The sequence below is a fragment of the Narcine bancroftii genome, chromosome 3, assembly GCF_036971445.1.
Source record: "Narcine bancroftii isolate sNarBan1 chromosome 3, sNarBan1.hap1, whole genome shotgun sequence".
Taxonomy (NCBI): Eukaryota; Metazoa; Chordata; class Chondrichthyes; order Torpediniformes; family Narcinidae; genus Narcine; species Narcine bancroftii.
Window position 1 is genome coordinate 221319680 of NC_091471.1, and position 231141 is coordinate 221550820.

The 231141-nt window shown below is 41.0% G+C and overlaps 3 protein-coding genes and 1 non-coding gene across 20 annotated transcripts in view; 2 read left to right on the plus strand and 2 right to left on the minus strand.

Moving 5' to 3' along the window:
* trim2a (tripartite motif containing 2a) overlaps positions 1-11716 on the minus strand; it is a 239418-nt gene extending 227702 nt beyond the window's left edge. For 3 of the 6 annotated variants that reach the window (XM_069926689.1, XM_069926688.1, XM_069926687.1), the window contains exons 1-2: positions 11432-11715; positions 10657-10692 (exon numbers count right to left, since the gene is read on the minus strand). In XM_069926689.1, the coding sequence (XP_069782790.1) occupies positions 10657-10674 (18 nt within the window). In that variant the 5' untranslated portion in view covers positions 10675-10692; positions 11432-11715. Of the gene's footprint in view, positions 1-10656; positions 10693-11431 lie in introns of all 6 variants that reach the window. The other 3 variants (XM_069926683.1, XM_069926684.1, XM_069926685.1) reach the window with 2 other exon arrangements.
* On the plus strand, positions 11184-73331 carry rbm46 (RNA binding motif protein 46). Of its 5 annotated transcripts, XM_069926694.1 has the most exons (6): positions 11772-11877; positions 16900-17072; positions 59484-59951; positions 69941-70735; positions 72464-72607; positions 73006-73331. In XM_069926694.1, the coding sequence occupies exons 2-6, from the start codon at positions 16916-16918 to the stop codon at positions 73038-73040; spliced, it is 1599 nt and encodes a 532-aa protein (XP_069782795.1). In that variant the 5' UTR covers positions 11772-11877; positions 16900-16915; the 3' UTR covers positions 73041-73331. The 5 variants fall into 5 exon arrangements, with proteins under 5 accessions (XP_069782794.1, XP_069782795.1, XP_069782792.1 ...); XM_069926693.1 differs by lacking the exon at positions 11772-11877 and adding an exon at positions 11184-11363 and having other exon boundaries at positions 72464-73331; XM_069926691.1 differs by having other exon boundaries at positions 72464-73331.
* Positions 73332-99685: 26354 nt separating this feature from the next.
* map9 (microtubule-associated protein 9) lies at positions 99686-225327 on the minus strand. 8 transcript variants are annotated; one of them, XR_011354184.1, is made up of 16 exons: positions 225194-225327; positions 217692-217822; positions 214368-214436; positions 211836-211917; positions 202817-203038; positions 192072-192277; positions 188693-188813; positions 171619-171863; positions 157353-157432; positions 148790-148964; positions 140458-140547; positions 135896-136057; positions 125798-125943; positions 119454-119589; positions 101314-101478; positions 99701-100125 (listed from the first exon to the last, which is right to left on the minus strand). XR_011354184.1 is itself a non-coding variant. In XM_069926697.1 (14 exons), exons 3-13 carry the CDS (start codon positions 211882-211884, stop codon positions 101325-101327), a joined length of 1650 nt encoding a protein of 549 aa, XP_069782798.1. In that variant the 5' UTR covers positions 211885-211917; positions 217692-217822; positions 225194-225327; the 3' UTR covers positions 99701-100125; positions 101314-101324. The 8 variants fall into 8 exon arrangements, 3 of the variants coding, with proteins under 3 accessions (XP_069782798.1, XP_069782797.1, XP_069782799.1); XR_011354185.1 differs by lacking the exon at positions 217692-217822; XR_011354183.1 differs by lacking the exon at positions 214368-214436 and having other exon boundaries at positions 99702-100125.
* On the plus strand, positions 199142-199248 carry LOC138759673 (U6 spliceosomal RNA). The gene has a single exon (XR_011355016.1). It is a non-coding gene; the product is annotated as a U6 spliceosomal RNA (small nuclear RNA).
* Positions 225328-231141: the final 5814 nt, after the last annotated feature.

Genomic DNA, 231141 nt, shown 5'->3' on the forward strand with positions numbered 1-231141 from the left:
AATTTGAAATGCGACAGCAAAATGGTGGAAGCAGCGCACTCATCTTCAAGTGGTGTACAGACAATCAAGTTAGCAGACCCACTAGACCAAATAAAAATGTGACCCACCCAGCCAAACTGCCCAGCACTTGTTGGAACTGCAATGAGTGGCACTATGCTTGTGACTGCCCGTACAGACGACAGCATTGCAGTAAATGCAAGTGTCGAGGACATAAACCAGAATGCTACAGAGGGAAAACACCCGTTAAGTTAGCTTCACACACAAAAGTGAAACCAATCAAAGCAACTTTAAGGTGGCAACGCCAAATGCAGGAAATACACCAAGATGCATATTAAAGACATTCCAGTGAGGCTGCAAATTGACACAGGGTCTGATAAACCTAATATCAAAGAAAATGTGGAAACAGATTGGTCAGCCAGAGGTGACTCCAACTGAAAACATGGCACAGAAGGCTTCTGGGGGGATCCTGGAGTTGTTAGGTTCAGTTGACTGTTCCATCAGTTTAAACTCTCCTTAGGAGAGTTGGCTGAAGGGGGAGGGGGTGGGGGTTCTTTTTTTTCCTTTTTTCTCTATATACATAAAAAAGTGTTCATGTTCATGTTTAATTGCTGTATATGTCATATATTATTTGATTTTTGAACAAGTAAAAAAAAATAAATATAATATTTACTATAAAATGGCTTTTGGATAATAGGCTCTAATGTAAGCAATTTTTGTTGTTATATATGGGTTATTAAACAAATTAAAGCTGAAAAAAAATTGACAGAGACTTAATACCACATTGAATTTGATTTGATAGTCACAAACTATTTTCTCTGTCAGGAAATTAAGTTCACGTGGTCTTATTCTTAAAGCAGGTGCAACATTATTTGGAGTAAAATCAAAGTGTGGTTTTTGCACAAATATTCATTAAAAAATTGGTACTCTTTTTTCCAAAACAGATTGAACAATTAATGGCAAAGCAGGCCCAATATCTGCCTTAATTTGTTTATGCTTTCTCAGAATAAAGATATGAGTCTGGATACACGGATTTCTCAAGAGTAAATACTTTTTTGCAATTTCCTCTTTAAAATCAAGTAAATCTCCAGGACCTGATGGGTACTCTGTGGAATTTTATAAATCCTTTTCCATATTGCTTGTGCCCCAATGAAGTTCTGTGTTTAATAACTCATTTAAACAAGGGGATCTTCCATCATCTTTTCATGAAGCTTGTGTTTCTCTTATTCTGAAAAAAGTGGAAGGATCCATTTGAATGTGCTTCTTATAGGCTTATTTCTTTATTTAATGTGATACGAAGATTTTGTCAAAAATATTGGCCCATAGATTGGAGAATATAATTTCTAAAGATCAAACCGTTATTCTTAGAAACATAGAAGATAGGAGCAGGAGTAGGTCATTCGACCCTTCGAGCCTGCTCCGCCATTCAACAAGATCATGGCTGATCTTAAAGTTCAGTACCCCGTCCCCGCCTTCTCTCCGTAACGTTTAATACCCTTATACTGAAGAAATATATCTAATTCCCTCTTAAATATATTTAATGAACCTGCCTCTACTGCCCTCTGTGGCAATGAATTCCACAGATTCACCACCCTCTGGGTAAAGAAATTCCTCCTCATCTCGGTCCTAAATGGTTTGCCTATTATCCTCAAACCATGGCCCTGGGTTCTGGATTTTCCCATCTTATTTTAATTTAATTCTTATTTTAATATACACCGTTCATTGAATATTTTATATTTATCTCCCACTCCTGTCCCTGAATGTGTTCTCTCTACATGCAAAGAAGGCTTTTGATTGGGTGGAACGGGGTTATCTATTTGCTACTTTGGAAAAATTTAATTTTGGACTATGTTATGTTAAATGGAGTCAATTATTTTATTTATGTCCTACTGCCTCAATTCTTACTAATTTACAGCAATCAAAATCTTCAAAGGGGTATTCTTCAAGGTTGTCCTTTAAGTCCATTACTTTTTGACTTGATATTAGAACCTCTAGCAAGTGCTCTTCATGAAAGTAGAGATTTTATAAGGATCCAGAGGAATGCCATTGAACACACGGTTTCCTTATTTGCAGATGATCTTTCGCTTTCTGTATCTAATCCAGAAGTTTCTTTACCAAGCATATTATCTTTGCCTTCTCATATTAGTCAGTTTTCTGTATACAAGTTTAATCTGCATAATAGTGAACTTTCACCTTTAAATGATATTCTAATTTTTCTTTTAAGATTGTGAAGGATCAATTTATCTATCACAGAATTACAATTACTAGGAGTTAAAAACATTTTTAAGGAAAAATATTTGTCTTTATTTAATCAGGTCAAATTACTGATGTTGAGATGGTCACCTTTATCTATTTCCATGATTGGTCGCATCAATTCTATTAAAATGAACATTTTACTTAAATTTTTATATCTTTTCCAATCTATACTAATTTTCATTTCCAAATCCTTGTTTGACTCACTTGATTCCCTTATATCTTCCAAACTATGGCAAGGAAAATGCCCCTGCTAAAAGAAAACTCATCTTCAAAAAGCTAAAAGCTAAAAGGCATTTCCTAATTTTAAATGTTATTACCGGGGAGTCAATGTATGTAACTTGATTCTTTTGTTACACTCTTATGATCTATTTCACCACCCTTCATGGGTAGAAATGGAACTGAATGTCACTAAAAGTACTTCTATGTTGGCAATTTTAGGGTCTTTTTTATCCTCTTCTTTATATAAACTAACTGATAGTCTGATAATTTAGACATGGTTTGATAAAATGGGCACAATTTAGAAGGTTTTTTGGATTTAAGAACTTTTCTCTTGCCACCCCTATTATATCTAATCATGTTTTTCAAACTTCTTTGCAAGATACGGTGGCGGTTCACCCATGTAACAGGCAAACCAGATTACGGAGTCACGGGCAAGTCCATGGCAGACCTGACTGTGAGAGCTCCGGATGCGGTGCAAGCCCATAGCCTGGCAGCTAACATCATAAAGGTCCCAGGAGTTGCAAGCGTCATCGGGTTCCAAGGGATTTAAGCACAAGCAAGACTTCTATTAAAGTCAAGTTGGTTCAACTCACTTTGGACCCTGCATGGTTCTTTTGTTTGCTGCACGTCTAGTCCGACTGCATTAGTGACCCCGATGGTCCAAATGGCATTTGGACCCAACGATAACCTACCCAAGCACGAAGAAGGCAGTTTCATTGAAACTGCTGACTTTCTAGACCTCACACCCACAGGTCTGGTTTCAACAGGCTGAAGCCCAATTCCAGGTCAGGCAGATTATCTTGGATGCAACAAAGTACTACTATGCGGTCGGTTCACTCATCCAGAAAACAGCAGGCCAAATCATCGACTTCCTACACCAGCCATTGGTTGTGAACAGGTATGAAACAATCAAGTCACTCCTGACCTCTCCCTTTCTGAGAGTGCAGCACGATTGTTCCACATGAACCGCCTAGGTAACTATGCACCATCGACTTGAATGAACTGGCACTAGAAGACTGCCATAAGCCATGTTTACTGTTCGAACAAGTCTTTCCTGAGCAGCTGACGATGATTTCAGTGACCCATACAAAGTATGTGCAGATCTCCTGTGGCACACCAAGCAGCATGGCAGGACCTCCACTGACCAAGTTGCTGCATCTCACCCTAAGGCCCGGGTCTTCCTCATGCCATCGACGAAGCCAGTGACCCCCGCAAAAAGGAACAACCCCAGTTTGCACAAAAGAGAGGTTCAGGAGCCCACCCTGTTCTTTTCCAGGAAATGCCGGGGCCGGCAGTCACCAATGGCCACCACGATAACCTTCTTTACTAATGGGACTGACACCCCGGGCAAAAGTTCCTTGTGGACAAGGAGGCGGAGGTTAGCGTTTTGCCCACCTCGAGCCATTACACCTACACTGGGAAGTCAGGACTGGTGCTCACCACTACCAACAGCAGCAGTATTCGCATGTACAGCAGCGAACCATCCCATTACAGTTCAGTTCCAGCTGTTTCACCTGGCAGCAGTGTCGCAGTCTTTATTAGGTGCAGATATCCTCCGGACACACTGCCTCCTAGTCAACCTCAAGGGACAGCGCCTAGTCAATGCCAAGACCTTCCAGACTTTCTTGATTGGCGAAGCCAAGTTACTTGCCCCACACCTGAACTCTGCAACGATGTCTTCGTCTACAGGGGCATGTACCGGACTCCACTCCAGCATCCACACAAGGGCCTGTACAAGGTGGTGTGTCAGAAATTAACTATGTGCATTCTCGACGTGAACAGCCATGAGGAGACCTTCACCATTGACCACCTCAAGCCAGTACACCAAAATCTGGAACACCCTGTGATTGTGTCACCCCCTGTGGAGAAAAATTTGAACACATAGGGTTAAGGATTCACCCATAAGTTGCTTACAAGAACATACAAGAGTCAGTTGCATATTGCTTAAGTGGAGGCAGGGAACCTCAAGGTTCAGATTTATCTGCAGACTCGCTTATCTGCAGACATGATAAGCTTTGGAATTCTGTGAAACAATGATTAAATTATTGCCAAATGTTGACAATGATAAACTATTGTCAGGTTGACTGCAACAGGAAGCCACATGTAGGAATGCACTGCCATTTATTGTATATAAACTCTGTTAAAACTGGCTGTGAGCAGAGGAAGCTCAGGCTGGGTGCTGGGCATGCTCTCCAAGATATCTTGCTAATAAAACTCTTCCGAAGCGTTACCCTTATGTCGGTAGTTGATTCTTTCTCCGCAACACCCCCACACCAACAAGGTCAGCCACCCAAACAGACTGAAGAATTGTTGGCCGTGGACTCGACACCTCTTTATGCTGGTTCGGGGGTGTGCAGGGGGGCGGGTGAGGGTTGGTTGGTCATGTGGCAGCTCACCCATGCAATAGGCGAACCAGCTCATGGAATCGCAGTCAAGTCTGCGGCATATCTGACTGTGAGAGCTCCGGGTGTGGGGCAAGTCCACAGCCTGGTGGCTGAAATTATAAAGGTCCCAGGAGTCACAATCATTATTGGGTTCTGAGGGATTTAAGCACACACAAGAGTTCTATTAAAGTCAGTTGGTTCAACTCACCTGTGTGATTATTTCGGTCACTGCGTGCCTAGTGCAACTACAATACTGTCTTTAATGCTGGCACAGATTAGATATTAAGTGCTTTAAAGACCTTTTAATTCAAAAAAATGTCATTTCTTTTGAACAATTGGTAGTAAAATTTAACTTACAAACAATCACTTTTTTAAATATCAAGTTAGACATTTTGTTCAATCTCAAATCCTTGACTTTCCATGAATCCCCGAGGTAAACATCCTTGATGCATTTTTTGATTTAATACTTTTCCATAAAAGTTTAATACAGGTGCCTAACTTTTAATCTGGAATCGTCAGAACCGGATACCTGCCATTGTTTGGAATCTTCTGGAATTTGAAATCATTTTGATTTCAGTCCCTTTAAGCCCGCTGGCCGGAGTCGCGCTGCCATCTCTCCACCCCCACACCATCGCCTGCCCGCCCGAGTTGTGCTGCCATCTCTCTCCCCCCCCCACTCCTTGGCTTGCCCGCCTGAGTCGCGCTGCCATCTCTCCTGCCCAAGTCACGCTGCTGTCTCTCTCTTCCGCACACCCCCCACTGCTGTACCCCTTCTCAATTCCCATGTTTGTGCTGGTACAACAGTTTCAGCAGCATGGGGAATTAAGGAGCCATGGAGCTGCCGCCAGGTTGACTGAAAGCGCTGTGATGCTGGATGGGTGTCAGTATACGGTGATTTGGAGGCGCTTATAAAGTAGCAGAACAACATGGGATATTCCAAAGTGAGTTGAACGAGGGTCATGCTCGATGGGTAGGGTACTTATAAAGTAATAATACCACTAATTAGCGATGTGGAATGCACCGGGATACACAAGAGTTGAGCGAGGGTCATGTGGGGGCATGTTTGGCTCCAAACCCCATCTTTGATGAGCAGATGTCTTCTATCAAAAAAAAGTGCTGGTTTTTGGAGGTTGCTGGATTTTGAAATTCCGGATAAATGCTTAGGCACTGTATCTCTTATTTATAATGATTTACTTGATTAAAGAATAGCCTCGTTAGTTAAAATCAAGAACAATTGGGAACAGGATTTGAATTTTTCATTCTCAGATGAGGTTTGGAGCTCTAATTATAATCTAAATAATACAACCTCTTTTTGTGCACGACACTATTGCAATTTAAAGTGGTCCATGGAGTACATAGGTCTAAAGTTAAATTGTATTGTTTTTATTTAGACATAAATCCTCTATGTGATAAATTTAAAATTGGTGATGCTGCTTTGGTTCACATATCCTGGACTTCCCCAAGTTTAGAAAAATTTTGGAAAGATATCTTTCAAACTTTGCCAGTGATTAAGTTCAAATTAGAATCTCATCCTTTAATTGTTGTATTCAGATCATGTCAAGAAGATGATGTTTTACCAAATTTTATCCTTTACTTCATTGATTGCAATACTCACCTACACATACACAATGGTTAAGTTATATTATGTCATGTTTAAGTTTAGAAAAAATTAGATTTGCCATTAAAGAGTCAAATATTAACTTCCAAAAGACATGGGCCTCATTTATGGACTATTATCATGACCTAAAGAATTAGGGCTGTGAATTTGATTTGATAGTCATGTATTATTTTCTCTGACAGGAAATTAAGATCACGTGGTCCTACTCTTAAAACAGGTGCAACATTGTTTGGAGTTAAATTGGAAGTGTGGTTTTGCACAAACATTCATAAAAAAAATTGGCACTCTTTATTCCCAAACAGATTATACAATTAATGGCAAAGCAGACCCAAAATCTGTAGTTATGATTTGCCATTGGAAGAACAGGGGAGCAGTAGAACCCAATGAAAATTCCACCTGCAAATACTGAATATGCATGTTAAAAATCTAGACATGAAGCAGTGAAAATAACGGTTGCACCAAAATATCTGTGAATTAAACCAAAGCAAACCCACAGGAACTAGAAACTGATATACAATGCAAGAACATCATGGACATGTGCAAAATGTTTTATTTGGGTGCCTGTCTATATTTTGCTCATGCCTTGATGAAGGTCTCAAGCCTAAAACATTGGTTATATATCTTTCTCTTTGTTATATAAAGTACACTGTTTGACCTGCTGAGTCATTTCAGCATTGTGTTTTTACTCCAACCACAGTGTCTGCAGACTTTTACTCCAGAAAATTGTATTTCAGAAAGCTTCCTGACTCAGATTCAGATTAATTGTCAGAGTACATACATCACATATAACCAAGATTCCTTTTTCTATGGGCACGGCAGTATTACCACTTATTGGTAGTGCAACAAAAAAACTGTATGCAGCATATACATGTAAGCAAATAAAGAAGTGTAAACAGATAACAAATGCAAACTAACTCAAGGAGCACAACACGGGTTGGTAAATGTACTCCCATTTCAATCACTCCTAATTTACAACCTTCACTAAATCAAACCACTGGAAACGAATATTGAGAGAAAAACAAATTGCAATTGAAACACAAATCTAGTGACGAAACACACGATTCGGATTTGGTTCCAGTTTAGAAAATATTTTGGACTCCAAAGATTTCTTCTTTTTAGTCCTATTCTATGAAATTACTTTTTTCAACCTTCTTTGATGGACTCTGCCTTTCAGGATTGGTTCAGATTAGGTATTAAATGTTTTTATGATTTATTTATTGATAATAACCTTGCTACATTTGAGCAACTCTCAATCCAATTTAAATTACCAAATATTCATTTTTTAGGTACTTATAGATTAGGGGCTTTCTCCATTCTCAACTATCAAACCTTTTTCAAGCTCCTACTCTGAATTTAATGGAGACAATTTACAATCTCCAACCACCTGAGAAAGGATTAATATCTTTTGTATATGATGCTTGGCTGAAATCAAGGCAAGCTTCATTGGATAAAATTAAAAAGACATGGGAACAGGATTTCTATATTTCAATTCCTGAAGATTCTTGTAACTGTATTTTCAAATTGGTTAACACAGCATCTCTATGAGCCCTTCACTCATTACTACAATTTAAAGTTATGCACAGATATTATGTCAAAAGTGAGCTTATACTTATCCTAATATTAGCTCTTATTGTGACAGATGAAATGGGGGAGATATTGAACAGTTTCTTTTCTTCGGTATTCACTAAGGAGAAGGATATTGGGAGATGTGGGATAAAAAAAGCAAATTGGGTAAATATGGGGAATATAGAGATTACAAAAGGTGTAGTTTTAAGGCTTTTGAAGAATATAAAGGTAGATAAGTCTCCGGGACCAGACGGGATCTTCCCCAGGACATTGAGAGAAGTGAAGGAGGAAATAGCAGAGGCTCTGGCGGTAATTTTTCAAATGTCATTAGATATGGGGATAGTGCCGGAGGATTGGCGCATTGCGCATGTGGTTCCGTTATTTAAAAAGGGTTCAAGGAGGAAGCCTGGCAACTATCGGCCTGTAAGTTTGACGTCTGTGGTAGGTAAATTAATGGAGAAAATTCTTAGAGATAGTACTTATAAACATCTGGATAGACAGGGTCTGATCAGGAGCACTCAACATGGATTTGTGGGAGGAAGGTCATGTTTGACCAATCTGATTGAATTTTTTGAAGAGGTGACTAGGAATGTGGATGAGGGTAGCGCAGTGGATGTTGTCTATATGGACTTCAGTAAGGCCTTCGATAAGGTACCACATGGAAGGTTAGTTAGGAAGGTGCAGTCTTTAGGTATAAATTTTGAGATAGTCAAATGGATTGAACATTGGCTGAAAGGGAGAGGCCAGAGAGTGGTAGTGGATAATTATCTGTCAGGTTGGAGGCCGGTGACCAGTGGTGTGCCTCAAGGATCTGTATTGGGCCCATTGTTGTTCGTTATATACATTAATGATCTAGATGATGGGGTGGTGAATTGGATTAGTAAATATGCAGACGATACTAAGATAGGTGGAATAGTGGATAATGAAGAAGGTTTTCAAGGATTGCAGAGGGATTTGGGCTGCTTAGAAAAGTGGGCTGAAAAATGGCAGATGGAATTTAATGCTGATAAGTGTGAGGTGCTTCATTTTGGTAAGAAGAATCAGAATAGGACATATGTGGTAAATGGGAGAGCATTGAGGAATACAGAAGAGCAGAAAGATTTAGGAGTAACGGTACATCGTTCCCTGAAGGTAGAAACTCACGTGAATAGGGTGGTGAAGAAGGCTTTTAGTATGCTGGCCTTCATCAATCATTGCATGGAATATAGGAGTTGGGAGGTGATGTTGAGATTGTATAAGACATTGGTGCGGCCTAATTTGGAGTTCTGTGTGCAGTTCTGGTCGCCTAATTATAGGAAGGATATAAACAGAGTGGAGAGAGTGCAGAGAAGGTTTACGAGAATGTTGCCTGGGTTTAAGCATCTGGAGTATGGGGAGAGATTGGACAGATTGGGTCTTTATTCTTTGGAGCGTAGAAGGTTGAGAGGGGATTTGATAGAAGTATTTAAGATTATGAAAGGGATAGACAGAATGGATGTGGATAGACTATTTCCGTTAAGAGGAGGAAAGTTTAAAACAAGAGGACATGAGTTAAGAATTAAGGGGCAGAGGTTTAGAGGTAACATGAGGGGGAACTTCTTTACTCAGAGAGTGGTAGCTGTGTGGAATGATCTTCCGGGAGAAATAGTGGCGGCGGAGTCAATTGTATTATTTAAGAAAAGGTTGGACAGGTATATGGATGAGAAGAAGATGGAGGGTTATGGGCATTGTGCAGGGAGGTGGGACTAGAAAGGGGTGTTTGGTTCGGTGCGGACTAGAAGGGCCTAATGGCCTGTTTCCGTGCTGTAATTGTTATGTTATATGTTAAGAAGAGGACGGTTCACCAATTCACATGTTCTGGTCTTGTTTGACCCTTAAAAAATATTGGGAAGAAGTCTTCCATACTTTATCAATAATTATTAATGTAAATCTAACATCAGATCCTTCAATGGCCTTGTTTGGGATGATTGATCAGAAGGTAGTGAAATGGTCTGCATCGCATGGTCTTTGCCTCTCTTATTGCAAAATGTCTTATTTTGATCAGATGGAAAGATGCTGCCCTGGTCACACATAATCACTTGCCTCTTTTCCACTGACATCCCAGTTAATTGGCTGTGCAGTATCCCAGGATAGGAAGCCCTCTGTGCCGTTTCCACTGGGCCACCTGAACTGGGACATTAATTGCTTTTCCACTGAACACACTCAACCCTGGGGATTGGAGTGTTCCATCTTCAACTGGGAATGGGTGACATTCTACTGTCCCTTTTCCACTGCTTTTATCAGCACACCGGCATCAGTTCAGTGTTCCTTTTCCACTGGACCTCTTCCAGTTAATTCCTGGCACAGGGTGCCAGTGGAAAAGTGCTTAATGGTTACGTGATGTCATGTCTAACTTTGGAGAAAACTAGGTGTTCAACAAGTGTTTTAAATTTAAAATGATTAAATCTTTGGGGCTCCTGTTTGAATTATTTTCATAACCATTAATGGTAATGATATTAAGTCATCTGTGGATTTGCATTTCTTTTTATTTTTACTTTATTTTAGGCATGAACCTTTGGAATGTTTTGGATTATAAAATTATGTTTAGTATTTTATTGCATCATGAAATATATTTTCAGTTATAGTGAGTTTGCTTACTTTGTTATTATGCCTCATTCTTTTTTGATATGTATCCTATATAAAAATAATGAAAAAGAAAGAAACATTAGACTAGTGGCTCTCAACCTTTTTCTTTCCACTCACAGACCACTTTAAGTAATCCCTATGCCATTGGTGGTCAGTAATTAGTAAGGGATTGTTTCAGGGGGTCGGTGGGTGAGAAGAAAAAGTTTTAATCGTGTCTAATTGACTTCGTTATGTGCACAGTTTCATAACTCCAAAGGAAATGACCCAATGACAATTTTTCTCCAGCCAAATATTTCAGTAACCATTGGGTCGAGAGCAGTGATTCTCAACCTTCCCTTCCCACCCACAGACCATTTGAAGCAATCCTTCACGAATCACAGAGCACCGATGGCGTGGGGATTACTTCAGGTGGTCTGTGAGTGGAAAGAAACAGGTTGAGGACCACTGGGTGACACGATGCGAATACTCGCGCCCTGGCGGTGCAGCGCCTCCCTTCCTGCTCTCGCTCACGTCTCCAGCTCCACGTGACGTGACCCCACGCACCTGACCGCTCTGCCGCGTCGGGCGGGGAGTCAGCGCCAACTCCTCGCGAACTCGGCCTGGAGGGAAGTCCCCGGCGACAGCGCATGCTCGCGGGCAGGGGTGGTCGCGGTGCCGGCCCCTCCACCGGCGAGGCCCACACCTCGCCTTGTATTTTGTTCCGGCGCGATTAACTGACGGTACCGAGACCGTTTAATGTGGTTCCCCCCCCCACCCCCCGGCACAACATAGCGGGGTTGGAGGTTACCGTCTGTTTGTTGGAATTCAATTAAAATGATCATCCTTGTGTACGTTCCGCTTCGGCGTCGACTTTGTTTTCGGATTTCCCGCGATGCCCAAGTCCACCCCACCTTTCGAGTCGCAGCGGGCGGGGGCGGGAACCTCCCGCCTTCGCTGAGCTCCCGAAGCCGAGGCCTCGACCGCGGCAGGGCCATTGGAGGAAGGGTGAGGGACGCTGTGGGTCGGGCTGCCCTTCCCCGGGCGTCGCGCTCTCGCTCGACCACTGGGCGCGGGAGTGGCGGCGGCGCGCGCGCGGCTCCTCGGGGCGAACGCGCGGCCGTTGGGCGCGCCGCGAGGCTCCGCGGCCCGGGCAGTCGCGCGCCGCCACGCGGGGCGTCAGCCTCATCCTCATCGGGCGAGGAGAGCGCAGCACGCCTTGGGCGCTGGGGCGTCGGCGAGGGTCGTCCACGTCAGGTAGCCGTTGGCGGGGGAGGGGGGTGCGGTTCAAACGTTGACCTGAGGCGCGGGCGTGTTCATCGAGTCCACCCACCCCAGTCCCTCCCAAGGCGCAATGCAAAAGAACATCGAGATCAATCGATTGGAATCAGAGGAGAACTTGAAGGAAGTCCTCAGACCCCCGGCCCTGGACCCTCGGCCTATTGCTCTTCACTGCCCGGGAATTTCTGATTTTACTCTCGGGACAGAAAGTATGAAGCATTCCACTCTCCTGCCTGAAGTACATCTTGCAGAAGTGGCCATGAAATGTCCCCTGGCCAGCAGGATTAGGGCCTTATGCACATTCATAACAAGAGGGTAACCGGGCAACGATCAGGGAGAAAGGAGGAAAGGAAGACTTGGAGTGGGCGAGGTGGTAAATGAGGACACAGAGGATAACGAGAGGGAGCATGGAAATGTGTGGAGGCATTCTGATATCCAGAAAGAGATGGTACTGTGTATTTTAAACAGCATTCGGTGCATGAATACTGACAGCGTAATGGGATATTGCCCAGGGGGGCAAGTGAGATTGTTGGAGTCTTCATGCAGATCTCACAATCAATAGGTGATGTCTTGGAGGACTGGAGAGTAGCCAGTGTACGATGCAAGATGGAAATATGCATAATCCAGGAAATTATGGACAATGGAGTGCTCTGGAAAATATTTGGAGATCCTACCTAACGACAGGCTTTATGCACATTTCGAAAGGCGAGGTCAGATAAGAGACAGTCAGTCAGGCTTTGTGCAGGCCAGGATGTCATACAAAGTTGTGTTTTCAGACAAGGTGACAAGTGTGGTTGATAAGAGGAGGGTGGTGAATGTTATATATGTGGATTTTAGTAAGGCATTTGACAAGGACTCATGGTACACTGATCCATTGTGAATTAAAGGTTTGGTTTCAGAATCTGGTCCAAATCCAAGGTGGCATGTTTCCTTGTAGGTTCAGTATCATGCTTTTCAAGAAACCCAGCATATTCTATAAAATTTTCCTCAAGGTTATGAACCTATCAGAACTTTTCCTTAATGACTTGATTGTTTTATTGTCATCAATAGAGGATGAGCAAATGTAGGTTCTTGGGAGTCACTGTCTCGGAAGATCTTTCCTGGAACCAACACATCATGAAGAAAGCCTCTACTTCCTCAGGAGTTTGCGGAGGAGCTAGTGGAGTTGTTCAAGTGAACCGGTACAGACTTGAAGGGCCGACATGGCCTGTTTCCGTGCTGTAAACGGTGATATGGTTATTAGCAGAAGATGGAGTAGTGCTCGAAGAGTCTTAGACCAGCTGGAGGCTTTTATCCTGTGGTGTTTTGCAAGGATAGGTGTTGGGTGACAGGTTGCTTACAATACCTCTAAATAACCTAGAGGAGATGAATAGGTTAGGAAGTTTGTGGATGACACCACCAGTGGTGGAACACGAGACAATGTAGGTTATTGAAGGATACAAAAGAATATGTTGTAGCTGGGAGTTGGAAGGGTACAGAAGAGATTTACAAGAAAAATTGCCTGAATTCAAGGGTAATGAACTATGAAGAGATGTTGGACAAACTTGAGTTGTTTTTATTGCAAAAAATTCAGTTGGGTCAGAATTTGTCAGGTGTTTATAAGAAGCTACAACTTCTGCTGCCTTAGAGAAGCAGCCAGCATATTAAGAGACTCATCCCACTGCAGCTACACTCACTTCACACATTCCCCACCTCTGCCAGGAAAAAGATTCACAAGTACTATATTTCGCACTACCCAATTCAAGGACTGTTTCTTTCTTGTCATTATCAGACTCTTGAATGAATCCCAAAATAGCAAAATTATATTGCCTTTATTCTGCATCAAATGATCTCTCTGTACCTCTGTACTTTTGTATTGTCTCTTATGGTTATACTATACATGAGATGTTTGTTGTGCTTGCAAAATAACTTCTTTCATTGCATTTTAGTGCATGTAACAGTAAACTTGAATTTGAATTAATGTATGTTAGAGACAGAGTCTCACCCCAACATCTCGGATTTTATTATTTGTATTGTGTTCAGCTTTTTTTTTATTTTGTGAAGTGATGAAAGACAAGCTTCTGTGATGGTGAAAATCTAAAGATAAGACTCAATATTCATGACTGAAAAATATGTATGAAAACTTCATTACTTTTCACTCATTGGTTGGGTCCTGCTAATATTGAAGACAGTATAAGATATTGTACCAAATTAGATCCTCCACTAAAGGTTTGTTTGGTATTCATTTCAAGCAATAATGTCATGGCTGGCTGTATCAACAATGGGTAGATGGGTGAGGACCAGATACAGGTTTTCTTACACAATGACCCCACTTGCAAAGCTCTTCAAAACTCAGTGGAAATAATAGGATTGAGACACACTTCCTTCAATGGTTCTTACAAGTTGTGTTCAACACAGAAGAGTGCTAATTCAACAGGTGATAGTTGGTAATCATTGAAAAGTCTCCATGACCCTGATGTCTTTAGACTTCCAGTTGTGTCACTGTTGAAAACTCTTCAGTTCACTTTTCCATACTGTAAATTAACCTGCTGGGATACTGATGAAGGAACATCGAATATGATGTTCGAGGTTATTTGAGCCAGCCAATGCTCTCAGTTTTGATTAGAATTGTTAGATAGTTTGAAAGGAGCATCTTTCTGCAGCAATCTAGTTGTGCATAAAGTCAGTAAATGCTGGAAGTGCCAGGTAGCTCTCATTGAAAGAGAATAGAGTAAATTTTCTGGTCTAAGACTCTTCATCAGCATACATTTACTTTATTGAATTTGTGAGTCTGTCTAGGTTTATTGTATGAAAAATGGAGGGAAAGGGATGAGGTCCTGAGGAATGAATATTGGCAGATAGAAAAATGACTAAAAAGTAAGTCCTTAAGGACTTCTTCATGTGCTAGTGAGGTTAGGAATAAAAATACGACTGTGTGGTTGAGGAACTGGTGTATGGAACAGTGAATCATGTTTGGATCATTAGGATCTTCTCTGAGGTAGAGATGACCTGTACAAGAAGAATGGGTTGCGCCAGGACTTGACTGGGACCAATATCTTGGCAGGTGATACTTAGAAGGGTTTCATCTGGATTGGTAGGAGTGTGGAGCCCACAGCAGATATAAAGCAGATGAGAAGTTGGGGACAAATGCTGTAGTCTAAGAGGACAAGTTTAGTAGACAGGACAGGCAGGAGTACAGCAAAGAGAGAGGAAAGACCAGTGGTTTAAATTGCTTCAATTTCAATTAGAGGCTTAACATGTGGAGTCTGATGAACTCACGGTGAATTTTAAAAAAAATTAATAGTCTCTGAATCACCTGATCTGTTCTTCCGGTTAGGATACATTTGGATAGTAAGAACCAATTATCCATACATTTTCTGATAACGTCATAACATCTGTGGCATATTTATTCAGGTTCCAGGGAGTAATGAAGCTGCTTTTCTTCCTCACGAGACCAGTTCTGTATAGCCTTCTCTGCCTCTATGCAGTAAGGGAAGTACAGCCACTAGATCCAACTTCCCAAAATGCAGGCATGGAATGTAGCATTGAACATTCTTATGGTATTGTGGCAATGATCAAGAATGTTCTATCCCCTGGTGTTTCAGGAGATGTGCTCGTGGTAGTTTGAAAGTCCCTTCTTTAACCTAGCCTGTTTGAAGTCCCCAGAATTGAATGAGAAGGCTTTGGAAGTTGTCATATGATGTTTGTTGATCACAGTATGTAGATCCTCCAGTACCAGCTTAATACCTGTTCATGGGATGTAGACTGCAGTCAGGATAACGAAGGAGAATTCTGTCAGGAGGTAGAACAGTTGGCACTTCAGATGATGGGAGCAGCCATGGGACAGAATCACCATGTTTGAGCACTATAAAGAGTCAACCATGAAGCAGACACTGCTGCCTCTTTCTAAGGATATCTGACTCTTGCTCGCTGATGAGGACTTCAGCAATCCTAGGAAATATGCAGCCCAGGCAGATGTGCTCTGGAGAGCGAAAAAGGAAAGCAGCAGCTCAGTGGAGCAGATCTCTAGGCTGGCAACAAGGCCACAGCAAACAGAGAGGCATGTTGGCTCCTCCAGTATTGTTACCATTGATGCTGCCCATCCTGGATGTTTTAGGGAAACGCCATAGCCAACTGTCATTAATGGCTGCAGCAGTTGGCCAAAGTGACAGCCTCCTCCGTGTGTGGGACTCTGTCTGGAAGGCGCTTCCTTATTGACACAGGTGTTCAAATAAGTGTACTTCCCTCCTCGGCCTACGGAACCTGGAACGGCAAGTCAGGCCTGGCACTGAAAGCACTTAACAGCACCACCATAAGAACTTTGGGCACTCGTACCATCCCTTTCCGCTTCGGCAGCAATTGGTTCACATGGACACTCATGATTGCGGCGGTGGAGCAACCGCTCTTGGGAGCAGACTTCCTGCAAGCCCACTGCCTCTTTTTGCATGTAATCTAAGTTGGCTGTGCAACTTGGCCTCCTTAGAGACCAGAATATTATGGTCAGCTACATTAAACTGATTGCAACATCACTATACATTTAAATTACTTTGAACTGAGATTACTTTTAAGTCAAAACAGGCTATTTGGTATATTTTGGTTCTTGTTCCTCAGCTGACATTCAATAATTATTTAGGTTCTTTGATTACTTAATTTCATATTTATTAAAAGTTATTGCAAATAAATAATACAAATTCACATAAGTGGGTAATAAGATTTTGTTTATCATGCTTAAAAGAGTAAAGATTTATGGTGTGCAGTGGCACAGCACATAGTACAGTGGCAGTGTGTCAGGTTTAATTCTGACTTTTCCTGCTGTTTGTGTGGAATTTTCATGCGCTTTCTTGGTTTTGTTTGAAATGTAAGAGGTAAATTAGTCAGGATTGCAATGAGATCCGGCATAAACTTGGAAGATCAAATGACCTTCTGTGATGTAATGAAATATGAAAAATGTGCGAAGTCAAAAAAAGAACAAGTTGACTTTCTATTGAACAAAACTTCTTTAATTATTTTCTCATGCAGATTTAAAATATTCTTCATGACCATGACGGCAGAAAACTTGGACATGACAAATGGCTCCAATAAACTTGGTTCTGTGACTCAGAATGAAGCAGCATTACTTGCCTTGATGGAACAAACAGGCTATACCATGATACAAGAAAATGGACAAAGGAAATTTGGTGGGCCTCCACCAGGTAAGAATGAAATACAAAATCTGAGATGTAGATATAGAACCTCTACAGGGATTTCCCATATTTTTTCAACAAAAAATTGGGAGAAACTTTCTACCATGGATAATTAAAAATGAAGGCACTTCTGATTTTTTTGTATGTTAGCATTACAAACATAGGGCACAATCAGGATGTTAATTACAGGTAAATAAAAGGTGTGCAGGTGCTGGGACTCTAGTGGAATACATATAAATACCGGTGAAACTCAGCAGATCATGCAACATTCATGGATAGACAGACATATTTGAGTTTTGGGCCTCATAGCTTCTTTCGGTATGCTGAAAATAAGACAGATGCCTGAATAAGATTGGGAGGTGGTGGGGAAAGGTGGAGGAGAACATATACTTCTATTGCTACATTCACTCAGCCTCCATAAGTCATAGGAGTGGAATCATGGCATTCAGCCCACTGATTCTTCCCCACCATTCTGTTATAGCTGATTTTCTATCCTTTTCAGCCCCATTCTCATGCCTTCTCACCTTACCTCTTGATTTCCTTCCTACTCAAGAACCTACCATCTTTTGTCTTAAATATACCCAGTGATGGCCTCCATAGCCATCTGCGCAAATTCCATAGATTCACCACCCTCTGGGTAAATAAATTCCTCCTCAACTCTATTCTAAAGAGATGGCTGGAGGAGGTTTGTATGGACATTTTCAACATTTCACTGCAGTTCACTGTCCCAACAGGATTCAAGGCAGCCACCATCATTCAGGTTCCCAAGAGACCAATGGTAACTGGACTAGTGGGTTTTTCTTCTACAATCATGAAGTGTTTTATGTGACTGGTAAAGGAATGCATTGAATTGCACCTTCCAGTGACTTTGGACCCATTCCAGTTCATCTGCTATCCAAACTGGTCCACAGATGATGCCTTAGCATTGACCCTCCACTCCGTCCTGACCTACCTAGAGAATGATGCCTCATTCACCAGGTTGTTGTTCATTGACTTAAGCTCGGCATTCAACATGATCATACCTCAAAGGCTGGTGCAATAACGGTCATCGCTGGGACTCAACACCCCACTCTGCAACTGGATTCTGGACATTTTGACTGAAAGACGACAGTCAGTCCCAGTTGGTAGCAAAATCTCACATTCCATCATGATGAATACTGGTGCATCTCAGGACTGTGTGCTCAGCCTTGCTGCTGTTCATGCTACTGAACCATGATTACAGAACAACTCCAATTATCCAAAATTGGATTCTTTGAAATCCTGTTATTCAATTTAAAAAAAAATTTGGATAAATGAGGATATCAGAAACAAAGCAGAAATTCTCATTTATCCAAAATTTTTTCAGAGCCAAATTGACCAGGGATGTTGGGCCCTGCAGACCTCAGGCTCCCAGCAGTGGTAGCAGCTGATCTCATGCCCCTGTCAGCAGCTCCTGGTCAGGAGTGGGACTCTTGAGCTCCCAGCCTGTGCGGGGTCTTGGTGGGGAAGTGTCGGTGACACTGTCGGTGGCCAGCACTTTTTTTGGTGAGAATTAAACATTATTTTAATGCTTAAAAAGCCTTACCTTGTTGTTTGTTGTTGTTTAAACACAGTTACAAGTGATTTGCTGTTGCTACTGGGCTGTTCTTAGAAATGACCAGTTCTCCAAAAAAAAAACACATTTATCTGAAATAGGCCCAGTCACGACTATTTCGAATAATCGGAGTTGTACTGTACTTCCAGATTTAGTTCAAACCGAATCATTAAGTTAGCGGATGATACAACACTATCGGTCATGATGATGAGTCAGCTTAAAGAAAGAAGTTTGGGTGGCTTGTAAAATAGTGCAACAAGTCAAAGGAGTTCAGGAGGAGGAAGATCAATGGAGAGAGTGGAGAGCACAAAGTTCTTTGGTGTGCATACAAAGGATGACATTTCCAGGACCCATGACATCTCATTAGCAGGAAGTCGCCGCAGCATCTACTCTTCCTTCGGAGATTAACGAGGGCAAAGCTACCAGCCCCCATCTTGACAACATTTTACAGGAGTGCAATTGCGAGTGTCCAGTCTGGTTGAATCATTGTATGGTAAGGTAATGGCAAAGCATTGGACTGAACATTAATACAAGAGGATTGTCAAAACAGCTGAGAAGATCATTGAGGTCTCGCTTTCCTTTATTGATAACATCTGCTGGGAATGTTGCTTAAATAGGGTCAAGGATTGATAGAGATCCCTTTTCATCTAGCACACAGCATATTTGATCCATTAAGTGCAGGGTGAATTTTATCATTATATTGATCACTGCCTCCTGCGAGTTCTTTGACCTTAAGATCCCTAGTCATATCTGGTTAATTGCATAACATTCAAACCAGAATTACCTTGTACCTAGTCAGCAGTAACAAGCTACTCTAAAAAGCCATCCTGCAGTCATTCTATAAATTCCTTCTCTTAACATCCAGCATTTTCCCAAGGAACCTATGTCAATCATAACAAAGCCTTTTCTATCTTCTGTAATTTGTAATCCACCTCCTGGGTACTGTTTGTAGGCCTCATTAGGGTCTTTTTAACCTTGCGGTTTCTTAACTTTACACACTAGGATTCAACTTCTTACATAGAACAATGCAGTGCAGAAACAGGGCCTTCAGCCCTTCTAGTCTGTGCCAAACTATTACTCCACCTAATCCTACAGAGCTGCACCCCAACCATAGCCCTCCATACCCTTCCAATCCATATACCTGTCCAAATTATTCTAAAAAATTTAAATTGAGCCTGCATCTACCACTTCAGCTGGCAGATCATTCCACACTCACACCACTCTCTTTGAGAAGAATTCCCCCTAATGTTCCCCCTTTACCCTTAACCCATGACCTGTGGTTTGTATCTCATCTACCCTCAGTGAAAAAGCCTACCAACATTTACTCTTGTCTAGACCACTCATAATTTTAAATATCCTTATCAAATCTTCCCTCATTCTTCTATGCTCTTGGAAATGAAGTCCTAACCTGTTTAACCTTTCCCTGTAACTCAGCTCCTTAAGTCCAGGCAACAATCTTTTCTGCATTCTTTCACTCTTACTGACATTTTTCCTGTAGTTAGGTATTCAAAAACTGCACATAATGCTCCAAATTTGCCCTCACCAATTTTACAATAACATCCCAACTCCTATACTCAATACTTTGAATTATGAAGGCCAATATGCCAAAAGCTTTCTTTACAATCTTATCTACCTGCAACACCACTTTCAGTGAATTATGTATCAATATTCCCCGATCCTTCTGTTCTAATGCACTCCACAGTGCCCAACCATTTACTGTGTATGACCTTTCTTGGTTTGTCTTTCAAAAATGCAACACCTCACACTTGTCTGCATTAAATTCCATCTGCCATTTTTCAGCTAGTCCAGATACCTCTGCAAGCTTTGAAGGCTTTCCTCACTGTCCAAAACACCCCCAATCTTTCTGCCATTTGCAAACTTGCTGATCCAATTTCCCACATTATCATCGAGATAATTGATATAGATGACAAACAACAATGGTCCCAGCACTGATCCCTGAGGCACATCACTAGTCACAGACCTCCAATCTTAGAAGCATTCATCCACTACCACTCTCTGGCTTCTCTTATGTAACCTTCTTCTGATCCATTGTTTCTTCCCTCCAAAAATTTGATTCCTTTTTTTTTCAACAGAGCCACATCCCCTACTCCCCTCCACCCTGCTTGACCTACCAATACACCATGTATCTTTGATGTTTAGCTCCCAGCTATGATGCCCAAAGTGTTATACTTGCCAATTTCCAATTGTGCTACATCTACCTTATTATTTAAAGTCCAGGCATTTAAATATAAGACATTCAGTCTGTATTATCACCCTTCTCAATTTTCTTTCCATCGGACAAATTAAATTTTTATTCTTATGCCTGCAATCTTGTGTTATTGACTGTTTATCCTTCCTCACAATCTCACTACATACTGCATCCACTTGTATATCATCTGCTCTCATTTATTGTCAGGCTGAGGCCACATCACCTTGTATTCCATCTCAGCGGTTTCCAACCAGATGCCATCAATATCGACTTCTACAATTTCCAAAAACACCCTCCTCCTGTTCTCTGCTTTCTTCATATCTCTGACTCCGTTCCTCTAGCTCCCCAGAGTTTTTCCTTCTGCTCTTCTATCAGAGAGCATTTTTTCAGCCCCCTGCCCCCTTCCTCTTCACCTCTCAGCTCTTTACTCTTTTTCCTCCTCCCACTGTATCTATCTACCTATCAACTGCTAACCTGTATTTCTCCCACTTCCTTCAACCCCCCTCCACCCCATCCCCACTTTTTCATTTGGGTGTCTGTCTGATTTTTGCCATACTTGAAGAAGGGCTCAAGACTGAAATGTTGACTTCTTATTGCTTTCCCTGAATACTGCATGACCTGCTGAACTTCTACAGCACTTTTGTGTACTATAGACAGGATGTTATAATGGAATTGGACATGCTTATTCCAACCAGCAATATGTGAATTTAACATTTTAGCTGAAGGTAGATGAGAAGACATGCAGGTGCTTCGTGGCCTGGTCTCTGCATCTCTTCACCCTTTCATCCTGACTAAAAATGAATACTTTAGATGTTTACCTTGGATGATATGATATCAGTTACTCCAGTAAGATTTTATATTTTTAGGTGGCATTGCCCTAAATCTGACAATAATTTTGGAACTCAGGTAGGCAACAAAATATATTAAAAAACATGCTTGGAATCTTAAAGTAAAAGCATCAAATGTTGAAAATAGCAAGTGAGGCAACTTCAGTGGATAGAGAAAGAGAGTTGAGACATAGGAAACTGCAGAAACAAATAACGAACTGCTGGAGGAACTCAGCCTGTCAGGAAGGAGATATTCAACATATTGAGTCAAAACCTTGCATCCAGAAATCACAAATAGAATTAATTTTTCAGTTTGAAGACCCCTCATTAGAACCGAGAAATACAGTAAACTGGTCAATTGCAAGTTTCAGAAAAAAATAAGGGAGCAGTGGTTTACACAAAATATCACTGATAGGGTGAGCCAGATCTGTTGTGCCATAGACTGGGAATGAATCAACATGGCTATCCTCAATAGTTCTGATGGGATACTTCAGAGAACTAGGTGAAAACTTAATTGAAATCCTGATGCTAAAATGGGACATAATAGAACATAGAAATCAAAAGCACATACAGGCCTTTCTGCCCACAGTGTTGTGCCAACAAAACAACCTCCTCTACCAACTGCCTACAATCACCCCACTGCATAACTCTCCATTTTTCTTTGTTTAATATCTATTTCAATATCCATTTCTCTGTTCAGTGTTACTATTACCCTTATATGCTATTAAAAGATCCAACCATGCATGTAATAGTTGAATTTTGTGGACTAATTTTTAGGGTGAAATTTAGTGGATCGATTATTAAACGCACACTTCTTTTGACCATGGTAAGTACCTGTGTCATTCGGGGCATTGTGAGTTCGGATGGGCAGGCGGGTGGAGCCTAGACGAGAGTCTGTGGTCAGGGGTTTGAATGCTCAGATGACAAGATGATTGAAGCATCAGGAGCTTGGATGGGCAGGCAGCTGGGGCCGAGGCAAGAATCTGCAGTCAGGAGTTCCAATGGGCAAGCAGCTGGGTCCTGAGATGGTGCTTGGGGTATCAGGAGCTCTGGTGGGCAGGTTGCCAGGGCTAAAATTAGGGAGATCAATTTTTACATGTGATGTAAGTAAAATATTGAGTAAAAGTCGACCTCAGTTTTGGCACAAAAATCTGGTATCGACTATATGCACATATATATGGTATTACACCTGCCTTCACCACTGTTGCCTGCAGAATATTACATGTACCCACTATTCTCTGTGTGAAGAACATACCTCCTAATTTGTGATTAACTAAACATTGTTGGAGCTTTGAAGGTTGGCTTTATATTGCACAAATAGCAGCCAGGGTATAGGGTGTAAAAAAAACTACAATATTATGGTAGTCATGGGGTTGTCAATATGCAAGAAGACTGGGGAAAATCAAGTTTGTGCTGGAACTCGAGAGAAGGAAATGTGAAATGCCTACGAAATGGCTTTGCAGAGCAGCTTATGGTCGAAACCACTGGGGAAAAGGCAGTTTTGGATTTGATGCTGTGCAATTTTCATAGCAAAGCATATTGAATGATGATAAATTTTCAAATTTAAACAAATATAAAAGAAATAAACAAAATAAGATGAAATGCAAAGAATTCAAAGAAAAGTATCTTGAGAGCTTACATATCTGCCATGATTCTTCGAAGAATGAGAAAGGAAGCTCCCGATCTGCTCAGACATTATGACATATGACATCATAGTAACTATGGTAACACTACAAACAACAATTTTCCTTAAAGGGATAGGCACAAAATTAACAAAAAAAAATCAAGGTTTTAATCTTTACAAGGAGAGAGGAGCTGGCCAAACTTGATAGGAAGGGGATGGTAGAGTAGTAATGGTTTGACATGCTTTCATTTTGCAAGGTGTAAGGAGGTGCATTTCAATGCTCCCTACCCATAAACACTCTGACATTGTCTCCTTCCAAAACAATGAGGTCCCCATAAATGGAAGAGCTGGAGTTGCAAAGGAAAGATGAGAAGCAAATAGTCGCAGGGAGGATGTTACAGAAGAACTTCATTGACCTTAACAGCTCCTGCCAGCTCTGTATCTTGTCTATTAACCTACAGCAACCTTCTACATGATCCACAACACCTCCAATCTTTGTATCATATACAAAGTGACTGACCAACTCCACCACTTCTTCATCAAAGTCATTTATAAAAATCACAAAGTGCAGGGATCCCAGCGGAACACTGACCTACAAGGAGAACACCCTCCATCTACTACTACCTTCCTCTTTCTGCAGGGAAGCCAATTCCAAATCCAAGCAGCTAAAGTTCCTTAATCCCATGCCTCATGTCTTTCTGAATGAGCCTAACATGAGGGATCTTGTCAAACACCTTAATAAAATCCTGATAACCACATGCACTTCAGTATTTTCCTTTGTCACTGCCACAAATAATTCAATTAGGCTTATGAATCATACATGCCACTCACAAAGCCATGCTGACTATCACTAAGAAGTCTATGCTTCTCTAAATGATCATAAATCTTGAACTGAATAATCCTCTCAAAAATTTGCACATATTGCTGCAGTCAGAGGTTCCCACCTGCTTCAAAGGGCTTCAATCATCCTGGTACCCAAGAAGAGTAGTGTGAGCTGCCTCAGTGACTACCTCCCGGTAGCACTAACTTCTACTGTGATTAAATATTTTGAGAGGCTGGTCTAATGAACATGTACCTAAGCAAATATCCTAATCCACTGCAATTCGGCTATCGTCACAATTGCTCCAGAGCAGATGCAATATCGCTGGTTCTCCACTCAACTCTGGAACACCTCAAAAACAGCAACTCATACATCAGCTGCTCTTCATTGACTACAGCTCAACCTTCAATAACATTATTCCCTTAGTGCTGGTCAAGAAGTTACAAACATTAGGCCTCTTTGTACACCCCTCTGCAACTGGATCCTGGACTTCCTCATCGCAAGACCATAGTCAGTACAAATTGGAGCAACGTCTCCTCCTCATTGATTATAAACATAGATGCACCACAAGGATGCATGCTTAGCCCACTGCTCTACTCTTTATACACCCATGACTATGTGGCCAGGCACAATTCCAATGCTATCTACAAGTTTGCTGATGTTGGCAAAATCACAAATGACAATGAGGAAGCATACAGGAGGGAGATAGATCACCTCTTTGAGTGATGTCACATCAACAACCTTGTGCTCAATGTTACCAAAGCAAAAGAGATGATTGTGAACTTCAGAAAGGAGTCAAGGCAATACAACCCAATCCTCATTGAGGGCTCAGTAGTGGAGAGGGTCTAGAATTTTAAATTCCTGGGTGTGAACATCTCTGAGGATCTGTCCACGTTGATGCAATCTGAAGAAGGCCCGCCAGTGGCTATACTTTATGAGAAGATTCATTATGTCACTGAAGACTCGAAAACTTCTACAAGTGTTCCGTGGAGAGTATTCTGGCTGGTTGCATCACTACCTGGTGTGGAGATGCCAAATTGCCAAAGGGTTGTTAACTCGTTTGTGACATCACAGACACCAGACTTCACACCATTGAGGACATCTACATGAGGCAGTGTCTTAAAAAAGCAGCTTCTGTCCTTAAAGATCCCAACAACCCAGGCTATGCCCTCTTCACTCTGCTACCATTGGGAAGAAGGTAAAGAAGCCTAAAGGTGAGAACTCAGCGGCAAATGGACAGCTTCTTCTCCGCTTCCATCAGATTCTTGAATGGCCGATAAACCAAAGACATTGCCTTACTATTTTTATAGGACACTACTATTTTATTTTTTTATATAGTTGTAAGATAGTTCATAATCTGAATGTTTACCCTATGATGCTGCAAAACATGGAATTCTGTGACTTGTTCATGACAATAAATTTTGATTTTGAACATTGCTAATGTAAGACCTATAATCCTTCTTACTTTCGTAAACAAGGGGACTACATTTGCCATTCTCCAATCCTCTGATACCTCTCCTGTGGCCAGGGAGGATGCAAACATCATTGCCAACGCCCCAGCAATCTTGACTCACTTCCTGTAATAACCTGGTGTGTATCTTGTTCAGTCCCAAGAACTTATCTACCCTAATATTTTTAATAAGATCCAGCACTTCCTCTTTCTTAACCTCAGCACATGTGCTCCAGCACATTAGCCTGTTCTACTCTGACCTCACATTCACCTCTGTCTCTCTCCCTAGTGAACACTGAAGCAAAATATTAATTTGGGGCCTCCCCTATCTGACTCCAGGCACACGTTCCCCACTTTATCCCTAATCGGGCCCATCCTTACTCTTGTCAATGTTTTGTTCTCCACATAAGTGTAGAACGTCTTAGATCTTTACATAATCCTACTTGCCAAACCTCATGCCCCCTTCTTCTTCTAAGTCCATTTTTAAGCTCCTTCTTGGCTACCATATAATTCTTATGTCCTTCCTGCCTTTTCTTTCATAAAAATCTTGTTTCTGTTTCCTTCCTCCTAGTTGTCCCACCTATCTTGTCAACCATGGCTCCTTTTCCTACCATCTTTTTCCCTTCTCAGTGAGACAAAGCCATTCAGGTCCATACACAAGTCGTCTCTAAACATCTTCCACATTTTTGCTGGGCATTTCTTTGAGAGCACCCATTCCAAATTTTCTTTCCCAAATTGCTGCTCTTTGCCATAGAACTAGCCCTTCCCCAATTAAAAACTCCCATTTTTCCCACTATCCTTGTCCCTATCCATGATAAAGGTCAGGGAATGTGGTCACTGTCTCTGACATGCTCACTCATCAAGAAGTTCACCACCTGACCAGGTTCATTACTAGTACTAGATCCAGTATGGCTTCTCCTTTAGTTGGCCTTTCTGCAATCTATGCCAGGAATCTTGCTTGGACACAACTGACAAATTCTTTCCTATTGGAACCTTTTGCATTGAGGAGTTGCAGGCATTATCCCTAATTAGCAATGCCACCTGCCCTTTTTTACCCCCCTTTCATTCCTGTTGAAACATCTAAAGCCCAGAACTTGCATCAGCCAATCCTGTCCTTGTTTAATCAAATCTCTGTAATGAATCAAAATCAGAATTATTGACATGAACAAGTCATGAAATTCTGTGTTTTGTGGCAGCATCATCGTGCAAACATTCATATTATAACCATCTTACAATATTACTATAAAAAGTAATAATAACAGTGCACAAAAAGTAAGGCAGTGTCTATGCTTCATTGATTATTCACGAATCTGATGGCAGTGGGAAAAGCTGTCATGGTGCTGTTGAATGCTCATGGTAGTAGAGTGAAGAGGGCATGGCCTGGGTGGTGGGGATCTTTAGGATATGTTACAAGCCCAGCAGCAATAGATATTCACCAAGACAAATGGTTACTTAAACAAAAGTTGCTTTTAATTATCTTTAAACATGAAAATAGAATCAAACTTTAACTTAACTCCCTTTCTTAATCTAACTTAACCTTCCTCTAATTCTAAGGGCACATGTGTGTAAGTTCCGAAAATTTCTTTGGTTCACAGTCCAATCTCATTTTAACCACAGAGTTCCTTTTTATTTCTCTTATTCCAAGTGAAACATTAGACAGCCAGTCCTCCCCTCTTGCATGAACCACAAGGGCTGTGACTAGGCTGTCTTTCAAAAGCTTGCCAGCTTGTCCTGTTTCAATCCCAGCAACTTCTGCTGGCTGACAGTGTCAAGTGATCTCTGCTTCTCTCTCTCACACACACTGAGACTGAGAGAAAGCCTGTTTGACTCTCTCTGCTTACAAAACTACATGACCCTCTTACAACAGCAAGTTCTCCTTCAGACAATAGTGGCTCCAGCCTGCTCTTTCATCTGTTGCCTTTGGTCTCTTGAGCACTCTTCAAAGCTCTTGCAAAAAGGTGTGAGAGGCCACTATGTCTAGCATAGCTCCAGTATTTCAAATAAGATCTGTTTTAAGTGTTTGCATGTGACCTACTCTAACAGACCTTTCCCAATTTATCTCCCCAAAACATTTCTATATACTCTGTCACAGATAGAGGCTGCTTTTTTTTTTAAAGACACCGCCTCATGTAGATGTCCTCGATGGGGGAGAAGTCTTGTGCCTGTGATATCGGAGGCCAACTAAACAACCCTCTGGAGTTTATTTTTGTCCTGATAGTTGGAGTCTCCATATCAGGCAGTGAAGCAATCAGCCAGAATGCTCTCCATGGTACCCTGTAGAAGTTTAGAGTCTTTGGTGACATACCAAATTTCCTTAGACACCTCAAAAAAGTTTCGCCACTGGGGAGCCTTCTTTATGAATGCATCAATGTGGAGGCTTCGGGACAGAGAAGCTACGGAATCGATTGACTCTGCTCCTAAAGCCCAACGAACTCCTGGACGGATGAGTATAACGCCAGCGCCCGTCCTGCAACTGCAAGATGGTGCTGGCATTGCTACCCACTCGGCTGACTCTGAAACATACGCCCATGATGTCTGGCGTGTGAGCGAGGCAGCCAAGTGGCGACTCCTGACGCTAGCGCGTGGTCCTGCTTTTGTGCTCTGCAACATGCAGGCTGGGCATGTGCGGAAATGTGCACGTGCGCGAATTCTTGGAAAGGGCCTGGACGGGGGTGGGGGGGGGGGACCAGACCGATGCTGAGATGAGGAAGTTGGCCTGACATTGGTGGGGGTCCAGACCCGCAGTCGAGCGGCCCGACCAGCAGAAAGTGCAGGTGAAGAGGAGGAGGAAAGCCCTGCACTGTTAGGGACACAAGAATATGAAGAATTATCTACAATAACCACAGTTAAAGAAGGTAGGCCTCAAGGAGGTGGAATGGGGGAACCAGGAATTAAAGATGTTTTTGCTGTTTTAGAAGGTATTGCTTAACAAATGGAAAATATGTCATCACAGATGACTTCTCAGATGAATCAGGGATTTATGGACATGAAAGTCAGAATGAATAATATCTGTGAAGAAGTGTTGTCTGTAAAGAAGGATATTGTGGTTAAGGCTGATGTTAATAAATGTTTGAAAGCGGTAGCTATAGTACAGGATAATTTTAAGAAAATTGAAGAGGCATTTCATGAATGCAGAGATCAAGTGGAACGGAAGAGAGAAAAATGGAGGAAGTGGAAGATTCATTTGTTGGATGGGAAATTCAGAAGAGAGAATTGTTGAAAAAGATTGATTCTTTGGAAAACCAAGGTCAACGTAATAATGTGAAGATAGTAGAACTTCTGTAAGATATTGAAGGTCCAGATCCGGTGAAGTTTTTAAAAAAAAATGGATTACAGATGTATTGGGTGTTGAATTTTATCTGGATGGCTTGGAATTGGACAGAGTGCACAGGGGGCTGAGAACGAAACCTTATCCGGGCCAGCCACCTCGAGCTGTCCTAATTCGATGTTTGAGATACCAGGACAGAGAGATGATTTTGCGGATAGCTGTCCAGAAAGCTCGCCAAAATCAGGCTCCAATGATGGTCCAGGGTAGGGGGATATTTTTCTATGCTGACCTGAGCCAGGAGATCATTAAGAGGCATAAAGAATTTAATTCGGCTAAAAGGTGTTGTGGAGAAAAGGGTATAAGTTTACTTTTTGGTACCTGCTGTGTTGAAAGTTTTCTAAGGGAATTATCAATCTCAGTTTTTTGAGAGTGATTATGATGCATTCATTTTTGCGAATTCTTTGCCGGACGTGTGAGGATCTGATTGACCACAATCACTTAAGAAGAGAGTATCTGACAAGGCGAATGGGGATGGGAATGGAAAGAAGGGGGAATTGACACGAAGTCTGCTTGATATTGAGGATCTGGAACAATCTTTGGTACTGGAATCAGTGGGATGAACTTGAATGAGATGATTAATTGTTGAGAAGTTCAGCTGGGGGGGGGGTGGATGACTCTGATACTTTCGAACGTCATCTGCTATTAGTGGTGTTATCCACATCCAGTTAATCAGGAAGTTATTACATTGGTGTAGTTTTGGGAAGTTTTTTTTTGTATTTTCTTTGAAGGTTTTTTTTGTATCTTTATAAAAGGGAAGTATTTTTATTGTTTAAGCAAGGGGAGCTTTTTTATAATTGTTAACTGTGAGTTGTGTTTTTTTTAGTAAAGTATGACTAATTTGAGTTTTGCAACTTTTGGTATACAGGGTCTTAATAACCTGGTTATGCGTAAGCGTGTGTTAGCTTATATTACAAAGATGAAGGTTTATATTGCTTTTTTACAAGAAGCACATTTAACTGAGAAAGAACATTTGAAATTGAAAAGAGATTGGTAGGTCATGTGCTTGCCTCTTCTTTTAATTCCAAGGTGCGAAGAGTGGCGATTTTGGTTCATAAGAAGATACTGTTTGAATTAGAATCATTTTCTGAAACAGCTGGTAGAGTTTTAATGGTGAATTGTAAGATTTTTGCAGAACCATGGACATTATTGAATGTCTATGCATCCAATGTAGATGATGAGCGACTTATATCTGAATCTTACTTAACATTAAACCAGGCTAATGAAAATATTTTAATTGGAGGAGATTTTAATTGTGTTTTGGATCCGTTATTGGATAAATCTCCAAAAAAAAATAAAGAAATCTAAGATGGCTGTTCAGCTGGCGTCTTTGATGAAGGATTTGAATTTGGTGGAAATTTGGAGAAGATTAAACCCAACAGAGAAAGATTTTTATTTTTATTCATCAAGAAATTATTCTTTTTCTAGAATAGATTTGTTTTTAGTATTGACACATCTTCAGGCTCGAATTATTCAGGGTGAATATAAGAGTAGGATTGTGTCCGATCATTCTATGCTGTGTTGGTTCTGAAGTCATGCAGTGAACTTATTGGTGAAGATTTAATGCAATGTGTTATTAAAAAAACCTGAGTTCATTAGCTATATCAAAGAACAAATTGCTTCCTTTTTAAGTATAAATACTAATTTAGTGCAGAGTAATTTTATTTTGTGGGTTGCTCTGAAAGCATATTTACGGGATCAAATTATTAGTTATTCAGCAAAGGTTAAGAAACAATATTTGGCAGAAAGTTTGATGTTGGAGAAACAGATAACTGATTTGGAAAAGAATTTCCAAAAAAAAATGACTGAAGTTAAAAAGGCAACATTGACTAAGTTGATACTTCATTATAATACATTGCAAACACATCAATTTGAGCAGTTTATTCAAAGATTTAAACGGCATTATTATAAATTAGGGGATAGAGCCCATAAACTATTAGCTTGGCAGCTGAAGACTGAGCAAGTCTTGAGGACTATTAATGCTATTAAAAAGAATTCAATAGTTACATATAAACCTCAGGAAATTAATGATCAATTTTTGTTAATTTTATCAAAAATTATATACCTCCAAAGGGGTTCAAGATATTGGCTCTATTGAATCTTTTTTATCTGCGTTGGATTTGCCAGTTTTAGGAGAAGATGAAGCGAAAGAACTGGAGTCTCCATTTACAGATTTTGAAATTAAGGAAGCTACACAGGCTACGCCAAATGGGAAATCTCCTGGAGACGATGGGTTTACTGTAGAGTTTTATAAGGTGTTTTATGAAGATTTGTCTACTGTATTTATGGAGGTGCTTCAACAAATAACAGATGAGCAATCATTACCAGACTCTTTTCAAGAGCAATAACTACAGTAATTCCAAAGAAAGACAGAGATCCATTGAATGCAGCTTAATAATGACCAATTTCTTTATTAAATGCAGATTATAAAATAATAGTTAAAATATTGGCGATAGACTTGCTAAGCATTTACCTCATTTGGTACATGCTGATCAAGCAGGTTTTATTAAGAATGTGTCAGACAATATTCTTAGATTGATTACTTTGATTAATGCATTGAGGCAGCAGCCCAACCAACCAATGATTGTCGCACTTGATCGGGTTGAATGGAATTTTTTATTTAAAGTATTAGAAAAATTTAATTTTGGACCATTTTTTTACTGGTTGGGTTAAGGCATTATATAAAAATCCAGTTGCCAGGGTGGTGATGAATGGCCAAACTTCTTCGTCATTTAAATTATCAAGGTTGTCCATTGTCACCAGCCTTATTTGCATTGGTCATAGAACCATTAGCTCAAACAATTAGACAAAATAATAATATTGAAGGGATAAAAATTGCAGAGGATGAATATAAGATTAATGTATTTGCCGATGATGTATTGATATATTTAACACATCCAGAACAATCTTTGAAACATTTGCAAAAGTTTCAAATGGGCAATATGGAGTATTGTCTGGGTATAAAGTAAATTGGGATAAGAGTGAAATATTACCAATTTCAGATTATCATTGTACTGAGTATAAACAGATTGCAAAGTTGAGATGGTCTGATAAAATTTAATATTTAGGGGTAATTATTGATGCAGATTATCAATCTTTATAAATTAAATTATGTACCATTATTGAAGAAGATTAAAGTGGATTTGAATAAATGGAAAGATCTTCCATTAACATTAATAGGTCGGGTAACTTGTATTAAGATGAATATCTTTCCACGTATTCAAGATCTTTTTCAATCAATTCTATGTTCACTTCCAAAAGTTTTTTTTCAGGATTTGAATAAGGCAGTAAGGAAATTTTTGTGGAAAGGAAAGTTAGCTAGGGTAGCATTACAGAAACTGACTTGGAAATATGCCTAAGGAGGTACTTCAGTTGCCTCATTTTCAAATTTATTATGAGGCTGCACAATTAAAATTTGTTAATAGGATATTAGATACTACACAACCTCCAAGTTGGGCTAAAGTTGAGTTAGCTTGTATTTCTGAATTTCAAGTTAATCAATTTATATTTATGTGGAATTCTTGTTTATTACAAGGTAATAATATGCCTGTTTTAAAACACTTATTAGGGATTTGGACTAAAAGGAATTTTATTATAGGTTCGAGGGGTAAGATTTTGACCCAAACTCCTTTATATCAAAATAGGGTTATTCCTTTTTCAATGAATAATATGTATTTAAAGATTTGGGTCTCTGAGGGTATAAAGGTAATGGAGGATTGTTTTGAAGAAGGACAGTTTCTTTTTTTTAAATCAACTTCGGGAAAAATTTGGAATACCATTTAATTCTTTATTTGTGTATTATCAAGTCTGAGCTTTGGTAAGGGATAACTTTGGAAGAGAAATGAAGCTGAATTAACAAAGTTCGAGTTTTTGATTTTGCAAACACTAAAAAAGGGTTTAATTTCTGATATGTATGCTTTGTTGCAAGATAGTATGAATAAACCAAATTTTAATAAATCTAGAAATAAATGGGAAGAAGATTTATCTTAGGATATACCTCAAGAGGACTGGGAAGTTACGTGTCAAGATGGGGGTGACTAAATTACTTAAGATATAGTTTAGTTAATTATAATTTTTTAAATCATTTATATTTGACTCCTGAGAAATTGAAAAGATATGGTTTTAGTAATTCAGATTTATGTTTTAGATGTGGATTACATATTGGAATATTTTTACATGCTGTTTGGTTTTGTGATGAAGTTCAACCATTTGGGGAAAAAAAGTAGAGTATCTTTTGAAAAATTATTTCAGATTAAATTGCCATTAGACCCAGAAATTGTTTTGCTGGGTTATACTGTATCTTTGACTGGTTTGGGGTTGGACAAGTTTCAAAGATCTTTTGTTCATTTAGCATTGGCAGTAGCACGGAAGTGTATCACGATTACTTGGAAGGATAATGCTCATTGCTCATTGGCATAATGAATTGAGATCTTGTATTTATATGGAGAAAATAACATAATTTGCATGATAATTATTATTTTTTGTTCAGATGTGGTCACCTTATTTGGAATGTATGGGTTTAGATATATCTTAAATCTTTTTATTATAAGTTTGAAATATCACACAGTCTATGTATGTAATTAATTGATATAACCTTTTTTTTTTGCTCCCCTTTTATTGCGGGGTTTGCTGAGGGTGGTGGGGAGGGGGGTGGGTTTGTTTTTTTTAGTTTATTTTGTTATTATTTTTATGTATTTTGAAAATCTTAAAGACCTTGTTAGGTCAACATCCCGTTGGTCCATGTGTGGTCATCCGAGGTGCCCTGGGTTACTTTCCAGGGCCATCTTTGTTGTAATGTGCATGCACGGTTCCAGGAGCATAAGCAATGCGTTCAGGTGTCGTAGTGTCGATAGGAGTATGTGCTGTGGGGCAGAGCACGAATCGGGAGTTTAAATAGTATATATTAAACATGGCGGCAACATAGAAAAAAGGTGAATGAAATTGCCATCACTTTAGTTGACCATTAGCACTATGTTACCAGGTATTCACAGAGCATCAGTGCAGATGTTATTTATGAATATTTCATGTCAATGTTAAAGAAGATAATTTCAAGTGTACAGTTAAATAAAAGATTAAAATACATCCGGACACTTGTATTGAAACTAATTGCAAATGTGTCACTTCGCCTTCAAGCAACTATTTATTGGATCGAAGTTGTGATATTTAGTCAACTAAAGGTATTGTTTGGAACAGAAAATTGAAGATTAGAAGATAGAAGAAGCTCTTTGCTTTGAATTGATATTGAAAGTTATACAATGGCCATCTTGGAAATGTCTTGAGTTGGGGGCAGTTTGTAATCCATATCCATCCTCGATGAGTAGAGGCCACAGAGTCATTTAAAGTCTCTAATCTAATGACAAAGTGTCTTAAAATCAAGTTGGTAAAGCTATTGCTTGAAAATCAGTGATATTATTGACGGATGCTGCGGTGGAAACTTGTTTGTAAAAGCAGCACGTTACTAGCCATCAGAAGTGGTAGACTGAAGTCTGTGGACTCCGGTGTATTTGTAAAAAGTTTGAACACAGTTTGTATTTTGCTGCTGCTAGTCCATTGGGGACTGTTGATTTGGCTTGTGTTGTGTGTGCACGAAGGACGGTGAACAAGACGAGTAAAAATGGCTGAAGCAGCTGTTAATTGCTATTAAGGAGCAATGTATTAAAGACATTAAGGTTGTGGAACTTAGAGAAGATACAAGTGGAAATAAAAATGTTCTCATGGCAAGGTTTCAGTTGATGGGAATGAAGATAATACAAAAACATTGCAGAAGAATATGAAGACAGCAATGCAGAAATGGCTGAATATGTATCCAAAAGATGATGAAAAAAAGTCTGAAGAAGCAATGGATATACTTTTGAATTGGATAAAGAGGTAAGTAAGAAGACAACAGATGACCTGCAGGAAGAAATACAACAGGTGACAGTGCGTCAAATGTTGAAAACAAGAGAAGCAAAAGAAGTTGTTCTAGAGCAAGCTCCAGACTTTCCAGTACATCATCTACACATACAAAGATTAAAGCTGAAATGGTAGCTCTTCATGCTCAACAAAAATTGATTTAGGATAAACATGTTTCACAAAAACAGGAAGAGCAGCTAAGGAAGAGAAAACAGCATGAGCTGGAAGCAAACATTGCTATTACTAGGGCTAGAATGGAGGTAATAGAAGGCTCAATGATATCTGGTGATTGAAGTAAATTATCTAAAGTGTGTGATGGTATAGAATCATATTTTAAGAAAGAGCCACGGGAAACTAAACCCAATTATTATGACAGATATCTTAGTACCATGAGTACAAGACATGCATATACAAGAACAAATGCTTCCAGAGTGCAGTCCACTGACAGAGCTGTGGCTTGGGTCCAGTCAAATGCTGCATCTTCTTTGGTATTCGAGTCAAGCAGCAGAAGTATGGGTGAACCTACTCCAATGAGGTTTCCAGATACATAACCTGCTACAAGAGGTGGTGAACAGGGCAACAAACTATCATCCATGAGAAGAAACAATGAAATAGCTGCATGGTTGATCCAGTTACAGTCTCTCTCTCTTCTTTGCCCAAGAAGGAGATTCAAACTTTTAATGGAGACCCACTTCAGTACCAAGTGTTCATGAGATCTTTTAGACGCAATATGGAAAAGAACGTGTAAACCCTGAAGATTGTCTTTATTATTTGGTAATATATACAGGATGGCCAAAGGAACTTGTAAGGAGTTCTCAACATATGTCTTTGCATAGAGGATTAAAAAGAGCTAAAATTTTACTAGAGAATAATTTTGGTAACAAACATTGAATTATTTTAGTTCATATGGATAAGGCTCTTAAATGTCATCAATAAAACCAAATGATGCAAAGGCTCTACAAACATACACTCTTTTTAAGAGGATGTTGTAATGCCATGGAAGATATCGACAATATTCGTGATCCTGAAGTACCTGGTAATATGAAAATCATCTTAGATAAATTACCCTACCGGATATGAATGGCTTGTGATTTCCAGGAATATTATGATCAAAGAACTACCTTAGAGCATTTGGTGGATTTCCTAGAAAAGCAGATGTACCTTGAAACAGATCCAATATATGGAAGTACCAAAGACATTTCAATGGGGAACAAAGAGTTTTAACTCAGTCTAGTCCAAAATTTTAAAGGAAAATGGAATATGTTTTGGCTGTCTGAATATAGCGCACATCAGTGAAAACTGCAAGAAGCGACTTAGTTGTAACATATGCAATTTGAAGCATCCTAAAATACTGCATATCCATCAAAGGAACAAGAAATTGGGAAAAAGAGCAAACAGGAACAAAGGAAATGTCAGAAAACAGTTATACCCTTGGTTCAGAAAAGTGGGCTTTCTGGGGCCAGTTTAGATAACTTCAAACTGCTATAGTTTACAATTCAAGAGCAAGAATGGGAATGTTGTAGTGGCCCATGCAAGGGGATGCAGATTGGCCCACAAAATGGGCAATGAACGCAGCGACCACGCAAATCTGAGGGTGACACCGGTCATCATCCCAGGTGACCTCCCACGCTTGGGAAGACAGGGAACTGTGGCAGGAACGTCAGCCAATCCTAGGCTGGCAATTCAATGATGCAGGGCCCTGACGTCAGTGCCTGTGGCCCATATAAACATGAAGGCCAGTACAACAAACCAGTCTCGACTTAAAGGCTTTGGTGAATGTGTCGTTCTTCTCCATGCTTGCATAGCGTGAATGCTACATTGGTGACCCTCACAGGTCGAACCGGCAGATGGACCCGATGATGTTGGACCAGTCGGAGTCAGTGACCATCCACGCAGTCTCACTCAGGCTCTCAAAGTTTTGGGTGTTGCAGCCACACGTGTGGTTCAAGAAGGCCGAGACTCAATTCCAGCTTCAACACATTACTGCTGACCACACTTGCTACTTCGACATCGCGAGCGTTCTCAATCAGGACACAGTGGCAAGGGCCATGAATTTCTTATGGCAGCCTCCGGAGCAAGGCAAATATGTGGCCCTCAAAGACCTGTTAACCCGCACTACTGGGCTCTCCTGGCGCAAGTGCGCTGCCGGATTGCTGCATATGGACAGATTGGGAGACTGGGCCCGTCCGCCTTAATGAGTGAGATGCTTGCTTTGACCAAGGCCCACATGCCTTGCCTGCTCTTTGAGCAGGTATTTCTGGAGCAGCTGCCCAAGGATATCTGACTCTTGCTCATGGATGAGGACTTCAGCGATAAAGGCCTCGGACGTGGATATGCTCGGGAGAATAAAGAAGAACACCAGCACCATCATAGACTACATCAGCAAGCACAACAAACAGCCGCCTACAAGACCAAGACCAGTGAAGAGGCAACTTAATACCCCAGGACAATTCTGCTACTATCATCAGTGACAGGATGTGGAGGCCCATCGATGCCGCCCACCTTGCAGGTTTCCGGGAAACGCCCTGGCCAACCGTCGGTGATGGTTGCAGCAGTTGGCCCACATGATAGCCTCCTCTACGTTTGGGACTCTCTGTTGGGCAGGCATCTCCTGGTCAACACTGGCACTGAGATAAGCGCCCTACCCACAGGCCTCGACACCGCAACATCAAGCAGAGCCAGCATTGAGGGAAGGCAACAGTTCTTCCATCCAGACTTCTGGTACCAGCACCATCCCCCTTCGGTTTGTCAACAGCCACTTTACATGGACCTTCGCACTTGGAGCAGTTGGGCATCCACTCCTGGGAGCAGACTTCCTTCATGCCCACTGCCTGCTTGTTGACCTTAAGGGACGGCGCTTAGTGGATGCCAGAACATTTCAGACTCTACCTCTGGGGAAAGCTAAACTACCCGCCCCCATCTTGACTCTATAACACTTTCAGATAATGAATTCACCCACTTCCTAGTGGAGTTCCCTTCAATAGTGGCACCACAGTTCTCCATGGCTGAGCCACAGCATGGGGTAAGGCACCACATTCTGTCCAAGGGCCCCTCGCTACATGGCAGGGCACGCTGACTCCCTCCCGAAAAGCTCAGCCTAGCAAAGGAGGAGTTTAGGAAAATGGAGAAGCTTGAGTCATGCAGTGCTCCAACAATCCCTGGGCCTCGTCCTTTCACATGGTGCCAAAAACAGCTGAGGGGGTGTGGAGGCCATCTAGTCACTACCACCGCCTCAATGAGGCCACCATGTCCGACAGATATCCTGTGCCCCACATCCAAGACTTTGCCACCGACCTGCACAGGGCATGGGTGTTTTTGAAGGAGGACCTCATCTGTGGGAACAACCAAATCCTAGTTCCCCCCCCCCCCCCCCCCCCCAGGACATCCCCCAAAACTGCGATCGTAACCCCTCTTTGGTTTGTTCGAATTCCTCCGCATTCCCTTTGGTCTGAAAAATGTGGCACAAACTTTCCAGGAGCTGATGGACACAATGGGCTGGGACCTCCCATTTGCGTTCATTGATATGGAAGCTCTCCTTATCGCTAGCCAAAGTTACAAAGACCACGTCAATCACCTGAGACAACTGTAGACCGAGTTGAATGAGATCAGGTTGTCAATTAACCCTACAAAGTGCCAATTCGGCCTGAACACTATTGAGTACCTGGGGCACCGAATAAACAACCACAGGGTAACACCCCTCCCCGAAAAGGTCAAGCCAGTCCGGCACTTCACTAAACCATGTACAGTAAAAGGGCTACAGGAATTCACCAGTATGATAAACTTTTACCACAGATTCATACCGGCAGTGTCCTACATTAGGTGCTCCTCTTCGCACTGATGGCGAGCAAGTCAAAGAACATTACCTGGGATGATGAATCTTCAAGGGCATTCCAAAATGTCACAGACGTGCTAGCCAACACTATCCTCCTGGTATACCCAAGACTGGAGTCACCTACCGATCTGACAGTCGATGCCTCCAGTACAGCAGTAGGAGGTGTATTGGGACAGCTCATAGAAGGCCAGTGGCAACCCCTGGCCTTTTTCAGCAGGCACCTTCACTGCCCAGAGTCAAAAACAGTGCTTTTAACTGAGAGCTATTGGCGCTGTACCTGATGGTAAGACATTTCCATTACTTTTTGGAAGGTCAACAATTCAAGGTCTTCACAAAGCCACTGACCTTCACTTTCCATAAAGTATTGGACCCATGGTCGGCCCGACAACAGACACTTGTCCTACATGTCTGAAATTACCACAGACATAAAGCACATTGTGGGAAAAAGCAATGTGGTAGACCTTCTAGCCAACACTCTGTCACATCCTGCGATCGAGTGGTACACTCCTTGTCCCAAGGGGTTGACTACGTTGCCCTCACCAAAGCACAGCAGCAGGACCCTGAGAGCCAGTCTCAGTGTGGAAGACATCCCCGTTGGCCCAAGTAACCTGATACTGCTATGCAACATCTCCATGAGTAGCCCTCGCCCCATCGTTCCGGCTGCATGGAGGCACCAGGTTTTTGATGCCATACACAACCTGGCGCATCCTGCAATCCAGGCAACAGTCAAGATTGTGGCTAGCAGGTTTGTTTGGTATAGTCTCTGAAAACAGGTCAGCTAGTGGGCCATAACTTGCATAAACTACCAGTACTCAAAAATGCAAACACAAGGGCCCCCACACAGACGTTTGAACCAGCACAACACAGGTTCAGCCACATACATATTAACATAGTGGGACAGCTACCAGTTTCCTGTGGGGCAAGATACCTCTTGTCCATGGCTAACACCTCCACAAGGTGGCCTGAGGCAGTCCAGCTGGCTGATACCACCACAGAAACCTGCACCAGGGCACTCATCGACACATGGATGTCCAGATTCGGGTCCCAGAGGTAGAGATGCTGATTGATTCGGATGTACTAAAGCAGGGGTGTCAAACTCAAATTCACAGAGGGCCAAAATTAAAAACTTGGACTAAGTCATGGGCCAAACTAAATATTTATTGAAAATTTTCAAAAAGATCTGCATGTTTTCTCTTCTTTCAACATATGTAATGTTAAAATTTTTCTTATTAAAATAAATGTTTAATAATAGTTTTGGTTAAACTCTTTCCAGAAGAAGCATTAACAAATGAGAAATAAAATATTCAATAAATAATATTTCTCTATAGCCTTTAAGCTCCTTTTAAATGTATTATTTTTCACAAGCCAACAAGTCAAAAAAATAACAACTTGCTTCAATGACAAACAGGTTTGTATTTTAAAATGATGAACATATAGTCTGCCACCCACCTGTCTTGAAAGGTCCTGTTTTATGTCTTTCGTTTGGCCATTTTTCGTAAGGGATTTATTACATGTGAGTTAGATGACAGGTTGCAGATGTTAATGAAAGTAAACAGAGGAGGTGGGGGCGATTAGCGGGCTGACGCCAATGCATTTGCAAAGCATTCTGGGATTTGTAGTATTAGCTGTGCATGCGCTATATTGGCGCAGCGGCCAGCGGGCCAGCTCTAATACATATTTGATATGATCTTGCGGGCCAAATATAATTATATCACGGGCCAAATTTGGCCCGTGGGCCTGAGTTTGACATGTGTGTACTAAAGGCTTTGGAACAACTAGATGAAGTATGAAGTAGGGGAGATGGACCTCAAGCTCGTAAAACTAGGCTTGATTGGACAGTTAATAGATCTTTAGATAGAAATGATTATATTGTTCAGGAACAGTTAAAGACAAGTGCTAACAGGATTTTGGTTATGAAAGTTAATGAGTTATGAGAACAGCAAAAGACTGTAAATAAGAAATTCACTTCTGAAGAAAAGAAAACAGATCAATGTGAAAAAAAAATCTGAAATAAGGTATCTGAAACAATATTGAATGAATTATTTTCATCAGAAATGGATGAAAATGAAGTATTAGAAGATAATGCAAATACTGCTGGTGATTATTCCTGTGTAATTGAATCCATAAGCAGGACTAAACAAAAGACTGAGAACAAATTTGAAAGGTTTTGTAGTTCAGAGATAACAGCTGGCGAAGATAATGAAGACTTCTCACAACATGCTGTAAAACTGGTGAACACAGAAAATTGCACTGATGGAATAAAGGAACGTGTAACTGACAATTTGATGAAATTGTATTTAGAGAAAAAATGTTGAAAAAGGGTTTGGAAATATTAGAAAATAATGAAAACAGTGAAGGAAAGATTTTAACTTTGTAGTTGAAACTGAAACTGGATTTCAAAAGGATGAAAATGAATCCAGTGATAAGTGACTGAGCGAAAGCTACAGATAGAGGTTGACTAAAATAAAGCAGAATGCTGAAGAAAGGAAAAAAGTCAAACAACATCTCACGTTAAACTCAAAGGGAAAGCTGTGTCTGTTTTGTCTGAGGAAGATTTGAGGTCAACTGATCGACATTTTAACTCAAAGATTCTGGTGGCAAAGAACTTTGTTAAGTACAAATTAGCTTTATTTTCTTGTTTACATACTATACAGGTTACAGACTTTATTGATCCAGAGTGGTGGTAAAGATCACTCTTTTTCTAGGCTATGTGAAGAAAGAAGATCTGTATAAAGTTTGAATGTTATAAGTTTTATTTGTTATTTGTATTACTTGTAATTATTATTTTAATACATTTTGTTTTATTATAATAATTATGGACCAGTATTGTAGGTGCCAAAAAAGGGCCCTGTGTAAAGAATTTATTTACCTTGCTAGGTCAGTGTCCTGTGGGTCCCTGTGTGGTTATCGGAGGTGTCTTCGGTTTGTTTTACTTTCAGAGGCCATCTTTGTTGTTATGCGCATGCATGGTTCCAGGAGCATGCACAGTGCATTCGGGTGTTGTAATGCCAGTAGGAGCATGCGCTGTGGGAAAGAGCGCAAATCAGGAGTTTAAATAATATATATTAAACATGGCGGCAATATAGAAAAAGGGTGAGTGAGATTACCATAACTTTAGTTGACCGTTAGCACTAATGTTACCCTGTATTCATGGAGCATCAGTGCAGATATTATTTATGAATATTTCATGTCAGTGTTAAAGAAGATAATTTCAAGTTTACATGTTAAATAATATATCTGGACTTGTAATGAAACCAATTACAAATGTCTCACTAATAGGTGTCTCACAGCCTTCAAGCAACTATTTATTGGATAGAAGTTGCTATAAGTAGTCTATAGGCCATCAAATAATAACATTACAGTGGGACAGCTAATAAATCTTTTTTTCAAACTTTATTTAAAGATAGAAAAAATATAACATACAATCTAGTAATCATCAAAAATTGATTTTTACGCAGATTTTTATATGAAAAACAAGAAAAAGACCCAAAAATCCCAAAGAAATAAAATAAAATTAAAAATAAAATTCCAAACCCACCCTCCCACCCCTTAAGCTAGCTCCCTTAAGGGGAACCAAAAATATAAATTATATATAAAAAAAATTATAAATGTTAAGAACAATTCAAAGTATATCTAAATGCATATATTCCAAATACGGAGACCATTTGCTAACAAAAAAGGAATAATTATCATGTAAATTATGGGTAATTTTTTCCATAACAAAACAAGTTTTCAATTCATTTTGCCAACGTAGTATATTAATCTCAGTATTGTCTTTTCAAGTACTCGCAACACATTTACGTACTACTGATAGCACCAAACGTACAAAAGCAATTTGAATTTTATCCAAACCCAATCCCCTCAAAGAAATCAAATTACCCAACAAGAAAATCGTTGGGTCTAATGGTAATTTAAAGTTTAATTTATTTTAATTTAAACTACTTTAATTCCTTGCCAAAATGGTTGAACTTTAACACAAGTCCAAACAGCATGTAAAAAAGTTCCAATACATGAATCTAAAACATAAGTCTGAATTACTAAACCCATATTTTTTCAGTTTCTCCGGAGTCAAATATAATTGATGTAAAAAATTATAATTAACCATTCCATATCTTACATTAGTCAATTTGATTACATTGTCCTGACATATACCTGCCCAATCATCTTCAAGAAAAATAAACACTAAATCACTCTCCCATTTAAGTTTAGATTTTTCCCAATCCGGTTTATCCATATTATCTTGTAACAAATTATAAATAACTGAAATATAACCCTTCTTTGGTACAGAGGAAATCAAAGACTCAAATCTCGACAAAGTAGGTAAATTCATCTCTCTACCATAATTATCCTTTACCAAGGCTCTAATTTGGATCATTTTTGGATAATTTGAATCATGGGTCCTCTACCGGCGTCACCTACGGCTCCTAGAACGCTTCCACCAGCGTTGTCTCCGCTCCATCCTCAACATTCATTGGAGCGCTTTCATCCCTAACGTCGAAGTACTCGAGATGGCAGAGGTCGACAGCATCGAGTCCACGCTGCTGAAGATCCAGCTGCGCTGGGTGGGTCACGTCTCCAGAATGGAGGACCATCGCCTTCCCAAGATCGTGTTATATGGCGAGCTCTCCACTGGCCACCGTGACAGAGGTGCACCAAAGAAAAGGTACAAGGACTGCCTAAAGAAATCTCTTGGAGCCTGCCACATTGACCACCGCCAGTGGGCTGATATCACCTTAAACCGTGCATCTTGGGGCCTCACAGTTTGGTGGGCAGCAACCTCCTTTGAAGAAGACCGCAGAGCCCACCTCACTGACAAAAGGCAAAGGAGGAAAAACCCAACACCCAACCCCAACCAACCAATTTTTCCCTGCAACCGCTGCAACCGTGTCTGCCTGTCCCGCATCGGACTTGTCAGCTGCAAACGAGCCTGCAGCTGACGTGGACATTTACCCCCTCCATAAATCTTCGTCCGCGAAGCCAAGCCAAAGAAGAATTTGGTAATACACAAACAAAGAATTTACAGATATATTAAATCTCTCTCTCAATTGATTAAAAGAAATTGTCCCTCTTCAAAACAATCCTGTATTGTCTTTATACCCTTAAAATCCCAACTCTTTAAATAATTATTAAACATTGAAAAATAAATAAGCTGATTATTATGCAATGGAATTAAAATTGATAAAATTTATCTTCTGATCCCAAACCCTATTTTTTAAAATCCAGATCTTTAACAAATTTTTCAATACTGGCATATTATATTCCTGTAACAAATTCAAGTTCCAGCAAAATATAAATTAATGTATTCAACCTCAGAGATACACACAATTTCCACCTTAGCTCAGCTAGGAGGTTGATCTAGATCCATCAACCTGCTAATAAACTTCAACTGGGCCACTTCATAATAATTTTGAAAATGTGGTCACTGAAGTCTACCTCTACCTAATGCATATTTCCATGTAAGTTTATACAATGCCACTCGAGCTAATTTACCTTTCCATAAAAACTCCCACACTACCTTATTTAAATCCTGAAATAAACCTTTTGAAAGTAAACAAGGTATTGACTGAAATAAATATTGAATTTGGGGGAAAATATTCATTTTAATACAATTGACCCTACTAATCAAAGTTAATGGAAGATCTTTCCACTTAATAAAATCTGCTTTAATCCATTTTATTATAGGCACAGAATTTAACTGATACAATGACTGATAATTAATGTCTCCAAACACACCTAAATATTTAATTTTATTTGTCCACTTTAATTTTGTAATAATTTAAAATTCTGAATAATCTCCTACTCCAACCAGTAAAATTTCACTTTTATCCCAATTAACTTTATATCCTGACAGTTCTCCAAATTTCGACAAACACTCTTGTAACTGCTTCAACTACCGTTCCGGTTCTGTCAAATATATCAATACATCATCTGAAAATAAATTAATCTTATATTCTTCATTCATAGCCTTCACCCCCCCCCCCCCCCCACTAATTTCATCATTTTGCCTAATAGTCTGAGCTAATGGTTCAATAGTCAACGCAAATAAGGCTGGTGACAATGGACAGCCCTGCCGAGTTGAACAAGTCAACCTAAATAGTAAAGAAATCTGTCCATTTATCACCACCCTAGCAATCGGGTTCATATATAAAGCTTTAACCCAACCAATAAAAAAAGGGCTGAATTTAAACTTTTCTAACACCTTAAATAAAAAATCCCACTCAAAAGCCCTTTCTGCATCTTGTGCAACCAAGATGGTTCGGCTGATTTTGGTATGCATTGACCAAAGTAATTAATCGAAGAATATTACCTGATGCATTTCTATTCTTTTTTTATAATTTTTAAAATTTTTTGCACTATGAACCATATCAACCAAAATATGTACAAACGTTTCTCATTAAATTTACACAATGGTCTTTTCTCCCCTTTTTTCCCCCTTTCCCTCCCTCCCTCCCCTTTACCCACCCCTCTCCAAAACCCATAAATATTCAACATTTACAATACAGTAAAACCATAAAACAATATCTTCACACAAAGGAAAATAAACAAGAAAAACGTGTCATCTATTTATTACACACTGAATCTAGTCGTTTTGTCTTCTTATCATTTTCATTCTCATTTTAGGGGATGGAGGTCGTAGGCAAGCTCTCTCTGATATGTTCCATGTATGGTTCCAAAATTTGTTCAAACATTGTGACTTTATTTTTTAAATTGTATGTTATTTTTTTCCAATGGAATACATTTATTCATTTCCATGTACCATTGCTTTATACTCATGCCTCTCTTCCATTTTCCAAGTTGACATTATACATTTTTTTGCTATCACTAAGGCTATCATAATGAATTTTTTTTGAACTTAATCCAATTTGAGGCCTAACTCTCTACTTCTTATGTTACTTAAAAGAAGTATCTCTGTTTTTTTTGGTATGTTATTCTTTGTAATTTTATTTAATATCTGATTTAATTCTTAGCAAAATGTATTTACTTTCGTACATGCCCAAGTTGCATGTAATGTTGTTCCAATTTCCTTCTTACAGCGAAAACATCTATCTGATAATGTTGAGTCTCATTTTTCTAATTTTTGAGGAGTAATATATATACCCTGTGTAACCAAATATACTGTATCATGCATAACCTTGAGTTTATTGTATTCTTCATAGTTCTAGAACATAACTTTTCCCATACTTCATTTTTTATCTTTATGTTTAGATCCTTTTCCCACTTCTGCTGAGGTTTATAGTTTATTTCATTTTCCTTATCTTGCAGTGTACATGTTGGTTATAAATCTTTTAATTATCATTGTGTCTGTAATCACATATTCAAATCTGCTTCTTTCAGGTAATCTCAAGCTGTTTCCCAATTTATCCTTTAAATAACCTTTCAATTGATGATATGCAAAGATTGTACCATGAGTCATTCCATATTTGTATTTCAACTGTTCAAATGTTAATAAATTATTTCCCAAAAAACAATTTTCTATTCTATTGATTCCTTTTCTCTCCCATTCTCTAAAGGAAAGGTTTTCTATTGTAAAAGGGATTAGCGGATTTTGCATCAATAGTAATTTTGGTATTTGATCATTCGTTATTTTCCTTTCTAAGTGGATCTTCTTCCATGTATTAAGTAAATGATGCAGTACTGGTGAGTTGTTATATTGCAGTAGCTTTTCATCCCACTTATAAAGTATATGTTCTGGTTTCTTTTCCCCTATTTTATCCAGTTCTATCTTAGTCCAGTCTGGTTTTTCCCCTGTCTGGTAAAAATCTGATAAATACCTTAATTGTGGGGCTCTATAATAATTTCTAAAATTTGGTAACTGCAAACCACCTTGATTATACCTCTCTGCTAATTTATCTAACGCTACCCTTGGATTCCTCCCTTTCTACAAGAATTTCCTTATTATTCTCTTTCGTTCCTTAAAGAATGTTTTCTCTTAAAGGAATTGGTAACGTTTGCAATAAGTATTGTATGCTTGGGAACATGTTCATTTTAATGCAGTTTACTCTCCTTATCAACATTAGCTGAAATTCTTTCCAATGTTCTAAGTCTTCCTGCAATTTCTTTATTAGTGGCTGATAATTTAGCTTGTACAAGTGGCTTAAGTTATTATCTAACCTGATACCTAGGTATCAGATTGCTTGTGCTTGCCATTTAAATGGTGATTATTTTTAAAATTCTGTATACTCCGCATTACTCATTGGCATCACTTCACTTTTATTTGCGTTGATCTTGTACCCCGATATTTCTCCATATTCCTTCAATTTCATATGTAATTTTTTTACTGATACCTCTGGTTTTGTTAGGTATACTATGATGTCATCTGCAAATAAGCTGATTTTATACTCTTTCTCCTTTATTTTTATCCCTTTTATTTTATTTTCTATTCTTATCAGTTCTGCCAAAGATTCTTTTGATAAGGCGAACAATGAGGGTGATAGTGGACATCCCTGTCTAGTTGACCTACTTAATTTAAAGTGACTGGATACATATCCATTTACTGTTACCTTCACCAATTATACAATGCTTTAATCCAATTTATATATTTTTCTGATAAATTGAACTTCTGTAATACTTGAAATAAGTAATTCCATTCTACTCTGTCAAAGGCTTTTTCTGCATCTAGAGCAACAGCCACCTTTGGTTTCTTATTTCCTTGAACTGCCTGGATTAGATTAATACATTTGCAGACATTGTCCGCTGTTCATCATTTTTTTAATAAATCCAGTTTAATCTTGTTTTACTATTTTCAGTACACAATCAGCCAATCTGTTTGCTAATAATTTCACTATTATCTTATCATCTGAGTTAAGTAGAGATATTAGTCTATATGATGCTGGTGTTAATGGCTCCTTCCCCGTCTTTGGTATTACTGTAATTATTCTGTCTTACATGAATCTGCCAAGTTTTGTGTTTCTTCTATCTGGTTCATTACTTCTAGGAGAGGAGGAATTAATAACTCTTTAAATGTTTCATAGAATTCTATGGGAAATCCATCCTCTCCTGGTGTTTTATTGTTCGGCATTTTTTTTAATATATCCTCTATTTCAAATGGTTTATCAGTTTGTTTTGTTCCTCTTCTTACAATTTCGGCAATTCAGTTTTAGCTAAAAAAATTCCTCTATTTTGTCATCTTTCCTTTCGTTCTCAGTTTCATACAATTGTTCATAAAATTCCTTAAAATTTTCATTAATCTCTGTTGGATTATATGTAATTTGTTTGTCCTTTTTAATTGATGCCAGTATCGTTCTTTTAGCTTGATCTGTTTTAAGTTGCAAGGCTAATATTTTGTGTGTTTTTCTCCCAGTTTGTAATACTATTGCTTTGTTTTCATTATGTTCTTCTCCAACTTGTATGTTTGTAATGTTTCGTATTTAATTTTTTTGTCCACCAATTCTCTCCTTTTCATTATATCATCCCTTTTTACTAACCCCTTTACTGTGCTTACTATCTCCCTTTCCAACTGCTCTATTTCCTGATTGTAATCCTTTTTCATCTTATAACTTATTATCTGCCCTCTAATGAAGGCTTTCATTGTGTCCCATAATATAAATTTGTCTTTCACTGATCCTGTGTTTATTTCAAACCATGTTTTAATTTGGCGTTCAATAAACTCCCTAAATTCCTGTCTTTTAAATAGCATGGAGTTTAACCTCCATCTATATGTTCTTGGTGGGATGTCCTCCAGTTCTATTGCTAATAATAGGGGTGAATGATCTGATAGTAGTCTAGCTTTATACTCAGTTTTCGTGACTCTCCCTTGATATGGGCTGACAACAAAAACATATCAATCCTTGAGTAAGTTTTGTGCCTTCTCAAATAATATGAAAATTCCTTCTCTCTTGGGATTTTCCTCCTCCATATATCCATAAGTTTCATTTCCTGCATTGATTTAACCATAAATTTGGCTACTTTATTCTTCTTATTTGTCTTTTGTCCAGTTTTATCCCACATTGGGACCAAATTAAGGTTAAAATCCGTTCCGAGCAATATATTTCCTTGTGTGTCTGCAATCTTCAAAAAAGTATCCTGCATAAACTTTTGATGCTCCTCATTAGGCGCATATATATTGAGCAAATTCCAAAATTCTGAGTATATCCGACACGTTATCATTGCATACCTCCCTGCTGGATCTATTATTTCCACCTCTATTTTGATTGGTACATTTTTGTTAACTAGTATGGCTACACCTCTAGCTTTTGAATTCCCACATCCATTAATACATTGACCCCAAAAGTTCCCCCCCTCTCTGAGTTTCCCCATATCTCTTGCCAGGCAACCACAACTCCCCTTTTCATTTGGATTGTGATCTTGTTCGCAGTGTCAACTGATTTTGCAGTGACGGTTATTCCCCCTCCACTCAACCCTCTCCAGAAAACACTTTTTTTAAACACATGTAACAAAGCTCTCTCTCTTTTTCCCCCCTTCTTACTCCCTTCCTTCCCTTCTCTTTTACCTCTTTAGTTCTTTACATGGACATTGTTTTTACATCTTTATATATACTTTATCGCCGTTCTTCATTCTTGTTACATCTTTTCATCTCTTCTCCTTTCCTGTAAATGTTCTGCAAATTCTTCTGCTTTCTCTGGATCCGAGAACAGTCTGTTTTGCTCCCTGGGTATAAATATTTTAAGCATGGCTGGATGCCTTAATATGAATTTGTAACCTTTTTTCCATAAAATCGATTTTAAACTCCTTCCTCCTCTTTAAGAGTTCAAAACTTATGTCTGGGTAAAAAAAATATTTTTTGACCCTTGTATTCCAATGGTTTATTATCTTCTCTAACTTTATTCCTTGCCTGTTCCAGTATATTTTCTCTTGTTGTGTATCTCAAAAATTTTACTAAGATGGATCTTGGTTTTTGATGTGCCTGTGGTTTTAGTGCTAATGCTCTGTGTGCCCTTTCTATTTCCATTTCCATTTCTTCCTGCATTTCTGTCATTCCCAGGACCTTTGGGATTCATCTTTTTATAAATTCCTTCATATCTGTGCCTTCTTCACCCTCCTTCAGACCCACTATTTTTGTTGTTTTGCCTACTATAATTTTCCAATATATCAATTTTCTGAGATAACAACTCTTGTGTCTCTTTAATTTTTTGTCACTTTCTTCCAATTTTTCTCAAGTCATTTACTTCCATTTCTACAGCCATTTCCCGCTCTTCCACATTCTCTACTCTTTTCCCTATTTCTGTCATTACCAGTTCTAACCTTTGCATTTTATCTTCTGTTCTTTTCATTTTCCGTTTAATTGCGTTAAACTCTGATAACCATTCTTTTAATGATCTCATTTGTTGTTCAAAAGATTCTGTGAAGATTTTGTCTTCTTCTTCCTCTTCTTCTGTGTCTGTATCTGTGTTTGTGTCTTCTTCTCTTCTTTGTGTCTGTGTCTCTTCTGTTTTTTCCTGATGAGCTGCTTGTTTGGCCTCTTGTTGCTGGTCCTCCTCTCCTGGGCTGCTCGTCTGTTGTGCTTCCTGACGTTGATCTTCTTGTTGGTCATCCTTCCGTCTATCTCCCTCATCTGTTTCATTGCTCCCACTTCTACTGGCTTCCTCATCCTCCAGCTGAGTACCCTGGTGTTGGGCATCCCTCAGCTGTTTGCTCTGTGACAGCCCGCTGCTCTGCTGAGCTCCCCTCCTGCCAGTGTCCTCTTTCTCCTTTGATTGCGCAGTTGCGCACTTTTGTTTGGCTCCGAAAGCCATTTTTGTAGTGCACAGGCTGGTGGGTTGCGACTCCGCAGGGCATGTACTGACCTCAAGGGTCAGGCGCTCCTCACCACTACAGCATCTTTTCCTTCATGCAGTTAAGTTTTTGTCCTATCTTCTCCAGCGACTGTCTTGGGTAAACTTATACCTCTCATTTTGTTCATTTTAGATTGCTCACAGTGTTTGAGCTACCAAAAGAAAATAGACACACACACCGAGAGCAGTTCAGTTTATACAAATGTTTATTACTGATTCAAAAGCTGATTTCACACTACAATATGCAAGCCCTTCCCAACTATACTTATCAATGCTTGGACTGGTCCCAACTGCCGAAGCGAGGCAACGACTGCACACTTGTAGTAGGTTGTCAGGGTGCTGGTAGCAGCTTCTCCACCTCCCCCGACCGGGACGTTGCTCGGACTCTGGCAGTTCTTCCTTCGGAGAGTCTAAACTTCAGCAGCAGGACCACAGGCTTATATACCCCAAAAACAATTAATCATGCACCTACTCCTTCTAATATTTGTCAGTCAAAATCAAAACTGAACATTATATTCTACAATTTAGAAGATTAATTATTATGGAACCAGGATGTTATGATTTCCTGGTTTATCTCGTAGATACAAAGAGTTATTAAAACTTCTCGAGCAAGACAGGTTGTGACCAATTCGTCAATTTCAGAGTGTTGCATTTGACAACTGCTTTCCCTGGGCCTCACAGTGGAATTCCATTTCAAAGTGTATCTTCAGATAAGTCCCCATGGCTGAGTTTAATTACATCTGCTAGTTCTGAAAGTAAGGTGACCAACAGTGTCGTCAGTTCCACATAAGCAAAAAGCATCTGGGTACATGGTTTTAATCCTCCATTACAGCGACTTTTCTACTTTTTTAACCAGTTGCTTTTATTTTCTCCTTCTTGGGAGCCATCTTCTTTCTCTTCTCTGTATCTTTATCTTCTATTTCTTATATTTTATTTTCATTATGCTTTGCTTTTTCCTAACTTTTATTCCTGGAGAGTGCTGGTTTTCCCGACCGACCACTGTTCCATCATGTGACTCCTGCATGCATTTCTATTCTTAATAAAACTTGTTTGATAAGTATGTATCATGTACGTAGCAAGTCTATTAGCTAATAGATTGGCTATAATTTTATGATGTACATTTAATAAAGAAAAAGGTCTATATGAAGACACTTTTAATGAATCTCTATCTTTTTTTGGAATAACAATTATTAAAGCACTTGAACAAGATTCCAGAAGCTTCTGTTCTTCAGTAACTTGTTTTAACACATCTCGAAATACATTAGATAATTCATCATTAAAAAAATTAAATTCCACAGGAAATCCATCATCCCCTTGGGACTTTCCATTTGGTATTTCCTGTATAGCTTCCTTGATTTCAAAATCTGTAAATGGAGATTCCAATTACTGAATGTCTTTCTCATCTAATACTGGTAACATTAATTTAGATAAATAAGATCCAATAGAACCATTATCCTGTTTCCCCTCAGAAGTATATAAGTTTTGATAGAATGTATAAAACTGATCATTAATTTCCTGAGGCTTATCAGTAATTATTGAATTCTTTTTAATGGCATTAATAGTCCAAGATGCCTGTTCAGCTTTCAATTGCCAAGCAAGTACCTTATGAGCTCTTTCTCCCAACTCATAATAATATTGTTTAGTTTGATTAATTAAATGCTCAAACTGATAAGTTTGTAAAGTATTATAGTGTAATTTCAATTTTGCTAATGCAGCTTTTTTGTCTTCAGTCACATATTTCTGAAAATCTTTCTCTAACTCACCAATTTGATTTTCCAACATTAAACTTTCTGCTATATGTTGTTTCTTAACTTTTGTAGAATAACTAATAACCTGTCCCCTCAAATAAGCTTTTAACGGGTCCCATACTACAAAATGACTATCCACAGAATTAATATTTTCAGTCAAAAATACAGAAATATGCTCTTTAACAAAAGTAACAAACTCTGTTTTTTTCAATAACATTGCATTAAACCTCCATCTATACGTCGAAGGTACAACTTTTGAACTTTCACAGGAAAAAAGTAATAATGAGTGGTCTGATAGAACTCTACTTTTATATTCAGCTTGCAGTGCTCTACCCTGTAGGTGTGCTGATACCAAAAAAAATCAATCCTAGAAAATGAATCATGTTGTGATGAATAAAAAGAAAAATCTTTCTCTGTAGGATTAACCTTTCTCCAAATATCTACCAGATTTAAATCTTTCATCAACGCATTGATTTGTATTGCAGTCTTTGATTTCCTTATACTCTTTGGGTTTCTGTCCAATAAAGGTTCCAAAACACAATTAAAATCTCCCCCAACTAAAATATTTTCATTAACTTCTGAAATAAACAGCTCATTATCTATATTAGGCACATAAAGATTAAGCAAAGTCCAAGATTCAGCAAAAATTTTACAATTCACCCGTAAAACTCTACCAACATTGCCCTCTGAAGATTCTAATTCAAATGATAATTTTTTTATGAATCAAAATTGCCACCCCTCGTGCCTTAGAATTAAAAGAAGAAGAAAACACATGTCCAACCCAATCTCTTTTCAATTTCAAATGTTCCTTTTTGGTCAAATGTGTTTCATGTAAAAAGGCAATATCAATTTTCATTGTTTTTATATATAAGCTAATACCTTCTTTCATTTAATTTGATTATTTAATCCCTGAACATTAAAAGTTGCAAAATTCAAAGTAGACATTTTTTATTAACTACTAATATATTTACACTCTATAAAATAATGCTGCCCTTTATAATTCTTCAAAAACAAAAAAAACCCTCTGCTCAATAAACAATTTTTTTTTAATTTAAAAAAACCCAAAAAAATATTTTTAAAAACCACCCGAAAGTAGTAACACCCTTAAAATCTGGGTATGGTAAACCCACTAGGGGTAAATGACAGTCAAAGCTTTCAGTTTCATCCACCTCTCCAGCCAGATACATATTCATTATGTAATTAAGAACAATCAAATATAGTAAATATTCAACCCAATGATTCCAAGCCCAATGATTGTTCCGGATCTTCAATCTCAAGAAGACTTTGTGTCAGCTCTTCTTTCTTTCCATTCTTTCCATACCCATTCCTATTTCCATTTACCCTTCTCTTAGGAGATGATGGTGAAGACTGCCCATTTCTTTGCAATTCTGGCAATGAATTAGCAAAAACCAAGGTGTGATCATTCTCAAAAAATTGAGATTCAAAGTTTCCCTAAAAAACCTTCAAAATTGCAGGATAACGAAAAGCAAACTTCTAGCCCTTTCGCCATAAGACATCTTTAGCCGAATTAAATTCCCGTCGTCTACTAATAACCTCTTAACACACATCAGCATAAAAAAAACTATTATTTTGAATCATTAATGGAGATTGACTCTGCCACACTTTCTGTACTGCCATTCGTAAAATCATTTCTCTATCTTGATATATCAAACAACGAATCAAGACCGTCCTTGGTGTTTGTCCTGGAAGTGGTTTTTTCCTCAACCCTCTATGGGCCTGATCCAGTTCCAAACCTTTAGAATAAAGCTCTTTACCCAGTACCTCTGGGATCCAATGCTTAAAAAGTTTTATTGGATCAGAACCTTCAAAGTCCCCTGGAAGACCAACTATTTTCACATTATTTCTCCGGCTTTGATTTTCCAATGAGTCAATCTTCTTCAATAAATCCCTTCTTTGAATCCCTCAATCTACAAAAGAACCTTCCACTTTTTCCATTTTTTCTCTATTGTGTTCCACCTGATTTTGACATTCTGAAAAGGCTGTTTCAATTTTTTTTTAAAATTATCTTGTACAATATCAACAGATTTTTATGCATCTGTTAATATCACTCTTAACTACAGTCATTTCTTGTTTCATAGTTGACATTTCATCACACAAAATAATCATTTTTGTTTTCACCTCCATAAATACTTGGGTCATTTGAGTTGACATTTGTTTTGACATATTATCCATTTGGGAAGCAATCTCTTCCAAATCAGAGAACACTGAGTCCAATCCAGATTCCGTAGCCACTTTTTGAGGTCTACCTTCTTTAACTACGGGCTCCTTCTCCTGGGCAAATTCCAATAAGGTAAGTACTTCTTCTCCTTCAGACACCATAGGTCCTTTGACTGTGCGGTTGCGGGTTTGGACACCCTGACGCCGGCTCCAGCGCTCAGGCATCCCCACAGCCCACACTTTCTCCAAAAGGTCATGGACCCGGGATACCCTGCACATGCCCAGCAGAACTGTCGGATGCACAGGAGCTTCGTGTGATGCTACACTGTGCGTCCCTGGGCCACCCAGCAATGTCGCAGGCTCATGAGCCCCTTTGTCGGTCAGGCCGCCCACGTGCATGGCTTCACATGCATTCGGGTCAGCTATGACCCAACTCACCACAGTGCCGGCGCCATCTTGCGACTGCAGGATCGGTGCCGAGGTCAAGCTTGAACAGGCAGGAGTCCTCTGAGGCTTGGAGGTGCCCAACAACGACTCCGTAGATTCAGCTGTACAGGTAAGCCTCAGATCATCTACACTGTTCTTCTGAAGTTGAGTTTTAGATTTCTTCATATTGGTAGTCATGGTGAATCACTGTTATTCAAAAAACTGTAAATATTATTTTTAACCACTTTTATACTTTTTAAAATCGAGTATTTAATTATCCAGCTGGGGAAAGGTGGAACACAGGTCTTTCTTCTATGCCATCTTACCACGCCCCCAGCTAATGCATCTTTGATGCATTGAAGAATGGAACAGTAGTTATGGAGAACTTTAATTTGCACATAGATTGGGTGAATCAGGTTGGTTGAGGTAATCTAGAATGCATCTGTCAAAGTTTTCTTGAGCAGAAGGTTACTGAATCAGCAGGGGAACTTGCCATCTTAGATTTGGTTCTATGCAATAAAACAGATTAAATTAATGATCATGTTGTTGGGGCTCCTCTTGGAAAGAGTGATCATAGTACAAATGAATTTATCATACAAATGGAGGATGCAATAGTTTGATCTAAAATCAGTGCCTTTATGCCTAACAAAGGAGACAACAATGGCATGAGGTAGGAGTTGGCTAGAGTAGACCAGGAACACAGACTATATGGTGGGACGATTGAGGAAAAGTGGAAGGCTTTCAGGGTCAGTGCTCACAAAATTGTAATCCTTTTAAAAACAAGGACTTTAAAGGTAAGGAGCTTAAAAAAGGCATACAAAGTTGCCTAGAGTAGAGAGAAACCGGAAGATTGGGAAAACTTTAAAAAGCAACAAATAATAATTATGCAAGCGTTAAAGAAAGAAATATAGATTATGAAAGAAAACTAGCACAAAATATAAAAGCAGACAATAAAAGTTATGATGATCTTGGGTTCTGAGTCCACAGGACACTCAAAGCAGCTGTGCAGGTTGATTCTGTGGTTAAGAAGGAATATGGTATATTGGCCGCCTTTAATCGTGGAATTGAATTTAGGAGCCGAGAGGTAATGTTGCAGCTATATAGGACCCTGATCAAACTCCACTAAGAGTACTGTGTGTAGTTCTGGTCACCTCACTACCAGAAGGGTGTGGAAGCCATCGAAAGGGTGCAGAGGAGAGTTACAAGGATGTTGCCTGGTTTAGGAAGCATGCCTTATGAAAACAGATTAAGTGAATTGGACCTTTACTTCTTGGAGCGGTGGAGGATGAGAGGTGACCTGAAAGAGGTGTTTAAGATGATGGGAGGCATTGATCGTGTAAATAGTCTTTTTCCCAGGGCTGAAATGGTTGCCACACAAGGACATGGGTTTGATATGCTGGGGGAGTAGGTGCAGAGGAGAAGTCAGTGGTAAGTTTTTATTTTGGTTTTTTTTTTATGCAGAGTGGAGGGTGCATGGAATGGGCTGCCAGCAACAGTAATGGAGATGGATACGATAGGGTCCTTGAAGAGACTTTTGGATAGGTACATGGAGCTTAGAAAAATAGAGGGCTATGGGAAAGCCTAATAATTTCTAATGTCAGGACATGCTCAGCACAACTTTGTGAGCCGAAGGACCTGTATTGTGCTGTAAGTTTTCTATGTTTCTATAATCATTTAAAGAGGACTAAGGTGGATAAAAGCCTCTTGGAAGATGAGAAAGAGGAATTAATATTAGGTAATATGGAAAAGGCCGAGGTCAGTCTAACAAGGCAAAGGGTTACATTTTGATGTAATGGGAGGTGAGGAACTAGATATAATTCCTGACATGACAGGTAGCGCTGATCAAATTAGTAGGTCTAAAGGTAGATAAGTCTCCTGGTCATCATGAAATACATACCAGAGTTCTGAAAGAAATGGAAGTTATGGCAGAAGCATTTGTGGTGATTTATCAAAATTCTTTGGGCTTTGGATGGGTCCAAAAGATTAGAAGACAGCAAATATCATGCCACTGCTTAAAAAAGGAAATAGGCAAAAGGCAGGTTCCATGGCCAGTTGCCTTTTTGTCTGTAATCAGGAAAATTCTCAAAGCTATCATTAAGGAAGAAATCGCAAAACATTTGAATAGAAGTTCTATCGGTCAGACAGCATGTGTCAGGAAGGGTAGGTCATGTTGGCCAAATTTACTGAAAATGTTTGAGTGTCATGGATAGAGGGGAACAGTGTAGCTGTGTAGTTGGATTTCCAGAAGGTGCAACATAAACGATGCAAGAAAAAGGCGCATGGAGTTAGAGGTAATAAATACATCAACATGGATCGAGGATTGGTTAAGCAATGGGAAGCAGAATGTTGGGATAAATGGGGGATTCTATGTTTAGCAACAGCTGGTGATCATTGTGCCACAACTATTCACAAAATATATCAATGATTTGGAAGAGGGGTTCAAGTGTAGAGTATATAACTTTGCTGATTACATTGGATTGAGTGGGAAAATAAATTGTGGAAAGGATGTGGGGGTTCTGGAGGTAAGTTAGGTGAGTGGGAAAGTTTATGGAAGATGGAGTACAATGATCATACCTATACAGGAAAATCCCTGGTATCTGTCACTTGTGGAGATTGCAGATGCTGGATATGCGAATTTTCTGGTTGCCTGAGACATACTCTTACAGTGTCTTACTAATACACCTGCATTAAAAATAAACAGTTCAAAAGAAAAAAGTCTGTGAAAAATTTAAAGTGATTTGAAAAAAATCAGTGTTGTAGTCTTTAGTTATGTAAAGTTCACTTTTAATCAGGTAATTCCTGTCATTTACAAAATTTAAATTTGAAGCCCAGTCACTGGAGCTGCTAAAGGGTTGCGCTAACCATGCCGCCATCATAATTATCCCCCACTCCCCAAAGTTTACAGATAAAGCCTAATATACTTCGTACTAATGAAGATAAAGACCCTTACCAGGCAGGGAGTGGGAGACACTTTGAGAGAGTTGCTCCAGCAACATCGGTCGGCTCTTCATCCTGCGCACTGCCATTTTATTCAAACACAACCTTTTCCAAACTTTGTTCAAACAGCTGCTGCAGGCAGGGCACAAGCAGCATCAGCCGGCTCTTCATCCTGGATGCCGCCATTATATTGAAATGCAACTTTATTCAAATGTTGGTCAAACAGCTACTGCAGGCAGGCCATGACCAGGGCGCTCCATTAGCTGAATATTTGCTCCCATCTTCACCAAGGGCTTGTGTGTTGCTTCGGAGAACTTTTACTTTTACAATTTTAAACTTTAATTACATTTTTATTTATTCTTATTTATTTTAAATCTATTTATTTATTTCCTTTTTTTTGCTGGTTGCTTGGGTTGCCAATTGCTTGAATTCCAAATACTGAGGATTTTACTGTATATGCAAGGTCATCCACTTTGAAAGGAACAAAATAGAAGACCCGTTTATTGTTTAAATGGTGAAGTAGCAGCAAGCTGTCGGATTTGGGAGTACTTGTGCATGAAATGCAAAAGTTTGGTTTGCAGGTGCAACAGGTTATCAAGAAGGCAAATGGAATGTTGGCCTTCATTGCTGGAGTGATTGAATTTCAGTGCCTGAGGTTCTGCTGAAACTGTACAGGTGAGGCTACATCTGGAGTACTATATGCAGTTCCGGTCTCCTGACTTGAAAAAGGATGTAATGACTTTAGAGACAGCACAAAGAAGGTCAAAAGTAAAACCCCAATGCTGGAGAAGCTCAGCAGGTCAAACATTTTTCTTAATATAGCAAAGATCAAGATACATAACCAACAGTTTCAGGCCGAAGAAAAATGTAGGTAGGCACTTGAACAATATGGTACAGGCCCATAGGCAAGAGGTAATAGGTGGGTAAGGGAAGGAGGGAACAACAGCAAACAGGGAGCGAGGATGGTTTATGTATGGAGAGGAAAGGTGTGGAGAACTAGAAGAAAGTAAACAGAGGGATAAGGAAGAGAGAGAACGGGGAGTGGTCTAGCAGAAACCAAAGAAATCGATGTTAAGGCCATCTAGTTGGAGGTGTCCAGACAGAATATTAAATATTGCTCCTCCAATTTCTGGATGACATTAGTTTGGCAGTGAATGAGGCACAGAGAAAGTCACCAGGTTAATAATAGAGATGAGAGAGTGAGCCTTTGAGGAGATATTGAGTCAACTGGGACAACACTCACTGGAATTCAGAAGAACAAGAGGGGAATGTATAGTTAAGGTAGTGGCAGGAAAGTTATTTTCACTGGTAGGTGAGACTAGATCTTGGGGACATAGCTGCACGATTAGGAGAGTAGAGTTAAGACAGGGTTGAGGATGAACTACTTCTCCCAGAGAAGTAGTACATACTGCCTCAATAAGACCAAATTTGATAGATTTTTGCATTGTGGAGGAATTAAGGGTTATGTGGAAAAGGCAGGTAGGTCCACGGCCAGATCAGCAGTGATTTTATGAAATGGCAGAAAGTGCTCATGCTATTTCTTGGGTTCTTATGAAAACTTAAAAGTCACTTGTGTACGTCCTTAAATTATTGTTTGTACCTGGCCTGGAGAGATAAAAGAACAAAATAACTTTAGGATACAACTGTTTTGAAAATAAATATATTAATATTATTTTGTTTACCAGTGTACTTTGAATTTGCTTTTTTGCGGCATTAAAATTAATCATGTAACTAATTTTGTGTTTATGCATCTGATAATAATCAAGCATAATTCTTAAATTTATTTCATAACCCATTACTGATGAACATGACTTCTCTTAATGATAATAGCTTTATTTTCTTTACAGGTTGGGAGGGTCCACCACCACCTCGTGGATGTGAAGTTTTTGTAGGAAAGATTCCTCGGGACATGTATGAGGATGAACTTGTACCTGTGTTCCAGAGAGCAGGGAAAATTTATGAATTTAGACTCATGATGGAATTTAGTGGTGAAAACAGGGGTTATGCATTTGTTATGTATACTACAAGAGAAGAAGCCCAGAATGCAATCAAAATGCTCAACAATTATGAAATTCGACCTGGAAAATTTATTGGTGTCTGTGTTAGCTTGGACAACTGCAGATTGTTCATTGGAGCAATCCCAAAAGAGAAAAAAAAGGAAGAAATCTTGGAAGAGATGAAGAAGGTTACTGAAGGTGTTGTTGATGTCATTGTGTATCCTAGTGCCACTGACAAGACAAAGAACCGTGGATTTGCATTTGTAGAATATGAATCTCACAGAGCTGCTGCTATGGCCAGAAGAAAGCTTATTCCAGGTAGTAGAATTATAGGAATAATTTAATAGATCAGCACTGTTGAATTCATTGGCTTTGATAACTATAAGTTTATAATTTAAGTAGCTTAGGGGAGGAAGTAAATTTACACAAAAACTTTTACGACCAGGGATACTTTAACTTGCATATTGATGTTCTATTCCTGTTTTATAAGTGCAGGCATTATCCAATGGGAAAATCCAAGAGAAATTCTTGGTTTTCCTTGGGCTTTCGTGAAGTGTAACAAACAATAATGTTTCTTCATTTTAATGAGAATCTATAAACACAACTCCCTTATAACAAGAAATAGAATGGACGGCTACAAATATATCAGATTTTCTTTTGAGAATACACATCACCACACTCCGCCATGAGAATTTTGGTGGAAATTACCTCCTTCGTAAATTGTACAATTTTGCGAATGAATTGAGTGTGGATGCCTGTTAGCAGTTTTTAAGTATTCTTGCATTCTAGTTTTGTGTACACATATTCAAAAACAACTTAAAACAGGTAATCTTAAAAAGAATTGCATATATTTAGAGAAATGCTCTATCCATTCTTTCCCTCAATTTCTACATCTCCACCTTCTCTCTTTTCTTTTATGCTCCTTTTCCTGCTTATTCCTCTGTCCTACATACTCACTCTTCTAACTTGCACTCTCACGCATGCCTTCTCTATCCTCTACTTTTCACTTTCTCTTTTTCTTGAAGATATCCAATTATTTTTAAAATATCAGAGTATCTGTTGTCATGGTGGAGCAAATCATATTCCATGGAGACATTCGCGCATTAAAAGCCAGATGTTTTCTTATGGATGATTCAGGATACAGTAGAATTGCCATTATCCTGCACCTACAGGGATGGTGGGTGTTGGATATGTAAATTTTCCGGTTGACTGAGTCTCGAATCTTCCAATGCCTAACTAAGACACCTGCATTAAGAATTCATCATTCTAAAGACAGTGCAAAATGTAAAGTAATTTGAAAAAAAATCATTATTGTTGTCTTTAATTATGAAAAATTTAATCAACTAAATCCCATAACTTATAAAATTCGAACCATGGTCGCTGATTCTGAGGCAACATTACACTAGCTGCCATGCTAAACGTGCCATCATCATAATTAATCCTCTTCCATTGCGCTGACAACCTGACTCAATCCATGCCATTGGCCTGGTCAGGCCCTCAGCGCAACCCAAATCATCCCCACTCAAGTCCCAGTGAGACCCTCAGCACAATCTGACTCAGCTTCACACTCATGTCAGTTAGGCCCTTGTACCTTCCTTTAAATTCGAACCCCAGTTGCTGGTGCTGTCACAGCCTTGCACTAGCCACGAAACTAGCCGTGCCTCCATCATAATAAACCACCCCCAAGTTCACCCAAGTTTACCATATTTAATAATGTACTAAATAAAAATAAATACTCTTACTGGGCAGGGATAGGAAAACACTTCAGAAGAGTCTCCCCAGCAGAGAGCGACATCAACTGGCTCTTCATCCTGAGTGCTGCCATTTTATTCAAACACAACTTTATTGAAACTTTGTTCAAACAGCTGCTCCAGGCAGGGCACAAACGTGGTGTTCCTCTGTCAGAATGGTTGCTCCCATTTTCACCAAACAGTTGGGTGTTGCTTTGGAGAACATTTACTTTTACAATTTAAAATTTTTATTTAAAACTTGATTTATTTTTAAATGAATTTATTTATTTTCTTGACATTCTTGCTGGTTGTTTGAGTTTCCAGTTGATTGAGTGGCATATAATGGGGATTTTACCGTATTTCTGGAATTAAGGGATTAGCATATGAGGAACATTTCACTGCTTTTGGACTGTACTCCTTGAAATACAGAAGAATGAAAGAGGACCTCAGAGAAGTATTTCAAATATTGAAAGGCCTGGACAGAGTGGATTTGGCAAAGTTGTTTCTCATGGTGGGAGAGGATAGGACAAGAGAGCACAATTTCAGGATTGAACGGTGCCCATTTAAGACAGAGATGCAGAGGAATTTCTTTAACCAGAGAATGGTGAACCTTTGGAATTTTCCTCCATAAGTTATTGAGTGTATTTAAGGCAGTGATTGATAGCTATCTGAATATTCAGGTATTGAAGGTTATGGGGAGTGGGGTTGAGTGGAAAAATGGATCAGCTCATGATGGAATGGCAAAACTAACCTCCAATCCTTCAGCAACTCACCTGTGGCTAAAAATATTTTAAAGACCTCCTCAGCCCCCTGAAATTTCAGCTCTTGCTTCCCTTTAGGACTGAGGGAATGTATGGCAAGGCCCTGAGTATTTATATAACCTTATTTGCCTCCAGACAACAAGTACCTTCCCTCTGTTATGTGTATTGAATGCTTGACCTCACTGCTCTTTTGCCTCAGTTCTTGAGACTCAGTGTCCATCTCCTGAGTAAATTCAGATGCAAAAAAATCCATTTAAGATCGTCCCCTTCACTCTTGACTCCATGCATTGATGGTCATTCATGAGGACAATTTTGTCTCTTGTAATCTATCCTTGTGCTCTTAATATATCTGTACGATTTTTCTTCACTTTGCCAGAGCAACCTCACAGTTTCTTTTAGCCTCCTGATTTCCTTCTTGTGTGTCTTCTTGCATTTATTCTACACCTCAAGTACTTCATTTGTTCCTTGCTGCCCATACTTGATGTGCACCTTCATTTTCTTCTCAACAATGGTCTCAATATCTCTTGAAAAATCAAAGTTTCTCAGACCAGTTGGTCGTGCCTTTAACTCTGACAGGAACATACAAACTTTGTACTCTCAAAATTTCACATTTGAAGGCCTCCCACTCAGCATGCACCCCTTTGCTGTAAAACAATTTGTCCAAATACACACTTGCCAGATCTTTTCTGATACTATTAAAATTGACCTTTCTCCCCTTGAGAATCTCAACCTGAGGACCAGACCTGTCCTTTTTTCATAATTATCTTGAAGCTAATAGCATTTACTCATAGATCCAAAGTGTTTCCTTTTGCACACATCTGAGATCTGCTCTGTCTCACTACCCAATAGAGGATCCAGTGTTGAGACCTTGATTAAGGAAACTTACCTGAACACAGATGGCACATTCTAATGCATCCAATCATTTTACAGTACTGGACTCTCATTCACTATGGGTAAAGTTACAAATGTCCTGTGGTCTTTCCAGAGATGTTTCTTGCATCTATCTGCTATCTCCCTGAAAATTTGCTCCTCCAATTCCCACTGACTATTGTGGTCTTTAATCCCACTAATGTGGTTATGCCTTTCTCATTCCTCAGTTCCACACATACAGTATCATCCAGAATGTGTCGATGAGCTCTCCTATCTGGCCTACCAGAGCACTGCTGCAAAATTTTCTCTGTCTAGCATCACCACCCTTTCCCCTTTTGTTCCCCTACCTTTTTTTTTAAAATCACATCTAAAACAACAGTACCCCAGCACACTGAGCTGCCAATCTTTCCAATCCTGCAACCGTCTCATTAATGGTCAGTGTCATAATTTCATGTACTGATCAATCATGCTCTGAACTCATCTTCCTTACCATGACATTATCTTTGCAAACCTGAGCATCCCAGCATGCTCACGTTTTCTACTTGTCTTTGTCTGAAGGCTTAATGCCATCTTTTTCCACAACTATTCAACTATCTGCCCTGACGCTCTGTTTTCTATCATCCTGCATCACTCGTTTAAAACCCCTGGGGCAACACTTGCAAACATTCCCACAATAATATTGGGTCCCTCTAATTCAACTGCATACCATCCCATTGAAATAGATCCCATCCTCTCTGCACATGATCCATAAATTTGAAGCCATCCCTCCTTAGTCGAGTATTAGGCTGCATTATCCTTAAATTTTTGGCCTTAATAGGATGTGACACAGATTACAATCTTGAGATCACAACCCTGGATGTCTTTTCCTTTCACTCTGGACTTAACTCCCTGAACTCACTGTGCATGACATCATCACTCTTCCTATCTACATCATTGGACCTGATGGGGATCACATCATCTGTCTGCTTATCCCACCAAGAAAGCTACATACCACCTGGAAGACTTGGTTGCGCCACTGAACCACTAATCCCCTTTCCATTGACTCCCATCAGTGCAGCTCACTTCCTCTACCCCCTACCTGTCACTTACCTGTGCCATCTAACTGAAGCCTTTTTTTTCCCCTTTTGGGCTGTTTTCACTGCTAATACCTGCACCATTTTCTCAGCTTGTCAAAGCCTCTTGAGTAAAAGCCTCTCTTTCAATGGGCCAGTCCAACATTAGTTGCTGCATTTAGAGCTTCTTTTTATTAGCTGCTGGGTCAACCTCTCCAGAAATCTCCTGCCACTCACTGAGTCCTGGCTCCTATGCTCAGTTTCAAATTGTAGCAACCTCAGACACTCAGACATTGATCTCAACACTCAAGACTTCAGAAATCTTCCATCACTCGCTGAGTCCTGACTCATCCACTCTGTTTAAATTTGATGGTGTAGCTGTCTGCTAAGAAGAAACACACACATTCGCAGGGTGGGAGGTTAAGTTCTGCTTTATTGAGGCTGGATATGCTCCTTTTATACAGTTGGAGTTCCCACTGTTTGGTTGATTGGCTGACATCAGCTGCATGAATAACAAAAACGGGATTTCTGCCCTTGGGAACTTTCTTGCAGGTGTTTTGGCCAGAGGGATTGCTCTGGCCACTGGGTGAAGTGGTTGACCACCATGAAGAGGTAGTGGAAACCCTGTGAGACTGGTAAGGGCCCCACTATGTCCACGTGAATGTGGTCAAACCTTCATTCTGTTGGCTTGAAACCCTGTGGAGGGACCTTGGTGTGCTGCTGTACCTTGGCTGTTTAGCACTGCATGCACATTTTGGCCCACCCGCTGACTTGTTTCTGCAATCCATGCCACATGTACTTGCTGGCCACCAACCGGATCGTAGTCCTGATCGATGGATGTGCCAGCCTGTGGATGGAGTTGAAAACTCATCACCTCCATGCCGTTGGGATGATAGATCAAACCTGTCCAATGGCCACATCGCCCAGGTGGATAGTGTTACTTGTGCCAACTGGGATGTCCTGAAGCTGCAGCTCCATAATGGCGGTCCCGTATTGCCATCATCCTGCTGCTGTTCCTCCACCAGTGCCACGAAGTCCAGTCCATTGGCCAGAGAGAGGATGCTCTATCTTGACAAGGTGTCTGAGACCACGTTATCTTTTCCCAAGATGTGGTGTACTCTGAGATGTAAGTGTCTCTGCTGGCGGGCCAACCAGGGATCAGAGATCTAGCCAGGGGACTGTGAAAGCCCTTCCCTCGAGGAAGATCCGGAAGTGATGGATGGCTAAGTACAGCGCCAGTAGCTCTCTGTTGAAAGCACTGTACTTTATGCTTGCTGAAGAAAGCTAGCATACGCCAACTTCCTTCTATCTGCTGTTCCTGAGGCATCCACCATGAGGGCTATGGGTGCATCTGGCCTGGGATGGGCCAGGAGCACAGCGTTAGCCAGGGCTTCCTTTACTTCTATGAATGTTCATGCAGAGTTGTTGTCCCAGGTAAAGTCCTTCCCCTTTGGTGAAAAGTGGGCACAATCATTCGAGCAGCTGCGGGGATGAACCCGTGCTAAAGGTTGGTCATCCCCACGATCTCCTGTAGTCCTTTGGTCATACTGGACCTCGGGAAGTTGCGGATGGCCTCCACTTTGCTGGGTAGTTGCGTGGCCCCGTCTTTGGTTATCCTGTGGCCCAGGAAGTCAAATGTGCTTAGTCTGAACTGGCATTTGGCCAGATTGATAGTCAGGCTGAACTCGCATAGGCAATTGTAGAGGTTTCAGAGGTGTTGTAGATGTTCCTGCTAGGTTCTGCTCACCATCAGAATGTCATCTAAGTTGACATAAGTGCCATCCAGGTCTTGGCCCACCATGTCCATCAGTCGCTGGAAAGTCTGTGCCATGTTATTGAACCCAAATAACATCCTCAGAAACTCAAATAGCCTGAATAGAGTGATGATGGCCATCTTAGGGATATCATCAGGGTGCTCCACGATCAGGGTGCATCAGGGTGCACCACTTTTGAGAAGAATGTCGCTCCATGCAGGTTTGCCGCAAAGTCCTGGATATGCGGCATGGGTTAATGATCCGGAGTGGTGGCCTCATTGAGTCGGCGATAGTCACCACACGATCTCCAACCCTCCAGATGCTTTAGGCACCATGTGCAGGGGAGAAGCCCATGGACTGTCCAACTACTGAACGATGCCTAACTCCTTGAGCTTGTGGAACTCCTCCTTGGCCAGTTGGAACTTCTCCGGGGGAAGTCATCTCACCCTTGAGTGGAGCGGTGGACCCTTGGTAAGGATGTGATGCCTGACACCATGATGGGGCATCTCCACCGTGAACTGAGGGGAAAGGATTGCTGGGAACTCAGCGAGTACCTTGGAGAACTCACTGAGCTGTGGATGGAGTCCAGGTGCAGTGCTGAGAGCTCGGAAACCCTCAGTGCAAATGTTTAGAAGATCTCCGTGTATGAGTCTCTTGCCCTTAAGGTAAACTAGGAGGTTGTGGGCCCACAGGCAGTTCGCTCTGAGGAGTAGTTATTCCACTGCAGCCAGCGTGAACTCCCACGAGGAGTGACTGCCTCTGAATTGCAGCTCGGCCCTATGAGTGCCATAGGTCCATATGCTGCTGTTGTTGGCAGCCCTCAACTTGGGTCCCGCTTGCCTGTATCTAGTGTCCAACCCTGTCGGGGGCATCACACTGATCTCCACTCCAGTCTCCACCAAGAAATGTATTCCGGACAGGCGGTCTCATATGTACAGGAGGCTCCCTTGATGGCCAGCTGCCGTGGCCATCAGCGACAGCTGGCCTTGTCGTTTCCCTGAAACTCACAAGGCGACAGGCATCGGCGGGCCTCAGTGCCCCATATTTGGTGGTAGAAACACCATCTCTCCTTGGACTCATCCCTGCATCTTGTCTGCCGCTCCTTTCCCAGGCCTGCCTTGGTCTAGTTGCGAGACTTCTTGACGAGCCCCACAGGAGCCGAGCACTTCTGTTTCTGCCTCCACAGAATGTCTGCCCATGCTGTGTCTTTCCAGGGTCACTGAAATCCGCATCAGCCAGGAGCAGTTGGATGTCCTCAGGCAGCTGCACCAAGAATGTCTGCTTGAATATGATGCTGGGTTGGTGGTCTCCCAGGAGGGCCAGCATCTCGTTCATGAGCACTGACGGGGATCTGTCCCCTTGCCTATCCAGGTGGAACAGCTGTGCTCCTCTCTCTCTCGCATCGAGAGTCCAAAGGTCTCAGTCAATATCTCTTTGAAGGCAGTAAGTGCCTTCTGATGGTGGCTTGTGGATGAAGTTGGCCATTCTCTCTGCAGTCTCTGGATCCACGGTGCTGACCATGTGGTGGTACCGTGTGGTCTCAGATGTGATGCCCGGAATCTGGAACTGACCCTTAGCCTGGTTGAACCACACGCTGGGTGCTTGAGGTTAACTGCGCTAATTGTTACTTCGTTATCTATCACTGGGTTTAGATTCCTTCTAAACCATTGGGGTAACCAATTGTAGCCATCTGCTATGAAGAAACACACACACTCACAGTGTGGGAGGTTAAGCTCTGCATTATTGAGGCTGGAAATGGTCCTTTTATACATTTGGAGTTGGTTGATTGGCTGACATCAGCTGTGTGAATAACAAAAACGAGATTCCCACCCGTGGGAACATTCTTGCATATGAATACCCTTCTTCCCCAGCCTGGTGTTGCTCTGTTAGCTGGGCAGCCTGGCGAGCACCACATTAGGGCTGCTTGTTTTGTACTGCCCCAGCTTCCAACTGTGGTGGTTCGTTATGCTAGGGGTCGTGTGAGTGAGTTATGCGCTGTTCATTACCGCGTGTTATGCCGGCCCGATCTCCACAGTTGCGGGCCACCACATGGACACTTTGTCACTCAGATGATCGTGGGCATATGGAAAAAAACTGACAAAGTAGTGGGAGCAGGTACAATAGCTTCATTTAAGAAACACTTGGATAACTACATAGATGGGAGGAAATTGAAGGGTTATGAGGCTAATGCTGTTAAGTGAGACTAATGCAGGAGGGCACATTATTTGACATGGAGGGGTTTCATCTGTGCCTTTTTCCTTGTTGAAATACTCTGTTTCAAGAATCAGGTTCTGCATTAAATTAAATGTGCAATTAAATTTGAATACAGGAGGATAATTACTTTGTGTGTCCAGTCCTATTTTGCAGTCACTTCAAAGAAGCAGACAGGCTACTACGGTTGATCTAACAATGTTAACTTCCATTGCAAAATGTGCAATTCCAGCAAATGCTAAAGAATATTTCTTGTTAATAATATGTCACAAAGCTCATAAAGTAGCATAAACACAATCCAGTTTTATAAATGATGCAGGTAACATCATACAGTCCAGAAAGATGCCCTTTTGCCCTACCTTGTACACACTAAACATTATGCCCATCTTTGATCCCATTTCCCTGAATAGGCCTGTATAAACTGTCTGCTATCTCTTTGCTGATTTGCTCCTTCAATTCCCACTGACTATTGGGTGGTCTATTATACAATCTCATTGAGGTGAACATCCTGTTCCCATACCTCAGTTCCACCCAATTTGCCGCAGAAGACAAGCCCTCCTGTCTGATCATTGATGTGACATTTTTCCCGATTAGCAACACCACCCCTTCCTCTTGCATCCCTCCCTTTCTATCGTGTCTGAAACAACGGAACCCCCAGAACATTGAGCTTCCAGTTCTGCAACCAAGTCTCACTAATGGCCATAGTGTCATAATTCCACATGCCAATCCATGCTCTTAGCTCGTCCGCCTTTGCTACCATGCTCCTTGAAATAGATGCAACTCAGAACATTATTCCCACCACGCACAATTTTATAATCACTGTCTTCAAATGCAGACTTAACATAATCTTTTTCCACAACCACACATTAGGGTGAGGGTTAGAGGTAAGGCTAACTCTGGTTTCCATTGGCCTGCAAATCTAATTTAAGCCAACCCCCACCCCCAACCTTTACCCTTAGAGCAGCATGAGCAAACCTTCCCTTAAGAATATTAATCCCCTCCAGTGCAGAAGCAAACCATCCTGCCGATACAAGTCCCACATTCTCTGGAAGAGAACCCAATGATCCAGAAATCTGGAGCCCTCCCTCCTGCACCAACTCTTTAGCTGCATGTTAAGCTGCATTATCCTCCTCTTTATTTATAACCTCACTAGCATGTGGCAATCCTGAGATCACAACCCCTGAGGTCCTGTCCTATAACAGCCCATGATTCACTGAACTCACTTTGCAGGCCTTCATCACCCTTCCTACCCATGTCATTGGTCCCTACATGGCTGTGATCCCTCCTCTTGAGAATGTTGAGAATTCAATCTGAGTCATCTCGGACCCTGTCACCTGGGAGACCATATATCATCTGGGAATCTCATTCATGGAACCTCTTATCTGTTCCCCTAATTATCAGATCCCCTATCGTTACAGCTCTCTTTCCTTCTCTTCTGAGCCACAGAACTGACTTGGTGCCAGATACCTGACTGCCACGGTCCCTGGTAGAGATGGTCCACTCAACATATACATATTATTGAAGGGAACAACACCCCCTCAGTTTTCCAAATGATTCGGAGTTTATCCAGCTCCATTCTCCAACATGGTCTATAAGGAGTTACAGCTGGATACACATTTTGCAGGTGAAGTCATCAGGGTCATTGGTGGCTTACTGATTATCCATATTCTGCAAGAATATTGTGCTGCAGGAATATTGGATCTTCTGTTGTTTATTTTTTGTTGAACGAAGTACAAAATAGTTCATGTTGATGAAATTTACTTTTGGTTGTTTTGTATGTGTGTCTTGCTTAGAATTGTATCTTTCAGAAATTAACAATCAAATTTCCTTCTTATTTGCAGACCTGATATTCCTGAAGAACACATTTTGTTGCATTTCACCAATTACAACAGATTTATTTTCCTCCCGCTTTGTAACATTTTTTTTCAGGTACTTTTCAGTTGTGGGGCCATACCATCCAGGTCGATTGGGCAGATCCTGAAAAAGAAGTCGATGAAGAAACTATGCAAAAAGTTAAGGTTCTTTATGTGCGAAACCTGATGATATCTACCACAGAGGAAACTATTAAGATGGAGTTTAACAAAATTAAATCTGGAGCAGTTGAACGTGTTAAAAAACTGAGAGATTATGCATTTGTCCACTTCTTTGACAGAGATGATGCAGTTGCTACAATGAATATTATGAATGGGAAGTGTATAGATGGTGCTAGCATTGAAGTCACCCTTGCAAAGCCAGTTAATAAAGATGGATCCTGGAAATACACTCAAGGTAATCAAGTTGGTATTAACTGTGAAAGTCAACGTCTGACATTTATAAATAAAGAAGATGGAGGACCTAAAACGCCAGGAAGATCTCCAAGCTTACCAACACGTTTGAATGGTCATCACAGTCCATGCTCACCTGAACTGGAGAGGTGCACATATCCGCTTTTCCCAGGAATAAAGCTGACACCTTTGAGCATTTATTCCTTAAAGCCTAGTCATTTTCAATCCTCAGTTACACACTTGGAGTATTACTGCAACAAAAATAATTGGGCACCACCTGAATACTACCTATATTCGACTACAAGTCAGGATGGGAAACAACTGCTTGTTTACAAGGTGGTTATTCCATCCCTTGCAAACAGTTCACAAGGTGCACTGAGCTATTTCATGCCTGATAAACTCTGCACAATGTTGGAAGATGCCAAGGAGCTAGCAGCACAATATGCATTGACACATTTAGGTAATTTATGTTTGCATTTTACAATTAAGACATTTTTTAACAGAAATACATGAGCTCTGCTTGTAGGAGCAAAAGGAATTATTTTTTCTGCAGACGACAGCTGACATTGGAATGGGCCTACACTGAATTATAGAATCACTATCAATCTGAATCTGTACAGATTAAAGAGCAATTGCTTTACTTTAGCCGTGAAAATTAATTTCCCTCCAATGCTTATCCAGTTCCCTTTTTAAAGCCATGATTGATTTCATTTTAGTAGATCGCTACTGAACTGTCGATTAAGCCATTACAAGGACCCAGAACTACACACATCCACTTGTTGCTCAACCATTATTTTATAAATCTTGCTTCCTTGCTCATGAACTCTTTGTCTCTATTCTGTGGTTTATTTTCAATGAAAATAGATGTCAAAATTTGGCCAAAAATTGCCAAGAAAATCTGAAAAACATTATAATTTAGAACTCTACCCTAGGGTTGGTGGAAATAGAATTCATGGGTTTGCATTTAGTGAAGAATTACTTGCAGTTCTGTGAGGAGAGAGCCAGGGAATAGCTCTGCAAGGAACTGCTGGGAACTGACATGAACTAATTGCCCAAGTGGCTTTTTTCTCTGCTGTAATTTGGTTCCATGATTGTGTGACTTGCAGGAGAATGTGGGTGTGGTGTTGTTCCCATTTACCTTGTGCAGCTTGCCTCTCCAGATGGGAAAAGGAGAAGCTATCAAAGCTTCTGTGTTTCCTGATTTTTGAAGCATTTCGAAAGAGGACGAGGCATTAGAAAGGATGACTAACCTGGGTAAAGAGGACAACAGTTCCTTAAGATATAAATTATGTGCAAAGACATGCCAAAAGAGATTTTAAATAGGTTTCTTTGAGGTAGAGTTTTTTTTAAATAGTTTAACTTATCAAAACTGGGCAGGGCAGAGACTGATACTCTGAACAATATATGTGAAGCTGCAATTGTCAGATAGGGGAACGTTATAGAAAGGGAAGTTTCTTGATGAGGCTTTATAATGATGATAATATGGATTTTGGCAGGTATGAAACATTTTTGGTTGGTTGTGCTAAAGACTTTGTGGCTGCACATGGTATGACACATCAGAAATTCAATTCCAATGAAATAAAATAAATTTCAGAAGAAACCACACAGACCCACAACTGATTATACATTTTTCGTACATGCAATGAAAGATAAAGTTCACCTCTTAAAAATTATGAGAGAAAGTAGAAAGAAACTATAAAGATTGATCTTACTTTGAAAATGTCAGGTCAGGAGTTAGAAATACATTCTCAAGAAGTTTCTAACAAAGCAAAAAAGTATATGAATAGCTTTCATTTATGATGCACCTCATTCTTGGTGACAATAATCTGCCATTTTCAAACCCTGATTCACTGTAATCCCCATAAATATTAGGTTTCAGCACAAAATGAATAAAGATGAAATTTATATTTTCTTGAAACTGGAAATATGTCTTGCTGCAAAATGCCTTGCTGTGTTGGAGAATTTTAACATATTTTAGGGATCCTTTTTTTTTTAAAAAAAATTGTCATTATTGAAAAGGTTATGATGTAATAATTAAAGTCCTTGTGAACAAAATAGGTGCTAAAATGAATTGATTGTTGCGAAAAGCTATAACTCAGATTTTGACACACTGCAGTTTATTCATTTAAAGAAACTTCTATAATTATACACTTTGAGTAAAATAATGTGCATATTTATGTATTTTCAGAGTACAGTTTGCGTCGGACTAACTCATTCAATAGTCTATCTCAAGTTGCTGCACCTCTCCAGACCTCTGCATCTAGTTTGCTTCAGTATACATCTAGACCCTACTCTTATCCAAGCTATCCATTGTCGACAACACTACCACTTGGTAATAATAATCATATTGGACAACGCCTGTATGTTTCTAGTCATGGTTCTTTCTTCTAAAGCATTGCAAGCCAAATATTTTGAAATTGTAAAGGATATTTGGGAAATTGCAAGTTATCTTTCTAAAATATTTGTGTTCAGTTGTTACACTATGAAATTTATTGCAATATAAAGGTGTATTTTTTGTGTATAAAAGCTTTATCAAGTTGTTTATATGTTCTTGTTAAAGACTTTTGAACACAGTTGGTGAATTTGGCAAGATATTCATCACATTTGGGATCCAAGTATGTTGTCTTTGCGTTGTCTTGCTCCAGAATACTTAGAGTTATTAATGCAGCAAAATTAAGATCGCTGTGATTTATAGCTACAGCAAAGCTTATTTTTCCTTTCATGTTGCAGTGTTTCATATCTCACTGGGGTTACTTTATACCTAACCCATCCACAAGGAATCTTACAGGGTTGGACACAGCACTGCTGCAACACTCCATCAGATTTAACTCACCATTGCATCAATGGAAATCAGAGGATATATAAAACCAGTGCGATACCACAAATGTTGTGGGTTGCCCACACAAAGTTAGGTTAAATTATTCCCACTGTTTCAAATTGTTAAACTGTAATTTTTCTAGTTTTTGCCATGCCTGCATGTTTCAGTTCAGAGATTGTTTTTGTTGTATGAGTTGAATTGTTGCAATCATGTGTTAATTAAACATCAGCAAAATGTTTCCAGTTTTGATTCATTTTTCAAGTAAAATATGAATTGATTATTGAAGACCAGAGCAACCAATGATGGAAACATGAAATTCATGCAGTGACACAATAAAGCCTATTTGTAAATGAAAATATTAATCTTAAAATCTGCAGTATTTTTCTTCTACCTGCCTAACTTGTCAGACAACTAGAAGAGACAAAATTCTGTGTACATTGTGTATTTTTGGATAAATAACAAATTAATATTATCAAGCACCTAAGTAAAAATACACACATGCACCAGAATTATTACTTGCTACAGTCAAATAGGTATTTTCGTAAAACCAAGCAAAATCCCAGCAGTACAGGAAAAAGATAATATAAAAGGTAGACAGCTAAATAAATATTGACTGTTTGCGTTAGAGCAAGAAAATATGGCAGGCAAGTCTTTTTGTGGTCCCAGGATAGTTTATGGGTAGTGAGGAATAGCTGTTGGACAAAACATGCTCTTAAACCTGTAGGTGCTGGACTTTAAGCTTCTGAACTTTCTTACCAAAGGTTGCAGTGAGAAGAGATTGTGTCCAGGGTAATGGGAGTCTGTTATGAAATCAGCTGCCTTCTTGAAGCAGTGCCTCACATAGATGTCTTCAATGGGTTGGGAGTTGAAGCCTGTGATGGTCCTGGCTACATTTATATTTTCTGCAGCCTTCTGTGTTCCTGGGCACTTGAATTACCAAACCAGGCCATGAAACCAAGGAGACCCAACACTTCATAAATAAAGACACAGAGTGCAAAATGCAGAGAAGTATTATTGAACTGTAAAAGCACTCGATAGACACAATTACTCCGTTGATAGAAATAATCTTGGAAAGGTTGCAATGACCCGAGAAAGGGTGTGAACAGGAAGAGGGCTGTAAAGATGCATGGTGGGTGTGTGACCTGAAACCAAAAATGTTTCACAAAAGTGGCATAATGATTTGCTCAGGTATAAGCTGTTCTTGAGTTATGAATGCATGACATATGGACACGTACATACAGATAAATTCCCAGAGTATTTATAAATTCAAAAGACTGATGTAAATATACACTGTATTCATTTCTATGAACAACAAACTACTTTCTCTCACATGCTGTACAATTCTTTCTGATTTGTCTTTTGTCCTTTTGATGCCATGTTAAAATATTGTGGAGGCATTTGAGAGATTTTTGTGTATTTTCCAACTTATAAATAGAAGCAGTTAATTACCCAGCCTGTTCTTAAGTTTGACTGAAGAAGATGCTGCTGAGGTGTCATCAAAGAAAGCTGTAGTTTAGATGATGGATGTACCAGACATTGATAAAGGACAGTTGTGAGAAAAGCCAGTCATTGATTGAATACATCTTTGCTTACTGCAAGAAGTGGAGGAAACAGCCACTATTCTGTAGCCATCTGAATGTAGGAAACTATCAATGTGCAAGGTGGATGTTGAAGAAAAGTACCTAAACGATCAATGGCTAACTTTTAAAGAAGTATTAAATGGTTATGGTGAAATAATGGCCATCAAAAGATGATCACTATACTGAGTGCATGTCTATACATATATATATATATATATAAAGAGAGAAAAAAAAATGCAGAAACTCGAGTTAATTAGCTTGTTGACACCATAATGCTGAATAGTGAAGAAGATTGTACAGAGTGGCAAAGATCAGGTAAGACAAGTGTGAGGTAATGCATTTCAGGATGTCATATATTGGCAAGACATGCAAGATCATAGATTCCTGAAAACGGTAACACAGGGATAGGATAGTGAAGAAGATATTTGCTATCTTATTGCATTTAAAGACTGAAACATCGAGAATGGTGCAGTTGAACAAAACATTGTTATGCCACTGTGAACAATTCTGTACAGTTCTGGTCGCTACACTGCAGGAAGTATGCAATAGTATCAGAGAGTGCAGAAGGGATTCACAAAGATGTTGCCTGGGCTGGGGGCATTATTTACAAGGAGAGATTGGATAGAGTGGAGTTGTTCTTACAGGAGGTTGAGGAATGATCTAATAACAATTCAGAAGATTCTGAAGGGCACAAATAAGGTGATTTCCCCCGCTAGGTGTAGATGAGTTTAAAACTAGAGGACATCATGTAGATTTATTTTTTAACTTTATATTTTTTAATTTGGACGTACAGCCCTGTAACAGGCCAATTCAGCCCAATGGGTCCATGCTGCCCAATTTACATCCCATTAACCTACACTCCAGTACGTTTTTGAATGGTGGGAGGAAACTGGAGTCCCCAGAGAAAACCCACACAGATATGAGGAAAACGTACAAACACTTTACAGACCCCGTGAGATTTGAACCCAGGTCTGGTCCCAATCGGTGGCGCTGTAAAGGCTTTGTGCTAACCACTACACCAACCACCAAAGTTATGGTGAAATCATAGAAATTTAAAGGCAATCTGAGGAGCAAGAATAAGATTTTCCACACAGTGTTGTGGTTTATATATGAAATAAACTGCCAGAAGAGGTAGAGATGGAAACAATGAGAACATTTGGCCAGGTACTTCAATACGATGGGGGCACACCTAATGCAAGCAAAATGGCTGAGCTCGGGCATCATGCCTGGCACAGATAAATTGGGCCAAATGGCTTGTTTCTGTGCTGTAAACCCTGTGACTCTAATGTTTGATCCAAGGAAAAGAATGTTGCTAAAGAGGTAGTCTAAGGGGAGCATGGCCATGCAGAGAATCTGACCAGATGTGTTCTAAAAGAGCTCTCCACGAAAAGAATTTAAAAGACGGTATGAAAGCTTAAAAGTCAGAATTTCATCGTCAAAAATGGATAAAAATAGTACTAAATAACCAAAGCAAAGAAAAATGAAAACTGAAGAAGCAGCAGCTGAGCCAGGAATATCGAGTGAAAGCCTGATTAGGAGTAGCACAGAAGGGGCTGTGGGACTGAGTGCAGTGGGGGGGGTTTGGCCCAAGATGTAACCAATATCTTGAACAAGATGGAAGCTTTGTGCGCTCACTTTACTGGTGTCCAATCAGTGATGAGACATTGGACATTGGAAATGATATTGGAAATTTTTTAAAACGTGGAAGACTTAATGGAACAAATGATGCAAGTGGAGGCTGAGCTGGACAAAACAAAAAAAAAAACAAGCTAAAGACTAGAAGAAAATGCGAAAACATGGCACACAGACAGAAAAGGATTAATGGATAAGATCAATCGTTGGAAAATTTCAGCAGACGTAATACTAAAATAGGTGGAATTGTGGATAATGGAGGTTTTCAAAGATTGCCAAGGGATTTGAACTGCTTAGAAAAATGGGCTGAAAGATGGAGTTTAATGCTGATAAGTGCGAAGTGTTTCATTTTGGAAGGAATAATCAAAACAGGACATACATAGTAAATGGGAGGGCATTGAGGAGCAGAAAGTTCTAGGAATAATGGTGCATCGTTCCTTGAAGGTAGAATCTCATGTGGATAGGGTTGTGAAGAAGGTTTTTAGAATACTGGCCTTTATAAATCAAAGCATAGAATACAAGAGCTGGGAAATTATGTTGAGACTGTTTTAGGCATTGGTGAGGCCAAATTTGGAATACCATGTGCAGTTCTGGCCACCAAATTATAGGAAGAATATCTCAAGGTAGAGAGAGCCCAGAGAAGATTTACGAAAATGTTATCTGTGTTTCAGCATCTAGATTACAAAGAAAGATTGAGCAGATTATGTCTTTATTCCTTGGAGCGTAAAAGGTTGAGGGGGGATTTGATAAAGGTATTCAAGATTATGAGGGGGATAGATAGAGTTGATGTGGATATGCTTTTTCCATTGAGAGTAGGAGAGATCAAAATAAGAGGTCATGAGTAAAGAGGAAAAAGTTGAAAAGTAACATGAAGGGGATCTTCTTTACTCAGAGTGGCTGAGTGGAATGAGCTTCCAGGAGAAGTAGTGGCGGTAGGGTCCATTTTGTCATTTAAGGAAAAATTGGATAGGTGTATGGATGGGAGGGGAATGGAGGGTTATGGGCATGGTGCAGGTAGGTAGGACTAGAGGAGAGCACTTAGATCAGTGCAGACTAGAAGGGCTAAAATGGGCTGTTTCTGTGTTTTAATTGTATATGATTATATGCCAATAACGTAAGAATCTTTGCAGTGAGAGAAGGAATTGAGGGAAGAGACCCATTGAGGTTCTTTGAAACATGGATCCCACAAATTCTGGGGCAAAACAAGCTAAATGTAAGGCTGCAAATTGAAAGGGCTCACCAGATCCTCGGACCCAGAAGAACTGGTGATCAACAACCAGACCAGTCCTGGTAAAACTTAAGTTACTGGGAGCATGATGCAGTCTTGGGAGCAGCATATGAATATACAAAAAATAATAATGGCCCATTAATGCTGGACAACAAAAAAGTCATGTTTTTCCAGGACTTTAGCTCTGCCTTGGACAAAAAATAATTTAATGAGGAAAAGAGACAACTTTGATCCAAAAACTTAAAATACTCAATGACTTATCCAGCATCACTGAGGTTCAATGTCTCAGAAGGCAATAGAAGATTTTTCAAGAATAAGGAAGTGAAAGAATTTTACAAAAGTTGTGAAAAAAATCAATTGAAAGATAAGATTGAAAAGCCCATTTTAAAATGGGACTAACTGAAGGATGTATCTTTTATCAATCTTCTCGCATGGAACCGTCCTAAAAGAAAAAAAAAATCACTGTAACAGACACGGAGAGCTCTGGAAAGAAAGGAAAGTGGAGAGGAAGTGGCAAGGTGGGGACTCCAATCTAAGGGGGATAGTGGCACTGGAGAGGAGCAGTTTCAAAAAAATGGCACTAAAGGGAGGGTTCTTCTTCAGAGGATTCCGCAGCCTTTCTCACAGGCTTCTGGGTTTTACTGCTTATGTCACTGTCAGAGCTCGGGATGTGTGTGTTTTTAAAGGGGAGATATGTATGTTTCTTAAAAGGGAATTGCTGCTCAAAAGGGGAAATGTTACATAAAAGGGAAATGCTGCAGTATTATTTAAAAAGTTGGAAAGGTCTTATTGTTATACAATATTTGTTTGAAAAGTACTATGGCTAAAACACTAAAGTTTATTAGTCTTAATATTAACAGGTTAAATGGGAGGGTGAAGAGGAAAAGGGTCTTGGAATACTGAAAGAAATTAAAAGTAAACATAATCTTTCTACAGGAAACACATCTTACTAAATTGGAACATGATAAATTGAAAAGAGGATGGGTAGGACAAATAATATTGTCTTTTGGTTTAAAGGCAAGAGGAGAAGCATTCTAATTTAAAAAAAAACAGTATTAATAGAAGGCACATTGATTGACCGGGATGGAAGATAATATGGCACATTGTAAAATTTATGGAGAAGCAAGGACATTTATGAATATCTATGCCCCAAATTATGACAAGGAAGCCTTTATGAAGGATATCTTCTTAACAGAGGGAAGACAATCCCACAGAGAGATAGACTATTCTTTTTACTCAAGGATACACGATTCATATACAACAATTAATTTATTTTTAATGTAATGCCCAGTTAAAAAGCAGAGTGATAAAAACAGAATACCTAGTGAAGCTCTTATCAGATCACTCACCATTAACATTGATTATTGGAGTAATGGAAAAACAAGAAAATGTATACAGATGGTGTCTCAACACCATATTACTTAAAATAACATATAGGAGCTTATTAAGAGACAAATAGAAATATTTTGTGAACAAATCAGCCATCTACTAATAACAGATTTTTGATATGGGACATGCTCAAAGCATATCTGAGGGGACAAATTACATCCTATACAAAAAAATCTTAAGAGAGAATATATGGCAGAAGTTAACAGTTTGGAGAAAGATATTACAGAATTAGAAAAAAAGTATCAAAGAGCAGGAGGACAAGAATATAGACAACTGGAGAATAAAAAAGCAAAGATACATTAAAAATGTATAGAACAGAAAAAGCTACACTAAAAACTAAACAAAATTTTTCTGAATTGATTCCAGATTTTGAATCTATGTGTCATTATTCAGTCAATTTTTGAATAGAGATAGATAAAGATGACCCCAATACTGCCCTGGGTATGTACTTGAGGGACTTCAACTCCATCTCAATCCAATTAGGATATTCATCTGTCTTTTCACAATGCAACAAAAGTTGCATATTTCTTAGAATTATAGCCCAGTAGTAAAAACAGAAGTTAGGTAGGGCTAATCCCCATGATTTCTAGTGTTCTGAAGATAGTTTTTATTCAATCTAGATTTCTTGTTTTGCCATATACATGACATAATAATTGATTAAAAATCCACTTTCAAACGGTAGCCACCGCCATCAGAAGCCGCACTCCTCCAGCAAGACCATGGCGACTCCTCCAAAAAGGATTTTTTAAAAATTGATTAAAACTTGTCAAAAAAGGACTTAGGAATAAATATCAGCTGTGATTGAAAGAGGTATAAAAATTTTGGTAGAATATTCATTTTAACTGAATTAATATGAGCAATCATTGAAAATGAGAGTCGTGACCATCCTGTAAGAATTAATTTGGTTTGGTTAACCAAAAGTGGAAAGTTTTCTTTAAAAAGATTTTTGAACTTCTTAGTTATAAGAATGCCAAGGTATTTAAATTGTTAATTCACTATTTTGAATGGATATTTAGAATAAAGTTCCGGTGCACCCTTCAGCGATAGTAATTTGGTCTTATGAAGATTGATCTTATAACTAGAAAATCTGCTAAAACGAGAAAATAATGATAGGATATTCAGTATGGATAGAATGAACATCTGGAGTCAATACAGAAAATTTCTGGACTTGTGGAATTTTGAGTTACAAGTCCTACAATATTTAATTATTTATTTCAACTAGCTATTTTAGATGCCGGTTTTTAACAATGAATTTTTTTAGGTATTAATAGTTTTAAAGATCTTTTTATAGAAAACATTTTATATCTCTTCGACAATCGGGGATTATAGTTAACCTATCAAATCGACATTATTTCAGATACTATCAAATTCGACATTTTGTTCACTCTTTTAACATTTCCTACTCTCCCTGTCCCAAATGTTATTAATAAACCCTTTGAGTTACAAGTTAGTCATAAAGGCATGATATCTACTTTATATTATAAACTATTGAATATGAAAGCAATTTTTTAAGTGGAATTAAAACTGAATGGGAGAATGATCTGAATATCTCTTTCTCAGAGGAAGACTGGACTTCAATTTGGGGTCTGATTTACGATTCAGCACTGTGCTCTGGGCATAGTCTTATTCAATTCAAAGTGCTACATCATGTACATTCCTCCAAAGTCAAACTTGCTCAAATTTATCTGAAATTAGTTCACTTTGTGACACATGTAAAATATTCGATGCTTCTTTGTTACATGTATTTTGGACTTTCCCTTATTTGCAAAAATATTGGACTGACATTTTTTAGAACTTTTTCAACCCAATTTAGAATCACTTTAGATCCATATCCAGTCATTGCACGATTTGGTTTTTCCAAAGATATAAATTATTATTTTATCTTCAAATCAAAGACAGGGTATAGCATTCTCCACTTGATTAGCAAGAAGAACAATTCTGTTAAAATGGAAAGATGAGTTCCCACCTACACATAATCAATGTTTTTTTAGATATTATGTCCTCTGGAGAAAATCAGACATAATGTCACGAAAATCAAGATTTCTTGATAAGACTTGGGGCCCACTTTCAGCTCATTTCCATCATTTAACTAATTAGGTGCAATGATGAATGTCACTGGGCATCCTTGTTTGGATCCCCTGAGGCCACTTCTTTGGATTTAACACTACATACAATATGAATTTTAATCTTGCTTTCTGTGGGTTTGATTTTTTTTCTTTTAATTTTTTTCTTATTTATCTCTTGCAATATTGTATGTATTACCATTTATTGGATTTAGAATTTAGATGTATTTCTACTGTCCCATATGTTATTATTTGTAAATCTGCAGTAGTTTCATTGCAATTGATTTCCTGATTTTTTGTTTGTTTTTCTGATAAAACTCAAAGTAATTTCAACAGAAAAACTAATCAAAAAATATGGGCGAGGAGAACGGGCACATAAAGTCTTATCTTGGCAAGTTAAAGCAGAGGAGTCATCAAGAACAATAAAAGCTATTAAAACAGAAACAAAATTCTAACATGTAAACAAAAGGAAATTAATGGTTTTTAGACAATATTACATATCAGAATTAAAATATACATATCAGAATTACTAGGAGACGAGAATGAAATGGAAGAATTTCTGTCAAATGTTGAAATTCCAAAACTCGAAGAGAGAGAAAAGATAGAACTTGATACCTACCCCCTTTGCAAGAGAAGAAATTGAAAAAGCCCTGGGTATCTAACAGGCTAATAAATCACTGGGGGAGGATGGATTACCACCCAAGCTTTACAGACTATTAATGGATGTTCTGAACCAAGCAATAAACACACAGACCCTCCCAGCATGCAATTATTACAGTGCTACCAAAAATATAAGGATGCATTAAAAACGTTATAAAGACCAAATTTCATTGTTAAATGCTGATTATAAGATCCGAGCAAAAGTGTTAGAGACTAGGACAATACCAAAATGGATACACACAGGCCAGGTAGGATTTGTTAAAGGAAGACATTCCTCAATTAGTCTAGGAAGGTTATTTAATATAATCCATTGGCAAAATTCAAACCGAATCCAAGTATAACATTTGCTTTGGACACGGAAAAACCATTGAACATTTGGAATGGTCCTTTCTATTTAAAACACTGAAACAATTTGGCATAGGCAGAACATTTATAAACTGGATAAAAACATATCCTAAACCACAAACTAAAATCATCACCAACAGCCAGATGTCAGCAGAGTTTACCTTGACTGGATTGAGTACACAGGGATTCCCCCATCCCCAGTGCTTTTTGTACTAGTGATTGGCAGAGATGATAAGAAGGGATCTAGATATAAAGGGCTTCAAAGGTGGACAAGAAAAACACAAAATTAGTCTATTTTCCAGTGACGTTCTATTATACCTATCAGACCCAGTTAAATATTTGGAAAAATTACAAGAAACACCAGAAAAATATGGAAGAGTAAAATTTAAATGAAAGACAAATGGAATAAAATATCTTGGAATTTTTTTTTTTCGAAACTTTATTTATTAATTTTAACATATGAAGAAAGTAAGTAATTCATGTACAGAAAAAATACAAAATAAAATAATACAAGTACAAAGTAACATAGTTAATACAATACCAATCTCGGCATCTCCCCTAACAACTAAAAACTAAGACTAAAAAAAAACTATTTTTAACCCCTAAACCCCCCCCCCTCCCCACCGCCACGATAAAGAGTGAAGAACTAATACTATTAGTATAATAAAAAAAATAAAAAATATATATCTTAAAAAAAGATCGATATATATAAAAAAACAAAAAAAATATTAATTAAGTATTAATTATTAATTCAAAAAAATTTCATTATATAAGAATATATATGAAAAAACAAAAACAAAAAGAACTTAAATGAAAAAAAAACCCAACAAATAATAAAAAAAACTTAAAAAAAAGAAAAAAAGAAAACATATATATAGAAAAAATATATAAAAAAATTTTTTTTTCTTAAAAAAATGATTAATTCAAACTTATTTAAATTGTATATAATCAATAACTGTGGTCGACTTTAACTCATAAAAAGACATCTTATCTTGTAGAGAAAAAGATATTCTTTCCATAACCAAACAAAACCATCTCTGAATACCACCTATCTTCTATTCTTCCAAGTAATCGCTATACATTTCTTGGCCACTGCCAGCGCTAAGTAAATAAAAGAGATCTGGTAATTATCTAATTCTAAATCAATCAACGGTTGCATATTCCCTAATAAAAATATATCAGGGTCTAATACAATATGAAGATTATATAGATTATTAAATACAGATTGAATACCTTTCCAAAATTGTTGTAACCGATCACACAACCAAACAGCATGTAAAAAAGTACCAGAAACCTGATCACAACGAAAACAAAGATCTGACTTACTAAAACCAATTTTTTTTAATTTTTCGGGTGTTAAATATAATTGATGTATAAAACTATAATTAATCATCGCCAATCTAGCATTAATCAATTTTCGAACACTATTACGGCAGATTTCAGACCAATCTTCTTCAGTTATTGTTAAACTTAAATCTTTTTCCCATTTCATTTTATCTTTATCCCAATCTATTTTACTTTCATTTTCCAACAAAATACAATACAAACCTGATATATAACCCTTCTTTGGAAATGAGAGCACATATTTCTCAAAATCAGTTTCAGACAGTAAATTCATTTGACGACCGCATACCTGTTTTACAAAAGATCTTAACTGATAATACACAAATATAGAATAACCACTTATATCAAATCTCTTTTGCAATTCTACCAAAGAACAAAAATGACCTTCTAAAAAAGTCAGATAAATTATGTATTCCTTTCTCCTCCCATTGTTTCAAAATAGTATTAGATACCGTGAAAGGAACAAGTTGATTATTATATAATGGTAATCTTCTTGACCACTTATTTTTCAATCCCATTTTATGTAATTTACTTGTCCATAAGAGCCAGCTCTTCAGCGCTTGACATCCTGCTTTGCGGAAACTGCCAAAGTGTTTGGCCTGAAGTCAGCCTGAAGAAAACTGAGGTCCTCCATCAGCCAGCTCCCCACCATGACTACCAGCCCCCCCCACATCTCCACCGGGCACACAAAACTCAAAACGGTCAACCAGTTTACCTATCTCGGCTGCACCATATCATCAGATGCAAGGAATTACAATGAGATAGGCAACAGACTCGCCAAGGCAAATAGCGCCTTTGGAAGACTACACAAAAGAGTCTGGAAAAACAACCAACTGAAAAACCTCACAAAGATAAGCGTATACAGAGCCGTTGTCATACCCACACTCCTGTTCGGCTCCGAATCATGGGTCCTCTACCGGCACCACCTATGGCTCCTAGAACGCTTCCACCAGCATTGTCTCCGCCCCATCCTCAACATCCATTGGAGCGCTTTCATCCCTAACGTCGAAGTACTCGAGATGGCAGAGATCGACAGCATCGAGTCCACGCTGCTGAAGATCCAGCTGCGCTGGGTGGGTCACGTCTCCAGAATGGAGGACCATCGCCTTCCCAAGATCGTGTTATATGGCGAGCTCTCCACTGGCCACCGTGACAGAGGTGCACCAAAGAAAAGGTACAAGGACTGCCTAAAGAAATCTCTTGCTGCCTGCCACATTGACCACCACCAGTGGGCTGATATCGCCTCAAACCGTGCATCTTGGCACCTCACAGTTTGGCGGGCAGCAACCTCCTTTGAAGAAGACCGCAGAGCCCACCTCACTGACAAAAGGCAAAGGAGGAAAAACCCAACACCCAACCCCAACCAACCATTTTTCCCCTGCAGCCGCTGCAACCGTGTCTGCCTGTCCCGTATCGGACTTGTCAGCCACAAACGAGCCTGCAGCTGACGTGGACTTTTACCCCCTCCATAAATCTTCGTCCGCGAAGCCAAGCCAAAGAAATTCATTAAATGTTTCAATATTGGTACATCATAAGTTCGTAATAAATTTTTATTCCATCGAAATAAAAATTCATTCGAAAATTTTTCAGAAATAACTGCCAATTCTATCTGTGCCCAACTAGGCGTATCTTGTGTGGCCATTAATGCACGAAGAAATCTAAATTGAGCTGCTTCATAATAAAATTGAAAGTTAGGTAGCCATAACCCTCCAAATTGAAAATCCCACATCAATTTTTTCAACGCCACCCTAGGAAATTTTCCTTTCCACAAAAAATCCCTAATTACTTTATATAAATCCTTAAAAAATCTTTTTTGTAAACAACAAGGAATTGATTGAAATAAATATTGTATACGAGGAAAAATATTCATTTTTATAGTATTAATTCTTCCTAATAAACCCAAAGGTAAATCTTTCCATTTAACTAAATCTGCCTTAATCTTCTTCATTAAAGGAAGATAATTAAGTGAATATAAATTTTGGTAGTCAGTATTAAATATCTTGGAATTGTGACTGACAATAATCTACAGACTTTGTATAAATTAAATTATGTTCCTCTTTTGGGGAAGGTAGAAAAAAACACCTGCAGAAAAGGAGAGATTTACCACTTACTTTAGTGGGAAGGTTAACTTCATCAAAATGAAAGTAATGCCAAGACCACAATATATTTTTCAATCACTGCTCATTCCGTTACCTAAAAATTTCTTTAAACTATTAAACAATGATATTAGACAGTGCCTATGGAATAACAAGGCAGCAACAATTGCATTGGAAAAACTGACATGGGACTATGGGCAGGGCTTCCGGATTAAAAAAAAGACTACCTAGCTGCACAGGCTAAATTTCTCGCAGCCTTCTTTGTGCAAGACAGCTCCCCCCACCCCCACACCTCTTGGATTCAGATGGGAATGTACTCAATGAGCGAGGGAAAGCAAAGGATTTTATCTATAAATGGAGTGTCAAATCGCAAACAAAACAAATAATCCTATACTTATAACATATGATCAGAATGTGACAGGCAATTAACAAGCGAATCGGAAAAAAAGTAGGGATATCAATAAAAGATGCACTGTGTTATTACCTATGAACATGGGCAATAGAATATTAAATTTGTGGTATGAAAATATATTAAAAACTGTAGCACGGAAGGAACTCTTATGTCCAAACAACTAAAACATAAATATGGAGTGGCCAATGGGACCTTTTATTTTTTTTCTCCAGCTAAGATCATTCTTAAGAGAAAGATGGGGATAAAACAAGTGAAATTGAATGAATGGACTGGAGGGGGAATACACCCAAATTTACAACAAAAATGTATAATGCTCTCCAAAGTGAAAGTGAAAACCAGGGTTGCAAAGGTCAAAGGGAAGATGGGAGTCACACTTGGGTGCAGTAATCACAGAAAGAAACTGGTCAAGTTGGTGTATGGACAGTATGACATCAATTCTAAATACAAGATATGGACTAGTTCAATATAATTTTCTACACCAGTTATATCTTATTCCATAAAAGTTACATAGATCAAAAGCAGAAATTTCAGATATATGTTTCAAATGTGGGATTGAGGCAGGAACTTTTGTGCATACCACGTGGTCATGTGTGAAAGCGAGGCCATTTTGGCAAGAAATTGCAGAAACACTAACCCAGATAACAGGAGTGGCCTTTGCGGGCGACCCAGAGTTATATCTATTAGGCGAAATAAGCAACAAATTGACTAAATATCAAATCTCATTTATAAAATAGCACAGGCAGTTGCAAAACGGAATGTATCGCAATCACTTGGAAATCTGACTCCCCTCTACCCATAGCAAAACGGACTGCAGAAATGAATGAGTACAGGTAAGTCAATCGGAAAAGATTAACAAATATAATGTGAGCCTGTAGTGGCCCATGCACAGAGATGAGGACCAGCCTATAAAATAGTCAACAAACGCGGCAACCGAGTGGACCTGGGCGTGACACTGACCACTGTCCCAGGTAACCTCCCACATGGCGGGAAGACAGGGATCTGCAGTGGGTATGATGCGTGGGCCCTGATGTCACTGCCTGGGCCCCATATTAATTCAATAACTAGTGCAAAAAATCAGTCTCGACTTCAAGTCTTTGGAGTACGTGTCATTCTTCTCCATGCCCACGTAGTGTGAATGCTACATTGGTGACCCTGACTGGTCTAACCAACAGTTGGACCCAAAGATGATGGACCAGGTCAAGCCAGTGACCATCCACTCATTGTCAATCAGGTTCTCAACATGGACACACATGTGCTTTGAGCAGGCTGAGGCTCAGTTCCAGCTTCGACACATCACCATCGACAACACCTGCCACTTCTACATCATGAGTGCTCTCGATCAGGACACATGGCAAAGGCCATGAACTCCTACTTACAGACGATGACTTCAGCGATCCTTGGAGGGTTGCGGCCCAGGTGGACATGCTCTGGAGAGTGAAGATCACCAGCACCATCATAGACCATATCAGCAAGCCCCACAAGCAGCCGTCTGAGAGACAAAGACCAGTGAAGAGGCAACTTAATACCCTGGGATAATTCTGCTAAAATCATCAGCGACAGGGTGCGGAGGTCTGTCGATGCCGCCCACCCTGCAGGTTTCTGGGAAATGCCTTGGCCCACTGTCGGTGATGGCTGTGGCAGTTGGCCCATGTGATAGCCTCCTCTACGTTTGGGACTCCTTGTTGGCCAGGCATCTCCTGGTTGACACTGGCATTGAGATAAGCGTCCTACCCGCATGCCTCGACACCCGCAAAAGCAAGCAGGGCCCAGCAATGAGAGAAGGCAACAGCTCTTCCATCCAGACTTTTGGTACCAGCACCATCCCCCTTCGGTTTGGCAACAGCCACTTTACATGGACCTTCACCCTCGCGGCAGTTGAGCTCCTGGAAGCCAACTTCCTTCGTGCCCTGCCTGCTTGTTGACCTTAAGGGACAGCGCTAAGTGGATGCCAGAACTTTTCAGACTCTAACTCTGGGGGAAGCCAAGCTACCCGCCACCCACCTTGACTCTATAACGCTTTCAGATAATGAATTCCCCCCACGTCCTAGTGGGGTTCCCTTCAATAGTAGCACCACAGCTTTCCATGGCTGAGCCACATTCTGACCGAGGGCCCCTCACTCCACGGCAGGGCACTCTGACTCCCTCCTGAAAAGCTCAGCTAGCAAAGGAGGAGTTTAAGAAAATGGAGGAGCTTGGGTCGTGGGGTGCTCCAACAATCCCTGGGCCTCCTCCTTCCACATGGTGCCGAAAACAGCTGGGGTGGGGGGTGTGGAGGCCATGTAGCCACTACCACCACCTCAATGAGGCCACCATGCCACAGATATCACATGCCCCACATCCAAGACTTTGCCACCAACCCACACAGGGCACGGGTGTTTTCGAAGGGTGTCCTCATCCGTGGGAACCATCAAATCCTAGTTCCCCCCCAGGGCGTCCTCAAGACTGCGATCATAACCCCCCTTTGGCTTGTTCTAATTCCTCCGCATGCCCTTCGGTCTGAAAAATGAAGCACAAACTTCCCAGTAGCTGATGAACATAGTGGGCCAGGTCATCCCATTTGCATTTATCTATTTGGACGATATCCTCATCGCCAACCACAGCCACAAAGACCACGCTGCCTACCTGAGACAACTATGCACCTGGTTTAGTGATGTTAGTTAACAATTAACCCCACAAAGCACCAATTTGTCCTGGACACTATTGACTTCCCGGGGCACAGAATAAACAAGCACAGGGCAACACCCCTCCCTGAAAAGGTCGAGGGGGTCCAGCACTTTGCTAAACCATGTACAGTAAAAGGGCTACAGGAATTCGCCAGTATGATGAACTTTTACCACAGATTCATACCGGCAGTGGCCCACATCAGGCGCCCCTCTTTGCACTGATGGCAAGCAAGTCAAAGGACATTACCTGGGTCGATGAATCTTCAAGGGCATTCCAGAATACCAAAGACACACTGGCCAATGCTATCCTCCTAGTACACCCCAGACCAGAGCCACCTACCGCTCTGACAGTTGACGCCTTCAGCACAGCAGTAGGAGGTGTACTGGAACAGCTCATTAAAGGCCAGTGGCAATCCTTGGCCTTTTTCATCAAGTACCTCTGCCCCCCAGAGCTCAAAAACAGTGCTTTTAACTGAGAGCTATTGGTGCTGTACCTGGTGGTAAGACATTTCCATTACTTTTTGGCCGATGAATACTGCAACCATGCCAACCTGAGGGTGACACTGGCCATCATCCCAGGTGACCTCCCACACCATGGGAAGACAGGAGCTGCAGCGGGAATGCTGGCTAATCACAGGTCAGTTCTCCAGTAATGCGTGGCCCTGACTTCAACACCTGGGGCCCATATAAATCCGATGGCCAGTGCAATAAACTAGTCTCGACTTCAAGGCTTTGGTGTGCGTGTCATTCGTCTCTACGTCTGCGTAGTGCAAATGCTACAAGCCTCTTGCAGACACTGTATTGAGGCATATGGAAATTTTGTGTGCTTTTACATGCATTTTGTATCTATATTCAAGAAAGAAAGTACAAAAAAATCACTCAGGAATGGTAGGTTTAGATTTAGGGAAATTAGCATTATTAAAAATATAGTATTGGAGAAATTAAGAGGATTACAATTCTTGATCTGATGTCCTTCACCTCAGAATGTTGAAAGACTTATCCATGGAGATACTGGATGACTGGTTGTCATCTTGTCAAATCTCATAGACACTGCAACATTTTGAGCTTAAAACCCTGCAGAAGATCAGAAGATAATGGATACAGCCCAGGCAAAACCCTCCCCACCATTAAGAACATCTACAGGGAACGTTGCCAATGGAGAGCCACAGCAATCATCAAAGTCCCCCACCACCCAGCACACACTCTGTCCTTGCTGCTACCATCAAGAAAGAGGTAGAGGTGCCATAAGACTTACACCACCAGGTTTAGGAACAGTTGCTACCCCTCCACCGTCAGACTCCTCAGCAACAAGCTCAATCAGGGACTCACTTAAGGACACTAACTCGTGCACTTTGTTTTTTCCCCCTCTCTGCGTTGCAGTTTGTTCACAAATCTTTATTTGGTCACATGTACGTTGTGTACATTTTTGTTTGCACTACCAATTAGTGGTAATTCTGCTGCACCCACAGCTACAAAGGAAGCTCAGGGTTGTATGTGATGTCATGTATGTTCTCTGACAATAAATCTGAAATAATTTCCTATGGAGGTACAAAAACTAATGCCACTATTGAGATCGAAAGAAAATAAACAGCTGTAGCGAAAATGCTGAAATTGATCCTTCTTAAAAAGGGTAATGGAATTGATTTAAAAAAGATAATAGCAAATAACATGAATGCTTGTGGATTTATGAAAGGAAATTGTTGTAAAGTTCATTAGAGTCCATGCAACAATCAATGACCCATGCATAGTCCTCCGACTTACTAGTAATTGGTCTTTTATGCCTGGCAATTCAAATGCTTGCATCATCCAGTCAGACAGTATGATCCAAATTTCAGCTAGCTCTGGATGAAAAATTCCTCCTTACATCCCATCTAAACTTCTAACCTGGACCTCAAACCTATGGTATTGTTAATTTTTAACAGTAGTGGGTGGGGGGGTGAGGGGGGGGAGAGTTTACCATCTACTCTGTCTCTTCCCTTCACAATGTATTCCCCGATAGATCTCTCTCCTCTGCTTGTCGCCACAGGTATCTGTGGAAGCGAGATCACTGGGTGCATTTAAGGCAGAGATCGACAGGTATTTGATTAGTCAGGGCATCAAGGGTTAAGGGGGGGAAAAAATGGGGTGTGGATGGATCCGCTCATGATTAGAATAGCAAAGCAGACTTGATGGGCCAATGGGCCTACTTCTGCTCCTATGTCCTGTGATCTTTTCAATAATAATCTAGCTTACTTTTTTTTAGAATGTGAATGACTCACATTTACCCACATTGCAGCTATTTTTTAATGTTTTCCAAATCTCCTCGTTTCCCTCTCATCTTGGTAATTTTGTTCGCTTTTGATTTGATGCTTTTCTATATCCATTTCATGATCTAAGGCTGCCAAACCTATCGTTAGTGTCCCTAACTGGAATGTACAGTACATTAAGTGCGCACTGTGAAAAATCTCTTGGAGTGTCCTCCACTGTCCCACCATTTAATTGATGTTCCAGGACCATGCCAGCCAACTTCACTATGTTCAGGCAAAATACATGGGTCTGAGATCTTACTCTTTTCACCCTCCATCTGTATGAAAAATTCAACCATATTGTGATCTCTTTTTCCACTCTATGAGATTATAATTCTTTCTTAATCATAACATAGTACCATACCATATTTAAAACAGCATGTTCCCTTCCAGGATTCATAACATATTGTTCAAATTGTGGATGCATTCTATGAACTCCTTCACTTCAAGCCAAAGTCCAGGAACAGTAAAGCCCCCAGAAAGAGGTTCAATGTTGGAAACTTGCAGTCAGACGAAGTGAGAGGAAACTTCCAGGCAAACCTCAAAGCAAAGCTCGAGGATGCAATCCGCCTCACGGACTCGTCCCCTGAAACCCTCTGGGATCAGCTGAAGACTACCATACTGCAATCCACTGAAGAGGTACTGGGCTTCTCCTCCAGGAAAAACAAGGACTGGTTCGACGAAAACAACCAGGAAATCCAGGAGCTGCTGGCAAAGAAGCAAGCTGCCCACCAGGCTCACCTTGCAAAGTCTTCCTGGCCAGAGAAGAAATGAGCCTTCCGTCGTGCATGCAGCCATCTTCAGCGCAAACTCTGGGAGATCAAAAATGAGTGGTGGACTAGCCTCGCCAAACGAACCCAGCTCAGCGCGGACATTGGCGACTTCAGGGGTTTTTATGAGGCTCTCAAGGCTGTGTACAGCCCCTCACCCCAAGTCCAAAGCCCGCTGCGCAGCTCAGACAGCAAAGTCCTCCTCAGTGACAAGATCTTCATCCTCAACTGATGGTCAGAACACTTCCAATCTCTTTTCAGTGCCAACGGTCAGTCCAAGAATCCGCCCTGCTCCAGCTCCCTCAACAGCCCTTAAGGCTAGAGCTGGATGAGGTCCTCACCCGGGAAGAGACATATAAGGCAATTGAACAATTGAAAAGTGGCAAAGCAGCTGGTATGGATGGAATCCCCCAGAGGTCTGGAAGGCTGGCGGCAAAACTCTGCATGCCAAACTGCATGAGTTTTTCAAGCTCTGTTGGGACCAAGGAAAGCTGCCTCAGGACCTTCGTGATGCCATCATCATCACCCTGTACAAAAACAAAGGCGAGAAATCTGACTGCTCAAACTACAGGGGAATCACGCTGCTCTCCATTGCAGGCAAAATCTTCGCTAGGATTCTCCTAAATAGAATAATACCTAGTGTCGCCGAGAATGTTCTCCCAGAATCACAGTGCGGCTTTCGCGCAAACAGAGGAACTACTGACATGGTCTTTGCCCTCAGACAGCTCCAAGTAAAGTTCAGAGAACAAAACAAAGGATTCTACATCACCTTTGTTGACCTCACCAAAGCCTTCGACACCGTGAGCAGGAAAGGGCTTTGGCAAATACTAGAGCGCATCGGATGCCCCCCAAAGTTCCTCAACATGGTTATCCAACTGCACGAAAACCAACAAGGTCGGGTCAGATACAGCAATGAGCTCTCTGAACCCTTCTCCATTAACAATGGCGTAAAGCAAGGCTGTGTTCTCGCACCAACCCTCTTTTCAATCTTCTTCAGCATGATGCTGAAACAAGCCATGAAAGACCTCAACAATGAAGACGCTGTTTACATCCGGTACCGCACGGATGGCTGTCTCTTCAATCTGAGGCACCTGCAAGCTCACACCATGACACAGGAGCAACTTGTCCGTGAACTACTCTTTGCAGACGATGCCGCTTTAGTTGCCCATTCAGAGCCAGCTCTCCAGCGCATGACGTCCTGTTTTGTGGAAGCTGCCAAAATGTTCCATCAGCCAGCTCCCCACCATGACTACCAGCCCCCCCACATCTCCATCAGGCACACAAAACTCAAAACGGTCAGCCAGTTTACCTATCTCGGCTGCACCATTTCATCGGATGCAAGGATCGACAATGAGATAGACAACAGACTCGCCAAGTGTAATGGAGGATTAAAACCATGTACCCAGATGCTTTTTGCTTATGTGGAACTGACGACACTGGGTCCACACGCAGGTCACCTTACTTTCAGATCTAGCAGATGTAATTAAACTCAGCCATGGGAATTTATCTGAAGATACACTTTGAAATGGAATTCCACTGTGAGGCCCAGGGAAAGCAGTTGTCAAATGCAACACTCTGAAATTGACGAATTAGTCACAGCCTGTCTTGCTCGAGAAGTTTTAATAAGTCTTTGTATCTACGAGATAAACCAGGAAATCATAACATCCTGGTTCCATAATAATTAATCTTCTAAATTGTAGAATATAATGTTCAGTTTTGATTTTGACTGACAAATATTAGAAGGAGTAGGTGCATGATTAATTGTTTTTGGGGTATATAAGCCTGTGGTCCTGCTGCTGAAGTTTAGACTCTCCGAGGGGTGGGAACACCCCTTGTCAAGAAGGAAGATCAGCCAGAGTCCGAGCAACTTCTCTGTCGGGGGAGGTGGAGAAGCTGCTACCAGCGCCCTGAAAACCTACTACAAGTGTGCAGTCGTTGCTTCGCTTCAGCAATTGGGACCAGTCCAAGCGTTGATAAGTATAGTTGGGAAGGGCTTGCATATTGTAGTGTGAAATCAGCTTTTGAATTAGTAATAAACATTTGTATAAACTGAACTTCTCTCGGTGTGTGTGTCTATTTTCTTTCGGTAGCTCAAACACTGCGACCAATCTAAAATGAACAAAATGAGAGGTATAAGTTTACCCAAGACACCAAGGCAAATAGCGCCTTTGGAAGACTACACAAAAGAGTCTGGAAAAACAACCAACTGAAAAACCTCACAAAGATTAGCGTATACAGAGCCGTTGTCATACCCACATTCCTGTTCGGCTCCGAATCATGGGTCCTCTACCAGCATCACCTACGGCTCCTAGAACGCTTCCACCAGGTTTGTCTCCGCTCCATCCTCAACATTCATTGGAGCGACTTCATCCCTAACATTGAAGTACTCGAGATGGCAGAGGCCGATAGCATCGAATCCACGCTGCTAAAGATCCAACTGCGCTGGGTAGGTCACGTCTCCAGAATGGAGGACCATCGCCTTCCCAAGATCGTGTTATATGTCGAGCTCTCCACTGGCCACCGTGACAGAGGTGCACCAAAGAAGAGGTACAAGGACTGCCTACAGAAATCTCTTGCTGCCTGCCACATTGACCACCACCAGTGGGCTGATATCGCCTCAAACCGTGCATCTTGGCGCCTCACAGTTCGGCGGGCAGCAACCTCCTTTGAAGAAGACTGCAGAGCCCACCTCACTGACAAAAGACAAAGGAGGAAAAACCCAACACCCAACCCCAACCAACCAATTTTCCCTTGCAACCACTTCAACCGCGTCTGCCTGTCCCGCATCGGACTTGTCAGCCACAAACGAGCCTGCAGCTGTCGTGGACATTACCCCTCCATAAATCTTCGTCCACGAAGCCAAGCCAAAGAAGAAAAGAAGAAGGGTGTGGCACTGGTAGCAATCTTGAGAGTATTACCTTCGAGATCCTGCCCTAAATTTGGCTTATAGGACTTTATACCATTTTTTCCTGTATATCATTGGTACCTATAAGCACTCTGACAATGGACTGCTCACCCATTTCCTTCAGAATACCCTGCAGCTACTCTAAAAGGTCATTGACCCTTGCACCTAGGAAGCAACACCATCTGGGAGTCCTGTTTGTGGCCATAGATGAGCCGGTTCCCCTTACCATGGAATCTCTAGCTCTGCTGTTCTTTTTTCCTGCCCTCCTGCCTCTGACACTAAGGATGTGCAAGTCAATACTGGGGGAAATTGAAAACCCCCCACTACAACAACCCTGTGCATTTACAACTTTTCATCACCTGTCTACATTTTTTCCACCACCACCACCCAGTAGCTACTGGGAGGTCTAATGTATGAATCTATCAGAATATCAAACCTATAGGTATAAACCAGGGATAGGCAACCTTTTAATTTAGACATACAGCATGGTAACAGGCCATTTCAGCCCATGAGTACATATCGGGGGTACAGATTAATTAAGCGGCATGAACTCCTGGATCAAAATGGCCTGTAACCGTGCTGTATGTATAAATTAAAAAATAAAAGGTTTTCCACTCCGGTATAGACTATTAAACCTACAACAAAGAACCAATCTTTCTTATTTCTGATCTCTCGCCGCACTGCTTTAGTGGATAAGCCTTTTAGGATTATCCAGCACAGCTGTGACATTGTCCCTGATTAGCAATGCAACACCTCCCTCATTTTATCTCAGTGGAGCTCAGTCGAAGCCCTTTAAACCATGATGCTGTGCCGATTAATATAAACCAACTCTACATTCCTTCCTTCCTACTGCCTTCTGCTTTCTTAAACCATGTGCCTATCTATGAGTCATTTGAATGACCCGATTGCAGTTCCAGCCTCCACAACCATTCCAGGAACCCACCACTCTCCATTAAAATAAATTTACCTCTGGCATCCCCCCCCCCCCCAAAACTTTCTTCCACTCACCTTAAACAGATGTCCTGAGGTATTGGCCATTGCCATCCTGGGAAAAATGTGATATCTGTCCATCCTATTCGACATCTCTCATAACCTTTTACACCTTTTATTTCCCATTACTCCATAGAGAAAAGCCCCAAATCACTCAACCTTTCCTCATGAGGCATGTTCTCCAATCCAGGCACCACCCTGCTAAATCTCCTTTGAACTGTCTCCATAGCTTCTTTAATGAGGCAATCAGAACTAAACACAATATTCAAAGTGTGGTCTAAACCATAGTTTTATAGAGTTGCTGTGGTGGGCTGGGTCAACCCCTCACATGACGGGTTGAATGACTGTAGCGAACAGCCAGCGCGGCAGGGCACAGGGGCTTTCCCCCCACCACACAGACGTTCCAGGTTGCAGGAGCCCATTGCCAGGGGAATGACCAGGTCTCACAGCAGAATTATGACATCACTCCCATGAGGCTTCGCCTCCCCTAAAAAGGAACGAGCGTGGTTTGAATAAATGGCAGTTACTGGTTTACTTGCTCAGTGTGGACAGCATTTATTTCAGCAGCTCTGCCTTCAATAGTGCTCCACTGCAACATTACCTTGCGGCTTTTGAACTTAATTCCCGACTAATGAAGCCAACACTAGCACCTTCTTAAGCATCCTACCGGTTCCTCCACATTGCTGAATTCTGCCATTGACTTTGTATTCTGACTTCTGGTTCACCCTTCCAAAGTGCATTTCCCGATTAAACTCCGTCTGCCACCTCTCCACCCAACTCCGGATCCTCTCTAACTGATCTAAAGCAACAAATTCCAGGAAGATTGAGCTGCAAATCCTATCCCACTCTGTAATCGCCATTTATTGATTCAGGCTCACAGTTCATCTGCTTTACCCATAGAATCATGGATCCATAGAATACTACAGCACGTAAAAAGATCCTTTAGCCCATCTCGTCTGTGCTGAACTATTATTGTACCTAGTTCCATTGACCTGTACTTGGACCATAGCCATCCATACCCCTCCCATCCTATCCAAATTTTTCTTATATGTCAAAATCGAGCCCGTATTCAGCAGATAGCTCATTCCACCGTCTCACTACTCTGCATGAAGAAGTTCCCCCAAATGTTCCCTTTATGCATTTCATCTTTCACCCTTAACCCATGTCCTCCCTTTCTCATCTCACCCAACCTCAGTGGAAAAAACCTGCTTGCATTTTTACTCTACCTCTCATAATTTTGTACATCTTTATCAAATCTCCCTTATTCTTCTCAGCCCCAGGAAATAAATTTAATATTTTTGTTTGTATTTAGACATACTGGCTCTTCCGCCCCACAAGCCCATGCTGCCCAAACACACCAATTAACCGACAACCCCTGTATGTTTTTGAAGAGCGGGAGGAAAACAAAGCATCTGGAGGAAACCAATGCCAATACAGGGAGAATGTACAAACTCCCTCCTTGCTGCCCACTACACCTACAATTCTTCTGCATACTTGCTAATTCAATTTACCACATTATCATCCAGATCATAGATGACAAACAACAATGGACCCAACACTTATCCCTGAGGCCTCCAATCAGAGAGAAAATCATCTATGACCACTCTCTGGCTTTTTACACAGAGCCAATGTCTAATCCAATTTACTACAGGTAGTCCCTGACTTACAACCATAATGGGGATGGAGGATTGGTTGTTACTTGGGCTTGGTCATGTCGGGAAACAAGGACTTTGGGTTGTTGTGGGGAATGGAGAGTGGGGACCACTGTATATAGTACTTTTAATACATAATATAAACTTTTACTGTAGTTTTAATAAAGATTTTTTTAAAAATTTTGGTCGTATGTGAAGGCGGATGTAACTCACGTAGGTTGAAAGTTGAGGATTACTCTTGAATGCTGAGTGAATGAACCTTCCTGACTAACTTCCCATGCTAGACCTTGTCAAAGGCCTTACTAAAGTCCATGTTGTCAACATTCATGCGCCTTCCTTATAATTACCTCAAGAAACTCTATAAATTGGTTGAACATGACCTACAACGCACAAAGCCATGTTGATTTTCCCTAATCTGTCTCTATCTATCCAAATATTTGCACATCTGATTTCTTGGCATTCGTTTCAATAACTTACTACTGACGTCAGGCTTGCCAGCCTACAATTTCCTGGATTATTCATAGACCCTTCATATTCTTGCATTAAAATACAGACACTCAGCCCACATACCTCACTGTGAACTTTCACTTGTCCCTTGACAAGGTCTTGAATGGTAGGCTGGTCTGGAAGGTTAGATACAGGGTAACCTAGCATGGAATACAAGATTGATTTAGTGCTCAGAGTCACAGGGTGGGAGCGGAGGGTTGTTTAATAGTTTTGAGGTCTGTGACTGCAGATTGATGCTTGGTTCACTGTTGTTCATCCTCTATATTAATGATTTGAAACAGAAGGTAATTGGCTTTATTAGTATGTTTGCGGATAAAATTGGTCATGCAGTGGACAATGAAGGATATCTTAGATCACAACAGTATTGAGATCAATTGAGGAAGTGGGCCAAAGAATGGAAAATGGAATTTAATTTGGACAAAGACATTTTGTTAATTTAAACCAGGGTTAAGACTTGCATAGTAAATGGTAGGACCCTGGTGCAGCACACAGAGACCCAAAAAAAATCAAAGTATATAGATCCTTGAAAGGGTTAGGGTCTGACACAGGTGGACAGATCTGTCAAATTTGTAATGAGTACAAGAATTTGGATTTTATGCTGGAAATTTGCAAGGTGTTGGCGAGACCACATTTGGAGTATGGTGTGCAGTTCTGGTTGCAAGTCACAGGAAAGATATGAGTAACCTATAGAAGATGCAGAAAATATGTGTAAGAATATTGTCGGGACTGGAGGAATTATGTAAATAATGATGATGAGATTTATTATCATAAATGTAAGTTCAATGTACAAATGCAATGATTTTTTTGCTCGTAGTAGGTATACAGGGACATAAAATACACTAACAAGCCATGTATAAATGAAACTAACAAAATGCACTATGAAAGAATGACAATAATATAGAATTACAGATTAATGTTCACAGTTGCAGCAACGCAAAAATGTGTTGTTTCAATAGTACAGACAGACTTTTGATAATCTAGGAGTAGCTTTATAGTTCGGGTTGAATGGGGACATCAAGAGATTGATTGATAGCAGTTGGAAATGTTCCTGAACCTAGAGGTTCTGGACTTCATGCTTCTGTTCTTTCCACCTGAAAATACCTGTGAGAAGGATTGTGAAAAGGATGATGTAGATCCTTTATAATGTTGGCTGCCTTCTTGAGGCAGTCTTCTATGGACAGGAGACTTAGTTGGCCTGACACTTTCTGCAGCCTTCCGTGTTCCTGGGCATTCAATGTTCCAAACCAGGCCATGATGCATCCAGTCAATATACTTTCCACTGACCTGCAGACCTTTGATAATGTCACTGATGACATGCTGACTCTCCCCAAACTCCTGAGAAAGTTGAGCATTGGTGTGGCTTCTTCACAGCTGCTTCAAGAAGAGACTGGATAGACTGGGACTGTTTTCTCTGGAGTGAAGGAAACTGCGGGATGATCTAATAGAGGCTGATGAAATGGATTGTCACAGTCTTTTTCCCAGAGCAGGGGAAAGTAAAACTTGAAGACACAGCTTAAAGATGAGAAGGTAAAGGCTTAAAGGGAACTGAGGGGAATGGGTGTGTGGAACAAGTTGCCAGAGAAAGCGGTAGAGGTACAATTGCAATGTTTCAAAGTCTTGAGGCAGGTACATAGATATGAATGGTTTGAAAGATATGGGAACCAACCAAGGAAGGCACCTTTGTCAGCAGGGACAAGTTGTGCCGATGACCGGTTTTCAGAATGTATAACTCCATGGCTCAATAAGCTTCCACAGAATGATTGTTTTGTGGAACAATCAATTCCACAAAATTGGAATTTTTTTTTCCTACTGAGATGAGAGGTTCCATTCTTACTGGGAGCTCAGAGGACAGTGATAAATAAAATCTGTCCCTTAAATGTCCGTCACCAACAGACCACTCATGAACTTTGCTTAGTTGTGCTCATGAAGCCCTCTTTTAAATTCACGGTCAGATTCATTAGCACCAAGAACTATAATTGGTTAAATATATTGGCTGAAAAGATCATCAGGGAAGATGCATGAAAAGTGATCAGAAGGCCCTTATAACATTAGCTTAACAAATTATCCCAACACATAATATGTTAAGCTCATGTTACTTGCATTAATTCTGTACACCCAACTCTGAAACCACGTTTATAGAAATTTGAACATTTATCTAACACTTGATATCATATTTTTCATTATGACCATCGTCCCCAATGATGGCAACTCATAGCAAAATGTTTAATTTGTTTATTCCAGCCTACTTGTGATTACATTCTTCCCAGCAATCCAATGGCAGAGCAAAGAAATTTGGGAAATTGATTCCTGACAGCTAAATATTGTAAACCTGACGCAATTCTGTATTGAGCAGTCCTCAGTGGTGCAGCATTTCATCTGGAATTTCTGACGACACTATCTTCAATTGCTCCTGGTTTGAAGTGTCATCTGCCATGTCTTGGATTCGTTAATGTGGTTGAATGGTGGCATGGCCTTCAACAACAGAGAACAGAGCCCATCTCCAAAGAATGCCTGAAAGATTTGATTTGCTTTGCTGGAACTCAGTACTGTAAGGTTATTTTTAAAACTAACATTCAGAAGCAATTAAAAACTATTAAATATAAAATGTTTAAGACCTTTTAAAATGACTTATTTTGCAACATAATAAGCTGAGAAATATAATGACAAATATTGAAATATAATTGCTGAGAAATCCCCAAAATTTAAAAAAGCATTACTTACCTTCCCCTCTGCATTATTATCCATACAGTAGAACACTGGTGCAGCTCGTACAACTGTTACCTCACAGCGTCAGCGATATGGGTTCAATCTTGATCTCTGGTGTAGAGCGTGAATGCTTTACCTCCGATATTGTGGGTTTCCTTGGAGGGTTCTGGTTTCCTCCCACATCCCAAATTAATTCTCCAGGGAAATTGTCTCAAGTGTGAGGGTGATTGATGAAATTGGAGAAGGTTTGGGGGTGGTGGGTGGGGAGATAAGAGAAGCTTGCGGAAAATAAAATGATTGCTTGATGGTCTGTATTACTCATGTGCATTGAAATCACTCAGATCAGAGATCATGTGCTTGGTCTAAGCTGACCCAAAATCCAGAGAGAAATTCCTCAGAATGGGGAAATTACAACACTTACCAGCAAAATCCAAGTCAGCCTTAAAGATGATAGTTTTGTTTCATCCGACAATTTATTTACAATCTTAGAACATAAATCAGTTTTTCTTGGAGTCGAGGAAGAGGGGACACAGTTGAGGTATTTATATTGATGAGAGGTACAGACATTGGGCTACAGGAAACTTTACCCCCATGTTAAACTGAAGGACAGATTTATGTTAAGTAGCAAGAAATTTAGAGGGAATCTGAGGGGAACCTTTGTTGATCAGAGGGTGGTAAATCACTGGAATACACTCCCTGAGAAAGCATGAAACCAATCACTGACAGCATCATCTACGATATGTCTGCACAAGCACTTGGGTTGCCAGGGCATTGAGCCAAATGCTGGAAGAATAATACAGGCAAATGCTCTCTGGTCAGTATGGATGTGGTGCACTGAATGGCCTGTTTCCAGGCTGTATGAGACTACAACAATATTTTTGTTCAAGGGATCAGAGATTAAATTTGTTCTGTTTTTCTTTAAAATCATGCATTGTTACTTTGTAATAACTGAGATTCAGAGGTAATTAAAAATGTAGTTCAAAATTTACTCACTTTGAAATAATTTAAGAAGCATTACAATGTTTGTTTACCACTGTTATACAATGATCATTTTCCAAATGGAATTGTTTTATTAGGGGGACTCCAGGGAGGTGGTGGATCCCTGTATAATGTGCACTTGATTTTCTTTTGCCTTTTTTCCTTTTTTTCTTTCTGTGCCTGTTAAAAAAACAGCAGTGCAATAATGAGAAATTATTATTTGTTTCATTTCATCCAAATTAAGAGATTAAATCAAGCCAGTTTGAAGCCAATAATTTCCATGGGTTCATGGAATATAGAAAATAAAGTTCAGGTAAAAATTGACACAAGTGCAAAATAAGATTTCATTTGATCTAAAACTGAAACATAGCCGGAATTGTGGAAGTGCGGAAATTGCATCTAAACATTAAAAATGCAAAATAAATCTTGCACTGGATTTAAGAAGGCCAAGTTAAAGCTTAATTTCTGTACATAGAATGCCAAAACGAACACGACAGCCACTAGTGCCAATTGGCATACTGCAGGCATGCTGTTCTACCACTGTCTGCGGCTCTTACTCTTCGTACTTACTCAAAAATTACCCTTTAATCGGTAATCATAGTTTTGGTATTGACTTTGAGGAATGTAAGAATGTAGGAAAGAGGCTCATCAGCAAACACTCAGTTAATACCTTCCATCTCAGAACTATTTCTGCAGTTTGGTAAGAAATTAAAATTACTTATCTACCCTGATAGGTAAGAGTACACAATATGTATCCTAAAATGTATGGAGTTAATACGATTTGATCTTTTGCCAGGGAATTTAGAGTGGCAGGCCCCACTATGAGTGTGCAGTCTTCCCAGAGTAGATATTCTGTATGTGCCATATTCAGGAAAGTATTCAATAAACAGCATCTTCCCAAATGTTCGGGACAAAGACATATTTTTCCGTTATTTGCACTTGTGCTCCATAGTTTTAAATTTGTAATCAAAAAATTCACGTGATTAAAGTGCACATTCCAGATTTTATTCAAGGTTATTTGTATACATTTTGGTTTGACCATGTCGAAATTACAGGACTTTTTATACATAGTCCCCACATTTCAGGGCATCATATTTGGGACATATGTGCAGTATATTAAAGTAGTCAAGATTAGTACTTTGTTGCATATTCCTTGCATACAGTGACTGTTTGAAGTCTGTGATTCATAGACATCACCAGGTGCTGAGTATCTCCTCTGGTGATGCTCTGCCAGGCCTCTACTGCAGCCATCTTCAGCTCCTGCTTGCTTTGGGGTCTTGTCCCTTTAAGTTTTCTCTTCAGCATATATGGAAGGCATGCTCAATTGGATTAACATCTGGTGACTGACTTGGCCATTCAAGAATTTTCCAGTTTTTAGCTTTTAAAAACTCTTTTGTTGCTTCAGCAGTATGTTTGGGATTGTTGCCCTCCAATAGGATGAAGCACTGTCCAATAAGTTAGGAGGAATTTGCTTGAACTTGAGCACATAAGATATATGCACCTCAGAATTCATTTTGCTACTGCCATCAGCAGTTATCATCAATGAATAGAAGTCCACCATTACCTGTGGCAGCCATACATGCCAGGCCATAACACCTCCAACACTATGTTTCACAAATGAGGTGCCATGCTTTGGATCTTGGGCAGTTCTTTTATGTCTCGACACTTTGCTCTTGGAATTACTCTGATAGAGGTTGATCTTGGTCTCATCCATCCACAAGACCATTTTCCAGAATTCTGCAGGCTCTTTTAAATACTTCTTGGCAAACTGTAATCTGGTCATCCTGTTTCTGTTTCAAACTAGTGTTTTATATCTTGCAGTATAGCCTCTGTATTTCTGTTCATTAAGTCATCTGCGGACAGTGATCCATTGACATATCCACACCTGCCTCCTGAAGAGTGTCTGATCTGTCGGACAAGAGTTTGGGCATTTTCATTAATATGATGAGAATTCTTCTGTCATTGCAATGGAGGTTTTCCTTGGAATACCAGTCCCTTTGCAATTACTGAGCTTACCATCTTCTTAATGATGTTGCAAACTGTTGAATTTGGTAATCCTAAGGTTTGGGTGATGTCTCTTACTGTTTTATTCTTGTTTTTCAGCCTCCTAATGGCTTCTTTGACTTTCATTGGTACAACTCTGATCCTCATGTTGAAATATGGCAATTGCAGACTTCAAAGTTGATCAAAAGCTTAGAAGCAAGCCCAGCTCTCTCATACCTGCACCAATGAAGCAAGTAAACATACCTGAGTACTCACAAACACCTCTGAAGCCAAATGTCCCAAACATCATGGTGTCCTGAAATGAGGGAACTATGTATAAAAGCGCTGTAATTTCAACAAGATCACACCTGCAAGCTCACACCAAGACACAAGAGAAACTTGTCCGTGAACTACTCTTTGCAGATGATGCCGCTTTAGTTGCCCATTCAGAGCCAGCTCTTCAGCGCTTGACGTCCTGCTTTGCGGAAACTGCCAAAATGTTTGGCCTGGAAGTCAGCCTGAAGAAAACTGAGGTCCTCCATCAGCCAGCTCCCCACCATGACTACCAGCCCCCCCACATCTCCATCGGGCACACAAAACTCAAAACGGTCAACCAGTTTACCTATCTCGGCTGCACCATTTCATCAGATGCAAGGATCGACAATGAGATAGACAACAGACTCGCCAAGGCAAATAGCGCCTTTGGAAGACTACACAAAAGAGTCTGGAAAAACAACCAACTGAAAAACCTCACAAAGATAAGCGTATACAGAGCCGTTGTCATACCCACACTCCTGTTCGGCTCCGAATCATGGGTCCTCTACCGGCACCACCTACGGCTCCTAGAACGCTTCCACCAGCGTTGTCTCCGCTCCATCCTCAACATCCATTGGAGCGCTCACACCCCTAACGTCGAGGTACTCGAGATGGCAGAGGTCGACAGCATCGAGTCCACGCTGCTGAAGATCCAGCTGCGCTGGATGGGTCACGTCTCCAGAATGGAGGACCATCGCCTTCCCAAGATCGTATTATATGGCGAGCTCTCCACTGGCCACCGTGACAGAGGTGCACCAAAGAAAAGGTACAAGGACTGCCTAAAGAAATCTCTTGGTGCCTGCCACATTGACCACCGCCAGTGGGCTGATAACGCCTCAAACCGTGCATCTTGGCGCCTCACAGTTTGGCGGGCAGCAGCCTCCTTTGAAGAAGACCGCAGAGCCCACCTCACTGACAAAAGGCAAAGGAGGAAAAACCCAACACCCAACCCCAACCAACCAACTTTCCCTTGCAACCGCTGCAATCGTGTCTGCCTGTCCCGCATCGGACTGGTCAGCCACAAACGAGCCTGCAGCTGACGTGGACTTTTTACCCCCTCCATAAATCTTCGTCCGCGAAGCCAAGCCAAAGAAAGAAGAAACAAATAACTTTGAATAAAATCTGGAAAGTGCACTTCAATTACAACTTTAAAACTGTGGAGCACAGGGGCAAATAAAGGAAAAAAAAACATAATATCCCAAACATTATGGCGGGCACTGTAGTACAGACATAAAAATATTTGGCATTTATTTATCAGAACATTCAATTTGACAGTGACCAAATATTAAGAACCATTTGAGCATGGTCTGAAATAATCAGTATTGCTTTGCAACTCTGCTTTGCAGAATCACAGTTGAACATTGAGTATAAGTTGTTCAATTAGAAAATGGCATGGAAGTGGGTATTTAGAGAACAGAAATTCAAGAAAAACTGGTCAGACGTTTTGCCTAAAATGATAGCCACAGATGGACTTCAAAATCATTGAAAGGTGGAGTTGATTGTTGATTTTAGGAAGGGAAATTCAGATCTTTGGGAGATCAGAGGTGGAGAGGGTGAGAAAATTTAAGGTGTTGGGAGTCACTATCTCGGAGGATTTTTCCTGACACTAATGGCATCCTGAAGAAAGTGTGTCAGCATCTTTACTTCCTCAGGAGTTTGCAGAAATTTAACATGACATCGGAAACCCTGGCAAATTTCAACAGATGTTTGGCGGATAATGTGCTAACCAACTGCATCATGGTCTGGTAATGGGACACCAATACCCCTGAACGGAAAGCCTTGCAAAAGGTAGTGGATACAGCCCAGTACGTCACAGGAAAAACACTGCTCACCATCGAAAACATCAAATGAGTATGCTGCCATCAGAGAGCAGCACCAATCATCAAGGATCCACACCACCCAGCACACGCTTTTTCTCATTGCTACCATCAGGAAAGAGGTATCCACACCACCAGGTTTAGGAACAGATGCTATCCCTCCACCATCAGACGCCCCAACAGCCAACTCAATCTGAGAGTCATTAAAAGGACTCTTTTGCATTTTATGGATTTTTTTCTCAGTATTTGCACAGTCACTTTGTTTACATTTCTTTATTTATTCACATGTATATGTATGTCCTTGACTTCAGTTTTTTTGCCCTACCAATAAGTGGTAACTCTGCCTCACCAACTGGAAGAAGAATCTCAGGGTCATATGGGATGTCATGTATGTACTCTAACAATAAATTTGAACTTCGAACTTTAAAAAAAAACATTTAATTGTTTGCATCATTAGAGAAAAAAATGAATAAAACATTAATTAAAATATCCATCGCCAATGATACAAAAATACTTTTATATTTTTCTTCCCATCCCCCCTCCCACCCAAAAGAAAAGGAAAGAAACACCTACCATTTAATGTACAACAATATTAGCACATACAATCATTAATTGTTATTAAAAATGACTAATTAAGAGGAGTCGATAAGATAGAAGAGGTGGACGGAAAATAATCCATAAAATCTATATATGGTTTCCAAATACTATAAGAATTTTCAACCCACTTCCTTAAACTATACGTAATTTTTTCCAAAGGTATACAATTTTGCATCTCATTATACCATCTACTTATTAACACTTCTCATCATATTTCCATGATATCGTTATACATTTCTTTGCAGTTGCTATTGCAATACTTCAAAAATGTTTCTTGTTATTTGTCCAATTTCAATTTTATATCCTTTTCATAACTATCTCCAAGTAAAAATAGTCTTGGATCCTTTGGTATCTTTATCTTCATAATTTGCCTAATAATAAACTCAGTTCATTCCAAAACCTTTCCACTTTTTCACAAGACTACAGTGAATGCAAAAAAGTCCCTCTTCCTTTCACACATCAAAATCCTAATTATTCAAATAAGTGTTTAAGTCCATTTAACTTATGTGGAGTGTAATACAATTGATGAAGAAAATTATATTGAACCATTTGATATATAACATTTACTGTATCCATAACACGTTCATAACATAATTTTGACTAAATCTCCACCTGAAATTGTATATTTAAATCTTTCTCCCATCACATTTTTGATTTATATAAATCATTTTTCTTTGCAGTCTCTTGTCATTTTATATACATACTAGTAATACATTTCTTAACAACAAATGTATCTGTTATTATATCTTAAAACTGACTTTGTTTAGGGAGTCTAAAATCTGCACCCAGTTTCTTTTACAAATACATTTTTAATTGATAATATGCAAAAAATGTATTATTATGTATATTGTATTTATCTTTTAATTGATCAAAAGTTCAGAAAAAAGATCTTAAGAAACAATCTTTTATTTTCTGTATACCTTTACCAATTATCAAATAAAGAATTATTCAAAATAAAAGGTTTGATTTTGTTTTAACAACATTTTTAGTAATTAATAATTTTTAATTCCTCTCTCAATATGAATTCTATTCTATGTGTTTCAAATATGTTTCAATATGGAAAAATCTTTAGTTCCTTTAAATGATTCACTATTTCATTTATACAAAATTAACTCTGGAAAAGTTTCACCAATTTTATTCATTTCTATTTGAATCCAAGCTGGTTTTTCACCCCGTTGATAACAGGAGGACAAAAACCTCAATTGAACTGCTTTAAAATAATTCTTAAAATTTGGTTGTCTTAGTCAACCCTACCAACTTTGCTATCGTTTTCGCCGCCTAGGACCGCTCCATATTAACCCTTGGGTGTTGCTCCATTGATCTGACTGTGCGGGGTGGGGGGGAGACATACAAGTGGGTTCAGGCTCCTGGTCATGCCCACACTCTGTGCCCCGGTCCTCCTCGGCTTAGATTTCCAGTGCCACCTACAGAGCATCACCCTTGCTTTTGGTGGACCCCTACCCACGCTCACGCTCCACAGCGCGCCATCCAACCAGCCCCAGCCCACCTGCAGCCTCTCCACACTGCGCATCACCCCTCCCGCCCTCTTCTCTTACCTCACACCAGACTGCAAACTGATAGCAGCCAGAAGCAGGTCCTAATGCAGTCGATAGAGAATTCATTAAAGCGGAGGTAAAGCGGCTCCTGGTGGAGGGCGTCATAGAACGCAGCATCCGCCCATGGAGAACCGAAGTCCTGGTGGTCAAAGGGGGCAGCAAACCGAGAATAGTCATAGACTACAGTCAGACCATTAACCGATACACCCAGCTGGATGGCTACCCCTTACCCAGGATAGCCGACATGGACAACGAGATAGCCCGCTACAGAGCCGTCTCCACAATCGACCTGAAGTCAGCCTATCATCAGCTCCCGATCCATGTGCGGGACAAGTTCTACACCGACTTCGAAGCAGACAGCAGTCTCTACCAGTTCCGCCGAGTTCCGTTCAGGTCACTAACGGGGTCTCTGTCTTCCAGAGCAAAATGGACCGCATGGTAGACCGTCAAGAAATGAGTGACCTTCCCAAATCTGGACAATTTCACCATTTGTGGCCATGACCAGCAGGACCACGATGCCAACCTGGAGAAATTTCTCCAGATGGCCGAGGAGCTCAACCTCACTTATAACAAAGAGAAGTGTGCGTTCAGCACCACTCGCCTCGCCATCCTGGGGTACATCGTGGCACATGGTGTCATCAGCCCTGTCCAAATCCATGCACCCATTAATGGAACTACCCCCTCCCACACACACACTCAAGGCCCTCCACAGGTGCTGTGGCCTCTTTTCCTACATCTCCCAGTGTGTTCCCTGCTTCTCAGACAAGGCCTACCCACTGGCCCAGGCCACCACCTTTCCCTTCCCACCCAAGGCGCAGGCAGCCTTTACCCGCAACAGGCAGGACATCAAGATGCCACGATGCATGCAGTGGATGAGGACTCCCTATTCCAGGTGGAGTGCTATGCCTCCAATGTGGCCCTTGCCTTCTTCTCAAGAACCTTCCATGATTCCGAGCTTGGGCAGTCTGCCATTGAAAAGGAGGCCCAAGCGATCGTGGAAGCGGTCTGCCACTGGCATCACTACCTGGCAGGCAGGAGGTTCAACCTCCTCACTGACCAGCGTGGACTGGCATTAATGTTCAGCATCACCCACAAAAGCAAGATCAAAAACGACAAGATTCTGCACTGGAGAGTCGGGCTAGCAACGTTCAGCTATGACATCCAGTACCGACCGGATAAGTTCAACAACTCCCCCGACGCCGTTCCCAGACCTGCGTGTCGGCCCAGGTCCACCAGCTGCAGACATCCCACGAATCCCTCTGCCACCCAGGCGTTACACACCTCTACCATTTCATTAAGTCCTGGAACCTCCCAGACACCGTCCAGGAAGTCCAGACAATGTCTAAGGCATCCCAGGTCTGCACGGAATGCAAGCCTCGTTTCTTCCGCCCACCACAGGCCCACGTCGTGAAGGCCACCCAGCCCTTCGAACACCTCAGTATTGACTTTAAGGGCCCCCTGCCTTCCACGAACTGGAACGTTTACTTCCTCGCAGTGATAGATGAGTACTCCTGTTTTCCTTTCACCATCCCGTGCTCAGACACCTACACAACCATCATCAGGGCACTGACACAGATCTTCACTCTATTTGGCTACCCTATGTTCATCCACAGTGACTGGGGGTCCAGCTTCATGAGTGAGGAGCTGTAAGGAGCAATGGACAGGTGGAGCACGAAAATGAGGTGATCTGGAAGGCAGTCCTCCTGGCCCTTAAGTCAAAAGGCTGGTCCGTGGACTACAAGCAGGACGGCCTCCCCAAGGCGCTCCATGCAATCAGATCGCTCCTGTGCATGGCTACCAATGAGACCCCTCAGACACGCCTATTTTCATTCCCCAGGAAATCGGCGAATGGAATCTCCCTCCCAGCATGGCTCACGTCTCTGAGACTGCTGCTCCTGCGTAAACGCACACGGGCCCACAAGGCCGAACCCCTGGTCAAGCAGGTGTTCCTCCTATATGCCAACCACAACTACCCCAATGGCCGAGAGGACAACGAGGGATCTGGCCCCAGAGGGAGCATCCACCCCAACACAGCAGCCTCCACCACCCAAGGACCACGTCTGCCCGATGAGTCTTCCCCACCTCGAAAACTCATTGCACACTAACGCCGCAGGGGACGACCCTTCTCCCCTGCCCCTCCAACGCTTCACACGCTTGCCGATCCAGGCCGCCCCGGCCACCCCACTGCACTGCGCTACGCCAACCACCCCAGCTGTCCAGTATAGCCCTCAGACACCCAGCATTCCCTCACCGACTTATGACCAGGAGCCAACCCTGCGACGGTCACAGAGATTCCAACAGCCAGCGGACCATCTAAACCTGTAAATACACATATACCACCTAAGATTGTTACTAAACCCCTCCCCCAGGACAATTTTAAAGAAGGGGGTGAATGTGGTGATACACCATTAGCTTACTGCAGTGGGCGATCTCTGTACCTGCAGGAAGATCACCAGAGGACAGACCACAACTGGTCGGCTGTCAATCAACCGCCCAGGATCTAACCCTCGGGAGCCACCAGTACAGCTACTGTCAACTGAATAAAGCCTGTTGTATAGTAATTTCTCGAGTTTTGTGTCTGCTTACGGATGCAGCAGTGCATCACATCGTGTAAGGAATATATTTTTGATCTTGAATAGATAAGTGAGAGTTGCAAGCGACAGGAGCATGTGAACTGAGCTGGATTGACTTCTCAGTATGTTGGTGAGACTTTCAGGTGTGACGTGAAATTCAATCTGCCTTCTCAAATTCATGCAGAATATTTCTTGACATTATTTGTAGAATGAGCCAATATTAAATCTTCAATTAACCTGGCAGCATTATTGTTAGGCAGAAATTAACTGCTGCAAAATATTGGCTGCTAAGTGTTCAGAGATGTTGAAAAAACACAAAAACAAATGTTTCTTAATACTAATTTTTTCCCACAAATAAAAATCAATTATTTTTATATGAGCATCAGATAAATCATACTCTGATAGTTAGTAATACCACATGATTCTGATTATCTGAAACACTCAGGATCGGATGTGTGTGGGCAAACTGCATTTTTCAGATAATTCAGAAATGGCTTTAAACAACCCAGTAGCATCAGCAGAATACAAGCACTCCCTGACTTGCCACCTACATCCATCCGCACATACAACCAATTTTTTTAATTAAAAAATATAAAATTTACGCAGTTTACATTGTATTTGAAAATTATAGCAGGGATACAGAACATGGAAGAGCCAAAATGTGCGTACTGTTAGGTCTGCTTTGTTCATGAATGAGTGAGACAAACACCAGACTGAGTCGAAATCAGGGTTTTTTGTTCTTTATTACCGGATTGTAACACTTGCAACTAACAATGTTAGTCGGAGAATGCATTCTGCCGTTATCAGCAAAATGGTGATTTTTTATACCCTTGGATACGTGCTTAGAACATCATCATATCATTACTTGTCCAATGACTAAAACTGTTGCTATCCTTTCCCTGCTAGCTTCCTGCCTCTCAATCCATCAATGTCTCTCTTATCTTGTAAGTACAAGGATGCATTCACATCTTGTTACAGCCCTGCACAGGGTAACTCCTTACACATTCCCATCTCATGATGTTTTACCTTACAGTACTTACTTTGTCAGTCAGTGTCTTAGGGCCCATAGATTGGGCACGACCATCTTGATTCATGCGCAAGTCTTCGGTTGGCACATGCATGGTGGGTTTGCGTATTGGAGTTTGGTTGACGCATGCGCCAGAGTTAAGGGCGCAAATTCGATATTGTCAGGGCAATTAACTCTCGCACATGTGCCATCCGAATTCCAATATGCAAACCCACTGTGCATGTGCCAACCGAAGACTTGCGCATGTACACAAGAATCAAGATGGCTGCGCCCAGCCTATGGACCCCAGACACTGACTAACGAAGTAAGTAGGCACATTTTGGCTCTTAAATGGTTTAAATAGTTTGTTAAATACAACATTTGTTTAAAAAGTTTGCTTAAAAACTTCAGTCCTCCACCTGTGCAGCCAAAATTCTGATTATGTCCATTTCGAGATAACACCGATCCTTCGGACCCAATTATGGTCATAAGTCAGGGAGTACCTGTACTTGTATCAGCAGTCACTGATCCCCAACACCTCCCCACTGCCGTTGCTGATCCTGCCCGGGAGATTCTGCCCAAGCCCCTCCTTCAGTAAAAATCCTGGAATCGGGCCAGCAACAAGAGCATGTGTCCAGTCTTATGGTAATAAAAGCCCGTCATCTCGTAACTTCAGTTCTTCTAACTCCTAACTATTGATAGGAGTTATTGATAGCATTAAAAAAAAACTTATGGTAATAAAATTGATAACCACAATGGACAAATTGCTGAGGTCAGACAAATTAGAAATTGACCCACAATTACCTAAAGCCCTGATTGATTTAAGCTCTGACTACTCTGTTTTAACAACTTTCTGCACGTCTCCACTTAAGTTCTGGTTTCTGGGGGGGGGGGGGGCGTGGCAAGATAGCGTAGGTCGAAGATGTGGGAAATCACCTTTCCCTGAATGGACTATTTAATGCCCCAATTATATGGACTTTAAAAATCTTTTTAAAGGTTTGAGGAAGTAATTTAACTTTTGAAGATATAAGAAATGAAGAAAGCAAAAGGTCAACAATCAAAAGAACTGTTTTTTAAGTTGGTGGAAAAAAGTGAAGAAACTGGGCCTACCTCACAGAAGAAGCCTCAGGAGCAGTTCATGATGGAGTTGAAGCCCCATTGATCATCCGCAGGTATGTTGGAGGAAGTGCCGGCATCGCCTGTGTGCATAGTGACGCAAGATGGCGCTGACGGTCCTTTCTGGCATTGGGCCAGGACATCCACGGGCACGTTATGTTGTGCGTGGAAGGGTGCCTGTGTTGGAACGCAAGCACAAGAGCACAGCCAGCGGCATGCTGGTGCACAGCGATGTGTCAGTGGACATTCGGACCTGCACTGCGGGCGCGTTGAGCATGCGCGCAAGTTTGCGCATGCGTGATATTCTGGAATGGGTCCGGGCTGCAGGGAGACCCGGTCTACACTGCACCACCGGTCGGCCCAGCATGGAAAGGGGTCCAGACCCACAGTCAGGCCACCAGAGAGGAGACTGAATGATCAGAAGAGGAAAAGGAGGAAAATATAGAGTTCTTGGATGAAGAGGATCAAGAACTTTTGAAAGCTGCAGCAAATATTATTGAAGGTAGGCCCAGGGCTTCAAAATCAATTTCACCTTCTAAGTCAATTTCTTCTCCAGTCTTAATGAGTCCCTCACCTGGACCTGATGTTGTGACTATGTTTGAAGAGCTTACAAAGCAAAATGAGAGTATGATGTTTTATATGACTAATAGTTTTCGGAATATAAATGAGCAATTTGCTGAAATGAAGGTGAAAATGGCTGACATGTGTGGAGAAATTGCATCTATTAAAACAGATGTTAATAAATGTTTGACAGCAGTTGACATTGTACAAAATAAATTTAAGATTGAAGAAGTCTTTTTTGATTGTAAGGACTGTGTTGATTGTTATACAGACAGAATGGATCAAATTGAGGATTCATTTACAGGGTGGAACATTCAGAAGAGAGATTTGTTGCAGAAAATTGATTCATTGGAGAACCAGAGTCGCCACAATAATATTAAAATAGTGGGTCTTCTGGAGGATACTGAAGGATCGGATCCTACAAAATTTTTTTGGAAATGGATTCCGAACATGTTGAGAGTTGAATCATTTCCACATGGTTTGGAATTGGATAGAGCACATTGAACATTAAGAAAGAAATCTCTTCCGGGTCAACCTCTGAGAGCAGTCTTACTTAGGTGTTTGAGGTACCAGGACCATGAGTCAATTTTGCGCCTTGTGGTTCAAAAAGCCCAACTTGCTCAGAGCCCTATGATGGTTCAGGGTGATGAGGTTTTTTTTATGCTGTCAAGAGGTTATTCAGAGTCAGGAAAAATTTAATCCGGCTAAGGCAGTTTTGTGGAGGAAGGGATATAAATTTGCTTTTCGATATCCGGCGGTATTGAAGGTCTTCTATGGGCAATACTAATTCTTTGCCAGATGACAAGCTGGGTACAGATCTGTCAAGGAAACCATTGGTGAATGTAACTAAGATCAAGAATGGGAATGGGAAGAAAATGCTGGAATCTGCACAATTGATTGAACTGGACGATGATACTCAAGTTCAGCCTGGACTATAAGATGAATATATGTATTTTTTTGTGAAGTTCGGTTGGGAGGAGGTGGATGACCCGGCTGTTTCTGAAGTCATCAGCCACTTGTATTGACCACACCCAGTCAATTAAGGGGGGGGGGGGTACTATTGCTGTAGTTTTTTTTTAAGGGTTTTTTTTAAACTGGGTGTGTTTTTTTGTATTTTTTTTTTAAAGAGCAGTTTTTAAAAAATAATTTTTAGGAGCCTTTATTTTGTATTTATATTTGGTGTGTGAGGTGTCATTTTTAAAAATTGTAACACTGTCTAATTTGAGCGGAGACAATATGCATTAGGAGGACTTCAATTACCAAATTTTCAGAATTATTATGAGGCAGCTCAATTAAAATTTATTAATCAAATCTTTGATGTTGATCAACCTCCTGTGTGGGCTAAAGTTGAATTTGCACAGATTTCAGAACTTAATGTTTATCATTTTATTTATAAATGGAATCCTTATCTTTTAAAAACATAAAATTTACTAATAATAAGACATTTACTGGAAATTTGGTACAGGTATAGTAGAGCTCAAATTATTGGAACTAAAGGTAAAGTTACTGCTAGAACTCCACTATTATCGGAATAAGATTATTCCTTTTTCTGTGAATAATCATCGTCTAAAAATTTGGGATTCAAAGGGTATTTGAACTGTAGAAGATTGTTTTGAGAGGGGATCTTTTCTTTCTTTTGTTAGATTTCAAGAAACATTTGGAATACTGTTAAATTCGCTATTTGCTTATTATCAGGTATGGGCTTTATTAAGGGACAATTTTGGACACGAGTTAAAATTGGCCTACCAGACTAAATTTGAGAAGTTGATTATTGAAGGTGCAAAAAAGGGTTTATATCAGAAATGCATGCATTGTTGCAAGAGAAGATGAGCAAACCTGGCATATTTAAGAGTAAATGGGAGAAGGACTTAGACTTTTCTATATCTCAGGAGGAATGGATGATGTTGTGTGGAAACAGTGTAACCAAGTTAACCAATGTGAAATATAGTTTCGTTAATTATAATTTTCTGCATCAGTTGTATTTAACTCCAGAGAAATTGAAAAGATATGGTTTTAGTTCATCAGATTTGTGTTTTCGTTGTGGAGAACAGACTGATACGTTTTTACATTCAGTTTGGACTTGTAATAAAGTGAAACCTTTTTGGAAGAAAATTATGGAGTTTTTGCAGCATTTATTTAAAATCAAATTAACATTTGATCCATTACCTTTTTTTCTTGGGATACATTACAAATTTAATAGTGGGTCTAAAACTGGATAAGTTTCAAATAGCATTTATTCGTCTGGTCCTGGCAGTAGCTAGAAGATGTATTGCAGTTACATGAAAAATGATGGCATAATGAGTTGAAATCATGTATTTATTTAGAAAAGATCATATATAATTTACATAATAATTATTCTTTTTTTTACTAAAATGTGGACTCCATATTTAAAATGTATGGATTTGAATATAGTTTAAGTAGTTTATGGATATGGCGCACTCCAAGGCACATAAGTAATTGATTTATGTACTAGGCTCCACATTTAGGGGCAGTAAGGGGTGGAATTTAGTTGGGGTGGAAGGGGTAGGATGTATTTTAATGATGGTCTATTGTAAGAATGTTGTTTTATTTTATATCTGTATTTTATAATATATAAATAAAGTTTTTTTTTAAAGTTCTGGTTTCTGATGACAACAAGCTATGCCTGCTGTGATCATGGGTCAACCACCACGCCGGCACGATCATGAGAGGCTGCACGACAGACGAAGAGGCAATGAACAAGCTCCAAAGCCAGTACAGGTCGAAGATGAATACGGTTTACGCCAGACATCCCAAACAACAACCTGGAGAACCACTCAAGGAATATTTTCAGGTCCTGTGTGAACTTGGACGAGCCTGCGGCTGCAGACACGTTACTGTTGAGGTTTATCCAGATGACTTCATTCAAGATGCCTGTGTTGTAGAGGTCAGATCAGACTATGTCCACCAGCGGCTGTTGGAACTGGATGAATTGACCTTGCAGAGGGTTTTTGGAGTGTCCAAAACGTTGGTTGCAGCCCTCTGGAACATGGACTCATTCTCCTCTGACAATGCAGCCACCTCCACGCAGGGGTGCCCTGACTTCATTTCTGCTGCCCCCAAGCCCCAAAAGTGCTACTTCAGTGGCCAACAGAAGCACCCTTGGAAGCGCTGTCCAGCCAAGGAAGTGGTGTGCTCAGGATGTCGGAAGAAGGGACGCAATACCAAAGTTTGTAAGTCCAGACCTTCTCTCCCTTGCAGCGCCACGTGCAGTTAGTTGCCATCTTCGCCAGCATCATTTCTGGCGCCACTTCCGCCCTCGAGCAACAGCACTGCTTGTGTATCATAGAGGCTGCCATCTTACCAGCCCGGACTGCAGGCGCCATCTTACCAGGCCAAATCGGACAGCGTTTCCGACCACGACCAGGTACTGGGATCGATTGTACTTGACCAGGACAGCCCCAACAGCTTTCCCATTTGAGGTTGAGGTAAATGGTCATCTAACTAACTGTCTATTTGATAGCAGGAGCACGGAGATCTTTGAATATCTTGATACCTTGCAGGACTATTCTCTCATTGTGAGACCGGCAAGTTGCAAAATCTCCATTGCCTCCAGGTCCTAGTCAGCAGAGATTTGTGGCTACTGCATGGTGATGCTGACCATATGTGGCACTAACTATAAAAACTTTAAACTGTTAGTCGTGCCACAGCTCTGTGCTCCTGTGATACTGGGGTTGGACTTCCAGTGCCACCTCAAGAACGTCACTATGGAGTTTGATGGGCCCCTTCCCCCAGCTCATGGTCCAAAACTACCAGTTTTTAAACCAACTGCCCGCTCCTCTGCACGTGACAAAGTGGCAAGCTACAATCCCCCTCACCACGTCCTACCTGCAGGCTGTTCACCTTTCAGATACCACCCCCCTCCCCTTCCCTGTTCACCAATATGTAAGCTGGTCACTACCAAGAGCATGTGGGTCAGCATTCGGGACAGGACATTCATTAAGTCAGAGGTGCAACAGCTAAGGGCATCATTGAACTGAGCACTAGCCCCTGGAGAGTCCAGGTCGTGGTGATCTAAAATTAGGAAAAATTCTGCATGGTGATTGACTACAGTCAAACTATCAATCTTTTCACACAGCTGGACGTGCACCCCCTTCCCCGCATTGTTGGCATGGTGAACCAGATCACCCGATACTGAGTATTCTACACCATATATTTAAAATCGGCATACCACCAGCTCCCTATCCGCTTGGAGGACCACCAGTACATCGCATTTGAGGCAGACAACCACCTCTACCACTTCCTATGGATTCCCCTTTTTGGACAATGTCACCATCTGCGGCCATGAACTGCAGAATCACAACACAAACTTAGAAAAATTCCTCCAAATGGCGAAGGCACTCAACATCACCTATAATAAAAACAAATATGTGTTCCACACATCACATCTGGCCATCCTCGGTTGTGTCATGGAACATGGCGTCATTGGTGCCGACCCCAATTGCATGCTCCCCCTAATGGAGCTCCCACTCCCCCACTGCCAAAAGGCCCTGCAGAGGTACCTGGGCTTCTTCTCATACTACCCAATGGATCCCCAATTACACAGACAAGGCCCAGCCCCAGGTGAAAGCCATCTCCTTCCCCGTGTCAGCGGAAGCTCGGACGGCCTTCACCCGCATCAAAGGAGACATCACCGAGGCCATGATGCATGCCATGGACAAATTCATCCCATTCCAGGTGGAGAGTGATGCCTCCGACTTTGTCCTAGTTACCACCCTTAACCAAGCGGGCAGACCCGTGGTGTTTTTCTCCTGCACCCTCCATGGCCCTGAAGTCCTGCACTTCTCTATTGAGAAGGAAGCCCAAGCAATCATTGAACCAGTGCAACACTGGAGGCACTACCTGACTGGCAAACGATTTACCCTGCTGACTGACCAACGTTCAGTCACTTTTATGTTTAACAATAAGCAGCAGGATAAAATCAAAAACAATAAGATTTGAGGTGGAGAATGAAACTCTCCACCTAAAACTATGACGTCTTGTACCACCTGGGAAGCTCAACGAACCTTCAGTTGCCTTGTCCCGGGGACGTGCACCAGTGTGCAACCAACTGACTCCAAGCACTCCATGATGGCCTCTGTCACCCCAGGGTTACCAGGCTTTTTCACTTTGTTAAAGCCAGAAACCTTCCCTATTCCATTGACAATATCAGGATGCTGACCAGAAACTGCTGGGTCTATGCTGAGTGCAAGCCACACTTATGTAAGCCACACTTCTACAAGCCTGACAAGTCACACCTGATCAAGGCTACCTGTTTCTTTGAACACCTGAGCATGGATTTCAAAGGGCCCCTACCCTCCTTGAACCAAAACCTGTACTTCCTCAACATTGGTGATGAGTACTCCCGATTCCCTTTTTCCATTTCCTGCCCGAACATAACCACGGCCACAGTCATAAAGGCAAAACCTTTATTCTATTCGAGTATCCGAACTACGTCCACAATGATCAGGGGCCCTCCTTCACGAGTGACGAGTTGCAACGGTACTTATTGGCTGGGGGCATCGCCACTAGTAGAACCACCAGCTATAACCCCTGGAGGAATGGCCAAGTGGAATGGGAGAACACCATCATTTGGAAGGCAGTCCTCCTAGCCTTGAAATCAAAAGGCCTACCACATTTCCTATTGGCAGGAGGTTCTTCCCGAGGTGTTCCACATGATTAGATCCCTCCAGTGTACAGCGACAAACACCACGTCACATGAATTATTTTTTTCCTTATCCAGTAAGTCCATATCAGGGTTAAAGCTACCATCCTGGTTGATGTCCCCAGGACTAGTACTGCTTTGGAGGCATGTACAAGGCCAAAAAACAAACACACTGATCAAGAGGGTCCACCTCTTCCATGCCAACCCCCAATGTGCCTATGTGGTGTACCCAGATGGGCACGAAGACACAGTCTCTGTCCAGGACCTGGCATACGCAGGAGATGCTAAGATCGCCACCGACCCAGGAGGATCTACCACCACTATTAACTACTACATACCCGGGCACCCTATCCTGACCCATGCACCAGCTGCTCTGACCACCACAGCCAATCCCCAGCACCCTGCTATGACCCCCACCTCACCTGCCCCTCCCCAGTCACCGAATATGCCAACTGACGACATGCTCCAAGTCAACAAGGAACCTGCAGCTGCACCATGGTAGACCCTGAGACACAGAAGACCACCGGACCAGATGAATTTGTGATGGACACTGAATCCATTCCACCCCGCTGGATTTTCTCTTAAAAGAGGGGGGTGGATCTGGTGATACCACAGGGATGCTGTTATTCCATTTGTACTGTATCTCTGTGTATGGCTGGTCTGCCTCCTCTCTGTAACTCCTCCTGGAATTTCCCAATAAAGACTATTACACCCAAGTCCCCTCCCCCAGAACGAATCCTGGAAGCAGGCCAGCAACTGGAGCATGTGTCCAGTCTTATGGTAATAAAAACCTGCCATCTAATATCTTCAGTCTTTTGGAGTTATTGATGGCGTATCATATACATAAATGCAATGACTTTTACCCAAATGTTTAATCTTCGTTTTCAATTAATTCTTAAACTAATTAGCTGAATGGAAGCCTTAAACATATTCCTCAAAATTCTTCATTGATATGCTCCAAAACCTTACCAGCCAGTTCTTATACTCCAGTGCTGCCATCTCTTCTCTCCCAGATTTTATGTATTCCTCTTCAGTTTTCTTTTTCTGCTCATCTTTTACAATTTTTTTCTTCTTTTTCTTCAATACTATTTCTTTTTTTTCATTCCTTACATTGCAAATAATCAATATAGTTGTGTGAAAATAACAGGTTATGTTAAATAAATAAATATGAAAACCCCCTTCAAGAGACTGAAAAAAGACATAATTTAAGACCATATAACCACATCTAACAATTATAGCATAGAAACAGGTCAACTTGGCCCTTCTCATCTATGCCACATACTTTCTCCCACCTAACCCCACTGACCTACACTCAACCTATAACCCTCCATTCTTTTCCCATCCAGATACATATCCAACTTTTCCTTAACAGCAAATATTGAGCAAGCCTCCACCACTTTGTCCAGAAGCTTGTTCCACACACCCACCACTTTCTGAGTAAAGAAGTCCCCCCACTGTGTTTCCTCTAAACTTTTGGACCCTAACTCTCAACTCATGTCCTCTTATTTGTATCTCCCCCTCTCTTAAATCAAATCCCCTCTCAACCTTCTACACTCCAAAGAATAAAGACCTAACTTTTTTAAACTTTCCCTAAAACTTAGACCCTGTAACCCTGGCAACATTCAAGTAAATCTGTACTCTCTCCAATTTGTTGATAGCTTTCCAAAACTTTGGTGACCAAAACTGTACATAATACTCCAATTTGGCCTCACCAATGTCTTGTACAATTTTAACAAATATCCCAGCTCCTATACACAATGCTCTGATTTATAAAGGCTAACATTCCTTAAGTTTCTTCACCACCCTATCCACACATGACTACACCTTCAGGGAACTATTATTCCGAGATCCCTCTGTTCTATGGCACTCTTCAATGTCCAACCATTCACCACGTATGTCCTATTTTGATTAGCTCTACCAAAATGCAACAACTCACATTTATCGACATTAAACTCTGTCTGCCAACTTTCTGCCCAGTCTTCTAACTGGTCTAAATCTCTCTTCAAACTTTGAAACCCTTCTTCACTATCCACAGCTCCACCTACCTTAGTATCATCTGCATTCTTACTAATCCAATTTACTACCCCATCATCCAGATCATTATGTATATGACAAATAGTAATGGACCCAATAATGAACCCTGAGGCACACCACTAGTCACTGGCTTCCAATCTGACAAACAGTTATCTACCACTACTCTCTGGCATCTCCCATTCAACCATTGCTGAATCCATTTTACAACATCAATGTAAATACCTAATGAATGAAGCTTCCTAACAAACCTTCCCTGAGGAACTTTATCAAAGGCCTTACTAACGTCCATATATACCACATCCATTGCCTTACCTTCATCAACCTTCCTAGTAACCTCCTCAAAAAATTCAATAAAGTTTGTCAAACATGATCTTCCCCTCACAAATCCATGTTGACTGTTTCTAATCATACCCTGCCTATACAAATATTATATACCATATAAGAATACTTTCCATTAACTTACCCACCACTGACATCAAACTTACAGACCTATAATTACTAGATTGCTTCTTAGTACCTTTTTTAAACAATGGAACTACATGAGCTGCCCTCCAGTTCTCCAGCACCATTCCCATTACTAATAACATTTTTAAATATCTCCGTTAAAGCCCCTACTATTTCTCCACTAACCTCCCTCAAGGTCCTGGGGAATATCTTGTCAGAACCTGGAGACTGATCCACCTTTATTTTCTGTAAAAGTGCTAGTATTTCATCTTCTTTAATCATCATTGTTTCATAACTTCCCTACTTATTTCCCTTATTTTACAGAGATCTATATCCTCGTTAGTAAATGCAGAAGACATAGAACAAATCATTGCAATATTAGAACCAGTGAAATGATTGCACACAAAACCAAGTTTCTCACGATTTCATGATACATGTGACAATAAACTTGAAGGGTAAAAGAAACCTTCAGAATAATCAACTCCATCTATACCTCCCACTGTCTTGGGAAAGCTGCTACCATCTTAAAAAGATCCATCTCATCCCTCTCTTCTCCTCCTTTCCATCAGGCACAAGATTCATGTCTTGTGAACAAGAACATTCGGATTTAGGGACAAGCTTCTCTTTTTGCTGCTGTCAGGCTTTAAAATGGATTTCTCACTGGCAAAAAGATAATGCCCTTGCTCTGTTTTTAATGTGCCTTTCTCTCTACCCTGCACTATGGATTCTCACTTCTCTTTCCACCCTGTGCTATCTGACTTACTGTAACATCACTATCTACACTGTTGTTTATTTATTTGTTTGTTTCTGTTGCACTGCCTGCCATAGGAGTTGACTTGTTTGGATAGCATGCAAAACAAAGTTTTTATTGTATATTGGCACATGTAACAATAAACAATTCAATTCAATGCTGGTCTTGCATCTGAAGTAGAAAATTACAGCATGAATAAGCAAATTGGTCATCCAACCCTTTGAGCCTTCAAAGCATAATCTGTCCTCAGCAAAAAATTTGTAGAATGAGGGATGTTTTGATAGAGGTATACAAAATTATGAGTTAGGTAAATGGAAATATGCTTTTTCTTTAACGTGGATTAAAGTGAAAATTTTAAGAGGATCATTGAAGGAACTTCTCCACTAAGAAGGTGGTGAGAGTGTGGAAGAAGCTGCCAGCAGAGATGTGTTCGATTTTGACATTCAAGAGAAGATTGGATGGATGGGAGCGGCATGGAGGGCAGGTCGATAGAACCAGGTATGGAAAATATACCTATGTTCTGTTTATTATGTATTCATTAATCCATCACTATGTAACAATTTACTATGTACTTCAACTACAATGTTTATGGGAAATATTAATGCAATTAAGTAAAAGCCACAGTATGTAAAAAAGTTGGCAGATTATAGTATGTGTAGAATTTGCTGACTCCAAAGCCTGCTAACTTTAAAACACAAAGAGGGAAAATACTTTCATCCCCAAGGTTACACAAAACTCCTAACTTTAAAACACAAGTCCAGAGATAAAACATCAAGGTCATACATTCAAATAATAGTCATTGCAGGTAACAGATGAACAAGCATTCAAACAGGATGAGATCAAGGGAATGACAGGAGATCTGATAGGAGAAATTAGACAGGATGAGGTAGGGGAAACCATAGTGGCGAATGATTTATTCTGAAACAGGCCAGTTTCAAGAAGATAAGTACAGCGCAAGGAGAAGTGATGAGCACCATAACAGAGAAATGAACCCAGGATGAGCAAATTTGTACAAAACATCAAAGTTGAACATTGGAAAGTAACTGAAAATCTGTATAAAATAAGGGCAGTGTCTATAGCAACAGGCACTTCAGTGCTGGTGAACTAATAGTGAGATGCACCAATTTTAAACATTTTTTACCAATTTATTTTCCTTGAATTTTGTGCCAGTTGTTTGAGGCTGCTGGTTGCTTGAATTCTGGATTACAGGAGTTTTAGTGTATAATTATTTTGCCATTGCAAATTTCTCCACTGAACTGCCACTTCTCACTTTCTTGGATGCACTTGATAGGGATTTTTCCACCTGAATGTGTTCCAAGACTGCCAACATTTTTACATGATAGAGTAATTAGGGGATATGGGGAGAAGGCAGGTAGGTGGAGTTAGGACATAAATTAGATCAGCCATGATCTTATTGAATGGTGGAGCAGGCTCGATGGGCCATTTTTGGCTTACTCCTGTTCCTATTTCCTATGTTCCTATGTAACACGTCCTCCCTTGCACTTACTATATGATCCAGGTCATCTCATTTGCTTCAATTACTTCATCATCTCCTCAGTAAAGAGTCACCCATCTCTTTTGGGTCCACACAAAGATAGTCACATTAATCTTTAATGGGATCAATTCACTCTCCAGCCACACTTTTACTTTCAAGTTGAATTGAGAGAAGGAGCGCAATGAACAGGTTGCTTGGTGATGATTCATGCATGGCGAGAGATCAAGAGAATAGATGGGATGACATGTCTGAGTAGTGACGTGGATCTGTTTCAATTTGAGTATTGTAGCAACAGGACAATGGCAGATGCCATTTCTGGCTCCAGACAAGGGCCTGGAACACCTGAAATGCAAAGATGCATACATCAGGATGCTCTTCATCGATTACAGTTTGGCATTTAACATCATCATCCCCTCAAAATTGATCAGCAAACTCCAAGACCTAGGACTCAATACTCCACTATATAATTAGATTGTGAATTTCCTCACCTCCAGACTACAATCATACATAGCCAACCACTCTGATTGCCAACAGGTCCAATTTTGGTCTTATCTGTTGAAGTCTTCAGGATTTTCCTTCACGTCTGCCAAAGCATATTCATGTCTTCTTTTAACATTCCTGGATTGGTAAGAACATCTCTTCCACAATCTCCATCAGTACTGGAGCACCACAGGGCTGTGTTCGTAGCCCCCTGCTCTTCTCACTTTACACCTACGACTGCGTGGCTCGGTATGAAACCATACCATCTACAAATTCATTGACGACACCATGGTAGTAGGTTGTATAAAAAGGGCGATGAATCAGCATACAGGAGGGAGATTGAAAACCTGACTGAATGGTGCACCAACAACAACCTCACACTCAATGTCACCAAAACCAAGGAGCTGATTGTTGATTTAGGAAGGGAAAATTGGAGGTGCATGATAAATTTAAGTTATTTGGAGTCACTATCTCAGAGGATTTTTCCCGACACTAATGGCATGGTGAGGAAAGCACTTCAATGCCACTACCTCCTCAGGAGTTTGCGGAGGTTTGGTATGACATTGGAAACCCTGGCAAATTTCTAAGATGTGTAGTGGAAAATGTGTTGACCGGCTGCATCACGGTATGGTATGGGATTACCAATACCCCTGAGTGTAAAGCCCTGAAAAAGGTAGTGGACACAGCCAGGACATCAAAGGCAAACCCCTCCCCACCATCACAAACATCAACAGGGTACGCTGTATGTGCATGTATGTCTGTTTATTTGTCTATTCTCTATGAAAATCAAAATCAAAATGTCCAATGTGGTTCAGTAGGGTTAAAATTTCATGCTGAATGTCATGGCCACATTGAATTTAACTTTTAAAGTCATATGAAGTTCAAAATTGCTTTTTGACCAGCTTGTTCTGCAAGTGTTTATTATACAAGTATTTACCAGCACTAACTTGTATTACTGTTAACTATAATGTGGTAACATTTGATGTTGAATGTCACAACCACATTGAATTTAACCTTGACGGTCAAATGAAGTTCAAAAGTTTTTTTTTTAAAAATCAAACTTGCACCAGGGACACCTCAATTATTTCCATGTGCATCAATGTACATTCAGAATAAAAACAAGTGGCCAAAGCAACACCAGGCCCACCTCAGTTCTCAGGCCTCCAAACAAGGAGCAGGCAGCAGGAAACTGATGAACAATGCCAAGCCCGCCTCAGTGCTGATGCCATCAGGCATTCCATGAGCAGACAGCAAGAGACTGATGAGGACAACCAAGCAACTCTCCAAGCAAAGAGAACAAAAGCCACCAGCCGAAGGGCAGGCACTCTGCTAAATGCTGCATTCAATTACTCAGTTGACATTAAGTGTTCTTCCATTAATGCAGTTGTAATTGACTCCATGTCAAAGGTTTGCCAACATTGGGAGCATAGAAATGGAAAGGTGAAACACCATCGATATGTTGCTCCAATGTAAAACTGGCCGAGTCTCCACAGCCATTGAAAATGCTGCTGCTCGTCACCACAGCAGAGTCCAAAGATGATCAGAGCCTACAAGTCAGCATTTCAGATGACATCTTTTGGAGCCAACAACAACTGAGTGTTTTATTTTATATATACAACACACACAGACACACACATTATATAATAGATTAGTGGAGAGATAATAGAGTGGACAAGGAGAGGGTGTTTCTCATGGTGGGGGAGTCTGGGACTAGAGGCAGGCTCAGAATACAGAACATCTCTTCAGAACAGAGACGAGAAGGAATTTCTTACTCAGAGGTTGGTGAATTTGTGGAATTTGTTACTGAGGATGACTGAGGAGGCCAAATCTTTGGGTATATTTCAGAGAGAGATGGATAAGTTCTAGGAAGGGAATCAAAGGTTATGGGGAGAAAGCAGGAGAATGGAGTGAAAAGGATGGTAAATCAGCCATGATGGAATAGTGGGGCAGATTCAATAGGGGTAATAGTTAATTCTGCTCCAATGGCTCATGGTCTGATGACAGTTGCTGAAAAATGTAACACTTCTTGTGAATGACTTATGAACAGTTTGTCTCTAGCAATATAACAATAACATTGACAAGCATAACACCAAAATAAAGTTTGCTTACCATTGCATAAATGCTGAAACATTTTCTTTCTTTCTTTCATTGACTTGATCTTCTTCTCTCTCCTTCTTCTCTTTTTTAATTTGTTTTTGCTTCTCCAATGTTTCTTTTTGAGATCTATCTTTTTTTTCTTTCCATTTTTCAAATACCTATCAAAAGAGAAAATATTAAGCTTGCAGATGACACTACATTGACTGGAACAGCAAATTGAGGAAGGGATAGAAAGTCTACAATGAGATAGAGATAATTTAAGAAAGTAAGCAAAGATCTTACAAATAAAACTAGTACATTGGACCATTACTGAAATGGTGAAAGATTTCAACACACTGTTGTGCAGGTAAAGATGAATGTTTTTCCAAGAATACAGTACCTTTTTTCAATTGATTCCTATTCCAATTCTTCACATTTTTTTTTAAAGAATAATGCTTGTATTAGAAATTTTTTATGGAAAGGAAAGACAGTAAGAGTTTCTTTGGACAAATTAAATTGGAATTACAATTTAGGAGGTGTATATAGAACTTAGTAAAACAGGGGAACCAAACCCACAAGATTTTATTTATAAATGCAATTTAAGGTTGTTTGAATACAGAAACTCCAATATTGAGGCATTTAATTGAGCTTTGGAATAAGTTGATAAAGAGATTGGGGGAGGAGGTTTATTGCCTGGACAACACCATTATTTCAGAATAGATTGATTCAATTTTCATTTGGAAATAAATTTTTAAAGATTTGGCAGTGTCAGGGAATTAAGAAGATTGAAGATGTTTTTGAAGCAGGGAAATGTATTTATTTTAATAGAATGAAGGAGAAATTCAAAATATCTGAAAATACTAAATTTTGTTATTATCGAGTTATGAAATTTTATGTGAAAATTATGGTCAAGAGCCGTAATTACCAGTAGAAACAGAATTAGAATTATTGTTATGTAATGGAAATATAAAGAAATATATCTCAATTATGTATTGGTTAATACAAAAGAAAGCCCAAAAAATAGGGCTTCATAAATCTAGACAAAGATGCGAAGTAGATTTGAATAATTAAATAGATGAACGAGATTGGATTGGGATATGTCAAGAAAATATGAAAAGTACAATAAATGTGAGATATAGAATGGTGCGATATAATTTTATTCATCAGTTATACTTAACACCATATAAATTACAAAATCGAATCAGACTCTTTCGGATTTATGTTTAAGATGTGGACAGGAAATTGGTACATTTTTGCATTCTACTTGGCAGTGTCCGAGAGTTAAACCCTTTTGGTTAGAAATGGGTAATTTATTGGAACAAATAATGGGGATCAATTTCCCATTGATCCAATGTTGTTTTGGGGGGCAATATTAAGAATATTGAACCCAAGTTGAAATTGACTATGAATCAAAAGAGGTTTGTTCAAATTTCTTTAGCAAAAGCAAAAAAGTTGTATTGCCATAACTTGAAAGTCTGATACAGATTTGGGTAGAGAAAGATGGCATGCTGAAGTTCAGAGTTATATACCATAAGAAAATTACTTATAATTTAAAAGATAAATAATTGGAAGATGTGGAGCCCATATTTACAAAATATGGGTGTTAATATTTAAATGAAGCTCTGACATTCCCTTTTCATTAAGGTCTCACTCTCAGTGCAGCCGAGATAGGTAAACTGGTTGACCGTTTTGAGTTTTGTGTGCCCGATGGAGATGTGGGGGGGCTGGTAGTCATGGTGGGGAGCTGGCTGATGGAGGACCTCAGTTTTCTTCAGGCTGACTTCCAGGCCAAACACTTTGGCAGTTTCCGCAAAGCAGGACGTCAAGCGCTGAAGAGCTGGCTCTGAATGGGCAACTAAAGCGGCAAATAGCGCCTTTGGAAGACTACACAAAAGAGTCTGGAAAAACAACCAACTGAAAAACCTCACAAAGATAAGCATATACAGAGCCGTTGTCATACCCACACTCCTGTTCTGCTCCGAATCATGGGTCCTCTACCGGCATCACCTACGGCTCCTAGAACGCTTCCACCAGCGTTGTCTCTGCTCCATCCTCAACATCCATTGGAGCGTTTTCATCCCTAACGTCGAAGTACTCGAGATGGCAGAGGTCGACAGCATCGAGTCCACGCTGCTGAAGATCCAGCTGCACTGGGTGGGTCACGTCTCCAGAATGGAGGACCATCGCCTTCTCAAGATCGTGTTATATGGCGAGCTCTCCACTGGCCACCGTGACAGAGGTGCACCAAAGAAAAGGTACAAGGACTGCCTAAAGAAATCTCTTGGTGCCTGCCACATTGACCACCGCCAGTGGGCTGATATCGCCTCAAACCGTGCATCTTGGCGCCTCACAGTTTGGCGGGCAGCAACCTCCTTTGAAGAAGAGCACAGAGCCCACCTCACTGACAAAAGGCAAAGGAGGAAAAACCTAACACCCAACCCCAACCAACTAATTTTCCCCTGCAGCCGCTGCAACCGTGTCTGCCTGTCCCGCATCAGACTTGTCAGCCACAAACGAGCCTGCAGCTGACGTGGACTTTTACCCCCTCCATAAATCTTCGTCCGCGAAGCCAAGCCAAAGAAGACTCTCAGTATATTATAAGAAATTTGTAAGTAATAGTCACCCCTGTCTTCAGTATAAGGGTATTAAAGGTTACGGAGAGAAGGCGGGGACGGGGTACTGAACTTTAAGATCAGCCATGATCTCGTTGAATGGCGGAGCAGGCTCGAAGGGTCGAATGACCTACTCCTGCTCCTATCTTGTCCTGTTCTTTCATTTTTTATTTTTTTTATTCTTTGTAGGGGGATAGGTGGGGTCATATTTTTCTTTCTTTTTTTATATGCCACATTGTTTGAATTATCTATAATTATATATTTTATTGTGAGATTTTAAACTAATGAATAAAATTTTAGAACACACTGTTATACAGAAAGATCTGCGAGTGCCTGTGCATGAAACACAGAAAGCTGGCTTACAGGTTCAGCAGGATATCAAGAAAGCAAATAGGTTGAAGTAAGAAATACATTTTTGAGATAAATTTCTTTGTGATCCCCTTTTGAACCAGTCTCTATTTCTGTACATTGCAGAAAAGTCAGTGCTGGACCAAATTTATCCCTTAAATAAGATCTTAACTAAAGATAGCAGAAAAAGATGTATTTAAAACTCCAAAGTTATTCCTGATTTGTTCAAATGTCATAAATTGTCCCTGCTCAAAACAATCTTCGATATATTTGATCCCACTCTCAGACTAAGTTTCTAGAATTTTATTATCAATTGTTAATGGAATTCATCTATTTTGAGCTCAGGGTGTTTTGGGTGAGAGGCCTTCCCAAACACCAATTTGACCATTGAGTTTAATCCAAATTGTAATAATGTTTTAGTAAGGGGGCTTCCTTTGAACCAAATAGTAATTTAGAATTACATTTATATATAACATTTCAGCTATCTTCTCACCAACCTTATGCAGTTCCAATTTTACCCAAGATGTCTTGTTTCCTCCGACAAAGAGGGAGGTGATGAACTTCATTTGGGTTGCCCAATAATATTTTTTAAAGTCTGGGAGTTCATAATTCCAGGTTAATTTATCGATAGAGACTCTGAGATACTTACCCTTCCACAGAAACTTCCTAATATATTTATTTAAATTCTGAAAGAATCCTTGAAGTCTTAAAACAGTTAGGTTTTGGAGAAGATATTGTAATTTAAGCAATATATTCATTTTTATATAATTGACCCTTTCAACCAAAGTAATTGGAAGAGTGATCCATTTGTTTAAATCATCCTCAATTCCTACTTTAGGCGATAGCCCCAAAACAAGGGCTAGATAAGTCAAGAGAGAGATGGAAATCAGATCTGGGTAAAGAAATTGCTCCATTTTGATGGTTTGACTTATGTTGGGACAGCATGAGCAATACAATTAATGCAAGGTATAGGCTGGTGATTTATAATTTTTTGCATCAGCTGTACCTTATTCCACAAAAATTAAATAAATTAAAACCTGAATTATCCAATATACGTTTTTAATGTAGTCAAGATATAGGGACCATTCTGCATTTGACCTGGTCATGCCCTAAGGTGAGATCCTTCTGGGCAGAGTTGGGGAATCTCCTTGAACAAATTACTGGAATTTGATCCCCTCAGGTGCCAGAATTGCTTTTATTGGGGAAATGAGCAAATTTAACACTTAAAATGAGGCTGTTGAAATAGCAATTGAAATTTGTTACACTTATTTTAGCGGTGGCCAGCAAATGCATAACCATTACTTGGAACTCTGATTCCCAACTGAGTCTGACCCACTAGAAGTCACAAATGCATAGCTGTGTTCCTCTGGATAAGTTTACTTTCAATCTCAGAAATTGTCACAACAGGTTTTTAAGAATATGGAACTTATATTTAAGATAAACGGGGGTTACCCTTTGATGATTCACCTCCAATACCACTATCTCCAATATCCCTAGCAACATCTATGTCAAGAAGTAAGCTCTGGAGGTTTCATCTGTATGTAATTAATGTTTTTAGAAAACAGATGATTTTGTCACATCATTTGGGAGAATTATCACATTTTTCTTTTTTCCTTTTCCTTTGGGGGTGGGGAGTCTTTCGCCTTATCCTCTTTTTTTCTGTTACCTACTTTCCTTTTAAGGATTGGCACAGTGTGTAATTTTGTATTTATAAACAATAATGCAGAATTAGAGAATTATGATAATGTGTTGATTCCCAGGAAATGATAGACCAATGAATCTTATTTCAGTGGTGGGCAAGGATCCTGAGAGACAGGATTTACCAGCATTTAGAAAGGCATAATCTGATAAAGGATGGTCAGCATGGCCTCGTCATGGGAAGATAGTCTCACAAGCTGGATTGAATTCATTGATGAAGGGAAAGCAGTGGATGTAGTGCAAATGGATTTCAGGAAGGGATATAAGGCTGACCATACAAGCCTCATTCAGAATGTAAAGAGGCATAGAATCCAAGGTGGTCTTGCCTTGTGAATACAGAATTGGATTGCCCTGAGAAGGCAGAGGATGGTTGTAGATGGTTCATATTCTTTATGGAGGTCAGTAACCAGTGGTGCTCCGCAGGGATTGTGTCTTGGATCCCTCCTCTTGTGATTTTTATAAATGACCTGGATGAGGAAGTGGAAGTGTGTGTTAGTAAGTTTGCAGATGACACATATGTGGGTTGGGTTGTGGATAGTCTGGAGGGTTGCAAGAGCTGACTAAAGGACATTGATATGATGCAGAGCTGGGCTGAGACATGGCAGGTGGAGTTTAGCCCAGAAAAGTGCAAAATGGTTCATTTCGGTCAAAGTTGAAATCAGAACACAATGTTAATGGGAGGACCACTGAGCAATGTGGATGAACTGAGAGATCTTGGGGTCCGTGTCCAAAGACACTCAAAGCTGTTGGACAGGTTGTTGTTGTTAAGAAGGCATATGGTATGTGCCCTTCATTAACCACGGGATCAAGTTCAAGAGCAATAAGGTAATGCTGCAGCCATATAAGACCTTAATTAGACCCCATTTGGAAAATTGTGTTCAGTTCTGGTCATTTCACCACAGGAAAGATGTGAATGCTACATACAGGGTGCAGAAGAGATTTACAAGGATGTCTCCTGGATTAGAGAATATACTTCTGAGGATAGGTTACGTGAACCTGGTCTTTTCTCCTTGAGCGATGGAGGATGATGTGTAGGTTTTTCACACAGAGTGGTGGGTGCATTGAGTGCACTGACAGCAATGACGGAGGCAGGTACAATAGGATATTTGAAGAGACTATAGGACAGGTAAATGGAGTAAAATGGAGGGTTATGCAGTTGTTAGAGGTTATTAGGTTGGCACAACATTGTGGGCCGAAGGGTCTACATTGTGCTGTAGATTTCTATGTTCTACATTAAGAGCAGGAAGCTACTGTTGCAACTGAACAGGGTACCAGAGAGGGTGCATCTGGAATACTATGTCCAATTCTGATCGCCTTACTTGAGAAGGGATAAGATCATATTTTCACTTCACCTTTGTTCATAAGGGATGTGCCTTTATTCTGAGGCCATGTTCAGTAGTCCTGGACTCACCCACTAGTGTAAGTATACTTTCCATGTCCACTCTATCCAGCTCTTTGAATTTTGGTTGGTTTCAATGACATCCTCTTTCATCTTTCTAAACTCCAGTGAATACAGGCCCAAGACAATCAAACCCACTTCAAACATTAACACTTTCATCCTGGGGATCATTCATGTCAAGTCCCCCATTACTATCTCCCCAGCATGGTTTTCCAGCAGTCAAATGTCCACCCTCACCTCTCTTTTGCTCTTGAGATACATTTATATGCAGAGCAGATTTAAAACAGAGATAAGAAGGATCTGCTTCTCCCAGAGGGTAGTAAATCTGTGGAATTCTCTGCCTAAGAAAGCAGTAGAGGTTGCCTCATTAAATATATTTAAAGCACAGATAGACAAACAGATAGATTTTCGAAGAACTGGGTTATGAGGATTAGGTCAGTAAGTGGAGCGGTGTCCATGGCCAGATTACCCATGAGCAGATGGCCGACTCCTGCTCTTATTTCATATGTTCTGATTGCTATTTTTGGAACCAGTTATCTAGAACGCAAGTAAAATATAGTTTAGAAAAAATGCATTGCCCCATCACGTTGCATAATTCTAATTAGAAAAGTACAGATGGGTTTTGAAGAACCATGTACCATGATGACTCATCTTACTTTAGGACTCATCTCCACTTTCCACTGTAGAATCAATAATTGAAAGAATTTAAGAAGCTTGAATGCCACTATTTGTATCATTACACCTGACGGCAAAGGTATAATGACCTTGTCAAACTTCCAATCGCATTCAGTTGTCACTTGCATTGACAGCTGATGGCATTAATTGCATGGAAAATCAGGTGTCCTGCACTTCTGCATGTTGATCCAAATCATGAATGTGTTTCTCAACTTGGCAAACAATGCAATCATTCAAATTTCTCTTATTATTAATGAAAGCATTTTTCTGATTAGATGCCCAACCAACTCATTGATTCCTGTTTTGAACCTCCTGCTTATATGTAACTCACTCTGTATGCAGTGATTTGCTTCCCACAGCTTCTCTCCATCCCCCCCAAAAATTTTTAAAATCCTCTTGAAATTGATTCACCTATTGAGATAGCAGGATATGAACAGCAACTGACAGGGACCTTAGACATTTTCATAGAGAGAGGAACTTTGGAATTCAAGTTCATAGCTCCCTGAATATGATGACACAGGTCTGGAGGCGAGCAATAAAGCCAGTTAGTTTGCTTACTTTTATTGGTTGAGTCACTGAGTATAAGAGTTGGGATATCATGTTGAAGCTGCAGAAGACATCAATTAGGCCACACTTGAAAAAGAATCTCAGGGTTGTATGTGATATCATGCATGTACTGTGACAATAAATCTGAAATCCGGTTATGCTTGAAAGAGTTCAGAAGAAATTCACCAAGATTTTGATTGGAATGGAAGGATTTAGGTACAAGGATATTGGATAGTCTGGAATCATTCTCACTGGTGAACAGAGATTGAGGAGTGACTTTAGAGAGATTTATAAAATTATGAAGGCCATTGATAAGGGATAGAATAATATTTTGTTCCAAGTGGAGTGGAGGAAGGACCATAAGATATATATATATATATATATTCCATGATTCAATATGGCATTATGTGGAGATTAAACATTTAATTATTGTGCTTATAATCTGAAACTTGAGTAATTAGGTAAATGATTAAAAAAAGGATGTAGGGGTCAGCCATGTCATTGGAATGGAGGAGGTAATGATCAGCCAGATAATGGCATAGTAAAGGTAGCCCAATAAAGTTCAATAATGTGAAGATATCGAATTTGAATACTGGTTGAAAGATGTGCTTGCCCTCTGACCGGCATCCTCACTAAGTTGGTTTTTCTTTTGTGGTAAAGGTGCACCCCCAAGTGCTCATCTTGCTACCACTCGACATCAGACTCCTCAACAACAAATTCAATCAGGGACTCATTTAACGACTCTTGAATTTTATCATTTTTTTTCTCCCTGTATTGCAGTCAGTTTGTAGAAATTTCTTTATTTATTTACCTGTGAACACTGAGTCTGTTATTTTGCATGAACAATAAGTGCTCATTCTGTCTCACCTGCAGGAAAAAGAATCTCAGAGTTGTATGTGACGTCATGTGTGTACTCTGACAGTAAATCTGAAACCTGATAATTGTGCAGCAATACTGTATGGGTATTTAATATCTGCAAATCTAGTTGAAACATACACAGAAATACATATTTGGCACTTGAGGTATGAGAGTATGGTCAAATTACATTGTTGGATTTAAGTGGCATTCAAGTACATTCATGACATATATAACAACTCCTTTGCTATGTTCATCAAATGTGTAGGAGAAATTTTCTGAGTATTATTTCAGAAATTCTTTCTTCCCACATTTCTTAATAATAAAGAAATTCAAGTGTTAGCACTGTCTGCCAAGTTGAGAACTAAGGTTTTTGGCTTACGTTATCAGAATGCATGAGACCCAGACACATATGGACGAGATTGGCATGTAGTGGCTCTTTAATTATATTCAACATTAAGATTGGAACTCAGCTCTAATTTTACCTTCAACAAAAACAGAGAGAAATTTGGGTTTACCTTCATGACACGAGATTCAACCTCTTCGCTTTGCCTTTATTTGCTGCACTTACGGTGACAGCAAATAATTTACTACCAATGTGAGAGCTGTGTTTTAAAGGGCTGTACCATCATTTTACAACACAGCCTAACTTTTTCTCACCTGTGCATCTTCACTTGTTGGGGGCAATTGCTTTCATTCAAGGAAATCTTCAAATGGAACAAGCATGACGGTCATCCTTTTGGAGATCATTATGGAAGTCAGACATGAACAGAAATAAGGAGACATCTCTTCACCTGGTGGGCAGTAAACTTCCATATTCTCTGCCCAAGAGGGTATGAGCAGTTGAGTATATTCAAGAGAGAGTTCAACATATATATTTGATTGTAAGAAAATGAATGGTTAAGGTGCAGGAAAGTGATAAATCAGCCATAATGAACAAATATTTACAATGGGATGAAACACTAAATGCTTGCTCTGCTTTTATCTGTCTATTTATTTATTTATCTATCTTTCCTTCTGGATTCTTTGGGTTTTGAGAATGTGAAATTTATTGTGGGATTTCCTGTTTTACTTGGCTTGTGATGTGGTTCTCCATAACTCATCCATCCACTGCCATGCAAAATAGAATATAGGCCATTGATAAAATATGGCAGGAATTATTATTAGTTGATGGTCATAAGATGATAAATAAAATTATGGTGCAATGATTCAGTAACATAATGTCTACAGGTCAGGTGAAGTGTACATTGAAATAGGAGTTCTCAGTTTCACAGAATCTACCGTTCAAAGTCCCTTCAGTACTTAAGAGATTCAGTACAATTTAGAGATGCGGACCACAAGCCCACTCCACTCAAACACACCTATGTGACCAATTAACTGACTAACCCATACATCTTTGGAAAGTGAGAGGAAACAGGAGCACCCACAAGAAACTAACAGAGCAAACATACCAACTCCTTAAAGACAGCAGCAGATTTGAACCCAGGAAGTTGATGCAATAATAATGTCACCTTAACTGCTACCCTAACCGTGCCACCCTTAAATTTCATATGATTTAATGAAATTCCAATTATTATTCTCAGTTGAACAGTATTAGGCTGATTTGTTCAATCTACCCTCGTCACTTCATGCCTTCTTTTAGGGATTCAATGTAATGAAATGTTGTTCCACTATCTATATCAGAAGTAATTTTTTTTCAGTGAACCCTAAACTGTCAACAATCATTAATCCAATAATATAGAGGGTAACATGGTTTGCACATCGATTGGCACAATGCCAGTGACACAGGTTTGAATCCTGCATTATCTGTAAGGAGTTTGTATGCTTTTCCCATGAGCTGTGTGTATTTTCTCCACAGGCTATGGTGTCCTCTCACCCTCCAAAAACATAGGGAGTTGGTAGGCTATTTGGGTGTGATTTGGTGGCACAGGCTTCAAAGGCTGGAATCTGCTTCTATCACGTTGTAAACAAATGTAATTTAAAAAAAAATCTAATTGCCTTTTTTGCTTCTTCCTTCCTTTCTCTTTTCTCCACTTCCGCTTGTTGCTTTATTTTTTCCTCTTCTTTCTTCCTGTGACTGGTTTCCTTAAATGCACTTTTCTTTTTCATATTCCAGGCCTCAAATGATACCTTTGCTTCCATTTTGGTTTCAATAATTTTCTTTAAAAGAAATAGAGCAATTAGTTAAAATATTCTTAATTCGTTGTTCCAGGAATTTCTTGAATAAATTATCACTCTTCCAAATAATTTCATATATTTTGAATTTATTCTACAAATCTGAATACTGTTTTCTTTCTATGGTGCCTCTTCACTAAAGAACCACATTCATATTCTGATGAAGGCCCAAGCATGCCAGCACCCTTCCAGGCCTTGCTTGTTTTGTGAGGGCAACAATAAGGTCTAAAGGAGACAGATCAATCTTTGGATCTCCAGGACAGATTCTTTGAAGACTATTTTATTTGATGAATAAAGTTCAAATAGTTAATATTTGAACATGAGGGATATTAAGTTATGAGAGGCAAAGAGATGAAATATAATTGGAGGTCTCTTGGATGCCCCTTAAATATCACTATTGCATCGGCTCCCATTCACTTCCCCTGAGAGAACATATTCTGGATACCTGTTACTCTCAGTGCAAAAACAGGCATCTCACCTTAAAGCTATGGACTTTAGTAAGTAACATTTCCATTTTTGGAAAAGGCCTCAAACTATCTATCCTTTCTACGCCTCTCAGAATTTTATAAATTCTATCAGGTCTTCGCTGAGACTCTGACACTCCAGAAAACAAGTTTATCCATAGAGCTAATGCTCTCTAATCTAGGAACCATCCTGGTGAACATCTGCACCCTCTCCAAAGCCTCTGCATCTTCCCTGTGATGCAGCCACGAGAACTACTCAAAATACTCCAAATGTGAGCTACCCAAGTTTTGATATACGAGTGTTAGTCACAGTCTTACAGCACAGTAACAGGCCCATAGGCCTAGTTTGTCCATACTGAATAATGTATCCTCCTAAAAGGTCTATAGTTTCCTTTCTGCTGCCTCCTTCCCTTCTTAAACAGCAATTTAAATAATGACGTTCACAATCTTTCAGTCCACCAGAACCATGCCAGAATCCACTGATTCCCGGAGATCATTCCCAATGCCTTCACAATCTCTGCAGCAACCTACTTCAGAACTCGAGGATACATTTCAACGGTCCAGAAGACTTATTTACCATTTAGCTTCCCAAGTACCTCCTCTCTCATGATCTTGACTTCATTTCCAGAGACCCTTGAGAGTCAGGTAAGCTAGAATGTTTTTGATCATGAAGACTGATCCAAAATATTCATTCAATTCCTCTATCATCACCTTGTCTCCCATTACAATTTCTCCAGTGTGATTTTCTAATAGCCCTATGTCTACTCTTGTCTTTCTTTTGGTCTTTATATATTTAAAAAAAGCTTTTAGGGACCTCTGAAATGATTTGCTAACCTCCTTTCATAATTTCTCCTCTTCTTCCAAATCACTGTCTCAGTTGTCTTCTCAACGTTTTTAAAAGTTTCCCAGTCCTCTATCTTCCCACTAATTTTTGCTTCCTTGTCTGCCCTCTCTTTTGCTTTGACTTTGGTGTTAACTTCCCTCATCAGCCACAATTGTTTCATTTTCCCATTCACAACTTTCTTCCCTATTGGTCTGTGACTGTCCTGCATTTTCCTCATTTTTTGTAGAAACCCCAGCCATTGCTGATCTGCTGACTTCCCCATTCGTGTGTTTTTCCAATCGACCTTGGCCAGATCCACTCTCATGCGACAGTAATTTCCTTTACGCCACTGAAATATCAACACATCGTATTTTAGCTCCTCCTTTTCAAATTTCACAGTGAACTCAATCATTTTGTGATCACTGCTTCCTCAGGGTCCCTTTACCTTAAGATCTCTAATCACCTCTCGTTCATTTGATGGCACCCAATCCAAAACAACTGATTCACTGGTGGGCTCATCAACAAGCTGCTCCTGTAGGCATTCCACAAATTCTCCCTTCTGGGATCCCGCAATGACTTGACTTTCCCAATCAACTTCCATGTTAAACTCCCCCATGATTATTGTAATGTTGTCCTTCTGACATATCTTTTTAATTTCCTGTGGTATTTTGTAGCCCACATTCTGGCTGCTGTTTGGAGACCTGTATATAACTGCCATGAAGGTCCTTTTACCTTTACCATTCCTTAACTCTACCCATAAGGAGTCTACCTCTTCTGATCCTATGTCACTTCTTTCCGATGATTAATATTGTTGTTTACCAGCAGAGCCACGTCACCCCGTCTGCCTACCTGCTTATCCTTCAGCTCTGAATGACACCAATCCTTTAGCCATGACTCTGTAATGGCCACATCGTACCCTCCAACCTGTAGCTATACAGCAAGGTCATCCACCTTGTTTCTAATGCTGCAGGCATTTAAGTGTAACATCTTTCGACCAGTTTTTGTAGGCTCTGTGTCTCTGTCATCCCTGTTTTCAATTTCATCACCAGCTTGTCATCCTTGCTGCACACAATCCTTAGTTTATTTCTATTTCACCCTTCATCAGCTCTGGCACTATGGATCCCATCCCCCTGCAAAATTAGTTTAAATCTTCCTTAACACCCAGCTTAAACCTGCCTGCCAGGATTTTGGACCCCTTTGGGTTCAATTGTAGTCCATCCTTTTTGTATAGGTTGTACCTTCACCAAAACAGATCCCAATGATCTAAGAATTGAAAGCCCTGCTCCCTGCACCAGTTTGTTTACCACACATTTCATCTTCCTGATCTCACTATTTTTGCCCTTGCTAACATGAGGCATAGGCAGTAATCCTGAGATTACCATGCTGGGGGTCCTGCTTTTTAGCTTCCTTCCTTGTGGCTCTTGAACTCAATCTCCAAACCGATAAAGGCCAGCACCCTAAGCACCTTCTTAACTCCCTGATCAATGTGCATGACAACCTTGAGAGATCTATGGATCTCTGTTCCTCCACATTAAATAATTATATACTATGCCTTCAAGTTCAACCTTCCAAAGTGTATCATTTCACATGTTTCCGGATTAATCTCCATCTGCCATTCAGTCTATATTCCTTTGTAACCTACAAGCTTACTCAGCCACCTTTTCTTTGTCCAAATTATGTACAAAAATGACAAAAAGCAGGGGTCCCAGAACATATCCCTGTAGAATACCACTTGTCATTGCCATTGTGCTCTGCCAACTAATATCATTGGCTTTCTGTGAACAAGCCCACTCCAAATCAACACAGCCAAGTTTCCATGGATCACATGCCTCATGACTTTCTCGATGAACCTACCATGGGGGATGATGTCACACACTGATTCTCCTAAATTTGTCCAAGTCGCCCTGCTGCCTCTTGGAATCTTCCTCTCAGTTTGCACTGCCAGCCACATGGGTAGTAAATTTAGAGTTAATACATACAATTCCTGTCTCATGGTCATCAGTATATATTGTAAATAGTTTGGAGTCCCAGTATTAAACCTTTTGGCACCCTACTAGTAAATGCCTGCCAATATTAAAAGGAACCATTTATTACCTCAGTCTGCTTCCTGCCAGCCAACCATCTTTCGTTCCACGTCAATACATTACCTCCAATACTATAATCACCAGTTTTGAAAACCAATCTCTAGTGGAAGATCTTATCAAAAACCTCTTGAGAGCCAAAATACACTGCATTAACTGGCTCACTATTGTCCACTCCACTGATTACATCCTTAAACTTCTTTAAGGTTTGTCAAGCGTAATTTTTGTTTCGTGAATCCGTACTGACTTGACTGTTGACTCCTCCAAATGCACAGCGATGACATCTTTAAAAATTGACTGTGGCATTTTCCCCACCACTGAAGTCAGACAAACTGGTCCATAATTCCCTCAATTCTCGCTCCTTACTTTCTTAAAGTGGAGCCACATTAGCAGCACTCCAATCCAAAAGAACTAATCCAGAGCATTGAGAATGTTGGAAAATAATTACTATGTATTCACTATCTCTTCAATATAATAGCATTGGAGTGGGTGCAATGGAGATTCACAATGATGTGGAATTTCGGATATGAGGGGAGAATGGGTCTGTTTTCCCCAGAAGAGGTCTATAAAATTATGGCAAAGATAGGTAGACTGGAGGAATTTTATCAACTGAATAAGATTTAAAAAATATGAGAACATACATTTAGGATAAGTGGTAAGAGATTTCAAGATCTCAGGAGACCTTTTTCACCCAGAGTGGCAAATACCTGCAACATATTGCCAGGGTGATGGAAGCAAGTATCTGGATGAGCACTTAAATCACCTGGGCATAGACGGCAATGGGCCATATGTTGAACAATGAGTGTCCAGTGGTTGGGAAGGTTGTTGTCAGCTGAATGACTGTATTAATCTATATTTGAACAATTTTTAAAACATTTGCAAAACAACACAATGGTTTTTTTTCTAGATTTCTTTAAATCAAAAAACTTTTACTTGTCAAATAAGATGATGCTTTAATGATGAAAGTAACAATTTACATGAGTAGAACATTGAAACATGGAAGATAATTCAGGAAACCTGCTCTTTCTTCTCATTTTCTTGCTGTGCTTTCAGCTTTTGATGATTTTTATCTTGATGAATAATTTGTCTTTTCCTTTCTAACCACACCTGTGAGACATTAATAAATATAGACAAATTATTGATATTTAATTACTCATCCCACCTTGATAAAAGTCTTATTATGAATAAAAGGAACAAGAAGAAAGTTGCAAAGGAGAATGTGACTTTGCAGGCACATGAACAAGGGAACATGGTAATTGGAAATTATCATTTCTCTCTGAGCCTGTTCCACCGTTCAATAAAATTATGGCTGACCATTGATATATCCAAGATCCCTTAATGCTTGGAGTTTGCAATAAAATACTCATAACTGAAAACAACTGGATATTTATGAAAGAGACCAAGATTCTGCCATTCCTCATGCATAGAAGTGTTTCAAAGCTTCATTCTTGGCACTAATGTTTTCGGCCGCGAATCCTGGTTTTGGCCTTCCCAACCAAATGAAATAGTCTCCAAAATTTACCTTGTTAATTCCCTTTATCTTGAAGAGATGAATAAAATCATGATCTAAATAATTAATTTGAGAGGACAGAATTCTTATAGGTGTACCATTCACTCCGACAGCTTGGGATCAAAGGGCCTGGGCCTGTTGTCGCGGTGCCTGGAATTGTTCACAGAGCTCTGGATGCTGTTTACAATTAGTGCTATCTTTAACCAATGCAACACATGCAAAATAAATTGTATTCCAGTCCTCTTAATATAACAAACAGCATTCCAAAAGATTTCAAAAATTATTTTCTGTCCATACACACATTTTAATAACTTCATTGGACCTCCAATTTGAACCAGGCCCATCCAGTCTGTGCCAAAATATTTATTCTACCAAGTCCCATAGACCTGTACCCAGATCATGGTCCTCCACACTCCTACCATCCATGTACTTAACCAATCTTCTCTTAAATGTGGAAATTCAGACCCCATTCACCACCTATACTGGGAGCTTGTTCCACTTTATCACCACTCATTGCATCAGGGTGAACAAACTTGCTTAACGTAAGAGCCACATATAGTAAACTTCAGATATTTGAGAGCCGCAACACATGAAAAAATATATATACATTTTTCTCTTACATGCATATCTTGTTTCAATTTTTTGATATAAATATTAATACATGCATGTAATAATATTTATGTATGTATGTAGTTTTTAAACTGCTAATTTGCATTAGTTTCAATAAAAAAGTACACATATTCAAATCAAATATTTTCAAAATCCTGACTGATTTTCTGTGGAATTATCTGCCCAAGGAAGCAGTAGACGCTGCCTCATTAAATGTATTTAAGATACAGTAAGATAGATTTTTGCATCATAGAGGAATTAAGGTTTCTGGGAAAAGACAGAGCTGGTACCATGGCTAGATAAGCTGTGAACTCACTGAATGTTGGAGCAGGCTTGAAGGGCCAGATGGACAACTCTTCCTCCTGTTTCTGATGTATACTCTTTGGGAAAACTGCTGTCATTGGTCTCTGCAGATATCTACACCACAGTTGAGCGCACAATGCAGGAAGCAACCCGATGCAAAGCTGCCTCCTGCAGCAGGGTGAGGCCAAGGAGCCCACAGCTCTCGTCCTCCCCGTCGCATCCTCTGCTCCCCTCTTCCAAGTCATTGGTGGAATGGGGGGGAGTGGCTACTGGCACTGGAGGCTGGATATGGAGCGGTCTAACTTCTGTACTGCCTGGTACTGACTCTCCACGCAGTGGGACCAGGACACTAACAGGACTTTCTCTGCTGCTGTCAGCTCCAGCTCTGATGTTGTTTGGCGCCTGGATAAGATCCTCTTTGGGGACCCCTCTCCATCCTCTCTTCCCAGTCTCCAGCATCTTGCTTCCCCCCTGCCAGGGTGCCCAGACAGACACCCCATCTCTGGGGCAGGTCATTCCTCAATGGAGTTCTCCTGGCCCAGCAGCTTTCTTCAGAGGACCCTCAGTTTTGCCTGACTTTCCTACCATACACCCCATGTTGGCGGCACTCTGTTGTGCTGTGGCCCAGGCCAAGCGAGGAGAACCAGACTCCAGCATGCACTGCTCACTCCACCCCTCTGCAGGAGACGTTCCTCCAGTCCTCACTCCCTCTTCCCTCTCCTTGACAGTTCCTGGACATCCTGGTCTGGCTGTAAGGATTTAGAGTGTCTCAGGATGGCTTCGGGAGCACTGGTATCTCCTCCAGCCAACATATTTCCCAATGACAAACAGCCGCATGTGGCTCGTGATCCGCAGTTTGGCCACCCCTGCTCTCTGTGAATAACTTCCCTAGGTTCCCCTTAACATTTTGCCTTTAATCCTCAACCCATGTCCTCTATTTCTTGTCTCAACTAACCTTAGTGGAATAAAAGCCTTATTTACCTTATCTATATGCCTCATACTTTGTGTTTCTCTATCTAATCTCCCCTCATTACAAAAACTTGGCTGTCTCAGGGGCAGGAATGGCTACTGAATGTGCTGGGCTTTCTTTTCTTTTTTTTTTCTTTGGCTTGGCTTCGCGGACGAAGATTTATGGAGGGGTAATGTCCACGTCAGCTGCAGGCTCGTTTGTGGCTGACAAGTCCGATGCGGGACAGGCAGACACGGTTGCAGCGGCTGCAGGGGAAAATTGGTTGGTTGGGGTTGGGTGTTGGGTTTTTCCTCCTTTGTCTTTTGTCAGTGAGGTGGGCTCTGCGGTCTTCTTCAAAGGAAGTTGCTGCCCGCCGAACTGTGAGGCGCCAAGATGCACGGTTTGAGGCGATATCAGCCCACTGGTGGTGGTCAATGTGGCAGGCACCAAGAGATTTCTTTAGGCAGTCCTTGTACCTCTTCTTTGGTGCACCTCTGTCATGGTGGCCAGTGGGGAGCTCGCCATATAACACGATCTTGGAAAGGCAATGGTCCTCCATTCTGGAGACGTGACCTATCCAGCGCAGTTGGATCTTCAGTAGCGTGGATTCGATGCTGTCGGCCTCTGCCATCTCGAGTACTTCGATGTTAGGGATGAAGTCGCTCCAATGAATGTTGAGGATGGAGCGGAGACAATGCTGGTGGAAGCGTTCTAGGAGCCGTAGGTGATGCCGGTAGAGGACCCATGATTCGGAGCCGAACAGGAGTGTGGGTATGACAATGGCTCTGTATACGCTAATCTTTGTGAGGTTTTTCAGTTGGTTGTTTTTCCAGACTCTTTTGTGTAGTCTTCCAAAGGCGCTATTTGCCTTGGCAAGTCTGTTATCTATCTCGTTGTCGATCCTTGCATCCGATGAAATGGTGCAGCCGAGATAGGTAAACTGGTTGACCGTTTTGAGTTTTGTGTGCCCGATGGAGATGTGGGGGGGCTGGTAGTCATGGTGGGGAGCTGGCTGATGGAGGACCTCAGTTTTCTTCAGGCTGACTTCCAGGCCAAACATTTTGGCAGTTTCCGCAAAACAGGATGTCAAGCGCTGAAGAGCTGGCTCTGAATGGGCAACTAAAGCGGCATCGTCTGCAAAGAGTAGTTCATGGACAAGTTGCTCTTGTGTCTTGGTGTGAGCTTGCAGGCGCCTCAGATTGAAGAGACTGCAATCCGTGCGGTACTGGATGTAAACAGCATCTACATTTTTAAGGTCTTTCATGGCTTGTTTCAGCATCATGCTGAAGAAGACTGAAAAGAGGGTTGGTGCGTGAATGCAGCCTTGCTTCACGCCATTGTTAATGGAGAAGGGTTCAGAGAGCTCATTGCTGTATCTTGTTGGTTTTTGTGCAGTTGGATAACCGTGTTGAGGAACTTTGGGGTGCATCCGAGGCGCTCTCGTATTTGCCAAAGCCCTTTCCTGCTCACGGTGTCGAAGGCTTTGGTGAGGTCAACAAAGGTGATGTAGAGTCATTTGTTTTGTTCTCTGCTCTTTTCTTGGAGTTGTCTGAGGGCAAAGATCATGTCAGTAGTTCCTCTGTTTGCGCGAAAGCTGCACTGTGATGCTGGGCTTTAGATGTTTCAAAAAGGACATGCAGGGAGGTAAAAAGAATTGGGGGAATGGCAGTGCTGATCAGGGATACTCTCGTGGCTGCAGAAAGAGGGAAATCGTGGAGGGGTCGTCTACTGAGTCAGTGTGGGTAGCAGGTTGGAAGAGCAAAGGGGCAATAGTCTTCTTGAGCGTGTATTATAGATACCCCATAGCCACAAAGACATGGAGGAGCAGATAGGGAAACATTCTTAGAAGGTGCAGAATAATAAAGTTGTAGTGATGGGTGATTTTAACTTTCCTAATACTGATAGGCACCATTTTTGAGTGAAGGGTTTGGAATTTGTTAGGTGTGTTCAGGAAGGTTTCCTGACGTAATATTAATGGAGACTAAAATGAGAAGAGACTATATTTAACCTTGAGTAGCAGATGGGTGGAGTGCTATCTGTCTGATGTTTCTCTTGGAATAAGCAGAACAGAAAGGAACTCTGTGATAGCCTGAAAGAGGTTATCACCTGGAGAACCCTGATGGGGCAAATTTCTTCAGCAAGACATTGAGGGGACTAATGGTGGTACCTCAGCTGTAGAAATCCTGGAATTAAACAGCTCCCTCTGCAAACCTACAAGAACCTTCCTGAGCGGTAATCAATTACCTTTCGAGCACCAAAGCCTGGTGAACTTTATACTTGTTAAATTCTGTGCACAGTATATGAATTGCCTGCAACCAGTGAATTTGAAGGAATGAGAAGTGAGATTGGACTGTGAACCAAAGAACTTTCTTAAATTTACACATACATTACATACACGAGTGCTTAGAATTAGAATGGGGTTAAGTTAGGTGAGTTAAGTTAATAGTGATAAGTTAAAGTTTCATTCTGTTTACATGTTTAAAGATAATTAAAAACAACTTTTGTTTAAGTAACTATTTGTCAGGGTGAATATCTACTGCTGCTGAGTTTTGGGGTCCTTTGGGCTCATAATATTTTATGGGGGTGGGGGGGAATCGTCTTTTTCAGATTTGAAAATGAGTTTTGTGGGTTATTAGTCAATTGTTGTTTTTCCAAGCTAAACAGCAGCAATAGATGTTGATAAATTTTTGTCACAACCATCACCTGCAGAGCTGAAGAGCAAGAGAAACATCAGACAGATAGCACTTCCAGCCATCCACCACCCTGGAGCTTCTGTTTCCAACAAACTTCTCCTGGCTTGTTACAGCTTTCTGTGTCACACTAGGAACATAGGAAGTAGGAACAGGAGTAGGCCAAAAATGGCCCATTGAGTCTGCTCTGCCATTCAATAAGGTCATGGCTGATCTAACTTATGACCTAACTCCACCTACCTGCCTTCTCCCCATATCCCCTAATTCCTCTATCATGTAAAAATTTATCTAACCGAATTTTAAATATGTTTAATGAAGCAGCCTCAACCAGTTCCCTAGTTAGAGAATTCCAAACATTCAAGACTCCCTTCTGTCTCCCTCTCCCTCTCTGACTGCCAGGAAGCATGTGTCCTCTTTCTCACCTGCAAAACCCCTCAATGACCTCTGAGCAATCTTGTTAAAAAGCCTTGCAAAAAGGTATCAGTAGACAGCCTGTCTGCTTTCTGTGGCTTCAAAGACAATAGTCCATTCATTCATGATGTCAATTCAATGAACACCCACTTGTGAAATCCATAGGTATTCTGCACAGTTTCTGCAAAGTACCTTGGATATGAAATCTCCAGTATTTCAAATTTAAAGAGTGTGCATGTTTGTATGTTTTCCCAATTTATCTCCCAAAAAAATACTCAAATATTCCATCACACTCCCACCATTCAAAACGTACTGGGGTGTAATTTGGGCAGCACGGACTCGTAGGCTGAAATGGCCTATTACCATGCTATATCTCTAAATTTTTTTTAAATTAGCAGTGATGGTGTAGCCATGCTCTGTCATGGCTGTAGTATCCCTGTCCTGTTCCCCAAGCCAATCATTGCCCTGAATTGATTTGTCTTACCTCTTGGATTTAAATAAATGTTGTTTAAACCAGGCTCCTTGCTTTCCTATCTACTAAGTGTTCTCTCTTTGACTACAGTATTAGCCTCCAGCTTCTCATTTACCTCATCTCTGTTATGGGCCCATACCCCTGCCAATCTAGTTTAAACCTTCCTGAGTAGCATGAGCAAATCTCCATGCCAGGACATTGGTCCCCATCCAATTTAGGTCATCTTTGCACAAGAAGGGATCCAAGAACTAAAATTCCTGCCCCAACTTAGCCAACAAATTCATCTGGTAGATGTTCCTTTTCCTAACTTTACCAGCACATGTTACTGGGACTAATCCAGAGGTTACTTGTGATCCTGCTTTTCAATCTCTTTTTTTAAATTTTAGAAATACAATCAATTGATTTACATACATTTCATTCACAATTTGTCATGCATGGCTTTTACAAGTTGAGAAAGAAAATAGAAAGGAAAAGGAGCCCCCCAACCCACCCAATCCCCCCCAAAGACCCAAAGGAAAAAAAAAGACAATCCCCTCTCCCTAAAAAAAAGAAAAAAAAACTTGAAAAGAAAAAAGGAATGGATATTTAAAGAATTATAAAGATTGCATAAGCCAACATGTTATGACAGATCCAAATATTATATTTCAAATAATTCTCAATGTTAAATTTCAATATATCTAATATTAACCTTAATTAATCATAGATCTATTAAGAATCTCACATCTCTTCCATCGTCCAATTTAAATTCCGTGTTAAATCAATTCTCTAAAGTAAAATAAAACATCAATGTAATCAATATACTCCATTCATAAACATATTTAATAATAGAACTCCCTCTATGGCACTAAAAAATATAGCACTTTTTTTAAACTCTAAATTTGTTTTGAAGGACCTCATCCCTTTTCCTAGCAATATTATTAATGCCAATGCGCACAACAATCTGAGGATATTTTGCAACCAATCAAGAACATTCTTGACCCTGGTACTTGAGAGGCCTGGTGTGTTGCAAGTGGTCACAGAACTTCCTGTCTTCCCCCAAACTATGGAGACACCTGTCACTCCTGCTTTACCTGACTCGACCCATTCCGGCTCAGTCTCAGAGCCTGTCGTGGTGTCACTGACCTGACTGCAGCAACCCTTAAATGTATCCAGCAGTAAACCCAAACAAGGCATTAAAGCCACCTCCTCGGCTCCTGGTTAAGAATTCCTGAAGCCATGAGGAAGCTGTCAGCATTGGAGGACCTTCAGGAGCCCATCTTGCCATCAGCACCCTCACAGTGCAAATCACTGGTTATCAGAAGCCAGTCTCCAGCAGCCTGCAAGTTGGTGTGAGGACTGTGGCTACTGAGTCCCACGCTGGAATCTGCTCCAATGCTGTAGTTTCCAACCCTGATGGTCATCTCCAAAGCTTGTCCCTCTCACTAGGGGTGAGCACTTGCTCTCCCGCAGGTGCCCAATGCCAATCCGCTGCTTCTTTCTCTGGTGCTCTATTTTAATTTGCTACTTCCTCACACCCTGCAACCTTTTGGACTGCTATGTGCACATGGTCCCTAATGGGTCCTAATCTCTCACAGATCACCTCGTTGCCCTTAATATGTTTATCAAATGCTTTGGGGTTTTCTTTAAACTTGGCTGCTGGTTATCTTTTGTGCTCCACTCTAACCTTTGCTATCCAATTTCCTTTTCAAGTAACCTCTATACTTTCTATTGTTCTTGCCAAATACTGCCTTTTTTCCCCTTTTCCAGCTCTCTATATCAGTTGATAGTCTCCTTCTTTACTTCTCAGAATCCAGTATGGGTTGTCTTTGTCTCTACTACAGACTCACCTTCCTCTGCCTATCCCCTTACTTCTCTCTTGCCTCTCTCTCCCTTTGACTGGCATCTGCCAATCAACCACCCCTTGTCTCCCAACTCCATCTGTCACCCTCTCCATCTGTGTATCATCCTTCACCCCTCCCTGGTTCACCAATGACCCTGTGGCTCTTACCAGACCCCTCCCACCCTTCCCTCATTATAGCTGGCTCTCTCCCCTCTGCATTCTGTCTGGATGAAAGATTCTGACATGAAACATTGATGTTTTCTCCCACTGATGCTACTTGACCTCCTGAATTCCTCAAGTACATTGTGTTTGGCTTTTCTAAAATTGCACCAAGAGATAGATACATGACAATAACATCCAAGAGCATTTTGCTTCAGAAATTTGACCTAATTTTGCACCCGAACACCCAAAATTGCAAATCATAGAGTGGAACCATTGTAATAAATGATATAATTTAGTAAAATTTAAAAAGAAAAATTTGTTATTCTTACTTAATTTTGTGCTGTAGCATCTCTGCATCAATAGAATAAATCAAAGATAGTCATACAATATTTTTAAAAAATCAATATTTTGTCACATCGATCACCTGATAAATAGATGCCCTGATGGTGTCTGCATCTTCGAGGTGGGAAGATTCATTTGTACATGTCTTTACGTCCAAAACTTTTAATGCTCCCAAATATCGAGGTTCGGCTGATTTGGATTGAGGGCTTTTAGTGACAGTTGATCTTTCTAGATTCTGAACTGGTGAGTTCAGGAGCCTGTGAAAATTGCAAATAGTTGCATTTACTTTCTGTGAATCTAATGTTAAACAATTGAAGGTACAATGTGAAAATGATGGGGGGGGGGGGGGGAGTTGAAGTCAGCGGGAGAGATTTTGATAACTTGAGGACACATAGGAGATTCAGTGGCCATGAGATTCTAGAGTAGTATGTTACCTCTCGGGTGCCAAGGTCAAAATATTTCTGAGTGTTTTCAAAACAACGTCAGGAGGGAGAGTAGCAAGAGCTTGTTGTACATATTGTTGCCAACAACATAAGTAGAATGAGTAAGTAGGGGGAATATGTAAATAGGGGGAGTTAAGTTCCCTATATTCTTGACACTACCTCCCTTGGGAAATGAGGTTGGACAAGTAGCTAAATTGTCAGCAGGGGGAGCACTTTGGACAAGAGGACATAGCTCTTTTAGTTTTAATATATTTGTGGAAAAAGAGAAAAAGAGTCCTAAATGGCACAGGATGGAAACATGCTGTTAGTAGCCAAAGGAATTTCAAGCAAGCGAGAGAGTTTAAAAATGTGAGAAAGGAAGTTAACGGGATTCTTGTTAGTGAAGGACAAGGTTGGAAAGATGAGGGAACCTTGGCTAACAAAAAAACACTGAGACTTGAGGAGGTCATAAAATAAATCAATAGAGCAATGAATGCAATGTGTATTCTGCAGGCTCTTTTAAATATTTCTTGGCAAACTGTCATCTAACCGTCCTGTATCCATGGCTAACTCGTGGTTTGCATCATGCAGTGTAGCCTCTGTAATTCTGTACATGAAGTCTTCTGCAGGCACCAGTCATTAACACATGCATACTTGCCTCCTGAAGAGTTTTTCTGAATTTTGGCAGGCATTTGGGGATTTTATTTCATTATGGTGAGAATTCTTGTGTCATCAGCAGTGGAGATCTTCCTTGCGATTACTGAGCTCACCTGTATGCTCTTTCTTCTTAATGATTTTGGTAATCCTAAGGTTTGGGCGATGTCCCTTACTATTTTGTTCCTGTTTTTCAGCCTCATAATGGCTTTTTTGACTTTCATTGGTACAACTCTTGTTCTCATGTTGAAAAATGGCAACTACAGACTGCAAAGGCTATCAAAAGATTAGAAGCAAGCCCAGCTCTCTTACGCATGCACCAATGATCTAATTAAATGTACCTGAGTGCTCATAAACATCTGTGAAGCCAAATGTCCCAAGCATTATGGTGCCCAGAAATGGGGGAACTTTGGATAAAAAGTGCTGCAATTTCTAAAGGGTCAAATCAAAATGTAAACAAATAATCTTGAATAAAATCTGGAATGTGCACTTTAATCACATGTGAATAGTTTGATTATAAATTTAAAATGTGCAGCACAGAGGGGAATGAATGAAAAATGTGTATTTGTCCTAAACATCATGGAGGGCACTGTATATAAGATTGAGAAGCATAGACTGGGTGGACAGCCAGCATGTTTTCCCCAGGGCAGTAATGGCAAACTCAAGAGGACATCTCTTTAAGGTGAGTTTAAGAAAATTTTGGGGAGATTTCAGAGGTAAGTTTTTTTTTTGCACGGAGCGTGATGGGAGCCTGGAATACAATGCTAGGCATGGGGCATTTGCTCTATGTTCTAATCACAATGTTGGTTCTCCTGGTCATGAAAAAGGCATACGTCATGTATAGGCAGTGGGGAAAAAGTGAATCCCTTGAAGAATACACTTACAAAGGAAATCAAGTCAGTCAAAAAGGGGACATGAAATATTGTTGCCAGATTATGTAAATTAGAATCCTAAAACTCTATTAAGATTAATATTAAGACCAAACTTCTTAACTAAGGACAGAAAAATTCCTTTAAAAGATCAACGTCATCATCTGTGTGTGGAGCCACACAAGACGGGCAAGGTCTTAAATTAATACTTTTTGGTCGAGATTTTTGCACCTTTGTTAGCCATGGGTGAGGTACTAACAGATTGGTGAAGAGCTAATGATGTGCCTTCATTTAAGAAGAACAGCTGAGATAAACAGTTACTGGAGAGGATTCTCAGTAGAGTATCCCAGCATTTGGAGAGCCAAAAGCGAATGAGGGTGGTCCAACTGGTCTTGTAATAGAAAATAATCTCAGAAATTTAAATGAGACTTTTAAAGAGGCAAATAAGATGTCTGATGAGGACAGTGCAGTGAACATGATCTACATCATAGATTCTCAAGGTGGGGCGTGGGAATATTTTGGTGGGGTGTAGGGCTTAAGAATATTTTAGTGGGGCGTAGGAATATTTTGGGAATTAAACTGTTGGTTTAAAAAATAAACTCGTTATGTTGGTGTAAAAGATGTGACTTGGCAACAGTCAGTAGAACACAATTGTGGTAACTTCCAAGTAAAATCACTTTGTTCTTTTTATTTTCATAACATGCTCTTCTGATGTTTCTCTGTTGTTTCTCTTATTTTAACTGTTGTTATCCTTGCTTAACATTTTTTCTGACTGGTTTTATTATCATCTATTCCAAATGATCTCATTGGCAACTAGGATTCCAAATTATCTTCACAATCAAGTCTCCATCCATACCCCTTTACTTTTTCAGTTCAGTAGTGAGTGAAACCTGTATCTGTATGTTTCTTTGTACACTAGCATAGTGATGGGGGGTGGGGTGGGGGGGTCTGCCTGAGGGGGGACACCAAAATCAGAAAAAATAGGGACCCAGAAAGTTAAGCACAAGGCAAGTGCAGTTTTGATGCATTCTGCGAGAAAAAATGTCAGAAACTGTACTAGTGTTTTTTCATGTGTGTTTAGGGTCATTCTTCCTTTGATTCGATCATTTATTTTATTACATTTTTTAATTTGAAGACATAACAAAAAATTGATTAATCTATTTTAGGGAGCTTCCGCTGTTGTATTAATCTGTTTCAGGGAGCTCGTGCTGTTGTATTAAATGAGCAGACCAAGCAAGCAAAAGGTTTGTCAATACTTAGTGGAGTTCTTGAAGTTTGGGTTTATACCTGCTGTACACGATGAACGTGCACCATTTTGCCTCTTATGCCAACAGACATTGACAAATGAAACAATAAAAGCAGGCTGTCTTGAAGATCATTTGAGGGTAAAACATCCTAACCATATCAATTTGAAATTGGAATATCTTAAAATCACTGAAAGAGAAGTTTGAAAATAGATTATTAATCACTTCATTATTTGCTGTGCAAATTACAGCCCTGAATTGCACCCTTGAATCTCGTTATGAAATTTCTCTGCTGATAGCAAAACATGGGAAGAATCATACAATTGGGGAGAACTGATTAAACCTATTTCTCAAAACAGTTCTGCAAAAGGATGACAAGGATGTTCAGGCAATGCCATATAACCATATAACCATTTACGGAGCGGAAACAGGCCATGTTGGCCTTTCGAGTCCACACCGGTTCACTGATTTTGCGCGCCCTCTTCAGGCATTGGTCCCGGTAGATCTTCATTGGTCCCGGAAAGATCTTCATTCAATACAACTGCATGTGGCAACAAATTCCTCAAATTCCACATTCTCTGGTGAAAGAAATTCCTCCAAATCTCTGTTCTAAGTGAAAGCCCTTCAATCAATCACTTAAACTACATTACAGCTGCTTCATGCACCCATGATGAGCTTGTCAACTTCATCCACTTCACGGCCAACTTGCACCTCACTCAAATTCATCTGGTCCACCTCTGACAACACTCTCCCCTTCCTGGATCTCTCTGTCTCCATCTTGGAAGTGATCTGATATAGTTCCAGGGTGATGGGAGCTTTTAGAATATTGGCTGCCTTCTTGAGGCAGTGCCTCACTTAGATGGATGGGAGATCAGAGCCTCTGATAGACCTAGCTGGGTTTGATACTTTCTGCAGCCCAAACCAGGCCATGGTGTAACTAGTCAGTAAACTTTATACAATGTACCTGGACGTTTGAGAGTGAAAATTCTCCTTAGACATTGGTGAGCCTTCTTTACAGTTGCTTCAATATGCTGGCTCCTGGAGAGTATGCAAGTTCCCAGAAACGTGAAGGTATTAACCCTCTCCATCACTGACCCATCAATGGCACTGGGATTGCGATCCCTCAGCCTCCCCTTTCTGAGATAAAAGCTGAGATTGTTGTTCTGGCACGACTCGACCAGATTCCAATCTCCATCCTGTGTTCTGACTCAGCATTTACCATTATTCGGCAAACAACAGGGGTGTTGTCAATGAATTTGTAGATTGTGTTGGAGCCAAACTTGGCTAAACGATCATGAACATACAGGGAATAGAACAGGGGACAAAGCACACTGCCTGGAGAGCCCATGTTGATAGGTGAGCCCAGAGGAGGTGATGTTGCCAATCCCCATTGATTGGAGTCTAATGATGGAGAAGTCGAGGATCCAATTGCAAAGGGATGGACAGAGTCCTCGGGCCTTCAGTTTACTCAGAGGTCTTGCTGCTACAACAGTGTTGAACACAGACTTGGTCAATGAATAACTGCCTGACGGGGGTGGGGGGGGGGTGGGGGGAGGAAGGTTTCCTTTGGAACAGGTGATCAAACGCAGCATAGAGGGAAAGTGAAATGGTATCTGCTGTATCTTATGGACAAGTGGAGTGTGACAGACAGAGGGAGCACTTTGGGGGAGGGGTGGAGTTGGGAGATAAAGGTACAAGGTTCAGCTTTGTTGTGACATGCACCATAAGAGTTTGCTTCGCAAGTAGTCCAGCTAAACATCCTTAAACATGGTACAACAAATGAATGATGATACAGACAAGGAGAATTACAGAGATCAGCTGGTGCCAAGCAAAGGGAACAGTATTTTGCTAGTGTCAGGTTCCTTCCAGAGCCTGATCCCAGTGGGAAGGAAACTGTCCTTGAATCTGGTGGTACATGGTCTCATGCTGGTGAATCTTCTCCCTAACAGAAGGAGAACATGGCCGGGGAGGGGGGGTGGTGGGGGGGAAATGGGTCTTTCACTACAGCATCTGAGTGACAGATGGAAGCAAAATAGAACAAAGGGCAGGTGGAGTCAGGTGGGGAAGGGGAGGGTGATCAGCAAGGTCACCAAGGGTAACCAGTGTCACAATCCAATAAACACGGAAGGTGAGAAGAGGAGAAGGGCAGGTGGAACCAAACAGAGTAAAGTGAGTCGGTATTTGAAAATGGATGGGGGGTGGGATATGGCAGAGGGGACCAAACTGGGAGAACCCGAGGTGGATTGGAGAGAGGGAGGGAGGGAGAGGAAGGAAGGAGAGGGAGGGAGAGTGAGGGATGGAGTGGGAGAAGGGAGGGAGGAAGAAGAGGGGAGGGTGAGGGAGAGCTTGGGAGTGGGAGGAAGTGGGAGGGAGAGAGAGAGGGAGGGGCACAGGTGTATTCATCTATTAGTTTTCCTCTGTTCTTCACCTTGTCCAGGTTTTACTTTTCTCTCAAACCCCAACTAGCCCTGAAATTGGAGAATCACCTTTGGGCTATCGGCTACTCAGGTAGAATATGACCATTGAGCAATAGTCTTGTTTGCAACAGAATAGATGACGTGGGCCAAGATGTTGTAAAACAGCTCATTGAGAAATTGAAATCGCAGAAGTTCTCAATACAACTGGATGAATCTACCATACAGGACAGTGAGGCTCAATTATTGGCATACATGAGATATATCGAACAGAAAGAGTTTCAAGAAGAGATGTTGTTTTGTGAATCATTAGAAACAGCCATTACTGCAGTTGGTATCTACAGGAAGCTCAAAAATTATTTTGATGAAAATGAAATACCAAAAGGAAGCATTGTATCTTGTGCTGCAGATGGTGCACTTGCTACGATGGTTAAAAAAAACAAGATGCTTAAAATTAATGAAGGATGCATTGTGTTATCTACTGAAAAAACTTAATTGCCAAGTTTCCCCTGTTCTACAAAAGATACTGCATTATGTGATCAAGTGTATCAATGCGATCAAAGCTAATGCCAAATGTGAAAGTCTGTTTATGCAGTTTTGTCGATAAAAATGCAGAAAATGTGAGATTATTGCTTCACACTGAAGTAAGGTGGTTGTCAAAGGGAAACTGCTTCAAAAGGTTTATGGAACTGTTTGATCTCCTCAACGAGTTTTTGAAGGACAAACCTGAAATGAAGCTCTTGCTAACAACAGATGGCAAAGCTCATGTGAGTTACTTGACGGACATTTTTGAGAAACTAAGTACATTGAACAAGCAACTCCAAGTAGCAAATATGATGCTTGTTGATGCAAAAACAAAGATATTTGATTCATGACACTTCTAGAATTATACCAAAGGAATATTTCTGCAAGAAATTTCAGTCAATTCTATTGGTTGAATAAGTGCAAGGTAACTAATGGTGCTACAAACATCATTGTTGACCATTTGAAAATGTTGATTACTGACTTCAGTGATAGATTTTGTGATTTAAAGGCAATGGATTTTCCCTCTTGGTTAACTCAGCCATTGCTAGTGGATTTATCTGAAGTTCCAGTTCCATATCTGAGTTGCAACATGATGAATCTATGAAAACTCTGTTCAAAGTGAAAGTAACCATGGTGTTCCTGTCTAACGAGATTGAAAAGAAATATCCAAACTCGACTATTTTAGCAAGGGAACTATCAATATATTTTCCATGGTCTTATTTAGTAGATGTGGCTTCAGTGCCATTAGTGATTTGCTACAAGCTAAGATAAACTGACTGGAAATTACAAAACGTGGAGATTTAAGGTTGAAACTAAAAAAATCAGTCACTCGAATCAAAAAAAATGCATAGCCAGCGTCAGGGGCAAGGTTCCCACTTAAGTGATAACAATTGCTGAATCTGTGTTTGAGATGGTTGACATATTGAGGTAGTAATTGAATATGAAATATGTGTTTCAGTATTTTCCCGACCATAATTGCTTTGAAATACATTTGCAGTAAATTATTTAATTAAAAGTTCTTTTCAATATATAACTTTTTTCTGCTAGGGCATACATTTTTTTGAAAATTTAAATTTGGGCCTTGGGCAAAAAGGGTTGAGAACTACTGATCTGCACTAACTTTAGCAAGTCTTTTGTTAAGTACCCATGTGGTAGGATATCCCTAAAAGTTTAGATCATACCAAATCCAAGGTGAGCTAGTCAAATGAATACAAAATTAGCTTGGTAGAAAGTGTAGAATGTAGGATTATGGAGGATTAATTTTCAGATTTAAGGCAGGAATTGATGCTGGGTCCCAAATATTTGTCATACAGTATATTCATAATGTGAATGAGAATGGAAATGACGATTAGCAAGTTTGTAGACGACACCAAAATTGGTAGTGTGGTGGATAGTGAAAAAAAGTTTACAGATTGCAACAGGATGTAGGTCAACTCAGAAAGTAGACAAAAGATTATAGTTAATGTAGCAATGCTATAAAAGTGCCAGTGACCCAGGTTCAAATCTGGCGCTGTCTGTGAGGAGTTTGTATTTTCTCCCCATAACCTACATGCTACTTGTGGAGGTCTCAGTCCCTTGTGCTTCAATCTTGTTTGGATCCCGGCCCTCATGCCATATTTCCAGCCTCAGCCTTGTTGGTGGCCTGGCCCTTTAAGGCCTCTGTCTTTCAGCCATTACCTGGGAGATTGTAGATCATTAACTGTTCAGTAGCAGTTGAGGAGAAAACAGCATACTGCCGATTGGAGTGAGAAGAGCTCGGAAGGTGAGTATTTAACAAGAAAGGTAGTAGGGGATTCTACAGCATGCAGAAAGTCACCATGGAGTTGCTGGTGTCATTTCTTAAAATACCACAAACTGATACAGGCTTCATAATTCATACAATTTGGCCTTTTGAGCCAATATCAGTCCCATGTAAGAGTAACTTATCTTGTCTCACTATCCTGTGATTCGTTAAGGTCATGCAATTTATTTCTATTTATATATTTACCCACACCATTTTGAATGCTCCAATTGAATTTTCCTCCACTATTCTTTCACACAGTACATTCTTGACTTTCACCATCAGGAATGACCTCTTGTCATTTTGGCCGTGATTGTTTCCCTTTTATTGACCAAGTTATTCAATGCATGTATCATAGCTTTTGCCCCTTTCACCAATGGAAACTGTTTATTTCTTTCGAGCTAACATATGCTCTTCATGATTTTAAATCTTTGACTAGATCCTTTTGCAACCTCCTCTTGCCTAAAAGGAATAACTTCAGCTTCTTCAGTCTGTCCACTTTTGCAAAGGTATATTTTCCAGTGCAATCCAATATACCCTCAATCCCTATTTCATTTTGAAATCAGACACCTGAAAATACAATTCAGCAACATTCCAAAGATAAAACAATGATTCCAAGAGGAGGGCTTCACATAAAATCAGGAAATTGAAGCTTAGGTGAAACAACAAACTTTGTTCTAAAATATCAATAAAAAGTAAAAAGTGTTGCTGAACTATGAGTATGCTGTTTGTACTACCTGCTACTCTTTGATTTTCCAACTGTTTCTGTGATATTACTTTTGGTCCCAATCCATTTAATCTTAGGTTGGTATTTTTCCTGTGAAGTAGAACAGAAAATATTTTTATTTGTACATATTTATAGAAAAAACATAAATCACAGATGTAAAGAATCAGGTTTATTGTCATGGACATGTTCATGAAATTCGATGTTTTGCAGCTTCATTATCATGCATTAATTGCCATAAATTACATTTCTGCATATACATTTTTTTTAATTATTCCAGAAGAAAAGTAAAAAGTGAAGGAGTGTCTGTGGTTCTTTGTCCATTCAGAAATATGATGGCAGAAGGGGAGAAGCTGTTTTTGTGACGATGAGTTAGTCTGAACGAGATAAGGGTCTCCAAGCCCCAGATAGAATTAGCAAGGCTTGCATAAATAATTAGAAAACCTTAGACAGTATTAGTAAGTTCTACATATATAATTAGTAAGCCATACACAGATTTATCAAGTTATGCATATTTAATTAGTAAACCCTAGACAGGATTAGCGAACTCTGCATATGAAGGGACTGTAGCTCTGAGAGTAGGAAGGGCAAGGTTGTGAATAAGGACAATGGGGATAATGACATGAGAAGACACCGACAGGATACCCCCTAGTCCTCCAAGTGCACAGAAACAGCACGTAGGCAGGATTCCCTAATGCCAAACCTCTCCAGCAGGAGGCAGAAGAATGTTAGGGGGGGGGGTTATTCCTATACTGAGATAAACTGTATAAAGTGTATGTGTGTATTCCCAGGGTAAGGGGAAGCACCCAACTTTGCATTGTTGTATAATAAATGTTCTTTGTTCTCAATTTTTGTCTCGAGCAATTTCTTTAAAGGTAATTCTGTTTCTAACACCTGCCTAAAACTAAGTCTGGAATCAGTACTTTTTAACAATTATGTGTGCAGTGTCGAGATTTCCAGAGGCTATACCACTGAGAAATATTAAAGCCAAAATGGTGGTAAAGGCTTGAGAAAGATTTTTCACAGTGTTTGGACTACCGAAAGAGATCCAGAGTGATCAAGGATCTAACTTTATGTCTGGGTTGTTTCAACAGTTAGTTTATGAGTTGGGAATAAAACAAATCACTTCATCTGCGAACCATCCTGAAACTCAGGGAGCTTTGGAAAGATTTCATTCTACTCTTAAAAATATGATGAGAGTTTAATGTACGGAGAATGGAAAAGATTGGGATGTGTCGGACTCTGGCTTTACCTTACTCTTAATTTAGTCTATGTGTGGTCTGAGTCCAGCGTGTTCTTTGAATGAAGTGATAGGAGAAGGTACTCGGTTCAACAGTCAGTTTATTACACAGCACAAGAATAAAACTTAACAGAGCTCTGGGTCGGTCATTAGTTCATAGGTCACCTGCACAGTGAGCTATTCCCCATGACTGACCCCTATTGTCCAGTTGGCTCAGTTATCATACAGAACAAAAGTTGGCTTCCTTTGCTAGATCTTTTTGCATAAGGGTTATCACAAGTCATCTCCTGTTTTGCAGATATCTGGGGTGTAGCACTCCCATCTTAATCCTCCAAGTCAGACTATCCTGTTGATTGGATCAGAAATTAATTCATCCCCAGATATTTCTAATCACCATTCTGTCCCTGTCTAGCCAATTTCTGTTCTCTTTAACACCTCCTCCTGCCTTAATCTTCCTCCTAGACTGGTTTTCCATTCCCTTTGTTTCTTGCAGGCCATTCTTTGTTCTGGTCTGACCTGTGTCTCCTGTGCTACTCACCACCTCCTTCAGTTTGAGCATTCCTCCTAAATCGTTTTATTCATTTCCTCTCCCTGTAGTTTGGGAGCAGACAATTGTACCCCTACTGTACTCAGCCAACTTTGCTCCATGCTGTGATTGCCACTTAATCACATTCCTCTTTTCTCCTGAACCATGCAGTAAATATAAACTTATTAATTAATAATTTCTTTCATAATGTTTTAACCCCTAGATTCCAACAGATGAAGGTATTCATTTTTTGTTGTTTGCAGCAAGGGAAGCTGTGCAGGAGTCATTAGGTTTCAGCCCTTTTAAAATTGTGTTTGGACATCAAGTTAGAGGACCTTTAATGTTAACAGTGGGTTAATAAGGATGTACAGTTGAATTTGTTTGATTATGTTTTTAATATTAAAGGATAGGCTATATGAAGTGTGGACTTTGGTTCAAGAAAATTTGGAAATGGCTCAGGGTAAAATGAAGCATTTATATGACAGGAGCGGTCAGGTGAGGAATTTTAAGAAAGGAAGTAAAGTTTTGATTTTGTTTCTGGACTGTACATAATTAAATCAAAACTGAATGATGTTAACTATGTTGTTAACACTCCAGATAGAAGGAATAAATCTCAGGTTTGTCATAAAAGTATGTTGAAAACTTATTACGATAATAAGAGTAATGGAGAACAATTTGTATCAGAGGTGTTGGCTGTTGACAGGGTTGAGGAAGTGATTATGGAAACAGAATCTTGTGAGGGTAACCTTAAAGAAACCATGGTTCCTGTGTGCCTGTCGAACTCAGCAATTTTGGAAAATCTGGAGGAAAAGTTAAGCCATCTTAAGTTACAAGAGCAGATGCAGTTGAAAGAATTACTTTTGAAATACACAAATTTGTTCCCTGATGTTCCAAAAAAGACATCAGTGATTTACCCTGATGGAGATGTTGGAGAAGCAAATCCCATAAAACAGCACGCATTTAGAATAAACATTCAGAAGAATAAAATCATGGATCAGGAGGTGGAATATATGTTGAGGAATGACATTATTAGACCTTCAAACTCAGATTGGAGTTCTCCTTGTATTCTGGTAGCAAAACCAGATGAAACTGTTTGATTCTGTACAGATATAGGAAGGTTAATTCAGTAACTAAAACAAATGCTTATCCTATTCCAACAATAGATGACTATATTGATAAAAATGGCAAAGCTAAATTTCTTACTAAGTTGGATTTGTTGAAGGATTACTGGTGTGTGGCTTTAACTGAGAGAGGAAAGAATATTTCAGCTTTTGTAACTCATCCGGTTTATGTGAGCATAATGTGTTACCTTTTGGCATGAAAAATGACCCTGCAACATTCCAGAGGATGGTTAATTTGGTTATCCAAGGGTAAACTCATACAGATGCTTATATTGACGACTTGGTCACAAAAAGTGACACATGGGAAGAACATCTAAGGCAATTGGACAAATTGTTTGCAAGATTATCTAAAGCAGACTTAACTGTTATTTTAGCAAAGAGTCAATTTGCAAATGCCACAGTAACATACTTGGATTATGCAATTGGCCATGGCAAAGTTGCACCTATTCAAGCTAAGGTGAATGCAATTTCTGAGTTTCCTATTCCCAATGGCAAGAAAGCAGTGAGAAGGTTTTAGGAATGGCAGGATATTATAGGAAATTTTGCAGAAATTTTTGCTGAGGTTGCTCTTCCTTTAACCAACCTTTTGAAGAAAGGGGATAAATTTGTATGGACTAAAGATTGTCAGGCAGCATTAGAAATTTAAAGGAGATGCTATGCCAATGCCCTTTGTTAAAATCTCCTGATTTTGACAGACCATTTTCAGTAGCAGTGGACACCAGAGAGGGAGCAGCAGGTGCAGTTTTATTGCAAAAATATAATGAAATTGACCATCCAGTTACTTAATTTTCAAAAAAATTCTATGTTCATCAAAGGAACTATTCCACTATTGAAAGAGAACTGTTGGCTATCATATTTGCTCTGCAGAATTTTGATGTACATCCTTGTACCTCTCATGAACCAATTGTTAAATTCACTGACCATAATTCTCTGGTGTTTTGATATAAATGAAGAATAAAAACAGAAGATTGTTAAACTGGAGTTTGATATTACAAGAATATAATATGCAAATTAACCATATCAGAGGTGTAAATAATGTTATTGCTGATTGTCAAGATTTTAAAATTGATCGTGTATAAAAATACTTTCAAAATTGAATTACTGTATAATAACATATTAAATATTGTGTATTGTTATCTCTTTAGTGATTTTTCAGACAGTGTAGCTATAACTGAATTTTAACTCAAGAGTTAATAAAGGGGGAAGGTGGTTTGGGAGGAATTGTTACAGCAAGTTGCACACAAACATTTTAAAACACAGAATATTTGCAAGACTTTTGTAGAATGCTTTTTGCAAAAAGAGCAACAAAATTGCAGCATACAGTTTGCCTGGGAGAACATGTGATTTTTGCAGGGAGAGAGAACAGTTTTGCTCTCAGAGAGGGAGGGTGTGAAACAGAGAGAAAGGAGACAGAAATCAGTTCCACAAGGACAAAGCTGGCAAACTTTTGGAAGACTGCCTGGTCAAAGGAGAAGACTGGCTGTCCTTCCGAAAGGTGACCTGAAAGAAGGAGGATCATCTGGAGAACTCTGAAGGGGGCAAGTTTTGTCAGCAAGACTGATTGGAAAGGAATCAGGTGCAGATGTCCTGGACCAAAAGGAATCTGTCTCTGAAGACCAACAAGAACCCTCCTGAGTGGTAACCATTTGCCTGTTAAGCACCAAAGCCTGGTGAACTTTGTTAATGCTAACTTCTGTGCACAGTACAAGAATTGCCAACAATCAGTGAGATTGAACTGTGATCCAAAGAACTTTTCTAAACTTCTATACACATTACACACATCTGTATCTAGTATTAGAGGGGGAATTAAGTAGGTTATGTAGGGTAAGTAAGTAGGTTAAGTAATAAGTTAAAGTTTAATTCTGTTTTCTTGTTCAAATATAATTAAAAACTACTTTTGTTTAAGTAACCCTGTGTTGTGGTGCATATCTATTGGTGCTGGCCTTTGGGGTCCTCTGGACTCTGTAATACTTTCATATGAATCTGACATGATGTTGAATTATTCTGGCAGTCTTGCTTCTGCCTCTAGACCTATTTCTTTGGCCTGGAGTCCTCAGCATAGACTGAGGACCCTTTCCCACTACTCCAGAATTTAAATCTATTTTGATCCTTCCCTCTGGGTTTCTTTTGATCGATCATGTTATCTACTGATAGGACATTGACCACCTTAATTTTTTCTATTCTCCTTGCTCAGCCTAACCTACACCTCTATAAATTGCAGCACTCTACTCACTATGAATCACCATTGATATCCTCATTTAATCAGCTGACAAGAGTGTGCTAATGTGGTCTGCAAACTGACATCTATCATGCAGGCACCACATCCTCACACCTCCCTCCAGATTGTGACCACAGGTCAAACAAGACTATGTCTTTAGACCTCTTTTTCACTCTAACTCATAGCTTCCAAATGTTATAGTATTCCAGGCTTGCACATTTACCCTGCGCCAAGATTCATAAGCAGGACTTCCTGACAGACTCATTGTTCCATTCTGCTCATACCCCACAAACCAAATTTCCTCCTCTCCTGACAATTTTCTTTCATCCTTGCATAACATAGCATTCCCTCTGCCATATCAAACAGTTGCCAACGTTCTGGTCTCAACCAAGAACATAAAATTCTTCTATATTTCCATCCTATATCAAGGGTGTCTGCAGGATATCTACTTTTTCTTTGAACAGAAGCTTAACCAGTTATCAACCAGCAACATATTTATTTGTCTGGCTCTGTGGTTTTCACACTGCCCCCTCAACTCACATTGCACCTGAAGTAATCCCTGTGCCATAAACACTCTGTGATTAGTAGGGGATTGCTTCAAGTGGTATGTGAGTGGGGAGAAAAGGTTGAGAAGCACTGCTCGAAATCCAATTATTACTGAAATATTTTGCTTGACAAAAATTGACATTGGCCCATTTCCATTGGAGTTATGAAACCATGCACATAACGAGTCAATGAGGTACAATTAAAACAGTGGTTTTCAAACCCTTTTCCTTCCGTTCACATACCACCTTAAGCAATCCCTTACTAATCACAGAGCACTTAGAGCACTTAAGGTGGAATGTGAGTTTAGGGGGACAGTTTGGAAACCACTGGTCTGGCTGAACTTGACCTAACATAGAACAACTACTCCAACTCCATTCACATTTTCCAGATTGAAGGTATTGCAACAGGCCCAAGTTACACTTTTCTATTCATTGGATGCATGGAACAGTCTTTATTTTGGTGCGACTTGTGCCCACATACTTGACACTTTTTAATTGTACTGTAGTGGGCTGAGCGACCATGCGGTGAGACAGGCCGAATCGTCGCTTCAGGTGTCCAACACAAGATGGCGCGAGTACCCCTTCCCTTCCAAGGCGAAACCTATGTTTGGTGACAGTGCCGCTTCCATGTTGCGTACCGCTGGACAGGGAGTGACGGCTTGATGCACTGACATCACTTTCTAAGGCCAGCATGCCATTCACAGAAAGCGGCCATTCTCCTCGAGCAGCGCAAGTAATTCATAATAAAGTTCAGTTACTGGTTCATCTCATGTTGTGTGGACATCTCTCATTTCGGTAGTGTTGCTGTGAGCAGACGCTACAATGGTGACCCCAACAGTTCCCATGTCTTTGGAACCCACCTTGAATGTGAAAAAATGCACTACAGTCACAACAGCTGTGACCATTTGCTACCCTTCCGGGAAAATCAGCCCAGGAATTGGTTACAACTGGTCGAGTCACAGTTCCACATTAGAAGGATTGATTCAGAGGATACCAAGTTCTGGCATGTCGTCAGGACCCTGGACACCACTACCACAGCAAAAGTAAGCTCCTTTGTAGAAAATCCTCCAATGGAGTGCAAGTACAAACAATTCCGGCATTTCCTCCTCGATTCCCTAGAACTCAACCTGCACGAGCGCGCCATCCACATCATGAATATGCAAGGCCTGGACGATATGAACTCCTCTGAGCTCATGCATGAAATGGTGGCCTTAGCAAACAAGACACACAAACTTTCTTATTCAAAGCCCTGTTCCTCTCAGCACCATATACCTGGTAGCCAAGGAAGCAGTCAGACTTTTCTGCACAGACTTCCATACATATGCAACCGATTTACGCCATTACTGTCACTGGTTCAGCCGCTGCGTCCCCCGCTGGGCCGCCTAACAGTTGCTGCAGCCCAGCTGCAATGTAACGGATGCTCAGACAAACAAAGTGATTACTGTTTCTACCACCACAGATGGGGCCATAATGCCTGGCAGTGCATCTCTCCATGCTCGTACCCCAATGCCAAGTCAAGTGCAGTGGCGGAAAATGGACAGGCTAGCCGCCGATAGTGGCCTCGGCGGTTGGCACACATAAAAGCCAACTCAAAACAGGCACAGAGATAAGCCTCATTCTGCCGACACATTTCGAACTCAAACACAATCCCAAGGTCCTTCCCCTACAGGCAGTCAATGGTTCCTCCATTCCAAGTTTCAGCACCTACCTGGTCACAATCCATGCCATGGACACGGTTTTCCATTGGAAGTGTATGATTGCATCCATGAGACTTGAAGCAGATTTCCTCCTGGCACACGAGCTCCTGGTGAACATGAATTGTTGCATTTGGTTAATACTACCACATTCCAGTCATACCCCCTCACTCGATGGCAAAGTTCCTTTCTGCTGTTATGAATCCATCCTCTGGTCCATAACGAAAATGCCCTCCTACGGGCCAAGGACCTGTTGCTGCTGGCATCAAACTTCCATGATGCTAAACCAGCACATGGCATGGAGCACCACAATGAGCCCACCAGTCTCCCAGTGTGCACACGGGCACGGCACCTTCTGCAGGACAAACTCCTTCAAGCCAAGATGCCATCCCATATGTCCAGGATTTCGCCATGAGGCTCCAGGGCTGCCAGATCTTTTGCAAGGTGGACCTCGTTAAGGGTACATCAGATTCCGGTGCATCCTAACAACATCTTGAAAACAGTCATTATTACACCTTTTGTCCTTTTTGAGTTCCTTCAGATGCCTTTCGAACTAAAGAATGCAGTCCAGAAGTTTCAGCGTCTCACGGACGTGGTTGGCAGGAACCTCGATTTCATCTTCGTCTACCTGGATGACATTCTCATCGCCAGCCCTGCCGCCAGCACACACAGGATGCACCTGATTTGCCTTTCAACAGGTTGTAGGAGTTCGGACTCACAGTAAACCTGGCAAAATGCCAGTTCAGCCTGGAAACTACTAGTTTCCTGGGACATATATTACCCAAGAGGAGGCCACACCACTGCCAGGTTAGGTGGAAGCCATCCAACGTTATCCCAGGCCGAGCACAATCAAGGGCCCACAAGAATTCCTAGGGATGGTGAACTATTATCACCGTTTCCTCCCAGGAGTGGTTACCCTCATGCAGCCCCTATTTGACTTCATCAAACTCGGTGGCAAGGCGCTCCAGTGTACACACAAAACCATGGAAGCATTCCAGGCAACCAAAGCGGCACTGGCGGAGGCCACATCTTTGGCCCATCAAGACTCTTCACCCCTCCTGGCCCTTACAACAGATGCATTGGACAGAGTAGCTGATGCAGTGCTGCAGCAGTGCGTCAATGAACAGTGGTGCTCCTTGGCTTTCTTCAGCAAACATCTCCGGACACCAGAACTCAAGTACAGTGTGTTCGACTGCAAACTTTTGACCCTATACCTGGCAATACGACATTTCCAGTAGAGTTAGAAGGAAGGGTTTTTGTTGCCTAAACTGACACAAACCACTCACCCATGCAAGGTTTCGGACCCATGGTCAGCAAGGCAACAACGACACCTCTCCTACATTTCCAAGTATAGAATGGACATTCGCCATGTTGCATGCAAATCCAACATGGTGGCCAATGCGCTGTCCAGACTGGCCATCACCGCTACCTCAGAAGGGATCGATGTTGCTCAGCAAGCCAAAGACTAAGCAGAGGATGCAGACGTCCAGGCCTACCGGACCACCATCACCAGCCAGAAGGTTAGCGGTTTCTGTCCTTCACCGGGGAGCCCGGCTTTACTGTGCGACATGACCACAGGTTTTCCCAGACACATCCTACCTGCGACCTAGCAACGGCGGATGTTCAACAAAATAAACAGTCTGTCACACCCTTCCATAAGGTCCACAGTCCGCCTGCTGTCTGACAAGTTTGCGTGGCACAGCCTCCGCTGCAATGTAACACTGTGGACTGCCAATGTGCCGAAGTGTGCGCAGACGCACCAAGGCCCTGCTCCTGATTTTCGACCCGGCGCAGCACCATTTTGACCATGTGCACGTGGACATCGTCGGCCCGCTCCCCGTGAGTTAAGGTGTGCGGTATTTATTCACAGTAATTGACTGTTTTACCCGTCAGCCGGAAGCAATACCCCTGCCCACATGTGACACGGAGTCGTGCCAGAGCTTTCTTGTCCATTTTGCTTGTACCCTTTGAAGTCCCAACCCACATTACCTCGGATTGAGGGGCCCAGTTCACGTCTTCGCTCTGGGCCAACCTAACCAAGTTCTATGGCAGCTGGTTACACCACACCATGGCCTACCATCCTCAGGCAAACAACCTCGTTGAACATTTCCACTGCCACCTGAAAGCAGCCCTGGAAGCTTGACTACAAGGCCCTAATTGGATGGATGAACTACCATGGGTGCTGTCAGGAATTCACACAGCACCAAAAGAAGACCTGCCTGCGTCGTCAGCTGAGGTGGTGTACAGCTGCCCTCTTACCATCCTGGGGGACATTCATTTAAACTTTCCCGGCCCACATCACAGTGCTCTAGACGTCCTCCAGCAATTGAGGGAACAAACAGTTAGACAGAAACCTCCCCCACCTTCCCAACGCAGCTCTCCACCCTGCCACGTCCCAACGAACCTGCAGTCCACCAAATTTGTTTTTGTTCAGAGAGTACAGCAAGGGTCATTTCCTTAGGCCAGAGCGCCCCTCTCAGGAAGTGGGCTGTCTCCTCAAGCAGCACGAGGAATTCAAAATAAAGTTCTGTCACTGGTTCACCTCATGCTGAATGGATGTCTCTCATTTCGGCAGTGCTGCCGTTAGCAGACCCTACAATACATTGTTAACTGCATTGGCATCACTTCCTGCACTCATACAGAACTCAAAACCTTTTACTGTGCTGTCACCGTCATCCAGTCTGAGCCAAGACTCCCACAGCTATCATGAATATACCTGCCTTCCTCCTGTAAAAACTCTGCTCTATTCTCCTCATCCCTCCTCTCTCTCTCTGTTGCATTTGCTGCAATGATGAGATTTGCTCTACAGAAGCCTTTGAAATGCCGCCTTCTTCCTGAATTGTGGCTTGCCATCAGCCTTTGTGAACAATGCCTTTCACCACAATTCATTGATTTCTGCTACCTCTATTCTGCACCATCACTTCACCACACATTCATCTATGCTTTCTATTTTAGAATACTTCCTGCACTTGAACCTCTTTCCCAGCACCCTGCTTACCGAAATACATTCCTCCTCTGCAGGCACCTTTCTCATCTCTAAGGAATGTATTGCTGCTCACGGTCCACTCTCAGAAGGTTCAAAAAACCATACTGAAAAGTCCTTGATCCTGATAGCAAAGTCATAGACGTTTAACACAGAACAGGTCCTTCAGCTCAACTCATCCTTGCTGACCATGTAGCTATTCTGAGCATGCATTGGTCCATATCCTTTGAAAAGTTTACTATCCATATATCTGTTCAAATGTATTTTGAAAGTCATAATTGTTTCTGCTTCAATTGCAGCTCATTCCAGAAATGGATTAACCTCAGTGAAAAAGTTGTCCCTCAGGTTCCTCTTAAATTTCTCCCCTCTCATTTTAATCTATGCCCTCTCATTCTCAAGTTATCTATTCTGCATGAGAATTCACTTTATCCATGTTCATCATAATTTTACACACCTCGGCCTCCAAAGGTCCAAGGAATAAAGGTCAGACCTATCCCAGCTCCCCTCAAACTCAAGCCCACCACTGAATCTCTTCTGCACCTTTCCAACTTATTGATATACTTCCTATAGCTGGGAAATCAGAACTATACACAGTACTCAGTGTTTTCTCTTGTATCCCGTACAGCTGCATCATGGAGTCTCAACTTTTGAACTTCATGCTGAAATTCAAAACTGTATCCAATTAGAAAAAAATACATATAATTTGAGGGATAAATATTATTTATTTGTGAAAATAAATATGCTAAAATAATGAAATTAAAATTATGATTTTATCTTTTTTTTTCTTGATCAGTGAAATTTTCCCTAAAAATTTAACAATTTTTTGATGTTTTTGAGTGTCAACTGACGCAATCCAAATTAATTATTTGTAATTGTTTTATAATGAAACATCTCATATTTTAGTTTTGGAATAAGATTAGTTTGGGGGAAGGGTGGGTTAATAGGGTTTTTTTGTAGTTTTTTAGTTTTTAGATTTTAAAATTATAGTTTTTATAAATAGAATTTCAGCATATATTTGTTAGTAATTTATTATGTACTTAAGCTATTGTGACAGATATGTTGCATTTTATTTTGTATATAGATATGATTTGGGGAGGTAAATTGGGGCAGATTTTTTAGTGTAGGTCATATACAAACACTTCAAAACAGATCTCATTTAAAATACTGGAGCTCTGTTCATGCTAGACATACCTTTGCAAAAGTTTTGAAGTCTTCACTAATGGATTGTTATTTTGAAAAGTAACAGATGAAAGAACTCGGAGGAGTAGTTCAGAGCCACAGACCGTCTGGGAGCACTGTTTGCTGTTCTAAGAGGGTCATGTGGTTTTTCAAGCAGAGAGAGTAAAACAGGCTTTTCTCTGAGAGAGAGGAGAGAGGGAGATCGGTTCTGCAATTTTACAATCAGCAGCAATAGCAGGGACTGGAACAGGACAAGCTTGTGGAAAGACCCCATTTGGAAGACCGGTTAGTTCAGCCTTGTCAAAGCCTTTGTGGTCCATACAAGAGGGAAGGACTGGCTGCTTAATGTTTCACTTGAAATAAGTTAAACAAAAAGGAACTCTGTGGTGACCTGAAAGAAAGGTCATCATCTGGAAAACACTGATGGGGCAAGTTTCTTCGGCAAGACACTGAAGTGGCTGATTAAAAGGAATCAGTCATGGGTGTCCAGCGAACAACAAATCTCTCTCTGAAAACCAGCAAGAACCTTCCTGAGCAGTAATCATTTACCTTTCAAGCACCAAAGCCTGGTGAACTTTATAAATGTTAAATTCTGTGCACAGTATAAGAATTGCCTGCAACCAGTAAACTTGGAGGAATGAGAAGTGAGATTGGACTGTAAATCAAAGAACTTTTCTGAACTTATACACACATTACATACACGTGCGCTTAGAATTAGAAGGGGGTTAAGTTAGGTTAGTTAAGTTAATAGTGATAAGTTAAAGCGTGATTCTATTTTCATATTTGAAGATAACTAAAGCAACTTTTGTTTATGTAACCATTTGTCTTGGTGAATATCTATTGCTGCTGGGTTTTGGGGTCCTCTGGGCTCGTAACACTATAACATTCTTAATTTTTGACATTTTTCTATGTTGAATAAATGAAATATTCAAAAACAAACTTTTGTACTGTACCCCATTCAATGAAGGCAAGCATGCCAAATTTCTTCACCACATTGTCAATCTGAATTATCTTTGTATTCCAAGTTCTCTTTCGTCTTCAATACTCTCTTGCATTCTACCATTTACTGTGCAAGTCGTGGCCTATTATGACTTACCAAAACACCACATTTTTTCGTTTACCACTCCTTGACTCACCTTCCCAACTGATCTAGTTCCTGTTGTAAAATTAAAAAACTTTTCTCACTGTCCTTTATACCATCAATTTTGGTGATATCTGCAAATTTACGAATCACATTAGTTGTATTGCCAACCAAATTGTGAATACAGACAACAAACATCAGTGGGCCCAGCACTGACCCCAGTGGAAACCACCATCCTCCAATCAGAAAAACAACCCTCAGTTAAGGCATTTTGACTCTCTCCACCAAGCCAGATCCAATTAACAAGAGACTGTAGGTGCTGAAAAACTAGAGATTCACTGGTGAAATTTAGGTGTCAATTGCTACATCAGCACAGAATTGCACCATTCAGCCCTGCCACTCAAATCACATCTGAGGTATTTTTACTTTCAACCCTCTTCTCCTGCTTTCTACCTCCAACCAATGATGCCCTTAACTTTAAATATACCCAATGACTTGGCCTCCATAGCAGTTGTGGCCACAAATTCTACAGATTTGCCACCCTCTGGCTGAAGAAATTTAAGCAATCTCCTTTGACAAGGGACATCCTTTTATTGAGGCTGTCCACTCTGGTCCTAAACTCTTCCATTACTCTGAGTCAGCTCTTCAAAAAAGATCCATCGAGCTCATCAGACACAATCTCCCTCTCGTAAAGTTATGCTGACTACCTCTAATCAGTCCCTAACAATGCAAATGCGACTCGATTTGAAAGTACCTGTGAAGAATTTTCTCTCAAAAGCTTCTACATTAAATACAATAGCGAAAACCTACCGGGGACAAACATTACCTAAGTTGATGGAAGGAGAAGGAAAGAAAAGAATGGACTCAGTAGAATTTCTGGTGTATTTTTGTTGAATGACAACATTGTCTGACTGGCTTAATGCAACCTAGATTGTATACCTAAAATGGATGAGAGGGGGGGGTGGCTTGGGAGGAGGGGGGGGGGGGAGAAAAAGTCACTGTATATGTGTGAAAAAGAAATAGTGTATATCATGGCTTAGCTTCCGAGATCAGACGAGATCGGGCGTTTTCAGGCTAGTATGGCCGTAGGCTGTGTATATCATGGCTAATGTGATTTATGGTGTGAAAAATAAAAAATGTAAATTAAAAAAAAAAAAAAATTTAAAAAAATTTAAAAAAAAGCTTCTACAGGTGTACCGTAGAGATCATTCTGTCTGGTTGCATCACTGTCTGGTACGTAGGTGATAACACTCGGGAGAGGAAAAAGCTCTAGATGGTTGTTAACTCAGCCTGCGGCATCATGGGCACCAGACTTTACTCCAGCGAGGACATCTACATGTGGCGGTGTCAAGAAAGCAGCCTCTATCCTCAAGGACCCCCATCACCTAGGCCATACTCTCTTCACTCAGCTACCATTGGGGAAAAGGTACAATAGCCTGAAGATGAGCACTCAGAGAGACAAGAACAGCTTCTACCCCACTGCCATCAATGGCAGAATAATCAATGAACCACAGACATTACCTCACCTTGTCTTTTTCTTATTCTTACATTTTTTTTATTTTGAAATGTAGTTTATGTAAATGTTTCCTCTCTGATCCTTCCACAAAACAATGTATTTTGTGAAGTGTACATGATAATAAATTCTGATTCTGGGAATCAATGCTGTGCAAGGACAAAAGTCAAAACCATTACCTTCATTTTCAAAGAATTCTCTGTTAAAGTTTCTGTGATGCCACAGCTGGAGACACATTGGTCCAAGTTGGATTTAAACACAGAAGGTTGCCAAAGATCCACATTGGCTTCTTCCTGCAAGTGCTCCAATTTATTAATGTCTGGTTCATCAGTTGCATTGTCATTATCTTGAATTTGCTCCCATGAAATGGGCGATTTCTTTCCAGTGATTCCACCAGTGACAAAGCTGCCTGTGCGATCACCACCTATAACAAACATAATGTTAATAAAATTACATTAAACCTTCTACAAATACACTATCAATAGTGGAATGTTATTTAATATTTAATTGTTTCTCATGGAAAAACATCTAGTTTATAGTAGGATATATTATTTTAAAATTATATGAGACTTAGTGCAATTGTTAATTTTTTTTAAGTAACAGAATCAAATGATCATATGCTTGTAAGCTCAGGCTGAGGGTTAGAATTTTGGTTAAGACTTTAATTCGATGAAGCATGCAATTCACAAATTAAATATCCAGCTAATAAAACCTGTCATGTTTTAATGCCCCCATTGGCACTTTACATTTGACACCTTTGAGTCCATTAGATATAGATATTCTTAGAACACTGGTAAAACAAAACGTATCTTTAAAAGTTTGAATTAGTCTATTCATAATCTCCAGTGAACATCAACAATGAAATTGTTGGGAGATAGGTATAATTTTTACAAGGTCTCATATTTGGTAGGAATCCCATCAAGTTGCAGCAGGTTCACAGAGTTTGTTGACCTTCTGGCAGAGGAAACTTCCTGATGAAGCGCATTCTTTAAAACCATTTCAGGATTGTTATGAACTTAGCTCAGAAACACAACATAAAATCTATTTGTCTGCAGTTCATCAAAGCAGATGTTGCACTTAAGAAATAACAAACTCAATATTTAACCATTACAGCCACATAAGGAATATGATACATTAACGTTCAGAGGAAATGACAATGACATCAGATATCTTAGCAAACAAATCTCAAAATACCTTCTTAGATGTAAAAATAAATCCAAAACTAAATTCTGTTAGCATATTCAAAAGATTAACCACTACGTGGCACCTGTGAAGTTTAAAAAGTTATGAGAGGCATTGATAGGGTCAGAATCTTTTTTTTAGGGTCATGAGTGATAATTTTATTGTCATATGCACAAGTATAATGTACAGATGCACTGAAATTCTGACTTGTAGCAGCCAAACAGGTGTGCAAGGTACACCACCTACAAAAGTACACATTAATTTTCCACAATATCCCAAGACAGGAAAAGTGATACTCAATGTCAACTGATAGAAAAAGAAATATTGACAGTTGCAGTTTGTTTTTAAAAACTGAAAATGATATTTTTTTAAATAATTTTGAGTTTAACAAAAAAAACCTTCACATAAGATATACTAATGATAACATAAATCAAATCATATCATATATCAATTGTAAATTAGAAGTAGAACCATAATTATTACATTAACTCATTTTGTTCAGGACATCAAATTCTATAATTATAATAATTCAACAAATAAATCATAATATTGATTATAAAATATTGAATAAAAATTGTACAAAATACACATAAAATTCCCTTGTATAAGATATTTTAGACTTTTCTGATGTGATCATGTTGTTCTGTGATATGATCCGTGATCTGTAGTGAACCCCACCCCACCCCCCACCTTTACTTATTTGTCTTACTAACAAAAAGGAAAACAAGAAGTTTTTTTTATTCTCTCCTAATCGACCTCGGAAAATTATATTTAAATAGTGCAAGCTAATCTTTTGGTGGTCCAAGTTGAGTTTATAGTCAGGGTTAAGGAAGGTTCAGGTTGTTGGATAAAAACGGTTCTTGAATATAGAGGTGCTGAACTTCAGGTTTCTGTACTTTCTGCCTTTAAAGTAGCAGGGAGAAGCGGTTGCGACCAGGGTGATGGGGTCGTTTATGATATTGGCTGTCTTCACGAGGCAGCACCTCACAGAAATGTCTTCAATAGATGGGTGTTCAGTGTCCATGATGGGCTTGGCAAGGTTTGCCACTTTCTGCATTTTTATGTATTTCTGGCCATTCGAATGCTATGTTTTGAGCCATTGACAAGCAGCCCCAAAGGCCAGAGCAGCCAATGGGGCTGTCACAGCCCACACCAGCTACCCCGGACTGATGACTCCAGCTGACCAACACTGAACTGACTGTTCCTGCTGGCCCCACCCTGACAGCCCATGACATGACGACTCCTGGTGGCTCTGGCTACCCCTGCCCTGAGGTGGTCATGGAGGGAGAGGGGTGAGTGGTGGGAGAGAGATGGGTCGCTGGATGATGGCAGCACCGCAACATCATCAGCCCGCCCCAAGGTAGCCTATTGTAGTGGCATTAAATTCATGTGAGTGCTCCTCCGATGATTATTCCTCGAGAGGGATTGCAGTCAGCACCTTGGAGCTGGGTAGAGAATCTCAGCCTTTACAGTAGGGCCTTTTCACTGCATGAAAGGGCCTTTTGTTCATATTTCTCTCTTTTATGTACGCATCTTTTTCTTGAGAACAGTCTACACTGCTGACAAGTAGAAATTCTGCCTGGCCAGCAGGAAAAAGAATCTCAGGGTTGTATGTGATGTCATGTATGTGGATGAATAAAGCAACTACATTTGAATCTGAAAAATGGGAGAAAAGAACAAAAAAGCTGTCAACCCAGTGGCCAAGGGAAGGCACTTTTGACAAATATATAATGAAATGGAATTTCTCATCAAAAATTATGTCTAAAGATAAATCTGAAATATGAGAATGAAAGAGAGAGCAGGAGATGGAAATACTGAAGCTTTTCAGGACTGGAGAGAGACTGGGGAAAGAGTGTCAGGCAGTGAGGATAACTAAAGAAGTAAAAATCCAGAGAAACAGCCTGAACTGGAGGAGAATCAAAAGACTGTCATTATGTGGAGTAAATGTAACTCAGTGTTCTTATTATTCACCCTTGATACAGGGATATAGGGGAGGGGGCTACAAGGGGTGTGATTTACCTTGTATGCCGAATAATAACGTAATCTTTTAGTTCAACTTGTTTTCTCGAGTGTATAAAAGTTGATGCATCCCTTTGTTGAATAGAGACCTCCAGAGACTGCTTTTAAGGCTGAAAGCAGTAAGGGTTCTCTCAGGTTAACTTGGTGTCCAATAAAGAGTTAACTGGACCAGTTCTGTGTGCTGTGTTCTTTGCATTTGGAAGTGGCAGTTTTAATACATTTGGCAAACCAACCAGGTGTTCAAGATTGAGGAATTCTTACTGGATGGTGTCAGTGAGAGGCTGGACTAGCATCTAAAGACTAAAGAATGGGCCCACAGGACACTTTCCTGGTTCTTCTCCTAAGGTGTTAGATCAATTGATTCCTCCCTTTCTATAGCATAGCTCTGATGGACTCCAGTCACATCCCGAGGACACAGAGGATAAGGGCTTGAAGATTTGGCCGGTGAGGGGATAAAACTACTGTCCAATATAACATGTTGTCCCACTTCTGATGCCCTGCCTTAGACTGGTTGTTAAGAGGGGAAATCCCCCACGCAAAGGTCAGGATCCTAAAGTGGGCACAGAGGGACAAAAGGACAACATGCGACAAGTGTGTGATAAATCAGGAGTAAACATTCCTATGGGTAAAATGTCAGAAATGAGTGATGTGGGGACCCTGAACAGCCAATGTGTTATTTATATATGAAGTATGGTAAAAATTTAAATTGGACAGTGAGTTGTGCAACTTAGAAAAAGGTCGGAATTGAGCAGGAGGCCAGCAAAGGTCTGGTCAGGTAAATTTATGATAGAGTTAAAAAGGTAATGATATATCAGAAAAGGGACCAGTCCCATCCATGTTCCAATTACACAGAGCAGGAAGAAGAATTTATAACGGTAGTAATACGGCTGTGGCAAAACAACTAATGCGGGAAAAAAGAATAAGAATTGGAGATAACGGGAGCCACAGGGGAGGAAACTTTGGGGATCTCCATGACATGTCTGGAATATTGCTTGGTAACCAAAGTAAAGTTTATAATGATTGGCATCTCCCGCCCTCTCTGTGCAGTATTTTGTTTTAAGGCTGAAATTAAACTTTTCTCCATGCAAGGTGTGTAATAAAAATTAAATTGAAATGAGGAACAGACCAGCATAAATTACAGAATGTGAAACTGATTTAGCATTTCAAATTAAAGATATGATAATTACGATTAAAATGGTAACACATTCTCTCAGGCACCAAATGGTTAACACACAGGTGAAAGAATAAAACCCCGTGGACCTGATGCCAGGCAGGGCAACCCTATTCTTACAGAATGATGAGAATGAGGAGTCAAAAGATTCCTTGTGGGTAAGGCCACCCCCCTATGTACCCCAGCAGCCACAGTGACTAGACCTGTGTCTTACTAGATACAAAAAAGATTTCTGACTTAGATTTGATGTAAAATTGTTGCTCATTTTGGAAAAAAACAAACTTGAAAGTTTGCCTCGCACTTTCATTGACAGTAGAAAGACTATGCATAAGTGAGGAAGAATGGGTTAAAGAGCTTGAACTGAGTTACCTGAAGTAATTTGAAACCTGCCTTGCAGAGTGCTTCACTCGTGCAGCAATTTCACAAGTTGTTGGACTTTAAAAGTAATGATGAAGAAATGGTTTTCCACTTCTGCAGTGGTTCTTGGTTCTTACTTGTACAGAAGGAGTAAAAACGAATCACAAAGAAGAATTTTTTTTTTTTTGAAAACTGCAACGTTGTTTAAGACTAAATGAAACTGGTCTCATACCAATAACAACCAAGGAGAGTGGTAATGACCTTCGGGCCAAGTATTAGAGAGCTGAGGGACCTTTGAAACCCATAGTAAAATGCATCCAACATTTAGGGGCAGCTCTCTTGATGTATAATCCAATAGACGACTCAAGCACTTTTGAGCCACTATGAACCTTTCCCTTATTGAATTCATCTGACCTTCTATGAGTCTATTACTGTTAACTCGATGACCTTTTTCAAACTGCCTTGTGAAAAATACAGAAATTAAGTAATGAAGACGGCTGCCTTCTATCATCCTGTTTTCCCATGGATTTGAATTGTTAGAGCCTACATGATAGGGAAAGGAATATTGATGCCCACAACAGAACTTTTTACCCCTTGGGAGAGCTCACGCTACTGCAAAAGTTGCTGTTACGAATGGTCCCTTCACAGTTTATTCAGAAAGCGATAAACTGCTTGAATAGAATGGCCTTGCCTGATGTGGGGATGAAGCACATACTCCTACCATTTCATTAAGCTCTGTAAACAGTAGGGAGTGTGCCTAAAATCGAATATGAGCCACCCCTGCTGAACAATTTCTGTACCAAATGTAGCTTCTTTTACTCATAGTACTTAATTATACATATGCAATAATGTAGATTGACTAAGGCGGAGGGACATATGAGTGGCACATCACTAATCTAAGACAGTAGGACCTTCCAAAGGAAGGAAGGTATTATCTGCCTACAAAATAATCCTGGTAAAGAAATTGAATGCCTACCATTTGAGTGTATATGGATTGATTTTATAGAATTAAGTACGTAACTATAATTATTGTCTTGTTATTATTGATTTGTCTGGATCCTTAAATAATAAATTGACTAAGTTGTCAACAGAAACTGGGTTGAATTAGATAAAGCAATTGGGGATTACAGTGGTTCCACTGCTCTCATTAACCCCAAGCAGCAGGAATAGTGGAATGTGCAAAAAAAAACTAAACTGGCCAAATTGATGGAGGAAACAAGGCTAAAATTGGCTAAAAAGTGCTTCCCCGAGCATTGTTTTAAATGTGGATGACACTGCAGGCTAAGTCAGGGCTATCTGCTGCAGAGGTGGTTCACGGACAGCCAATGCAGATATCTTGGGCAGCAAAGCCCGCACAGCCAGTAGGATGGACTTAAGTGATGACATAAGCAAATATCTAAGTAATCTAACTAAAACTTTTTTGAGAGATGCCTTCACAGGTACAACAAGCAAACCTAAAGGAGGCTGATCCAACAGATCAAAGTAGTGAATATCCTGATGTCAAACCTGAGAATTACATTCTGGTAAAGAATTGGGATCGGAAGAAATTGGGAACTCGCTGGAAAGGGCCATTCCAGGTCCCATTAATAACACTGAGTGCAGTAAAGCTTGAAGGACAACCTCACTAGATACACCAAACAGACTTAAGGAAAAAGGTCCAGCTCAGACATTAAGACTTTTATTATAACAGAATGAAAAAGAGAGGCCCACCTACAACATGAGAACTTCATTATTACGCCTCTTGTCACCCTGGCATTTGAACTGAAGACCGGAGTCATGACCAAAAAGAGGAATTTTTGGTGACAGCATAATACCTTTTTAAATATGTCTTACTTGTATGTTGATTAAGATGAATGTTTATAGCTGTTGAATCTGTTCACATATTCTAACCAACTCAATGGGAGGAATCCCCTCAAAACCCAGCCCGACCCCATACAGAAAGTGATAGAATGGATTTTGAGACAGAATGGACTACAGGCAAGGAGATAAACATGTGGAGGACAGCAGGATAGAACAAGACATCTTATATTAAATGGTATAGCTATACTACACCTGGGAGAAAGTTGATGCAAGTCTCTTAGTGTATACAATGAGACATTTATTTATTTATCTGTAGCTGAGGGAAGGTAGGGGGGATAAAAAGGGAGAAAATGCCACTGTGTCTATTTAATGAGAAACGTTTGTATATATTTTGGTTGATAGGGTTCACAGTATGAAAAATAAAAAATTATATTAAAAAACATATCTGCAGCTCACTACTAATTGGATGGGGTCCTGTTAATTGAAATATGTGATTCCCTCTACACATCGTGTACAAGCTACACCAGTCAGAAGTTTGAGCTATTGGCTAATGAATCACTTAAGTGGTTCCAAGCAGCTAAAGGAAGGTGTATAGAAGCCAGCCACACTTATTTGATCAGGTAGATAGTATGACGGGAGGAGGTTGCCAGCATACTCACTTTTACAATGCAATCACTTCTGAATTAGCTTATTCAGCATATGTCTTAAATATGTTTTGATGGTACGGAATGGGAATGTGGGATGGTAAAATTGAAAAATGATTTGCCTTGTATAGAAGAACACTGCTGGGAACACAATTGTCAGATTAAGGAAGGACACTTTTCATGCACTTGTTTAAGGAAGGAATGTTTGAATTTAACTCGAGGAACTCAGGTGGTTTGTGGGGATGCTGCTAGGAAAAACAACGGGAAAAATATACAGTAAGGATAGGAAAAATCACCCTTGATTTTGCTTATATATATATATGTATTATATATTATATATATATATCTATATATCTATATAGATAGAGAGAGAGAGAAAGAAAGAGAGAGAGAGAGAGAGAGAGAGAGAGATCCCAGACATTAGTACAACTAATGTACCGAGACCTCACCGCATGTTATCAGTTAAAGAAAGCCGATGTATTACAGGAAAAAACCTCCCTGCCTTGTTTGCGATTGGGACGAGGACCTCTTGTCAGAAGACGGATCATCACCAAGGAGTGTCAAAGGAATTTATGCAGACTATAACAATCCTGTTACCCTAGGATCTGACATCAGAGGGGGAATCCTCAGCCCTATATCCCTTAGAAGATCAGCTGGGATGGTGGTTGCCGAGAATCACAATCATCTCATTTGTAGCATAACAGCATTGGTCAATGAGACAGTGGCAGGGTTGGAAGCTGTTAATTGAGAATTAGTAGAATTGAGGTTTTTCTCATAACAAACCAGATATGCGGTGGATTATCAGTTTGCTACCCAGGGTGGGGTATGTAATAAGTGCATTACAAAGGTTACAGATTAATCCTTCAATATCTCTAAGACAAGTTACGCATAATCTGTTAGGCAGTTTGAGACAGGGACTGAGGGGACAGAATTAATGGTTTGCTTGGCTATCCTAAATATTTGGAGGGTCATAGGGAATCACATATCTTGCATGCAATTATGATATTAGCTAATTAAAAATTACAAACTAAAAGACAAATCCCAGAAAAGAAATGTACTATTAAAGTGAATTAAAACACAAAATGGAAGTCTGAATAAGGTTACAGATTGGTTTGACCTTCATGAGGCACCAACAGATGGCTTTGGAATGCAGGCAGAGAAATACATTTTGGGGATAACTACTGCGATTTAATCTGACCTTTTGTGTGTGGCTCTTTGTCCTCTCTCTCTCACTATGTGCGACCTTTTAGGTCTCAAAGGGGAGAATATATGGAAAATAAACCACATGAACTACCATCCATTACTGTGCAACAATTTACACACACTGTTACAAAAGTTAAAATCCATTATGAATTTACTGCACAAGGCCACAGGAATGAACAGAAGGCAGCAGGTGGCTGGATATGATGAAACACGTGGTTCTGAACATTATTAGATTAATGGGTGTAGAAAAATAAAAATAATTGTGGCGAGCCAAGGGAGGATGTCCTGTTAAGATACGAGGTTATGAATGATTGGGTGCAGAAATGTGATTAAGTCAGGACAATAATATTTAAATAAAGGACAGTGTCTCATAGCAACAGGCATTTCAGAGTCCAGGCTTTGATTTCTCTCAGCTTTTGTTTGCAAATAAAGGCTTAAGCTTTTCTGAAGAATTCTCCGCGTTTCCTGACATCAAAAAACCAGAACAATGTAAATTTGAACTTTGATGGCTCTGGGCCTGCAGTGGCTGGAGTTTGGAAGGATGCGTGGGGATTTTATTGAAATAATGAGAATATTGAAAGTGCTGGATACAGTGGGTATAGAGAGGCTTCCAGTTATGGGAGAGTCGAGGACCATAGGGCAGTGGATCAGAATAACATGACATCTCTTTTGAACAGAGATGAGGAGAAATTTCTTCAGTCAGGAGGTTGTGAGCCTAGATGGCTGTGCAGGAAGAGTCATTGGATATATTTGAAGCAAGTTTTTGATTAGTAAGTGTCAAAGATTCTGGAGAAAAGACAGGAGAGTGGGGTTGAAAGGAAAAAAACATCATCTATGATTTGAATGGCAGAGTAAACTCTATGGGATGAATGGCATAAATCTGCTACTAAGTGTTGTGGTCTTAAATGAGACTAGTTTAAGGAAACAACGGGGTTGATATGGGCACTGGGTTTAAGGGCCTGCATCCATGCAGACAACTTTATGACTGTTAATGTACATACTGTAAAACCTCGTTAGAACATGGTAGTTGGGGTCCAAGATTTCATACCGCGTTACAGCCGAGTTGCGGAAACAGATGCATATATGTCAGAGAGCAGGGATATCGGCACGGGACGTCGGGGCAGGGGTAGCCGGCGTGGGATGTCGGGGCAGGGGCAGCCGCTGCAGGACATTGTGGCAGGGGCATATCCCGCACCAGCTGCCCCTGCCCCGACGTCCCACGCCGGGTGGCAGGGGCAGCGGGGTTGTCAAGCAGCGGGGAGGGGGGCTGTCAGGCAGCGGGGAGGGGGGGGGTCGCCAGCTGATTGTCGTCAGCCTGCCCCTTAGTAGTTTGGGGTCCACAGACACCCGTGCTATAAGCGATTCCACAGATAAACGAATCGCGTTATAATGAGCTTTCACTGTACAAGGAAAAGATCTCTCTCCATATTCCTTGGCAGCAGGTTGCCTGTGATATAAACAGCCCAAAAAGTAGCTGAAAAATTATTTTACTATTTTTATAACTTTCAAAAGCAATGAAAAGCTGTTCAACAACTAATGCACCCTAAAACCTAAAACAATTCAATAAATGTAAAACTAAAACAAAGTAATAATTTTTTTAATTTTTTTTTTAAATCAAAGAATTTAGATAAGTGAACATTTTAAGATCTTGAAATTACTGTCCAACTTCAATTATCCAAAATTGGATTCTCCGAAATACACATTTATCTTAAAATATTTTAAAATTTCAGATATACGAGGATATCCTCACATTTATCCAAAATTTTTTTCTGAACTGACCTCACAGGTTGGAAAAAAATTCAGCCATTTAGAACGACAATTGTCCTCGTTCCAGGTAACTCCCTCCCCTCTTTTTTCCCATTTCTTCTTTACCTTCCCCTATTGACTTTTCACTCCAACTCCCCTCTCAAACTGCGTGCCACTGTCTCCCAGCTGCAAGCGGTCCAAAGAATCCCTTGTCCTGGCATCATCAAGGAGAGTGGCCTCCCAGCAGGAGTGAAGACATCAGGCTCCCAGTAGAAGTGCGGATGTCAGGCTCCGGGCAGGAATGGGTCCTTGCTGGGGATGTGTCAGTGATCAGTGGTGACCAGAAATTTTTGATTAGAATTAAACATTATTTTATCGCTTAAAATGCCTTCCCTTGTTTGTTGTTGTTTAAACACTGTTACAAGTGATTTTCTGTTGCTACTGGTCTGTTTTTTAAAAATGACCAATTATGCAAAAATATCATTTATCTGACGTAGGCCTGGTCCTGACCATTTCAGATAATCGGAGTTGTACTGTATTAACACTTTGTCTTTCATAGCTGTTTTCTTCTTTGAATTAAAGGGGGTGATGGTCTCTGCAACATTGTGTGCTTTTCCTTGGTTCCAGCAATCTAATATTAGCATGCAGTCACCAAATGATCATGAATTTCTGGCTTCACACATGTTTTTAATGCAAAATGTTACAACCTGGATCCATTAGTTCAAATTCTGCAATGGCACTTTGAAAATATGATTTTTTTTTTTTTAAAAGCAAGAAAATAAAAAGGTAAAATCCATCAGGTTTACCAATTAGGGGAAAAGAAATTTGCCTCCCTAATACATTAATTTAAAATATCCACTAATCTACCCAAAACTCCACCTCCACCCTCCGACCTCTTCAACCCTCCACCTCCCCCACGACATCCCTCACCTTCCATCTACACTCTTGGACTTCCCAAACCCTTCACCTCACCCCAACACCCTCCACCTCTTCAACTCACACTCTCATCTCTGCTTGGTCTTCACCATCAGCTCTGACCTTCCCCTCTCTCAGATAGAGTGCTCGTCCTTAGTAGAGGCCTTATATTCACTCCTCCCCATCGGCACGTACGGGGGTATCACTGTCCTCACCTTGCCCGCCCAATATCGAACCCCCCTGTGGTGGTGTTATTACACCACTAGGTCACCAGGTGGCTCACTCTTGCACTCTGCTTGGTGTGATTTGATGCTAGTCGCCATCACCCCCAAGCCCAGCAAAGAATCTCCATCTGATAAAAGTATGGTTTTTAATGACACATTTTGCTTTCTGTTGGAAATCGAGCCACTGTCAGACAAGTTAAACTGATTTGTAAACAGGTAATTCAGAGATCCATGGAGCTTATGGACTCATCTCATTGTAAAGCTAATTCTATCCTGAATAGATCAATAAGCACTAGATAAAACAAAGATCTGGGTGGTAGGGATCCTCTGTGATTGTGCAGCTCTTTGTATGGTTTGTGAATCACATTTATTTGTAAATATAATTGTCATCAAGTTCATCTATTTTATAAAATAAAATGTTTCTTCAGTTTGGCAAGAGAGTGACTGAATATGCGAGTATTCTGAAAAGGCTATTGGATTAATGGCAAACTGTCTCAAAAAGGCAGTGCCTGGAGTTAAACTGCAAAGCAACTGCTTGCTAGATTTGATTTATTAGTGCTACTCAAAAGCAAAATATTAAAGAAAAGGGCAGGTCAGACCTGTTGTGAACAGAGTTTTCCTGACTTTAGTTAATTGAAGTTGTAAGTTAATGGTGTTGTGGCAAAGTTCAATTCATGTTAACTTAATCGATATTATTGCATGATTTAAATTTTTTTTTGAGAAGTATAGTGTTTTCCCAAATACTCTGGTCAGGTTGGCTATGAAATTAATCAGTCAACACTCCCAGTAACTCAGAGCAGGGTTCATCATGACCGACTGCAGGTTCTGCCATTTGGTGGTGAGGAATAACCTCAAAAAAAGTCTGTTAGTGCCAACGTTGACCCCACTTGAAATTAGTGAAACTGATTGAACGGTCTGGATGGGCAATACATCCAAATTTATAACAAAAATGTATTATGCTCTCCAGAGCGAAAGTGCAAAACCAGGGTTACAGAGGTCAAGGGAAAGATGGGAGTCGGACTTGGGTGTGGTGACTTCAGAAAGAAGCTGGTCATATTGGTGAAAGGACAGCACAACATCAATTATACATTCATGATATGGACTGGTTCAGTATAATGTTTTTATACCAATTATACCTTACCCCACTAAAGTTACACAGATAGAAAGCCGAAATTTCAGAGATGTGTTTCGTATGTGGGACTGAGACAGGAACATTTCGACATGCCATGTGGTTGTGCGTGAAGGTGAGGCCACTTTGGCAAGAAATCACAGAAAAATTAACCAGGATAACAGGCCATTAACCCAGAGCTATATCTATGAGGTAATTTCATGCAAATAAGCAACAAATTGACCAAATATCAAATCTCATTTATAAAAATAGCACTGGTGGTAGCCAAATAAGTATCACAATCACTTAGAAGTCCTACTCCCCTCTACTCATAGCACAATGGACTGTGGAAATGAATAGCTGTATACCTATAGAAAAAAAATTACATACAACTTAAAGAATAAATACAACACTTTTGTAAAGGTCTGGCAGCCATACCTGGACCACATAGGGGCCCAGATACAGTATTAAAAAGTAACAAAAAAGGGTATAAAAGTAACTATTATATTGTAGTGGCCTGTGCCTCAGGCCAACACAGGGAATAGCCATCAAACGCAGCGACTGGCAAAGCATCGTGCGGGCTGAAATGCCTGTTTCCATAAGCTGCCAGCAGAGTAGTGAAACTGCAATCACCACCTGTGGATTGCAGGAGGGCCAATTGGGGCCCAGGCATCTGAGGTAATCAATCGGCAGCCGGCCCGCTCAAGCCACGCCCTGGTCGGTAGTGGCATGGCCGAGCTAACTATAAAAGGCAGAGCTGCCACGGAATAAACTCAGTGTGGCATACACTCTACTGGTGTGTGTCATTCTTCTGCAGATTTGAGCTCCAGCCTTAGGGCTATAACCGAGAGCTATAACTTAGCTGTAGCCGTAGTGACCTCGCGACAATACATACAAAAACGTAGTTTCGCCAACTGAACTCTATATACTTAATATATGCAAGCTCTGACGGTGAACAGATCTGTATATGTGGAGTGGGGGGGGTGGAAGGAGGGTGGGGGGAGGGACAGTTTACTGTGTGAGAAAAAGTTTAATATATTGTATATTTAAAATGTTATTTGTATAATCTCTGAAAAAAAACAAAAATTAAATATTAAAAAAGTCGGTCAGTTCATTCGGCTGCAAAACTGAAGCATAAACCTAATTGTAAGCCTGTCTTCCCTGAGAATGACAATTCCTGAAAATATAAATAGCTTGAAATAATGTACTATAAACACAATGCTGGAGAAACTTAGCAGATCAAACAGTGTACTTTACATAGCAAAGATAAAGATATATAAGCAACCTTTCGGGCTTAAGGTGTTCATCAAGGTGACCGAATAACGTAGTTAGTGTGTGTACATGCTTTTACCCAATGTTTTAGTACAATTCTTAAATGCCTGATGCACTGAGGCTTCAGATGGATTTTGGGACGAACTGGTTGGTGTTGGCTGTTCATATAGATGAATAGATGCGGTAATGCTCTGAGCAAAGAGTGAGAAGAACTTGGGCAGGTGTATGAATAATGACAAATATCTACCAAAATTTAAATTAAATTAAATGTAAACATACAGCATGGTAACATGTCCTTCCAGCCCACGAGCCTGTGCCCCCAAATACCCCAATTAACCAACAACCCCCGTACATTTTGAAAGGTGGGAGTGAAATGAGTAAGTTCTAACAGGAGGGTGCAATTTCAGTGTTTGCCAAAGGCACCATTTTCCCTCCATACACCACTGCCACTCCCTCCACCGACACTGAAATGAATTCTGCACGTGCCACTCTTCTTCTGTCCCCTTCCACGACAGTGACTCTCCATCCCCCACCCAAAACCATTTCTCCCACTTTAAGCCTCTTCCTCATCTTGGACACCTCGTCCTGACCAGCTGCTTTTCCTGCATTTTTTTTTAATTTCCAATTACCGTCGAGACATCAACTGTCTCATCTTCACTTCTCTCTTCTCTTATTCTAATCTCACCTCCTCCGAATACTCTGCTCTCCTCTCTTTTTGCAACAATCCCAACCTCACAATCAAACCTGCAGAAAAGGGTGGTGCTGTTGTGGTCTGGCACACTGTCATCTACCTTGCCAAGGCCAGACGACAGCTCTCAGACCCCTCCTCCTACTTACCCCTTCCACAGGATCCCGCCACATCAAGCCACAGTCTCCAAACTTCATCAGCTCTGGTCACCTCCATTCCCCAGCCTCTTACCTCATTGGTTCCCATCCCTACTATGCCCGGTCCTATCTCTTAGCCAACAAACCCAATAATCCTGGTTGACCCATTGCTTCCACATCCTCTTGTCCCCCTGAATTAGTATAGTCTCATCTTGACTCCATATTTTATCCCCGGTCCAAACCCTCCCCAACTACATCTGCAAAACCTTACATGCCCTCCATTTCTTCATTGACTTCCAATTTCCTGAACTTGACCACCTCATTTTCACTATAGACATCCAATCCTTTCCACCTCAATCCCTGTCAAGAATGTATCAAAGTCCTTCTGTTTTTTTCTTGACAAGAAACCTAAACAGTCCACCGACACCCTCCTTCACCTGGCAAAACTTATTGTACTCTTAATAACTCTTTGCTTCATCTCACTTTCTTCAAAGGAGTAGCCATGGGTACCCGCGTGGGTCCCAGCTATACCTGTCTGTTTGTGGGTTTTGTGGAACAATGTATGCTGCAAGCCTACATAGGCAGGACCCCTCAACTCTTCTTCCCCTATATTGATGATTATATTGGGGATGCCTCATGTACTCATAATAAGCTGCCAACTTCTACCCTCATCTCAAATTTACCTGGTCCATCTCCAGTGACACTCTCCCTTTTCTTGATCTCTCTGTCTCCATCTCGGGAGACAAGCTTTCGACATATTTTAACTCCCACAACTACCTTGACTCCACTTCTTCACACCTAGTCTCCTGCAAGGATTCTATTCCCTTCCCACAATTTCTCCATCTCTGCTGCATCTGTTCCCAAGATGAGGTCTTCCAGTCCAGATCATCTGAAATGTCCTCCTTCTTCTGCAAATGTGGCTTCCCCTGCACCACCATCAACTCAGCCCTTATCCACATCTCCTCCATTTCCCACTCATCTGCTCTAACCTCCTCTGTCCCCAGACATAACAAACACAGGGTTCTCCTTACCTACCACCCCACCAGCCTCTGCACCCAACACGTCTACCCACCAGCCCCTCCCCCCTTCTGGGGCACCTCCTCCACAAATTATGCCACCTACAACATGATCCAACTACTAATCTTCCCCTCTCCACTTTCCATAGAGACTGCTCCCTCTGTGTCTCCCTCATCTTGTCATCCCTCTCCACCAATCACCCCACTGGCACCTCATCATGCAGTTGCAGGAAGTGAATTGTGCCACACCTTCACCATCATTCAGGGCCCCAAACAGTCCTTTCAAGTGAAGAAACACTTCATTTATGTGTATGCAGGAGTTATATACTGCACCCAGTGCTCCCTTTTTGGCCTCTCAACATTAGAGAGTCTGGGCGCAGATTGGGAAATCACTTCGCTGAGCACCTTCGTTCTATCCACCTCAGTGACAGAGATCTCTTAGTGGTCATCCTGAAATGTCTGTCCATGGCCTCATGCACTGTCCCACCAAGACCACCAGTAAATTGGAGGAACAACACTTCATTTTCCATCTGGCCAGTCTCCAACCAGATGGCATTAATATCGACTTCTCCAGTTTCTGCTAGCCTACTCTCTGTTCTCCCTCCCTTCCCAATCCCTTTGTCTTCTTTCCTTCAGCTTGCCACCTCTTTCCCTCTCCATTCACAGAGCCAACCCTCCTACCCTTGTTTGCTAGTGTGCCCTCCCTCCCTTATCCACTTATTGCCTCTTCCTGTGGGACTGTGCTCCTCCCTCTCACCATTTTTTTGGGGAACCTGCCACATTTTTCCATAAGTTGATGAAATCAGGGGAGCACAACCCAGTCCTCATCGAAGGCTCAGTAGTGGAGAGGGTCAAGAACTTCAAATTCCTGAGTGTCAACATCTCCGAGGATCTGATTTAGAGCCTGCATGTTGATGTAATTACAAAGTAGGCTCACCGGTGGCTATACTTTGTGAGGTGTCTGAAGAGATAGAGATTCCGTTTGTCACCGAAGACTCTTGTAAACTCTTATAGGTGTGTCGTGGAGAGCATTTTGGGTGGCTGCATCACTGCCTGGTATGGAGGCACCAACTTTTAGGACAAGAATAAAGTCCAGAGGGTTGTTAACTCGGCCTGCCACATCACAGGCATCAGACTTTGCTCCATCAAGGACATCTTTACGAGGTGGTGTCTTAAAAAAGCAGCCTCTATCCTCAAAGGCCCCTACCAACCAGGCCATGCCCCCTTCACTCTGCTACCATTGGGAAAAAGGTACAGGAGCCTAAAGATGAGCACTCAACAGCACAAGGACAGCTTCTTCCCCGCTGCCATCAGATTCCTAAATAATCAATGAACCAAAGATACTGTCTTACCTTTCATGCACTAATAGTGTTGTTATTATTGTAATTTTATTTTTTATTGTTATGGTTGTAAGATGGTTATAATGAGTATTTTTGCTCTATGATGCTGTTGCAAAACACTGAATTTCGTGACTTGCTCATGTCAATAAATTCTGATTCTGAAGCCTGAAATGTTGGTTATGTGTCATTTTCTTTGCTATTTAAAATACCATGTTTGACCTGCTGAGTTTCTCCAGAAATTGTGATTTTACTTTTTGCATTAATTTATTTATGATTCATCTTTCACAATGTGTTTTTTTCCCCATATTTCCAATTCTGGACAAAAATTATTTCCCTTGTGTTTATGTGAATCCGATAAAGTAATAAAATATCAGAAATTCTACTGGAGATATTGTACCATTGAATAAAATACTTTAAGTACATGAGCCAACCTGTTGGAGATTTCACTTTTGCTTCAATACATTCTGCACAACAGGCATCAGGAACTGATGATGCAGTTTTGCTTACATTTAATGGTACTGCTTTTGATCGATAACCGGTACTTCTTGGACACTTAAATAAGAAGAAATAATTTATCAATTAACAAGGTGAAAACAAAAATATTTTTAAAAACAATCACATGCAAAATCTCATCAGAATGTAATAGAAGGTCTTAAGGTTCTTGTTTCACCATTTAGTCAGACTTTGGCTGATGTGATTTCACCAACAGCTGCAATTTCCCAATTGTTCTTAATTTTAACCAATCTTGTTAGAGAAGACGGTCCTTTATGTTAAATATATGATCCTTTTATATGAAACTAAGCTTCCTCGTTCGAAATTTGCCTTTCAAGGAAAACATTCTCCCATATCTACCCAAGTCAGACCTCCTCTGAATCTTGCATGTTTCAATAGATCTTCACTCATTCTCCAAACTTCAATGAGAATGTTTTATTTTCCTCAAATTACAAACTTTTCAATCCAGGAATCAACTGAGTGAACGATCTCCAATGTTCACATATATTTACTCCTAAATAAGGAGTGTAAAACAATGTTATGTCTAACCAAATTTCTACATCAGACACCCATACTTCTATCTTTCATCTCCTTCATAATAAGGGTAGCATTTCACTTGTCATCGAATTGCACGCGTGGCACAACAGGATGACCACATCCAGTGAGCCAAATAACAGCTAAACAAGTGCTTTGAGGAGATGAATTGTGATTTGCTCTTTGGGAGCACAGCAATCAATAAAAGAAGAGTGATTATAATGCTAGGAATGGCAGTGTTCAAGAGTGCTGGAATTGAGTTAAGTGCAGAAGCTTTGGCACAAGGTCGAAGCAGAAGCTCAGGTAAGGACAGGTAACGTCTTTCAGATTTTCAGACTCAATGCACTTTGTTCAGTGCAGTGGGGTGTCAGATTTGCTCCTCCTGTGAGACTTTTTTTTTAATTCAAATTTTAACAACACAGCAGGGTAGAAGCCCATTCCAGTGATTGTAACCCGTGCTGCCCAATTAACCTACCAACCCTGTACGTTATGGAGGGTGAGAGAAAACAGGAGAACCTGGAGTAAACTCATGTAGGTCATGGGAAGAACTCCTTAAAAGACAGTGCCAGATTCAAACCTGGGCCACTGGCACTGTTATAGTGTTGTGCTGACCATGCCACCCAGATGTGGGGGAGCAAGGAGACTTTGTGTCCCTGGGGGCTGCATCTGTGAGAAGTACATCAAGTTACAGCTCCTCAACGAATGCATTAAAAGAACTGGAGCCAGATTTGGATAAAGTTGGGAACATCTGAGAAACGAAAAGCTTGTAGATTGCAGCTATAGTGATGGGGCCACACCTTAGGAGCAGGCAGCTGGGTGACCACTCAGAAGTGTAAAGAGAGAAGCAAGACAGAACAGAGCTGCCCTGTGGCAATTCCCCAGTAACAAGTATCCCACTTTGGATGCTGCTGGGGGATAACCTGTTAAAGTGTTGCAGAAGTAACCAAGTCAGTGGCACGAGGGCTCAGCAAGAAAGGGTGAAATCAGGCAGAGTGTTAGTCTTTGGAGACTTCATAGTTAGGTGCACAGAGACATTCTTGTTTAATGCAATAAGATTGAGAGAGTGCAGAGAAAATTTACAAGGATGTTATCATGACTTGAAGAGCTGAGTGACAGGAAACTGTTGAATAAGACTTTATTCATTGGAGAATGAAGGGAGATTTAATGAAAGTATTCAAAATTGAGGAGTACAGATAGAGTAAATGCAAAAAAGCTTTTCTTCCCCCACTGAAGTTGAGTGAGACAAGAACTGGAGGACATGGGCTCAGGGTGAAATATTCAAGGGGAACATTGGCGGGGAAGAGGATCTTCTTCACTCAAGAGTCAGTGTCGAATGAGATGCAAGCAGAAATGGTGGATGTGGGTTTAATTTCAGCATTTAAGAGAAGATTGGATAGTTAAATTGATAGTATGGAGGGGTATTGTCCAAGTTTAGATCGATGGCACAAAGTGGAATAAGTAGTTTGGAATGGGCTCGATGGGGCGAAGTGCCTGTTTCAGTTCTGCAGTGTTCCATGGCTCCATGGATGTTGCCAGAATGGAAGGGTTGACTGGATAGGCTGAGGCTATTTTCCTTGGAGCAAAAGAGGTGAAGGGTGCCCTGAAGGATGTTTGTAAAATTGTGAGGAGCAAAGATGGGGAAGATATTTTTTTCCCCAAGGCAGGGGAGCCTAAATCTAGAGTGATTTCACCTTTCCTGTTTCTGACTTCCACCCATACTAACTCAGCGGACGATCCTTGCAGTGTCCTCCCTTTCTCCCTTTCTGCAACTGTGATACTATCCCTGATTAGCAATACTACACACCTTAATTTTCCTCCCTCCCTATTTGCACTATCTAAACCTGGGAACATCAAGCAGCTAACCTTGCCCTTACAATAGTTAAATCTCTGTAATAGCCAGAACACCACAATACTATTGTTGATCCATGTTCCAAGTTCATCTTACATTAAACATATTTCAATCTATCCAACTGCCTATTGATTGTCCTCCTAGTGGCATCCGCTCATTAAATCTACCTTTGCATTAATTCCCCTGTCCTTCTGTTTCCCGTCCTCCTGTCAATCTAGCTTCAACTCTCCCCAAAAGCTTGAGCCAACCTGCCAGCAAGGAGGTGTAATCTGTCCCTTTCACCAGAAGAGATCCCAATGATCCACTCATCTGAAACTCTGCAACTTACACCAACTCCTCAGCCATGCACTTATCAGCCATAACTTCCTATTCTTGCCCTCACTGGCAGATGACACAGGTAGCAATCAAAAGATTACTAGCCTTGAGGTTCTGCTTTCTAGCTCTCTTCCTAATTTCCTAAATTCACTCTTCAGAGCGAAAAGTTTAGAACTCTTCATTTGTCTTGGGCAAAATCATACCAACTACTTGCTGGATGACTGTGTGAGCTAAAATTAATTGACAGTCTACTGTCCATGATTTCACTTTCCTACCTGAGACATTTTAGTTGGATGCGTTACACAAGACTTTACCAAGTAACACTTACTCCTTTTGTTTTATATTCATAATTTATATTGGATATGTCAAATTAACTTTTCATCAAAATACCCATTAAGTTTAACATTGTAAATGAAGTGTTTTTCACGTTGTGCACACCCTCTTCAACTAGTTGGTAAAATCATGATAAACAATGCAATTTGTTGCAATTTGACAGTATATTAATAATAACTTGAACGATCAGAATTATCCACCATAATTTACTTTGTCCTCTCCTCAGCATCAATGTTAAAAATATACTTAGCATTATTCAGAAAAAAACCAGCTATTGCTTGTATTACCTCAGAACAAGGGGTTCTGGAGCATGCCTTCTGAGGAACTACTGAGGAATGTTTTGAACACGAAGTTGAATGGGATGAATTAAAAAGATTATTATTCTGATTCTCCAATTCATTGTCGCATGGAGGGTCACTTTCCTTTTTTCGAAGATTGTAGCGTGGTTTTGGTTTTGGAGATTCATCTGGAAAAGAACTCCTCATTTCTTTTTCTTCACAATAGCAGAAACAAAAAGAGAATGGAACAATTAGAGTCCATTCCGATTGTGATACTGACACGATAGCAATATATGGATATGAAGGACTGAGTGAAGATGAGGTTATGCAGCCAAATGGAGAGAGCAGGATTGCAAAATTTAAAATATTTCGAGAAATAAAGCATGTTGACAGGCCCTTCCTGCCCACCAGTCCATACCGAATAATTGTACCCATGTCCCATCTTTGGAAAATGGGAGAAAACTGGAGCACCCAGAGGAAAGCCACGTGGTCATGAAGAGACTGTACAAGCTCCTTACAGACAGCAGTGGATTTGAACCAGGGTTGTCGAGACTATAATAATGTTATGCTAATCATGGCACATTCTATGGCCAGTTTTGGTTGGAAAATCCAGCTTCCTTCCTTATATTAAACCCAGAAGAGGGTAGATTGAGGGTAGGTTAGATTGTGCTTGGATTGAGGTTTTTAAAGTTTTAATCTCTCTCCAAGATGTGATTCCACGTTGATTTCAACCAATTTTTTTTTAATTTGAAATTAATTCTGCTCCTCCACAATGATATTCCTGATAAATTGGAGGAAACCCAATTTCAGACCAAAATGTGTCATGTTATGCAATGCACCAAACATGAAATAAGATCTTTGCCAATGCTATAACAATACATAATATTATCATAATTAGGCAGTTCTATTTTAAGTGTAACTTCAAACTTTTATGATTTTGGGTAATGGTTGTAGAAGACGTCAGTAGTAAGGGAAAAACCTAACACCCAACCCTAACCAACCAACCAATTTTCCCTTGCAACCGCGCCTGCCTGTCCCACATTGGACTTGTCAGTCACCAACGAGCCTGCAGCAGACGTGGACATACCCCTCCATAAATCTTTGTCCGCGAAGCCAAGCCAAAGAACATCGTATGTACAGCCAAATATCCTTGATAGTATTAATATTTCACTTGAGCTTCTACCATTAATTCTTTTCATATTAGCTTGCTAAGTCTTCCCTGAAATCTATTTGCATAATTTTCAACTCCTCTCTGGAGGAGTGAGTTCCATATTCTGATGACTCTTTGAACGAACAAATGTCTTCTTAATTTCCCATTGATCATCTTGTATCACCTAACTACAGGAAAGATATTTATGAGGCAGAAAGAGTGCAGAGAAGATTTACTAGGATGTTGCCTGGACTTCAGGAACAGAGTGACAGGGAAAGGTTAAACAGGAGCGTAGAAGAACAAGGGGAGATTTGGAGGTATTTAAAATTATGAGAGGGATAGACAGAGTAAATGTAGATAGGGTTTTTCCACTGAGGGTAAGTGAGTTACAAACTAGAGAACGTGGGTTAAGGGGGAAAGAGGAAAAGTTTAGGGGGAAACTTCTTCACACAGAGAATAATGTAAATATGGAATAAGCTTCCAGCTGAAGTGATGAATGCAGGCTCAATTTTAATATTTAAGAAACATTTGGACAGGTACATGGATGGGGTGCCAATCAGTGGGACTAGGCATAAAAATGGCTCGGCACAGACTAGAAGAGCCAAAGGGGCCTGCTTCTGCGCTGTAATGTTCTATGGTGCTATATTGTTATATAATTAACTATAGTTATATTTTTCCTCAAATTGGAAAGAAATCTCTTCACATCTACATCCAGGAAACTTTTCATAATTTTAAAGGCACATAATAAGAGGACTTTAAATCTGTGAAATCACCGCTTTCTCTTGAAAGACAAAAGCGGTAAAGCCTGCTTATAGTGTATTCATGTCATACTTCTGGTATAATTTTTGCAAATTTTATCTCCTTGCTGCACCTGGTTTTCAATTCTAGCCTCAAGAAACAAACCAGAGTTTCTACACTTTTAAAGTGCAACTTAAATTTTAAATTTAGACATGCAGCGCAGTAACAGGACCCTGTCAGCCCATGGCACCCATTTGGTACGTTTTGAACAACAGGGGGAAACCCACGCAGATCATGGGGAAATCATACAAACACTGTACAGATAGAGCAAGTTCAAACCCTGGTCGCTGCCACCGTAAATGCATTGCGCTAACTTCTACATTAACTGTGCCGCCCCTTATGTTTGTGTTTGAAATTTTAATTTTCACGGACTATTTCACAAAATATATTTCATCCTTGCATAAATAGTCCTGCACATTCCTAACGGATTCATTTTTTGATAACTGCATTTGCAACAAGGAAAAGGTAAAATCCTAATATATTTCCAGATTTTTTTTTCCATTATGTACAGAAACATTTAAGCCTTCAATGGTATGTTTTATGAACTCATGATCACATATTCTCACATAGGCCATACAATAATATCATGAGTAATGGAGTGTAGTAGCACAGAAATGGGCCCATCTCAACAATGTTGACCAAAATTCCTTCCTGAGCGAGACCCATTTGCCTACATTTGGTCAATATTGCTTTTAACATTTCCTATCCATGAACCATCCAGACCCGGCAAAATAAATAGGCAAAATTTTTAAATTGACACCCCTCGCCTTAGTTCGCCAATTACGCACCACACAATCACAAGCAATTGGAAAATACCAGCATCTATTATTTACTTTGCAATTATTTGCAGAACAATGTTCAATTCCAGTCAGTCTTGAACATTGCACCTTCTTCAATTTTGAATTTTCTGTCTAATCTTTATGCCATAACTTTCATTCTTAATACTTCTCTGAATTTATCTCTCCACAAATATACTCCAGTCCCTTCATATATTACATTTCCTTAGTCTAATATTTTATACAGTAGAAACACCCTAGACTGTTGCAGCTGGCTCCTACAAGCTATGGCTCTTTAGAGACAAGAGTGCAGGAGAGGTTATAGCTGTCTGCAAGTTAGCTCAGAAAGAACACACTGTTCCCAGAAAAACCACACAAACACCAGTTGAGTGCAGTTAACACTGAGCTTTATTGGGCTCACAGCCCTGCTTTTATTCTCAAGATGAGGGGTGTGGTCAAAGCCCCCTCAGCACTGATTGGTGTATTTGCAATCCGCTTTCCTTGATTGGCCAGTTAGGGTCCCTTAATTGTGGCCAATTGGAGGGCAGCGCTGCGGGCCTTGTGCCACCTGCTGGATCATCGTGTTCATCCTTCATTTTGTTTGTGAGGCACCCCAAAGGGGCTGTGAGGGGCTGCCACACTGTACTGTTTCTGCATTGTTATTTTAAATGACATACATTTGAAAAAAGCGTCAATTAAGAGTGTAAAATGATCATCATATTTAATTACATCAATTAGGTGTAAAAAATTGCACCATTCTGAAAATTCTTCTCAGTGCTTTCTGTCAAAGGTCAAGCTTGTAGAGATGATGTATACAATTGCAAGAAAAATGATACAAAACTGATTTCCTGTATGGCAATGCCTAATTCAATCAAATAATTTCAAAGAATAACTGTTGTTAGGGGCTCAGAGACCAACTAGCTTTATGTCACAACAGTTTACTTTAGGAATGCAAGGGTCAAGATCATTCCAAAGTGGCAATAGGGCAATCAGAAGGGGGAGAGAGAGTAATCACCCAGTTGTCACATGACCAATGAACCACGTAAAGAACAGGTTGAGGTCCACAAGTTGAATTTGGGGAGCTGGGAGAAAAATTAAAATATTGGACCTCAAAGGTTGTGATCTAAGGATTACTACCTGTGCTGTATGATAATCAAAGTTGAAATAACAGGATCTTTAGGATGAATATATGATTGGAGCAGTGGTGTCGGAGTGAGTGATTCAGATTCCAAAGTCATTAGAGGTGGAACCAATACAAATCAGATGGTCTACAGCTGGGTAGCACTGCAATGAATATCCTAGTGGTGTTATTTTCTGGTGTTGATGGGGAAGTTTTAAACTTATATGGCAGGGATATGGCATAGTAATCTATGTACAAAGACCAAGGGAAGCAAAGCAAAAGTTAGAAAGGAGTAAAAGTGGACTGAAAAATCAAATGTAAAGGATAAGATTACGAGATTCTAAAAGGACAAAGAGTAGAAGAGCACCTCACCTCATCTGAATGCCCGTGGCATTTGAAACAATGCCAATAAACTTGTGGCACAAATCAGCACAAAGGGGTACGATTAAAGGCAATTACAGAAACATGGTTACAGGGTGGAGATGATTTAAAATTAAATATCCAGAAGTATCAAGTGGGAGAGTCTTGGACAAGATGGCACAACTTCAGGATTGAAGACCTTTCGGTTAGAATTTCTTCAGCAAGAGGAAATCTGTTGCCACAGGCAATTGTGGACGCCGTCATTGGGTATATTTAAGGCAGAGATTGATAGGTTCTTGATTAGCCAGCACATCAAAGGTTATGGGGAGAAGGCCAGGCAGTGGGGCTAGTAAAGGTTAAAATCTTGTGTTTTTGATTTGTAGTTAATTTTATGACTATCCCTTTAAGAAAAAAAAATGTTTGTAGTGTTACCATAGTTACTATGATGTTATAATATCTGGGCGTATAGGGAGCTTGCTTTCATTCTTTGAATAACCATGGAGAAGGCATAAGTATCGAAATACTTTCCTTTGAATTCATCTTATTTCATCTTAATCATCTATTAATTGTCTTATATCGTTATGCCTTTAAATATAGCCAAATGCTTTATCTATTATAAAATCTTGATGTGAAGTTATGCAAAATATTTATCCATTCTTATCAATGAATTAAAGCTATTTACAGCTGCATCTACAGAGTTTGATTTATTGGATTAATATAGTAATTAGTCAGGAGATTGAATTCAAGGGTAGCAAGATAATAATACAGCTCTATAAAATTCTGATTAGATCATATTTGGAGTGTTGTTTTCCTTTCTGGTCACCTCTTTGCAGGAATGCCATAGATGCTTTGGAGAGGGTGCAGAGGAGTTTTACCAGAAGATGCTTGGATTTGAGAGTATGTCAAATGAACAAAGGTTGAGAGAGCTAGGGTTTTTCTCTTTGCAGTGACAAAGGATGAGAGATTATTTTAATCGAGATAAGTAAGATTATGAGGGGCTGAGATCAGGTAGATAACCAGCACCCTTTACCTGGGGCAACAATAGCAAATACCAAAGGACATCGGTTTCAGGTGAGTGGAGGAAAATTTAGGGGAGATGTCAGAGGCAAATGTTTTGTTCAGAGAATGCCTGGAATGCATTGCTGTGGATGGTGGTGGAAACTGGTACAACAGGGACATTCAAAAGATAGGTACATGGATGTAGGAAAAAGAGGGATATGGGTGTGAGGCAGGCTAAAAAATAGATTGTCGTGAAGTAGTTGTAGATTGGTCGGCACGTCATTGTGGTTTGAAGGGCCTGTACTGTACCGTCACGTTTGAAAAAATGTATTGACATTGGGAGAGGGTCCTGAGAAGGTTAATGAAAGAGCAGATTTAACCCATGTATGATAAAGCCTTCATAAATAACTTGGATTTGAAACACTGACCATTCATTTTTCTCCTGTTGATGCTCTTTGACCTGCCGAGTTCCTCCAGCAGCATTTATTGGAGTACATTAGATCTTCCACTGATCATTTGCATCCAACTACAAAAGCAACTCTCTGCCATTTCAATTTTGGATCCATTTGGTAACTTGGGAGGATGCAATGGGGCTTCATCAAGTGGCACCTTTGGATAGCCAGGGACTGACTTGGGATAGTCAACATGGATTTGTGCATGATAGATCCTGTTTAATCAATCTTAATAGAATTTTTCGAGAAGGTAACCAGGAAGAAGGATGAAGGAAAGGCAGTGGATGTTGTCTATGTAGGCCTTTGACAAGCCTACATAGGAGGTTAGTCAGGAAGGCTCAGATGCTGTATATTCATGATGAGGTAGTAAACTGGACTCGACATTGGCTGGACGGGAGAAGCAAGAGAGTGGTGAGACTGGAGACCTGTGGCTCATGGCCTGCCCCAGGGATTGGTGCAGGGACCATTGTTGTTTGTCATCTATATTAACAATCTGGATGATAAAGTGGTAAATTGGATCAGTAGACACAAAGATTGGAGGTGTAGTAGACAGTGAGGAAGGTTTTCAAAGCTTGCAAAGGGATCTAGACCCGCTGGAAAAAGGGGCTGAAAAGTGGCAGATGGAATTTAATGCAGACAAATGTGAGGTGTTGCATTTTGGAAGGTCAAACCAAGAAAGGATATACATGGTAGATGCTAGGGCATTGAGGAGTGCGGAAGAACAGACAGATCAAGAAATACAGATATATAATTCCTTGAAATTGTTGTCACAGGTAGATTGGGTGTTCAAGAGAGCTTTGGCATATAGCATTCAAAAATCAAAGTATTGAGTATGGGAGTTGGGATGTTATGGTAAGTTGTGTAAGGCATTGTTGAGGCCAAATTTAGAATATTGTATGCTGTTTTGGATACCTAACTACAGGAAAGATAGCAATAAGATTGAAAGAGTGCAGAGAAGATTTACTGGGATATTTCCTGAACTTCAAGAACTGAGTTACAGGGAAAGATTAAACACATTAGGACTTTAATCCTTGGAGCATAATCAGATAGACACAGTAAATGTCGAGGAGCTTTTTTCTATTGAGGGTCGCTGAGATATAAATAAAAGAACATGGGTTAAGGGTGAAAAGGGAAAAGTTTAGGGGTAACATGATGGGGGAACTTCACAGAGAGAATGGTGGGAGTGTGGAATGAACAGCCAGCAGAAATAGTGAATGTGAGCTCAATTTTAACATTTAATAATCATTTAGACAGGTATATGGATAGTGGCATGGAGAGCTATGGACTGAGTGCAGGTCAGTAGGACAAGGCAGAAAAAGTTAGGTACAGATTAGAAGGGCAGAAGGCCTATTTCTGTGCTGTAACGTTCTATGGTTCTATCAAAGGTTCGCATGGTGGGAGGTCACTCAAGAATGTTCAGATGTGTGCTCGCTTCGGCAGCACATATACTAAAATTGGAACGATACAGAGAAGATTAGCATGGCCCCTGCGCAAGGATGGCCCACAAATTCGTGAAGCGTTCCATTTTTTAAAAAAAAAGTATGTTTAGATGCTCAGTATTCAAAATTGGATTAAATCTTCACTTTGCAGGAGAAGCCAGAGAGTGTTGATAGATGATTGCCTCTCTGTCTGGAGGCCTGTGACAATGCAAGTCATAGCCCAGCAATAATTCAATACATTGGAAGAACTGAGGAAAGGTTTGTCACAGTCTGCTCCAGAATTTGATACATTTGCAAAGACATTGGGATTTTACAAGGGAGAATCATTCTGACTGCTGGAGAGAAAACAGATCTTTGAAGCAGCTCTTGTGGCCAGCTATTCTGTGGAATTCAGAGCAAAGCATACTCTGTGAATGACTGGGTCTTTTCAGTGAATTGACCTGTGCCAGGAGGGTCTTTTTGGGAAGCAAAGTATTTCATTTTGGTTGTGACTAACAGCGAAGGTCACTTGGAGAGATTGTTTCATTTTAAGTGTGATGAGTAGTGAAGTTACTTGGAGAGATCGATGCCAGGGTCTTGGAAGCTTCATGTAAGCCCCCCACTTCAAGCCCTGTCAACAAAAGGACCAGAAGTGTTATGACCACAGCTCGTGTGGATGGACATTACTTTAAAGGCAACACAAGGAGAATTCGTGAGTCTGTAGCAGAAACAACTCCAGTCGCCCCATCAGTTCATCATTAATTCTGGGCATCAAATTTCAAAGGCCTACACTTCAACACTAAATTTAAAAGACTGAACTTTGAAGTCACCTTCTAGGTTTTGGCCTGGACTGTAATGGTTTGGGTATATTTCACACACAGAGTTGAGGATAGACTTAGTGTTAAGAATAGCTTAAGAGCCATGAGTATAGTTTAAGAGTAAGAAATAAAATTAGTGTTTTAAAATTAAACACTGTTAGTTCATTGCCATTGCTGCTCATTACGTGCGGTTCGTAACAAGTATATGAATCGTGATATGGTGAAGTTGTACAAGATAATACTCCAAATTTGGCCTCACCAACTTGTGCAGTTTTGGTCAAATTTAACTACAGGAAAGATATCAATAAAATAGAAAGAGTGCAGAGAAGATTTTTAAGGATGTTGCTTGTCCTTAAGGAACTGAGTTACAGAGAAAGGTTACAATCCACGTGGGGGTAGAACGGTTGGTCTAGCAGTTAACACAATGCTGTTACAGCACCAGCGATTGGGTCAGGGGCTCGAATCTTGTGCTCTCTCTAAGGAGCTTGTACATTCTCTTAGTGTCTTCGTGGTTTTCCTGGGGACTCCAGTTTCCTCCCACTTTTTGAAATGTATCTGGGGTTGTAGGCCAATTGGGTGGCACGGATGCATGGGCCAAAAAGGTTTGTTACCATAAAAATATATTTATTATCATTTGTTCATATTCCTATTAAAGATCCCACCAACAATCCATTAAATGTAACCATCCACCACTCATCTCTCATCACCAAGCCAAGAAACATCACCGCGATCTCATGCACCATTACCGGTCTCGTCCCTTGCAGTCATCTCCCTTCTGCAGCCTCTCACCTCATTGTTTCCCAACCTTGCGTTGCTGGTTCTATCTTCTACTCAAGGTCCACAAACCCAATTGTCCTGATAGACCCACTGTTTCCACATCCTCTGGCCCCACTGGACTGGTATCATCTTACTTTGAATCCATCTTGTCCAATCTACCTATATTCACGATACCCTCACATGCCCTTCATCACTTCAACATCTTCCAGTTCCCTGGACTCGACCGTCTCATTTTCACTCTGGATGTGCAACCTCATTCACCTCCTTTCTTTCTTTCTCCACAAAGAACTCAACCAGTCCCCCTTCACCACCCTCCTCCTCCACCTGCCTTGATACCACCCTTAATAACTTTTCCTTTGGCTCATCTCAAAGGAGTAGCTATAGATACAAACATGGGTCCCAGTTCTGTCTGCCTTTTTGATGGCCATATGGAGCAATCCATGATCCAAGCCTACACAAATAAGGCTCCTCAACTCTTCCTCTGCCACCTGAACCCATGGCGAGCTCGTCAACTTTTTCCACTTTCCTGCTAACTTTCGCCCTGAACTCAATTCACTTGATCCATCTCTGGAAACACTCTCCCCTTTCTTGTTTGCTCAGTCTCCATTTCAGGAGACCAACACTCTACAGATATTTTCTACAAACCTATCAACAGTCCTGTGAAGATTCTATTCCTTTCTCTCATTTCCTCTAAATCCTTTGGATCTGTTCCCAGGATGAGGTCTTCCATTCCAGATATCGAAGATGTCTTCCTTCTTCAAAAAATATAGCTTCTACTCTGTTTCAATCAACTCAATCCTTGCCCACAATACCTCTACTTCCCGCATATCTACCCTGGCCCCCTCCAACCCTAGATACAACAAGGACAGGATTCGCAAGTTATCCTCCACAATTTCTGCCAACTAAAATGTGATCCCACCACCAGATTTGTCTTCTCTGCATTCCAGTGTCCAATCCTCCTCCTTCATTCACACATCCCATCTCACTAATCACCCCCTTGGTATCATCCCCTGTGACTGCAAGAAATGTGACATTTGCAACCACATATCTTCCTTCACCACTATTCGTGGTCCCAAACAGTCCTTCACTTCAATTGTGAATCTGTAGGAGTCATCTACTGCATCTGGTGCTGCTGTTGTGGCCTCCTCTATATTGGAGATACTGAACACAGACTGGGAGATTGTTTCATTGAGTCCCTTCACTCTATTTGCTGCAATAACAGGGACCTCCCAGTGGCCAACCATTTTAATTCCACACTCCGTTCCAACAACGACGTGCCTCTCCGTGGTCTCATGAACTGCAAAACAGAGGCACTCTGCAAATTGAAGGAACAACACCTAATATTCTGTCTGGGCACTCTCCCACCAGTTGGTATTAACATTGATTTCTCTAGTTTCCATCAATTTCCTCTCCATCTCTTTCCCTATTCCTCTGTCCCCTTTCTTTCAGCTATCTACCCCTTCCTCTCTGCATTCAGAGCTACCCCCTTCTATCACTTTTCAATCTTTTTCTCCTCCACCCTCCCATCCATATCCACGTATGATCTCTTACCCGTTAACCTGTGCTCCTCCTCCTGCCCCTTCCTCCCTCCTGTCCTCACCTTTTTATTCAGGCGCTTGCCTGCTTTTTACCTACATCATAAATGGCTGAGGCCTTTACTTCCTATGGATTCTGCATGACCTGCTGAGTTTCTGCAGCCCGTTGTGTATTGCAATTTTGGATCCAGTTTGCCAACTCACCTCAGATCTCTTGTGCCTAAAGGTCCATTAAGGCTGAATGAAGACTTCTGTCAGCTGGTTGAGTCAATGACATCCATTTGCACTGTTGTTTAACACTGCTACATCAAGTTAATCAAATAAAACACAAGGTTTCTATTTCTGAAGGAGTATCATCAAATGAATAGACACATTCCAAACCATTGTAACATTTCAATCAGATCGATATTCCATACAAGAAGTTCAGAAACTTCTGTTTATTTTCAAATCATAACTCAAAAGAAGAGCGAGTCCACTGTCCCACAAAAACTTTTCAGAAGTTTCAGTGTATGTTGCATTAGATTTATGTCACGTTAATAAAATTCAGATACCTGTTGTTGGTAATCCTCTCATTCTGCGTTCTCTTGGTTTAGGGATGGGTAATTTTTCCTCATCATCTCCTACGTTGCTCTTTGCAAATTTCAGAAAAGATTGTGGGCTACTTTGGTCATTATAGGGGTGGTGGTCCATGTGTTTTTCTGTCATAGTTAAAGTATCAACTTCAGCATCATAACTTCTATTCTTCATAAAGATTCTTCTTGACTTCTCATTTTCTGTGAACATAAAAATGATTCACTGGTTTCCTTCTGCTCCCTGTTCTCAGTAAACTGCTGAAAAATTGCATCAGTTCTATATCAGCAATATGTCTGATATAGAACAGATCAGCCATTCTCAACCTTCTTTGGCTCTGGCCCCCTAAGGACTGTGCTCAAAGTTCATGGGCCCCCTTCTCAGTGAAGCAGTCAAGTTAGTTGGTTTCTTCCATACTTCTCTCCTACTGACTACATAAAAAAACTATGATTCCAGTCTGTGTGCCCCCTCCCCCCTCCCCTCCCCACCTTTAAATGTGCTGAGGTCCCTGTTGAGAATGGCTGGAATAGATTACATTTCAGATTTTCTTTTCACTTCAATATTCATCCACTTTAATGAGAATCAAAATGTTTCTAAACCCAATGATTTTATCCAGAATCATCACATAGGACAGGAAAGCATTGACAAGATCATTTTTTGCCGAACCAGAGGAAGGATCCAATGAGAATAGCTGCTTCAGTTTTATAGGTCTATTGTCAGCTAACAACTGCATCTGCTCCATCTCCAAATCATTGTGGAATTTCTGGAGTTATCCTTCCTTTGGCTTGGCTTCGCGGTCGAAGATTTATGGAGGGGTACATCCACGTCTGCTGCAGGCTCGTTGGTGACCGACAAAGTCCGATGCGGGACAGGCAGGCACGGTTGCAGCGGTTGCGAGGGAAAATTGGTGGGTTGGGGTTGGGTTTTTCCTCCTCTGTCTTTTGTCAGTGAGGTGATATCGCCTCCAACCGTGCATCTTGGCGCCTCACAGTTCAGCGGGCAGCAACCTCCTTTGAAGAGGACCGCAGAGCCCACGGAGTTATACAGCCTTGAAAAATAACATTATTGTTCACGTCAACAAAAACCTTCCACTTTACTGCTTTCTACAGGAGTAAAGGGCATCATCATACATGGTGACAAGAGAGTGAGACTCTTTAATGTTAAAACACAGAATACTGGAGAAGCTCAGCAGGTCCATACTTCTCCAGCATTCTGTGTTTTTACTTCAACCACGATCTCCACAGATTTTAGTGATTTACTTTTTTTTTTAATCATTACAATTTATTTTGTTTGTAAAATGGTGGTGAGATTTGCTCCTAAAATGGTGTGTGTTGTTGTTCTGGTTTTCATGCTAGAGACTGAATGTGATTAAGCTCGAGAGAGCGTAGAAAAGATTTGCAAAGTGGTTGATGGAACTTGATTAAGTACAGGATGTTGTGGTCTCTGCCTTGGAAATACTCACCCATTGATTCGTTACCCAGTACTAAATCTAGTATGGCCTCTCCACCAGTTGGCTTGTCCACACACTGTCAGAAATAATTTTTAGACACATCCCACAAAATCTGCCCCTTCTAAATCTATTGAACTGAGGAGGTCCCAGTGAGTATTCGGGAAATTAAAGCCTCCCATAACAATATCCTTGTAATTTTTGTATCATTCCAAAATCTGCCTACTTATTTGCTCCACTGGCATTGGTGAACAAATAGAATTATCCAAATGATCTAGGATCCAAATTATCCGATCCTATTCTGACTTTTACCCATATCTGTCGACAATCTCTCCACCATATCCTTCCTTTCTGCAAATATTATACTAGGCTTGATTAGCATTGCCACTCTTCTACCCATCCCTTTTACTCCCCTACCCATCCTTTTTCAAACATCTAAACCCCATATTATGAAGCCATTCTGTCATGACCTGATCCATCTTCCCACTCAGCCCCACTCTCCGGCTTTCTCCCCATATCCCTGGATGCCCTGACTCATCAACAAGTTTCACAGTCTCACAACTTGAGGAATTTTTTTTTAATCTCTATTTTAAATTGACACCCTTTTATCCTGAAGTTGTGCCCTCTTGACTTAGACTCCTCTACCATGGGAAAACAACCTTTGCATCTCCAAGTCTTGAATTTTCTCCCCATTTAAATAATAGACTGCCCATCTATTTCTTCTACCAAAGTGCTTGACCATACACTTTACAACAGTGATTCTCAACCTTAATCTTTCCACTCACATACCACTTTAAATATTTCCTATTCCATCGGTGTACTGTGATTAGTAAAGGATTGTTTAAAGTGGGATGTGGGTGGAAAGTTTGAAAACCACTATTTTAATCGTACCTAATTGACTCCAAAGGAAATGGGCCAATGACAATTTTTCTCAAGCCAAATATTTCAGTAACAATTGGGTCTGGAGCAGTGATTCTCAACCTTCCCTTCCCTTGGTCTGTTAGTGGAAAGAATAAGGTCGAGAACCACTGCTTTCCAACATTGTACTTCATCTGCCCCCTCTTTCCCCATTCTCCAAATCTATCCAATTCTCTCTGCAGCCTTTCTGCATCCTCAGAACCACCTGCCCTATCACCTATTTCGGTATCATCTGCAAATTTAACTACAAAGCCATCTATTCCATAATCTATATCATCAATATACAACATAAAAAGAAGTGACCCCATCACTGACCTCTGCAGAACGCCACTGGTAACCGATAGCCAACCAGAATAGGATCCCTTTATTCTATCTCGGTTTCCTGCCAACCAGCCAATGTTCTAATCATCCTGCAATTCCATGGGCTTTCATCTTGTTCAGCGGCCTCATGTGTGGCACCTTGTTGAAGCCCCTTGGAAAGTCTAAATGCTTAACATTCTCTGCATCTCTCCTCCCTCTCCTACTCGTGATCTCTTCAAAAATTGCAATAATTTTTTTTAAATTTATCGTTCATAATATGTACTTTTTTTTTACTGTATGTAATAACCTTGTTGAACGAATAAAAAAAATTATTTTTTTTATTGCAAAAGTTTTTCAGGTATGATTTTCCTTCAAGCAAACCATGCCAACTTGGGGCTACGTTTTAATGCAACTCCAGGTACCCCAAACTTCATTGTTAGCAATCAACTCCCACAGCTTCCCAAACACCATTGTCAAGTTCATAGGTCTATAATTTCCTTTCTGCTGCCTCCCTCACTTCTTAAACAGCAGAGTGACATCTATGATATTCCAGTCCACCAGAACCATGCCAGGATCCATTGATTCCTGAAAGATCATTACCAATGCCTCCACAATCTCTACCTCCTTCAGAACTCGAAGGTGCATTTCAACCGGTCCGGGAGACTTACCGACCCTCAGAAAATTAAACTTCACAAGTACCTTCTCTCTCCTGATCTCTCCAGAGATCCTTGAAAGTCTGGTATACTATTAATGTCTTCCACAGTGAAGCTTGATCCAAAATATTTTTAATGAAGTTTCTCCATCACCTCCTTGCCTCCCATTACAATTTCTCCAACATTGTTTTCTCTTGTGCCTATGTCTTCTTTTATTTATTTTATTTAATAAAGCTCTTTGATATTATTTCCTTCCCAATCACCATCTTAGTTGTCTTCTCCAAGTTTTTAAAAGCTTCCCAGTTCTCTATCTGACTTCTAATTTTCACTTCCTTGTTTTGGCTTCAACTTCCCTCATCAACTACAATCATCTCACTTTTCCATTCACAATTCCTTTCCTTTTGCTATGTGCCTGTCCTGCACTTACCTTATTTCTCACACAAACTCCAGCTATTGCTGCCATTTTCCCTATTTGTGTGCATTTCCAATCGACTTTGGCCAGTTCCTCTCTCATGCGACTGTAATTTCCTTTACTCCACTTTAGCCTCTCCTTTTCAAATTTCATATTGTGATCATTGCTTCTGAAGGGTTCCTTCACCTTAAGGACTCTAATAACCTCAGGTTCATTACACAGCACCCAATCCAAAACAGTTTATCCCCTGGTGAGCTCATCAACAAGCTGCTCCAAAAAGCTATCCCGTAGGTATTCCACAAACTTTCTCTTCTGGGATCCCATATCACCCTGACTTTTCCAATCTACTTTCCTCCATGATTATTGTAACATGGTCCTTCTGATAAATCTTTTCTATTTCCAGTTGTATTTTGTAATCCACATCCCAGCAGCTTTTTGAAGGCCAGTATATAACTGCCTTTAGGGTCCTTTCACCCTTACCACTCTTTAATCCAACCCATAAGGATTCTATTTTAAATTTAGACCCACTACACAGAAACAGGCCCCTTTGGCCCACAGTGTTGACCTATTTTTTAACTTACTCCATGCCTCCCTCATGGTCCACAAACCCCACTTTTCTTACATCTATTTGCCTATTTAATAGTCTTTTAAATGTCCATATTGTATCAGCCACCACCATCTATGACAATGCATTCTAGGCACCCACCATTCCCTGTGCATAAAAAAAATCAACATCTGACATCTCCCTTAAACGTACTTCTACTTACCTTAAACAGATGTCCTCTGGTATTGCCCATATATGCCCTTGGAGAAAAGTGCTGGCTGTCCACTCTATCTGTGCCTCTTGTAACCTTTAAAAACTCTATTAAGTCACCTCTCATCCTCTGTTGCTCCAGAAAAAAGCCCAAGTTTGGTCAACCTTGTTTCAAAAGACATGTTCTCCAATCCAGGCAACATCCTGGTAATCTCCTCTGCACAGCTTCCACATCCTTCCTAATAATGAAGCAACCAGAACTGATTGCAACATTCTAAGGGTCGTCTAACCAAAAATAGTTAAATGTTGTTCACTGATTCAAAAGGGGTAGTTGGGATAAGGGTGGGAACTACAGGCCATTGAGTCTTAGATAAATAGTCAGGAAATTAATGAAAAAAATTCCAAGGGACAGGACTGAGAAAAGGCAGGGTTCAATTAGGAGGAGTCAGATTATTTTAGAACATAGAACAATACGGAACATTACAGGCTCTTCAGCCCTCGATGTTGTGCTGACCCATATATTCCTTCCTTAATAAAATACTAAACCCTCCTTACCCCTTTTTCTTTCATCCATGTGTTTGTCTAAGAGTCTCTTAAATGCCCCCAATGTTCAGTCCCCAAGGTTTAGGGGGAAAACAGGGGAAAATTCTGTTTCACAAATTAAAGTGATCTTTTTCAGTAACTAAAAAAAAATTGATCAAGACAATTTAGTTTACAGGAACTTCTGGAGGGCTTTTGACAAAAATCTGGTAGATCGGCTGGCCCAAATTGCAAGGGCACATGGATTCTCTGGTATGTTGGCAAACTGTATCTAAAATCAGTTTGGTGAAAGGAGACAGTGCTTGAGGGACATTTTTCTGACTGGAAACAATGGTGTCTCTCAGGGATTAGTGCTGGATCTGCTGTTGTTCGTCACTTATTTAAATAATTTGGATAAGAATGCAAATATTGATTTGTAAGTTTGCAGACAACTCAAAAAATGGAAGAGAAAGAAATTATGATAGGAAATTGTGGTGGATGGATATATCACAGGGATTGGTGCTGGGACCTTTGTTTTTTTGCAAATGACAAATTAGAATTTTGGTGGTCTGTGGTGGTACACCACCGGCCTACTGCAGGGGGCAACCTCTGAACCTCTAGGAGTGTAAGGGGACAGGATAACACCTGGCTGGCTGCCAATCAGTCGGCCTGAATGGATCAAGCCCCACCCGGTCAGGTGTCAATCACCCTCCGGGATTATAAGCCTGCACCGGCCTCCCAAGGCCTCACACTGAGTTGCTGCAGCCACAGCCAGCCTGGCTCTGTGGAGGTTTTTGTGGATTAAAACCTGTTGTTCAGTCTTTACCTTGTGTGTGTCTGATTCTGTCTATGTAGCATCACCACATGGTCTGAAACACAAATTTGCGGATGACATGAAAACTGGAAGAGTTGTGATACTGAAGAAGGTGGTCAAAGGATTCAACAGGACTTTGGTTATCTGAAAAGTTGGGTGGAGTGGAGTGGTTGATCGAATTTAATCTGAAAAGTGTGAGGTGATGTATTCTGAAACGTCAAATTCTGGCAGGATGCAGATTTGGTGCATTGATGCACTAATGGACCTTCAGGTGAAAGCTCATAGCTCCCTGAAAATGATGACACAGGTTGATAAATTAGTAAAGAAGGCATTTAGCATCCTTGCATTGAGCAAAAAGAGTTGAATATCATTCTCGCTGTACAAAAAATTGATTATTTGTAATATTTTGCACATTCCTGGTCATCATGCTTCAGGAACAATGTGGTTGCAACAGAGAATGCAGAAGATATTCACCAGTATGTTTCCTGGAATGGAGAGTAGATTTAAGAAGAGATTGGATAAACTGGGTTTAATTCTGCTATAATGTCAGCTGAGCAGCATCCTTATGGCAGTTTACAAAATTATGAGGGGCTTGGATAGATAATTTTATTTCAGAGTAGGAGTCTAACTGTGGGTGGCGTGGTGAGTGCAGCAGTTAGCGCAATGCTATTGCAGTGCCAGTAACCTAGGATTAAATCGGGCCCTGTCTGTAAGGAGTTTTTACGTTCTTCCCATGTGGGTTTCCTCCCACATTCTAAAGATGTATGGGGCTGGTAGGTTCATTGGACATGTTAGTGTATTTGAGCGATGGAAGCTGATGAATGAAAAGGCCCGTTACCATGAAACATTTAGAGTTATATGGGTTGATTTACATGCTATTGATACCAGCCTGAGTAGACAGTTTGGTCAGTATGGACACATTCGGCTGAAAGGCCTGTTTCCATGCTCTACAACTCTAACTCTATAATCCTAACCTGTCTCCACAGCATTGAGGGGCAATTATTAAATGCTCTCTGAATATACAAATATGCTGTTTCTACTGGCTCTCTTTTTATCCAACCATCTTTCATCCTCAAAGCTTGGCTGTCTGATGATTACCTTCTTAATAATGATGCCAAGATTTTTTTCCAATAACAGATGGCAGGTTAACTAGCCTTTAGTTTTCTGTCAGCTTCAGTTGGTGAATAGTGACTTTGTATTTGAAATTCTTTAATCCCATAGTGAATCCAATAAGAACATAGAAAATAGGAGAAGGCCGTTCAGCCCTTCAAACCTACTCCACCATTCAATCATGATTGATCATATGTCTTCAGAACCCTATTCATTCTTTCTCTCCATAACCAACAGGGCCACATCCAACACTAGTTTTGAATAAATTTAGTGAACTGACCTCAACAGCTCTATGTGATGGCGAGTTCCACGAATGCACAACTCTGAAAATGTTTGTCTTTGTTTCAGTCCAAAATGGCCTTACTCCATATCCTGAGATAATGAATTTTGGTGCATATGTACATTGTGCAATGTGTATGAAATTAATTCATTGTCATCAGACTGTGATTCCTTGTATTGGACTTCACCAATATTGGGATCATTCTTCCTGCATCTAACTTGTCCAGTTCTACAAAATTACAATGAGTAATTAGGGGGAACTTCTTTACTCAGAGAGTGGTAGCCATGTGGAATGAGCTTCCGGGAGAAATAGTGGCGGCGGAGTCAATTGTATTATTTAAGAAAAGGTTGGACAGGTATATGGATGAGAAGAAGATGGAGGGTTATGGGCATTGTGCAGGGAGGTGGGACTAGAGAGGAGTGTTTGGTTTGGTGCGGACTAGAAGGGCCTAATGGCCTGTTTCCGTGCTGTAATTGTTATGTTATGAGTATAACCCTCATCTATCCTGCCTTCCTCCTTATGTTAGACCTGCCATCTCACAAATCTACATGATTGTCCTTCCTCAGATTAGGAAACTAAAACTGCACACAATATATCAAGGTCTTGCCTCACCAAGACATTATACAACTTCAGTAAGACCTTCCTGCTTTGATATTCAAAACCTCTTGCAATAAACACCATTATGCAGTTTGCTTTCCGCATTACGCAGCGTTCAATGATTGAAACATCATGACATTCAGGTTTCGTTGCACCTCCCCATATCCTAAATTCAGATAATAACCTGCCTTTCCATTATAACCGCATATTGACCGACATCTGGCATACATTTGTCCATTTTCATCTTGTGCAGGACTTTATCAAAACGCTTTTGAAAGTCCAAATACTCCACATGAACTAATTCATCCTTGTCAACTCTGCTGGTTGCGTTATCAAATAATAAAGACCAATCCAGAATAATGATATACAATTTCTACCAGTTCTCCTTTTCCCATTGTTATTTCCCAGGTATATTTTCCCCATTTTACTCAATCTTCCTCTTTCTTATTTTTGCCTAAATACTCAAAGAATGCTGATTTTCTGCCTCACTAATTAATCTTCATTTGTGTTCAATTTGATACTATTGTTAAATTTATTAATTAGCAATCTATTGAGTTACTCTTCAGTAAAAGTAAAACACGAAAATCAGTAGACACTGCGGTTGAAGTTAAAAACACAATGCTGGAGAAACTCAGCAGGTCAAACAGTGTCATTTATGTAGCAATCGTCGCTCAGGCAAGGCAAGGGCAGTGGACAAGATGGGAGTGAGTGGAGACAGTGCTGTGAGAGATGGAGACATTCATAGTGAGCTTCACCAACAGGGCTTCCTACGATGTCTTGCAAACTGCCACGAATCACAGCCAGTGTATGGAGAGAACCCTACATGCTCCTTTGGCCTAACATCAGCAACACAAAAACATATTTTGGTGAGCTGCAAGACCAGCCTCATTCAAGGAAGATACGCCTGGCATCACAACCAGGTGCTACAGTGTCTTGCAGCAGTGCTGGGGGGAAAAAAAACGGTGGACTAGTGTCAACGCTCAACCTCCCCCTTTGTCTCAGTGGCCATTAACATTATTTGTCTGGGAAGGCGAGGGTCAAGCCGGAATTTCCACCTCAAGATCAAACTCCAGGCGGTAAGGCAGGTCACGTGATTTGAAAATGGCAGCAGATGAAAGCCAGAGGCTCTGCTTCCCAAATGCACATGATTGGAAATAGATACAATTAGTTTCATGGAATGTATTGCAAGTTCTCACCATCACCAATATCACTGAAGAAATGTTCTTCGACTGTGGACTGCTTCATCACTTTAGAGGCAAGTTTTCTATGTAGTTTCTCCTGAATTGAAAATAATAAACAGGTATCAATGGCTTTGGAGAGAATATATGGGGTAATTAAATTATCATACAGAAATAATTGTTTTGAAGTGTGGGTGCTCTTGACTGCCTTCAATAAAAGTCCATGCCAATGCTTGGGGTCTGAAATGTGGCGCCGCCAGAGTTGCTATAATGACATTGCTACCACTGATGTGGACCCGCAGAGAGCAGAACACAGCACTCCCGCGGGGCCCAATTGCCCATCCAACTGCAGTCAGCTCTGTAAAGGCTTTAAACAGCCTGTAAATGGAGCCAATAGTAGTTTTATTTAAAAACACTGTGACCACGGGATCTGCACCCAAGATGGCGGCACCTCTGATCAGCAGCAGCCACGAGGGGTTACAGACTCTGGGAAAGCAGAGGACTGGTGCAGGGCACCATAAAATGGGTACACCACCTCCCATTTGAGAAACAGAGATGACCCATGGAATGGTGACTATGGCGGCAGACCAGGAAGGGGTTAAAAATTTGAAGAAACACACAAGCGGCAGGAGTGTGAGGAACCTACACAGGCTGTGGGCTGCTGGCAACTGCAGTCGAGGGATTCACACAAGGCTACTGATTGCTGAAGACTGGCTGATGGGGTTCTAGGGAACTGGGATGCAAGAGGATGCTGAGGGTGCCAAAGGGTTCCTGATTGTGTCGGAGATTAAGGTCTGGAGTTTAGGAGGTGAATCTATGGACACCCAATGACTCTAGGGGCTCTCTCTTTTGCTTCTATTTCTCTGACTGCAAGAGGTGCTTCAAGCAATTTCTGCTGATGGTGAATTTGCTGCCTTATGGCAGATTAAAACAAATTCTGTCTAATATTGCTGTCTTTATTACATGACAACAAATTGAATCTTGAATTTTGAAATCTCTATTCTTCAGTAATGGTACAGAATGCTATTTATCAGTTAAACTGATAGCTTTCTCTCAAGCCACAGAGAAAATGGTAGAACAGCTGTAACTCAAGGTGATTTAGAAAGTAATTGCATATACTTTTGGTGAGTTTCCAAAATGATTTTTCTTTTGGGGAATGATCACAAATAAAAGAAAATGACTTAACAACTTTCTGGACTAAATACAAAAGTAGGATGAAGCTCCTACAGAATTCTGTATACATTTATAATTAAGCTTCAAAGTATAGAGTCAAGGAGATCTTGATCTAAGTATTTTCCTGCCTCACAAAAAGTGAGTGCAATTTTTTTCATTTGAATTTTTATACATTTTTAATAAGTTTGAGAAGATTATGAGAGGCAAAGATAAGGCAGACGGGCAGCACCTTTTTCCCAGGATGGCAATGTCCAATACCTTGGGAATTTGTTTAAGGTGAGTGGAGGAAAATTTAGGACATATAGAGGCAAGTTTTTTTTTAAATTGCTTCATTTATTTATTTAAAATTGCCAGGGGCGCTGTGGAGGCTGATACAATGGGAACGTTTTAGAAAATCGTCAATAAATGAACAGATGCAAGAAAATATAGAGATTATGAGCTGTGAGGCTGGGAAAGGCAAGATGAAACTTGGAGAAGGTTTATATTAGTTGGCATAACTTCTACTTTAAATATTCCCAATAGTTAAGCCTCCACAGCCATCTGTGGCAATGAATTTTCCACATATCCACTGGCTGAAGAAATGTCTCCTCATCTGTTCACAGGGACATCCTTTTATTCTGAGGCTTTGCTTCTGGTCCGAGACCTTCTCACTGCTTAAGCCACTTTCCCCACGTCCATTCTATCCCATCCTTTAAATATTCAGTAGGTTCCAATGAGATTCCCCCCTCATCCTTCTAAACTTCAGCAGGAACAGGCCTAAGAGCCATCAAACACTCCTCCTGTGATAATCCTTATCCCTGGGATCATTCTCATAAACCTCCTCTGGACTGTTCCTTTTATTTATTTATTTAGACATACAGCACAGTAATAAGCTATTTCGGCCCTCGAGTCTGTGCCACTCAATTAACGAACACCCTGGTGGGAGGAAACCAGAGCCTCTGGAGAGAATCCACGCAGACACGGGGAGAATGTACAAACTCCTTACAGACAGCTCGGGATTTGGACTCAACTCCGATCCCGATTGCTGGCGCTGTAAAGGTGTTGCGCTAACCATTACACCAACTGTGCTGCCCCTGTCCAATGAAGGCACATCCTTCCTTAGATATATGGTCCAAAATTTTTCACAATATTCTAAATATGGTCAGACCAACACCCTATAAATTCAGCATGACATACTTGCAATTACATTCTAGTCCTCTCCAAATGAAAGCAAACATTGCATTTGTTAACCTGCAAGTTAACCTTTTGGAAACCCTGTACTCATAAGCCCCTTCTGAATTCTCTCCCCATTTAGAAAAAAGTCTCTGCTTTTATTCCTTCAACAAAAGTTCATGACCATACATCTTGCTAAGCTGTATTCCATCTGCCACTTCTTACCTCATTCTATCAACTTGTCTGAGTCACCCTGCAAACTCCCCGCTTCCTCGACACTATCTGCCCTGACACCTATTTGGAAAGAAAAAGAGAACCAGTGGATTGAGGGAAACCATTACAGATTTGTGTATTTATTATACTCAAAAAAAACATTTTAAAACACCACCCTAAATTTCCAATAAAAGATAATCAAACAAGGTGGCACTCATGATATTGAGGTAATAGGTCATGAATGCAGGATTAAGTAATAAAAAACAGAATTGGGATTAATGGGTCATTTTCAGGTGGCTTGAACTAATGGATCAGGACTGGGGCATTGACAAATACAAGTGCGAAAACAAATACATTAGAAAGAATATATAGAGAATGAAAATGGTTATAGTGGATAGGTTAAGCCAACAGGCAAAAATATGGGAGGCAGATTATAATAGGGGGAATGCACTTTTTAGACTTTGGTTGGTAAAATAGAAATGAACAATAATGTTAAAATCAGGAAAGATGACTGAAAACAATTATAGAGGGATTTGATCTGGGTGTCCTTGGACATGAAACACAAAGTTAGTGTGAGATTTTGCCAAGTTGTTGAGAGAAATGGAATATTAATTTTTACTACAAATAGCATAAAGAATAAAAACACAATAGTCTTGCTGTAGTAACACAGGGTGCAACTAGAGAACTGAATATAGTTTTGGTCTCCAAGATTAAGAAGGAATGTACTTGTATTAGAGATCATTCAAGTAAGATTCATTCATTTGGTTCCTAGGATAAAGGATCGCATTATGAGGACAGGCTGAGTTTGTTAGGCTTATACTCACGATCATTTGAGAGGAAATCTTATAGAAACAAAATATTTAGAGGGATTAACAAAGGCCAAATGCTGAGAAAATAGTTGGGAGTCTAGAAGCTAGAGGCAAGGCATTACATTAAAAAGTTAAAATAGAAATGATGAAAAATTTAGTGGCTTAATTGTTGAACTTCATCAAGGACAAGACAGAAATCTGGCCTTCTGAGAAGTCAAAGGATGTGGAGAACAGGCAGGAAATGGCAGCCAAATTTATGATTAGATCAAGCATGAACTCAGTGAATGCCAGAGCTGACTCAAGGGACCATAGAGCTTATTTCTAATCATATTTCTTCTTTTGGATTTATTTGCCCTTCATAATGTCAAGGTAATAAACTCAAGATAGATATTCAGATAAGGGAAAACACATCTCTTCAGGAGAGGAAATTAAGGGAAGATTTAATGAAGGTTCATAAAATGCATCTATTTAAGATTTATGCAGGATCTTACCAGGTGGCACAGTTAGCAAAGCGGCTAGCACAATGTTTTTACAGCACCAGCGATCAGGACTTGGGTTCGAATCCCACGCTGGCTGTAAGGAGTGTGTACGTTCTCTCAGTGTCTGTGTGGGTTTCCTCCCACCATTCAAAATTAACAAGGGGTGTAGGCTAATTGGGTGTTAATTGGGTTGGTCGAAATGGCTGTATGTCTAAATTTACAGAAAATACCTGTAACATTGTTTGTTCAGAAAGTTTTGGACTTTTTGCATCAGCTGAAATGGCTCTGAAATCCTCTTCCTCTGACATTTCTGTTTGTATTTCAAAAATCTCCAGGAAATAATGGACACATTTGATGCATTCAATACCAAAGCATTGAATCTGTTGATATTTTATTCGAATCATATTAAATATTCACAAACACGACTTACATTCTCAGTAATCATGTACTTCCACTGGCTTTGCAATTTGGAAATTTTTCTCCAACCCTAACTCAGAATTGTTGAGTTAACTTTCGCTCCCATGAAATGACCAGAAATGAACTTTTTTAATATATATATATATCTATCTATCACCCCATATCGTTATTATGTATTAATCTGTACTCATTCAACTTGAATTCAAAAACTCGAAAGGAAAGCATAAAACATAAGCAGATGCTCAAATGAAGCTGTAATTAAGTACTACTCCTGCTCTACCCTTTGACTTCATCAGTTGGGAGGGATAATGGAGCAGCTCCTTAAATTTGTCTCCACCTTATATTTTCATCATATGGCTCCACAGCAAAACCACTCTCTATGAAAACCAATGTCAAATAAGACTGTGCCATTGCCCTAACGCTCTTTATTGCTGAACTTCACTTCCAACAAACTTTCCCAGTAAAGCAGCTACTATTTCGAACGATTGGGAAACTATTTCAAACTATGGCAAAGCTACTTCGGATGCAAAGCCATCTAAACCTTAGTGGCTTTGTTGATGCATAAACACATTTGGAGATCAAACTCCAAGCTCTCTAGGCTTTCATTGCAAGAGGATTTGAGAACAAGAGCAAAAATGTCTTGCTGTTGTCATATGTGGCCTCTGGAGACTATGTGTATCATTTTGGTCCCTTTATCTGAGGAAGCATGCTCTTGCAATGAAGACAGTACAATATAGGTTTATTGAAACGATTTGTGGAATAGTATAACTGGGTGCCCAGCTTGTTTACCAGAATTTTGAAGAATGGGAAGGGATCTCATAGAAACCCACAAAATTCAAAGAGAACTTGACAAGAGGAGATGCAGGTTGGATGTTCCCGGTAGCTGCAGAAGTCAGAACCATGAGTCACTGACTCAAGTTATGGAATATGTCAAGTAGAACTGAAATCAGACGAAACCTCTTCCATTGGTCAACCTGTGGAACTCTACTGCAGTAAACAGTTGAGGCCAAGTTACTAAACATATTCAAGGTAGTAGGTATAATTCTTAATGCAAATAGGATCAAAGGCAGACAGGGAGAAGGCAGGAACAGTAGACTCAAAGATCTGCATCACCTGAAAAGACACTCACATTGTTATCTTTTGTTATTCTAACAACTTTCACATTGAATCAACTATACTCAATGTCAGCTTGGGGGACAGCGCTTCATCTGGGTTTAGTACATACATGTTCATTTTAGCTAACATCCCCTACTGCCCTTCCCATTTTGTTCTCTCCCCACTCATGAGCCTGTTCCTTTCTGTTTGAATGGGTTTTTCTTTACTATCTCTAGCCACAAGTGACTTTGGTTCTTATATCGACAAGTTCCCTCTTCTCTCCACTCCTTCCCATAACTAAAACATGGCCTTATAAGTGACTTTGGTTCTTGTATCGACAAGTTCCCTCTTTTCTCCACTCCTTCCCATAACTAAAACATGGCCTTACAAGTGACTTTGGTTCTTATATCGACAAGTTCCCTCTTCTCTCCACTCCTTCCCATAACTAAAACATGGCCTTATAAGTGACTTTGGTTCTTGTATCGACAAGTTCCCTCTTCTCTCCACTCCTTCCCATAACTAAAACATGGCCTTACCTTTCCAATCCAGATGAACACCCTTCCGATAATTTACACAAAACAACTGTTTTTCTTTCCAATGAAGCTGATGAGTGCTTCTAGCATTTGCTGATAACATAAAAGTAGTTCTTTCATGGAATTTTTAATCACTGCATGGAAGGTTATAAAGGGAAGGTGTTAAGATCATAAGAATATTTAGCATGCGATAAGAATAGTCCACATAAATCAAATGGTAACATTTGCCCAGTCTGTTGTGAATGGAATCTCAGATTCCAGCTTCATTACAAGGAGGCCATAGTGATTGAAGTTAGACTGAGGGCAATTGAACAATCAATGAGGTGTGGATGTCAGAGAGCTACAGAGTTATAAAGCATAGAAACAGTCCCTTTGGCCCAACTTGTCCACGGCGACCCGGGTGCCTTCCTGAGCAAACTCATTTGCGTGCATTTGGCACATATCCCTATGAATCTTTCCTATCCATTCACCTATCCATGTGTCTTCTGTTGTAATTGTAACCAATTCTATCACTTCTTTTGGCAGTTTGTTCCATCTACCTACCACCCACTATGTGAAATGCTAAGCTGTCAGGTAAAATTTGTCTTTCCTCTAATGTCGCTGATGTACTCTTTCTTTAAGATTGTGGCCATAGATCATTAGAACACAAAGACACTTTCAGCCCTTCTTGTCTGTGCCAGTCCATTTTTTTTGCTTTGGTCCACTCATCTGCACCTAGTCCACAGCCCTTCATACCTCTCCCATCCATGTACCTGTCCAAATACTTCTTAAATGTGAAAATTGAGTCCACCTTCACCACTTCAACTGGCAGCTCATTCCACACTCCCACCACTACCTGTGTGAAGTTCCCCCAAACCTTTCCCCTTTCACCCATGTTTTCTGGTTTATACCTCCCCTCCTCTCAATGGAAAGAGCCGACCAACATTTGCTCCAGCATCTGCAAAATTTTAAACAACTCCATCAAATCACCCCTCACTCTCCAGGGAATAATCCAATCACCCCTCGCTCCATCCAATCACCCCTCGCTCCATCCAATCACCCCTCGCTCCATCCAATCACCCCTCGCTCCATCCAATCACCCCTCGCTCCATCCAATCACCCCTCGCTCCATCCAATCACCCCTCGCTCCATCCAATCACCCCTCGCTCCATCCAATCACCCCTCGCTCCATCCAATCACCCCTCGCTCCATCCAATCACCCCTCGCTCCATCCAATCACCCCTCGCTCCATCCAATCACCCCTCGCTCCATCCAATCACCCCTCGCTCCATCCAATCACCCCTCGCTCCATCCAATCACCCCTCGCTCCATCCAATCACCCCTCGCTCCATCCAATCACCCCTCGCTCCATCCAATCACCCCTCGCTCCATCCAATCACCCCTCGCTCCATCCAATCACCCCTCGCTCCATCCAATCACCCCTCGCTCCATCCAATCACCCCTCGCTCCATCCAATCACCCCTCGCTCCATCCAATCACCCCTCGCTCCATCCAATCACCCCTCGCTCCATCCAATCACCCCTCGCTCCATCCAATCACCCCTCGCTCCATCCAATCACCCCTCGCTCCATCCAATCACCCCTCGCTCCATCCAATCACCCCTCGCTCCATCCAATCACCCCTCGCTCCATCCAATCACCCCTCGCTCCATCCAATCACCCCTCGCTCCATCCAATCACCCCTCGCTCCATCCAATCACCCCTCGCTCCATCCAATCACCCCTCGCTCCATCCAATCACCCCTCGCTCAATCCAATCACCCCTCGCTCAATCCAATCACCCCTCGCTCAATCCAATCACCCCTCGCTCAATCCAATCACCCCTCGCTCAATCCAATCACCCCTCGCTCTCCAGAGAATAATCCTATCACCCCTCCGCCAAATCCCCCCCACCAAATCTATCAACTCACCCCTCTATCAAATTACTCCTCATTCTCCTACTCTCCAGGGAATAATTCTATCACCCTTCATTCAATCCTTCCTATCACCCCTCTATCAAATCACCTCTTGCAAATCTATCAAATCACCCCTCATTCTCCAGGGAATAATCCTATCCTGTTTAAACACACAAAACTTGAGAAAATCAGCAAGTCAAGCAGTGAACTTTGTAAACAAAGACATAACCTACGTTTTGGGCTTGACCCCTTCATCAAGGTATGGGGAAATGTTAGCTGGTGTCTGAACATATGTGTTGGGGGGAAGGGTTGGTCACAAGCCAGGAGGTGATAGGTGAAGAAGGGGGGTGGGTGGGACAACAGAGATGAAGGGAGGAGGGGTGGCTTGGTAAAGGGAAGAGGGAGGGAGGAGAACTGGAAATGGGAAGGGAAGGTGGGGGGGAGGAGAAGGAGGAGAGTAGGTTAGCAAAGTCAATGTTAATGCCATCTGGCTGGAGACTACACAGATGGAAAATCAGGTGTTGTTCCTCCAAATTGCAGATGGTCTTGGTGGGACTGTACATAAGACCATGGACAGACACGTGAGTGTCGGAGTGTGACACAAAACTGTTACTGTAGCAGCAGCGCCAAGGTACTCAGGTGAGGGAGAAGGTGTGGGTGTTGGTGGTGGGATCTTGCTGTAAGTGAATTTCCAGCACTTACAACAGGATCCCACGACCAGACACATCTTCCCCTCTCCTTCCTTCTCTTGCCTTCTGTCGGGACCATTCCCTCCATGACTCACTCGTGCACTCATCCCTCCCCACCAATTGCCCCCCCTCCAACACCTTTCTCTGTGGCCGCAGGAGGTGCAAAACTTGCACCCACACCTCCTCCCTCTCCACAGTCTGGGACCCCAAACGGGCCTTTGTATCCACAGGAATGATTTACTGCATCTGCTGTTCCCTTGTGACCTCCTCTACATCGGAGAGACTGGGCAAAAATTGCGAGCATCTTTGCTCGATCTGTTAATTTAATAGAGACCACCCCCCCCCCCCCCAATAGCCAACCATTTCAGTTCTGTGTTGCACTCCCACCCTCACATGTCTTTCCTTGGCCTTATGCACTGTCCCACCAAGACCACCCACAAATTGGAGGAACAAATCCTTATTTTTCAACTGGGCACTCTTCAGCCAGATGCCATTAACAGACTTCTCTGGTTTCTGCTAAACTGCTCTCCTCTACCCACTCCCCCCTTCCCAGTTTTCCTCCCTCCCTTCACGGAGCCATTCCCTCCTCCCCTTGATCTCTGCTGTCCCCTCCCTCCCTTCACCACACCTTTCCCCTACTCTTTCGTTCAGATGCTTACCGACATTTTTCCATACCTTGATGAAGGGCTCAAGCCCAAAACCAGTTTTTTTTTAAACCTTATATCCTTATAAAGCATACTACTTGACCTGCTGAGTTTCTCCAGCTTTGTGAAGTTTTATTTCAACATGGTGTCTGCAAATGTTCATGTTTTAAATCTAATCTGCTTATCCTTTCCCTGTAACTCAGTTCCTGAAGTCCTTGCACCATCCTAGTCAATCTCTGCACTCTTTCTATCTTATTGATAAATTTTCTGTAGTTAGGTGTCCAAAACTCTATACAATACACCAAATTTGACCTTAGCAATAACTTAGACAACTTTACCAAAACATTCCCAACTCCTGTACTCAATACTTTGATTTATGAAGGTCAATATGCCAAAGGCTCTCTTTACAACCCTATTTACTGTGATGCCACTTTCAGGAAATTATGTATCTGTATTCCCAGATTCCTCTGTGCTACCACACTTCTCAGAGCTCTACCATTTACTGTGTATGTCCTTTCTTGGTTTATCCTTCCAAAATACAACACCTCACACTTGTCTGCATTAAATTCCATCTGCCATTTTTCAACCCATTTTTCCTTTAGTCCACTGAAAAAAGATACAGCCAATCCAACCTCTCTCTCTGTAACTCAACCCCTCCAGTCTCAGCAGCATCCTGGTAAATAAATCTCTTCAACACCCCTTCCAATTTATTGACATCCTCGAAGCTGGGTGACCAGAACCACAGGCAGTACTCCAAGTACTCTCACAAACGCATTGTCCAGCTGACTCGAGGTTCCAATTTTTTTGCACTCTACCCTGCCCAATGAAGGCAAGCATACCAAATACTTTGTTTCCAATTTTCCACTAGAGTTACCACTTTCAAGGAACTATACACCTGACCCCCCTTGGTTTCTGTTCTACAACACCCTCCAGGGGCCCTACCATTCACTCTGTGTCCTACCCTGGTTTGATTCACTGAAATGCAACACCTCGCACTGTCACAGTTAAATTCCATTTTCCACTCACTAACCAACTTAGCCAACTGATCTAGATCCTGTTGTAAACTTGGATATCCTTCCCTACTGTTCACAACTCCACAAATTTTGGGGTCATCACCAAATGTATTAATAAAGGCATTTTTAATATAGATAACAAACAACAGAAGCCTCAGAATAGACTCCTACAACACACTACTGGACAGAGACCTACAATCAAAAGAATATCTTCACATTACAACCCCTTGCTTCCATTCACTAAACCAGTTTTGAATCCAATGGGCCATTTTAGATTTAAATTTAAACATTCAGCATGGTAACAGGCCACTTTGGCCCACGAGTTCATACTCACTAATTTACACCCAAATAACCTACATCCCCAAGTATATTTCAAACAGTGGGAGGAAACAGAAGCCCTTGGAGAACATGCACGCAGACACGGGGAGAATGTCCAAACTCCTTACAGACAGAGTGGGATTTGAACCCTGGATTCAATTGCTGGCACTATAAAGGCATTGCGTTAACCGCTACGCCAACCACGCCGCCCCTAGCAAAAGGTTTGATGAGGTTTCACATTGCAGGCTCATACAGAAATTCAAAAGACTGGTAATCCATCAAAATTTGGCTGCTTGGATTTAAAAGACGATGCAGAAGGCAGAGAGAATTCTGTCTGGAGGTCAGCAACTGTTCTGCAGCAATCTGTTCTGGGACATCTGCTTTTCGTGATCTTTATAAATGACAGATTAGGAAGTGGAGTGGTGAGTTAGTAAGTTTGCAGATGACACCAAGGTTTGAGGTGATGTAGATAGTGCAGAGGTTTGTCAAAGGTTACAAAGGGATAGGATGAAGAGAAGTGGCAGATGATTGTTAATCTGGAAAAGTGTGAAGTGATGCACTTTGGAATTTTGAACTTGAAGATGGAGTACAAGATGAATGGTAGGATTCTTAGTAGCGTTATGGAACATGGATCTTGGGGACTAAGTCCATAGATACCTCAGGGTGGCTGCATAAATTGATAGGGGGCTTAGGAAGGCATTTGGTGTGCTGGCCTTCATTCATTGGATGATTGAGTTCACAAGCCATGAGGTAATTTTGCAGCTCTATAAAATTATTGTGTTCAATTCTGGTTGCCTCATTAGAGGAAGGATGTGGATGCTTTGGCGAATGTTCATAGAAAATGCTGCCTGAATTAGAGAACATCTTCTGAAGAAAGTTTAGTGGGCAACTTCTTTTCTCCTTGTCGTGACAGAGGCTGATAGAGAAGTTAAAAATGATGAGCAAGATTATGAGAGGCATTGTTAGACAGCCCATTCTTAAGGCAGCAATGGTCAATAATAGAGGACATCTGTTTAAGGAGAGCAGAGGAAAATTTGAGGGAGATCCTAGAGGTAGGACAAGAATGCACTGGAGGGTTGGTGGTAGAGGCTGGATCAACAGACATTTTACAAATTTTTGGACAGGCACATGGATGCAAGAAAAATGGAGAGTTACAGGCTATGAGGGAGGGTTTAAGTTTATTATTCCTCTGCTTGTAACAGTATAACCTGACAAAACAACATTCTCCACAATGCAAAAACAGTGCAATCACACACAAACAATATGTATACACAGAACCAATATTCATGTCTTATACACATATTTTAAAAAAATATTATTATTAATAAATAGTTAAATCCTGGGTAGTTGTTTCAGCAGTTATTCAGCATTCTCACTGCCTGTGGGAAGAAGCTGTTCCTCAGCCTGGTAATCTGGCTCCAATACTTCCATATCTTTTTACTGATGGGAGTAGTTGGAAGATGCAATATGCTGGGTGGTAGGGAAGGGTTAAATTGATCATGAATTAGGTTTATATAGATTGGCACAACATTGTGTGCCCGACTGTTTAGGATGATCTTTATCTGGAATAAGTTACTGAGGAAACAGTAGGTGTAGGCACAACTCTTTAGGGATTTGGACAGATTTGTGGATAAGTGGGGCTTGGAAGGCTGCAATAGCCCAGAATATCATCGTGGTCAGCATGGACCAGTTGGGCTGAAAGGTCTGTTCTATGTTGTATGACTCTATAAGCCTGTACTTGTGTTCAGTTTTCATACTTCTGCTCTCACCCAACCTCCCCTCAGCAGAACAAGGACCGTGCGACCTTGTTCCTCACCTTCCACCCCACCAGCCTCATTATCTGACACGTTATCCTCCATACTTCCATCAATTTCAGCACAATCCACTGCTAGTCACATCTTCCCCAATCTACTTTACACAGAGATAAGTCTTTTTCTGCTTGGCTCATCACCCAGCCTTCCACCCCCTCAGACACTTCCCATTGTAATAGCAACATAACTTGTCTCTTATCCCTACATCTTCCCCTCACCTCCATCCACCACCACAAACTGCTCTTCCAGGTGAAGCAGAACTTGACATGTACATTGCCCGACCTAATCTACAGCATTCGGCAAACTCTGTCTGGACTCCTCTCGATTTTACATAACTCCTAAGCCCATCCAGTTCCACGGTTTCCATCATTTTTTTTTGCTTAATTCTCTTTTATTTTCTCTCCAACTTTCCTTCACCCTCTCCCCACAATCTCATCTGCCTTTGTGTCTCCACATCTCACACCTTCTGTCCTATACCCTAGGCGTCAGCCCCATCTTGTTTCACCTTTTATGCAAGTAACAGAATGAGGGGAGATTTGATAGAGGTATTGAAAATTATGAGGGACCAAGAGTAGGTAGGCTTTTCCCACTGAGGGTAGGTGAGATACAAACCAGAGGGCACGAGTTAAGGGCAAAAGGGGGAACAGAGGAGGAACTTTCTCACACAGAGTGGTGGCAGTGTGGAATGAGCTGCCAGCTGAGGTGGTGAATTTGACATTTAAGAAGAACGTGGACAGGCAAATGGCTGGGAGAGGTATAGAGGGCGACGGATTGGGTGCAGGACAGTGGCACGAGGCGGAAAAAAATTGTTCAGGGCTGAAGGGGTCTGTTCCTGGGCTGTAGGTTCTATGTTTCGAATATCATCTTCCTTTTGACATGATAAAGCAGAAATGCAGCCTAAACATTTGAGTGACTGCAATGAATTGGTGTCTGACCCAACGAATTCCTTCAGCAGCCTCAATGAATGCACAAGATTCCAGAATTTGCTGTCTTTGTGACTTCAAGCCCTTCATGCATCCACCCTTGCGGCGTTTACACTGATATTTTACATCATCATTTCTCACCACACCTGCAGTTTGTCAGCCTCTGCTTCCATCCCTTTAAATAATATCCTGATGTCACCTTGTCGGCACTGACCTCTAGGTTGCCTGAATCCAAGTTATTGCCTTTTCTTGCTGAGTTCCTCCGAAGTCTCCGAAGCCGCCGCCATTACATCGGGCCGACCACCGTCGGTTCGCGTCCTTTCGTCACCAAGGAACAAGGAACCAATCAAGGCTCGTGACGCGGGGGGGCGGGGTTTGGTGGCTCGCGCGGGACTACTCCGCCGACAGCGCCCCCTCCCGCTGGTCGCCATGCGCGATTCCGCCGTCAGCGCCCCCTCCCGCTGGTCGCCATGCGCGATTCCGCCGGCAGCGCCCCCTCCCGCTGGTCGCCATGCCCGATTCCGCCGGCAGCGCCCCCTCCCGCTGGTCGCCATGCGCGACTCCGCCGGCAGCGCCCCCTCCCGCTGGTCGCCATGCGCGACTCCGCCGGCAGCGCCCCCTCCCGCGGCCTTTCCCCTTCAGCGACGCATGGTCACCAATGCCTTGCTCAGGGTATTTTGTTGGTGGGCAGGGTAGAGCTTCTTGAACTTACCCCTGAACCAAGACCGAACTCAAAACAAAACACAAAAGTCTGCAGATACTGTGGCTGAAGAAAAAACTCAACGTCCTTTACAGTCAAGATAAAGATTCATGACCAAGGAGCATGCTTTTTGCTCATGTCTAGCTGAAGGGGTCAAGCCTGAAGCACTGGTTCTGTATCTTCATGTTTGCTCTATAAAGCACACTGTTCGACCTGCTGAGTTTCTCCGACGCAACTGACTGCACTCAGAGACAAGTGAGGCGGACAAACACGCTTTTAAGAGCTTACAATCAATGGCCGGTAGACACAATGGTCCTCAGGTGAATCTGAGGTAAGGCAGAAAAACCAAGGTTTATATTGGGGTAGGTGAGGGTGGAGCCAGCCATCTGAACAACTCACAGACAGGGAATTCCAGTTCACTGCAGTATATTTACCTATCTGAAAATGAAATGCTGTTCTTTAAGTTTTTGTTTGACTCCCCCAACCCGGGCAAGGCCACAAATGCAAACTTGAGGAGGTTGAAACACACAAGTCTGCAGATGCTGTGATTGCAGCAAAAATCCACAGAAATGCTGGAAGAACTGCTTTGGGTCCCCGAATTGTGGTCAGTGAGGAGGAATGGGGACAAGTGGATCAACTCCTGCGATCACAAACTTGATCATTGTATTCTGCCTTGATAGTATACAGCACAACAGTATGATCAATGACCTTTTGATTTCATCTGTCCTTCAACAGTTCCCGTTCTAGCCCATTCCAGTAGTTGCTTTTTACACCTCTCCTTCTCCCACCCAACCTTTCCAGGTCTCCACCCCTGTTCTTCTGCCTGTCTTACCTCTCCCATCTTCATCTGTCCAGTGTTCTGACACCTCCCTTTGCTAACCTATCCTTTTTATGCTTGTTATCTCTCCTTTCTACATAAGGATTAAATAAAGGGTTCTTATCTGAAATGTTTTCTGTCTGTAAGTGCTGGCTGATCCACTGAGACCTTCCAGCTTCTAATTCTACAGCTAATGCACCATCAATCATTCAGGAGATTATTGTGGAGAAACCAATAGACTTTAATTCACTTGAGAACACAGCATATCCCTATGTTTGGCTGTCCTGAGTTGCAAGGGGCTGTGGAACAGTCACCTTTATACAGGAGCCTGTGGGACAGGGCCACAGGTACAACTGGCCAATGGGAATGCTTGGCCAGATAATTATACATTACAGTGGTTTACCACATTCACCTCTTGTTTTTAAAAAAGAATCCCATGGGGTTAAGTAAAGGTTACACCTTTACTAGTAGAGTGTGTAGCCCGCGCCGCGTTCTTGGAGGCTGCCTACATCTGCCAGGCGGACTTCACTGAGAGCGGCTATGTCGATGTCAAGTCTGAGGAGTTCATGTGCAATGAGGGCAGACCGACGTTCAGGTCAGTGGCTGTCAGCCTTGTCTAGCATGGTTCTGATGTTCCAGCATGCTAGTTTGAGTTTGTGAGCATCTTTTGAGGGGGAGGACGTGGAGGGGGAGGACGTGGAGGGGGAGGACGTGGACCTGTCCTCGGGCCTGCGCAAAGGAGCTTTTAGGTGGAGTGCAGTGCGCGCAGTACTGGCCCCACCCTTTACACCCATGGTTCGTGTGCCGTGGCCAAGCAAGCTGGGACGTGGCAGCGAGGTCCTTGGGTCGTAGGTTTTATATCGGAGTGGCCTTCTCCTATGCAGGTTTCTTACCCGGGCTGGAGGGGCCTGCCTCCCCTCCTAGGTCGGTCCATACTGCCCGGACCGGGGCCGAGGCCGCCGCAGTTCACCCTGTGCCTGGATTGGGGCCGCCGCCTCCCACTCTCTGCCCGGATCGGGCCTTCGGATGAACGACGCCTATCTGGTGTAGGCTTCATGGTCAAGAGCTTCATTGCCTCCAAACTCGAAAACCTTCCAACAGGCCTCTCGGACCGAATCATGTCCATGCGACTCCCACTTCAAAACAAGCGTCACATCACCCTCATCAGTGTCTATGCTCCAACCCTCCAGGCGGAACCAGCAGAAAAGAACAAGTTCTACACCGACCTGCGCAACCTCATCCAACGTACCCCTACAGCCGACAAGGTTGTCATCCTGGGCGACTTCAACGCTCGTGTCGGCAAAGACTCAGAAACCTGGCCAGGAATCCTGGGCAAGCATGGCGTCGGCAAGTGCAACGACAATGGGCGCCTCCTGTTGGAGCTCTGCGCAGAACAGCGACTTGTCATTACAAACACCCTTTTTCAGCAGAGGGACAGCCTTAAGACCACCTGGATGCATCCCCGATCCAAACACTGGCACCTCCTGGACTACATCCTGGTGCGAGAAAGTGACAAACAAGATGTGCTCCACACCAGGGTCATGCCTAGCGCGGAATGCCACACTGACCACCGGCTGGTTCGCTGCTAGCTCAACCTTCACTTCAAGCCAAAGCCCAGGAACAATAAAGCCCCCAGAAAGAGGTTCAATGTTGGAAACCTGCAGTCAGACGAAGCGAGAGGAAACTTCCAGGCAAACCTCAAAGCAAAGCTCGACGTTGCAACCCGCCTCACGGACCCGTCCCCTGAAACCCTCTGGGATCAGTTGAAGACTACCATACTGCAATCCACTGAAGAGGTACTGGGCTTCTCCTCCAGGAAAAACAAGGACTGGTTTGACGAAAACAGCCAGGAAATCCAGGAGCTGCTGGCAAAGAAGCGAGCTGCCCACCAGGCTCACCTTACAAAGCCGTCCTGTCCAGAGAAGAAACAAGCCTTCCGTCGCGCATGCAGCCATCTTCAGCGCAAACTCCGGGAGATCCAAAATGAGTGGTGGACTAGCCTCGCCAAACGAACCCAGCTCAGCGCGGACATTGGCGACTTCAGGGGTTTCTACGAGGCTCTAAAGGCTGTGTACGGCCCCTCACCCCAAGTCCAAAGCCCGCTGCGCAGCTCAGACGGCAAAGTCCTCCTCAGCGACAAGATCTCCATCCTCAACCGATGGTCAGAACACTTCCAATCTCTTTTCAGTGCCAACTGCTCAGTCCAAGATTCCGCCCTGCTCCAGCTCCCTCAACAGCCCCTAAGGCTAGAGCTGGATGAGGTTCCCACCCTGGATGAGACATATAAGGCAATCGAACAACTGAAAAGTGGCAAAGCAGCAGGTATGGATGGAATCCCCCCAGAAGTCTGGAAGGCTGGTGGCAAAACTCTGCATGCCAAACTGCATGAGTTTTTCAAGCTTTGTTGGGACCAAGGTAAACTGCCTCAGGATCTTCGTGATGCCACCATCATCACCCTGTACAAAAACAAAGGCGAGAAATCAGACTGCTCAAACTACAGGGGAATCACGTTGCTCTCCATTGCAGGCAAAATCTTCGCTAGGATTCTACTAAATAGAATAATACCTAGTGTCGCCGAGAATATTCTCCCAGAATCACAGTGCGGCTTTCGCGCAAACAGAGGAACCACTGACATGGTCTTTGCCCTCAGACAGCTCCAAGAAAAGTGCAGAGAACAAAACAAAGGACTCTACATCACCTTTGTTGACCTCACCAAAGCCTTCGACACCGTGAGCAGGAAAGGGTTTTGGCAAATACTAGAGCGCATCGGATGTCCCCCAAAGTTCCTCAACATGATTATCCAACTGCACGAAAACCAACAAGGTCGGGTCAGATACAGCAATGAGCTCTCTGAACCCTTCTCCATTAACAATGGCGTGAAGCAAGGCTGTGTTCTCGCACCAACCCTCTTTTCAATCTTCTTCAGCATGATGCTGAATCAAGCCATGAAAGACCCCAACAATGAAGACGCTGTTTACATCCGGTACCGCACGGATGGCAGTCTCTTCAATCTGAGGCGCCTGCAAGCTCACACCAAGACACAAGAGAAACTTGTCCGTGAACTACTCTTTGCAGATGATGCCGCTTTAGTTGCCCATTCAGAGCCAGCTCATCAGCGCTTGACGTCCTGCTTTGCGGAAACTGCCAAAATGTTTGGCCTGGAAGTCAGCCTGAAGAAAACTGAGGTCCTCCATCAGCCAGCTCCCCACATCTCCATCGGGCACACAAAACTCAAAATGGTCAACCAGTTTACCTATCTCGGCTGCACCATTTCATCAGATGCAAGGATCGACAAAGAGATAGACTACAGACTCGCCAAAGCAAATAGCGCCTTTGGAAGACTACACAAAAGAGTCTGGAAAAACAACCAACTGAAAAACCTCACAAAGATAAGCGTATACAGAGCCGTTGTCATACCCACACTCCTGTTCGGCTCCGAGTCATGGGTCCTCTACCGGCATCACCTACGGCTCCTAGAACGCTTCCACCAGCGTTGTCTCCGCTCCATCCTCAACATCCATTGGAGCGCTTACACCCCTAACGTCGAAGTACTCGAGATGGCAGAGGTCGACAGCATCGAGTCCACGTTGCTGAAGATCCAGCTGCGCTGGATGGGTCACGTCTCCAGAATGGAGGACCATCGCCTTCCCAAGATCGTGTTATATGGCGAGCTCTCCACTGGCCACCGTGACAGAGGTGCACCAAAGAAAAGGTACAAGGACTGCCTAAAGAAATCTCTTGGTGCCTGCCACATTGACCACCGCCAGTGGGCTGATAACGCCTCAAACCGTGCATCTTGGCGCCTCACAGTTTGGCGGGCAGCAACCTCCTTTGAAGAAGACCGCAGAGCCCACCTCACTGACAAAAGGCAAAGGAGGAAAAACCCAACACCCAACCCCAACCAACCAATTTTCCCTTGCAACCGCTGCAATCGTGTCTGCCTGTCCCGCATCGGACTTGTCAGCCACAAACGAGCCTGCAGCTGACGTGGACTTTTTACCCCCTCCATAAATCTTCGTCCGCGAAGCCAAGCCAAAGAACACCTTTACTATTTGAAGTCATAAGTTCAGCCTATCAGGCAGTCTGGTTGTTCACTGGGACCATCGTAGAACCGGTTGTGGCTGCGGTGCAGCAGCGGAGTCCTGGACGGTTTCGGGCTCCCGTTCATATCCATCAGTGTTGTGCTGGTGGTTGGGCGCTGTGCCTGGTATACCCTCCCAGAAGCAGGATACCAGAGGTCAAGTGCATCATGTGCGATGAAGGTGAGGGGTGATTAGCAGCGGACTACAGGGCCCCTGAAGGAGCCAAGTCCCTGATGGAAACTGTGCCCTTGTGTCTGTCCAGATGGAGGCATATTGGGGGTTGGCATGGAGGAGGTGGATCCTCTCAACCACTGGGTCAGACTTATGGTTCCTGTAGAGCTCGTCGAAAGAACCAAAGACTTGTTGATCCAAACCAAGGCTTTTATTAGCAAAAGACAGGAGCTCTTCACAGGTGGCCGACCAGTCCGGAATGATCCGACCTGGCTAGGGACACAACCCTTTAAGGCCCAGACAGTAGGCGTGGCTTAGCTCTCAGCCAATCGCTGTAAGCACAGTCTAGATACAGTAACTATATACACTATGTACATTGGTGACACCAGTTA

Excerpts from the sequence above, each read along its gene's own strand:
- map9 (XM_069926696.1), bottom strand. The coding sequence starts at position 211,884 with ATGAAGCAGTCCACAGTCGAAGAACATTTCTTCAGTGATATTGGTGAT. Across the intron at positions 192,278-202,816 it reads GAGAGGATTACCAACAACAG|AAAAAGAAATGAGGAGTTCT; the intron begins GTATCTGAATTT and ends GCTATTGTGAAG. Across the intron at positions 136,058-140,457 it reads AAAATGAGAAGAAAGAGCAG|AAAATTATTGAAACCAAAAT; the intron begins GTTTCCTGAATT and ends TTTCTTTTAAAG.
- rbm46 (XM_069926693.1), top strand. The coding sequence starts at position 16,916 with ATGACCATGACGGCAGAAAACTTGGACATGACAAATGGCTCCAATAAA. Across the intron at positions 59,952-69,940 it reads CAGAAGAAAGCTTATTCCAG|GTACTTTTCAGTTGTGGGGC; the intron begins GTAGTAGAATTA and ends ATTTTTTTTCAG. Across the intron at positions 70,736-72,463 it reads ATATGCATTGACACATTTAG|AGTACAGTTTGCGTCGGACT; the intron begins GTAATTTATGTT and ends ATGTATTTTCAG.